Source organism: Athene noctua, chromosome 20 (genome assembly GCF_965140245.1).
Source record: "Athene noctua chromosome 20, bAthNoc1.hap1.1, whole genome shotgun sequence".
Classification (NCBI taxonomy): Eukaryota; Metazoa; Chordata; class Aves; order Strigiformes; family Strigidae; genus Athene; species Athene noctua.
Genome location: NC_134056.1, coordinates 13169926 through 13416891, shown reverse-complemented (window position 1 = coordinate 13416891; position 246966 = coordinate 13169926). Strand labels below are relative to the sequence as shown.

The following is a 246966-nucleotide window of genomic DNA, read 5'->3' as shown; positions in this document are numbered from 1 at the left end:
CTATGCAAAGATTCTTTTTGTGCAACAGGAAGGGGGAGATGTGGGGCTGGACTTGAAAGAATCAGACAGGACGGCGCGCACTGCTTCACTGTTGTTATTAGAAGGGGATGTACTGGAACTTGCAGGCCATAAACCTTGGGAAGCCTGATAAGGGGAATAAAGAATTGCTGATGTGGGGGAGACTTATTGCCCCCGTGAGTCATGCGGTGCAGGAGAGAAAGAAGACTTAAAGTCTCTGCAAAACAACTTAGTCGTAAACAGTCCAGTTGTTAGAGTTTAATTAGCTATCAATCAATGAGCTCTGTTAAAGAATGTTGAAGTATAGCAGCCAATCAATGTAAAACACGCATCTTCTGATTTCTTCTAATTTTCCATATAAATTAGTGTTTTCTGTAATAAACTCTCTGACTGACTCTGCTTTCATGAAGCTGTGTCCCGTCTCTCAATCGTGGCATTTTTTATTCAGTGATGATACAAACTATATGCCTCTGGACTGACTATGGCACATGAACTGCATGCAGAGAAAGAGAAGAGATTCAAGGCCCTGAAATACAGAGCTGTCTTTGTTATCATACCAGACCATTTGAAGCCTTCGTTTTTACTTTTCCAGGCACTGCAACTAGTAGGGAGTATTTATGATCTGCACAGAGTCTGACTGTTCATGGAGATTGTGGGGCAGTAGGGAAGGAGATCTGAGCCTTGGATGTGTCTGTGAAGCCTAGAAGAGAGGTGGGTGCAGACTATTTTGAAGGAAGGTATTGTGTAGGAAAGCACTCTACATAGAGGTATCGGTGTGAGGAAGACTAAGAAAGAAGATTAATCGTAGCTCAAGGGAAGTCCATGTGTGTGAATGACTGTTGCTATTGGGTAAGAAAATAAGAGTTTAGAAGACTGGGGACTAGAGAAATGTAGTAGAGGTTGTACTTGGAAGAAAAGATGGGTAAGATGACATGCTGGAGAGAAGAAGAGAATCTGGAACTTTCAGACAAAATTAGACAGATGTTTTTTACACATACTACTTTGTCTTAGTTTTTAAATCCAAAATAATCTATTTATAGAGGCCTAGATATTATTTAAAACAGGAGTGGGTGCTTAGGTTTTGTGTGTCCTGGTTGGGAGGGGAAATGAGGGTGACGAGGAAGAAAACCCAGAAAGAACAGAATCTAGTCATGCTTCAGAGCAATAATAAATACTTGGTAGAGATAAAGCAACATTTATGCTGCTTTTACACTTTCATCACAGTTGATTCTTTTCATCTAGTAAAGATAATAATAAAAAAAAAAAATATTTGTGTTTGAAAGTTCCTCTTTGGTTTTCACGGAGTATTTATTTTCCATCAGTTCACTACAGTGTAACATTGATCGGTGCATGTAATACTGTTCTAGTTTCATCCCATTAGCAACGCCAACTTTATGCTGAATTCTGCAGTGGTAATCTTGTGTGAAGAGTCTTTGTACAGCAACTTGTGCTGTGGTTCAGATCCTGTTTCACATTTAGTGACAAGACAGAGTGAACAGCAGCTTTGTTCCCCTCAGGCTTTGTTCCCCCTTCCTCCCCCCAGTGCAGTGAGAATCGTAAATCTACTGTAGACCTATAAACCAGACTGTGAAAGGCAGAACATGTATCAGAACTGGTTTATTTTTCGTTCTTGTATTATATATTTGTTTTCCTGATAGCTGTCCTGGTTCAGCTAGGATAGGGTTAAGCTTCCCAACAGAGAGAGAGAGGGAAGGGATCTCCAGCCGGGTTATTCATACCATGCTGGCGTCAGGTCCAGGGGCGGAACCTTTTTCACTTTGCTCTTTGGCGGGCAAGGTGGCGGGAATCCTTTGTCCGTAAACCAGCTACCGGTATTTCTCTGTATATCTTTTATCTTGTTCACTGTTACTGCTGTTCATTGTTATTATCATTGATACCGTTGTTGTTCAGATTGTTCTATCACTCTGTTGTATTAAAGTCCTTGTTACTTTAGCCCGGGTCTGTGCCTAACTTCCAGCCCGACCGGCCGCGGGTGGGGGAGGGGCAACGGCAACGTGCTCTCAGATCCCGGCAGGAAATAAACCTGCACAATAGCCAATGTCTTTAGGAGAGCCAAATAACTAAACCCATCACATAAATAGCAAGAACAGAATTAAAACCGGCCTTCAGATAAAATAGTCTGGCATTTTTGTCCAAATGTATGATCCTACGGGTCTAATTTTGATCATGTAAATTGTTGTGTGTAGAAGTGATTTAAGTATGTGCTGAAGCCAAAGGCTCAGCATGGTTAAGATTACTGAAGGTCTGCCTAATGCTAGTACAAAACCCCCCAATTTTTTTATTTGAATCTTTAATATTTGGTTCTTTAACATCTAGTACAGGGACATTTTTCATGTGCAATAGGCACAACTCTGTGTCCATCAAATTCCGTGATACTCTGTTCACTGGCTGAATTATGTGAGCCTGGTCTGGTTAGGTGAATACTTAAGTTTGGTTTTTTTTCTCTCTCTGAAAAAAATTAACTTCTCCATACATTATTCTGAGACAAAATTGAAATCTCTAGACAGATGAATGAAGATTAATTTTTTTAAATATCTTAGTTCCTAAATACCTAGGATGTGGGACTACAAGGAAATAAAACTGGAAGTTTGAAGAATGTTTTATTCAAATGTTTTCATTTTTTAAAACAGCTGTGTAAACAATGAGACAATGTCTTCTTGGCATGAATACTTAAAAAAAATCCCATACTTTAAGGTGGATATGTCATAAAGGAGAAGTGGATGGCATCTGTGAAACTGTATTTCTTTGGATTTTTATCTTTGGAGGAAGGGAGAGCCAGAGCAGAGTTGGGAGGGCTGTCTGAGAAATGGGAAGCTTACAGATCAACCTGCCTCCCACAATTCTGAAAGAATGAGATGAGGGGTGGCAAAGACTCTCAAGATTTTAAGGGATAAATAAGATTGAATGAGGGAGACAGACAGCTTGAGGTATGAAATGAATAGATTCAATAGTCAGGGAAGTGTATACCAAAGGAGTGGAAAACAGTGACGGTGAGGGAAGGTCAGTATTGTTGTTTTAAGTGAGTGCTTATTCCAAGAGGCATGGTTGTACATGCAGAGGCAGAGTAGTTCCATCTGAATGCATTCCAGTGAATATGACAGTTATGGGGAAAGAATTTAGTCTGACCAGAAGAGGATATGACATAGCCAAACTGCTCAGTGGATTGTAAGATATTTCTTATCACTGGCTTGCAGTTTGTGTTCTTTCTTTTCTGGCATTATAAATTTTGCATTCCCTACTTCATTCGGGTTCAACTTGGAGGGTCCCATCCCAGTGTCTTTTCATCCCAATGTTTAGGCAGTTTAACAGGAATTAAGGAGAGTTGGGACCTGGTATCACACTTCCTAGGGCAGTGCCTTAACCCCTGTGTAAAGGGCCCTGTGTGAAGGTACGCAGCTTCAATTAGATGCCTTCCTGGATTTGTCTTTCTGAGTCTTTGGTGGGTAGCAGGAGCTACTGCAAAGCCCCACACTACCATGAGCTTGCCAGGTGCGGTGTGGAAAGCCAGCAGTAGGTGAAGAGAGTATAGGCATTAGGTGATGTTTCGCACTGGAAGCTGCTGGTCGGTTATGATCCCAGGAAGAAAGGCACTCAGACTCTGTAAGGTATCATTCACGGTGCTGTTTATTTGAGCTGAAGTTGTAAGAAGCATGATCTTATGTCCCTTTAGGTCCTGGGAACCCCAGGCAGTGTAGCATCAAATGCACCTCTGTAGGGAGAGGCGCTCAGAAGATCTCATGATGAAGGGGAAGAATAGGGAACCAATCAAACATGCCAAAGAAGAATGTTACCAAGACACAGACACGCTTAAGGTGGAGCCCTTTAAGGAGCATATATAAAGCAATTGCACAGCTAGTAAGTTGAACAAGTAGCAACCATCATATTGGTGTCTGTGCTTTTGTTCCCACAAAGGTTTTAACCTCCTGCAAGGGTTAGCTGTGATCTGAGAGCCGCATGTCTGTGGACTGGCAGGTACGAAAAGACAGCTAATGCCTTACCACAACAAATGGTGACCCTGACGTGAGGGCAGTGGTGATTTCGGTGTGCGGACCGGTGGCGGTCGGCGGCACACGGCAGGAGGTGACGGAGCTCCACGCAGGACGGGAGACTCCACGGCACGCCATGGAGGCCAAATCAAGGTACTTAAAACATGGGGAATGCAAAGTAAGACTTCCATGAAGTCGAGTGCTTTAAGAGCTATGCTACAAAGATTATTAAAGCTTGGCGTTTTGGCCGAGCCGATGGATTGCATGAAGTCAGAGCTCTGGCCTCTAATAAAAGCTGATTTAACAGAGCAGGCAAAATTGGGAAAACCAGAGCACTTGATGACTTGGGATAGGGCAAATGCATTGATGAAAGCCACCCAAGCCGAACAATATCCATCTAAGGATGCACATCAGGGACTGCAACGTTTCTCAGAGGAGGCTACTGAGACGGAGGAGTCCGCGGGGTCCAGCAGCGGTCAGGGCGCGCAGTATGGAGATGGCAACGGCGGCCCGGGGCCTCCCCGAGCCCCCCGCGCCACGGAGCGGCCGCCTGCGGATGAGCCCGGCATCGCGCGCTCATATGTTCTTAATGGAGTCCTCGTATTTGTAATATTTGTCACTTTATGTTGTCTCAGTAATGAGTGTCAGGAGCTCCTCTGTGTGCCCGTGTGAGTGTGTGTGTGCCAGACGCGGCCGCTGCAGCCGCGGAGTTCTCCGGCCAGGGAAGCGGCCGGCCAGGAACTGCAGGGTCCTAGTGCCCGCCCGCTGGCGCATCGGTACGGCGGTTGGTTTGGGCTCCGTGTTCTCAGTGTTACAGGTGAAATACCTCCTCTAGCAGGGGGCAGTCATTCTCTGTTGATTGTTGTCTTGAATTTAGGTGCATACTCTGCGGAGAGAGTGCACCTCTGAACCATCTGCCTGATGAAAATATTGTCAAAAGGTCATCTACCACCTGACAGGGGCTGTTTGTTTTACCAGGGGTCATAGATGCTGGCTATGAAGAGAAAAAAACAAAATTATGGTCTGTACCCCTGTGTTCAGTAACAAAAGGGTCAAAAATATTCAGCTTGTTACTTTTACTGCAGCTCCCCCTAATACTATGCCGAGAAGCCGCAATGACTCAGGATTTGGATCAGCAGGTACCCCTTAAATATTTTTGGACTCAGACAGTGACACAAGGTTAACTTCTGGTAAAATGTACTCTCACTAAAGCTAAAAAATCTGTTGAGCTGACAAGCATTTTAGATACTGGTGCAGATCTGACCATAATATCTGTGAGCAGATTGGCTGTTGGCTCCGGTAACTCAAATGCTTTTCAGGGGTTGGTGTCACGCTGTAGCAATTCAAAGCAAGGATCTCATTCATGTAAGGGGCCCAGAAAATTGGGTAGCAAATATTCATCCATTTCTATTGGAAACCCCTATTACATTTTGGGGTCATGACTGTATGGCTCAATGGGGAACTCAAATTGGATCAAATTTGTCTTAATCACCACTGTAGCACAAATCACCCTGAAACCCACCCTGACACTAACCTGGGAAACGGAATCACCTGGGTGGTGGGTCAGTAGCCCTTGCCAAGGAAAAAGTCGTGCCACCTTAATGACTTAATTCAGGGACAATTAACTTTCATATTGTACAGAAAAGTGGTAAATAGTGACTTTTACATGATGTCCGACATATTAACGATACCATGGAGGATAAAAGTACTTTACAACCATGAATGCCCTCCCCAACAATGATTATCCGAAACTGGCATCTTGTAGTAATTGATCTAAAGGATTGATTTCTTATAGCATTCCCTTGCATCCAAATGATGCACCTAAAATTACTTTTTCTATTCCCACTATTAATATTAGTAAACCTGCAAAACAATACCACTGCGTTATTTTACCATAAGACATAAAAATCCCACTAGGTCCCCCAAGCTGTTATATATCATTATATGGACGACATCCTTATAGCAGCAGAAACACAGGAGATCATGGAAAAGGCTCTTGCTTTAACCAAACACTCACTATCTCAAATGGTGTTGCAAATAGCACTTGAAAAGGTACAGATATCATCACCAGGCAGTACCTGGGCTGAAGAATCTGTGAACAGACTATTGTCCTGCAACAACTTAAAACTGCTATTAAAAGATTTACAGAAACTGTTAGGAACCATAAATTGGATACAGCCGTTGTGGGCCTAACTGATGATGATCTGCATAGCTTGTTTGATATTTTATGAAAAGATCCTTCACTGACATCACCCAGAGTACTTACAGAGAAAGTGAAACAAGATCTTCACCGCATAGCTAACCCCATCGCAAACAGACAAGCATCGCAAGTATACTGCATTCCCCCACGGGACAAGCCATCGTAGAAAGAGCACGCCAAACCTTGAAAGCGCTTTTGCAAAAACAAAAAGGGGGAGAAGTCTTGGCTTCAGGTCAACCATATGCTCTGCTGTTTCAGTGAGATGAAAAACACATGCATTTTTTCCACCAGAATGCCAGGGCAATACAAAAACAATTTTCTCTATCCACTTGCCCTGAATACCAGACAGACTCCATCTCTTCAACAGGGAAGTGGTGTCGGCCCCTGGGGACTCACCTCCTCAGAATTACAGCAATCTGTTGTCACTCACTTAGCTGCATTTCAAATGTTAAAATATGTACATGTGTCTATAAATACCTTTTCGGGAGCACTGTTTGCATACTACCATACAGTGGGGCATTCCCCACTCACCGGCCCATCAGGCCATTGTGGACCATACATCGATTAAGCTAAAGCATCTATTACAACAACAACAACAGCAACAACAAAGGGGCAAGATGCAAGATATCAATCTACACCTCACAAAAGGCTAAATAAGGCATTATATGTCATGAAATTTTAAACATTCCCCTGCGTTACAGGTGTCACCAATATTGTGTCATTCCTCATCACAGATACCAGATCAACAAGAAGTCCAGAGCAAGGCTCAAGTGTTAACAAAAACCTAGAAAGGGGTAACTGGGAAGGACCATTTCCTTTAATAACCTGGGGAAGAGGTTATGCTTGTGTCTCCACAGGTCTCAGTCTCCAGTGGTCACCGGCAAGGTGTGTGCAACCACACGTGAGGGTGAGAGGCAGCCAGCACTCAGGATCCAGCTGTGGGTGCTGTGGGTGCCCCTGTGCTGACAGTTTGCGATCTCTTCGACTGATAATTTCAGAAGAATGTCTGGGTAATGTTTGCTACTGCAGCAGGACAAACTACACTACAGTCGCCAATTCTTTTAAGAGAAAATGTTAACATTAATGGCAACTCCTTAATGAGATATATAGGCTTACTAGTCACTAGTGAAAGATGTAGTTTAGATGGAATGTAGTTATTAATAAGGATGAACTGCTATAAGAATGCATGTATTCAACTTTCTTTGCTTAGGAATATTAAGACTTAAGAGCTTAAGTGTTTAATCTTATTTAGAAACTCCCTTGGTTTTCCCCCTGGAGTACTGGCCAGGCTCTGGGTGGAACCCAACAGGAGGATGAAATCAGATGTTTCCACTCAAAGAAAAGTGCCAGTTATTTTGGCCTGTTGATTTAGAGGCTGGACCTGCTTGCAGCAATGTTGGATGCCTCTACCTACGGATGGACGCATCGCGTAGGATTTCCGGATTGTGAGGAAGGGCACTCTGAATTCTCGCTGCATCCAGGGTTCCCTAGCAATTGTGCATCTGAATGTTAGTACTTCTATTAATTAAATATGCTATTCCGTACTTTCCTTACTGTTTATTTTGTAGTATTTAGTCATATCCTTTATTTATAGGTAGTGAAATTAGCCTACTCTTTTTAATTAGTAATTGTAACTGCTGTATTGTTTTAGCCTTTCGTTGAACTATTCTAAGTATGCTGTGTTTTGAAGTTTATCTAACCCTTAATTGATAACAGCTCCCAAACAAGTCTTGCAGGTGCAACTGCAAAACAGAGAAAGGGGAGATCTGGGAGGCATCGGCCTTACACAGCCTCTGACAAACAGCTAAGCTTTGATGAAGAACAGGCCTCGTAAGATAGATAAGAAACTGCTGAGTTGTGCCAAGGTGGCAGGGAAAAATCAGTCAAGACAGCAGACATTTTGCCTGGGCTTAGCAACTGCTGCTCACCCATCCCAGACCTGTTTGGTTGGAGTTAGAGCTGAGAGGCTCTCTTCCCCAGCAGCTGGGAACAGCATGTTAGATTAGGCCTGGGGATGTATATAGGCTAGGATGGCAAAACATGACTCCTTCAGCAGTACCAGTAAATGACACTTGGTTTTGTAGTGATGCTTACACGATGGGTTTACATCTCGAAGAAGAAAGAATATTTAATAATGATTCAGCTAAAAGGTTACCAATTACTAGATGGTTAAAGGATATGATTTTATATTGAGTAACAGTTTTGATTGTCATTGTAATCTTTTCACGATATTAAGCTGTGTGTGGAAGTGTTTTATGAAAATGATGGACTGAACAATAAAAGGGGTCTAGATTGCTCAAAAACAAAAAGAGGGACTCGTGGACTGGTTAAAAAACAACAGACATATTATGAGCGATCCAGACCGAATGGCCTCACTGTAATGACAGGCTGTAGCTATTGTGAAGAACACCTGCAAAGCCAAGGGGCTGACAAACAGTGTGCGTAGAAAAAGGTAAGAAAGCTGTACTGTTGAAAGCAAGATGTTTGCCCAGCAGGAGAACAGCGCATGGACACCACGCCGGGACCAATCATAGAGGGCAAAAGGGCAAGCAATAGTGGAACATGCGCATTGCACCCTAAAAGCAAAACTACAACAGCTTGGGCAGGGGGAAGGTCATAAGGGGACAATACCCACAGACCGACAGCAGACTCTTTTGTCCCGCGCCCTGTATGCTTTAAATCATTTTGTTAGAGGGGACGAGTCCGCACCTCCCCTGTAGAAACACATTATGCCAACCCAGGCGACAAAAAACTATCCTTTGTTTCAGGTCAAGGAACCGGGAGCGATAGCGGCAATCAGGCTTGTCACTGCGAGTGTTTGGGTGTGGGTACACAGCAGTGGAAAAGGATGGTTTAATTAAATGGATACCTGCATGATGTATAAAACCTGAAATAACCATTTCTTCTTAAAAGTTTTTGCAGATATTTCTGTGGCCTTTGGCTACTTGGATCTTTCGCTAGACGAACCATCTTGCCCAGACCCAACGTATGGGCAAGCACTACAGAGAAGCATGCAGCAGCGGTGGTGAATACAGGAAAAGAACGAAGAGAAAGCAAAGGAAAAAGGGAACGGATATAAAAAACCTACATATGAAGAAATAGAACAACAAGCACTTCAATTATGACAAATATAGCTATATAGCATGGGGACGGGGAAGAGTAGGGAGAGGCACTCGGAAGACCTCACGATGTCTGGGAAGAATAGGGAACCAATCAAACATGCCAAAGAAGAATGTTACCAAAACACAGCCATGCCTAAGGTGGATCCCTTTAAGGAGCATATATAAGGCAATTGCACAGCTAGTAAGCTGAACAAGTAGCAACCATCATATTGGTGTCTGTGCTTTTGTTCCCGCTAAAGTTTTAACCTCCTGCAAGGGTTAGCTGTGATCTGAGAGCCACATTTCTGTGGATTGGCAGGTAGAAAAAGACAGCTAATGCCTTACCACAACACTCCTCCAACCCATGTACAGTGTGCTGGGCAGACACCATCTGTAGAAGAGATTCTCCCTTTTGGTCATTCAAGCTATTAAAGGATTTTCTAGGAAAACAAGGAAACAGCTCTTTATCGTTTCTACAGTCAAAAAGGAACAATGTTCTCAGAAGACCTTGCTGCACTTCCAGGTAAACGGAAGGTCTTGCAAGTGGCGTAGTTGGTGGTGTGGAGGTGGAGCTGCCTACACGCTCCTCTCTTACAGCCCGTTGGTTGCTTTTGCCCTGTGGCCAAAGGAGTTGTGCAGCACAACCCAGGTCTGAAGGCCATGCTGGGCTTCCAGCACAGCCCCAGCCTGGGCCTGTGCAGGTGAACTGTTGTGTGGATCATGAACTAACTCCACAGGGTGCCATGGTCTGCAGTCAGGATCCATACAGATGTAAAACTCAAATGAAGCACAGTAAATGAGATGGCTTTTAACTACTACTCAACTCAATGAAAATTAGTGTTTCGTTTTCAAAGTAATTTTACATAATCCGTATCTACATCACGACAGCATTATGCTAGATATGAATGACTTAAAAATAAAGTAGGTATTAAAATATTAATTATTCCCAGCTCCTGGAAGCTGAAAGCTTATTAATGTAACACAAACTGATTGCATACACACCTTACCAATATGATTTTAGCAAATACCAAACAGTGAGGGAATTTAACAGCTAGTATATAGTTCTGGGTTCATTCTGTAAACATTTTCTCTTTTCTTCCAAGTTTAATATGCTTAGGGCCAGGTTTTCCTTGCTTACTTCAAATTGATAACACAGCAGTAGAAAATAAATAATTAGTTCCAGCAGGCAATCTCTGTCACTTCGATGTTTAGGATTTATATATCACGTGTAATTGTGGCCAATGTGATCCAGTGAATATACTATGAGATCTGGTACTGGAAGATCTAGACTGTTGGGATTCTAGAGGACTTTCTGCGAGAATGGACATGTGAGCAATCCTGCGTGAGAACAGGACTGATAAGAGCCTCAGCTGAGCAAGAATGCGATAAGGACGTAACCCTGAATGAGGGGGGAGAAACTCGACGAGACAACCCCCGGAAGGGGTTGGGACGGAAGAGGAAGTTCCACAGGGCAGGAAGCCTGGCAAGGCTGATGTGGCACCTTTTATCCAATCATAAGAAGGTTTAAAGCGCGGGCTAAGTTAACTGTCCAGTCTTGAGGACTTGTACTGCATGTTACTCACGTGTGCGGGAGAACATTATAAAAGGGCTTTCTTAGTTGTAATAAACGGGCATTGCTTGATCCCATTGGTCGTGTGTGTGCTCAGCTCTCCCGCAAGTGGTGCCCAATGTGGGGTACGAACCCACGACCCTGGGGTTAAGAGTTGCGTGCTCTACCAACTGAGCTAGCCGGGCATTTCAAATGCAGAAATCTTACTCCAGCAGCTTGTAGACAAGCTTGAAAAATTGACTGTAACACAGGAAGAGAAGATGGGCCACAAATCATATACCCTTTCATTGGGTGCACAACAGCAACCATCTGCTCCTGACCCCCCCTTTGAGTATTCAGTTCCAGTACCTGCTACCAATCCGTTCCTGTCATTGTCACAGGCAGTGGCTGTGCCTTCACCATCTCACCCTGCAACTTCACACCTTTTCTCCTCACAGATGTGGAGTGCCTCTGTGGCCGCACACCGATGGAAGGGGGTTATCAGAGTTGCTATTATGGAAGGGTCTTTTATTCCTGAAAGTGTACAAGCATTTCCTGTTTCTATTAACAGTGCTTCTGGTACTAATGAGTGGGATCCTTTAGATTGGAAATTGCTTGAAAAGGCTAGAGCTTTAGTAATGCAAAATGGCCTTCACCATCAATTAACAAAGCAAATAATTTTTTTTTTTTCATCAGCACTGTTAATTCCAAAAGATATTGATCAAAAAGCAGCAGTTGTATTAACTCCATCTCAAAAGATGCTGTTTGACAGTGCATGGCTTAAACTGGCTAATAATGAGCAAGTTTGGCCGTGACCACAAGGCGATCCACTTCATCTCATTCAGACACAAATGTTGTTAGGTACAGGACCCTTTGCAGCAGTAGATGTGCAAGTAAATCTTTCTGATGCAGTTTACAACTATCACAGTCACTAGCTTCTCAAGCCCTGCTGTCTGTACCTGATATAGAAGGGAAAAAGCAAGATAAATTTGTAACAGTAAAACAAGGTCTTAATGAGCCTTTTTCCAAATTTGTAGACCGCCTTTATGACTCCCTGAAACAGCAACCTGATTTGACTGTAGAAATGAAAGAGAACATGTTTGAAATAATGGCCTTTGAGAATGCCAACCCAACTACCAAGCGACGGTTAGCTACCCTCCCCCAAGGAGCGCCTGTAGCCGCCATGATTGTATTAACCAACAGAGGAACACAACAGGCTAATGTTGCAGCTTATGCAGCTGCTGTGCGTGAGGTGGTTGCGCCATTTTTCCAGGTTTAAAAAGGCAAAATAAGGGGAAAGAAGTGTTATAACTGTGGCAAGGGAGGTCATCTTCAAGCACAGTGCAAAAGTCTAAAGGTTCAAAGATGGCGTAGTAATTGAACATGATTGCTCACCACACCCATGAGTGCAGAACAGGTTCGGGAAACATGAAAAACCGCACGGATCCATCTCGTGCTCAGACACAAGTAAGGGGTGTATGGCAAGCTCAAAATCAGGGACAGGAGGTGGTTTCCTGTCCACTCACACCTCCACCACAACAGGGAGTGCCAGAGTGGACGTGGAAATGGCAGTAGACGTTACCATACAAGATCAGAAGGTCCACTTATGTCCTGGTTCAACTAGGATAGGGTTAGGTTTCCCCAGCAGAGAAAGAGGGGGAAGGGATCTCCAGCCGGGTTATTCATACCATGCTGACGTCAGGTCCAGGGGCGGGAAACTTTGATTTTATTTTCTCTTTGGCTTTTTGGTGGCGGGACCCACGTGTCGGCTTTGTTCCATGACCGTTTGAGGTATTTCTCTGTATATCGTTTGTCTTGTTCACTGTTATTGCTGTTTATTGTTGTTATCATTGCCACTGTTGTTGTTCAGATTATCACACTGTTGTATTAAATTTCTTCTTGTTTTAACCCGGGTTTGTGCCTAACTTCCAGCCCGACCGGCTGTGAGTGGAGGAGGGGCAACAGCAACGTGCTCTCCGGTCCCGGCAGGGTTTAAACCATCACAGCCTTAATTGGTACACCAACGTGGGGGCTGAAATAAGAATAAAAAGGGACAGACCCTGACCAGAGTGTGATAGAGCAATCTGTTGGGTGTAATTTTTCTGTTTGTATTTGTTTGATAAGAAAATGTTTGCAATGCTGGCCCACTTGCTTGCATAGTGGGGCTGGATTACTCCTTATATCCAGTGTATGATCCCTGTGCTGGCGTTTGTTATAGGTGGAAAATGTATAAAGGGTCTCATGTTGTTATACGGGCTATTGAATGCTTATGCTGCCTTTGTATCGCTGGGGGGGGGGGGGGGGGGGGCCGGTACCTGTTTGCCGTTTGGCCTTTTGTTAGGGGTTTCACCCCCTCTATGGGTGAGCCAGGGGAAGAGGTGCTTTCGGCTTTGGGGAGTTTCAGTTATTCTTGGAGCCTGCAGGCCAGTGTGATTGTGGCACAATGCTTTCTAAATGTCTGTCTGATTTCGGTTTTGGCCATGCGGCACTTCTCTAACAATAGCAGTGCCCGGAAACCTGCCCCGAGGTCAGATAATAGTGAGTGGCAAGGGGTGTGGGAAAAGACGGGCAAAGGCCTGAGTCGGTGGGCACCTCCAATGCTTTGGAATTTCACTCCTGAACAAATGCAGAGCCCTGAGAAGCTGATGGAGTGCTTAGAAAGGGTGTGTTACCAAGCTGGCAAAACTCAGGAGGCACAAATCGCTGCAATGTGTTGGGGACTTGCCCATGCCTACTGTGTCCTCTTTAATACCACCCGCTGCCCTCAAGGGGAAGAAAAGGCCACAGAAGCTAAAACAATATCTGAACTGGGGGCACAAGCAGAGCCAGTCTCAGTTGCCTCCACCAGCACAGCGACTGAGCCAGAGAGCCAGGCAGTGCCAGTGTCAGTCGCCCCGATACAGAAAACAAAATATACCAGAAAGTCAGTTGGCAGAGTGAGGGATGAGGATGAGCCAGGCCCATCAGGGGAACAGGAGGAAGGGCCAGAGGCGATTGTCCGATCTCTATCCCCGACTGAGCTGCAAGATATGCAGAGAGATTTCGGCCGCCTGGGAGGCGAGCAGATTTGCACCTGGCTGCTCCGATGCTGGGACAATGGAGCCGGTGCTTTTGAGATGGAGGGGAGAGAGGCCAGGCACCTGGGATCTTTGGCCAAGGATGCTGGCACTGATAGGGAAATAGGGAAACAGACTCAAACCCTCAGCCTTTGGAAGCATCTCCTGCTCAGTGTAAGGGAGAGGCACCCCTACAAGGATGATATCCTATGTCAGCTAGGCAAATGGACCAGCATTGAAAAAGGCATCCAGAACCTCAGGGAGCTGGCTGTGTTTGAGATGATCTATGGTGATCTGAATAATGAACAGTCACCCATGGACCCAGATCAGGCCCCTTGCACACACCTGATGTGGCGAAAGTTCCTGAAGAGCACACCAGAAGCACACTTGAAAGCACTGGCAATAGTGTCCTGCTGTACAGACAGACTCTAACAGTGGATGGAGTGGTTGGCAAGCTCCGGCAATATGAGGGAAATCTCCCTTCATCTCAATATTCCTGGGTCTCAGCTGTGGAGGAACTGTCTCAGAGGGTCCAGAAAATGGAAGAGGACATGTCCCACGTTCCACCTGCACGGGCTGATGTCTCAGCCATTAGAAGTAAACGTTTCCCCACCCAAGAGAAAGGAAGCAGAAGGTACACACCACGAGGCACCCTGTGGTTTTTCCTCCGTGACCATGGAGAAAACATGAGGAGGTGGGATGGACAGCCCACTGCCACCCTAGCTGCACGAGTAGAGCAGCTGAAAGGGAAGACCATCACAAAAGGGGAGTCCTCCAAGAAGAGTGCAGCTCCAGTGTCCAGTCAGAAATCCCCCAGGCAGAACAGAATGGTGAACGTTATGTCTGACCCTCTTGAGGGGACCAATAAATCATTCTTGCAAGAAGTGAGTGATGCTGAGCAGGATTAGAGGGGCCCTGCCTCCAGCCAGGTGGAGGAAAGGGATAATGGGATTTACTGGACAGTGTGGATCCGATGGCCTGGCACGTCAGACCCACAAGAGTATAAGGCTTTGGTGGACACTGGCGCACAGTGCACCCTGATGCCATCGAGCTACAGTGGGATTGAATCCATCTGCATCTCCGGAGTGACAGGGGGATCCCAGCAGCTGACCCTACTGGAAGCTGAAGTGAGCCTGACTGGGAAGGACTGGCATAAGCACCCCATTGTGACTGGCCCAGATGCCCCGTGCATCCTGGGCATAGACTACCTCAGGAGAGGGTACTTCAAGGACCCAAAAGGGTACCGGTGGGCTTTTGGTGTGGCTGCCCTGGAGGAGGTTGAACAGTTGTCCACCTTACCCGGCCTCTCAGAGGATCCCTCAGTGGTGGGGCAGCTTAAGGTTGAGGAGCAGGAGTGCCGATTGCTACCAGGACGGTGCACCGGCGGCAGTACCGCACCAACCGAGATTCCCTGGTCCCCATCCATCAGCTGATCCGTCAACTAGAAAGCCAGAAGGTGATCAGCAAAACTCACTCACCCTTCAACAGCCCTATATGGCCAGTGAGAAAGCCTAATGGTGAATGGAGGCTGACTGTGGACTACCGTGGCCTGAATGAAGTTACGCCAGCAATGAGTGCTGCAGTGCCGGACATGCTCGAGCTCCAGTATGAACTGGAGTCAAAGGCAGCCAAGTGGTACGCCACGATTGACATTGCTAACGCATTCTTCTCCATTCCGATAGCACCAGAGTGCAGGCCACAGTTCGCATTCACTTGGAGAGGCCTCCAGTACACCTGGAATCGATTGCCCCAGGGGTGGAACCACAGCTCCACCATTTGCCATGGACTGGTCCATACTGCACTGGAGAAAGGTGGAGCTCCAGAACACCTGCAGTATATTGATGACATCATTATATGGGGGGACACAGCAGAGGAAGTCTTTGAGAAAGGGAAGAAGATAATTGAAATCCTCCTGAAGGCCGGCTTTGCCATTAAGCAAAAGAAAGTCAAGGGGCCTGCAAGGGAAACTCAATTCCTAGGAATAAAATGACAAGATGGGCATCACCACATCCCAATGGAGGTGATAAACAAGATAACAGCCATGGCCCCACCAACCTCTAAAAAGGAGACTCAGTCTTTCCTGGGTGCTGTGGGGTTCTGGAGGATGCACATCCCGAACTACAGCCTGATTGTGAGCCCTCTCTACCACGTAACCCGTAAGAGGAACGATTTTGAATGGGGTCCTGAGCAACAACAATCCTTTGAGCAGATTAAACGGGAGATTGCCCAAGCAGTAGCCCTCGGGCCAGTCCGGGAAGGGCAGGAGGTTAAGAACATGCTCTACACTACAGCTGGGGAGAACGGCCCTACCTGGAGCCTCTGGCAGAGAGCACCTGGGGAGACCCGAGGCCGACCTCTAGGCTTTTGGAGCCAGGGATACAAAGGCTCTGAAGCTAATTACACACCAACTGAGAAGGAGATACTGGCAGGGTACGAAGGAGTTCGGGCTGCCTCAGAAGTGGTCGGCACTGAAACACAGCTCCTCCTGGCACCCCGACTGCCGGTGCTGGGGTGGGTGTTCAAAGGAAAGGCCTCCTCCACGCATCATGCAACCGATGCCATGTGGAGTAAATGGGTTGCGTTGATAACACAATGGGCTCAAATAGGGAACCCCAGCCACCCAGGGATACTAGAGGTGATTACGAACTGGCCAGAAAGCAAAGATTCCGGGATGTCACCAGAACAGGAGGTGACACGTGCTAAGGAGGCCCCACCATATAACGAGCTGCCGGATGAGGAGAAGTGATATGCCCTGTTCACTGATGGGTCTTGTCGTATTGTGGGAAAACATCGACGATGGAAGGCTGCTGTGTGGAGTCCCACACGACCGGTCAATGCAGATGCTGAGGGACAGGGTGAATCAAGCCAGTTTGCAGAGGTCAAAGCCGTCCAGCTTGCTTTGGATATTGCTGAGCGGGAGAAGTGGCCAAGGCTCTACCTCTACACCGACTCTTGGGCAGTGGCGAATACCCTGTGGAAATGGCTGCAGCAATGGAAGCAGAACAACTGGCAACGTAAGGGTAAAGCCGTCTGGGCTGCTGAAGTATGGCAGGACATTGCAGCCTGTGTGGAAAACCTCATTGTGAAGGTGCGCCATGTGGATGCCCATGTACCCAAGTGTCAGGCCACTGATGAACATCGACACAACCAGCAGGCAGACCAAGCTGCTAAGATTTAGAGTGGCTCAGGTGGACTTGGACTGGCAGCGCAAAGGTGAACTGTTCATAGCTCAGTGGGCCCACGAGACCTCGGGCCACCAAGGTAGAGACGCAACATACCGGTGGGCTCGAGATCGAGGGGTGGACCTTACTATTGACACCATTGCAGAGATCATCCACGGATGTGAGATGTGTGCTGCAATCAGACATGCCAAGTGGGTGAAGCCCCAGCGGAATGGAGAGCGATGGCTGAAATAGAGATATGGAGAGGCCTGGCAGATCGACTACATCACACTGCCACAGACCCGCCAAAGGAAGCGCCACGTGCTCACAATGGTGGAAGTAACCACTGGATGGCTGGAAACTTACCCAGCGCCCAACGCCACGAAACACCATCCTGGGCCTTGAAACCCAAGTCCTGTGGGGACACAGCACCCCAGACAGAATTGAGTCAGACAACGGGACCCACTTCCGAAACAACCTCATGAATGCCTGGGCAGAACACGGCATCGAGTGGGTCTACCATATCCCCTACCACGCACCAGCCTCTGGGAAGATCGAGCGCTACAATGGACTGTTAAAAAACACATTGAAAGCACTGGGAGGTGGGACCTTCAAAGACTGGGACATGCATCTAGCAAAGGCCACCTGGCTAGTCAACACAAGAGGATCTGCTAGTCGAGCTGGCCCGGCTCAGTCAAAACCTCCACATGCTGTAGATGGGGATAAAGTCCCTGTGGTGCGCATGAGGAATATATTGGGAAAAATGGTCTGGTTTAGTCCTGCACCAGGCAAAGGTAAAGGCAAACCCATCCACAGGATTGCTTTTGCCCAGGGACCTGGGTGCACATGGTGGGTGATGCAGGACAATGGAGAGGCCCGATGTGTACCACAGGGGGACTTGATTCTGGGTGAGAACATGCCGTTAACTATGCTGTGCCTTTGTAAATTATTGTTTTGTTATTGTTAACTGCTAAATAGCAGCTGGACATGACGCAGATGGTATAGAATAAAGGGATGGATTATGTCCTGGTTCAACTAGGATAGGGTTAAGTTTCCCCAGCAGAGAGAGAGGGGGAAGGGATCTCCAGCCGGGTTATTCATACAATGCTGACGTCAGGTCCAGGGGCGGGAAACTTTGATTTTACTTTCTCTTTGGCTTTTTGGTGGCGGGACCCACGTGTCGGCTTTGTTCCGTGACCGTTTGAGGTATTTCTCTGTATATCGTTTGTCTTGTTCACTGTTATTGCTGTTTATTGTTGTTATCATTGCCACTGTTGTTGTTCAGATTATCACACTGTTGTATTAAATTTCTTCTTATTTTAACCCGGGTTTGTGCCTAACTTCCAGCCCGACCGGCTGTGGGTGGAGGAGGGGCAACAGCAACGTGCTCTCTGGTCCCGGCAGGGTTTAAACCACCACAACTTAGTAGATAGAAATGTGGAAGGACCGTTAGGATTTGGACTAAGTGCTTTTATAATAGGGAGATCATCGGTGACTCGCCAAGGCATTCAAGTATTGTTGGGTGTAATTGATGCGGATTATATTGGTGTTATAAAAATAATCGTTCAAACCCTAACCCCACCTGTGTTTATTCCCAAAGGCAGCAGAATTGCCAAGCTTGTGCCATTTAAAGTGTGTGTTCCAAATGTAGGGGAGGGTAATCGAGGCACTGGTGGATTTGGATCATCCGGACAACCACAAGTATATCTGTCTCTTGATGTACACCAAGGAAAACCAGAATGTGAAATCGTTATTCAATCTCCTGACAGGGATTGCAAAAAATTTAAAATGTTAGTAGATACAGGGGCTGACATTACCATTCTATCAGCCCAACAATGGCCTGCCTCATGGCCCACCACTGAGGCGGCCACAGGAGTGTTTTGCATTGGGGGATCCCAAGCTACCAGAACTAGCACAGATCCTATTGTAATTAAATTTCCTGATGGGGCTCAAGTTACCATAAAGCCTTATGTGATGCAAGTTCCTATCACATTACTTGGACAAGATGTCCTAAGCCAAGTTTGAACAACATTGGTTACACAGCCTTTTCAGTGATGGCCATTGATGAGCAGCCTATCCTCAAACTTAAATGGAAAACAGAAACACCTGTGTGGATAGATCAGTGGCCATTGAAACAAGAGAGGCTGCAAATCATCCATCAGTTAGTTGAAGAACAGTTGCAAACAGGACATATTATCCCATCACAGAGTGCTTGGAATGCTCCAATTTTTTGTTGTTCCTAAAAAGAACAACAAATGGCGATTGTTACGTGATTTGCATGAGGTCAATGCAGTAATGGAATCAATGGGATCTTTGCAGCCCGGATTACCATCTCCTTCCATGATACCAGAATCTTGGTCGGTGTTAATCATTGATGTAAAAGATTGTTTTTTCACCATTCCACTTCATGAGGATGATGGGGAAAAGTTTGCATTCTCTGTCCCATCTATAAATAAGGCTGAGACAGCAAAACGGTACCATTGTGTAGTGTTACCTCAAGGTATGAAAAATTCTCCTACTATGTGTCAGATCTTTGTTGCCTGGGCACTAGAGCCAGTCAGAAAAAGGTTTCCTCAATTGATTATTTACCACTACATGGATGATATATTAATAGCTGGGGAACATATGCAATCAGAAACTATATTGGGTCATTTGCAAAAGGAACTGTCCAATAGAGGCTTGAAAATAGCTCCCAAAAAGGTACAGTCTATCTCCCCTTGGAAGTATTTAGGGTGGACAATCACCGATGCCACTATTCATCCACAGAAATTAAAAATTAATACAGAGGTCCACACATTCAATGACGTCCAAAAACTAATTGGAGATATCCAGTGGGTTAGAAAGTGATTTGGTATTACCAATGATGATATAAAGCCACTAATGTCACTGTTGAACACTACTATTCAAGCTAATAGCAAAAGAACCCTGACACAGGAACATAAAATTGCCTTGCAAAAAATTACAGACAAAATAGAATCATGTCATGCACAATTAATACAACTGGAACTCCCAGTGCAATTGATGATTATCAATAGTGGAGGAAATAGACAATATCCATTGGCCATCATTATGCAATGGGACTCAGAACAAAAACAACCTCTACAAATTTTAGAGTGGGTTTTTACTGTGCATATGCAAGGAACTTTTTGGACTTTCAGTATGTCTCAACATCTCTGTCTCCACGATGACCACTTCCTGAGTCAGCATAAAGGAGCACATCTTGAAGGAGACACATAGTCCCCGACGAAAACCACATCCGCCCTAGACGAGAACAGCAGCAGTCTCAGCAGTCACCCATCGAGCTGCGCCTACGCGTGAGCCGGGTGGAGGGGAAACCACGGCGAGACAGATCGGCCCCTCGCCAGCACGACCACCATGGACACCCGGGCATGCGCGCATGGAGGGCCACGGGGTGGCACCTACAACAACGAGCCCCGTGGAAATGGGCAGACAAACCGTGGGGACGGGGACTATAAAAAAGACAGACAGCGTAGTCCTTTGAAGAGGGGAACCAACTCGGAGCCAGGAACGTGGAGCATCATCGGACCGACAGAACATCGCCGGATCCCTGGTCGTGGTGGTGGTAATTAGTTGCGCCTCTACCGTGTTCTTGCTTAGGGATTCCGACCTTTTCCTTTCTTTTCCTCTCTGTCCTATCGCTCTTATTAGTTGTTATGGAAAATAAAGTTCATAAGGTTATGCAGCATCTGACCTCGTTTGTGTCTTAATCTCACTCTCGGGATTGTTTAAGAACCCTCCCCCGATACTAGATCGGGACATTTTTTAAATTGGCGTCACGGACAGGATCCTTTGAGACAAGAGTGCTGTGTTACCTTGTTGTCTTGGATGCAAACCTCTCAGGGTGAAAAAGTTCTCTGTGTTTTATATTAAGTTGTGATCTCCTGAGAGCGAACAGGGAGAGCATGGACAGTGATGTTGCATTTGTGTTTGGGTTAAGTTGTGATCTCTTGAGAGTGAACGGGTTAAAGTTATTTATCAAGTTGTGGCCCTCTCAGGACGAAAATCCCTTTGCATTGCTTTTGTGTGAGATTCACATTTGGTCTCCTGGGAGAGAATAGGGGAAATGTGACATTAAGGTTTGACCCTCTCAGGACGATGTCCCCTTTGTATCAGGAAAAGGGAAAAGGAATGGGCTGGGATGATGTGCCCTCAGAGGCTGAAGGAATAGATATATGATCTTTTGGAGGCCCACAGATCCCGTCCCTCAATTCAGGGGCGAGACTGGGCGAAAAACCACTGGTTCCAACCACAGAGTGTAGTGGATCGGATAAGGGTATTGCAGAAGGAAGCTAAGGTTAGAAAGGCGAAAGGAAAAGCTATAATTTGTGCAGTGTTAGGAGCAAGTCTGGCAGCTGCGGTGGAAGAGAGAAAGAAGTCTAGTCAATGTTGCTGTAATAGACTCGCTGCAGACAGTCATACAGACCCTGCAGAACCAATTGAGAGATACTAAAGAGTTGTTAGAGGAGGAAAGGGATCAAAATAGAATATTGAAAGACGAATTGAGAGAATACATTTTGGCAGAGACAGATACCCATGCCAAGGCAGAAGTGAAACTTCTGGAGAAAGGGATACGTCAAATCTATCCCCAAGGAGATTTGCAGAAGGCAAAAGAAACTTTAGAAAGTCACCCCCACATGTATCCACTGGTTAAAACAGAGTATCTATATGAGGACGATAGTGATAACCGTCCTCAGGTTATCATCAAAGAAGTCCCATTTACATCAGTTGAATTGGCAAAACTGAAAAAAGATTTTTCAAGGACTGCAAAAGAATCAGAGACAGAGTACATGTGGAGAGTGTCTCTGTCAGGGGGGGATGGAATTTTATTGTCTGAGAAAGAAGCAGAAGGATATTGGGGTCCGGGTATGTTTCTAACCACTGGCGACTGCCGAGCCCCATGGTCTTTGACTCAGAGAGTTGCATACTGGGCCAGAGGGCTGAACCCCTTGGAGAGGGGAGATCCCCTTGCCATAACAGGTACAGTGGATCAATTAGTGGAAAGTGTACAGAAGGCAGCCTGTCTGCAGATGATGTATGATTGGGAGCTCAAGCCCAACCAAGGCTCCCCGATGATGATGCCTGTGGACCCAGAGAGGATGACTCCTCTGATATGAGGACTCCCTGACTCCCTGAAACCCATTGCTATTCAATTGCAAGGGAAGATTCAAAACACTCCTAATGGAGAAAGAATAACGGCCGCTCTGGAGGGGATAGTGACTCCTGACCATCAACGGCCAGAAAAGAAAATATGGACATGGGGAGATGTAGCCCAGGAATTGATTAATTTTGGAAGAAAATATGGTCCTGTTGGTGGACCGTCCCAAAGAACTGAAACAAGGGTTGTGTGGGCTGCAGAGCAAATTAGTGGGCGACAATCATCAATGAGGAAGGGACAAGGCTTCGGATCACCCCGATTTCAGAATCCTGGGAGAGAGAGGTCCCTAACTCGATTGGGATTGTGGCAATTAGGGCTTCAGAAAGGCATTCTTTGGAAATTGATGGATGGACTCATGACTCAAAAATTAGAGCAACTTGTGGAGAAATGGCCTGAGCAAAAGGTCACTTCCAAACAAACCCCTAGTGCTCCACCCTTAATAGACCTCGGGGAGGAGCCGACTGGAGAAAAGAAGGTGACGGGAAACTAGACCCTCCGCTCCCCAAAGGTGAGGGGGGATGCGGAGGATGGATGTTTGTAAGACAACTCACCTGCAACACAGAAGGAGACTTACTGATTACTGCTGCTGTAGGACCAAAGAAAAGACTGGTAACATTTTTAATTGATACTGGGGCACAAATTACCGCACTAACGCAGACTGAAGCGGAACGATGTGGAATCGCAATTCCATCCAAAAATTTAATTGTCCTAAATGCCCTGGGAAAAACACAGTCAGTATCTATGACTTCAGTAAAATTATGGTTACCAGGAGAGAAAACCCAGTCAACACTATGGTAGCCATAGGATCTTTCCAAACAAATCTCTTAGGTATAGATGTTTTGAAGGGCAGACAATGGAGGAACACTCAGGGGAACTCGTGGTCCTTTGGTGTCTCCCAGATCAGGCAATTGACCAAAAAATCAGACACAGAGGTGCGTTTATTGCGAGCAGCACCTGCCCTGCCTCCCTCTAAAGTCAAAGCAGTTTTGTCAGGAACTCCACCCCCTGACGGAGTAGCCCAGAGAGCCTCCGTGCGAAAATGGTATGCACAAATAGAATATTACTGTGAAATCTTTTCTGTAACTGAAGGAGCCACAAAAGTGTTAAATATACAGGACGAGGTAGACCCGAGTAGGGAAACACCAGAGCTTTTGCCTGTAATACAAGTAGCTCCTCTGTTTTCTGAATAATTGCAAAATGTCTGGTTTACTGATGCCTCATCAAAGCAAGAGGGAAAAATTTGGAAATACCGAGCTGTGGCACTTCGGATAGACACCAAGGAACAGATCATTACCGAAGGAGAAGGTAGTGCACAAGTAGGAGAATTAGTTGCTGTGTGGAGTGTTTTCCAACATGAGGCTCAGTCTGCTTCTTCTGTCTATATCTATACTGACTCTTATGCTGTGTTTAAAGGTTGCACTGAATGGCTTCCATTCTGGGAACAAAATGGATGGGAGGTCAACAGAATACCCGTATGGCAAAAGGAAAAACGGCAGGAAATCCTTACTATTGCCAGACAAGGGAAATTTGCAGTAGCTTGGGTGGCATCTCATCAGCAAGATAATATCCCGGGAGCTCGGCTAGCTCCCCTACAAAGCACTCAGATAGCAGAAAATTGGGAACGCCTGTTAGAATGGTGTGGTGGTGCAATTCCTACCCCTCCCTGCCGTCCTTGTTGGGCTGCTTGGTGCCAGGTGTGATTCCATCCACATTCCCCCGAGCCATACACCAATCTGTGGAGATAAGGACTGATAACCTTGAGGAGCCTGGCTCCTGCCCCCCTCTGATTGCTCGGAAAAGGTTATAATGGCCCATCATCTCCTGATGGCCTGACACACCTGTGCCTGGGATGTGATCAGATGGAACAATAACAGGGTTGCATATTATTCAAATTCTTGTGCAACTGCCGGAAGGCACCAGATAGCATTTGACAAAAGTCAATCATCTTGGACCCTATAAACTGCAACCACCAGAGAGGCCCTTTGAGCTCTCCTGGATCGCAGCGGCCTGTGACCAGCATCTCCCCTGAGCTGGGACGCCTCTCAGGTATCGTCTGCTCCAGACGGAAGGCCAGGGCGAAGTCCCCCCGCTCGAGTCTCAATTATTGCCCGTTGAGGAATGCCAAGGCACTGGGAGTATTTGCTCTAAACTCGAGAGGGAAATTTTCTTTGAGCTCGCTTCTATTTCACCTGTTTATTGGGGGGTGTGCGTGTGTGTGGGTACGTACCCTTACCCTTGTTCCTGTGTGCTTGTCCCTTTTGTGTTCATTTTACCGAATCCAAACCCCTTTGTTTCTGTATGTATATGTCTGGTTTGTGTATGCGCATGTACATATGTGTATAAATTAAGGTACCGTTAAGTAAGTTAGAGTGAATCTTGTCATCTTAGAACCTGAATAAGTCGCTTTTCTTTCTGAGTTATTTTGTATTGACAAATAGTTGTTAGTTATTAATAAATCTAAATTATTTTTTCTAAATCATTACCGTGTCAATACTTTCATCCGCGACAAATGGCTACATGTAAAAAGGAAACATTCAGGAATTAAAGACTTGTCTTGTGAGGCACAAGCCCGAGGGTGGCCAGTTACCAGGGAAGAGTGTAAAACTTGTGTATCTTCTTGTGAACAATGCTGCGTCCGTCTGGATAGACATCCACTGGGGAGTGACCCCCTGCACTTAATAGAGGGAAAAGGCCTATGGGAGGCCTGGCAGATCGATTACATCGGTCCCTTTAGAAAGTCACAAGGCAAATACTATATACTGGTAGGCGTAGAGATAGTGTCTGGGCTAGTGCAAGCTAAAGCATGTTCTAAAGCAACAGGAGAAAACACAGTAAAAGCTCTGAAAGAATGGTTTGGAATCTTCCCCAAACCACAGTCGATCCAATCAGATAATGGCTCACATTTCACAGCCAAAGTGGTCCAAGAGTGGGCAGCTCAGGAAGGAATTTCGTGGGTGTTTCATACTCCGTATTACCCACAAGCGAATGGAATTATGGAAAGAACAAATGGTCTACTAAAACGCTTCCTCAAACCGCATAAGCCAGGATGGGCTGAGCGGGTGTGGGATCCAGTGACCAGCGTCAACAGTCTCTGGGGAATGAATGAATGCCCAAAGATCACAGCATTCTGTCCTAAACCTCCAGCAATCATGCCAGCCCCACACGGTCCCGACCATGCCAGCAATCCATCTCATTTCCCAGGACAACCTGTCTTGGTTGAACTCCCCACAGTGGGCAAAGTGCCACTGGTGTTGGACACACCTCTTAATAAATACACCTGGAAAGCAAAAGATGCCTGTGGGAAAACTCACAAGATTCACACTAGATGGATTGTTCCTTCTTTCTAACCCGAGAAGCGGATTTGTTCTTTTGTTTCACTTTCAGGAGGAAGCAAGCGACACAGACGCACCCACAGAAGAAGTGAAGCAGATGCAGATTTTAGTGTAATTTTGTTAGGATGTATATGCTGTTTTTTATTATAGTATTCTGTGCATTTACCTATGGGAGTGAAGGGAAACCAATTCCCCCATCTCCCCTCAACCCATATGACCCCTTTGAGGACAATGAGTTTGTTTTGTTAGCAAAAACTGTAAGCCAAACCTTTAATCTAAGTCACTGCTGGGTTTGTGGAGGACCTCTAGGATTGTCAAGCTGGCCGTAGGTCTCCACACCCCTTACTCCAGCACAAATTATAAGTAACTATAGTGAAACTAGTAACACCACCTGGGATGACAGTGGAACATGGCCAATTCAATTTCCTAGTATGGGTAAATTTCGTTTAAATCGCACCCAGAAGGGAAGGGTCAACGTGGGAGAAAGTAAGTATCAATGGACACTCACACATAAATTGGTGAACAAAAATAGAGGTGTTTATATATGGATGTGGCTTAATGAAAATGGGCGTAACAAAGGATTTCAGGGGTTTTGGTCAAACAAAAATGAAACTGCATATGCTAAATTACAGAAAGATTATTTTTATCATCAAGCTTGTGAGTGGAAAAATGACACTGGTGCCTGGTATTGTACTGCTTGAACAAATGGTTACCTTAATGAGTTCTTTAGCCCCTTAGGGGACAAAAACACAACTTACTTTCAAATTCCAAAAACTGCAGCTGGACCATTTGCAAACGGTGCTAAAGCCCAAAAAGGCCATTATTGGATTTGTGGACATACTGCCTACAAACAACTACTAGCAAACTGGTCAGGGATTTGTTCTATAGGGATTATTCGCCCTCTGTTTTTCCTTCTTCCAGAGGCGGATGGTCCTCAGTTGGGAATAAGACTACATGACAAATTAGGGGACAAAGGGATTGTCCGCAGCAAGCGATCTGTTGAGTTCAAAATTGGTGGAACTCAAAAGTGGGGAGAAAATGAGTGGCCTCCCAAGAGAATAATTAAGCATTATGGGCCTGCAACCTGGAATCCCAATGAACCAATATCAGGGGCAAGAGAACCGATTTATAACTTGAATCGCATAATTCGACTACAAGCAGTTTTAGAAATTATTATCAATAAAACTGCTAATGCTATAGACATTTTAACCCAACAATCTCAACAGATGAGCACTACAATCCTTCAACATCGCATGGTTTTGGACTATCTACTAGCAGAAGAGGGAGGGGTATGTGGAAAACTAAATGTTTCTAATTGTTGTTTGGAAATAGATGATGTAGGTGAAGTAGTCCTTCAACTAACTACAGACATTAGGAAACTGGCCCATGTCCCTGTTCAAACATGGAATGGCTGGAATGGTGATTTATGGTCTTGGTTACCCGGAGCACCATGGGTAAAACAGCTTTTATTTTATCTGTTATGTGCATTTGCTGCCTTGATGGTTTTGCCCTGTATCATCCCTTGCTTTGTTCAGTTAATCCAACATGTTGTATCCAACATGCAATTTACATCCACAGCCTCACCTGATGGTGTAAAACAGATTCGTGCTGTTCGTCAATCAAAGTCTACCGCTGTATCAATCATTTAAACCTTATATATATCTACACATGTATCCTTGTTTATATTTAGGATAGGTGCTTTGAGGCCTAAATAACACATGCACTTCGGGATGGGGGGGGTGGAAATCCGTTTTCTTGCTGCGTAGACGGACCCCCAACTCAGGCAAACTAGACCACCATTTTGCAGCTCTGCAATTTTTTGCAATCTGTCACAACCATGGATGTGGATTGCATTTCTGCGTTAGCTTTAATCCTTGTTTTATCGGCTATTGCCTTGTTTGTTATTGTAATGTTTCTTTTTTGCCATTGTGAATGTCGAACTACCTTCGTCTTCCTCTGCCGCTTCACCTGAGCAACAACCGCTCCATTCCTCTGCTGATTCCCCTGCGTCTCCTCCTCAATCATTGTCTTCTCCTGCCGTTGTTCCTGAACCCCAACCATCATGTTCTTCTGCCGCTTTACCCGAATCTCAACTGCCCTCGTGTTCTTCTGATGATTTTCCTGAATCTTGAGTTTAGTTTGTAAGATGTCTTTGTTTTATAAAGTTAATTAGTTTTAATATTGTTAGAAATAATAGTATTATTTATTTGTTTTGAATTAAATTTAAAATAGCATTTTCCAGGCTCGAATGACGCATGTGCTTTGGGATAAGGAAAGCCCTTTTTTCCCTCTGTGCATGCTGATCCCGATCCCAGCAGACGGGAGCAGCAGACCACATGCACTTGCAGGGCCCTGACCATTTTGTGGTATTTTTTGCTTGTGATGGATTGTGTTTTAGCATTACTTTTAATTCATGATGCCCTGTCTGTCCTGTTGGCTATTATCTTGCTTATTATTGTCATACTTCTGTTTTGTCCCTGTAAGTGCTTTCCATGGAGACTGTCGCTGCGTCCCTCTGCAGATTCAGAGCCTTAAAATTAGTTTATAAGATGTTCTAGTTTTATAAGGTTAATTAGTTTAAATATATCTGTTAAAATTGTTAGATAAAAATGTTTAAATATTGTTAAAAATATATGTTTGCTAGATAAAAATGTTTATGGTTGTTAAAAATAGTGTTAAAAGATGTTTATCTATTGTTGTTAAGAATAGTGTTTAAAAAAATGTTTATCAAAAAGAAAAAAAATCATTTGTTGTTGTATTGTGCACTTTTCTAGCCTTTCTCTCTCCTCTTTCTGTACTGTTATCTTTCACACCACCATGAAAACAGCCATGTGGAGCCACGGGGTGGTGTAAGGAACTTTTTGGACTTTCAGTATGTCTCAACATCTCTGTCTCCACGACGACCACTTCCTGACTCAGCATAAAGGAGCACATCTTGAAGGAGACACATAGTCCCTGACGAAAACCACATCCGCCCTAGACGAGAACAGCAGCAGTCTCAGCAGTCACCCATCGAGCTGCGCCTACGCGTGAGCCGGGTGGAGGGGAAACCACGGCGAGACAGATCGGCCCCTCGCCAGCACGACCACCATGGACACCCGGGCATGCGCGCACGGAGGGCCACGGGGTGGCACCTACAACAACGAGCCCCGTGGAAATGGGCAGACAAACCGTGGGGACGGGGACTATAAAAAAGACAGACAGCGTAGTCCTTTGAAGAGGGGAACCAACTCGGAGCCAGGAACGTGGAGCATCATCGGACCGACAGAACATCGCCGGATCCCTGGTCGTGGTGGTGGTAATTAGTTGCGCTTCTACCGTGTTCTTGCTTAGGGATTCCGACCTTTTCCTTTCTTTTCCTCTCTGTCCTATCGCTCTTATTAGTTGTTATGGAAAATAAAGTTTATAAGGTTATGAAGCATCTGACCTCGTTTGTGTCTTAATCTCGCTCTCGGGATTTTTTAAGAACCCTCCCCGATATCAGATTGGGACAGCATATGCCTAAGAAAACCATAACTACAAGAGCAGAATTACAATTAATCATGAAAGGCAGACATCAAATTATTGAAATCACAGGTACTGATCCTCAAACTATTATTGTTCCATTAATACAGGATTATCTAGACTGGTTGCTCAGACATTCTGAGGCATTACAAATTGCTCTTGAAGATTATACTGGTCAGCTGTCTAATGTTTACCCAGCACGTCAATTACTACCATTGTTAATGAACCAAGTAATCAAAAATTTTCCAGTGCAATCAGAAGTGCCAGTTCAAGGGTTAACAGTTTTTACAGATACAGGGAAAAAATCAAAGCAAGCTGCGTGCACCTGGTTAGAAGGAAATGAATGGAAATATCACCTCATTCAAGGCCAAAGAGAAGATTCCTTACAGACCTTAAAACTCCAAGCAGTTTTGTGGTCATTTCTGTCCTGGCCACATCTGGGATTAAACGTAGTGTCTGATTCACTCTATGTAGTAGGAGTAGTAAAAAGGATTGAGCGGGGACAAATAAAAGAAGTTAAAAATGAACGCTTAGGAAAACTCTTGCAAAAATTAGTTCATACTCTGGATCAGAGAGGTGCTGTCCACTTTATTACTCACATCAGAAGTCATCAATCCAAGGAGGGATTAGGATATGGAAATGAATTAGCTGATCAATTAGTTGCTCCAGCTTGGTCTGGACCTTTTCCAAATTTGTTTGCGCAAGCTAGAGAATCTCACAATTTTTTGCATCAGTCAGCAAAAATGTTGCATAAGCAATTTAAAATTCCTTTGGCAGATGCAAAGGGCATTGTTGCCTCTTGCCCGTCCTGTCAAAAAATAGGGTTTGGCCTGGGAATAGGAGTCAACCCACGGGGCCTATCTCCTCTACAATTATGGCAAATGGATGTTACTCACATAGCAGAATTTGGTAGGCAACAATATGTATATGTTGTTATTGACACCTTCTCCATGGCCATCTGAGCTACAGCCCAAACTGGAGAGACAGCTAAACATGCTGAAAAACATTTATATAGTTCTTTTGCAGTACTTGGGGTGCCAAAAAAGATCAAAACAGACAATGGTCCAGCATATATTTCTGGGCGCTTCCAATGTTTCTGTATCTTGTGGGGAATCGAACACTCTACAGGAATTCCACACTCTCCCACTGGACAAGCAATCATTGAACAAGCTCATCAAACTCTGAAGCAAATGCTTCAAAAACAAAAAGAGGGAACCACGGGTATGATGCCAGCTGAATGATTAGGCAAGGTTTTATATGTTTTGAATTTCTTGAGGCTTACAGGAGAACGTCAAGAACCACCAATGATGATTCACAGTTTAGCAATAAAAGGTGATGCTGAGCAATCTATGGGTATAGAGCAACCGTTAGTTATGTTCAAAAATTTAAATACGGGACAATGGGAAGGGCCTGTTAAAGTGCAATTAACCGTCAGAGATTATATGTATTTGCTTACAGATCATGGCTTGCAGTGGGTTCCATCTCGCTGGGTGCAGCCCTGGAGAGAAGGTCAAGCTCGCAATCCTAAGCCTTGTGATGGTTCTGACAGTGCTTAATGCTCATCCAGTGGGAGTAGTTTCTCCTCGACCAAATATATGGGTAACGATAGCTAAGGAGACGGGCCAAGAATCCTTTTGCCTTTCGATGGCTACTCCTTCAAACCCATTCCAAACATGTCTATTAGGAATTCCATATTTTAACCCACAAGAGTTTATTGGGCTGGTGTCAAACGATAGTTGGGCTAAGATGACCTGTCGCAGTAGAGACGGTCAAGCGACAATCAATAATCAAGTCAGAGGCAAAAGAAGCACTTTATTGTTCTCTACATACTTTAAATATCTTTTACAGCTACCGCAAGCTCTAACACAATTGGCTAAACCCATAGCAACAGTACATGATTGGATAGCTTGCTTAAAGTTTTACTTCTGAACATAATTCACATAGTTTCTTGTCTGTGGTCAGCAGTTTCATATCTCTTGCAGCAAATGTTCCCTGTCCTAGCTTACTCAGTTCTTTGTTCTTGTGTGGTATGCCTTCCTGCACATAGGCCTCTCTGAGGGTATGGGACAATCTGGCCAAGGTTGAACTCCATCTGTTCTGTCAGGCGTTCAGCAGACCCCCTGCCTACCCCAACAATTCCCCCTTTTTGTGTTTGTGCTACAAATATTTGCATAAGCAGCCTTCTGCAGGGCCCTTTGCAGGAGACTGGTGAGACACGGCAACATTAAAAGCACAGTTATTATGATCAGGAGAACTACCCCTACAGTTTTGACTAGTGATATCAACCATCCAGACAGCCCCCAACCTTTAAAAATCCTTGTGAGCCAATCTAAGCCATCATCTTCTGTTAAACGCTTAACACCATCTTTAAACTGTTGTATGCTCTTATGGATCCATTCAGAATGATCTGCAGTTGCAGTGGAACCCTAGTTGCAGCGAGGATTTAGAGTATCTTTCCTTATAAGTTTGAAAGCCTACGTGATGCATCCATCTGTAGGTGAGGCATCCAACATCGCTGCAAGCAGGTCCAGCCTCTAAATCAACAGGCCAAAATAACTGGCAATTTTCTTTGCGCAGAAACATCTGATTTCATCCTCCTGTTGGGTTCCACCCAGAGCCTGGCCAGTACTCCAGGGGGAAAACAAAAAGAGTTTCTAATAAGGTTAAACACTTGAGTTCTTAATTCTTTATATTGCTAAACAAAGAAAGTTGAAAACACACATTCTTACAGCATTTCAACCCTATTAATAACTACCATTAAGGCGCTGCAATTACTGCTAGCATTTTCTCTTAAAAGAGTTGGCAACCATAGTGTGATTAAGAACAGAGATAGTCTGTTTTGTCATATTGCAGTAGCAAGCGTTACCCATACGTTCTGTTTAAATGATCAGTTAAAAAGACCGCAAACTGTTGGCACAGGGGCATCCACAGCACCCACAGCTGGATCCTGAGTGTCCAACAAAAGCTGCCTCTTATGCCTCAGGTGTGGTCACACACACCTTGCCGGTAACCATCGGGGGCCGTGACCTGTGGAAACACAAACAACCTCTTCCCCAGGTTAATAACTCACGTGGTCCACTCCACTGGCCAGTAACTAAATCTTTGTACTTTCACGCCCTTTTGCAAATTCTGTTTTGAAAAAAGAGAAGAAAAGTGTTGAATAAGAGGTGGCAAAGAAGAATTATCCCCATAATGGGAGAGTTAAGAATATAAACTGCTCTGTCTAAACATGCCTGAGGTGGTTCCCCAACCATTCCCCCTTTTTGTTTTTGAAGCTGCTTCTTCAGCGTGCCGTGTGCATGCTCGACAATTGCTTGTCCTGTCAGGGAATGGGGAATCCCTGTAACATGAGTAACACTTCATAAATTAAAAAATGTTTGAACTTTCTGTGAAACATATGTTGGACCATTATCTGTTTTAATTTGGTGTGGCACCCCAAGCAAAGAAAAAGCTTTCTATAAATGTCGGATTACATCCTTGCTTGTTTCTCCATTATGTGCTGTTGCTACCAAAGCATGCACATACGTATCAACAGAAACATGAACACATTTTTGTCAGCCAAATTCGGTTATATGAGTAACATCAGTTTGCCAAATCTGTAAAGCTTGCATACCTCTGGGATTAGTACTAAAATATACTGGTGTGAGTTCCTTGATAATTAGGGCAAGCAGCTACAATAGAGTAAGCTTCAGTATGGAACAAGCTAAACTGGTGTTGTAAAGCTCAAAAACTGTGATGAAAAAATTGATGTGATAATACAGCTTGTTGCTTCATGTTAGGAACAGTACTCGATGATAAAAACATCCATTCTAAAATGCATAGGGGGTCACTCCACTCAGGATTCCACTGCACCAAAGCACCAAATGGCAACAGTTTTGTCAATTAGTACAAAGAATTGTACCAAGAGACAGAGCTAGTCAAGAAACAAACTTCTTGTGTATGGATTGCTCCTCAATATGAATTGCACTTAATGCTTCCTTATTTAATGTTCTGGGTTCTGTTGGATCATTGGAATTCCTTAACAATTCCAGCAATGGTTGCAGCTGCAAATGGGTCAGTCCGAGGTAAGGTCTGATCCAATTCAAAGATTCCACTAATTTCTGTACATCATTGAGTGTTTTAACCTCGACAGAGAACTCTGCACTGCGCAGCTGCAGCTCGGCTGTGCCTCACACATGCAAAACAATCACACAACCACACGAAGAGGCCTCTTACACTTGTTACTTACACAACATAAAATGACAAATACTACAAACAGTGAAACACCATTAAGAATATATAAAGCTATTGCTTGTTGATTATGTGGTGCTGACAGACAAGGGACGGTGCATGACAGTGTCACACTTGCTGTAAAAACCTGCTGCTTTCGGTGTTCGGGGGGGGGGGGGGTGGGGGGGGTGGGGGGGGGTGGGCGCGGGCCGAGAGTGCGGTGCCAGAGGCCGCAGGCGGCCTCCCCATGGCGGGGGAGCTCGGGGACGCCCCGGGGCCGCCGCCGCAGACTCCGCGCTTGCAGGTGGGGGGCGCGAATGCTGAGTACAGCCATGAGCGATCGCTTCCAGTATCCTTGTTGTAAATGAGTTTTTAAGTCCATCCTCATTAATGCTTTTCTGTAGTTCTTTAATAACAGGAAAATGCAGTCCTTATCAGCAGGTAGTGGACGTGTGGAAGGGGCTGGCGGCTTTTCTGGAGGTGTTTCAGCTACAACTGTAGGATCCGTCCGAGAATCAGACCCACTAGGTGACGTGGCATCTGCTGCAGCTGACGCAGCAGTCCCATCACTTTTTAACTCTTTCAGGGGTTGATGTACCAGTTGCCATGCAGTTGAAGATGACACAGCGATGGTGTTCTTCCTTACCGCCACCTCGAATAAGGCAATCCCTGCCTCTTTCCATGTTTCGAGATCAAAAGCAGACCGTGCATCAGCAGGGACCCCATTCCTTTTGCACCAGATAAGCAAAGTGCGCAGGGCTTTTTCCTCATCATGGTGGAACAGAGGTCTTCACGATAGGAGGAAGAGGGGGAACTGCCTGAGGGGCTTTTTGCTCATTCAGTCTTTGTGGAGGAAACAACACATCTTGTGCTTCCTTATCAGAGTCCTCATACAATCCCCTCACCCTCAACCACGGTCTACATTTAGGACTGGCTCCCCCCGCTCCTTTTGGTGTGGGTTTATCAGAGAGGTGCAAAGTTTGCATAATGGCACTTAATTCTCCTTCTTCATCACTCTCATTATCACTCTCACTCTCCTGCTCTGCATTGCCCTCCTCAGTCAGTTCTTCCCCCTCCTTGGGGGGTGCCAAAGGGGTCACCCGTTCTACTGCTTCACCCCCTGATGCCATATGCCAATCACCACCCTGTAAATCATTTGGAGGAGGAGGAGGAGGAGCCTGAGAGTGAGATCAGGGCAGCAATCTTATTTTTCCCATAAAGGGTTTTCTTCTTGCAACAGCCAACATTCTAGTGTTAGCACCACTTATTCCTTCCCCGTTGTCTTTTACATTTGCTATTTCTATTGTCTTTTCTTTTTTCTCACACTCCGCCTTCCATCCTTTTAGAGTCTCACTTAACGGTTGCCAAGTAGTAACCAATTCTGCTCCTTCTTTTGAACCCTTAGAAATTGCAACCCATAGTTTATGTCCTAATTCTTGCCACACAGTCACACTGAATGCAGTGGCTGCCATAGCTTCAAATACTTGCATCTTACTCCATAATAATATCTTTTTCAGGCTTTGTTCTGTGGTTTTAACCCCTTTTCTTTTTAGAAGGGCTTTCGAGGCAGACAAAATTGTTTCCTTCTCTTTAGTTAGTTGCTGCCCCATATTATGTCTTAAGAAGTTTTTCCCGGTGGCTCACCTTGTATCCAGGTGTCAAAATGTCAGGTCTGGACCAGGCAGAATCCCCCCTGCTCTCAGCTTCACTGGTCTCCGTCTCCGCTGCACCTTGCCCTGCAGCTCACATAAAATCCCCTATGTTACACTTGTATCATGTCAGGGTCACCAATTGTCGCGGTAGAGATGGTCAAGCAACAATCAATAATCAAGTCAGAGGCAAAAGAAGCACTTTATTGTTCGCTACATACTTTATGTATCTTTTACAGCTCTAACACAACTGGCTAAACCCATAGCAACGGTACATGATTGGATAGCTTGCTTCAAATTTTACTTCTGAACATAATTCACATAGTTTCTTGTCTGTGGTCAGCAGTTTCATATCTCTTGCAGCAAATGTTCCCTGTCCTAGCTTACTCAGTTCTTTGTTCTTGCATGGTATGCCTTCCTGCACATAGGCCTCTCTGAGGGTATGGGACAATCTGGCCAAGGTCGAACTCCATCTGTTCTGTCAGGCGTTCAGCAGACCCGCTGCCTACCCTGACAATGACCTTTTCACAGTTCAGTGCCACTGCCCAAGCTACTCGTCCTGGCATCACCACCACAGCCTTTTGGCAAGGTCAGCTCATTATGAGTCTTAACAAAACCATGATTGAACCACAAGAGTTAGATCTGTTAGGTTCTATGCCACCCAGCTTTGGTGCTGTAGTGTTTAAAGGGAGTGGGAAAATAGCTGCCTCTTTAGTTAATTCTAATGTACCCCTGACTGTCAGCCAAACAGTGTCACCAAGAAACCCTTCATATACTGGGAACCAACCTGGCGATTACTGTCCCCCAAACTGTCGGTATTCCAATGTTTGGGGCAATAATACAGTGGGATTATGTTTACCTGACCACACCTTCTTGATCTGTGGGGACAGAGCGTGGCCTGGAATTCCTTCCAAACCAATAGGGAGTCCATGTTATTTGGGAAAGTTAACTATGTTTAAGCCAACCATGATTGATCTTTTTAACAGAACGTTGTTTAATTATACAAAACGCCATTGGTCCAAACGACAAGTGTTCCAGCTAGGACCTAGATGTAATGATCGAGTGCAATTTTGGAATAACCCTACAAACATTATTGTTTCCCTAGTGTCTCCAGTTGGGACCAAAAAGGCATTACAACTCGTCACTTGTTTTGCATGTTGGACTGCTAAACAAATGAACTTGACATCAAAAGTAATACGTGATTTGGCTATGGATGTCTAGAGTCTTAGACACGCTGTACTTCAAGATAGGGCTGCCATTGATTTTCTGCTTTTAGCACGAGGGCATGGGTGTGAAGAGTTTGAAGGAATGTGCTGTATGAATTTATCTGACCATTCAGTATCTATCTATAAGAATCTGAGAAAACTGAAAGATAACATGAAGAAGTTAACTGTTGTAACATCACCCTTATCAGAATGGTTTGCTTCATTGGGAATCACAGGATGGTTGAAGGAGTTGTTACAAGGGGGAATTGTTGTAATTCTTGTAGTTATCATGCTTGCTGTTATTTTGCCATGCTTAGTTTCCTGTGTTAGACATTCAGTACAAAAGGGCCTGCAAGAAATCTGGATTGCTCAAAAACAAAAAGAGGGTTACGTTGGGATTCTAGAGGGCTTTCTGCGAGAGAATGGCCATGTGAGCAATCCTGTATGAGAACAAGACTGACAAGAGCCTCAGCCGAGCAAGAATGCGATAAGGATGTGACCCTGAATGAGGGCGGAGAAACTCGACGAGACAAACAACCCCCGGAAGGGGTTGGGACGGAAGAGGAAGTTCCACAGGGCAGGAAGCCTGGCAAGGCTGATGTGGCACTTTTTATCCAATCATAAGAAGGTTTAAAGCGCGGGCTAAGTTAACTGTCCAATCTTGAGGACTTGTACTGCATGTTACTCACGTGTGCGGGAGAACATTATAAAAGGGCTTTCTTAGTTGTAATAAACAGGCATTGCTTGATCCCATTGGTCGTGTGTGTGCTCAGCTCTCCCGCAATCTTATGCTTAAGTAACAGCTATTAAGACTACAGATCACTTTATTGGCTCAACTCTTTTCAGCCTTCAGTAGTGATTCATCCATTTCTCTAACCCACTTCCTTCCGGTCAAGCATTCATGCTGGATGATATACCACAGTTCATTCAAACCCTGCAAGATGGATTTACTCTCAATCTCACTGAAAAGTAAATGTCAACCAAAAAAAAGTTAGAAGCAGGAAAAAAAAAAAAAAAAAAAAGGCATTTATATCTTAAAACCACACCAAGTCATAAGAAGCGATGTTGTGCAGACCAGGTACAAATAGCTGGAGACAATGGCATGAACTGCCTTACTTTAATCGAGAAACCTTCCAGAGCAGTGTCCAACTCAATCTCTTTAAACAGAAGTTCAGTTTTTCCATCAGAATCCATCATTTTTTCCGAAGTGTCCAGGCTCCAAAACAAAGGGTTCCATCTCCTGAAAAGGTAAGGAAGTCCGCCTGAGCTTTGGAGTATCAGGCCCTGACCTCAGTATAGTACTCTAAACTATCTGAAGCGCAACATCCAGCCCTACCCTGGCAATGTAGGCAAGCTCATGACACAGTGAGGTCAGGGCTTCATCATGATGGCCTCGCCGCCGTTCTGACAGGCATTCCAAGATATTGCTCTTCCTTTCCTCAGGAGCTGCCAAGAAAGAAAAGAGGATGATGTAGTGGGGGACTGTTGCGGCAGAATACTTGGTGCAGGCACAATGAATCACTAAACCCACACTCTGACCTCTGTAGTTTGTGCAGCTATTACAGCGTGACAGCTTTCCACAAGAAGGGAAATCTATGCAAATGCAGGTTAAAAACAGCAAGCACATCTGAAAATTTTTGATTTGATTTGATTAATCTGTGATTTTCAGAAGGATAGAAGCATGGAAGCTAGGAACTAAGTTCAGGTACGATGCAAAATACTGCAGGTTCCAAGAAGGAGATCTGCTTACATCATAACTGGAGTGTACCATCTAAACATGTGACTGATGGACAGTTTCACAGCCATTTTTCCTATGAGTAGATTCTTCATCTTCAAAATTACCTACAAGTCATCAAAAATGTGTCAGGTCATTTCTGAGCTTGATTTCATACCTTGTCCAGCTAAAACCATTATAAGTATGGTGGGTCCTAAGAAGGAAATTAAAATATCTGACATGAAGTGAAATAAATTGTACCAATAAAATCTGGTATGCCTCTGACTTCTTCAGCTGCAGTTACACCTGCACTTTTGCAAGCCATTTGAAATGTGGTAGTTTCTCTGAAACAGAAGAAGAATAAAGCTATGATTTGTACTAAATACATAGGAGAAGGGACTTGCAGTGAGGATAATATTGAATTTAATTGGCAAAATGTAACATTTAAGTGAACTCAAGCATCATTCTCACTTCAAGGCATAGGATTCAAAGAATCACTGTTGCTTCTTCTGAGACAAATTGAACTGAATAATTCTCTAGCCTTGGTTGATCACAACCTCCAATCTGCTATGATGACATAAAAGCAATAAATTCTTTTTTATATACTGCAAAGGCATACATACTATCTCTAAAAGGTACAAAAATCCATGAACTGTTAAGTAAGAACTAGCAAGAAATATGGAAATAGCCTTTATCTGCCCACTGCTCTTCCCCTCAGCTAGGGCACTCTGTTTCTCCTTGACGGAAGTGAGAACAAGGGTGTCATTATTCAGCAGAACGGTTAGTTGCTCATCACATAATCATTGCTGCATCATCATGTAGACCATTAACAGTCTAAACTACAGTTCAAAACTTTCTATCAGCTGGGGAAGGCAGCTGGTCTGCCGACAACCTGATTAGAGAAGAGCTCGACCTTGACAAGCTTCTGGTGTCCCCTTGAGAAGGCGAGACAGACAGAAGAAAGAATGTTGCAAACAAGTCTGAGGAAGTAAGGGGAACACAGGTGTTAGCAACTAACCACCTATCACACTTGTGAAAAACAACTGTATAGCCAATAAGCTTTTGCCATGGTAGCATAGAGATATTGTAAAAAAGGCAGATCATAAAGGGTGGGGGGTTTTCTTCGCCTTGCACGCTAACTTAAATTAAATTGGTCTCCTTTCATGTTTTGTCTGTCTCTGCAAGGATATATCAGCCTGGGGTTATATTGAGACTGCTTTGAGCAAGAGAGACATACAATTTCTTTTTAAAAGAAAAGCCATACTATATGCATGCCATTGCAAATATCAGCCCATTAATCCACACTTAACAGGCAGCAGCTCATTATACTCAATTTACTCCTAGCAAGGAGACAGTCTACTATCGGTCGTTAGGGCTGTGACCTATTCAGGAGTGTTTAGCTCCCAGTGCCAGTCTTACAACTCCACACCTATAGTCATGACCATAAGAACTGGGTTTTGTGCTTCTGTTCACTACCTGTACAATGGTGGCTTTTCTGTGGAGTCACTGCAGGGTGTTCTTCCAACACACTTCTGCTGGTAACACACTAGTAGCCTGGCGTCAGTGGAAATTTTGGAATCCCTAACCAAAGGGAGCCTTTCACTCTTTTTGGAAAACCTAGTCTTGTTCTTTACTTGATCCAAAGAGCACACTAAGAGAACCCTCAAAGAACCACAGTCAAAATGGTTAGAAATCTTTCCAACCTAATGGACAGAGAATAGCAACAAATAATTGATAAAAACAGTGGGGAAAAGGTGGCAGAAGGGTAAAATGACGAACACTGCTTGGCACCAGCATAACAATTTTCATCCAAGGCTGTTTTAAAATGAGTAAAAAAAAAAAAAAAAAGAGCTCCTTTTCCTCAGAGGAAAACTGAAACAAACAGGACTGTGTGTCTTGCTTATGGTTACAAGGAAAGTCAAGAGCAGAGCGAGAAATGCCTGAATCTGGCTTACTATGCCTCTTATTTATCTTTTACTGCTGTGTTATAATAATTCTGCTTTCATTTAATGTATCCTCATACACAGAGAAGACACAGGAACACACATCAATGCATTAGAAAGCAGATCCTGAAGTAACACAATTTTTTTTCTACCGAAACAAAACCCAGAAAGATTGAAACTGACCTCTGGTTTGAGGTCTCCACTTTCCCAGATAGCAAACAACCGACCAATATCATTAACTCATTTAGCTTTTACCTGATGTTTTGTTGTTGTTTTTTTTTACCTCAGCCTCAGAGATCCATTTGTAGACTTCCCTGCTGGGTATCTGGCACACTGTCACCACCACTGCACGTGGCCTAGCACAGGTGACTTCGTGGCCTGTTTCTAGAAGAAATACAATTGACAAAGTAGGGTCCAAGGGGAGAGTTTAAGGTGGCCTTCCTAAGGGGGAAACTACATGCCTGCCACAGGGTCTTCACCAGTATTGCTGCAGGCAGAGCCTTCGGTGGATTTAATACTGTCTGTGGGATGATGCGCCTGCGTTTGAGGGTGCCAAAGCACAGAAGGAAGAGCCGTTCTGCTCCTGTGGTGCCCATGTCCCCTCAGGGCTCCCGCTGCCCTCAGCCATGTCCCTGCCACCACCTCAGGGCACCATGAGGACTGAAGCATCCTCCTCGTCCAGCCCCAGCACGCCCAAAGCTCGTCCAGGGCCCAGGCCCTGCGAAGCCTCGGGGTGCCCCGGCCAGGCAGGGGGGGGGTGTGTGCGTTTGGGCCTCCTCCACAGTGGCTGCGGGTCGCCCCGCTCCCCCCGTTTCCTCTGGCCACCACCCCTGTCCCCAGAGGCCCCTCTGGCCTCCAGGCCGGCCCTGCCCAGTTGGGCTCCACTCTGGAGGGCCCAAGCCCTGTTGGCCATGACTGGGTCGGACCAGACAGACCCGGGCCACTTCCCTCTGCAGCAGCCCAACGAACTTCTGCCTGCCCGGGGAGGAGGTACCCGGTTTCAGGGGAATGACGGTTTCTGGGGCACAGCAGGATGGCAGCCCCCGCACAGCAACCGCTGCAAGGAGCTGCCTTTTATTCAAAACCTGGGGGACGCTCCTGCTGCCTGCGCCTGCTTAATACTGTCCTGTTTGTACAAAGCCTTGGGGCTGAAAACACATGCTTTAAAAATTAGACATAGAGTCGCTTTTATTAAACCACCTAGTTACAAAAAGAAACGGAAGTAAACCAAACAGACCAAAATTCACATCCTCAGAAAGGAGAGGTGGGAGCAGAACGCTGGGGCAGCTGGGCTCAGCTGCAAGGCGGTGCCTGTGGCTCTGTGGTGCCGACGTCAAGCTGCTGTGACCGTGTCCCAGTTCCCCTGCAGCCCCCTTTCAGCTGGGCAGCTTGTCAGTGTAGAACAGCCACAGACGAGGCACCAGTTAAATGAGCTAAAGATTCAGTGGCGCGGGAGGGGTCAGGGGGGATGAGACGGCCAGACCCGCAGCAGAGATTTCTGGTTAAAACTGCCTTTCTACTCCCATGGCTTTTTACTAGCTTTGCATCAAACAGCAACATTTGGTGGATCTATGTTTAATCTAATTACAGGCCAAGAAAACTCAAGTCAGTGCAGCATCACTGTTACATTCAGATAAAGGAGAGAGGCGGGGGGGTAGGCAGACATTTAAAAGCCACTTTGTCAATGCGTTTTGCTAGCAACACTTGCTGAAATTATTTGGTTGTGTGGGACAGAACTGCAGGATTGGGGATTTAGCCTGCTCAGCAGCTGCTCGCAGTTTTTGCCCATCAGAGGAGAGATGTGGCCTTTCACAGCTTTCCTCTTCTCTTTCTTCTTCTGGATCTTCGAACTCATTCTCTGCCTGGACTTCACCCCTCATGCACAGAGCCTCTTGATCTCCCGGACTGATCATTTCCAGTACTCTTCCCAGCCCTTAACTGCCAGCAGCTGAGCTGTGCTTTCTTCCCTCATCTGGGAAAACTGCTGCTCAAGTTGACATTTGTATTTCTGTGTAAACAACAAAAACAATAACAAAGGACAAAATTGGCAGTGATGAAATATAATTTTACTTTGCCTAAATCCAGGTCCCGATCCACTGTGTCAGAAGATTGTGTACAGGCCACTTCTTTTCTGCCTTTGACAACAGAACTGTATGAACAATGCATTGGTCACTGCTTTCCCCCAGCGCACCCACACACATTCACCACACACCCACCCACCCCCACACACCCCCCCCCCCGGTCCCTTTAAAGACTTCTGAAACTAAATTATCAGCAATATTTACATTCTGCTAAAAATGCAAGATCTTCATCTCTCTTCCATTAGCTCCTAAGGTTGAAGAGCTGCCTCCTCCACAGAACAGAGGGCAAAGCGTGCATCTGAAACACAGAAGGCACTCTGGCTTTTGCCCGAACTCCCTAAGTCACAACTGTGAACTGAACTGTCACAAAGCTGCGAAAATGGTATTTCACCTAAACAGAAACTTGTGGACTACCATGGAAACCTCAAGGCATCTTTATTAAAATGTCCACGCTACCAAATATAAAATAATGTCTTTTTAAGGCATTATACATTCAGGAAAATATTCCTGTGGTGTGCATTTACTATACCGCACCCTGTTGACAAGCTATGGTCACTTCAAACCATACTGTAACCAGGTGCTTTGGTACCATACCTGTTACCAGTTCTGACATTACTGGACAAATCCTGATATCAGTTCTGATATTACCGGACAAAATAGACTTCTTTTCTGAAAGAAACAAATACTGATATTTCATGACCCATAAGTCACTGACCATTACTGAGTTGCTTGGGTGGAGCCTGTGTCAGCCTTGGGGACCCCATCCTAGATAGGGTCCCTCAGCCCCCAGTGCAGGGATCAAAATGGTCCCTCCCTGCAGCCCGTTCTGTGCCCTAGGAGAGGAGCTAGAAGGAACATCATTTTCTCATGGGACCTAAAGGCAGCAGAGATGGACATTGCTGCTTGCCTTCCTGTGGAGTTCTCTCTAGGAAGCCAAATGGCTTCTCCATACAGGCTCACCTGGAAGCTGAAGTCCAGCTTCATAAAGATGGTCCAGACGTGGAAAGGCCCTGGCCTCAAATAGTCCAGCTCCTCTGACTGTGGAGATTGGTACTTAATCCATAACATGACAGTATGCACACAGCATCCTAAGTGAAGTGCAGCCACTGCTCTCCACATCTTTATGGGTTCCCTTCTCTGGACAGATGCCTGTGGAGCCTCCTCTCTTGTCTCCACGCCTCATTGCAGCCACCTGTAGCCAGCCTTCTTTCCCCATGACTTGGGGAGCTAAACAAAGAACTGAAGGTGCCTCAAACTACCACCATGGGGTATTATGGAACACAAACACCTTACAAACAAAGGGAGGTTACATCAGTAGGTACATTAATGATTTACAGTCACCTACAAATTCTCTGAAAGATGATAGAGTTTCACTGGCATCCATGCTAGAAAGAGACAAATAAAAGATTTCTGCTCTTTTCATTCATAACAATCCACCCAAGATTCTTGGAGCTGGACTAGTCAGTCAGCGCAACCGTGCAGATTCATGTCACCAAGCTAGTTAATCAGTTTCTCCTTCTTTGTAAGCATCAGGTTGAACAAAGCACCTCCCTTGACTGGCTCCTCAATCTAGGAGGAATGCTAGGAAGCTGTCATGAACGTACCCCAGAAATGTCCTGGATTTGTTGTGCTCTTCTGTATTGTCTCTCTATAGGATACAAGGGTGCTTAAAGGGCCAGTGAGCACGAGACTTCTTCCAGCTGCTACTTTTTCCTGATCAAGTCTGTACAGATAGCCCCCTCACATTAGCCATGTTGGTCTGCCTGCTAGTCCTGAGCCATAAGCTCTCAACTGGTTCATCGTTCACCTCACCATGTATTCCAGCTGCTCTCACATAAAGGGCAACTCCTGCTCATCACCTTCCCAGCCTGTCCTTCCTGAAGAGTTTGTATGCATCCATTGCAGCACTTCTGTCATGTGAGCTTTCCTACCACATGTCTGTGACCTCAGTGAGATTGTTGCCATGCAAACTTCTGATTCATTCTGTTTGCTCCTCATACTGAGTGCATTAGTGTACAGGCACTTCAGAAAGGTGCAACACAGTCAAGTTGGTTTTCCAAGAAAAGATGAGAGGTTCTCCATGATGTCCTCTCAGCACTTACTGATTTGTGAGTGGGACCCATTCTGCCCCGTTCTGTTGATTTTGAGGACTCTTAACCACATGACTCTGCCCCTTTGCTTGTCAGACCAGTCCACCATTTCCTCACTTAAATGTGATTCGTCATCTCCCTTCTATCTTATTCCTAGTCTCCTCAAGTTGGCCTGCCTATTAGCAAAGATGGCTTTTTACCCCACTTTGTCAGGTGGATTCTACCCCTCCCTATCAGTCCTTGACCCCCCCAAAGTCCTGTGGTTTTAAATCCAAACCATTTTCAGTGACACAGTTGCACAACAAGGTGCTGAACCTCAAGAACCACCTACTCCTCCTTAAGCCTTTCCACTTAGGCAGTAGGATCAAGGAAAAAAACACCTGGGCCTCCCTGTCCACCCCCAGAACCATGTAGTCACTCTCCTGGCAGGATTGTCAGTGACCCTGTGGACTAACATCAAGGGCTAATAGTCTAAGGGCTGAACAGTTCTCAGCAGCCTCTCCCCAGGATCCCAGATCTATAAAGCTCCCATAAAGCAACAAAAATCCCTAGAGAGCAAGTCCGGTTGCCAAATGGGCCCTCTGTTCCCTACATGAGGGAATATTTGTAATGAAGTTTAATAATGGGCCATACTGGGATTTAAAATACATATATACAGTATTAGACCATTAAAACCAACACGAATTGCAAACATTTATTTAAATACATAACTTGTATATACACACACACACTGGTTTTCAATGGCATTATCATACTTGAGCTCATATGTGGTATCTTAGATGTTTGGATTTAGTTTCGCAAAACGTCAAAATAGATCCCTTCTAACCTTAGCAGGAGTGGAATACAAGGCAGAAAGTACAGTGGTATTAAAATTTGTCCACACAGTAGTAGGAGAGATTTGAAACAAGTCAGTCATTCTTCCTGTGATGCTCTCTTCCACCAATGCCAACTTTACTCTTTCTTCCAGCTCTCCTTTGATCTTTTCCTTCTCTTACATTTTCCCCTTTCTTGCCAGTGACATTCTTTTTGCATGCTGCACTGCTTGCATCCAGAGCTGCTTGACCTGTACTCTTCTCTGTGGAAAAAAAAAAAAAAAAGAAGAAAAAAACCAACCACCCATATTTCTTTGATGACCGTCAGTTTCTCTGGAACAATAAACTGGAAGCAGGTACAAGACTTGAGGAAGTTCCTATTTTGGCATTGTTTATCAAACGTGATGTTAACAGACACAACTCTCAGGTACCTGTGGCTACCTACTCACTTACCTATAAACTTCTTAGCAAACAGTGATCACATTATTAGTATGCAAATGATATTTGTTTCTTCTAGTAAACATATCTGAGAATGTATTAATCCTGCAATTAATAATTACTTCAGGTCTCGGTTAAATATTGAGAGATTTGCTGGTAAGGTACAAAATAAATGCTAATCACATCACCCTACAGTGAAAGGCACAGGAATCAGGAAATAGGACAGAGGGCATTAGAGGCTCTCAGAGCAACAGATTGAATTGCTCAAACTGGCCTGAGTTCGGGAATTGTGGGTCCTTTTAAATTACAAACAACCATTGGAGAGAAAAAAGAAAAAAGGGAACAAACAAAAATCTTTCTACCTGAAAATTACCTAGAAAAGAAGACACTACTTAAAAAGAAGTTTGTTTATTTCTGAGAAAAATTCTGTCTACAGGAAGACATTCACACTTACTCTGAATTGAATTAAATTTGGCATTTGCCATACAGGTAAAGGATTACACCACAAAGAAGCAGTAACTTATATAATTACTAGTTAACATTCTAATATTGCCCAGCTGTACCCCTAACATTACAGTTTTAAAGACAAGGTAGTAAAACTCTGTTTTCTAAATTAATGTAATTTTTTTTCATGTTTAAGTCCTTGGTATTACCCATCATTTGTTCTTGTAGTTTGATGTTCTATTCTATTCCATTAGTTAATACTTTGATTCTATTTAGAGCCCATATTGGTAAGCATGTATGCTTGATGTAACTTACCTCCAGTGGGACAGATCCAGCTATCCCCAACAGACAGGGTTTTACATGTAGCCAAATTTAAAAGCCCCATCCCAGGCAACCACCAGCACACAGATCACAGAACTTCAGTGAATACAGCAGCAGCTCTGTATCCATCCTCACATTTGACAGATTTCTCATTCAATCTATGTGAGCATAGTACCATTTTTACCATGCTAGTCTTCCACTGCTGTGTAGCATGTGGTGTGTGTAATGCAGTGTAATGCTGTTTTTATCAGCACAATTGTGGTATCAACAATTCCAGTCAGAAAACTCATTGATTTCTCTTCTAATATACAGATAGACGCAATTAAGAGGAGAGTTTGTAGAGAAAGCTCCACTCTGCCTAGCTTATTAGATCTTTTGTGGTCTTTCAGCCTGGAAAGTTGTCTGTTGATGTTCACAGTAGCTAACAGTCTTACAGAGTATTTCCTTTGCTCTGCGCTCACCTTAAAGATTCTTCTCTCTCAAAACTGGAAGTAAGGACACAGTAGTAGCTCTCAAAGCTGGTGGGTTTACAAAACCCACAGCTATTCAAGTGAATGAGTTGAACCTTTTTATTTAAATTCTTTCAGAACACACATTTTACTGGGCCATTACAAGGAAGACATACCTAGGTCAGTACACATGCACAAACCACTGTACTTTATATAGTAATGACTGTCAGACATACCCAGCAATCCCAAGCATTCCTGCCTATGCTGTTCATTCCAGGATTTGCTTCTGCAAGTCTCACTGCAAGTGAAGACTTCATGGCAACGCATACAAGGTGACAGCTGAATACCAACTGAACGTCCACACTGATAGCAGTATTTAAAGAATGGTAGTCTAGAACAGAAGTAGATGTAAAATGAAAGCACATTATTGTTTATTTAGGATTTTCCTCAAGCTGACAGCATGCTTGCAGATCACCATAAAACTAAATTAAAATGGCTATAATATAGAAATATGTTCAACAATAAAGAAACAGGAGACTCTCTAGCTTCTCACAGGAGTCAGTGTGGAATAGACTTCATACCAGCTGCAGAGCCAGTCCCCAGAAAAGCCAAGTGTCCTAGTGAGAAACATGCCCAAGCCTTTACCAAACGGATATCCACATCCTGCTATATGCTGTCACACTGCGTGCTTCAGTGTACTCATGACACTGGGTCTGGAGATGTCCATTTTCAAACTGGCAGGCAGACCTGATTACGTATGGCCAGAGATAACAAAGTCAAGATGTCAGTCTTTAAAAAACCCACACAGAACCCACTGGGATACTGCAGAAACAATCAGGGACACTCATAGGCCACGGAACCACAACAGTTATTCCAAAATTGGAGCATAAAGTGAAGAGTGCTTGGACTAAGGCTTTCAGCGGGACTGGGAAGTAGAACGTTTGATCTAAGTGCAAGCTGGGCTATGTGTTTACATCTTTTAAAACCATTTAAGAAACATTTCCCAAGAGCTACCAAGTTTCACTGAGGTTTCATCCATCTCTGCAAGTCATAGCTGAGATCTGTTTGTAAAATCTTTTTGTGCTACTTCAACCTTCTGGATTTTATTTTTATTTCACTTTACATTCTTCTGGCTATTTCTGCATCTTATGCTATTATTGATCCATCTCAGTTCAACAAAAATGCTACCTCAAAATTTCTGTCTTCAAAAGTGCCCCAGTTCCTGACACCTATGTTAGTTCCCCTTGATTCAAATACTGAGACAAAGTTCAGGAGCCTGTGAATTCCCTGCAGTCGGGAAAACTGATGACAGAATTCAGTATCCTTGAGGTAAGTATTATTTCCATTATTACTCAAACTTTTGTTAATATACAATTCCAAAAATAACATTCAAATTGCACAGGTCTTTCCTTCAATTTCTGAAGAAATGTAAGCTACAAAGTTTGTATGGGCCTATTTCTTAGCATTTGCACAGTACTCGTGTCGTAATTGGTTTAAAACACAAAGACACACTGCTTCGGACAAGATGACTGAATATATGGCAAAGTCTGAAGCTGAAAAGGAGTGATGTGATCAAAGCAGAGAAAAAAGCTAACTGCAGCTGATAAGTCTGGGTAGACTAGAGAGGAAAATTAGAAAGGAGAAAAATGGCAGGGTGACAATAATTATGGTGACAGAAAAAAACAGGGCATAGCATTTTTGATTAAGAACAGTCAATACTTGAATGCAGTAGCTCTGCCCTACCTCACTTCTTCCACACGATGGCTCCCTCCTTTCTTCTTTGAATCACGCCTATGAACGGCTGAATCCACTACATCGACAAAAGGAGGCACGGGGGAAAACAAAAATCAGTATTCTGACTTGAATTAGAACACTAGTCTCAAGATCCACCTTCGTTAAAAGTCTGCTTGGCTCTGTATACTGTATAAAATTTGAAGATACATAATAAAATGCAATTTCCATCAATAAGCTTCAGAAGCCAAGAAAAAAGGTGCCAAGTTGCTATGTCACAGCCAAGAGAAAGAAATCATACAGATAATTTACTCTTAATTCCTGCTTCTGAAAAGCCACAGAATCACAGGTTATGCTGAACTGCAAAGGTAACAATTTTATGTTCAGAGTTCACTTCCCAAGCATGATACATCTTCTGCCCCGAAGACTGGTATTCAGAGACCTAGATTCTAAGCCTGATTTCACCACACACTTGAGCACTACTGAGGATATAACTCAAATCATCTTAATTTGTATATTCATTGTTGCTACTCTAATAGCAGACGAGCACTGATACAATGGGAGTCTTAGGAAAGGACCTGAGAATAAGTTGCTATAAGGAATAAAAATAGGCTGGATGTGCACAGCCACCATTGCATGCATTCCATTCCCTGCACTAAATGCAAAACAATGTCAAGGTTCTCCTCAATCACTGCTTAACACGTGGTAACAGATCTTGTACAGGGATTTACCAGGAAGCAGCTGATAGGCACTAAACTCGTATTTAGATTTTCTCTTTCAGATTTTTTTGTTCATTCTCTTTATTGTTTGTAGAACCCCTGTATCTCCTTACCAAATATGTAGGAGCAGTTTTTATTAGGAGTTACCTTTCCAGACAGCACCACTGGAATTACAACAGTTAATTCCCCTTCACACCAGGTGATGCTACCCTTAATCTCAAACTACTCTTAGGCTTAAACTAACATTTTTTGGATCTTCTCAGCTCTTCTCGATCCCACTCCTTCTCTTTCAGGATGACACGCTCACGGAGCTTTGCTGTAATGTGTTCCAGCAGCGATCGGCGTGTTTGAAAAACTTCCTGCTCAGATGCTGACAGTACGTGGTATGGTGTGTGAGCAATTCTTCTGTCCTGCAACATACCATGAGTTAATGTATGAGAACACTAACACACAAGTGTTTCAGATTTAAAGCCAACCCATTCCAAATGCACAGCATCACCCCTGCTGGATCCTGGCTTGGAGCTCAGTCTGTGATACAAGGCACAGGACATGTCCAGGTTAGATGTTCCAGTTGTTCCAATTATCAGTCTGGTGAGTATTCAACAAGTTAACAAAACCAATTTTCAAATGTTTCTTCAGGGGGGAATTGTAGAATAGTTTGGGTTGGGAGGGACCTGGAAAGGTCATCTAGTCCAACCCTCCTGCAATGAGCAGGGACACCTTCAACTAGACCAGGTTGCTCAGAGCCCTGCCCAGTCTGACCTTGAATGTTTCCAGGGAGGGGACATCTACCACCTCTCTGGGCAACCCGTGCCAGCCTTTCACCGCCCTCATTGTAAAAAATACCTTCTTTATATCTAGTCTGAATCTACCCCCTTTTAGTTTAAAACCATCACCCCCTGTCTTATGGCAACAGGCCCTACTAAAACGTCTGTCCTCAGCTTTCCTGTAGCCCCTCTGAGTACTGGAAGGCTGCTCTAAGGTCTCCCCGGAGCTTCCTCTGTTCAGGCTGAACACCCCCAGCTCCCCCAGCCTGTCCTCACAGAGAGCTGTTCCACCCCTCTGACCATGTTTGTGGCCTCCTCTGGACCCGCTCGAGCAGGTCCTTGTCTTTCCTGTGCTGGGGGCCCCAGAGCTGGCCACAGCACTGCAGGGGGGTCTCATGAGGCAGAGGAGAGGGCAGAATCCCCTCCCTGGACCTGCTGGCCACACAGCTCTTGATGCAGCCCAGGGTACAGCTGGTTTTCTGGGCTGCGAGCACACATTGCCAGGTCATGTCCAGCTTTTCATCCACCAAGTCCTTCTCCACAGGGCTGCTCTCAATCCCTTTACTCTCAGCCTGCATTAGTACTGGGGGCTTGTTTTGCCAGTTATTAGGCCTAGCATAAAGGACACAGCCAGCATAAAGACGAACCAATAACCAAATGGTATTTGATACAAAAGGGTCAGTACATGGGTAAGCTCTGGGGGTACAAACAAGTCAGATTATACATAATTGACATCAATCCCACTGACCCCAACAACAACACTGCACGACCAACAATAGGTGGAATAAATGGTGAAATGCAGTTTCCCATAGAAGGGACAGGAGACAACCAAGTCAACAAACCAAACACATAAGACCAAGGAAGCCACATCCTGAATCTCTACACAGCCCGCGTTTAGAAAGGCCAGACCTGACTGGAGCCCAGTCCCAGGGAGGCGGGAGGTCCTTCCCCAACAGGGAACTCTGCACAGGGCATCCCCCTCACACACAGACACTGCCCCTCCTGCAAGGGGTCCCAGCTGTTATCCCCCAGTGGGACCCCTGACCTTGGGTTACTCAATGCAGACCCCTGGGGCTCCTTTACCCAACGGCTCTGTCTGCCAGGCCAGAGCACCCTGGAGGGAAGCCTAAAGGCAAACTCACCCCCCTTGGGGAAGGGCTGTGGGAATCACCCATATGTCAACCTTCATTTGGGGCTTGGGGTTGAAACCCCAGCATTTCAGGGCTGTCCTGATACTGGTGCAGGACCTTGTGCTTGGAAGCTGTCCTCATCTTGCAGACTCTCTCCCAGCACTTCTGGAAGCACCAAGAAGTTTCTTGGAAATGAAAAAAACAGCTAGAGGGCACTGCTTGTCCACTATCATGTTCCTCAGTTCCCCATACTGCTTCCCTGTAGGGAGTGCCAGCAAGGAGAGTACAGAGAAAAGTCCAGAGTAAGGCAGGAAAGTAAGTAAGGTACCTGGAGTATAGTAATCAAGTTTGACCTGTGATTACAGCTATAAACTGCTTAATTTGTTTTTCTGTTTGAGGATCAGCTGCAATTGCAAGCAAATAAATCACAACTTAATGTCTACATAGAATATTAGTGTGGGATGCAATAACCCTCATCAGCTCTAAGCAGGCTGCTCCATGAACAAGGTGCACCACTACTTCTGTTCTTTTCAGAAGAACTATTGTTTATATTCCAGAGATACACAATCTGCTTATCATGTAAGTTTTCTTGTTAATAAGGCTATATAAAAAAAAAATCTTACATTACTTCTAATTAGAACTGTCACAAAATCCCAGGCCTTTTAGAAGTTTTTCTAAACAAATATATGCAGAAAAAAAAAAAAATCAGGCAGAAATTTGTTATATTTCACAGTAAGATTCTTTTTATAAGGGATTAATAAATGATTAAAGACTACTTTAGTAAATCCATGTATTTGTTTAGTAAATACATATTTTAGTTGGTTTATATACAATACATAATATACATTATAAATATATTAATGTATGTTTTATTTAAATTTATATTGTATTTAGGAAATCCATTGTTTTAAAGGTTGATCAATAATGTCCAATCATAGCTTACAACACATCTAAAATTACCATAATATATAACCTGTAATAATTTCTCCTGATTTGACTGAAGCCTTATGGAAACACATATTAATTTTGGTTTGAATGCCTTGGTTTAAGATGAACTCTTTACAATCCGGCTATGATTGGAACCTTACTATAATATGTGACAGCAAAGATTGCCTTCACAGGCAAAACTATTAGAGGTGTTCAGACTTTAAGTGATTAATGTTTCATTTAGTGCTGAACTGAGTCTCACAACAAATGGAGGGAAAACGCAGATTTCCATGAAAGTTTCTGAAGAAGGCCCTAGAAAATTCATAAGAACACAACAGGCCATGTATTTGAATGGATGCAGATACACAGATATGGGAAGTGAAGTCATACCTGATAATATTTATAATAGGCATAGTCAACAGCTGTTCCCACAGCTTTTCTCTGTCCTTCCCTAAGAGTGACTGGTGCAAGGATATCTGCGCCACATTCAAGCAGCTTATCAACCTGAAGAAATCAAATCATTACACATACAAGCAAAAAGAAAACCTTCCCAGAAAATTGCATTCACACCACAGCTAGAGAGACAGGACTGAGCATCAGAGCTTAACCTCTATTTGTGAGACTGTCTTGTCCACCAAACCATACATTTCTTCTGCCCCTTTAGAGGTGATGATGAATTGTCAAATCCAAATGCACTGCATAAGTAAAGCCTTCTTGCAGCCAACTGCTATTTGTTTCTGGATATTTCAATATTGCAGTAACAAATGAAGCAGGGACAACTAGTGAGGGTGGGGGCAGAACAGAACCCAGCTCGGGAAATTGCTCCCAGAGCCCTCAGCTACAGCCTTCTTCACCTCCACTCTGAATGAGATCAGCCCTGTGCTCCCTGGCTTGAGGAGAAAAACTCCAGTTTTCACATTTCACAAAAATTCTGCCATTGACCTCATCACAGATGAGAAAGTGCGCTTGTCACAAGTGGTACTGACCACTTTACAATAACAACCAAACACAACGCATCTCCCTTCCCTGCTTGTGTTTATAAACATAACAGATTTGACAGGGCTGTGGCCACTACAACCATCCCATTTGACTTCAATGTAATTTTTCCTCTTCTACACAAAGAGATTATCATCCTCTTTACTCAAACATGAAAATTAATTTCCCTACAAAACCCCTGTTTCTCAGGACAGAAACAAACAGCTTTTAGAATAGACATGAATTAACTGTTCTGGAAAAAAAAAAATCAGCTTACCCATTAAACAGAAAGGGGACTCAATGCACCTGACAAAACCCACTGTTTTTCTTAAATTAAAAAAACAACAGACAGCCAGATGTTATCTCACCAAAGCAATCCTTTGTGCTGTTGTTCTCTGCTGTTCATACACTGTACTGACAGCTGCACAGAGGGCGCTTCTTACTGCTCCACTTAACGGCAGATTTGGGTCAGCCCCATGTTTGAGGAGTTCAACCACTGCCTGCAAATGTGCGTACACAAATGTGATAAATTAGTGACTGGAGAAGCCATTATTGACTGTTCTACAGCAGGAAAGTGGGAGCCTAGCCAGATCAGTCAAGACCCTAAAGCTTTACAGTATTTACCACAGCACACTTGGAGTATCTGCTAGTATTTGTCACAGTTTCAGCTGCACACAAAAATTTAGTCCATTGGACAGTAGTTTTCACTTTGTTTAGCATGAATCATAATGTCACCATGGAATACTCGACCAAACAACAGTATCAAAGACATGAGAGGGTAGCTTTAAAAATCACCTGGTCTGATTCATAAGGTGTATTTTTAAAAAAAATGTTTTACCACAAAGATAAGGATTGGTTGTTGATCAGTTACAGCCTGTTAGATCATGACTTCAACAGACATTAGCCTCTGAGAAGGTGGGAGAAGCAGTAGAAGATGCTGGATATAGGATTTTCCATATCATTCAACATCATAAAATTTAAATTTTTTTGTGTTGCAAAACCCCGCTTTTGCCCAGTAAAATACCAAAACTGTCTTTAAAATTATGAAGACAGTGTAAGGATAAAGGTTCAGGTTTGAACACTTGATACTGAATCTGTTTAATTTTGTATACAGTTGTAGGCACTTCTATTATAATCCCTTCCATAGTGCACACTCTAGCTCCATATTATACTGCATCCAGGGTTTTTTTATAATTCTTACCATCAATGGCTACACTTTTGTCTTACAGCCAGAAGCAAGTCTTTTGGTGTTTGGTTGGCTTGCTCCAGGTAGGGAGGCAGCCTGTAAGAGAACTGAATGTTCTTGTGATTCATAAAATGAACACAGTTCTCCAAATGTTAGTCCTTTCTGAGTCCCACACAAACATTTCCGGCAACCTCATACTATTGTCCTTTAGTACTCCTCTAGTTCAGGTCATGAAACATTCATAGGTTTGAAATAAAAGTAACAACATTATTATTTTCACTAGTGTAAGGAGAGGCGCTCAGAAGACCTCGCGATGTACAGGAAGAATAGGGAACCAATCAAACACGCCACAGAAGAATGTTACCAAGACACAGCCACGCTTAAGGTGGATCCCTTTAAGGAGCATATATAAAGCAATTGCACAGCTAGTAAGTTGAACAAGTAGCAACCATCATATTGGTGTCTGTGCTTTTGTTCCCACAAAGGTTTTAACCTCCTGCAAGGGTTAGCTGTGATCTGAGAGCCACATTTCTGTGGATTGGCAGGTAGGAAAAGACAGCTAATGCCTTACCACAACAAATGGTGACCCTGACGTGAGGGCAGTGGTGATTTCGGTGTGCGGACCGGTGGCGGTCGGCGGCACACGGCAGGAGGTGACGGAGCTCCACGCAGGACGGGAGACTCCACGGCACGCCATGGAGGCCAAATCAAGGTACTTAAAACATGGGGAATGCAAAGTAAGACTTCCATGAAGTCGAGCGCTTTAAGAGCTATGCTACAAAGATTATTAAAGCTTGGCGATGGATTGCATGAAGTCAGAGCTCTGGCCTCTAATAAAAGCTGATTTAACAGAGCAGGCAAAATTGGGAAAACCAGAGCACTTGATGACTTGGGATAGGGCAAATGCATTGATGAAAGCCACCCAAGCCGAACAATATCCATCTAAGGATGCACATCAGGGACTGCAACGTTTCTCAGAGGAGACTACTGAGACGGAGGAGTCCGCGGGGTCCAGCAGCGGTCGGGGCGCGCAGTATGGAGATGGCAACGGCGGCCCGGGGCCTCCCCGAGCCCCCCGCGCCGCGGAGCAGCCGCCTGCGGATGAGCCCGGCATCGCGCGCTCATGTGTTCTTAATGGAGTCCTCGTATTTGTAATATTTGTCACTTTATGTTGTCTCAGTAATGAGTGTCAGGAGCTCCTCTGTGTGCCCGTGTGAGTGTGTGTGTGTGTGCCAGACGCGGCCGCTGCAGCCGCGGAGTTCTCCGGCCAGGGAAGCGGCCGGCCAGGAACTGCAGGGTCCTAGTGCCCGCCCGCTGGCGCATCGGTGCGGCGGTTGGTTTGGGCTCCGTGTTCTCAGTGTTACAGGTGAAATACCTCCTCTAGCAGGGGGCAGTCATTCTCTGTTGATTGTTGTCTTGAATTTAGGTGCATACTCTGCGGAGAGAGTGCACCTCTGAACCATCTGCCTGATGAAAATATTGTCAAAAGGTCATCTGCAACCTTACAGGGGCTGTTTGTTTTACCAGGGGTCGTAGAAGCTGGCTATGAAGAGAAAAAATCGAAATTATGGTCTGTACCCCTGTGTTCAGTAACAAAAGGGTCAAAAATTGTTCAGCTTGTTAATTTTACTGCAGCTCCCCCTAATACTATGCCGAGAAGCCGCAATGACTCAGGATTTGGATCAGCAGGTACCCCTTAAATATTTTTGGACTCAGACAGTGACACAAGGTTAACTTCTGGTAAAATGTACTCTCACTAAAGCTAAAAAATCTGTTGAGCTGACAAGCATTTTAGATACTGGTGCAGATGTGACCATAATATCTGTGAGCAGATTGGCTGTTGGCTCCGGTAACTCAAATGCTTTTCAGGGGTTGGTGTCACGCTGTAGCAATTTAAAGCAAGGATCTCATTCATGTAAGGGGCCCAGAAAACTGAGTAGCAAATATTCACCCATTTATATTGGAAAACCCCTATTACATTTGGGGTCATGACTGTATGGCTCAATGGGGAACTCAAATTGGATCAAATTTGTCTTAATCACCACTGTAGCACAAATCACCCTGAAACCCACCCTGACACTCACCTTGTAAACCGAATCACCTGTGTGACTCGGGCAGTAGCCCTTGCCAAGAAAAAAGTCATCCCAACTTAATGATTTCATTAAGGGACAATAAGTTTCTTATTGTAAATTAAAGTGGTAAATAGTGACTTTTACATGATGTCCAACATATTAACGATACCATGGAGGATAAAAGTACTTTACAACCATGAATGCCCTCCCCAACAATGATTATCCGAAACTGGCATCTTGTAGTAATTGATCTAAAGGATTGATTTCTTTTAGCATTCCCTTGCATCCAAATGATGCACCTAAAATTACTTTTTCTATTCCCACTATTAATATTAGTAAACCTGCAAAACAATACCACTGCGTTATTTTACCATAAGACATAAAAATCCCACTAGGTCCCCCAAGCTGTTATATATCATTATATGGACGACATCCTTATAGCAGCAGAAACACAGGAGATCATGGAAAAGGCTCTTGCTTTAACCAAACACTCACTATCTCAAATGGTGTTGCAAATAGCACTTGAAAAGGTACAGATATCATCACCAGGCAGTACCTGGGCTGAAGAATCTGTGAACAGACTATTGTCCTGCAACAACTTAAAACTGCTATTAAAAGATTTACAGAAACTGTTAGGAACCATAAATTGGATACAGCCGTTGTGGGCCTAACTGATGATGATCTGCATAGCTTGTTTGATATTTTATGAAAAGATCCTTCACTGACATCACCCAGAGTACTTACAGAGAAAGCAAAACAAGATCTTCACCGCATAGCTAACGCCATCGCAAACAGACAAGCATCGCAAGTACACTGCATTCCCCCACGGGACAAGCCATCGTAGAAAGAGCACGCCAAACCTTGAAAGCGCTTTTGCAAAAACAAAAAGGGGGAGAAGTCTTGGCTTCAGGTCAACCATATGCTCTGCTGTTTCAGTGAGATGAAAAACACATGCATTTTTTCCACCAGAATGCCAGGGCAATACAAAAACAATTTTCTCTATCCACTTGCCCTGAATACCAGACAGACTCCATCTCTTCAACAGGGAAGTGGTGTCGGCCCCTGGGGACTCACCTCCTCAGAATTACAGCAATCTGTTGTCACTCACTTAGCTGCATTTCAAATGTTAAAATATGTACATGTGTCTATAAATACCTTTTCGGGAGCACTGTTTGCATCCTACCATACAGCAGGGAGTCAAGCACCTGACCTGCATTCCCCATTCACCAGCTAGTCAGGCCACTGTGAAGCATACATCTAGCAAACTAAAGTGTCTGTTACAACAACAACAACAACAACAAAGGGGCAAGATGCAAGATATCAATCTACACCTCACAAAAGGCTAAATAAGGCATTATATGTCATGAAATTTTAAACATTCCCCTGTGTTACAGGTGTCACCAATATTGTGTCATTCCTCATCACAGATACCAGATCAACAAGAAGTCCAGAGCAAGGCTCAAGTGTTAACAAAAACCTAGAAAGGGGTAACTGGGAAGGACCATTTCCTTTAATAACCTGGGGAAGAGGTTATGCTTGTGTCTCCACAGGTCTCAGTCTCCAGTGGTCACCGGCAAGGTGTGTGCAACCACACGTGAGGGTGAGAGGCAGCCAGCACTCAGGATCCAGCTGTGGGTGCTGTGGGTGCCCCTGTGCTGACAGTTTGCGATCTCTTCGACTGATCATTTAAGCAGAATGTCTGGGTAATGTTTGCTACTGCAGCAGGACAAACTACACTACAGTCGCCAATTCTTTTAAGAGAAAATGTTAACATTAATGGCAACTCCTTAATGAGATATATAGGCTTACTAGTCACTAGTGAAAGATGTAGTTTAGATGGAATGTAGTTATTAATAAGGATGAACTGCTATAAGAATGCATGTATTCAACTTTCTTTGCTTAGGAATATTAAGACTTAAGAGCTTAAGTGTTTAATCTTATTTAGAAACTCCCTTGGTTTTCCCCCTGGAGTACTGGCCAGGCTCTGGGTGGAACCCAACAGGAGGATGAAATCAGATGTTTCCACTCAAAGAAAAGTGCCAGTTATTTTGGCCTGTTGATTTAGAGGCTGGACCTGCTTGCAGCAATGTTGGATGCCTCTACCTACGGATGGACGCATCTTCCAGTTTGTGAGGAAGGGCACTCTGAATTCTCGCTGCATCCAGGGCTCCCTAGCAATTGTGCATCTGAATGTTAGTACTTCTATTAATTAAATATGCTATTCCGTACTTTCCTTACTGTTTATTTTGTAGTATTTAGTCATATCCTTTATTTATAGGTAGTGAAATTAGCCTACTCTTTTTAATTAGTAATTGTAACTGCTATATTGTTTTAGCCTTCCGTTGAACTATTCTAAGTATGCTGTGTTTTGAAGTTTATCTAACCCTTAATTGATAACAGCTCCCAAACAAGTCTTGCAGGTGCCACTGCAAAACAGAAAGGGGAGATCTGGGAGGCATCGGCCTTACACAGCCTCTGACAAACAGCTAAGCTTTGATGAAGAACAGGCCTCGTAAGATAGATAAGAAACTGCTGAGCTGTGCCAAGGTGGCAGGGAAAAATCAGTCAAGACAGCAGACATTTTGCCTGGGCTTAGCAACTGCTGCTCACCCATCCCAGACCTGTTTGGTTGGAGTTAGAGCTGAGAGGCTCTCTTCCCCAGCAGCTGGGAACAGCATGTTAGATTAGGCCTGGGGATGTATATAGGCTAGGATGGCAAAACATGACTCCTTCAGCAGTACCAGTAAATGACACTTGGTTTTGTAGTGATGCTTACACGATGGGTTTACATCTCGAAGAAGAAAGAATATTTAATAATGATTCAGCTAAAAGGTTACCAATTACTAGATGGTTAAAGGATATGATTTTATATTGAGTAACAGTTTTGATTGTCATTGTAATCTTTTCACGATATTAAGCTGTGTGTGGAAGTGTTTTATGAAAATGATGGACTGAACAATAAAAGGGGTCTAGATTGCTCAAAAACAAAAAGAGGGATTCGTGGACTGGTTAAAAAACAACAGACATATTATGAGCGATCCAGACCGAATGGCCTCACTGTAATGACAGGCTGTAGCTATTGTGAAGAACACCTGCAAAGCCAAGGGGCTGACAAACAGTGTGCGTAGAAAAAGGTAAGAAAGCTGTACTGTTGAAAGCAAGATGTTTGCCCAGCAGGAGAACAGCGCATGGACACCACGCCGGGACCAATCATAGAGGGCAAAAGGGCAAGCAATAGTGGAACATGCGCATTGCACCCTAAAAGCAAAACTACAACAGCTTGGGCAGGGGGAAGGTCATAAGGGGACAATACCCACAGACCGACAGCAGACTCTTTTGTCTCGCGCCCTGTATGCTTTAAATCATTTTGTTAGAGGGGACGAGTCCGCACCTCCCCTGTGGAAACACATTATGCCAACCCAGGCGACAAAAAACTATCCTTTGTTTCAGGTCAAGGAACCGGGAGCGATAGCGGCAATCAGGCTTGTCACTGCGAGTGTTTGGGCGTGGGTACACAGCAGTGGAAAAGGATGGTTTAATTAAATGGATACCTGCATGATGTATAAAACCTGAAATAACCATTTCTTCTTAAAAGTTTTTGCAGATATTTCTGTGGCCTTTGGCTACTTGGATCTTTCGCTAGACGAACCATCTTGCCCAGACCCAACGTATGGGCAAGCACTACAGAGAAGCATGCAGCAGCGGTGGTGAATACAGGAAAAGAACGAAGAGAAAGCAAAGGAAAAAGGGAACGGATATAAAAAACCTACATATGAAGAAATAGAACAACAAGCACTTCAATTATGACAAATATAGCTATATAGCATGGGGACGGGGAAGAGTAGGGAGAGGCACTCGGAAGACCTCACGATGTCTGGGAAGAATAGGGAACCAATCAAACATGCCAAAGAAGAATGTTACCAAAACACAGCCATGCCTAAGGTGGATCCCTTTAAGGAGCATATATAAGGCAATTGCACAGCTAGTAAGCTGAACAAGTAGCAACCATCATATTGGTGTCTGTGCTTTTGTTCCCGCTAAAGTTTTAACCTCCTGCAAGGGTTAGCTGTGATCTGAGAGCCACATTTCTGTGGATTGGCAGGTAGAAAAAGACAGCTAATGCCTTACCACAACACTCCTCCAACCCATGTACAGTGTGCTGGGCAGACACCATCTGTAGAAGAGATTCTCCCTTTTGGTCATTCAAGCTATTAAAGGATTTTCTAGGAAAACAAGGAAACAGCTCTTTATCGTTTCTACAGTCAAAAAGGAACAATGTTCTCAGAAGACCTTGCTGCACTTCCAGGTAAACGGAAGGTCTTGCAAGTGGCGTAGTTGGTGGTGTGGAGGTGGAGCTGCCTACACGCTCCTCTCTTACAGCCCGTTGGTTGCTTTTGCCCTGTGGCCAAAGGAGTTGTGCAGCACAACCCAGGTCTGAAGGCCATGCTGGGCTTCCAGCACAGCCCCAGCCTGGGCCTGTGCAGGTGAACTGTTGTGTGGATCATGAACTAACTCCACAGGGTGCCATGGTCTGCAGTCAGGATCCATACAGATGTAAAACTCAAATGAAGCACAGTAAATGAGATGGCTTTTAACTACTACTCAACTCAATGAAAATTAGTGTTTCGTTTTCAAAGTAATTTTACATAATCCGTATCTACATCACGACAGCATTATGCTAGATATGAATGACTTAAAAATAAAGTAGGTATTAAAATATTAATTATTCCCAGCTCCTGGAAGCTGAAAGCTTATTAATGTAACACAAACTGATTGCATACACACCTTACCAATATGATTTTAGCAAATACCAAACAGTGAGGGAATTTAACAGCTAGTATATAGTTCTGGGTTCATTCTGTAAACATTTTCTCTTTTCTTCCAAGTTTAATATGCTTAGGGCCAGGTTTTCCTTGCTTACTTCAAATTGATAACACAGCAGTAGAAAATAAATAATTAGTTCCAGCAGGCAATCTCTGTCACTTCGATGTTTAGGATTTATATATCACGTGTAATTGTGGCCAATGTGATCCAGTGAATATACTATGAGATCTGGTACTGGAAGATCTAGACTGTTGGGATTCTAGAGGACTTTCTGCGAGAATGGACATGTGAGCAATCCTGCGTGAGAACAGGACTGATAAGAGCCTCAGCTGAGCAAGAATGCGATAAGGACGTAACCCTGAATGAGGGGGGAGAAACTCGACGAGACAACCCCCGGAAGGGGTTGGGACGGAAGAGGAAGTTCCACAGGGCAGGAAGCCTGGCAAGGCTGATGTGGCACCTTTTATCCAATCATAAGAAGGTTTAAAGCGCGGGCTAAGTTAACTGTCCAGTCTTGAGGACTTGTACTGCATGTTACTCACGTGTGCGGGAGAACATTATAAAAGGGCTTTCTTAGTTGTAATAAACGGGCATTGCTTGATCCCATTGGTCGTGTGTGTGCTCAGCTCTCCCGCAAGTGGTGCCCAATGTGGGGTACGAACCCACGACCCTGGGGTTAAGAGTTGCGTGCTCTACCAACTGAGCTAGCCGGGCATTTCAAATGCAGAAATCTTACTCCAGCAGCTTGTAGACAAGCTTGAAAAATTGACTGTAACACAGGAAGAGAAGATGGGCCACAAATCATATACCCTTTCATTGGGTGCACAACAGCAACCATCTGCTCCTGACCCCCCCTTTGAGTATTCAGTTCCAGTACCTGCTACCAATCCGTTCCTGTCATTGTCACAGGCAGTGGCTGTGCCTTCACCATCTCACCCTGCAACTTCACACCTTTTCTCCTCACAGATGTGGAGTGCCTCTGTGGCCGCACACCGATGGAAGGGGGTTATCAGAGTTGCTATTATGGAAGGGTCTTTTATTCCTGAAAGTGTACAAGCATTTCCTGTTTCTATTAACAGTGCTTCTGGTACTAATGAGTGGGATCCTTTAGATTGGAAATTGCTTGAAAAGGCTAGAGCTTTAGTAATGCAAAATGGCCTTCACCATCAATTAACAAAGCAAATAATTTTTTTTTTTCATCAGCACTGTTAATTCCAAAAGATATTGATCAAAAAGCAGCAGTTGTATTAACTCCATCTCAAAAGATGCTGTTTGACAGTGCATGGCTTAAACTGGCTAATAATGAGCAAGTTTGGCCGTGACCACAAGGCGATCCACTTCATCTCATTCAGACACAAATGTTGTTAGGTACAGGACCCTTTGCAGCAGTAGATGTGCAAGTAAATCTTTCTGATGCAGTTTACAACTATCACAGTCACTAGCTTCTCAAGCCCTGCTGTCTGTACCTGATATAGAAGGGAAAAGGCAAGATAAATTTGTAACAGTAAAACAAGGTCTTAATGAGCCTTTTTCCAAATTTGTAGACCGCCTTTATGACTCCCTGAAACAGCAACCTGATTTGACTGTAGAAATGAAAGAGAACATGTTTGAAATAATGGCCTTTGAGAATGCCAACCCAACTACCAAGCGACGGTTAGCTACCCTCCCCCAAGGAGCGCCTGTAGCCGCCATGATTGTATTAACCAACAGAGGAACACAACAGGCTAATGTTGCAGCTTATGCAGCTGCTGTGCGTGAGGTGGTTGCGCCATTTTTCCAGGTTTAAAAAGGCAAAATAAGGGGAAAGAAGTGTTATAACTGTGGCAAGGGAGGTCATCTTCAAGCACAGTGCAAAAGTCTAAAGGTTCAAAGATGGCGTAGTAATTGAACATGATTGCTCACCACACCCATGAGTGCAGAACAGGTTCGGGAAACATGAAAAACAGCACGGATCCATCTCGTGCTCAGACACAAGTAAGGGGTGTATGGCAAGCTCAAAATCAGGGACAGGAGGTGGTTTCCTGTCCACTCACACCTCCACCACAACAGGGAGTGCCAGAGTGGACGTGGAAATGGCAGTAGACGTTACCATACAAGATCAGAAGGTCCACTTATGTCCTGGTTCAACTAGGATAGGGTTAGGTTTCCCCAGCAGAGAAAGAGGGGGAAGGGATCTCCAGCCGGGTTATTCATACCATGCTGACGTCAGGTCCAGGGGCGGGAAACTTTGATTTTATTTTCTCTTTGGCTTTTTGGTGGCGGGACCCACGTGTCGGCTTTGTTCCATGACCGTTTGAGGTATTTCTCTGTATATCGTTTGTCTTGTTCACTGTTATTGCTGTTTATTGTTGTTATCATTGCCACTGTTGTTGTTCAGATTATCACACTGTTGTATTAAATTTCTTCTTGTTTTAACCCGGGTTTGTGCCTAACTTCCAGCCCGACCGGCTGTGAGTGGAGGAGGGGCAACAGCAACGTGCTCTCCGGTCCCGGCAGGGTTTAAACCATCACAGCCTTAATTGGTACACCAACGTGGGGGCTGAAATAAGAATAAAAAGGGACAGACCCTGACCAGAGTGTGATAGAGCAATCTGTTGGGTGTAATTTTTCTGTTTGTATTTGTTTGATAAGAAAATGTTTGCAATGCTGGCCCACTTGCTTGCATAGTGGGGCTGGATTACTCCTTATATCCAGTGTATGATCCCTGTGCTGGCGTTTGTTTTAGGTGGAAAATGTATAAAGGGTCTCATGTTGTTATACGGGCTATTGAATGCTTATGCTGCCTTTGTATCGCTGGGGGGGGGGGGGGGGGGGGCCGGTACCTGTTTGCCGTTTGGCCTTTTGTTAGGGGTTTCACCCCCTCTATGGGTGAGCCAGGGGAAGAGGTGCTTTCGGCTTTGGGGAGTTTCAGTTATTCTTGGAGCCTGCAGGCCAGTGTGATTGTGGCACAATGCTTTCTAAATGTCTGTCTGATTTCGGTTTTGGCCATGCGGCACTTCTCTAACAATAGCAGTGCCCGGAAACCTGCCCCGAGGTCAGATAATAGTGAGTGGCAAGGGGTGTGGGAAAAGACGGGCAAAGGCCTGAGTCGGTGGGCACCTCCAATGCTTTGGAATTTCACTCCTGAACAAATGCAGAGCCCTGAGAAGCTGATGGAGTGCTTAGAAAGGGTGTGTTACCAAGCTGGCAAAACTCAGGAGGCACAAATCGCTGCAATGTGTTGGGGACTTGCCCATGCCTACTGTGTCCTCTTTAATACCACCCGCTGCCCTCAAGGGGAAGAAAAGGCCACAGAAGCTAAAACAATATCTGAACTGGGGGCACAAGCAGAGCCAGTCTCAGTTGCCTCCACCAGCACAGCGACTGAGCCAGAGAGCCAGGCAGTGCCAGTGTCAGTCGCCCCGATACAGAAAACAAAATATACCAGAAAGTCAGTTGGCAGAGTGAGGGATGAGGATGAGCCAGGCCCATCAGGGGAACAGGAGGAAGGGCCAGAGGCGATTGTCCGATCTCTATCCCCGACTGAGCTGCAAGATATGCAGAGAGATTTCGGCCGCCTGGGAGGCGAGCAGATTTGCACCTGGCTGCTCCGATGCTGGGACAATGGAGCCGGTGCTTTTGAGATGGAGGGGAGAGAGGCCAGGCACCTGGGATCTTTGGCCAAGGATGCTGGCACTGATAGGGAAATAGGGAAACAGACTCAAACCCTCAGCCTTTGGAAGCATCTCCTGCTCAGTGTAAGGGAGAGGCACCCCTACAAGGATGATATCCTATGTCAGCTAGGCAAATGGACCAGCATTGAAAAAGGCATCCAGAACCTCAGGGAGCTGGCTGTGTTTGAGATGATCTATGGTGATCTGAATAATGAACAGTCACCCATGGACCCAGATCAGGCCCCTTGCACACACCTGATGTGGCGAAAGTTCCTGAAGAGCACACCAGAAGCACACTTGAAAGCACTGGCAATAGTGTCCTGCTGTACAGACAGACTCTAACAGTGGATGGAGTGGTTGGCAAGCTCCGGCAATATGAGGGAAATCTCCCTTCATCTCAATATTCCTGGGTCTCAGCTGTGGAGGAACTGTCTCAGAGGGTCCAGAAAATGGAAGAGGACATGTCCCACGTTCCACCTGCACGGGCTGATGTCTCAGCCATTAGAAGTAAACGTTTCCCCACCCAAGAGAAAGGAAGCAGAAGGTACACACCACGAGGCACCCTGTGGTTTTTCCTCCGTGACCATGGAGAAAACATGAGGAGGTGGGATGGACAGCCCACTGCCACCCTAGCTGCACGAGTAGAGCAGCTGAAAGGGAAGACCATCACAAAAGGGGAGTCCTCCAAGAAGAGTGCAGCTCCAGTGTCCAGTCAGAAATCCCCCAGGCAGAACAGAATGGTGAACGTTATGTCTGACCCTCTTGAGGGGACCAATAAATCATTCTTGCAAGAAGTGAGTGATGCTGAGCAGGATTAGAGGGGCCCTGCCTCCAGCCAGGTGGAGGAAAGGGATAATGGGATTTACTGGACAGTGTGGATCCGATGGCCTGGCACGTCAGACCCACAAGAGTATAAGGCTTTGGTGGACACTGGCGCACAGTGCACCCTGATGCCATCGAGCTACAGTGGGATTGAATCCATCTGCATCTCCGGAGTGACAGGGGGATCCCAGCAGCTGACCCTACTGGAAGCTGAAGTGAGCCTGACTGGGAAGGACTGGCATAAGCACCCCATTGTGACTGGCCCAGATGCCCCGTGCATCCTGGGCATAGACTACCTCAGGAGAGGGTACTTCAAGGACCCAAAAGGGTACCGGTGGGCTTTTGGTGTGGCTGCCCTGGAGGAGGTTGAACAGTTGTCCACCTTACCCGGCCTCTCAGAGGATCCCTCAGTGGTGGGGCAGCTTAAGGTTGAGGAGCAGGAGTGCCGATTGCTACCAGGACGGTGCACCGGCGGCAGTACCGCACCAACCGAGATTCCCTGGTCCCCATCCATCAGCTGATCCGTCAACTAGAAAGCCAGAAGGTGATCAGCAAAACTCACTCACCCTTCAACAGCCCTATATGGCCAGTGAGAAAGCCTAATGGTGAATGGAGGCTGACTGTGGACTACCGTGGCCTGAATGAAGTTACGCCAGCAATGAGTGCTGCAGTGCCGGACATGCTCGAGCTCCAGTATGAACTGGAGTCAAAGGCAGCCAAGTGGTACGCCACGATTGACATTGCTAACGCATTCTTCTCCATTCCGATAGCACCAGAGTGCAGGCCACAGTTCGCATTCACTTGGAGAGGCCTCCAGTACACCTGGAATCGATTGCCCCAGGGGTGGAACCACAGCTCCACCATTTGCCATGGACTGGTCCATACTGCACTGGAGAAAGGTGGAGCTCCAGAACACCTGCAGTATATTGATGACATCATTATATGGGGGGACACAGCAGAGGAAGTCTTTGAGAAAGGGAAGAAGATAATTGAAATCCTCCTGAAGGCCGGCTTTGCCATTAAGCAAAAGAAAGTCAAGGGGCCTGCAAGGGAAACTCAATTCCTAGGAATAAAATGACAAGATGGGCATCACCACATCCCAATGGAGGTGATAAACAAGATAACAGCCATGGCCCCACCAACCTCTAAAAAGGAGACTCAGTCTTTCCTGGGTGCTGTGGGGTTCTGGAGGATGCACATCCCGAACTACAGCCTGATTGTGAGCCCTCTCTACCACGTAACCCGTAAGAGGAACGATTTTGAATGGGGTCCTGAGCAACAACAATCCTTTGAGCAGATTAAACGGGAGATTGCCCAAGCAGTAGCCCTCGGGCCAGTCCGGGAAGGGCAGGAGGTTAAGAACATGCTCTACACTACAGCTGGGGAGAACGGCCCTACCTGGAGCCTCTGGCAGAGAGCACCTGGGGAGACCCGAGGCCGACCTCTAGGCTTTTGGAGCCAGGGATACAAAGGCTCTGAAGCTAATTACACACCAACTGAGAAGGAGATACTGGCAGGGTACGAAGGAGTTCGGGCTGCCTCAGAAGTGGTCGGCACTGAAACACAGCTCCTCCTGGCACCCCGACTGCCGGTGCTGGGGTGGGTGTTCAAAGGAAAGGCCTCCTCCACGCATCATGCAACCGATGCCATGTGGAGTAAATGGGTTGCGTTGATAACACAATGGGCTCAAATAGGGAACCCCAGCCACCCAGGGATACTAGAGGTGATTACGAACTGGCCAGAAAGCAAAGATTCCGGGATGTCACCAGAACAGGAGGTGACACGTGCTAAGGAGGCCCCACCATATAACGAGCTGCCGGATGAGGAGAAGTGATATGCCCTGTTCACTGATGGGTCTTGTCGTATTGTGGGAAAACATCGACGATGGAAGGCTGCTGTGTGGAGTCCCACACGACCGGTCAATGCAGATGCTGAGGGACAGGGTGAATCAAGCCAGTTTGCAGAGGTCAAAGCCGTCCAGCTTGCTTTGGATATTGCTGAGCGGGAGAAGTGGCCAAGGCTCTACCTCTACACCGACTCTTGGGCAGTGGCGAATACCCTGTGGAAATGGCTGCAGCAATGGAAGCAGAACAACTGGCAACGTAAGGGTAAAGCCGTCTGGGCTGCTGAAGTATGGCAGGACATTGCAGCCTGTGTGGAAAACCTCATTGTGAAGGTGCGCCATGTGGATGCCCATGTACCCAAGTGTCAGGCCACTGATGAACATCGACACAACCAGCAGGCAGACCAAGCTGCTAAGATTTAGAGTGGCTCAGGTGGACTTGGACTGGCAGCGCAAAGGTGAACTGTTCATAGCTCAGTGGGCCCACGAGACCTCGGGCCACCAAGGTAGAGACGCAACATACCGGTGGGCTCGAGATCGAGGGGTGGACCTTACTATTGACACCATTGCAGAGATCATCCACGGATGTGAGATGTGTGCTGCAATCAGACATGCCAAGTGGGTGAAGCCCCAGCGGAATGGAGAGCGATGGCTGAAATAGAGATATGGAGAGGCCTGGCAGATCGACTACATCACACTGCCACAGACCCGCCAAAGGAAGCGCCACGTGCTCACAATGGTGGAAGTAACCACTGGATGGCTGGAAACTTACCCAGCGCCCAACGCCACGAAACACCATCCTGGGCCTTGAAACCCAAGTCCTGTGGGGACACAGCACCCCAGACAGAATTGAGTCAGACAACGGGACCCACTTCCGAAACAACCTCATGAATGCCTGGGCAGAACACGGCATCGAGTGGGTCTACCATATCCCCTACCACGCACCAGCCTCTGGGAAGATCGAGCGCTACAATGGACTGTTAAAAAACACATTGAAAGCACTGGGAGGTGGGACCTTCAAAGACTGGGACATGCATCTAGCAAAGGCCACCTGGCTAGTCAACACAAGAGGATCTGCTAGTCGAGCTGGCCCGGCTCAGTCAAAACCTCCACATGCTGTAGATGGGGATAAAGTCCCTGTGGTGCGCATGAGGAATATATTGGGAAAAATGGTCTGGTTTAGTCCTGCACCAGGCAAAGGTAAAGGCAAACCCATCCACAGGATTGCTTTTGCCCAGGGACCTGGGTGCACATGGTGGGTGATGCAGGACAATGGAGAGGCCCGATGTGTACCACAGGGGGACTTGATTCTGGGTGAGAACATGCCGTTAACTATGCTGTGCCTTTGTAAATTATTGTTTTGTTATTGTTAACTGCTAAATAGCAGCTGGACATGACGCAGATGGTATAGAATAAAGGGATGGATTATGTCCTGGTTCAACTAGGATAGGGTTAAGTTTCCCCAGCAGAGAGAGAGGGGGAAGGGATCTCCAGCCGGGTTATTCATACAATGCTGACGTCAGGTCCAGGGGCGGGAAACTTTGATTTTACTTTCTCTTTGGCTTTTTGGTGGCGGGACCCACGTGTCGGCTTTGTTCCGTGACCGTTTGAGGTATTTCTCTGTATATCGTTTGTCTTGTTCACTGTTATTGCTGTTTATTGTTGTTATCATTGCCACTGTTGTTGTTCAGATTATCACACTGTTGTATTAAATTTCTTCTTATTTTAACCCGGGTTTGTGCCTAACTTCCAGCCCGACCGGCTGTGGGTGGAGGAGGGGCAACAGCAACGTGCTCTCTGGTCCCGGCAGGGTTTAAACCACCACAACTTAGTAGATAGAAATGTGGAAGGACCGTTAGGATTTGGACTAAGTGCTTTTATAATAGGGAGATCATCGGTGACTCGCCAAGGCATTCAAGTATTGTTGGGTGTAATTGATGCGGATTATATTGGTGTTATAAAAATAATCGTTCAAACCCTAACCCCACCTGTGTTTATTCCCAAAGGCAGCAGAATTGCCAAGCTTGTGCCATTTAAAGTGTGTGTTCCAAATGTAGGGGAGGGTAATCGAGGCACTGGTGGATTTGGATCATCCGGACAACCACAAGTATATCTGTCTCTTGATGTACACCAAGGAAAACCAGAATGTGAAATCGTTATTCAATCTCCTGACAGGGATTGCAAAAAATTTAAAATGTTAGTAGATACAGGGGCTGACATTACCATTCTATCAGCCCAACAATGGCCTGCCTCATGGCCCACCACTGAGGCGGCCACAGGAGTGTTTTGCATTGGGGGATCCCAAGCTACCAGAACTAGCACAGATCCTATTGTAATTAAATTTCCTGATGGGGCTCAAGTTACCATAAAGCCTTATGTGATGCAAGTTCCTATCACATTACTTGGACAAGATGTCCTAAGCCAAGTTTGAACAACATTGGTTACACAGCCTTTTCAGTGATGGCCATTGATGAGCAGCCTATCCTCAAACTTAAATGGAAAACAGAAACACCTGTGTGGATAGATCAGTGGCCATTGAAACAAGAGAGGCTGCAAATCATCCATCAGTTAGTTGAAGAACAGTTGCAAACAGGACATATTATCCCATCACAGAGTGCTTGGAATGCTCCAATTTTTTGTTGTTCCTAAAAAGAACAACAAATGGCGATTGTTACGTGATTTGCATGAGGTCAATGCAGTAATGGAATCAATGGGATCTTTGCAGCCCGGATTACCATCTCCTTCCATGATACCAGAATCTTGGTCGGTGTTAATCATTGATGTAAAAGATTGTTTTTTCACCATTCCACTTCATGAGGATGATGGGGAAAAGTTTGCATTCTCTGTCCCATCTATAAATAAGGCTGAGACAGCAAAACGGTACCATTGTGTAGTGTTACCTCAAGGTATGAAAAATTCTCCTACTATGTGTCAGATCTTTGTTGCCTGGGCACTAGAGCCAGTCAGAAAAAGGTTTCCTCAATTGATTATTTACCACTACATGGATGATATATTAATAGCTGGGGAACATATGCAATCAGAAACTATATTGGGTCATTTGCAAAAGGAACTGTCCAATAGAGGCTTGAAAATAGCTCCCAAAAAGGTACAGTCTATCTCCCCTTGGAAGTATTTAGGGTGGACAATCACCGATGCCACTATTCATCCACAGAAATTAAAAATTAATACAGAGGTCCACACATTCAATGACGTCCAAAAACTAATTGGAGATATCCAGTGGGTTAGAAAGTGATTTGGTATTACCAATGATGATATAAAGCCACTAATGTCACTGTTGAACACTACTATTCAAGCTAATAGCAAAAGAACCCTGACACAGGAACATAAAATTGCCTTGCAAAAAATTACAGACAAAATAGAATCATGTCATGCACAATTAATACAACTGGAACTCCCAGTGCAATTGATGATTATCAATAGTGGAGGAAATAGACAATATCCATTGGCCATCATTATGCAATGGGACTCAGAACAAAAACAACCTCTACAAATTTTAGAGTGGGTTTTTACTGTGCATATGCAAGGAACTTTTTGGACTTTCAGTATGTCTCAACATCTCTGTCTCCACGATGACCACTTCCTGAGTCAGCATAAAGGAGCACATCTTGAAGGAGACACATAGTCCCCGACGAAAACCACATCCGCCCTAGACGAGAACAGCAGCAGTCTCAGCAGTCACCCATCGAGCTGCGCCTACGCGTGAGCCGGGTGGAGGGGAAACCACGGCGAGACAGATCGGCCCCTCGCCAGCACGACCACCATGGACACCCGGGCATGCGCGCATGGAGGGCCACGGGGTGGCACCTACAACAACGAGCCCCGTGGAAATGGGCAGACAAACCGTGGGGACGGGGACTATAAAAAAGACAGACAGCGTAGTCCTTTGAAGAGGGGAACCAACTCGGAGCCAGGAACGTGGAGCATCATCGGACCGACAGAACATCGCCGGATCCCTGGTCGTGGTGGTGGTAATTAGTTGCGCTTCTACCGTGTTCTTGCTTAGGGATTCCGACCTTTTCCTTTCTTTTCCTCTCTGTCCTATCGCTCTTATTAGTTGTTATGGAAAATAAAGTTCATAAGGTTATGCAGCATCTGACCTCGTTTGTGTCTTAATCTCACTCTCGGGATTGTTTAAGAACCCTCCCCCGATACTAGATCGGGACATTTTTTAAATTGGCGTCACGGACAGGATCCTTTGAGACAAGAGTGCTGTGTTACCTTGTTGTCTTGGATGCAAACCTCTCAGGGTGAAAAAGTTCTCTGTGTTTTATATTAAGTTGTGATCTCCTGAGAGCGAACAGGGAGAGCATGGACAGTGATGTTGCATTTGTGTTTGGGTTAAGTTGTGATCTCTTGAGAGTGAACGGGTTAAAGTTATTTATCAAGTTGTGGCCCTCTCAGGACGAAAATCCCTTTGCATTGCTTTTGTGTGAGATTCACATTTGGTCTCCTGGGAGAGAATAGGGGAAATGTGACATTAAGGTTTGACCCTCTCAGGACGATGTCCCCTTTGTATCAGGAAAAGGGAAAAGGAATGGGCTGGGATGATGTGCCCTCAGAGGCTGAAGGAATAGATATATGATCTTTTGGAGGCCCACAGATCCCGTCCCTCAATTCAGGGGCGAGACTGGGCGAAAAACCACTGGTTCCAACCACAGAGTGTAGTGGATCGGATAAGGGTATTGCAGAAGGAAGCTAAGGTTAGAAAGGCGAAAGGAAAAGCTATAATTTGTGCAGTGTTAGGAGCAAGTCTGGCAGCTGCGGTGGAAGAGAGAAAGAAGTCTAGTCAATGTTGCTGTAATAGACTCGCTGCAGACAGTCATACAGACCCTGCAGAACCAATTGAGAGATACTAAAGAGTTGTTAGAGGAGGAAAGGGATCAAAATAGAATATTGAAAGACGAATTGAGAGAATACATTTTGGCAGAGACAGATACCCATGCCAAGGCAGAAGTGAAACTTCTGGAGAAAGGGATACGTCAAATCTATCCCCAAGGAGATTTGCAGAAGGCAAAAGAAACTTTAGAAAGTCACCCCCACATGTATCCACTGGTTAAAACAGAGTATCTATATGAGGACGATAGTGATAACCGTCCTCAGGTTATCATCAAAGAAGTCCCATTTACATCAGTTGAATTGGCAAAACTGAAAAAAGATTTTTCAAGGACTGCAAAAGAATCAGAGACAGAGTACATGTGGAGAGTGTCTCTGTCAGGGGGGGATGGAATTTTATTGTCTGAGAAAGAAGCAGAAGGATATTGGGGTCCGGGTATGTTTCTAACCACTGGCGACTGCCGAGCCCCATGGTCTTTGACTCAGAGAGTTGCATACTGGGCCAGAGGGCTGAACCCCTTGGAGAGGGGAGATCCCCTTGCCATAACAGGTACAGTGGATCAATTAGTGGAAAGTGTACAGAAGGCAGCCTGTCTGCAGATGATGTATGATTGGGAGCTCAAGCCCAACCAAGGCTCCCCGATGATGATGCCTGTGGACCCAGAGAGGATGACTCCTCTGATATGAGGACTCCCTGACTCCCTGAAACCCATTGCTATTCAATTGCAAGGGAAGATTCAAAACACTCCTAATGGAGAAAGAATAACGGCCGCTCTGGAGGGGATAGTGACTCCTGACCATCAACGGCCAGAAAAGAAAATATGGACATGGGGAGATGTAGCCCAGGAATTGATTAATTTTGGAAGAAAATATGGTCCTGTTGGTGGACCGTCCCAAAGAACTGAAACAAGGGTTGTGTGGGCTGCAGAGCAAATTAGTGGGCGACAATCATCAATGAGGAAGGGACAAGGCTTCGGATCACCCCGATTTCAGAATCCTGGGAGAGAGAGGTCCCTAACTCGATTGGGATTGTGGCAATTAGGGCTTCAGAAAGGCATTCTTTGGAAATTGATGGATGGACTCATGACTCAAAAATTAGAGCAACTTGTGGAGAAATGGCCTGAGCAAAAGGTCACTTCCAAACAAACCCCTAGTGCTCCACCCTTAATAGACCTCGGGGAGGAGCCGACTGGAGAAAAGAAGGTGACGGGAAACTAGACCCTCCGCTCCCCAAAGGTGAGGGGGGATGCGGAGGATGGATGTTTGTAAGACAACTCACCTGCAACACAGAAGGAGACTTACTGATTACTGCTGCTGTAGGACCAAAGAAAAGACTGGTAACATTTTTAATTGATACTGGGGCACAAATTACCGCACTAACGCAGACTGAAGCGGAACGATGTGGAATCGCAATTCCATCCAAAAATTTAATTGTCCTAAATGCCCTGGGAAAAACACAGTCAGTATCTATGACTTCAGTAAAATTATGGTTACCAGGAGAGAAAACCCAGTCAACACTATGGTAGCCATAGGATCTTTCCAAACAAATCTCTTAGGTATAGATGTTTTGAAGGGCAGACAATGGAGGAACACTCAGGGGAACTCGTGGTCCTTTGGTGTCTCCCAGATCAGGCAATTGACCAAAAAATCAGACACAGAGGTGCGTTTATTGCGAGCAGCACCTGCCCTGCCTCCCTCTAAAGTCAAAGCAGTTTTGTCAGGAACTCCACCCCCTGACGGAGTAGCCCAGAGAGCCTCCGTGCGAAAATGGTATGCACAAATAGAATATTACTGTGAAATCTTTTCTGTAACTGAAGGAGCCACAAAAGTGTTAAATATACAGGACGAGGTAGACCCGAGTAGGGAAACACCAGAGCTTTTGCCTGTAATACAAGTAGCTCCTCTGTTTTCTGAATAATTGCAAAATGTCTGGTTTACTGATGCCTCATCAAAGCAAGAGGGAAAAATTTGGAAATACCGAGCTGTGGCACTTCGGATAGACACCAAGGAACAGATCATTACCGAAGGAGAAGGTAGTGCACAAGTAGGAGAATTAGTTGCTGTGTGGAGTGTTTTCCAACATGAGGCTCAGTCTGCTTCTTCTGTCTATATCTATACTGACTCTTATGCTGTGTTTAAAGGTTGCACTGAATGGCTTCCATTCTGGGAACAAAATGGATGGGAGGTCAACAGAATACCCGTATGGCAAAAGGAAAAACGGCAGGAAATCCTTACTATTGCCAGACAAGGGAAATTTGCAGTAGCTTGGGTGGCATCTCATCAGCAAGATAATATCCCGGGAGCTCGGCTAGCTCCCCTACAAAGCACTCAGATAGCAGAAAATTGGGAACGCCTGTTAGAATGGTGTGGTGGTGCAATTCCTACCCCTCCCTGCCGTCCTTGTTGGGCTGCTTGGTGCCAGGTGTGATTCCATCCACATTCCCCCGAGCCATACACCAATCTGTGGAGATAAGGACTGATAACCTTGAGGAGCCTGGCTCCTGCCCCCCTCTGATTGCTCGGAAAAGGTTATAATGGCCCATCATCTCCTGATGGCCTGACACACCTGTGCCTGGGATGTGATCAGATGGAACAATAACAGGGTTGCATATTATTCAAATTCTTGTGCAACTGCCGGAAGGCACCAGATAGCATTTGACAAAAGTCAATCATCTTGGACCCTATAAACTGCAACCACCAGAGAGGCCCTTTGAGCTCTCCTGGATCGCAGCGGCCTGTGACCAGCATCTCCCCTGAGCTGGGACGCCTCTCAGGTATCGTCTGCTCCAGACGGAAGGCCAGGGCGAAGTCCCCCCGCTCGAGTCTCAATTATTGCCCGTTGAGGAATGCCAAGGCACTGGGAGTATTTGCTCTAAACTCGAGAGGGAAATTTTCTTTGAGCTCGCTTCTATTTCACCTGTTTATTGGGGGGTGTGCGTGTGTGTGGGTACGTACCCTTACCCTTGTTCCTGTGTGCTTGTCCCTTTTGTGTTCATTTTACCGAATCCAAACCCCTTTGTTTCTGTATGTATATGTCTGGTTTGTGTATGCGCATGTACATATGTGTATAAATTAAGGTACCGTTAAGTAAGTTAGAGTGAATCTTGTCATCTTAGAACCTGAATAAGTCGCTTTTCTTTCTGAGTTATTTTGTATTGACAAATAGTTGTTAGTTATTAATAAATCTAAATTATTTTTTCTAAATCATTACCGTGTCAATACTTTCATCCGCGACAAATGGCTACATGTAAAAAGGAAACATTCAGGAATTAAAGACTTGTCTTGTGAGGCACAAGCCCGAGGGTGGCCAGTTACCAGGGAAGAGTGTAAAACTTGTGTATCTTCTTGTGAACAATGCTGCGTCCGTCTGGATAGACATCCACTGGGGAGTGACCCCCTGCACTTAATAGAGGGAAAAGGCCTATGGGAGGCCTGGCAGATCGATTACATCGGTCCCTTTAGAAAGTCACAAGGCAAATACTATATACTGGTAGGCGTAGAGATAGTGTCTGGGCTAGTGCAAGCTAAAGCATGTTCTAAAGCAACAGGAGAAAACACAGTAAAAGCTCTGAAAGAATGGTTTGGAATCTTCCCCAAACCACAGTCGATCCAATCAGATAATGGCTCACATTTCACAGCCAAAGTGGTCCAAGAGTGGGCAGCTCAGGAAGGAATTTCGTGGGTGTTTCATACTCCGTATTACCCACAAGCGAATGGAATTATGGAAAGAACAAATGGTCTACTAAAACGCTTCCTCAAACCGCATAAGCCAGGATGGGCTGAGCGGGTGTGGGATCCAGTGACCAGCGTCAACAGTCTCTGGGGAATGAATGAATGCCCAAAGATCACAGCATTCTGTCCTAAACCTCCAGCAATCATGCCAGCCCCACACGGTCCCGACCATGCCAGCAATCCATCTCATTTCCCAGGACAACCTGTCTTGGTTGAACTCCCCACAGTGGGCAAAGTGCCACTGGTGTTGGACACACCTCTTAATAAATACACCTGGAAAGCAAAAGATGCCTGTGGGAAAACTCACAAGATTCACACTAGATGGATTGTTCCTTCTTTCTAACCCGAGAAGCGGATTTGTTCTTTTGTTTCACTTTCAGGAGGAAGCAAGCGACACAGACGCACCCACAGAAGAAGTGAAGCAGATGCAGATTTTAGTGTAATTTTGTTAGGATGTATATGCTGTTTTTTATTATAGTATTCTGTGCATTTACCTATGGGAGTGAAGGGAAACCAATTCCCCCATCTCCCCTCAACCCATATGACCCCTTTGAGGACAATGAGTTTGTTTTGTTAGCAAAAACTGTAAGCCAAACCTTTAATCTAAGTCACTGCTGGGTTTGTGGAGGACCTCTAGGATTGTCAAGCTGGCCGTAGGTCTCCACACCCCTTACTCCAGCACAAATTATAAGTAACTATAGTGAAACTAGTAACACCACCTGGGATGACAGTGGAACATGGCCAATTCAATTTCCTAGTATGGGTAAATTTCGTTTAAATCGCACCCAGAAGGGAAGGGTCAACGTGGGAGAAAGTAAGTATCAATGGACACTCACACATAAATTGGTGAACAAAAATAGAGGTGTTTATATATGGATGTGGCTTAATGAAAATGGGCGTAACAAAGGATTTCAGGGGTTTTGGTCAAACAAAAATGAAACTGCATATGCTAAATTACAGAAAGATTATTTTTATCATCAAGCTTGTGAGTGGAAAAATGACACTGGTGCCTGGTATTGTACTGCTTGAACAAATGGTTACCTTAATGAGTTCTTTAGCCCCTTAGGGGACAAAAACACAACTTACTTTCAAATTCCAAAAACTGCAGCTGGACCATTTGCAAACGGTGCTAAAGCCCAAAAAGGCCATTATTGGATTTGTGGACATACTGCCTACAAACAACTACTAGCAAACTGGTCAGGGATTTGTTCTATAGGGATTATTCGCCCTCTGTTTTTCCTTCTTCCAGAGGCGGATGGTCCTCAGTTGGGAATAAGACTACATGACAAATTAGGGGACAAAGGGATTGTCCGCAGCAAGCGATCTGTTGAGTTCAAAATTGGTGGAACTCAAAAGTGGGGAGAAAATGAGTGGCCTCCCAAGAGAATAATTAAGCATTATGGGCCTGCAACCTGGAATCCCAATGAACCAATATCAGGGGCAAGAGAACCGATTTATAACTTGAATCGCATAATTCGACTACAAGCAGTTTTAGAAATTATTATCAATAAAACTGCTAATGCTATAGACATTTTAACCCAACAATCTCAACAGATGAGCACTACAATCCTTCAACATCGCATGGTTTTGGACTATCTACTAGCAGAAGAGGGAGGGGTATGTGGAAAACTAAATGTTTCTAATTGTTGTTTGGAAATAGATGATGTAGGTGAAGTAGTCCTTCAACTAACTACAGACATTAGGAAACTGGCCCATGTCCCTGTTCAAACATGGAATGGCTGGAATGGTGATTTATGGTCTTGGTTACCCGGAGCACCATGGGTAAAACAGCTTTTATTTTATCTGTTATGTGCATTTGCTGCCTTGATGGTTTTGCCCTGTATCATCCCTTGCTTTGTTCAGTTAATCCAACATGTTGTATCCAACATGCAATTTACATCCACAGCCTCACCTGATGGTGTAAAACAGATTCGTGCTGTTCGTCAATCAAAGTCTACCGCTGTATCAATCATTTAAACCTTATATATATCTACACATGTATCCTTGTTTATATTTAGGATAGGTGCTTTGAGGCCTAAATAACACATGCACTTCGGGATGGGGGGGGTGGAAATCCGTTTTCTTGCTGCGTAGACGGACCCCCAACTCAGGCAAACTAGACCACCATTTTGCAGCTCTGCAATTTTTTGCAATCTGTCACAACCATGGATGTGGATTGCATTTCTGCGTTAGCTTTAATCCTTGTTTTATCGGCTATTGCCTTGTTTGTTATTGTAATGTTTCTTTTTTGCCATTGTGAATGTCGAACTACCTTCGTCTTCCTCTGCCGCTTCACCTGAGCAACAACCGCTCCATTCCTCTGCTGATTCCCCTGCGTCTCCTCCTCAATCATTGTCTTCTCCTGCCGTTGTTCCTGAACCCCAACCATCATGTTCTTCTGCCGCTTTACCCGAATCTCAACTGCCCTCGTGTTCTTCTGATGATTTTCCTGAATCTTGAGTTTAGTTTGTAAGATGTCTTTGTTTTATAAAGTTAATTAGTTTTAATATTGTTAGAAATAATAGTATTATTTATTTGTTTTGAATTAAATTTAAAATAGCATTTTCCAGGCTCGAATGACGCATGTGCTTTGGGATAAGGAAAGCCCTTTTTTCCCTCTGTGCATGCTGATCCCGATCCCAGCAGACGGGAGCAGCAGACCACATGCACTTGCAGGGCCCTGACCATTTTGTGGTATTTTTTGCTTGTGATGGATTGTGTTTTAGCATTACTTTTAATTCATGATGCCCTGTCTGTCCTGTTGGCTATTATCTTGCTTATTATTGTCATACTTCTGTTTTGTCCCTGTAAGTGCTTTCCATGGAGACTGTCGCTGCGTCCCTCTGCAGATTCAGAGCCTTAAAATTAGTTTATAAGATGTTCTAGTTTTATAAGGTTAATTAGTTTAAATATATCTGTTAAAATTGTTAGATAAAAATGTTTAAATATTGTTAAAAATATATGTTTGCTAGATAAAAATGTTTATGGTTGTTAAAAATAGTGTTAAAAGATGTTTATCTATTGTTGTTAAGAATAGTGTTTAAAAAAATGTTTATCAAAAAGAAAAAAAATCATTTGTTGTTGTATTGTGCACTTTTCTAGCCTTTCTCTCTCCTCTTTCTGTACTGTTATCTTTCACACCACCATGAAAACAGCCATGTGGAGCCACGGGGTGGTGTAAGGAACTTTTTGGACTTTCAGTATGTCTCAACATCTCTGTCTCCACGACGACCACTTCCTGACTCAGCATAAAGGAGCACATCTTGAAGGAGACACATAGTCCCTGACGAAAACCACATCCGCCCTAGACGAGAACAGCAGCAGTCTCAGCAGTCACCCATCGAGCTGCGCCTACGCGTGAGCCGGGTGGAGGGGAAACCACGGCGAGACAGATCGGCCCCTCGCCAGCACGACCACCATGGACACCCGGGCATGCGCGCACGGAGGGCCACGGGGTGGCACCTACAACAACGAGCCCCGTGGAAATGGGCAGACAAACCGTGGGGACGGGGACTATAAAAAAGACAGACAGCGTAGTCCTTTGAAGAGGGGAACCAACTCGGAGCCAGGAACGTGGAGCATCATCGGACCGACAGAACATCGCCGGATCCCTGGTCGTGGTGGTGGTAATTAGTTGCGCTTCTACCGTGTTCTTGCTTAGGGATTCCGACCTTTTCCTTTCTTTTCCTCTCTGTCCTATCGCTCTTATTAGTTGTTATGGAAAATAAAGTTTATAAGGTTATGAAGCATCTGACCTCGTTTGTGTCTTAATCTCGCTCTCGGGATTTTTTAAGAACCCTCCCCGATATCAGATTGGGACAGCATATGCCTAAGAAAACCATAACTACAAGAGCAGAATTACAATTAATCATGAAAGGCAGACATCAAATTATTGAAATCACAGGTACTGATCCTCAAACTATTATTGTTCCATTAATACAGGATTATCTAGACTGGTTGCTCAGACATTCTGAGGCATTACAAATTGCTCTTGAAGATTATACTGGTCAGCTGTCTAATGTTTACCCAGCACGTCAATTACTACCATTGTTAATGAACCAAGTAATCAAAAATTTTCCAGTGCAATCAGAAGTGCCAGTTCAAGGGTTAACAGTTTTTACAGATACAGGGAAAAAATCAAAGCAAGCTGCGTGCACCTGGTTAGAAGGAAATGAATGGAAATATCACCTCATTCAAGGCCAAAGAGAAGATTCCTTACAGACCTTAAAACTCCAAGCAGTTTTGTGGTCATTTCTGTCCTGGCCACATCTGGGATTAAACGTAGTGTCTGATTCACTCTATGTAGTAGGAGTAGTAAAAAGGATTGAGCGGGGACAAATAAAAGAAGTTAAAAATGAACGCTTAGGAAAACTCTTGCAAAAATTAGTTCATACTCTGGATCAGAGAGGTGCTGTCCACTTTATTACTCACATCAGAAGTCATCAATCCAAGGAGGGATTAGGATATGGAAATGAATTAGCTGATCAATTAGTTGCTCCAGCTTGGTCTGGACCTTTTCCAAATTTGTTTGCGCAAGCTAGAGAATCTCACAATTTTTTGCATCAGTCAGCAAAAATGTTGCATAAGCAATTTAAAATTCCTTTGGCAGATGCAAAGGGCATTGTTGCCTCTTGCCCGTCCTGTCAAAAAATAGGGTTTGGCCTGGGAATAGGAGTCAACCCACGGGGCCTATCTCCTCTACAATTATGGCAAATGGATGTTACTCACATAGCAGAATTTGGTAGGCAACAATATGTATATGTTGTTATTGACACCTTCTCCATGGCCATCTGAGCTACAGCCCAAACTGGAGAGACAGCTAAACATGCTGAAAAACATTTATATAGTTCTTTTGCAGTACTTGGGGTGCCAAAAAAGATCAAAACAGACAATGGTCCAGCATATATTTCTGGGCGCTTCCAATGTTTCTGTATCTTGTGGGGAATCGAACACTCTACAGGAATTCCACACTCTCCCACTGGACAAGCAATCATTGAACAAGCTCATCAAACTCTGAAGCAAATGCTTCAAAAACAAAAAGAGGGAACCACGGGTATGATGCCAGCTGAATGATTAGGCAAGGTTTTATATGTTTTGAATTTCTTGAGGCTTACAGGAGAACGTCAAGAACCACCAATGATGATTCACAGTTTAGCAATAAAAGGTGATGCTGAGCAATCTATGGGTATAGAGCAACCGTTAGTTATGTTCAAAAATTTAAATACGGGACAATGGGAAGGGCCTGTTAAAGTGCAATTAACCGTCAGAGATTATATGTATTTGCTTACAGATCATGGCTTGCAGTGGGTTCCATCTCGCTGGGTGCAGCCCTGGAGAGAAGGTCAAGCTCGCAATCCTAAGCCTTGTGATGGTTCTGACAGTGCTTAATGCTCATCCAGTGGGAGTAGTTTCTCCTCGACCAAATATATGGGTAACGATAGCTAAGGAGACGGGCCAAGAATCCTTTTGCCTTTCGATGGCTACTCCTTCAAACCCATTCCAAACATGTCTATTAGGAATTCCATATTTTAACCCACAAGAGTTTATTGGGCTGGTGTCAAACGATAGTTGGGCTAAGATGACCTGTCGCAGTAGAGACGGTCAAGCGACAATCAATAATCAAGTCAGAGGCAAAAGAAGCACTTTATTGTTCTCTACATACTTTAAATATCTTTTACAGCTACCGCAAGCTCTAACACAATTGGCTAAACCCATAGCAACAGTACATGATTGGATAGCTTGCTTAAAGTTTTACTTCTGAACATAATTCACATAGTTTCTTGTCTGTGGTCAGCAGTTTCATATCTCTTGCAGCAAATGTTCCCTGTCCTAGCTTACTCAGTTCTTTGTTCTTGTGTGGTATGCCTTCCTGCACATAGGCCTCTCTGAGGGTATGGGACAATCTGGCCAAGGTTGAACTCCATCTGTTCTGTCAGGCGTTCAGCAGACCCCCTGCCTACCCCAACAATTCCCCCTTTTTGTGTTTGTGCTACAAATATTTGCATAAGCAGCCTTCTGCAGGGCCCTTTGCAGGAGACTGGTGAGACACGGCAACATTAAAAGCACAGTTATTATGATCAGGAGAACTACCCCTACAGTTTTGACTAGTGATATCAACCATCCAGACAGCCCCCAACCTTTAAAAATCCTTGTGAGCCAATCTAAGCCATCATCTTCTGTTAAACGCTTAACACCATCTTTAAACTGTTGTATGCTCTTATGGATCCATTCAGAATGATCTGCAGTTGCAGTGGAACCCTAGTTGCAGCGAGGATTTAGAGTATCTTTCCTTATAAGTTTGAAAGCCTACGTGATGCATCCATCTGTAGGTGAGGCATCCAACATCGCTGCAAGCAGGTCCAGCCTCTAAATCAACAGGCCAAAATAACTGGCAATTTTCTTTGCGCAGAAACATCTGATTTCATCCTCCTGTTGGGTTCCACCCAGAGCCTGGCCAGTACTCCAGGGGGAAAACAAAAAGAGTTTCTAATAAGGTTAAACACTTGAGTTCTTAATTCTTTATATTGCTAAACAAAGAAAGTTGAAAACACACATTCTTACAGCATTTCAACCCTATTAATAACTACCATTAAGGCGCTGCAATTACTGCTAGCATTTTCTCTTAAAAGAGTTGGCAACCATAGTGTGATTAAGAACAGAGATAGTCTGTTTTGTCATATTGCAGTAGCAAGCGTTACCCATACGTTCTGTTTAAATGATCAGTTAAAAAGACCGCAAACTGTTGGCACAGGGGCATCCACAGCACCCACAGCTGGATCCTGAGTGTCCAACAAAAGCTGCCTCTTATGCCTCAGGTGTGGTCACACACACCTTGCCGGTAACCATCGGGGGCCGTGACCTGTGGAAACACAAACAACCTCTTCCCCAGGTTAATAACTCACGTGGTCCACTCCACTGGCCAGTAACTAAATCTTTGTACTTTCACGCCCTTTTGCAAATTCTGTTTTGAAAAAAGAGAAGAAAAGTGTTGAATAAGAGGTGGCAAAGAAGAATTATCCCCATAATGGGAGAGTTAAGAATATAAACTGCTCTGTCTAAACATGCCTGAGGTGGTTCCCCAACCATTCCCCCTTTTTGTTTTTGAAGCTGCTTCTTCAGCGTGCCGTGTGCATGCTCGACAATTGCTTGTCCTGTCAGGGAATGGGGAATCCCTGTAACATGAGTAACACTTCATAAATTAAAAAATGTTTGAACTTTCTGTGAAACATATGTTGGACCATTATCTGTTTTAATTTGGTGTGGCACCCCAAGCAAAGAAAAAGCTTTCTATAAATGTCGGATTACATCCTTGCTTGTTTCTCCATTATGTGCTGTTGCTACCAAAGCATGCACATACGTATCAACAGAAACATGAACACATTTTTGTCAGCCAAATTCGGTTATATGAGTAACATCAGTTCGCCAAATCTGTAAAGCTTGCATACCTCTGGGATTAGTACTAAAATATACTGGTGTGAGTTCCTTGATAATTAGGGCAAGCAGCTACAATAGAGTAAGCTTCAGTATGGAACAAGCTAAACTGGTGTTGTAAAGCTCAAAAACTGTGATGAAAAAATTGATGTGATAATACAGCTTGTTGCTTCATGTTAGGAACAGTACTCGATGATAAAAACATCCATTCTAAAATGCATAGGGGGTCACTCCACTCAGGATTCCACTGCACCAAAGCACCAAATGGCAACAGTTTTGTCAATTAGTACAAAGAATTGTACCAAGAGACAGAGCTAGTCAAGAAACAAACTTCTTGTGTATGGATTGCTCCTCAATATGAATTGCACTTAATGCTTCCTTATTTAATGTTCTGGGTTCTGTTGGATCATTGGAATTCCTTAACAATTCCAGCAATGGTTGCAGCTGCAAATGGGTCAGTCCGAGGTAAGGTCTGATCCAATTCAAAGATTCCACTAATTTCTGTACATCATTGAGTGTTTTAACCTCGACAGAGAACTCTGCACTGCGCAGCTGCAGCTCGGCTGTGCCTCACACATGCAAAACAATCACACAACCACACGAAGAGGCCTCTTACACTTGTTACTTACACAACATAAAATGACAAATACTACAAACAGTGAAACACCATTAAGAATATATAAAGCTATTGCTTGTTGATTATGTGGTGCTGACAGACAAGGGACGGTGCATGACAGTGTCACACTTGCTGTAAAAACCTGCTGCTTTCGGTGTTCGGGGGGGGGGGGGGTGGGGGGGGTGGGGGGGGGTGGGCGCGGGCCGAGAGTGCGGTGCCAGAGGCCGCAGGCGGCCTCCCCATGGCGGGGGAGCTCGGGGACGCCCCGGGGCCGCCGCCGCAGACTCCGCGCTTGCAGGTGGGGGGCGCGAATGCTGAGTACAGCCATGAGCGATCGCTTCCAGTATCCTTGTTGTAAATGAGTTTTTAAGTCCATCCTCATTAATGCTTTTCTGTAGTTCTTTAATAACAGGAAAATGCAGTCCTTATCAGCAGGTAGTGGACGTGTGGAAGGGGCTGGCGGCTTTTCTGGAGGTGTTTCAGCTACAACTGTAGGATCCGTCCGAGAATCAGACCCACTAGGTGACGTGGCATCTGCTGCAGCTGACGCAGCAGTCCCATCACTTTTTAACTCTTTCAGGGGTTGATGTACCAGTTGCCATGCAGTTGAAGATGACACAGCGATGGTGTTCTTCCTTACCGCCACCTCGAATAAGGCAATCCCTGCCTCTTTCCATGTTTCGAGATCAAAAGCAGACCGTGCATCAGCAGGGACCCCATTCCTTTTGCACCAGATAAGCAAAGTGCGCAGGGCTTTTTCCTCATCATGGTGGAACAGAGGTCTTCACGATAGGAGGAAGAGGGGGAACTGCCTGAGGGGCTTTTTGCTCATTCAGTCTTTGTGGAGGAAACAACACATCTTGTGCTTCCTTATCAGAGTCCTCATACAATCCCCTCACCCTCAACCACGGTCTACATTTAGGACTGGCTCCCCCCGCTCCTTTTGGTGTGGGTTTATCAGAGAGGTGCAAAGTTTGCATAATGGCACTTAATTCTCCTTCTTCATCACTCTCATTATCACTCTCACTCTCCTGCTCTGCATTGCCCTCCTCAGTCAGTTCTTCCCCCTCCTTGGGGGGTGCCAAAGGGGTCACCCGTTCTACTGCTTCACCCCCTGATGCCATATGCCAATCACCACCCTGTAAATCATTTGGAGGAGGAGGAGGAGGAGCCTGAGAGTGAGATCAGGGCAGCAATCTTATTTTTCCCATAAAGGGTTTTCTTCTTGCAACAGCCAACATTCTAGTGTTAGCACCACTTATTCCTTCCCCGTTGTCTTTTACATTTGCTATTTCTATTGTCTTTTCTTTTTTCTCACACTCCGCCTTCCATCCTTTTAGAGTCTCACTTAACGGTTGCCAAGTAGTAACCAATTCTGCTCCTTCTTTTGAACCCTTAGAAATTGCAACCCATAGTTTATGTCCTAATTCTTGCCACACAGTCACACTGAATGCAGTGGCTGCCATAGCTTCAAATACTTGCATCTTACTCCATAATAATATCTTTTTCAGGCTTTGTTCTGTGGTTTTAACCCCTTTTCTTTTTAGAAGGGCTTTCGAGGCAGACAAAATTGTTTCCTTCTCTTTAGTTAGTTGCTGCCCCATATTATGTCTTAAGAAGTTTTTCCCGGTGGCTCACCTTGTATCCAGGTGTCAAAATGTCAGGTCTGGACCAGGCAGAATCCCCCCTGCTCTCAGCTTCACTGGTCTCCGTCTCCGCTGCACCTTGCCCTGCAGCTCACATAAAATCCCCTATGTTACACTTGTATCATGTCAGGGTCACCAATTGTCGCGGTAGAGATGGTCAAGCAACAATCAATAATCAAGTCAGAGGCAAAAGAAGCACTTTATTGTTCGCTACATACTTTATGTATCTTTTACAGCTCTAACACAACTGGCTAAACCCATAGCAACGGTACATGATTGGATAGCTTGCTTCAAATTTTACTTCTGAACATAATTCACATAGTTTCTTGTCTGTGGTCAGCAGTTTCATATCTCTTGCAGCAAATGTTCCCTGTCCTAGCTTACTCAGTTCTTTGTTCTTGCATGGTATGCCTTCCTGCACATAGGCCTCTCTGAGGGTATGGGACAATCTGGCCAAGGTCGAACTCCATCTGTTCTGTCAGGCGTTCAGCAGACCCGCTGCCTACCCTGACAATGACCTTTTCACAGTTCAGTGCCACTGCCCAAGCTACTCGTCCTGGCATCACCACCACAGCCTTTTGGCAAGGTCAGCTCATTATGAGTCTTAACAAAACCATGATTGAACCACAAGAGTTAGATCTGTTAGGTTCTATGCCACCCAGCTTTGGTGCTGTAGTGTTTAAAGGGAGTGGGAAAATAGCTGCCTCTTTAGTTAATTCTAATGTACCCCTGACTGTCAGCCAAACAGTGTCACCAAGAAACCCTTCATATACTGGGAACCAACCTGGCGATTACTGTCCCCCAAACTGTCGGTATTCCAATGTTTGGGGCAATAATACAGTGGGATTATGTTTACCTGACCACACCTTCTTGATCTGTGGGGACAGAGCGTGGCCTGGAATTCCTTCCAAACCAATAGGGAGTCCATGTTATTTGGGAAAGTTAACTATGTTTAAGCCAACCATGATTGATCTTTTTAACAGAACGTTGTTTAATTATACAAAACGCCATTGGTCCAAACGACAAGTGTTCCAGCTAGGACCTAGATGTAATGATCGAGTGCAATTTTGGAATAACCCTACAAACATTATTGTTTCCCTAGTGTCTCCAGTTGGGACCAAAAAGGCATTACAACTCGTCACTTGTTTTGCATGTTGGACTGCTAAACAAATGAACTTGACATCAAAAGTAATACGTGATTTGGCTATGGATGTCTAGAGTCTTAGACACGCTGTACTTCAAGATAGGGCTGCCATTGATTTTCTGCTTTTAGCACGAGGGCATGGGTGTGAAGAGTTTGAAGGAATGTGCTGTATGAATTTATCTGACCATTCAGTATCTATCTATAAGAATCTGAGAAAACTGAAAGATAACATGAAGAAGTTAACTGTTGTAACATCACCCTTATCAGAATGGTTTGCTTCATTGGGAATCACAGGATGGTTGAAGGAGTTGTTACAAGGGGGAATTGTTGTAATTCTTGTAGTTATCATGCTTGCTGTTATTTTGCCATGCTTAGTTTCCTGTGTTAGACATTCAGTACAAAAGGGCCTGCAAGAAATCTGGATTGCTCAAAAACAAAAAGAGGGTTACGTTGGGATTCTAGAGGGCTTTCTGCGAGAGAATGGCCATGTGAGCAATCCTGTATGAGAACAAGACTGACAAGAGCCTCAGCCGAGCAAGAATGCGATAAGGATGTGACCCTGAATGAGGGCGGAGAAACTCGACGAGACAAACAACCCCCGGAAGGGGTTGGGACGGAAAAGGAAGTTCCACAGGGCAGGAAGCCTGGCAAGGCTGATGTGGCACTTTTTATCCAATCATAAGAAGGTTTAAAGCGCGGGCTAAGTTAACTGTCCAATCTTGAGGACTTGTACTGCATGTTACTCACGTGTGCGGGAGAACATTATAAAAGGGCTTTCTTAGTTGTAATAAACAGGCATTGCTTGATCCCATTGGTCGTGTGTGTGCTCAGCTCTCCCGCAATCTTATGCTTAAGTAACAGCTATTAAGACTACAGATCACTTTATTGGCTCAACTCTTTTCAGCCTTCAGTAGTGATTCATCCATTTCTCTAACCCACTTCCTTCCGGTCAAGCATTCATGCTGGATGATATACCACAGTTCATTCAAACCCTGCAAGATGGATTTACTCTCAATCTCACTGAAAAGTAAATGTCAACCAAAAAAAAGTTAGAAGCAGGAAAAAAAAAAAAAAAAAAAAGGCATTTATATCTTAAAACCACACCAAGTCATAAGAAGCGATGTTGTGCAGACCAGGTACAAATAGCTGGAGACAATGGCATGAACTGCCTTACTTTAATCGAGAAACCTTCCAGAGCAGTGTCCAACTCAATCTCTTTAAACAGAAGTTCAGTTTTTCCATCAGAATCCATCATTTTTTCCGAAGTGTCCAGGCTCCAAAACAAAGGGTTCCATCTCCTGAAAAGGTAAGGAAGTCCGCCTGAGCTTTGGAGTATCAGGCCCTGACCTCAGTATAGTACTCTAAACTATCTGAAGCGCAACATCCAGCCCTACCCTGGCAATGTAGGCAAGCTCATGACACAGTGAGGTCAGGGCTTCATCATGATGGCCTCGCCGCCGTTCTGACAGGCATTCCAAGATATTGCTCTTCCTTTCCTCAGGAGCTGCCAAGAAAGAAAAGAGGATGATGTAGTGGGGGACTGTTGCGGCAGAATACTTGGTGCAGGCACAATGAATCACTAAACCCACACTCTGACCTCTGTAGTTTGTGCAGCTATTACAGCGTGACAGCTTTCCACAAGAAGGGAAATCTATGCAAATGCAGGTTAAAAACAGCAAGCACATCTGAAAATTTTTGATTTGATTTGATTAATCTGTGATTTTCAGAAGGATAGAAGCATGGAAGCTAGGAACTAAGTTCAGGTACGATGCAAAATACTGCAGGTTCCAAGAAGGAGATCTGCTTACATCATAACTGGAGTGTACCATCTAAACATGTGACTGATGGACAGTTTCACAGCCATTTTTCCTATGAGTAGATTCTTCATCTTCAAAATTACCTACAAGTCATCAAAAATGTGTCAGGTCATTTCTGAGCTTGATTTCATACCTTGTCCAGCTAAAACCATTATAAGTATGGTGGGTCCTAAGAAGGAAATTAAAATATCTGACATGAAGTGAAATAAATTGTACCAATAAAATCTGGTATGCCTCTGACTTCTTCAGCTGCAGTTACACCTGCACTTTTGCAAGCCATTTGAAATGTGGTAGTTTCTCTGAAACAGAAGAAGAATAAAGCTATGATTTGTACTAAATACATAGGAGAAGGGACTTGCAGTGAGGATAATATTGAATTTAATTGGCAAAATGTAACATTTAAGTGAACTCAAGCATCATTCTCACTTCAAGGCATAGGATTCAAAGAATCACTGTTGCTTCTTCTGAGACAAATTGAACTGAATAATTCTCTAGCCTTGGTTGATCACAACCTCCAATCTGCTATGATGACATAAAAGCAATAAATTCTTTTTTATATACTGCAAAGGCATACATACTATCTCTAAAAGGTACAAAAATCCATGAACTGTTAAGTAAGAACTAGCAAGAAATATGGAAATAGCCTTTATCTGCCCACTGCTCTTCCCCTCAGCTAGGGCACTCTGTTTCTCCTTGACGGAAGTGAGAACAAGGGTGTCATTATTCAGCAGAACGGTTAGTTGCTCATCACATAATCATTGCTGCATCATCATGTAGACCATTAACAGTCTAAACTACAGTTCAAAACTTTCTATCAGCTGGGGAAGGCAGCTGGTCTGCCGACAACCTGATTAGAGAAGAGCTCGACCTTGACAAGCTTCTGGTGTCCCCTTGAGAAGGCGAGACAGACAGAAGAAAGAATGTTGCAAACAAGTCTGAGGAAGTAAGGGGAACACAGGTGTTAGCAACTAACCACCTATCACACTTGTGAAAAACAACTGTATAGCCAATAAGCTTTTGCCATGGTAGCATAGAGATATTGTAAAAAAGGCAGATCATAAAGGGTGGGGGGTTTTCTTCGCCTTGCACGCTAACTTAAATTAAATTGGTCTCCTTTCATGTTTTGTCTGTCTCTGCAAGGATATATCAGCCTGGGGTTATATTGAGACTGCTTTGAGCAAGAGAGACATACAATTTCTTTTTAAAAGAAAAGCCATACTATATGCATGCCATTGCAAATATCAGCCCATTAATCCACACTTAACAGGCAGCAGCTCATTATACTCAATTTACTCCTAGCAAGGAGACAGTCTACTATCGGTCGTTAGGGCTGTGACCTATTCAGGAGTGTTTAGCTCCCAGTGCCAGTCTTACAACTCCACACCTATAGTCATGACCATAAGAACTGGGTTTTGTGCTTCTGTTCACTACCTGTACAATGGTGGCTTTTCTGTGGAGTCACTGCAGGGTGTTCTTCCAACACACTTCTGCTGGTAACACACTAGTAGCCTGGCGTCAGTGGAAATTTTGGAATCCCTAACCAAAGGGAGCCTTTCACTCTTTTTGGAAAACCTAGTCTTGTTCTTTACTTGATCCAAAGAGCACACTAAGAGAACCCTCAAAGAACCACAGTCAAAATGGTTAGAAATCTTTCCAACCTAATGGACAGAGAATAGCAACAAATAATTGATAAAAACAGTGGGGAAAAGGTGGCAGAAGGGTAAAATGACGAACACTGCTTGGCACCAGCATAACAATTTTCATCCAAGGCTGTTTTAAAATGAGTAAAAAAAAAAAAAAAAAGAGCTCCTTTTCCTCAGAGGAAAACTGAAACAAACAGGACTGTGTGTCTTGCTTATGGTTACAAGGAAAGTCAAGAGCAGAGCGAGAAATGCCTGAATCTGGCTTACTATGCCTCTTATTTATCTTTTACTGCTGTGTTATAATAATTCTGCTTTCATTTAATGTATCCTCATACACAGAGAAGACACAGGAACACACATCAATGCATTAGAAAGCAGATCCTGAAGTAACACAATTTTTTTTCTACCGAAACAAAACCCAGAAAGATTGAAACTGACCTCTGGTTTGAGGTCTCCACTTTCCCAGATAGCAAACAACCGACCAATATCATTAACTCATTTAGCTTTTACCTGATGTTTTGTTGTTGTTTTTTTTTACCTCAGCCTCAGAGATCCATTTGTAGACTTCCCTGCTGGGTATCTGGCACACTGTCACCACCACTGCACGTGGCCTAGCACAGGTGACTTCGTGGCCTGTTTCTAGAAGAAATACAATTGACAAAGTAGGGTCCAAGGGGAGAGTTTAAGGTGGCCTTCCTAAGGGGGAAACTACATGCCTGCCACAGGGTCTTCACCAGTATTGCTGCAGGCAGAGCCTTCGGTGGATTTAATACTGTCTGTGGGATGATGCGCCTGCGTTTGAGGGTGCCAAAGCACAGAAGGAAGAGCCGTTCTGCTCCTGTGGTGCCCATGTCCCCTCAGGGCTCCCGCTGCCCTCAGCCATGTCCCTGCCACCACCTCAGGGCACCATGAGGACTGAAGCATCCTCCTCGTCCAGCCCCAGCACGCCCAAAGCTCGTCCAGGGCCCAGGCCCTGCGAAGCCTCGGGGTGCCCCGGCCAGGCAGGGGGGGGGTGTGTGCGTTTGGGCCTCCTCCACAGTGGCTGCGGGTCGCCCCGCTCCCCCCGTTTCCTCTGGCCACCACCCCTGTCCCCAGAGGCCCCTCTGGCCTCCAGGCCGGCCCTGCCCAGTTGGGCTCCACTCTGGAGGGCCCAAGCCCTGTTGGCCATGACTGGGTCGGACCAGACAGACCCGGGCCACTTCCCTCTGCAGCAGCCCAACGAACTTCTGCCTGCCCGTGGAGGAGGTACCCGGTTTCAGGGGAATGACGGTTTCTGGGGCACAGCAGGATGGCAGCCCCCGCACAGCAACCGCTGCAAGGAGCTGCCTTTTATTCAAAACCTGGGGGACGCTCCTGCTGCCTGCGCCTGCTTAATACTGTCCTGTTTGTACAAAGCCTTGGGGCTGAAAACACATGCTTTAAAAATTAGACATAGAGTCGCTTTTATTAAACCACCTAGTTACAAAAAGAAACGGAAGTAAACCAAACAGACCAAAATTCACATCCTCAGAAAGGAGAGGTGGGAGCAGAACGCTGGGGCAGCTGGGCTCAGCTGCAAGGCGGTGCCTGTGGCTCTGTGGTGCCGACGTCAAGCTGCTGTGACCGTGTCCCAGTTCCCCTGCAGCCCCCTTTCAGCTGGGCAGCTTGTCAGTGTAGAACAGCCACAGACGAGGCACCAGTTAAATGAGCTAAAGATTCAGTGGCGCGGGAGGGGTCAGGGGGGATGAGACGGCCAGACCCGCAGCAGAGATTTCTGGTTAAAACTGCCTTTCTACTCCCATGGCTTTTTACTAGCTTTGCATCAAACAGCAACATTTGGTGGATCTATGTTTAATCTAATTACAGGCCAAGAAAACTCAAGTCAGTGCAGCATCACTGTTACATTCAGATAAAGGAGAGAGGCGGGGGGGTAGGCAGACATTTAAAAGCCACTTTGTCAATGCGTTTTGCTAGCAACACTTGCTGAAATTATTTGGTTGTGTGGGACAGAACTGCAGGATTGGGGATTTAGCCTGCTCAGCAGCTGCTCGCAGTTTTTGCCCATCAGAGGAGAGATGTGGCCTTTCACAGCTTTCCTCTTCTCTTTCTTCTTCTGGATCTTCGAACTCATTCTCTGCCTGGACTTCACCCCTCATGCACAGAGCCTCTTGATCTCCCGGACTGATCATTTCCAGTACTCTTCCCAGCCCTTAACTGCCAGCAGCTGAGCTGTGCTTTCTTCCCTCATCTGGGAAAACTGCTGCTCAAGTTGACATTTGTATTTCTGTGTAAACAACAAAAACAATAACAAAGGACAAAATTGGCAGTGATGAAATATAATTTTACTTTGCCTAAATCCAGGTCCCGATCCACTGTGTCAGAAGATTGTGTACAGGCCACTTCTTTTCTGCCTTTGACAACAGAACTGTATGAACAATGCATTGGTCACTGCTTTCCCCCAGCGCACCCACACACATTCACCACACACCCACCCACCCCCACACCCCCCCCCCCCCGGTCCCTTTAAAGACTTCTGAAACTAAATTATCAGCAATATTTACATTCTGCTAAAAATGCAAGATCTTCATCTCTCTTCCATTAGCTCCTAAGGTTGAAGAGCTGCCTCCTCCACAGAACAGAGGGCAAAGCGTGCATCTGAAACACAGAAGGCACTCTGGCTTTTGCCCGAACTCCCTAAGTCACAACTGTGAACTGAACTGTCACAAAGCTGCGAAAATGGTATTTCACCTAAACAGAAACTTGTGGACTACCATGGAAACCTCAAGGCATCTTTATTAAAATGTCCACGCTACCAAATATAAAATAATGTCTTTTTAAGGCATTATACATTCAGGAAAATATTCCTGTGGTGTGCATTTACTATACCGCACCCTGTTGACAAGCTATGGTCACTTCAAACCATACTGTAACCAGGTGCTTTGGTACCATACCTGTTACCAGTTCTGACATTACTGGACAAATCCTGATATCAGTTCTGATATTACCGGACAAAATAGACTTCTTTTCTGAAAGAAACAAATACTGATATTTCATGACCCATAAGTCACTGACCATTACTGAGTTGCTTGGGTGGAGCCTGTGTCAGCCTTGGGGACCCCATCCTAGATAGGGTCCCTCAGCCCCCAGTGCAGGGATCAAAATGGTCCCTCCCTGCAGCCCGTTCTGTGCCCTAGGAGAGGAGCTAGAAGGAACATCATTTTCTCATGGGACCTAAAGGCAGCAGAGATGGACATTGCTGCTTGCCTTCCTGTGGAGTTCTCTCTAGGAAGCCAAATGGCTTCTCCATACAGGCTCACCTGGAAGCTGAAGTCCAGCTTCATAAAGATGGTCCAGACGTGGAAAGGCCCTGGCCTCAAATAGTCCAGCTCCTCTGACTGTGGAGATTGGTACTTAATCCATAACATGACAGTATGCACACAGCATCCTAAGTGAAGTGCAGCCACTGCTCTCCACATCTTTATGGGTTCCCTTCTCTGGACAGATGCCTGTGGAGCCTCCTCTCTTGTCTCCACGCCTCATTGCAGCCACCTGTAGCCAGCCTTCTTTCCCCATGACTTGGGGAGCTAAACAAAGAACTGAAGGTGCCTCAAACTACCACCATGGGGTATTATGGAACACAAACACCTTACAAACAAAGGGAGGTTACATCAGTAGGTACATTAATGATTTACAGTCACCTACAAATTCTCTGAAAGATGATAGAGTTTCACTGGCATCCATGCTAGAAAGAGACAAATAAAAGATTTCTGCTCTTTTCATTCATAACAATCCACCCAAGATTCTTGGAGCTGGACTAGTCAGTCAGCGCAACCGTGCAGATTCATGTCACCAAGCTAGTTAATCAGTTTCTCCTTCTTTGTAAGCATCAGGTTGAACAAAGCACCTCCCTTGACTGGCTCCTCAATCTAGGAGGAATGCTAGGAAGCTGTCATGAACGTACCCCAGAAATGTCCTGGATTTGTTGTGCTCTTCTGTATTGTCTCTCTATAGGATACAAGGGTGCTTAAAGGGCCAGTGAGCACGAGACTTCTTCCAGCTGCTACTTTTTCCTGATCAAGTCTGTACAGATAGCCCCCTCACATTAGCCATGTTGGTCTGCCTGCTAGTCCTGAGCCATAAGCTCTCAACTGGTTCATCGTTCACCTCACCATGTATTCCAGCTGCTCTCACATAAAGGGCAACTCCTGCTCATCACCTTCCCAGCCTGTCCTTCCTGAAGAGTTTGTATGCATCCATTGCAGCACTTCTGTCATGTGAGCTTTCCTACCACATGTCTGTGACCTCAGTGAGATTGTTGCCATGCAAACTTCTGATTCATTCTGTTTGCTCCTCATACTGAGTGCATTAGTGTACAGGCACTTCAGAAAGGTGCAACACAGTCAAGTTGGTTTTCCAAGAAAAGATGAGAGGTTCTCCATGATGTCCTCTCAGCACTTACTGATTTGTGAGTGGGACCCATTCTGCCCCGTTCTGTTGATTTTGAGGACTCTTAACCACATGACTCTGCCCCTTTGCTTGTCAGACCAGTCCACCATTTCCTCACTTAAATGTGATTCGTCATCTCCCTTCTATCTTATTCCTAGTCTCCTCAAGTTGGCCTGCCTATTAGCAAAGATGGCTTTTTACCCCACTTTGTCAGGTGGATTCTACCCCTCCCTATCAGTCCTTGACCCCCCCAAAGTCCTGTGGTTTTAAATCCAAACCATTTTCAGTGACACAGTTGCACAACAAGGTGCTGAACCTCAAGAACCACCTACTCCTCCTTAAGCCTTTCCACTTAGGCAGTAGGATCAAGGAAAAAAACACCTGGGCCTCCCTGTCCACCCCCAGAACCATGTAGTCACTCTCCTGGCAGGATTGTCAGTGACCCTGTGGACTAACATCAAGGGCTAATAGTCTAAGGGCTGAACAGTTCTCAGCAGCCTCTCCCCAGGATCCCAGATCTATAAAGCTCCCATAAAGCAACAAAAATCCCTAGAGAGCAAGTCCGGTTGCCAAATGGGCCCTCTGTTCCCTACATGAGGGAATATTTGTAATGAAGTTTAATAATGGGCCATACTGGGATTTAAAATACATATATACAGTATTAGACCATTAAAACCAACACGAATTGCAAACATTTATTTAAATACATAACTTGTATATACACACACACACTGGTTTTCAATGGCATTATCATACTTGAGCTCATATGTGGTATCTTAGATGTTTGGATTTAGTTTCGCAAAACGTCAAAATAGATCCCTTCTAACCTTAGCAGGAGTGGAATACAAGGCAGAAAGTACAGTGGTATTAAAATTTGTCCACACAGTAGTAGGAGAGATTTGAAACAAGTCAGTCATTCTTCCTGTGATGCTCTCTTCCACCAATGCCAACTTTACTCTTTCTTCCAGCTCTCCTTTGATCTTTTCCTTCTCTTACATTTTCCCCTTTCTTGCCAGTGACATTCTTTTTGCATGCTGCACTGCTTGCATCCAGAGCTGCTTGACCTGTACTCTTCTCTGTGGAAAAAAAAAAAAAAAAGAAGAAAAAAACCAACCACCCATATTTCTTTGATGACCGTCAGTTTCTCTGGAACAATAAACTGGAAGCAGGTACAAGACTTGAGGAAGTTCCTATTTTGGCATTGTTTATCAAACGTGATGTTAACAGACACAACTCTCAGGTACCTGTGGCTACCTACTCACTTACCTATAAACTTCTTAGCAAACAGTGATCACATTATTAGTATGCAAATGATATTTGTTTCTTCTAGTAAACATATCTGAGAATGTATTAATCCTGCAATTAATAATTACTTCAGGTCTCGGTTAAATATTGAGAGATTTGCTGGTAAGGTACAAAATAAATGCTAATCACATCACCCTACAGTGAAAGGCACAGGAATCAGGAAATAGGACAGAGGGCATTAGAGGCTCTCAGAGCAACAGATTGAATTGCTCAAACTGGCCTGAGTTCGGGAATTGTGGGTCCTTTTAAATTACAAACAACCATTGGAGAGAAAAAAGAAAAAAGGGAACAAACAAAAATCTTTCTACCTGAAAATTACCTAGAAAAGAAGACACTACTTAAAAAGAAGTTTGTTTATTTCTGAGAAAAATTCTGTCTACAGGAAGACATTCACACTTACTCTGAATTGAATTAAATTTGGCATTTGCCATACAGGTAAAGGATTACACCACAAAGAAGCAGTAACTTATATAATTACTAGTTAACATTCTAATATTGCCCAGCTGTACCCCTAACATTACAGTTTTAAAGACAAGGTAGTAAAACTCTGTTTTCTAAATTAATGTAATTTTTTTTCATGTTTAAGTCCTTGGTATTACCCATCATTTGTTCTTGTAGTTTGATGTTCTATTCTATTCCATTAGTTAATACTTTGATTCTATTTAGAGCCCATATTGGTAAGCATGTATGCTTGATGTAACTTACCTCCAGTGGGACAGATCCAGCTATCCCCAACAGACAGGGTTTTACATGTAGCCAAATTTAAAAGCCCCATCCCAGGCAACCACCAGCACACAGATCACAGAACTTCAGTGAATACAGCAGCAGCTCTGTATCCATCCTCACATTTGACAGATTTCTCATTCAATCTATGTGAGCATAGTACCATTTTTACCATGCTAGTCTTCCACTGCTGTGTAGCATGTGGTGTGTGTAATGCAGTGTAATGCTGTTTTTATCAGCACAATTGTGGTATCAACAATTCCAGTCAGAAAACTCATTGATTTCTCTTCTAATATACAGATAGACGCAATTAAGAGGAGAGTTTGTAGAGAAAGCTCCACTCTGCCTAGCTTATTAGATCTTTTGTGGTCTTTCAGCCTGGAAAGTTGTCTGTTGATGTTCACAGTAGCTAACAGTCTTACAGAGTATTTCCTTTGCTCTGCGCTCACCTTAAAGATTCTTCTCTCTCAAAACTGGAAGTAAGGACACAGTAGTAGCTCTCAAAGCTGGTGGGTTTACAAAACCCACAGCTATTCAAGTGAATGAGTTGAACCTTTTTATTTAAATTCTTTCAGAACACACATTTTACTGGGCCATTACAAGGAAGACATACCTAGGTCAGTACACATGCACAAACCACTGTACTTTATATAGTAATGACTGTCAGACATACCCAGCAATCCCAAGCATTCCTGCCTATGCTGTTCATTCCAGGATTTGCTTCTGCAAGTCTCACTGCAAGTGAAGACTTCATGGCAACGCATACAAGGTGACAGCTGAATACCAACTGAACGTCCACACTGATAGCAGTATTTAAAGAATGGTAGTCTAGAACAGAAGTAGATGTAAAATGAAAGCACATTATTGTTTATTTAGGATTTTCCTCAAGCTGACAGCATGCTTGCAGATCACCATAAAACTAAATTAAAATGGCTATAATATAGAAATATGTTCAACAATAAAGAAACAGGAGACTCTCTAGCTTCTCACAGGAGTCAGTGTGGAATAGACTTCATACCAGCTGCAGAGCCAGTCCCCAGAAAAGCCAAGTGTCCTAGTGAGAAACATGCCCAAGCCTTTACCAAACGGATATCCACATCCTGCTATATGCTGTCACACTGCGTGCTTCAGTGTACTCATGACACTGGGTCTGGAGATGTCCATTTTCAAACTGGCAGGCAGACCTGATTACGTATGGCCAGAGATAACAAAGTCAAGATGTCAGTCTTTAAAAAACCCACACAGAACCCACTGGGATACTGCAGAAACAATCAGGGACACTCATAGGCCACGGAACCACAACAGTTATTCCAAAATTGGAGCATAAAGTGAAGAGTGCTTGGACTAAGGCTTTCAGCGGGACTGGGAAGTAGAACGTTTGATCTAAGTGCAAGCTGGGCTATGTGTTTACATCTTTTAAAACCATTTAAGAAACATTTCCCAAGAGCTACCAAGTTTCACTGAGGTTTCATCCATCTCTGCAAGTCATAGCTGAGATCTGTTTGTAAAATCTTTTTGTGCTACTTCAACCTTCTGGATTTTATTTTTATTTCACTTTACATTCTTCTGGCTATTTCTGCATCTTATGCTATTATTGATCCATCTCAGTTCAACAAAAATGCTACCTCAAAATTTCTGTCTTCAAAAGTGCCCCAGTTCCTGACACCTATGTTAGTTCCCCTTGATTCAAATACTGAGACAAAGTTCAGGAGCCTGTGAATTCCCTGCAGTCGGGAAAACTGATGACAGAATTCAGTATCCTTGAGGTAAGTATTATTTCCATTATTACTCAAACTTTTGTTAATATACAATTCCAAAAATAACATTCAAATTGCACAGGTCTTTCCTTCAATTTCTGAAGAAATGTAAGCTACAAAGTTTGTATGGGCCTATTTCTTAGCATTTGCACAGTACTCGTGTCGTAATTGGTTTAAAACACAAAGACACACTGCTTCGGACAAGATGACTGAATATATGGCAAAGTCTGAAGCTGAAAAGGAGTGATGTGATCAAAGCAGAGAAAAAAGCTAACTGCAGCTGATAAGTCTGGGTAGACTAGAGAGGAAAATTAGAAAGGAGAAAAATGGCAGGGTGACAATAATTATGGTGACAGAAAAAAACAGGGCATAGCATTTTTGATTAAGAACAGTCAATACTTGAATGCAGTAGCTCTGCCCTACCTCACTTCTTCCACACGATGGCTCCCTCCTTTCTTCTTTGAATCACGCCTATGAACGGCTGAATCCACTACATCGACAAAAGGAGGCACGGGGGAAAACAAAAATCAGTATTCTGACTTGAATTAGAACACTAGTCTCAAGATCCACCTTCGTTAAAAGTCTGCTTGGCTCTGTATACTGTATAAAATTTGAAGATACATAATAAAATGCAATTTCCATCAATAAGCTTCAGAAGCCAAGAAAAAAGGTGCCAAGTTGCTATGTCACAGCCAAGAGAAAGAAATCATACAGATAATTTACTCTTAATTCCTGCTTCTGAAAAGCCACAGAATCACAGGTTATGCTGAACTGCAAAGGTAACAATTTTATGTTCAGAGTTCACTTCCCAAGCATGATACATCTTCTGCCCCGAAGACTGGTATTCAGAGACCTAGATTCTAAGCCTGATTTCACCACACACTTGAGCACTACTGAGGATATAACTCAAATCATCTTAATTTGTATATTCATTGTTGCTACTCTAATAGCAGACGAGCACTGATACAATGGGAGTCTTAGGAAAGGACCTGAGAATAAGTTGCTATAAGGAATAAAAATAGGCTGGATGTGCACAGCCACCATTGCATGCATTCCATTCCCTGCACTAAATGCAAAACAATGTCAAGGTTCTCCTCAATCACTGCTTAACACGTGGTAACAGATCTTGTACAGGGATTTACCAGGAAGCAGCTGATAGGCACTAAACTCGTATTTAGATTTTCTCTTTCAGATTTTTTTGTTCATTCTCTTTATTGTTTGTAGAACCCCTGTATCTCCTTACCAAATATGTAGGAGCAGTTTTTATTAGGAGTTACCTTTCCAGACAGCACCACTGGAATTACAACAGTTAATTCCCCTTCACACCAGGTGATGCTACCCTTAATCTCAAACTACTCTTAGGCTTAAACTAACATTTTTTGGATCTTCTCAGCTCTTCTCGATCCCACTCCTTCTCTTTCAGGATGACACGCTCACGGAGCTTTGCTGTAATGTGTTCCAGCAGCGATCGGCGTGTTTGAAAAACTTCCTGCTCAGATGCTGACAGTACGTGGTATGGTGTGTGAGCAATTCTTCTGTCCTGCAACATACCATGAGTTAATGTATGAGAACACTAACACACAAGTGTTTCAGATTTAAAGCCAACCCATTCCAAATGCACAGCATCACCCCTGCTGGATCCTGGCTTGGAGCTCAGTCTGTGATACAAGGCACAGGACATGTCCAGGTTAGATGTTCCAGTTGTTCCAATTATCAATCTGGTGAGTATTCAACAAGTTAACAAAACCAATTTTCAAATGTTTCTTCAGGGGGGAATTGTAGAATAGTTTGGGTTGGGAGGGACCTGGAAAGGTCATCTAGTCCAACCCTCCTGCAATGAGCAGGGACACCTTCAACTAGACCAGGTTGCTCAGAGCCCTGCCCAGTCTGACCTTGAATGTTTCCAGGGAGGGGACATCTACCACCTCTCTGGGCAACCCGTGCCAGCCTTTCACCGCCCTCATTGTAAAAAATACCTTCTTTATATCTAGTCTGAATCTACCCCCTTTTAGTTTAAAACCATCACCCCCTGTCTTATGGCAACAGGCCCTACTAAAACGTCTGTCCTCAGCTTTCCTGTAGCCCCTCTGAGTACTGGAAGGCTGCTCTAAGGTCTCCCCGGAGCTTCCTCTGTTCAGGCTGAACACCCCCAGCTCCCCCAGCCTGTCCTCACAGAGAGCTGTTCCACCCCTCTGACCATGTTTGTGGCCTCCTCTGGACCCGCTCGAGCAGGTCCTTGTCTTTCCTGTGCTGGGGGCCCCAGAGCTGGCCACAGCACTGCAGGGGGGTCTCATGAGGCAGAGGAGAGGGCAGAATCCCCTCCCTGGACCTGCTGGCCACACAGCTCTTGATGCAGCCCAGGGTACAGCTGGTTTTCTGGGCTGCGAGCACACATTGCCAGGTCATGTCCAGCTTTTCATCCACCAAGTCCTTCTCCACAGGGCTGCTCTCAATCCCTTTACTCTCAGCCTGCATTAGTACTGGGGGCTTGTTTTGCCAGTTATTAGGCCTAGCATAAAGGACACAGCCAGCATAAAGACGAACCAATAACCAAATGGTATTTGATACAAAAGGGTCAGTACATGGGTAAGCTCTGGGGGTACAAACAAGTCAGATTATACATAATTGACATCAATCCCACTGACCCCAACAACAACACTGCACGACCAACAATAGGTGGAATAAATGGTGAAATGCAGTTTCCCATAGAAGGGACAGGAGACAACCAAGTCAACAAACCAAACACATAAGACCAAGGAAGCCACATCCTGAATCTCTACACAGCCCGCGTTTAGAAAGGCCAGACCTGACTGGAGCCCAGTCCCAGGGAGGCGGGAGGTCCTTCCCCAACAGGGAACTCTGCACAGGGCATCCCCCTCACACACAGACACTGCCCCTCCTGCAAGGGGTCCCAGCTGTTATCCCCCAGTGGGACCCCTGACCTTGGGTTACTCAATGCAGACCCCTGGGGCTCCTTTACCCAACGGCTCTGTCTGCCAGGCCAGAGCACCCTGGAGGGAAGCCTAAAGGCAAACTCACCCCCCTTGGGGAAGGGCTGTGGGAATCACCCATATGTCAACCTTCATTTGGGGCTTGGGGTTGAAACCCCAGCATTTCAGGGCTGTCCTGATACTGGTGCAGGACCTTGTGCTTGGAAGCTGTCCTCATCTTGCAGACTCTCTCCCAGCACTTCTGGAAGCACCAAGAAGTTTCTTGGAAATGAAAAAAACAGCTAGAGGGCACTGCTTGTCCACTATCATGTTCCTCAGTTCCCCATACTGCTTCCCTGTAGGGAGTGCCAGCAAGGAGAGTACAGAGAAAAGTCCAGAGTAAGGCAGGAAAGTAAGTAAGGTACCTGGAGTATAGTAATCAAGTTTGACCTGTGATTACAGCTATAAACTGCTTAATTTGTTTTTCTGTTTGAGGATCAGCTGCAATTGCAAGCAAATAAATCACAACTTAATGTCTACATAGAATATTAGTGTGGGATGCAATAACCCTCATCAGCTCTAAGCAGGCTGCTCCATGAACAAGGTGCACCACTACTTCTGTTCTTTTCAGAAGAACTATTGTTTATATTCCAGAGATACACAATCTGCTTATCATGTAAGTTTTCTTGTTAATAAGGCTATATAAAAAAAAAATCTTACATTACTTCTAATTAGAACTGTCACAAAATCCCAGGCCTTTTAGAAGTTTTTCTAAACAAATATATGCAGAAAAAAAAAAAAATCAGGCAGAAATTTGTTATATTTCACAGTAAGATTCTTTTTATAAGGGATTAATAAATGATTAAAGACTACTTTAGTAAATCCATGTATTTGTTTAGTAAATACATATTTTAGTTGGTTTATATACAATACATAATATACATTATAAATATATTAATGTATGTTTTATTTAAATTTATATTGTATTTAGGAAATCCATTGTTTTAAAGGTTGATCAATAATGTCCAATCATAGCTTACAACACATCTAAAATTACCATAATATATAACCTGTAATAATTTCTCCTGATTTGACTGAAGCCTTATGGAAACACATATTAATTTTGGTTTGAATGCCTTGGTTTAAGATGAACTCTTTACAATCCGGCTATGATTGGAACCTTACTATAATATGTGACAGCAAAGATTGCCTTCACAGGCAAAACTATTAGAGGTGTTCAGACTTTAAGTGATTAATGTTTCATTTAGTGCTGAACTGAGTCTCACAACAAATGGAGGGAAAACGCAGATTTCCATGAAAGTTTCTGAAGAAGGCCCTAGAAAATTCATAAGAACACAACAGGCCATGTATTTGAATGGATGCAGATACACAGATATGGGAAGTGAAGTCATACCTGATAATATTTATAATAGGCATAGTCAACAGCTGTTCCCACAGCTTTTCTCTGTCCTTCCCTAAGAGTGACTGGTGCAAGGATATCTGCGCCACATTCAAGCAGCTTATCAACCTGAAGAAATCAAATCATTACACATACAAGCAAAAAGAAAACCTTCCCAGAAAATTGCATTCACACCACAGCTAGAGAGACAGGACTGAGCATCAGAGCTTAACCTCTATTTGTGAGACTGTCTTGTCCACCAAACCATACATTTCTTCTGCCCCTTTAGAGGTGATGATGAATTGTCAAATCCAAATGCACTGCATAAGTAAAGCCTTCTTGCAGCCAACTGCTATTTGTTTCTGGATATTTCAATATTGCAGTAACAAATGAAGCAGGGACAACTAGTGAGGGTGGGGGCAGAACAGAACCCAGCTCGGGAAATTGCTCCCAGAGCCCTCAGCTACAGCCTTCTTCACCTCCACTCTGAATGAGATCAGCCCTGTGCTCCCTGGCTTGAGGAGAAAAACTCCAGTTTTCACATTTCACAAAAATTCTGCCATTGACCTCATCACAGATGAGAAAGTGCGCTTGTCACAAGTGGTACTGACCACTTTACAATAACAACCAAACACAACGCATCTCCCTTCCCTGCTTGTGTTTATAAACATAACAGATTTGACAGGGCTGTGGCCACTACAACCATCCCATTTGACTTCAATGTAATTTTTCCTCTTCTACACAAAGAGATTATCATCCTCTTTACTCAAACATGAAAATTAATTTCCCTACAAAACCCCTGTTTCTCAGGACAGAAACAAACAGCTTTTAGAATAGACATGAATTAACTGTTCTGGAAAAAAAAAAATCAGCTTACCCATTAAACAGAAAGGGGACTCAATGCACCTGACAAAACCCACTGTTTTTCTTAAATTAAAAAAACAACAGACAGCCAGATGTTATCTCACCAAAGCAATCCTTTGTGCTGTTGTTCTCTGCTGTTCATACACTGTACTGACAGCTGCACAGAGGGCGCTTCTTACTGCTCCACTTAACGGCAGATTTGGGTCAGCCCCATGTTTGAGGAGTTCAACCACTGCCTGCAAATGTGCGTACACAAATGTGATAAATTAGTGACTGGAGAAGCCATTATTGACTGTTCTACAGCAGGAAAGTGGGAGCCTAGCCAGATCAGTCAAGACCCTAAAGCTTTACAGTATTTACCACAGCACACTTGGAGTATCTGCTAGTATTTGTCACAGTTTCAGCTGCACACAAAAATTTAGTCCATTGGACAGTAGTTTTCACTTTGTTTAGCATGAATCATAATGTCACCATGGAATACTCGACCAAACAACAGTATCAAAGACATGAGAGGGTAGCTTTAAAAATCACCTGGTCTGATTCATAAGGTGTATTTTTAAAAAAAATGTTTTACCACAAAGATAAGGATTGGTTGTTGATCAGTTACAGCCTGTTAGATCATGACTTCAACAGACATTAGCCTCTGAGAAGGTGGGAGAAGCAGTAGAAGATGCTGGATATAGGATTTTCCATATCATTCAACATCATAAAATTTAAATTTTTTTGTGTTGCAAAACCCCGCTTTTGCCCAGTAAAATACCAAAACTGTCTTTAAAATTATGAAGACAGTGTAAGGATAAAGGTTCAGGTTTGAACACTTGATACTGAATCTGTTTAATTTTGTATACAGTTGTAGGCACTTCTATTATAATCCCTTCCATAGTGCACACTCTAGCTCCATATTATACTGCATCCAGGGTTTTTTTATAATTCTTACCATCAATGGCTACACTTTTGTCTTACAGCCAGAAGCAAGTCTTTTGGTGTTTGGTTGGCTTGCTCCAGGTAGGGAGGCAGCCTGTAAGAGAACTGAATGTTCTTGTGATTCATAAAATGAACACAGTTCTCCAAATGTTAGTCCTTTCTGAGTCCCACACAAACATTTCCGGCAACCTCATACTATTGTCCTTTAGTACTCCTCTAGTTCAGGTCATGAAACATTCATAGGTTTGAAATAAAAGTAACAACATTATTATTTTCACTAGTGTAAGGAGAGGCGCTCAGAAGACCTCGCGATGTACAGGAAGAATAGGGAACCAATCAAACACGCCACAGAAGAATGTTACCAAGACACAGCCACGCTTAAGGTGGATCCCTTTAAGGAGCATATATAAAGCAATTGCACAGCTAGTAAGTTGAACAAGTAGCAACCATCATATTGGTGTCTGTGCTTTTGTTCCCACAAAGGTTTTAACCTCCTGCAAGGGTTAGCTGTGATCTGAGAGCCACATTTCTGTGGATTGGCAGGTAGGAAAAGACAGCTAATGCCTTACCACAACAAATGGTGACCCTGACGTGAGGGCAGTGGTGATTTCGGTGTGCGGACCGGTGGCGGTCGGCGGCACACGGCAGGAGGTGACGGAGCTCCACGCAGGACGGGAGACTCCACGGCACGCCATGGAGGCCAAATCAAGGTACTTAAAACATGGGGAATGCAAAGTAAGACTTCCATGAAGTCGAGCGCTTTAAGAGCTATGCTACAAAGATTATTAAAGCTTGGCGATGGATTGCATGAAGTCAGAGCTCTGGCCTCTAATAAAAGCTGATTTAACAGAGCAGGCAAAATTGGGAAAACCAGAGCACTTGATGACTTGGGATAGGGCAAATGCATTGATGAAAGCCACCCAAGCCGAACAATATCCATCTAAGGATGCACATCAGGGACTGCAACGTTTCTCAGAGGAGACTACTGAGACGGAGGAGTCCGCGGGGTCCAGCAGCGGTCGGGGCGCGCAGTATGGAGATGGCAACGGCGGCCCGGGGCCTCCCCGAGCCCCCCGCGCCGCGGAGCAGCCGCCTGCGGATGAGCCCGGCATCGCGCGCTCATGTGTTCTTAATGGAGTCCTCGTATTTGTAATATTTGTCACTTTATGTTGTCTCAGTAATGAGTGTCAGGAGCTCCTCTGTGTGCCCGTGTGAGTGTGTGTGTGCCAGACGCGGCCGCTGCAGCCGCGGAGTTCTCCGGCCAGGGAAGCGGCCGGCCAGGAACTGCAGGGTCCTAGTGCCCGCCCGCTGGCGCATCGGTGCGGCGGTTGGTTTGGGCTCCGTGTTCTCAGTGTTACAGGTGAAATACCTCCTCTAGCAGGGGGCAGTCATTCTCTGTTGATTGTTGTCTTGAATTTAGGTGCATACTCTGCGGAGAGAGTGCACCTCTGAACCATCTGCCTGATGAAAATATTGTCAAAAGGTCATCTGCAACCTTACAGGGGCTGTTTGTTTTACCAGGGGTCGTAGAAGCTGGCTATGAAGAGAAAAAATCGAAATTATGGTCTGTACCCCTGTGTTCAGTAACAAAAGGGTCAAAAATTGTTCAGCTTGTTAATTTTACTGCAGCTCCCCCTAATACTATGCCGAGAAGCCGCAATGACTCAGGATTTGGATCAGCAGGTACCCCTTAAATATTTTTGGACTCAGACAGTGACACAAGGTTAACTTCTGGTAAAATGTACTCTCACTAAAGCTAAAAAATCTGTTGAGCTGACAAGCATTTTAGATACTGGTGCAGATGTGACCATAATATCTGTGAGCAGATTGGCTGTTGGCTCCGGTAACTCAAATGCTTTTCAGGGGTTGGTGTCACGCTGTAGCAATTTAAAGCAAGGATCTCATTCATGTAAGGGGCCCAGAAAACTGAGTAGCAAATATTCACCCATTTATATTGGAAAACCCCTATTACATTTGGGGTCATGACTGTATGGCTCAATGGGGAACTCAAATTGGATCAAATTTGTCTTAATCACCACTGTAGCACAAATCACCCTGAAACCCACCCTGACACTCACCTTGTAAACCGAATCACCTGTGTGACTCGGGCAGTAGCCCTTGCCAAGAAAAAAGTCATCCCAACTTAATGATTTCATTAAGGGACAATAAGTTTCTTATTGTAAATTAAAGTGGTAAATAGTGACTTTTACATGATGTCCAACATATTAACGATACCATGGAGGATAAAAGTACTTTACAACCATGAATGCCCTCCCCAACAATGATTATCCGAAACTGGCATCTTGTAGTAATTGATCTAAAGGATTGATTTCTTTTAGCATTCCCTTGCATCCAAATGATGCACCTAAAATTACTTTTTCTATTCCCACTATTAATATTAGTAAACCTGCAAAACAATACCACTGCGTTATTTTACCATAAGACATAAAAATCCCACTAGGTCCCCCAAGCTGTTATATATCATTATATGGACGACATCCTTATAGCAGCAGAAACACAGGAGATCATGGAAAAGGCTCTTGCTTTAACCAAACACTCACTATCTCAAATGGTGTTGCAAATAGCACTTGAAAAGGTACAGATATCATCACCAGGCAGTACCTGGGCTGAAGAATCTGTGAACAGACTATTGTCCTGCAACAACTTAAAACTGCTATTAAAAGATTTACAGAAACTGTTAGGAACCATAAATTGGATACAGCCGTTGTGGGCCTAACTGATGATGATCTGCATAGCTTGTTTGATATTTTATGAAAAGATCCTTCACTGACATCACCCAGAGTACTTACAGAGAAAGCAAAACAAGATCTTCACCGCATAGCTAACGCCATCGCAAACAGACAAGCATCGCAAGTACACTGCATTCCCCCACGGGACAAGCCATCGTAGAAAGAGCACGCCAAACCTTGAAAGCGCTTTTGCAAAAACAAAAAGGGGGAGAAGTCTTGGCTTCAGGTCAACCATATGCTCTGCTGTTTCAGTGAGATGAAAAACACATGCATTTTTTCCACCAGAATGCCAGGGCAATACAAAAACAATTTTCTCTATCCACTTGCCCTGAATACCAGACAGACTCCATCTCTTCAACAGGGAAGTGGTGTCGGCCCCTGGGGACTCACCTCCTCAGAATTACAGCAATCTGTTGTCACTCACTTAGCTGCATTTCAAATGTTAAAATATGTACATGTGTCTATAAATACCTTTTCGGGAGCACTGTTTGCATCCTACCATACAGCAGGGAGTCAAGCACCTGACCTGCATTCCCCATTCACCAGCTAGTCAGGCCACTGTGAAGCATACATCTAGCAAACTAAAGTGTCTGTTACAACAACAACAACAACAACAAAGGGGCAAGATGCAAGATATCAATCTACACCTCACAAAAGGCTAAATAAGGCATTATATGTCATGAAATTTTAAACATTCCCCTGTGTTACAGGTGTCACCAATATTGTGTCATTCCTCATCACAGATACCAGATCAACAAGAAGTCCAGAGCAAGGCTCAAGTGTTAACAAAAACCTAGAAAGGGGTAACTGGGAAGGACCATTTCCTTTAATAACCTGGGGAAGAGGTTATGCTTGTGTCTCCACAGGTCTCAGTCTCCAGTGGTCACCGGCAAGGTGTGTGCAACCACACGTGAGGGTGAGAGGCAGCCAGCACTCAGGATCCAGCTGTGGGTGCTGTGGGTGCCCCTGTGCTGACAGTTTGCGATCTCTTCGACTGATCATTTAAGCAGAATGTCTGGGTAATGTTTGCTACTGCAGCAGGACAAACTACACTACAGTCGCCAATTCTTTTAAGAGAAAATGTTAACATTAATGGCAACTCCTTAATGAGATATATAGGCTTACTAGTCACTAGTGAAAGATGTAGTTTAGATGGAATGTAGTTATTAATAAGGATGAACTGCTATAAGAATGCATGTATTCAACTTTCTTTGCTTAGGAATATTAAGACTTAAGAGCTTAAGTGTTTAATCTTATTTAGAAACTCCCTTGGTTTTCCCCCTGGAGTACTGGCCAGGCTCTGGGTGGAACCCAACAGGAGGATGAAATCAGATGTTTCCACTCAAAGAAAAGTGCCAGTTATTTTGGCCTGTTGATTTAGAGGCTGGACCTGCTTGCAGCAATGTTGGATGCCTCTACCTACGGATGGACGCATCTTCCAGTTTGTGAGGAAGGGCACTCTGAATTCTCGCTGCATCCAGGGCTCCCTAGCAATTGTGCATCTGAATGTTAGTACTTCTATTAATTAAATATGCTATTCCGTACTTTCCTTACTGTTTATTTTGTAGTATTTAGTCATATCCTTTATTTATAGGTAGTGAAATTAGCCTACTCTTTTTAATTAGTAATTGTAACTGCTATATTGTTTTAGCCTTCCGTTGAACTATTCTAAGTATGCTGTGTTTTGAAGTTTATCTAACCCTTAATTGATAACAGCTCCCAAACAAGTCTTGCAGGTGCCACTGCAAAACAGAAAGGGGAGATCTGGGAGGCATCGGCCTTACACAGCCTCTGACAAACAGCTAAGCTTTGATGAAGAACAGGCCTCGTAAGATAGATAAGAAACTGCTGAGCTGTGCCAAGGTGGCAGGGAAAAATCAGTCAAGACAGCAGACATTTTGCCTGGGCTTAGCAACTGCTGCCGACCCATCCCAGACCTGTTTGGTTGGAGTTAGAGCTGAGAGGCTCTCTTCCCCAGCAGCTGGGAACAGCATGTTAGATTAGGCCTGGGGATGTATATAGGCTAGGATGGCAAAACATGACTCCTTCAGCAGTACCAGTAAATGACACTTGGTTTTGTAGTGATGCTTACACGATGGGTTTACATCTCGAAGAAGAAAGAATATTTAATAATGATTCAGCTAAAAGGTTACCAATTACTAGATGGTTAAAGGATATGATTTTATATTGAGTAACAGTTTTGATTGTCATTGTAATCTTTTCACGATATTAAGCTGTGTGTGGAAGTGTTTTATGAAAATGATGGACTGAACAATAAAAGGGGTCTAGATTGCTCAAAAACAAAAAGAGGGACTCGTGGACTGGTTAAAAAACAACAGACATATTATGAGCGATCCAGACCGAATGGCCTCACTGTAATGACAGGCTGTAGCTATTGTGAAGAACACCTGCAAAGCCAAGGGGCTGACAAACAGTGTGCGTAGAAAAAGGTAAGAAAGCTGTACTGTTGAAAGCAAGATGTTTGCCCAGCAGGAGAACAGCGCATGGACACCACGCCGGGACCAATCATAGAGGGCAAAAGGGCAAGCAATAGTGGAACATGCGCATTGCACCCTAAAAGCAAAACTACAACAGCTTGGGCAGGGGGAAGGTCATAAGGGGACAATACCCACAGACCGACAGCAGACTCTTTTGTCTCGCGCCCTGTATGCTTTAAATCATTTTGTTAGAGGGGACGAGTCCGCACCTCCCCTGTGGAAACACATTATGCCAACCCAGGCGACAAAAAACTATCCTTTGTTTCAGGTCAAGGAACCGGGAGCGATAGCGGCAATCAGGCTTGTCACTGCGAGTGTTTGGGCGTGGGTACACAGCAGTGGAAAAGGATGGTTTAATTAAATGGATACCTGCATGATGTATAAAACCTGAAATAACCATTTCTTCTTAAAAGTTTTTGCAGATATTTCTGTGGCCTTTGGCTACTTGGATCTTTCGCTAGACGAACCATCTTGCCCAGACCCAACGTATGGGCAAGCACTACAGAGAAGCATGCAGCAGCGGTGGTGAATACAGGAAAAGAACGAAGAGAAAGCAAAGGAAAAAGGGAACGGATATAAAAAACCTACATATGAAGAAATAGAACAACAAGCACTTCAATTATGACAAATATAGCTATATAGCATGGGGACGGGGAAGAGTAGGGAGAGGCACTCGGAAGACCTCACGATGTCTGGGAAGAATAGGGAACCAATCAAACATGCCAAAGAAGAATGTTACCAAAACACAGCCATGCCTAAGGTGGATCCCTTTAAGGAGCATATATAAGGCAATTGCACAGCTAGTAAGCTGAACAAGTAGCAACCATCATATTGGTGTCTGTGCTTTTGTTCCCGCTAAAGTTTTAACCTCCTGCAAGGGTTAGCTGTGATCTGAGAGCCACATTTCTGTGGATTGGCAGGTAGAAAAAGACAGCTAATGCCTTACCACAACACTCCTCCAACCCATGTACAGTGTGCTGGGCAGACACCATCTGTAGAAGAGATTCTCCCTTTTGGTCATTCAAGCTATTAAAGGATTTTCTAGGAAAACAAGGAAACAGCTCTTTATCGTTTCTACAGTCAAAAAGGAACAATGTTCTCAGAAGACCTTGCTGCACTTCCAGGTAAACGGAAGGTCTTGCAAGTGGCGTAGTTGGTGGTGTGGAGGTGGAGCTGCCTACACGCTCCTCTCTTACAGCCCGTTGGTTGCTTTTGCCCTGTGGCCAAAGGAGTTGTGCAGCACAACCCAGGTCTGAAGGCCATGCTGGGCTTCCAGCACAGCCCCAGCCTGGGCCTGTGCAGGTGAACTGTTGTGTGGATCATGAACTAACTCCACAGGGTGCCATGGTCTGCAGTCAGGATCCATACAGATGTAAAACTCAAATGAAGCACAGTAAATGAGATGGCTTTTAACTACTACTCAACTCAATGAAAATTAGTGTTTCGTTTTCAAAGTAATTTTACATAATCCGTATCTACATCACGACAGCATTATGCTAGATATGAATGACTTAAAAATAAAGTAGGTATTAAAATATTAATTATTCCCAGCTCCTGGAAGCTGAAAGCTTATTAATGTAACACAAACTGATTGCATACACACCTTACCAATATGATTTTAGCAAATACCAAACAGTGAGGGAATTTAACAGCTAGTATATAGTTCTGGGTTCATTCTGTAAACATTTTCTCTTTTCTTCCAAGTTTAATATGCTTAGGGCCAGGTTTTCCTTGCTTACTTCAAATTGATAACACAGCAGTAGAAAATAAATAATTAGTTCCAGCAGGCAATCTCTGTCACTTCGATGTTTAGGATTTATATATCACGTGTAATTGTGGCCAATGTGATCCAGTGAATATACTATGAGATCTGGTACTGGAAGATCTAGACTGTTGGGATTCTAGAGGACTTTCTGCGAGAATGGACATGTGAGCAATCCTGCGTGAGAACAGGACTGATAAGAGCCTCAGCTGAGCAAGAATGCGATAAGGACGTAACCCTGAATGAGGGGGGAGAAACTCGACGAGACAACCCCCGGAAGGGGTTGGGACGGAAGAGGAAGTTCCACAGGGCAGGAAGCCTGGCAAGGCTGATGTGGCACCTTTTATCCAATCATAAGAAGGTTTAAAGCGCGGGCTAAGTTAACTGTCCAGTCTTGAGGACTTGTACTGCATGTTACTCACGTGTGCGGGAGAACATTATAAAAGGGCTTTCTTAGTTGTAATAAACGGGCATTGCTTGATCCCATTGGTCGTGTGTGTGCTCAGCTCTCCCGCAAGTGGTGCCCAATGTGGGGTACGAACCCACGACCCTGGGGTTAAGAGTTGCGTGCTCTACCAACTGAGCTAGCCGGGCATTTCAAATGCAGAAATCTTACTCCAGCAGCTTGTAGACAAGCTTGAAAAATTGACTGTAACACAGGAAGAGAAGATGGGCCACAAATCATATACCCTTTCATTGGGTGCACAACAGCAACCATCTGCTCCTGACCCCCCCTTTGAGTATTCAGTTCCAGTACCTGCTACCAATCCGTTCCTGTCATTGTCACAGGCAGTGGCTGTGCCTTCACCATCTCACCCTGCAACTTCACACCTTTTCTCCTCACAGATGTGGAGTGCCTCTGTGGCCGCACACCGATGGAAGGGGGTTATCAGAGTTGCTATTATGGAAGGGTCTTTTATTCCTGAAAGTGTACAAGCATTTCCTGTTTCTATTAACAGTGCTTCTGGTACTAATGAGTGGGATCCTTTAGATTGGAAATTGCTTGAAAAGGCTAGAGCTTTAGTAATGCAAAATGGCCTTCACCATCAATTAACAAAGCAAATAATTTTTTTTTTTCATCAGCACTGTTAATTCCAAAAGATATTGATCAAAAAGCAGCAGTTGTATTAACTCCATCTCAAAAGATGCTGTTTGACAGTGCATGGCTTAAACTGGCTAATAATGAGCAAGTTTGGCCGTGACCACAAGGCGATCCACTTCATCTCATTCAGACACAAATGTTGTTAGGTACAGGACCCTTTGCAGCAGTAGATGTGCAAGTAAATCTTTCTGATGCAGTTTACAACTATCACAGTCACTAGCTTCTCAAGCCCTGCTGTCTGTACCTGATATAGAAGGGAAAAGGCAAGATAAATTTGTAACAGTAAAACAAGGTCTTAATGAGCCTTTTTCCAAATTTGTAGACCGCCTTTATGACTCCCTGAAACAGCAACCTGATTTGACTGTAGAAATGAAAGAGAACATGTTTGAAATAATGGCCTTTGAGAATGCCAACCCAACTACCAAGCGACGGTTAGCTACCCTCCCCCAAGGAGCGCCTGTAGCCGCCATGATTGTATTAACCAACAGAGGAACACAACAGGCTAATGTTGCAGCTTATGCAGCTGCTGTGCGTGAGGTGGTTGCGCCATTTTTCCAGGTTTAAAAAGGCAAAATAAGGGGAAAGAAGTGTTATAACTGTGGCAAGGGAGGTCATCTTCAAGCACAGTGCAAAAGTCTAAAGGTTCAAAGATGGCGTAGTAATTGAACATGATTGCTCACCACACCCATGAGTGCAGAACAGGTTCGGGAAACATGAAAAACAGCACGGATCCATCTCGTGCTCAGACACAAGTAAGGGGTGTATGGCAAGCTCAAAATCAGGGACAGGAGGTGGTTTCCTGTCCACTCACACCTCCACCACAACAGGGAGTGCCAGAGTGGACGTGGAAATGGCAGTAGACGTTACCATACAAGATCAGAAGGTCCACTTATGTCCTGGTTCAACTAGGATAGGGTTAGGTTTCCCCAGCAGAGAAAGAGGGGGAAGGGATCTCCAGCCGGGTTATTCATACCATGCTGACGTCAGGTCCAGGGGCGGGAAACTTTGATTTTATTTTCTCTTTGGCTTTTTGGTGGCGGGACCCACGTGTCGGCTTTGTTCCATGACCGTTTGAGGTATTTCTCTGTATATCGTTTGTCTTGTTCACTGTTATTGCTGTTTATTGTTGTTATCATTGCCACTGTTGTTGTTCAGATTATCACACTGTTGTATTAAATTTCTTCTTGTTTTAACCCGGGTTTGTGCCTAACTTCCAGCCCGACCGGCTGTGAGTGGAGGAGGGGCAACAGCAACGTGCTCTCCGGTCCCGGCAGGGTTTAAACCATCACAGCCTTAATTGGTACACCAACGTGGGGGCTGAAATAAGAATAAAAAGGGACAGACCCTGACCAGAGTGTGATAGAGCAATCTGTTGGGTGTAATTTTTCTGTTTGTATTTGTTTGATAAGAAAATGTTTGCAATGCTGGCCCACTTGCTTGCATAGTGGGGCTGGATTACTCCTTATATCCAGTGTATGATCCCTGTGCTGGCGTTTGTTTTAGGTGGAAAATGTATAAAGGGTCTCATGTTGTTATACGGGCTATTGAATGCTTATGCTGCCTTTGTATCGCTGGGGGGGGGGGGGGGGGGGCCGGTACCTGTTTGCCGTTTGGCCTTTTGTTAGGGGTTTCACCCCCTCTATGGGTGAGCCAGGGGAAGAGGTGCTTTCGGCTTTGGGGAGTTTCAGTTATTCTTGGAGCCTGCAGGCCAGTGTGATTGTGGCACAATGCTTTCTAAATGTCTGTCTGATTTCGGTTTTGGCCATGCGGCACTTCTCTAACAATAGCAGTGCCCGGAAACCTGCCCCGAGGTCAGATAATAGTGAGTGGCAAGGGGTGTGGGAAAAGACGGGCAAAGGCCTGAGTCGGTGGGCACCTCCAATGCTTTGGAATTTCACTCCTGAACAAATGCAGAGCCCTGAGAAGCTGATGGAGTGCTTAGAAAGGGTGTGTTACCAAGCTGGCAAAACTCAGGAGGCACAAATCGCTGCAATGTGTTGGGGACTTGCCCATGCCTACTGTGTCCTCTTTAATACCACCCGCTGCCCTCAAGGGGAAGAAAAGGCCACAGAAGCTAAAACAATATCTGAACTGGGGGCACAAGCAGAGCCAGTCTCAGTTGCCTCCACCAGCACAGCGACTGAGCCAGAGAGCCAGGCAGTGCCAGTGTCAGTCGCCCCGATACAGAAAACAAAATATACCAGAAAGTCAGTTGGCAGAGTGAGGGATGAGGATGAGCCAGGCCCATCAGGGGAACAGGAGGAAGGGCCAGAGGCGATTGTCCGATCTCTATCCCCGACTGAGCTGCAAGATATGCAGAGAGATTTCGGCCGCCTGGGAGGCGAGCAGATTTGCACCTGGCTGCTCCGATGCTGGGACAATGGAGCCAGTGCTTTTGAGATGGAGGGGAGAGAGGCCAGGCACCTGGGATCTTTGGCCAAGGATGCTGGCACTGATAGGGAAATAGGGAAACAGACTCAAACCCTCAGCCTTTGGAAGCATCTCCTGCTCAGTGTAAGGGAGAGGCACCCCTACAAGGATGATCTCCTATGTCAGCTAGGCAAATGGACCAGCATTGAAAAAGGCATCCAGAACCTCAGGGAGCTGGCTGTGTTTGAGATGATCTATGGTGATCTGAATAATGAACAGTCACCCATGGACCCAGATCAGGCCCCTTGCACACACCTGATGTGGCGAAAGTTCCTGAAGAGCACACCAGAAGCACACTTGAAAGCACTGGCAATAGTGTCCTGCTGTACAGACAGACTCTAACAGTGGATGGAGTGGTTGGCAAGCTCCGGCAATATGAGGGAAATCTCCCTTCATCTCAATATTCCTGGGTCTCAGCTGTGGAGGAACTGTCTCAGAGGGTCCAGAAAATGGAAGAGGACATGTCCCACGTTCCACCTGCACGGGCTGATGTCTCAGCCATTAGAAGTAAACGTTTCCCCACCCAAGAGAAAGGAAGCAGAAGGTACACACCACGAGGCACCCTGTGGTTTTTCCTCCGTGACCATGGAGAAAACATGAGGAGGTGGGATGGACAGCCCACTGCCACCCTAGCTGCACGAGTAGAGCAGCTGAAAGGGAAGACCATCACAAAAGGGGAGTCCTCCAAGAAGAGTGCAGCTCCAGTGTCCAGTCAGAAATCCCCCAGGCAGAACAGAATGGTGAACGTTATGTCTGACCCTCTTGAGGGGACCAATAAATCATTCTTGCAAGAAGTGAGTGATGCTGAGCAGGATTAGAGGGGCCCTGCCTCCAGCCAGGTGGAGGAAAGGGATAATGGGATTTACTGGACAGTGTGGATCCGATGGCCTGGCACGTCAGAGCCACAAGAGTATAAGGCTTTGGTGGACACTGGCGCACAGTGCACCCTGATGCCATCGAGCTACAGTGGGATTGAATCCATCTGCATCTCCGGAGTGACAGGGGGATCCCAACAGGTGACCCTACTGGAAGCTGAAGTGAGCCTGACTGGGAAGGACTGGCATAAGCACCCCATTGTGACTGGCCCAGGTGCCCCGTGCATCCTGGGCATAGACTACCTCAGGAGAGGGTACTTCAAGGACCCAAAAGGGTACCGGTGGGCTTTTGGTGTGGCTGCCCTGGAGGAGGTTGAAGAGTTGTCCACCTTACCCGGCCTCTCAGAGGATCCCTCAGTGGTGGGGCAGCTTAAGGTTGAGGAGCAGGAGTGCCGATTGCTACCAGGACGGTGCACCGGCGGCAGTACCGCACCAACCGAGATTCCCTGGTCCCCATCCATCAGCTGATCCGTCAACTAGAAAGCCAGAAGGTGATCAGCAAAACTCACTCACCCTTCAACAGCCCTATATGGCCAGTGAGAAAGCCTAATGGTGAATGGAGGCTGACTGTGGACTACCGTGGCCTGAATGAAGTTACGCCAGCAATGAGTGCTGCAGTGCCGGACATGCTCGAGCTCCAGTATGAACTGGAGTCAAAGGCAGCCAAGTGGTACGCCACGATTGACATTGCTAACGCATTCTTCTCCATTCCGATAGCACCAGAGTGCAGGCCACAGTTCGCATTCACTTGGAGAGGCCTCCAGTACACCTGGAATCGATTGCCCCAGGGGTGGAACCACAGCTCCACCATTTGCCATGGACTGGTCCATACTGCACTGGAGAAAGGTGGAGCTCCAGAACACCTGCAGTATATTGATGACATCATTATATGGGGGGACACAGCAGAGGAAGTCTTTGAGAAAGGGAAGAAGATAATTGAAATCCTCCTGAAGGCCGGCTTTGCCATTAAGCAAAAGAAAGTCAAGGGGCCTGCAAGGGAAACTCAATTCCTAGGAATAAAATGACAAGATGGGCATCACCACATCCCAATGGAGGTGATAAACAAGATAACAGCCATGGCCCCACCAACCTCTAAAAAGGAGACTCAGTCTTTCCTGGGTGCTGTGGGGTTCTGGAGGATGCACATCCCGAACTACAGCCTGATTGTGAGCCCTCTCTACCACGTAACCCGTAAGAGGAACGATTTTGAATGGGGTCCTGAGCAACAACAATCCTTTGAGCAGATTAAACGGGAGATTGCCCAAGCAGTAGCCCTCGGGCCAGTCCGGGAAGGGCAGGAGGTTAAGAACATGCTCTACACTACAGCTGGGGAGAACGGCCCTACCTGGAGCCTCTGGCAGAGAGCACCTGGGGAGACCCGAGGCCGACCTCTAGGCTTTTGGAGCCAGGGATACAAAGGCTCTGAAGCTAATTACACACCAACTGAGAAGGAGATACTGGCAGGGTACGAAGGAGTTTGGGCTGCCTCAGAAGTGGTCGGCACTGAAACACAGCTCCTCCTGGCACCCCGACTGCCGGTGCTGGGGTGGGTGTTCAAAGGAAAGGCCTCCTCCACGCATCATGCAACCGATGCCATGTGGAGTAAATGGGTTGCGTTGATAACACAATGGGCTCAAATAGGGAACCCCAGCCACCCAGGGATACTAGAGGTGATTACGAACTGGCCAGAAAGCAAAGATTCCGGGATGTCACCAGAACAGGAGGTGACACGTGCTAAGGAGGCCCCACCATATAACGAGCTGCCGGATGAGGAGAAGTGATATGCCCTGTTCACTGATGGGTCTTGTCGTATTGTGGGAAAACATCGACGATGGAAGGCTGCTGTGTGGAGTCCCACACGACCGGTCAATGCAGATGCTGAGGGACAGGGTGAATCAAGCCAGTTTGCAGAGGTCAAAGCCGTCCAGCTTGCTTTGGATATTGCTGAGCGGGAGAAGTGGCCAAGGCTCTACCTCTACACCGACTCTTGGGCAGTGGCGAATACCCTGTGGAAATGGCTGCAGCAATGGAAGCAGAACAACTGGCAACGTAAGGGTAAAGCCGTCTGGGCTGCTGAAGTATGGCAGGACATTGCAGCCTGTGTGGAAAACCTCATTGTGAAGGTGCGCCATGTGGATGCCCATGTACCCAAGTGTCAGGCCACTGATGAACATCGACACAACCAGCAGGCAGACCAAGCTGCTAAGATTTAGAGTGGCTCAGGTGGACTTGGACTGGCAGCGCAAAGGTGAACTGTTCATAGCTCAGTGGGCCCACGAGACCTCGGGCCACCAAGGTAGAGACGCAACATACCGGTGGGCTCGAGATCGAGGGGTGGACCTTACTATTGACACCATTGCAGAGATCATCCACGGATGTGAGATGTGTGCTGCAATCAGACATGCCAAGTGGGTGAAGCCCCAGCGGAATGGAGAGCGATGGCTGAAATATAGATATGGAGAGGCCTGGCAGATCGACTACATCACACTGCCACAGACCCGCCAAAGGAAGCGCCACGTGCTCACAATGGTGGAAGTAACCACTGGATGGCTGGAAACTTACCCAGCGCCCAACGCCACGAAACACCATCCTGGGCCTTGAAACCCAAGTCCTGTGGGGACACAGCACCCCAGACAGAATTGAGTCAGACAACGGGACCCACTTCCGAAACAACCTCATGAATGCCTGGGCAGAACACGGCATCGAGTGGGTCTACCATATCCCCTACCACGCACCAGCCTCTGGGAAGATCGAGCGCTACAATGGACTGTTAAAAAACACATTGAAAGCACTGGGAGGTGGGACCTTCAAAGACTGGGACATGCATCTAGCAAAGGCCACCTGGCTAGTCAACACAAGAGGATCTGCCAGTCGAGCTGGCCCGGCTCAGTCAAAACCTCCACATGCTGTAGATGGGGATAAAGTCCCTGTGGTGCGCATGAGGAATATATTGGGAAAAATGGTCTGGTTTAGTCCTGCACCAGGCAAAGGTAAAGGCAAACCCATCCACAGGATTGCTTTTGCCCAGGGACCTGGGTGCACATGGTGGGTGATGCAGGACAATGGAGAGGCCCGATGTGTACCACAGGGGGACTTGATTCTGGGTGAGAACATGCCGTTAACTATGCTGTGCCTTTGTAAATTATTGTTTTGCTATTGTTAACTGCTAAATAGCAGCTGGACATGACGCAGATGGTATAGAATAAAGGGATGGATTATGTCCTGGTTCAACTAGGATAGGGTTAAGTTTCCCCAGCAGAGAGAGAGGGGGAAGGGATCTCCAGCCGGGTTATTCATACAATGCTGACGTCAGGTCCAGGGGCGGGAAACTTTGATTTTACTTTCTCTTTGGCTTTTTGGTGGCGGGACCCACGTGTCGGCTTTGTTCCGTGACCGTTTGAGGTATTTCTCTGTATATCGTTTGTCTTGTTCACTGTTATTGCTGTTTATTGTTGTTATCATTGCCACTGTTGTTGTTCAGATTATCACACTGTTGTATTAAATTTCTTCTTATTTTAACCCGGGTTTGTGCCTAACTTCCAGCCCGACCGGCTGTGGGTGGAGGAGGGGCAACAGCAACGTGCTCTCTGGTCCCGGCAGGGTTTAAACCACCACAACTTAGTAGATAGAAATGTGGAAGGACCGTTAGGATTTGGACTAAGTGCTTTTATAATAGGGAGATCATCGGTGACTCGCCAAGGCATTCAAGTATTGTTGGGTGTAATTGATGCGGATTATATTGGTGTTATAAAAATAATCGTTCAAACCCTAACCCCACCTGTGTTTATTCCCAAAGGCAGCAGAATTGCCAAGCTTGTGCCATTTAAAGTGTGTGTTCCAAATGTAGGGGAGGGTAATCGAGGCACTGGTGGATTTGGATCATCCGGACAACCACAAGTATATCTGTCTCTTGATGTACACCAAGGAAAACCAGAATGTGAAATCGTTATTCAATCTCCTGACAGGGATTGCAAAAAATTTAAAATGTTAGTAGATACAGGGGCTGACATTACCATTCTATCAGCCCAACAATGGCCTGCCTCATGGCCCACCACTGAGGCGGCCACAGGAGTGTTTTGCATTGGGGGATCCCAAGCTACCAGAACTAGCACAGATCCTATTGTAATTAAATTTCCTGATGGGGCTCAAGTTACCATAAAGCCTTATGTGATGCAAGTTCCTATCACATTACTTGGACAAGATGTCCTAAGCCAAGTTTGAACAACATTGGTTACACAGCCTTTTCAGTGATGGCCATTGATGAGCAGCCTATCCTCAAACTTAAATGGAAAACAGAAACACCTGTGTGGATAGATCAGTGGCCATTGAAACAAGAGAGGCTGCAAATCATCCATCAGTTAGTTGAAGAACAGTTGCAAACAGGACATATTATCCCATCACAGAGTGCTTGGAATGCTCCAATTTTTTGTTGTTCCTAAAAAGAACAACAAATGGCGATTGTTACGTGATTTGCATGAGGTCAATGCAGTAATGGAATCAATGGGATCTTTGCAGCCCGGATTACCATCTCCTTCCATGATACCAGAATCTTGGTCGGTGTTAATCATTGATGTAAAAGATTGTTTTTTCACCATTCCACTTCATGAGGATGATGGGGAAAAGTTTGCATTCTCTGTCCCATCTATAAATAAGGCTGAGACAGCAAAACGGTACCATTGTGTAGTGTTACCTCAAGGTATGAAAAATTCTCCTACTATGTGTCAGATCTTTGTTGCCTGGGCACTAGAGCCAGTCAGAAAAAGGTTTCCTCAATTGATTATTTACCACTACATGGATGATATATTAATAGCTGGGGAACATATGCAATCAGAAACTATATTGGGTCATTTGCAAAAGGAACTGTCCAATAGAGGCTTGAAAATAGCTCCCAAAAAGGTACAGTCTATCTCCCCTTGGAAGTATTTAGGGTGGACAATCACCGATGCCACTATTCATCCACAGAAATTAAAAATTAATACAGAGGTCCACACATTCAATGACGTCCAAAAACTAATTGGAGATATCCAGTGGGTTAGAAAGTGATTTGGTATTACCAATGATGATATAAAGCCACTAATGTCACTGTTGAACACTACTATTCAAGCTAATAGCAAAAGAACCCTGACACAGGAACATAAAATTGCCTTGCAAAAAATTACAGACAAAATAGAATCATGTCATGCACAATTAATACAACTGGAACTCCCAGTGCAATTGATGATTATCAATAGTGGAGGAAATAGACAATATCCATTGGCCATCATTATGCAATGGGACTCAGAACAAAAACAACCTCTACAAATTTTAGAGTGGGTTTTTACTGTGCATATGCAAGGAACTTTTTGGACTTTCAGTATGTCTCAACATCTCTGTCTCCACGACGACCACTTCCTGACTCAGCATAAAGGAGCACATCTTGAAGGAGACACATAGTCCCCGACGAAAACCACATCCGCCCTAGACGAGAACAGCAGCAGTCTCAGCAGTCACCCATCGAGCTGCGCCTACGCGTGAGCCGGGTGGAGGGGAAACCACGGCGAGACAGATCGGCCCCTCGCCAGCACGACCACCATGGACACCCGGGCATGCGCGCACGGAGGGCCACGGGGTGGCACCTACAACAACGAGCCCCGTGGAAATGGGCAGACAAACCGTGGGGACGGGGACTATAAAAAAGACAGACAGCGTAGTCCTTTGAAGAGGGGAACCAACTCGGAGCCAGGAACGTGGAGCATCATCGGACCGACAGAACATCGCCGGATCCCTGGTCGTGGTGGTGGTAATTAGTTGCGCCTCTACCGTGTTCTTGCTTAGGGATTCCGACCTTTTCCTTTCTTTTCCTCTCTGTCCTATCGCTCTTATTAGTTGTTATGGAAAATAAAGTTCATAAGGTTATGCAGCATCTGACCTCGTTTGTGTCTTAATCTCACTCTCGGGATTGTTTAAGAACCCTCCCCCGATACTAGATCGGGACATTTTTTAAATTGGCGTCACGGACAGGATCCTTTGAGACAAGAGTGCTGTGTTACCTTGTTGTCTTGGATGCAAACCTCTCAGGGTGAAAAAGTTCTCTGTGTTTTATATTAAGTTGTGATCTCCTGAGAGCGAACAGGGAGAGCATGGACAGTGATGTTGCATTTGTGTTTGGGTTAAGTTGTGATCTCTTGAGAGTGAACGGGTTAAAGTTATTTATCAAGTTGTGGCCCTCTCAGGACGAAAATCCCTTTGCATTGCTTTTGTGTGAGATTCACATTTGGTCTCCTGGGAGAGAATAGGGGAAATGTGACATTAAGGTTTGACCCTCTCAGGACGATGTCCCCTTTGTATCAGGAAAAGGGAAAAGGAATGGGCTGGGATGATGTGCCCTCAGAGGCTGAAGGAATAGATATATGATCTTTTGGAGGCCCACAGATCCCGTCCCTCAATTCAGGGGCGAGACTGGGCGAAAAACCACTGGTTCCAACCACAGAGTGTAGTGGATCGGATAAGGGTATTGCAGAAGGAAGCTAAGGTTAGAAAGGCGAAAGGAAAAGCTATAATTTGTGCAGTGTTAGGAGCAAGTCTGGCAGCTGCGGTGGAAGAGAGAAAGAAGTCTAGTCAATGTTGCTGTAATAGACTCGCTGCAGACAGTCATACAGACCCTGCAGAACCAATTGAGAGATACTAAAGAGTTGTTAGAGGAGGAAAGGGATCAAAATAGAATATTGAAAGACGAATTGAGAGAATACATTTTGGCAGAGACAGATACCCATGCCAAGGCAGAAGTGAAATTTCTGGAGAAAGGGATACGTCAAATCTATCCCCAAGGAGATTTGCAGAAGGCAAAAGAAACTTTAGAAAGTCACCCCCACATGTATCCACTGGTTAAAACAGAGTATCTATATGAGGACGATAGTGATAACCGTCCTCAGGTTATCATCAAAGAAGTCCCATTTACATCAATTGAATTGGCAAAACTGAAAAAAGATTTTTCAAGGACTGCAAAAGAATCAGAGACAGAGTACATGTGGAGAGTGTCTCTGTCAGGGGGGGATGGAATTTTATTGTCTGAGAAAGAAGCAGAAGGATATTGGGGTCCGGGTATGTTTCTAACCACTGGCGACTGCCGAGCCCCATGGTCTTTGACTCAGAGAGTTGCATACTGGGCCAGAGGGCTGAACCCCTTGGAGAGGGGAGATCCCCTTGCCATAACAGGTACAGTGGATCAATTAGTGGAAAGTGTACAGAAGGCAGCCTGTCTGCAGATGATGTATGATTGGGAGCTCAAGCCCAACCAAGGCTCCCCGATGATGATGCCTGTGGACCCAGAGAGGATGACTCCTCTGATATGAGGACTCCCTGACTCCCTGAAACCCATTGCTATTCAATTGCAAGGGAAGATTCAAAACACTCCTAATGGAGAAAGAATAACGGCCGCTCTGGAGGGGATAGTGACTCCTGACCATCAACGGCCAGAAAAGAAAATATGGACATGGGGAGATGTAGCCCAGGAATTGATTAATTTTGGAAGAAAATATGGTCCTGTTGGTGGACCGTCCCAAAGAACTGAAACAAGGGTTGTGTGGGCTGCAGAGCAAATTAGTGGGCGACAATCATCAATGAGGAAGGGACAAGGCTTCGGATCACCCCGATTTCAGAATCCTGGGAGAGAGAGGTCCCTAACTCGATTGGGATTGTGGCAATTAGGGCTTCAGAAAGGCATTCTTTGGAAATTGATGGATGGACTCATGACTCAAAAATTAGAGCAACTTGTGGAGAAATGGCCTGAGCAAAAGGTCACTTCCAAACAAACCCCTAGTGCTCCACCCTTAATAGACCTCGGGGAGGAGCCGACTGGAGAAAAGAAGGTGACGGGAAACTAGACCCTCCGCTCCCCAAAGGTGAGGGGGGATGCGGAGGATGGATGTTTGTAAGACAACTCACCTGCAACACAGAAGGAGACTTACTGATTACTGCTGCTGTAGGACCAAAGAAAAGACTGGTAACATTTTTAATTGATACTGGGGCACAAATTACCGCACTAACGCAGACTGAAGCGGAACGATGTGGAATCGCAATTCCATCCAAAAATTTAATTGTCCTAAATGCCCTGGGAAAAACACAGTCAGTATCTATGACTTCAGTAAAATTATGGTTACCAGGAGAGAAAACCCAGTCAACACTATGGTAGCCATAGGATCTTTCCAAACAAATCTCTTAGGTATAGATGTTTTGAAGGGCAGTCAATGGAGGAACACTCAGGGGAACTCGTGGTCCTTTGGTGTCTCCCAGATCAGGCAATTGACCAAAAAATCAGACACAGAGGTGCGTTTATTGCGAGCAGCACCTGCCCTGCCTCCCTCTAAAGTCAAAGCAGTTTTGTCAGGAACTCCACCCCCTGACGGAGTAGCCCAGAGAGCCTCCGTGCGAAAATGGTATGCACAAATAGAATATTACTGTGAAATCTTTTCTGTAACTGAAGGAGCCACAAAAGTGTTAAATATACAGGGCAAGGTAGACCCGAGTAGGGAAACACCAGAGCTTTTGCCTGTAATACAAGTAGCTCCTCTGTTTTCTGAATAATTGCAAAATGTCTGGTTTACTGATGCCTCATCAAAGCAAGAGGGAAAAATTTGGAAATACCGAGCTGTGGCACTTCGGATAGACACCAAGGAACAGATCATTACCGAAGGAGAAGGTAGTGCACAAGTAGGAGAATTAGTTGCTGTGTGGAGTGTTTTCCAACATGAGGCTCAGTCTGCTTCTTCTGTCTATATCTATACTGACTCTTATGCTGTGTTTAAAGGTTGCACTGAATGGCTTCCATTCTGGGAACAAAATGGATGGGAGGTCAACAGAATACCCGTATGGCAAAAGGAAAAACGGCAGGAAATCCTTACTATTGCCAGACAAGGGAAATTTGCAGTAGCTTGGGTGGCATCTCATCAGCAAGATAATATCCCGGGAGCTCGGCTAGCTCCCCTACAAAGCACTCAGATAGCAGAAAATTGGGAACGCCTGTTAGAATGGTGTGGTGGTGCAATTCCTACCCCTCCCTGCCGTCCTTGTTGGGCTGCTTGGTGCCAGGTGTGATTCCATCCACATTCCCCCGAGCCATACGCCAATCTGTGGAGATAAGGACTGATAACCTTGAGGAGCCTGGCTCCTGCCCCCCTCTGATTGCTCGGAAAAGGTTATAATGGCCCATCATCTCCTGATGGCCTGACACACCTGTGCCTGGGATGTGATCAGATGGAACAATAACAGGGTTGCATATTATTCAAATTCTTGTGCAACTGCCGGAAGGCACCAGATAGCATTTGACAAAAGTCAATCATCTTGGACCCTATAAACTGCGACCACCAGAGAGGCCCTTTGAGCTCTCCTGGATCGCAGCGGCCTGTGACCAGCATCTCCCCTGAGCTGGGACGCCTCTCAGGTATCGTCTGCTCCAGACGGAAGGCCAGGGCGAAGTCCCCCCGCTCGAGTCTCAATTATTGCCCGTTGAGGAATGCCAAGGCACTGGGAGTATTTGCTCTAAACTCGAGAGGGAAATTTTCTTTGAGCTCGCTTCTATTTCACCTGTTTATTGGGGGGTGTGCGTGTGTGTGGGTACGTACCCTTACCCTTGTTCCTGTGTGCTTGTCCATTTTGTGTTCATTTTACCGAATCCAAACCCCTTTGTTTCTGTATGTATATGTCTGGTTTGTGTATGCGCATGTACATATGTGTATAAATTAAGGTACCGTTAAGTAAGTTAGAGTGAATCTTGTCATCTTAGAACCTGAATAAGTCGCTTTTCTTTCTGAGTTATTTTGTATTGACAAATAGTTGTTAGTTATTAATAAATCTAAATTATTTTTTCTAAATCATTACCGTGTCAATACTTTCATCCGCGACAAATGGCTACATGTAAAAAGGAAACATTCAGGAATTAAAGACTTGTCTTGTGAGGCACAAGCCCGAGGGTGGCCAGTTACCAGGGAAGAGTGTAAAACTTGTGTATCTTCTTGTGAACAATGCTGCGTCCGTCTGGATAGACATCCACTGGGGAGTGACCCCCTGCACTTAATAGAGGGAAAAGGCCTATGGGAGGCCTGGCAGATCGATTACATCGGTCCCTTTAGAAAGTCACAAGGCAAATACTATATACTGGTAGGCGTAGAGATAGTGTCTGGGCTAGTGCAAGCTAAAGCATGTTCTAAAGCAACAGGAGAAAACACAGTAAAAGCTCTGAAAGAATGGTTTGGAATCTTCCCCAAACCACAGTCGATCCAATCAGATAATGGCTCACATTTCACAGCCAAAGTGGTCCAAGAGTGGGCAGCTCAGGAAGGAATTTCGTGGGTGTTTCATACTCCGTATTACCCACAAGCGAATGGAATTATGGAAAGAACAAATGGTCTACTAAAACGCTTCCTCAAACCGCATAAGCCAGGATGGGCTGAGCGGGTGTGGGATCCAGTGACCAGCGTCAACAGTCTCTGGGGAATGAATGAATGCCCAAAGATCACAGCATTCTGTCCTAAACCTCCAGCAATCATGCCAGCCCCACACGGTCCCGACCATGCCAGCAATCCATCTCATTTCCCAGGACAACCTGTCTTGGTTGAACTCCCCACAGTGGGCAAAGTGCCACTGGTGTTGGACACACCTCTTAATAAATACACCTGGAAAGCAAAAGATGCCTGTGGGAAAACTCACAAGATTCACACTAGATGGATTGTTCCTTCTTTCTAACCCGAGAAGCGGATTTGTTCTTTTGTTTCACTTTCAGGAGGAAGCAAGCGACACAGACGCACCCACAGAAGAAGTGAAGCAGATGCAGATTTTAGTGTAATTTTGTTAGGATGTATATGCTGTTTTTTATTATAGTATTCTGTGCATTTACCTATGGGAGTGAAGGGAAACCAATTCCCCCATCTCCCCTCAACCCATATGACCCCTTTGAGGACAATGAGTTTGTTTTGTTAGCAAAAACTGTAAGCCAAACCTTTAATCTAAGTCACTGCTGGGTTTGTGGAGGACCTCTAGGATTGTCAAGCTGGCCGTAGGTCTCCACACCCCTTACTCCAGCACAAATTATAAGTAACTATAGTGAAACTAGTAACACCACCTGGGATGACAGTGGAACATGGCCAATTCAATTTCCTAGTATGGGTAAATTTCGTTTAAATCGCACCCAGAAGGGAAGGGTCAACGTGGGAGAAAGTAAGTATCAATGGACACTCACACATAAATTGGTGAACAAAAATAGAGGTGTTTATATATGGATGTGGCTTAATGAAAATGGGCGTAACAAAGGATTTCAGGGGTTTTGGTCAAACAAAAATGAAACTGCATATGCTAAATTACAGAAAGATTATTTTTATCATCAAGCTTGTGAGTGGAAAAATGACACTGGTGCCTGGTATTGTACTGCTTGAACAAATGGTTACCTTAATGAGTTCTTTAGCCCCTTAGGGGACAAAAACACAACTTACTTTCAAATTCCAAAAACTGCAGCTGGACCATTTGCAAACGGTGCTAAAGCCCAAAAAGGCCATTATTGGATTTGTGGACATACTGCCTACAAACAACTACTAGCAAACTGGTCAGGGATTTGTTCTATAGGGATTATTCGCCCTCTGTTTTTCCTTCTTCCAGAGGCGGATGGTCCTCAGTTGGGAATAAGACTACATGACAAATTAGGGGACAAAGGGATTGTCCGCAGCAAGCGATCTGTTGAGTTCAAAATTGGTGGAACTCAAAAGTGGGGAGAAAATGAGTGGCCTCCCAAGAGAATAATTAAGCATTATGGGCCTGCAACCTGGAATCCCAATGAACCAATATCAGGGGCAAGAGAACCGATTTATAACTTGAATCGCATAATTCGACTACAAGCAGTTTTAGAAATTATTATCAATAAAACTGCTAATGCTATAGACATTTTAACCCAACAATCTCAACAGATGAGCACTACAATCCTTCAACATCGCATGGTTTTGGACTATCTACTAGCAGAAGAGGGAGGGGTATGTGGAAAACTAAATGTTTCTAATTGTTGTTTGGAAATAGATGATGTAGGTGAAGTAGTCCTTCAACTAACTACAGACATTAGGAAACTGGCCCATGTCCCTGTTCAAACATGGAATGGCTGGAATGGTGATTTATGGTCTTGGTTACCCGGAGCACCATGGGTAAAACAGCTTTTATTTTATCTGTTATGTGCATTTGCTGCCTTGATGGTTTTGCCCTGTATCATCCCTTGCTTTGTTCAGTTAATCCAACATGTTGTATCCAACATGCAATTTACATCCACAGCCTCACCTGATGGTGTAAAACAGATTCGTGCTGTTCGTCAATCAAAGTCTACCGCTGTATCAATCATTTAAACCTTATATATATCTACACATGTATCCTTGTTTATATTTAGGATAGGTGCTTTGAGGCCTAAATAACACATGCACTTCGGGATGGGGGGGGTGGAAATCCGTTTTCTTGCTGCGTAGACGGACCCCCAACTCAGGCAAACTAGACCACCATTTTGCAGCTCTGCAATTTTTTGCAATCTGTCACAACCATGGATGTGGATTGCATTTCTGCGTTAGCTTTAATCCTTGTTTTATCGGCTATTGCCTTGTTTGTTATTGTAATGTTTCTTTTTTGCCATTGTGAATGTCGAACTACCTTCGTCTTCCTCTGCCGCTTCACCTGAGCAACAACCGCTCCATTCCTCTGCTGATTCCCCTGCGTCTCCTCCTCAATCATTGTCTTCTCCTGCCGTTGTTCCTGAACCCCAACCATCATGTTCTTCTGCCGCTTTACCCGAATCTCAACTGCCCTCGTGTTCTTCTGATGATTTTCCTGAATCTTGAGTTTAGTTTGTAAGATGTCTTTGTTTTATAAAGTTAATTAGTTTTAATATTGTTAGAAATAATAGTATTATTTATTTGTTTTGAATTAAATTTAAAATAGCATTTTCCAGGCTCGAATGACGCATGTGCTTTGGGATAAGGAAAGCCCTTTTTTCCCTCTGTGCATGCTGATCCCGATCCCAGCAGACGGGAGCAGCAGACCACATGCACTTGCAGGGCCCTGACCATTTTGTGGTATTTTTTGCTTGTGATGGATTGTGTTTTAGCATTACTTTTAATTCATGATGCCCTGTCTGTCCTGTTGGCTATTATCTTGCTTATTATTGTCATACTTCTGTTTTGTCCCTGTAAGTGCTTTCCATGGAGACTGTCGCTGCGTCCCTCTGCAGATTCAGAGCCTTAAAATTAGTTTATAAGATGTTCTAGTTTTATAAGGTTAATTAGTTTAAATATATCTGTTAAAATTGTTAGATAAAAATGTTTAAATATTGTTAAAAATATATGTTTGCTAGATAAAAATGTTTATGGTTGTTAAAAATAGTGTTAAAAGATGTTTATCTATTGTTGTTAAGAATAGTGTTTAAAAAAATGTTTATCAAAAAGAAAAAAAATCATTTGTTGTTGTATTGTGCACTTTTCTAGCCTTTCTCTCTCCTCTTTCTGTACTGTTATCTTTCACACCACCATGAAAACAGCCATGTGGAGCCACGGGGTGGTGTAAGGAACTTTTTGGACTTTCAGTATGTCTCAACATCTCTGTCTCCACGACGACCACTTCCTGACTCAGCATAAAGGAGCACATCTTGAAGGAGACACATAGTCCCTGACGAAAACCACATCCGCCCTAGACGAGAACAGCAGCAGTCTCAGCAGTCACCCATCGAGCTGCGCCTACGCGTGAGCCGGGTGGAGGGGAAACCACGGCGAGACAGATCGGCCCCTCGCCAGCACGACCACCATGGACACCCGGGCATGCGCGCACGGAGGGCCACGGGGTGGCACCTACAACAACGAGCCCCGTGGAAATGGGCAGACAAACCGTGGGGACGGGGACTATAAAAAAGACAGACAGCGTAGTCCTTTGAAGAGGGGAACCAACTCGGAGCCAGGAACGTGGAGCATCATCGGACCGACAGAACATCGCCGGATCCCTGGTCGTGGTGGTGGTAATTAGTTGCGCTTCTACCGTGTTCTTGCTTAGGGATTCCGACCTTTTCCTTTCTTTTCCTCTCTGTCCTATCGCTCTTATTAGTTGTTATGGAAAATAAAGTTTATAAGGTTATGAAGCATCTGACCTCGTTTGTGTCTTAATCTCGCTCTCGGGATTTTTTAAGAACCCTCCCCGATATCAGATTGGGACAGCATATGCCTAAGAAAACCATAACTACAAGAGCAGAATTACAATTAATCATGAAAGGCAGACATCAAATTATTGAAATCACAGGTACTGATCCTCAAACTATTATTGTTCCATTAATACAGGATTATCTAGACTGGTTGCTCAGACATTCTGAGGCATTACAAATTGCTCTTGAAGATTATACTGGTCAGCTGTCTAATGTTTACCCAGCACGTCAATTACTACCATTGTTAATGAACCAAGTAATCAAAAATTTTCCAGTGCAATCAGAAGTGCCAGTTCAAGGGTTAACAGTTTTTACAGATACAGGGAAAAAATCAAAGCAAGCTGCGTGCACCTGGTTAGAAGGAAATGAATGGAAATATCACCTCATTCAAGGCCAAAGAGAAGATTCCTTACAGACCTTAAAACTCCAAGCAGTTTTGTGGTCATTTCTGTCCTGGCCACATCTGGGATTAAACGTAGTGTCTGATTCACTCTATGTAGTAGGAGTAGTAAAAAGGATTGAGCGGGGACAAATAAAAGAAGTTAAAAATGAACGCTTAGGAAAACTCTTGCAAAAATTAGTTCATACTCTGGATCAGAGAGGTGCTGTCCACTTTATTACTCACATCAGAAGTCATCAATCCAAGGAGGGATTAGGATATGGAAATGAATTAGCTGATCAATTAGTTGCTCCAGCTTGGTCTGGACCTTTTCCAAATTTGTTTGCGCAAGCTAGAGAATCTCACAATTTTTTGCATCAGTCAGCAAAAATGTTGCATAAGCAATTTAAAATTCCTTTGGCAGATGCAAAGGGCATTGTTGCCTCTTGCCCGTCCTGTCAAAAAATAGGGTTTGGCCTGGGAATAGGAGTCAACCCACGGGGCCTATCTCCTCTACAATTATGGCAAATGGATGTTACTCACATAGCAGAATTTGGTAGGCAACAATATGTATATGTTGTTATTGACACCTTCTCCATGGCCATCTGAGCTACAGCCCAAACTGGAGAGACAGCTAAACATGCTGAAAAACATTTATATAGTTCTTTTGCAGTACTTGGGGTGCCAAAAAAGATCAAAACAGACAATGGTCCAGCATATATTTCTGGGCGCTTCCAATGTTTCTGTATCTTGTGGGGAATCGAACACTCTACAGGAATTCCACACTCTCCCACTGGACAAGCAATCATTGAACAAGCTCATCAAACTCTGAAGCAAATGCTTCAAAAACAAAAAGAGGGAACCACGGGTATGATGCCAGCTGAATGATTAGGCAAGGTTTTATATGTTTTGAATTTCTTGAGGCTTACAGGAGAACGTCAAGAACCACCAATGATGATTCACAGTTTAGCAATAAAAGGTGATGCTGAGCAATCTATGGGTATAGAGCAACCGTTAGTTATGTTCAAAAATTTAAATACGGGACAATGGGAAGGGCCTGTTAAAGTGCAATTAACCGTCAGAGATTATATGTATTTGCTTACAGATCATGGCTTGCAGTGGGTTCCATCTCGCTGGGTGCAGCCCTGGAGAGAAGGTCAAGCTCGCAATCCTAAGCCTTGTGATGGTTCTGACAGTGCTTAATGCTCATCCAGTGGGAGTAGTTTCTCCTCGACCAAATATATGGGTAACGATAGCTAAGGAGACGGGCCAAGAATCCTTTTGCCTTTCGATGGCTACTCCTTCAAACCCATTCCAAACATGTCTATTAGGAATTCCATATTTTAACCCACAAGAGTTTATTGGGCTGGTGTCAAACGATAGTTGGGCTAAGATGACCTGTCGCAGTAGAGACGGTCAAGCGACAATCAATAATCAAGTCAGAGGCAAAAGAAGCACTTTATTGTTCTCTACATACTTTAAATATCTTTTACAGCTACCGCAAGCTCTAACACAATTGGCTAAACCCATAGCAACAGTACATGATTGGATAGCTTGCTTAAAGTTTTACTTCTGAACATAATTCACATAGTTTCTTGTCTGTGGTCAGCAGTTTCATATCTCTTGCAGCAAATGTTCCCTGTCCTAGCTTACTCAGTTCTTTGTTCTTGTGTGGTATGCCTTCCTGCACATAGGCCTCTCTGAGGGTATGGGACAATCTGGCCAAGGTTGAACTCCATCTGTTCTGTCAGGCGTTCAGCAGACCCCCTGCCTACCCCAACAATTCCCCCTTTTTGTGTTTGTGCTACAAATATTTGCATAAGCAGCCTTCTGCAGGGCCCTTTGCAGGAGACTGGTGAGACACGGCAACATTAAAAGCACAGTTATTATGATCAGGAGAACTACCCCTACAGTTTTGACTAGTGATATCAACCATCCAGACAGCCCCCAACCTTTAAAAATCCTTGTGAGCCAATCTAAGCCATCATCTTCTGTTAAACGCTTAACACCATCTTTAAACTGTTGTATGCTCTTATGGATCCATTCAGAATGATCTGCAGTTGCAGTGGAACCCTAGTTGCAGCGAGGATTTAGAGTATCTTTCCTTATAAGTTTGAAAGCCTACGTGATGCATCCATCTGTAGGTGAGGCATCCAACATCGCTGCAAGCAGGTCCAGCCTCTAAATCAACAGGCCAAAATAACTGGCAATTTTCTTTGCGCAGAAACATCTGATTTCATCCTCCTGTTGGGTTCCACCCAGAGCCTGGCCAGTACTCCAGGGGGAAAACAAAAAGAGTTTCTAATAAGGTTAAACACTTGAGTTCTTAATTCTTTATATTGCTAAACAAAGAAAGTTGAAAACACACATTCTTACAGCATTTCAACCCTATTAATAACTACCATTAAGGCGCTGCAATTACTGCTAGCATTTTCTCTTAAAAGAGTTGGCAACCATAGTGTGATTAAGAACAGAGATAGTCTGTTTTGTCATATTGCAGTAGCAAGCGTTACCCATACGTTCTGTTTAAATGATCAGTTAAAAAGACCGCAAACTGTTGGCACAGGGGCATCCACAGCACCCACAGCTGGATCCTGAGTGTCCAACAAAAGCTGCCTCTTATGCCTCAGGTGTGGTCACACACACCTTGCCGGTAACCATCGGGGGCCGTGACCTGTGGAAACACAAACAACCTCTTCCCCAGGTTAATAACTCACGTGGTCCACTCCACTGGCCAGTAACTAAATCTTTGTACTTTCACGCCCTTTTGCAAATTCTGTTTTGAAAAAAGAGAAGAAAAGTGTTGAATAAGAGGTGGCAAAGAAGAATTATCCCCATAATGGGAGAGTTAAGAATATAAACTGCTCTGTCTAAACATGCCTGAGGTGGTTCCCCAACCATTCCCCCTTTTTGTTTTTGAAGCTGCTTCTTCAGCGTGCCGTGTGCATGCTCGACAATTGCTTGTCCTGTCAGGGAATGGGGAATCCCTGTAACATGAGTAACACTTCATAAATTAAAAAATGTTTGAACTTTCTGTGAAACATATGTTGGACCATTATCTGTTTTAATTTGGTGTGGCACCCCAAGCAAAGAAAAAGCTTTCTATAAATGTCGGATTACATCCTTGCTTGTTTCTCCATTATGTGCTGTTGCTACCAAAGCATGCACATACGTATCAACAGAAACATGAACACATTTTTGTCAGCCAAATTCGGTTATATGAGTAACATCAGTTCGCCAAATCTGTAAAGCTTGCATACCTCTGGGATTAGTACTAAAATATACTGGTGTGAGTTCCTTGATAATTAGGGCAAGCAGCTACAATAGAGTAAGCTTCAGTATGGAACAAGCTAAACTGGTGTTGTAAAGCTCAAAAACTGTGATGAAAAAATTGATGTGATAATACAGCTTGTTGCTTCATGTTAGGAACAGTACTCGATGATAAAAACATCCATTCTAAAATGCATAGGGGGTCACTCCACTCAGGATTCCACTGCACCAAAGCACCAAATGGCAACAGTTTTGTCAATTAGTACAAAGAATTGTACCAAGAGACAGAGCTAGTCAAGAAACAAACTTCTTGTGTATGGATTGCTCCTCAATATGAATTGCACTTAATGCTTCCTTATTTAATGTTCTGGGTTCTGTTGGATCATTGGAATTCCTTAACAATTCCAGCAATGGTTGCAGCTGCAAATGGGTCAGTCCGAGGTAAGGTCTGATCCAATTCAAAGATTCCACTAATTTCTGTACATCATTGAGTGTTTTAACCTCGACAGAGAACTCTGCACTGCGCAGCTGCAGCTCGGCTGTGCCTCACACATGCAAAACAATCACACAACCACACGAAGAGGCCTCTTACACTTGTTACTTACACAACATAAAATGACAAATACTACAAACAGTGAAACACCATTAAGAATATATAAAGCTATTGCTTGTTGATTATGTGGTGCTGACAGACAAGGGACGGTGCATGACAGTGTCACACTTGCTGTAAAAACCTGCTGCTTTCGGTGTTCGGGGGGGGGGGGGGGGGGGGTGGGGTGGGGGGGGGTGGGCGCGGGCCGAGAGTGCGGTGCCAGAGGCCGCAGGCGGCCTCCCCATGGCGGGGGGGCTCGGGGACGCCCCGGGGCCGCCGCCACAGACTCCGCGCTTGCAGGTGGGGGGCGCGAATGCTGAGTACAGCCATGAGCGATCGCTTCCAGTATCCTTGTTGTAAATGAGTTTTTAAGTCCATCCTCATTAATGCTTTTCTGTAGTTCTTTAATAACAGGAAAATGCAGTCCTTATCAGCAGGTAGTGGACGTGTGGAAGGGGCTGGCGGCTTTTCTGGAGGTGTTTCAGCTACAACTGTAGGATCCGTCCGAGAATCAGACCCACTAGGTGACGTGGCATCTGCTGCAGCTGACGCAGCAGTCCCATCACTTTTTAACTCTTTCAGGGGTTGATGTACCAGTTGCCATGCAGTTGAAGATGACACAGCGATGGTGTTCTTCCTTACGGCCGCCTCGAATAAGGCAATCCCTGCCTCTTTCCATGTTTCGAGATCAAAAGCAGACCGTGCATCAGCAGGGACCCCATTCCTTTTGCACCAGATAAGCAAAGTGCGCAGGGCTTTTTCCTCATCATGGTGGAACAGAGGTCTTCACGATAGGAGGAAGAGGGGGAACTGCCTGAGGGGCTTTTTGCTCATTCAGTCTTTGTGGAGGAAACAACACATCTTGTGCTTCCTTATCAGAGTCCTCATACAATCCCCTCACCCTCAACCACGGTCTACATTTAGGACTGGCTCCCCCCGCTCCTTTTGGTGTGGGTTTATCAGAGAGGTGCAAAGTTTGCATAATGGCACTTAATTCTCCTTCTTCATCACTCTCATTATCACTCTCACTCTCCTGCTCTGCATTGCCCTCCTCAGTCAGTTCTTCCCCCTCCTTGGGGGGTGCCAAAGGGGTCACCCGTTCTACTGCTTCACCCCCTGATGCCATATGCCAATCACCACCCTGTAAATCATTTGGAGGAGGAGGAGGAGGAGCCTGAGAGTGAGATCAGGGCAGCAATCTTATTTTTCCCATAAAGGGTTTTCTTCTTGCAACAGCCAACATTCTAGTGTTAGCACCGCTTATTCCTTCCCCATTGTCTTTTACATTTGCTATTTCTATTGTCTTTTCTTTTTTCTCACACTCCGCCTTCCATCCTTTTAGAGTCTCACTTAACGGTTGCCAAGTAGTAACCAATTCTGCTCCTTCTTTTGAACCCTTAGAAATTGCAACCCATAGTTTATGTCCTAATTCTTGACACACAGTCACACTGAATGCAGTGGCTGCCGTAGCTTCAAATCCTTGCATCTTACTCCATAATAATATCTTTTTCAGGCTTTGTTCTGTGGTTTTAACCCCTTTTCTTTTTAGAAGGGCTTTCGAGGCAGACAAAATTGTTTCCTTCTCTTTAGTTAGTTGCTGCCCCATATTATGTCTTAAGAAGTTTTTCCCGGTGGCTCACCTTGTATCCAGGTGTCAAAATGTCAGGTCTGGACCAGGCAGAATCCCCCCTGCTCTCAGCTTCACTGGTCTCCGTCTCCGCTGCACCTTGCCCTGCAGCTCACATAAAATCCCCTATGTTACACTTGTATCATGTCGGGGTCACCAATTGTCGCGGTAGAGATGGTCAAGCAACAATCAATAATCAAGTCAGAGGCAAAAGAAGCACTTTATTGTTCGCTACATACTTTATGTATCTTTTACAGTTCTAACACAACTGGCTAAACCCATAGCAACGGTACATGATTGGATAGCTTGCTTCAAATTTTACTTCTGAACATAATTCACATAGTTTCTTGTCTGTGGTCAGCAGTTTCATATCTCTTGCAGCAAATGTTCCCTGTCCTAGCTTACTCAGTTCTTTGTTCTTGCATGGTATGCCTTCCTGCACATAGGCCTCTCTGAGGGTATGGGACAATCTGGCCAAGGTCGAACTCCATCTGTTCTGTCAGGCGTTCAGCAGACCCGCTGCCTACCCTGACAATGACCTTTTCACAGTTCAGTGCCACTGCCCAAGCTACTCGTCCTGGCATCACCACCACAGCCTTTTGGCAAGGTCAGCTCATTATGAGTCTTAACAAAACCATGATTGAACCACAAGAGTTAGATCTGTTAGGTTCTATGCCACCCAGCTTTGGTGCTGTAGTGTTTAAAGGGAGTGGGAAAATAGCTGCCTCTTTAGTTAATTCTAATGTACCCCTGACTGTCAGCCAAACAGTGTCACCAAGAAACCCTTCATATACTGGGAACCAACCTGGCGATTACTGTCCCCCAAACTGTCGGTATTCCAATGTTTGGGGCAATAATACAGTGGGATTATGTTTACCTGACCACACCTTCTTGATCTGTGGGGACAGAGCGTGGCCTGGAATTCCTTCCAAACCAATAGGGAGTCCATGTTATTTGGGAAAGTTAACTATGTTTAAGCCAACCATGATTGATCTTTTTAACAGAACGTTGTTTAATTATACAAAACGCCATTGGTCCAAACGACAAGTGTTCCAGCTAGGACCTAGATGTAATGATCGAGTGCAATTTTGGAATAACCCTACAAACATTATTGTTTCCCTAGTGTCTCCAGTTGGGACCAAAAAGGCATTACAACTCGTCACTTGTTTTGCATGTTGGACTGCTAAACAAATGAACTTGACATCAAAAGTAATACGTGATTTGGCTATGGATGTCTAGAGTCTTAGACACGCTGTACTTCAAGATAGGGCTGCCATTGATTTTCTGCTTTTAGCACGAGGGCATGGGTGTGAAGAGTTTGAAGGAATGTGCTGTATGAATTTATCTGACCATTCAGTATCTATCTATAAGAATCTGAGAAAACTGAAAGATAACATGAAGAAGTTAACTGTTGTAACATCACCCTTATCAGAATGGTTTGCTTCATTGGGAATCACAGGATGGTTGAAGGAGTTGTTACAAGGGGGAATTGTTGTAATTCTTGTAGTTATCATGCTTGCTGTTATTTTGCCATGCTTAGTTTCCTGTGTTAGACATTCAGTACAAAAGGGCCTGCAAGAAATCTGGATTGCTCAAAAACAAAAAGAGGGTTACGTTGGGATTCTAGAGGGCTTTCTGCGAGAGAATGGCCATGTGAGCAATCCTGTATGAGAACAAGACTGACAAGAGCCTCAGCCGAGCAAGAATGCGATAAGGATGTGACCCTGAATGAGGGCGGAGAAACTCGACGAGACAAACAACCCCCGGAAGGGGTTGGGACGGAAAAGGAAGTTCCACAGGGCAGGAAGCCTGGCAAGGCTGATGTGGCACTTTTTATCCAATCATAAGAAGGTTTAAAGCGCGGGCTAAGTTAACTGTCCAATCTTGAGGACTTGTACTGCATGTTACTCACGTGTGCGGGAGAACATTATAAAAGGGCTTTCTTAGTTGTAATAAACAGGCATTGCTTGATCCCATTGGTCGTGTGTGTGCTCAGCTCTCCCGCAATCTTATGCTTAAGTAACAGCTATTAAGACTACAGATCACTTTATTGGCTCAACTCTTTTCAGCCTTCAGTAGTGATTCATCCATTTCTCTAACCCACTTCCTTCCGGTCAAGCATTCATGCTGGATGATATACCACAGTTCATTCAAACCCTGCAAGATGGATTTACTCTCAATCTCACTGAAAAGTAAATGTCAACCAAAAAAAAGTTAGAAGCAGAAAAAAAAAAAAAAAAAAAAGGCATTTATATCTTAAAACCACACCAAGTCATAAGAAGCGATGTTGTGTAGACCAGGTACAAATAACTGGAGACAATGGCATGAACTGCCTTACTTTAATCGAGAAACCTTCCAGAGCAGTGTCCAACTCAATCTCTTTAAACAGAAGTTCAGTTTTTCCATCAGAATCCATCATTTTTTCCGAAGTGTCCAGGCTCCAAAACAAAGGGTTCCATCTCCTGAAAAGGTAAGGAAGTCCGCCTGAGCTTTGGAGTATCAGGCCCTGACCTCAGTATAGTACTCTAAACTATCTGAAGCGCAACATCCAGCCCTACCCTGGCAATGTAGGCAAGCTCATGACACAGTGAGGTCAGGGCTTCATCATGATGGCCTCGCCGCCGTTCTGACAGGCATTCCAAGATATTGCTCTTCCTTTCCTCAGGAGCTGCCAAGAAAGAAAAGAGGATGATGTAGTGGGGGACTGTTGCGGCAGAATACTTGGTGCAGGCACAATGAATCACTAAACCCACACTCTGACCTCTGTAGTTTGTGCAGCTATTACAGCGTGACAGCTTTCCACAAGAAGGGAAATCTATGCAAATGCAGGTTAAAAACAGCAAGCACATCTGAAAATTTTTGATTTGATTTGATTAATCTGTGATTTTCAGAAGGATAGAAGCATGGAAGCTAGGAACTAAGTTCAGGTACGATGCAAAATACTGCAGGTTCCAAGAAGGAGATCTGCTTACATCATAACTGGAGTGTACCATCTAAACATGTGACTGATGGACAGTTTCACAGCCATTTTTCCTATGAGTAGATTCTTCATCTTCAAAATTACCTACAAGTCATCAAAAATGTGTCAGGTCATTTCTGAGCTTGATTTCATACCTTGTCCAGCTAAAACCATTATAAGTATGGTGGGTCCTAAGAAGGAAATTAAAATATCTGACATGAAGTGAAATAAATTGTACCAATAAAATCTGGTATGCCTCTGACTTCTTCAGCTGCAGTTACACCTGCACTTTTGCAAGCCATTTGAAATGTGGTAGTTTCTCTGAAACAGAAGAAGAATAAAGCTATGATTTGTACTAAATACATAGGAGAAGGGACTTGCAGTGAGGATAATATTGAATTTAATTGGCAAAATGTAACATTTAAGTGAACTCAAGCATCATTCTCACTTCAAGGCATAGGATTCAAAGAATCACTGTTGCTTCTTCTGAGACAAATTGAACTGAATAATTCTCTAGCCTTGGTTGATCACAACCTCCAATCTGCTATGATGACATAAAAGCAATAAATTCTTTTTTATATACTGCAAAGGCATACATACTATCTCTAAAAGGTACAAAAATCCATGAACTGTTAAGTAAGAACTAGCAAGAAATATGGAAATAGCCTTTATCTGCCCACTGCTCTTCCCCTCAGCTAGGGCACTCTGTTTCTCCTTGACGGAAGTGAGAACAAGGGTGTCATTATTCAGCAGAACGGTTAGTTGCTCATCACATAATCATTGCTGCATCATCATGTAGACCATTAACAGTCTAAACTACAGTTCAAAACTTTCTATCAGCTGGGGAAGGCAGCTGGTCTGCCGACAACCTGATTAGAGAAGAGCTCGACCTTGACAAGCTTCTGGTGTCCCCTTGAGAAGGCGAGACAGACAGAAGAAAGAATGTTGCAAACAAGTCTGAGGAAGTAAGGGGAACACAGGTGTTAGCAACTAACCACCTATCACACTTGTGAAAAACAACTGTATAGCCAATAAGCTTTTGCCATGGTAGCATAGAGATATTGTAAAAAAGGCAGATCATAAAGGGTGGGGGGTTTTCTTCGCCTTGCACGCTAACTTAAATTAAATTGGTCTCCTTTCATGTTTTGTCTGTCTCTGCAAGGATATATCAGCCTGGGGTTATATTGAGACTGCTTTGAGCAAGAGAGACATACAATTTCTTTTTAAAAGAAAAGCCATACTATATGCATGCCATTGCAAATATCAGCCCATTAATCCACACTTAACAGGCAGCAGCTCATTATACTCAATTTACTCCTAGCAAGGAGACAGTCTACTATCGGTCGTTAGGGCTGTGACCTATTCAGGAGTGTTTAGCTCCCAGTGCCAGTCTTACAACTCCACACCTATAGTCATGACCATAAGAACTGGGTTTTGTGCTTCTGTTCACTACCTGTACAATGGTGGCTTTTCTGTGGAGTCACTGCAGGGTGTTCTTCCAACACACTTCTGCTGGTAACACACTAGTAGCCTGGCGTCAGTGGAAATTTTGGAATCCCTAACCAAAGGGAGCCTTTCACTCTTTTTGGAAAACCTAGTCTTGTTCTTTACTTGATCCAAAGAGCACACTAAGAGAACCCTCAAAGAACCACAGTCAAAATGGTTAGAAATCTTTCCAACCTAATGGACAGAGAATAGCAACAAATAATTGATAAAAACAGTGGGGAAAAGGTGGCAGAAGGGTAAAATGACGAACACTGCTTGGCACCAGCATAACAATTTTCATCCAAGGCTGTTTTAAAATGAGTAAAAAAAAAAAAAAAAGAGCTCCTTTTCCTCAGAGGAAAACTGAAACAAACAGGACTGTGTGTCTTGCTTATGGTTACAAGGAAAGTCAAGAGCAGAGCGAGAAATGCCTGAATCTGGCTTACTATGCCTCTTATTTATCTTTTACTGCTGTGTTATAATAATTCTGCTTTCATTTAATGTATCCTCATACACAGAGAAGACACAGGAACACACATCAATGCATTAGAAAGCAGATCCTGAAGTAACACAATTTTTTTTCTACCGAAACAAAACCCAGAAAGATTGAAACTGACCTCTGGTTTGAGGTCTCCACTTTCCCAGATAGCAAACAACCGACCAATATCATTAACTCATTTAGCTTTTACCTGATGTTTTGTTGTTGTTTTTTTTTACCTCAGCCTCAGAGATCCATTTGTAGACTTCCCTGCTGGGTATCTGGCACACTGTCACCACCACTGCACGTGGCCTAGCACAGGTGACTTCGTGGCCTGTTTCTAGAAGAAATACAATTGACAAAGTAGGGTCCAAGGGGAGAGTTTAAGGTGGCCTTCCTAAGGGGGAAACTACATGCCTGCCACAGGGTCTTCACCAGTATTGCTGCAGGCAGAGCCTTCGGTGGATTTAATACTGTCTGTGGGATGATGCGCCTGCGTTTGAGGGTGCCAAAGCACAGAAGGAAGAGCCGTTCTGCTCCTGTGGTGCCCATGTCCCCTCAGGGCTCCCGCTGCCCTCAGCCATGTCCCTGCCACCACCTCAGGGCACCATGAGGACTGAAGCATCCTCCTCGTCCAGCCCCAGCACGCCCAAAGCTCGTCCAGGGCCCAGGCCCTGCGAAGCCTCGGGGTGCCCCGGCCAGGCAGGGGGGGGGTGTGTGCGTTTGGGCCTCCTCCACAGTGGCTGCGGGTCGCCCCGCTCCCCCCGTTTCCTCTGGCCACCACCCCTGTCCCCAGAGGCCCCTCTGGCCTCCAGGCCGGCCCTGCCCAGTTGGGCTCCACTCTGGAGGGCCCAAGCCCTGTTGGCCATGACTGGGTCGGACCAGACAGACCCGGGCCACTTCCCTCTGCAGCAGCCCAACGAACTTCTGCCTGCCCGGGGAGGAGGTACCCGGTTTCAGGGGAATGACGGTTTCTGGGGCACAGCAGGATGGCAGCCCCCGCACAGCAACCGCTGCAAGGAGCTGCCTTTTATTCAAAACCTGGGGGACGCTCCTGCTGCCTGTGCCTGCTTAATACTGTCCTGTTTGTACAAAGCCTTGGGGCTGAAAACACATGCTTTAAAAATTAGACATAGAGTCGCTTTTATTAAACCACCTAGTTACAAAAAGAAACGGAAGTAAACCAAACAGACCAAAATTCACATCCTCAGAAAGGAGAGGTGGGAGCAGAACGCTGGGGCAGCTGGGCTCAGCTGCAAGGCGGTGCCTGTGGCTCTGTGGTGCCGACGTCAAGCTGCTGTGACCGTGTCCCAGTTCCCCTGCAGCCCCCTTTCAGCTGGGCAGCTTGTCAGTGTAGAACAGCCACAGACGAGGCACCAGTTAAATGAGCTAAAGATTCAGTGGCGCGGGAGGGGTCAGGGGGGATGAGACGGCCAGACCCGCAGCAGAGATTTCTGGTTAAAACTGCCTTTCTACTCCCATGGCTTTTTACTAGCTTTGCATCAAACAGCAACATTTGGTGGATCTATGTTTAATCTAATTACAGGCCAAGAAAACTCAAGTCAGTGCAGCATCACTGTTACATTCAGATAAAGGAGAGAGGCGGGGGGGTAGGCAGACATTTAAAAGCCACTTTGTCAATGCGTTTTGCTAGCAACACTTGCTGAAATTATTTGGTTGTGTGGGACAGAACTGCAGGATTGGGGATTTAGCCTGCTCAGCAGCTGCTCGCAGTTTTTGCCCATCAGAGGAGAGATGTGGCCTTTCACAGCTTTCCTCTTCTCTTTCTTCTTCTGGATCTTCGAACTCATTCTCTGCCTGGACTTCACCCCTCATGCACAGAGCCTCTTGATCTCCCGGACTGATCATTTCCAGTACTCTTCCCAGCCCTTAACTGCCAGCAGCTGAGCTGTGCTTTCTTCCCTCATCTGGGAAAACTGCTGCTCAAGTTGACATTTGTATTTCTGTGTAAACAACAAAAACAATAACAAAGGACAAAATTGGCAGTGATGAAATATAATTTTACTTTGCCTAAATCCAGGTCCCGATCCACTGTGTCAGAAGATTGTGTACAGGCCACTTCTTTTCTGCCTTTGACAACAGAACTGTATGAACAATGCATTGGTCACTGCTTTCCCCCAGCGCACCCACACACATTCACCACACACCCACCCACCCCCACACCCCCCCCCCCCCCGGTCCCTTTAAAGACTTCTGAAACTAAATTATCAGCAATATTTACATTCTGCTAAAAATGCAAGATCTTCATCTCTCTTCCATTAGCTCCTAAGGTTGAAGAGCTGCCTCCTCCACAGAACAGAGGGCAAAGCGTGCATCTGAAACACAGAAGGCACTCTGGCTTTTGCCCGAACTCCCTAAGTCACAACTGTGAACTGAACTGTCACAAAGCTGCGAAAATGGTATTTCACCTAAACAGAAACTTGTGGACTACCATGGAAACCTCAAGGCATCTTTATTAAAATGTCCACGCTACCAAATATAAAATAATGTCTTTTTAAGGCATTATACATTCAGGAAAATATTCCTGTGGTGTGCATTTACTATACCGCACCCTGTTGACAAGCTATGGTCACTTCAAACCATACTGTAACCAGGTGCTTTGGTACCATACCTGTTACCAGTTCTGACATTACTGGACAAATCCTGATATCAGTTCTGATATTACCGGACAAAATAGACTTCTTTTCTGAAAGAAACAAATACTGATATTTCATGACCCATAAGTCACTGACCATTACTGAGTTGCTTGGGTGGAGCCTGTGTCAGCCTTGGGGACCCCATCCTAGATAGGGTCCCTCAGCCCCCAGTGCAGGGATCAAAATGGTCCCTCCCTGCAGCCCGTTCTGTGCCCTAGGAGAGGAGCTAGAAGGAACATCATTTTCTCATGGGACCTAAAGGCAGCAGAGATGGACATTGCTGCTTGCCTTCCTGTGGAGTTCTCTCTAGGAAGCCAAATGGCTTCTCCATACAGGCTCACCTGGAAGCTGAAGTCCAGCTTCATAAAGATGGTCCAGACGTGGAAAGGCCCTGGCCTCAAATAGTCCAGCTCCTCTGACTGTGGAGATTGGTACTTAATCCATAACATGACAGTATGCACACAGCATCCTAAGTGAAGTGCAGCCACTGCTCTCCACATCTTTATGGGTTCCCTTCTCTGGACAGATGCCTGTGGAGCCTCCTCTCTTGTCTCCACGCCTCATTGCAGCCACCTGTAGCCAGCCTTCTTTCCCCATGACTTGGGGAGCTAAACAAAGAACTGAAGGTGCCTCAAACTACCACCATGGGGTATTATGGAACACAAACACCTTACAAACAAAGGGAGGTTACATCAGTAGGTACATTAATGATTTACAGTCACCTACAAATTCTCTGAAAGATGATAGAGTTTCACTGGCATCCATGCTAGAAAGAGACAAATAAAAGATTTCTGCTCTTTTCATTCATAACAATCCACCCAAGATTCTTGGAGCTGGACTAGTCAGTCAGCGCAACCGTGCAGATTCATGTCACCAAGCTAGTTAATCAGTTTCTCCTTCTTTGTAAGCATCAGGTTGAACAAAGCACCTCCCTTGACTGGCTCCTCAATCTAGGAGGAATGCTAGGAAGCTGTCATGAACGTACCCCAGAAATGTCCTGGATTTGTTGTGCTCTTCTGTATTGTCTCTCTATAGGATACAAGGGTGCTTAAAGGGCCAGTGAGCACGAGACTTCTTCCAGCTGCTACTTTTTCCTGATCAAGTCTGTACAGATAGCCCCCTCACATTAGCCATGTTGGTCTGCCTGCTAGTCCTGAGCCATAAGCTCTCAACTGGTTCATCGTTCACCTCACCATGTATTCCAGCTGCTCTCACATAAAGGGCAACTCCTGCTCATCACCTTCCCAGCCTGTCCTTCCTGAAGAGTTTGTATGCATCCATTGCAGCACTTCTGTCATGTGAGCTTTCCTACCACATGTCTGTGACCTCAGTGAGATTGTTGCCATGCAAACTTCTGATTCATTCTGTTTGCTCCTCATACTGAGTGCATTAGTGTACAGGCACTTCAGAAAGGTGCAACACAGTCAAGTTGGTTTTCCAAGAAAAGATGAGAGGTTCTCCATGATGTCCTCTCAGCACTTACTGATTTGTGAGTGGGACCCATTCTGCCCCGTTCTGTTGATTTTGAGGACTCTTAACCACATGACTCTGCCCCTTTGCTTGTCAGACCAGTCCACCATTTCCTCACTTAAATGTGATTCGTCATCTCCCTTCTATCTTATTCCTAGTCTCCTCAAGTTGGCCTGCCTATTAGCAAAGATGGCTTTTTACCCCACTTTGTCAGGTGGATTCTACCCCTCCCTATCAGTCCTTGACCCCCCCAAAGTCCTGTGGTTTTAAATCCAAACCATTTTCAGTGACACAGTTGCACAACAAGGTGCTGAACCTCAAGAACCACCTACTCCTCCTTAAGCCTTTCCACTTAGGCAGTAGGATCAAGGAAAAAAACACCTGGGCCTCCCTGTCCACCCCCAGAACCATGTAGTCACTCTCCTGGCAGGATTGTCAGTGACCCTGTGGACTAACATCAAGGGCTAATAGTCTAAGGGCTGAACAGTTCTCAGCAGCCTCTCCCCAGGATCCCAGATCTATAAAGCTCCCATAAAGCAACAAAAATCCCTAGAGAGCAAGTCCGGTTGCCAAATGGGCCCTCTGTTCCCTACATGAGGGAATATTTGTAATGAAGTTTAATAATGGGCCATACTGGGATTTAAAATACATATATACAGTATTAGACCATTAAAACCAACACGAATTGCAAACATTTATTTAAATACATAACTTGTATATACACACACACACTGGTTTTCAATGGCATTATCATACTTGAGCTCATATGTGGTATCTTAGATGTTTGGATTTAGTTTCGCAAAACGTCAAAATAGATCCCTTCTAACCTTAGCAGGAGTGGAATACAAGGCAGAAAGTACAGTGGTATTAAAATTTGTCCACACAGTAGTAGGAGAGATTTGAAACAAGTCAGTCATTCTTCCTGTGATGCTCTCTTCCACCAATGCCAACTTTACTCTTTCTTCCAGCTCTCCTTTGATCTTTTCCTTCTCTTACATTTTCCCCTTTCTTGCCAGTGACATTCTTTTTGCATGCTGCACTGCTTGCATCCAGAGCTGCTTGACCTGTACTCTTCTCTGTGGAAAAAAAAAAAAAAAAGAAGAAAAAAACCAACCACCCATATTTCTTTGATGACCGTCAGTTTCTCTGGAACAATAAACTGGAAGCAGGTACAAGACTTGAGGAAGTTCCTATTTTGGCATTGTTTATCAAACGTGATGTTAACAGACACAACTCTCAGGTACCTGTGGCTACCTACTCACTTACCTATAAACTTCTTAGAAAACAGTGATCACATTATTAGTATGCAAATGATATTTGTTTCTTCTAGTAAACATATCTGAGAATGTATTAATCCTGCAATTAATAATTACTTCAGGTCTCGGTTAAATATTGAGAGATTTGCTGGTAAGGTACAAAATAAATGCTAATCACATCACCCTACAGTGAAAGGCACAGGAATCAGGAAATAGGACAGAGGGCATCAGAGGCTCTCAGAGCAACAGATTGAATTGCTCAAACTGGCCTGAGTTCGGGAATTGTGGGTCCTTTTAAATTACAAACAACCATTGGAGAGAAAAAAGAAAAAAGGGAACAAACAAAAATCTTTCTACCTGAAAATTACCTAGAAAGGAAGACACTACTTAAAAAGAAGTTTGTTTATTTCTGAGAAAAATTCTGTCTACAGGAAGACATTCACACTTACTCTGAATTGAATTAAATTTGGCATTTGCCATACAGGTAAAGGATTACACCACAAAGAAGCAGTAACTTATATAATTACTAGTTAACATTCTAATATTGCCCAGCTGTACCCCTAACATTACAGTTTTAAAGACAAGGTAGTAAAACTCTGTTTTCTAAATTAATGTAATTTTTTTTCATGTTTAAGTCCTTGGTATTACCCATCATTTGTTCTTGTAGTTTGATGTTCTATTCTATTCCATTAGTTAATACTTTGATTCTATTTAGAGCCCATATTGGTAAGCATGTATGCTTGATGTAACTTACCTCCAGTGGGACAGATCCAGCTATCCCCAACAGACAGGGTTTTACATGTAGCCAAATTTAAAAGCCCCATCCCAGGCAACCACCAGCACACAGATCACAGAACTTCAGTGAATACAGCAGCAGCTCTGTATCCATCCTCACATTTGACAGATTTCTCATTCAATCTATGTGAGCATAGTACCATTTTTACCATGCTAGTCTTCCACTGCTGTGTAGCATGTGGTGTGTGTAATGCAGTGTAATGCTGTTTTTATCAGCACAATTGTGGTATCAACAATTCCAGTCAGAAAACTCATTGATTTCTCTTCTAATATACAGATAGACGCAATTAAGAGGAGAGTTTGTAGAGAAAGCTCCACTCTGCCTAGCTTATTAGATCTTTTGTGGTCTTTCAGCCTGGAAAGTTGTCTGTTGATGTTCACAGTAGCTAACAGTCTTACAGAGTATTTCCTTTGCTCTGCGCTCACCTTAAAGATTCTTCTCTCTCAAAACTGGAAGTAAGGACACAGTAGTAGCTCTCAAAGCTGGTGGGTTTACAAAACCCACAGCTATTCAAGTGAATGAGCTGAACCTTTTTATTTAAATTCTTTCAGAACACACATTTTACTGGGCCATTACAAGGAAGACATACCTAGGTCAGTACACATGCACAAACCACTGTACTTTATATAGTAATGACTGTCAGACATACCCAGCAATCCCAAGCATTCCTGCCTATGCTGTTCATTCCAGGATTTACTTCTGCAAGTCTCACTGCAAGTGAAGACTTCATGGCAACGCATACAAGGTGACAGCTGAATACCAACTGAACGTCCACACTGATAGCAGTATTTAAAGAATGGTAGTCTAGAACAGAAGTAGATGTAAAATGAAAGCACATTATTGTTTATTTAGGATTTTCCTCAAGCTGACAGCATGCTTGCAGATCACCATAAAACTAAATTAAAATGGCTATAATATAGAAATATGTTCAACAATAAAGAAACAGGAGACTCTCTAGCTTCTCACAGGAGTCAGTGTGGAATAGACTTCATACCAGCTGCAGAGCCAGTCCCCAGAAAAGCCAAGTGTCCTAGTGAGAAACATGCCCAAGCCTTTACCAAACGGATATCCACATCCTGCTATATGCTGTCACACTGCGTGCTTCAGTGTACTCATGACACTGGGTCTGGAGATGTCCATTTTCAAACTGGCAGGCAGACCTGATTACGTATGGCCAGAGATAACAAAGTCAAGATGTCAGTCTTTAAAAAACCCACACAGAACCCACTGGGATACTGCAGAAACAATCAGGGACACTCATAGGCCACGGAACCACAACAGTTATTCCAAAATTGGAGCATAAAGTGAAGAGTGCTTGGACTAAGGCTTTCAGCGGGACTGGGAAGTAGAACGTTTGATCTAAGTGCAAGCTGGGCTATGTGTTTACATCTTTTAAAACCATTTAAGAAACATTTCCCAAGAGCTACCAAGTTTCACTGAGGTTTCATCCATCTCTGCAAGTCATAGCTGAGATCTGTTTGTAAAATCTTTTTGTGCTACTTCAACCTTCTGGATTTTATTTTTATTTCACTTTACATTCTTCTGGCTATTTCTGCATCTTATGCTATTATTGATCCATCTCAGTTCAACAAAAATGCTACCTCAAAATTTCTGTCTTCAAAAGTGCCCCAGTTCCTGACACCTATGTTAGTTCCCCTTGATTCAAATACTGAGACAAAGTTCAGGAGCCTGTGAATTCCCTGCAGTCGGGAAAACTGATGACAGAATTCAGTATCCTTGAGGTAAGTATTATTTCCATTATTACTCAAACTTTTGTTAATATACAATTCCAAAAATAACATTCAAATTGCACAGGTCTTTCCTTCAATTTCTGAAGAAATGTAAGCTACAAAGTTTGTATGGGCCTATTTCTTAGCATTTGCACAGTACTCGTGTCGTAATTGGTTTAAAACACAAAGACACACTGCTTCGGACAAGATGACTGAATATATGGCAAAGTCTGAAGCTGAAAAGGAGTGATGTGATCAAAGCAGAGAAAAAAGCTAACTGCAGCTGATAAGTCTGGGTAGACTAGAGAGGAAAATTAGAAAGGAGAAAAATGGCAGGGTGACAATAATTATGGTGACAGAAAAAAACAGGGCATAGCATTTTTGATTAAGAACAGTCAATACTTGAATGCAGTAGCTCTGCCCTACCTCACTTCTTCCACACGATGGCTCCCTCCTTTCTTCTTTGAATCACGCCTATGAACGGCTGAATCCACTACATCGACAAAAGGAGGCACGGGGGAAAACAAAAATCAGTATTCTGACTTGAATTAGAACACTAGTCTCAAGATCCACCTTCGTTAAAAGTCTGCTTGGCTCTGTATACTGTATAAAATTTGAAGATACATAATAAAATGCAATTTCCATCAATAAGCTTCAGAAGCCAAGAAAAAAGGTGCCAAGTTGCTATGTCACAGCCAAGAGAAAGAAATCATACAGGTAATTTACTCTTAATTCCTGCTTCTGAAAAGCCACAGAATCACAGGTTATGCTGAACTGCAAAGGTAACAATTTTATGTTCAGAGTTCACTTCCCAAGCATGATACACCTTCTGCCCCGAAGACTGGTATTCAGAGACCTAGATTCTAAGCCTGATTTCACCACACACTTGAGCACTACTGAGGATATAACTCAAATCATCTTAATTTGTATATTCATTGTTGCTACTCTAATAGCAGACGAGCACTGATACAATGGGAGTCTTAGGAAAGGACCTGAGAATAAGTTGCTATAAGGAATAAAAATAGGCTGGATGTGCACAGCCACCATTGCATGCATTCCATTCCCTGCACTAAATGCAAAACAATGTCAAGGTTCTCCTCAATCACTGCTTAACACGTGGTAACAGATCTTGTACAGGGATTTACCAGGAAGCAGCTGATAGGCACTAAACTCGTATTTAGATTTTCTCTTTCAGATTTTTTTGTTCATTCTCTTTATTGTTTGTAGAACCCCTGTATCTCCTTACCAAATATGTAGGAGCAGTTTTTATTAGGAGTTACCTTTCCAGACAGCACCACTGGAATTACAACAGTTAATTCCCCTTCACACCAGGTGATGCTACCCTTAATCTCAAACTACTCTTAGGCTTAAACTAACATTTTTTGGATCTTCTCAGCTCTTCTCGATCCCACTCCTTCTCTTTCAGGATGACACGCTCACGGAGCTTTGCTGTAATGTGTTCCAGCAGCGATCGGCGTGTTTGAAAAACTTCCTGCTCAGATGCTGACAGTACGTGGTATGGTGTGTGAGCAATTCTTCTGTCCTGCAACATACCATGAGTTAATGTATGAGAACACTAACACACAAGTGTTTCAGATTTAAAGCCAACCCATTCCAAATGCACAGCATCACCCCTGCTGGATCCTGGCTTGGAGCTCAGTCTGTGATACAAGGCACAGGACATGTCCAGGTTAGATGTTCCAGTTGTTCCAATTATCAGTCTGGTGAGTATTCAACAAGTTAACAAAACCAATTTTCAAATGTTTCTTCAGGGGGGAATTGTAGAATAGTTTGGGTTGGGAGGGACCTGTAAAGGTCATCTAGTCCAACCCTCCTGCAATGAGCAGGGACACCTTCAACTAGACCAGGTTGCTCAGAGCCCTGCCCAGTCTGACCTTGAATGTTTCCAGGGAGGGGACATCTACCACCTCTCTGGGCAACCTGTGCCAGCCTTTCACCGCCCTCATTGTAAAAAATACCTTCTTTATATCTAGTCTGAATCTACCCCCTTTTAGTTTAAAACCATCACCCCCTGTCTTATGGCAACAGGCCCTACTAAAACGTCTGTCCTCAGCTTTCCTGTAGCCCCTCTGAGTACTGGAAGGCTGCTCTAAGGTCTCCCCGGAGCTTCCTCTGTTCAGGCTGAACACCCCCAGCTCCCCCAGCCTGTCCTCACAGAGAGCTGTTCCACCCCTCTGACCATGTTTGTGGCCTCCTCTGGACCCGCTCGAGCAGGTCCTTGTCTTTCCTGTGCTGGGGGCCCCAGAGCTGGCCACAGCACTGCAGGGGGGTCTCATGAGGCAGAGGAGAGGGCAGAATCCCCTCCCTGGACCTGCTGGCCACACAGCTCTTGATGCAGCCCAGGGTACAGCTGGTTTTCTGGGCTGCGAGCACACATTGCCAGGTCATGTCCAGCTTTTCATCCACCAAGTCCTTCTCCACAGGGCTGCTCTCAATCCCTTTACTCTCAGCCTGCATTAGTACTGGGGGCTTGTTTTGCCAGTTATTAGGCCTAGCATAAAGGACACAGCCAGCATAAAGATGAACCAATAACCAAATGGTATTTGATACAAAAGGGTCAGTACATGGGTAAGCTCTGGGGGTACAAACAAGTCAGATTATACATAATTGACATCAATCCCACTGACCCCAACAACAACACTGCACGACCAACAATAGGTGGAATAAATGGTGAAATGCAGTTTCCCATAGAAGGGACAGGAGACAACCAAGTCAACAAACCAAACACATAAGACCAAGGAAGCCACATCCTGAATCTCTACACAGCCCGCGTTTAGAAAGGCCAGACCTGACTGGAGCCCAGTCCCAGGGAGGCGGGAGGTCCTTCCCCAACAGGGAACTCTGCACAGGGCATCCCCCTCACACACAGACACTGCCCCTCCTGCAAGGGGTCCCGGCTGTTATCCCTCCGTGGGACCCCTGACCTTGGGTTACTCAATGCAGACCCCTGGGGCTCCTTTACCCAACGGCTCTGTCTGCCAGGCCAGAGCACCCTGGAGGGAAGCCTAAAGGCAAACTCACCCCCCTTGGGGAAGGGCTGTGGGAATCACCCATATGTCAACCTTCATTTGGGGCTTGGGGTTGAAACCCCAGCATTTCAGGGCTGTCCTGATACTGGTGCAGGACCTTGTGCTTGGAAGCTGTCCTCATCTTGCAGACTCTCTCCCAGCACTTCTGGAAGCACCAAGAAGTTTCTTGGAAATGAAAAAAACAGCTAGAGGGCACTGCTTGTCCACTATCATGTTCCTCAGTTCCCCATACTGCTTCCCTGTAGGGAGTGCCAGCAAGGAGAGTACAGAGAAAAGTCCAGAGTAAGGCAGGAAAGTAAGTAAGGTACCTGGAGTATAGTAATCAAGTTTGACCTGTGATTACAGCTATAAACTGCTTAATTTGTTTTTCTGTTTGAGGATCAGCTGCAATTGCAAGCAAATAAATCACAACTTAATGTCTACATAGAATATTAGTGTGGGATGCAATAACCCTCATCAGCTCTAAGCAGGCTGCTCCATGAACAAGGTGCACCACTACTTCTGTTCTTTTCAGAAGAACTATTGTTTATATTCCAGAGATACACAATCTGCTTATCATGTAAGTTTTCTTGTTAATAAGGCTATATAAAAAAAAAATCTTACATTACTTCTAATTAGAACTGTCACAAAATCCCAGGCCTTTTAGAAGTTTTTCTAAACAAATATATGCAGAAAAAAAAAAAAATCAGGCAGAAATTTGTTATATTTCACAGTAAGATTCTTTTTATAAGGGATTAATAAATGATTAAAGACTACTTTAGTAAATCCATGTATTTGTTTAGTAAATACATATTTTAGTTGGTTTATATACAATACATAATATACATTATAAATATATTAATGTATGTTTTATTTAAATTTATATTGTATTTAGGAAATCCATTGTTTTAAAGGTTGATCAATAATGTCCAATCATAGCTTACAACACATCTAAAATTACCATAATATATAACCTGTAATAATTTCTCCTGATTTGACTGAAGCCTTATGGAAACACATATTAATTTTGGTTTGAATGCCTTGGTTTAAGATGAACTCTTTACAATCCGGCTATGATTGGAACCTTACTATAATATGTGACAGCAAAGATTGCCTTCACAGGCAAAACTATTAGAGGTGTTCAGACTTTAAGTGATTAATGTTTCATTTAGTGCTGAACTGAGTCTCACAACAAATGGAGGGAAAACGCAGATTTCCATGAAAGTTTCTGAAGAAGGCCCTAGAAAATTCATAAGAACACAACAGGCCATGTATTTGAATGGATGCAGATACACAGATATGGGAAGTGAAGTCATACCTGATAATATTTATAATAGGCATAGTCAACAGCTGTTCCCACAGCTTTTCTCTGTCCTTCCCTAAGAGTGACTGGTGCAAGGATATCTGCGCCACATTCAAGCAGCTTATCAACCTGCAGAAATCAAATCATTACACATACAAGCAAAAAGAAAACCTTCCCAGAAAATTGCATTCACACCACAGCTAGAGAGACAGGACTGAGCATCAGAGCTTAACCTCTATTTGTGAGACTGTCTTGTCCACCAAACCATACATTTCTTCTGCCCCTTTAGAGGTGATGATGAATTGTCAAATCCAAATGCACTGCATAAGTAAAGCCTTCTTGCAGCCAACTGCTATTTGTTTCTGGATATTTCAATATTGCAGTAACAAATGAAGCAGGGACAACTAGTGAGGGTGGGGGCAGAACAGAACCCAGCTCGGGAAATTGCTCCCAGAGCCCTCAGCTACAGCCTTCTTCACCTCCACTCTGAATGAGATCAGCCCTGTGCTCCCTGGCTTGAGGAGAAAAACTCCAGTTTTCACATTTCACAAAAATTCTGCCATTGACCTCATCACAGATGAGAAAGTGCGCTTGTCACAAGTGGTACTGACCACTTTACAATAACAACCAAACACAACGCATCTCCCTTCCCTGCTTGTGTTTATAAACATAACAGATTTGACAGGGCTGTGGCCACTACAACCATCCCATTTGACTTCAATGTAATTTTTCCTCTTCTACACAAAGAGATTATCATCCTCTTTACTCAAACATGAAAATTAATTTCCCTACAAAACCCCTGTTTCTCAGGACAGAAACAAACAGCTTTTAGAATAGACATGAATTAACTGTTCTGGAAAAAAAAAAATCAGCTTACCCATTAAACAGAAAGGGGACTCAATGCACCTGACAAAACCCACTGTTTTTCTTAAATTAAAAAAACAACAGACAGCCAGATGTTATCTCACCAAAGCAATCCTTTGTGCTGTTGTTCTCTGCTGTTCATACACTGTACTGACAGCTGCACAGAGGGCGCTTCTTACTGCTCCACTTAACGGCAGATTTGGGTCAGCCCCATGTTTGAGGAGTTCAACCACTGCCTGCAAATGTGCGTACACAAATGTGATAAATTAGTGACTGGAGAAGCCATTATTGACTGTTCTACAGCAGGAAAGTGGGAGCCTAGCCAGATCAGTCAAGACCCTAAAGCTTTACAGTATTTACCACAGCACACTTGGAGTATCTGCTAGTATTTGTCACAGTTTCAGCTGCACACAAAAATTTAGTCCATTGGACAGTAGTTTTCACTTTGTTTAGCATGAATCATAATGTCACCATGGAATACTCGACCAAACAACAGTATCAAAGACATGAGAGGGTAGCTTTAAAAATCACCTGGTCTGATTCATAAGGTGTATTTTTAAAAAAAATGTTTTACCACAAAGATAAGGATTGGTTGTTGATCAGTTACAGCCTGTTAGATCATGACTTCAACAGACATTAGCCTCTGAGAAGGTGGGAGAAGCAGTAGAAGATGCTGGATATAGGATTTTCCATATCATTCAACATCATAAAATTTAAATTTTTTTGTGTTGCAAAACCCCGCTTTTGCCCAGTAAAATACCAAAACTGTCTTTAAAATTATGAAGACAGTGTAAGGATAAAGGTTCAGGTTTGAACACTTGATACTGAATCTGTTTAATTTTGTATACAGTTGTAGGCACTTCTATTATAATCCCTTCCATAGTGCACACTCTAGCTCCATATTATACTGCATCCAGGGTTTTTTTATAATTCTTACCATCAATGGCTACACTTTTGTCTTACAGCCAGAAGCAAGTCTTTTGGTGTTTGGTTGGCTTGCTCCAGGTAGGGAGGCAGCCTGTAAGAGAACTGAATGTTCTTGTGATTCATAAAATGAACACAGTTCTCCAAATGTTAGTCCTTTCTGAGTCCCACACAAACATTTCCGGCAACCTCATACTATTGTCCTTTAGTACTCCTCTAGTTCAGGTCATGAAACATTCATAGGTTTGAAATAAAAGTAACAACATTATTATTTTCACTAGTGTAAGGAGAGGCGCTCAGAAGACCTCGCGATGTACAGGAAGAATAGGGAACCAATCAAACACGCCACAGAAGAATGTTACCAAGACACAGCCACGCTTAAGGTGGATCCCTTTAAGGAGCATATATAAAGCAATTGCACAGCTAGTAAGTTGAACAAGTAGCAACCATCATATTGGTGTCTGTGCTTTTGTTCCCACAAAGGTTTTAACCTCCTGCAAGGGTTAGCTGTGATCTGAGAGCCACATTTCTGTGGATTGGCAGGTAGGAAAAGACAGCTAATGCCTTACCACAACAAATGGTGACCCTGACGTGAGGGCAGTGGTGATTTCGGTGTGCGGACCGGTGGCGGTCGGCGGCACACGGCAGGAGGTGACGGAGCTCCACGCAGGACGGGAGACTCCACGGCACGCCATGGAGGCCAAATCAAGGTACTTAAAACATGGGGAATGCAAAGTAAGACTTCCATGAAGTCGAGCGCTTTAAGAGCTATGCTACAAAGATTATTAAAGCTTGGCGATGGATTGCATGAAGTCAGAGCTCTGGCCTCTAATAAAAGCTGATTTAACAGAGCAGGCAAAATTGGGAAAACCAGAGCACTTGATGACTTGGGATAGGGCAAATGCATTGATGAAAGCCACCCAAGCCGAACAATATCCATCTAAGGATGCACATCAGGGACTGCAACGTTTCTCAGAGGAGACTACTGAGACGGAGGAGTCCGCGGGGTCCAGCAGCGGTCGGGGCGCGCAGTATGGAGATGGCAACGGCGGCCCGGGGCCTCCCCGAGCCCCCCGCGCCGCGGAGCAGCCGCCTGCGGATGAGCCCGGCATCGCGCGCTCATGTGTTCTTAATGGAGTCCTCGTATTTGTAATATTTGTCACTTTATGTTGTCTCAGTAATGAGTGTCAGGAGCTCCTCTGTGTGCCCGTGTGAGTGTGTGTGTGTGTGCCAGACGCGGCCGCTGCAGCCGCGGAGTTCTCCGGCCAGGGAAGCGGCCGGCCAGGAACTGCAGGGTCCTAGTGCCCGCCCGCTGGCGCATCGGTACGGCGGTTGGTTTGGGCTCCGTGTTCTCAGTGTTACAGGTGAAATACCTCCTCTAGCAGGGGGCAGTCATTCTCTGTTGATTGTTGTCTTGAATTTAGGTGCATACTCTGCGGAGAGAGTGCACCTCTGAACCATGTGCCTAATGAAAATATTGTCAAAAGGTCATCTGCAACCTTACAGGGGTTGTTTGTTTTACCAGGGGTCGTAGAAGCTGGCTATGAAGAGAAAAAATCAAAATTATGGTCTGTACCCCTGTGTTCAGTAACAAAAGGGTCAAAAATTGTTCAGCTTGTTAATTTTACTGCAGCTCCCCCTAATACTATGCCGAGAAGCCGCAATCAGGATTTGGATCAGCAGGTACCCCTTAAATATTTTTGGACTCAGACAGCGACACAAGGTTAACTTCTGGTAAAATGTACTCTCACTAAAGCTAAAAAATCTGTTGAGCTGACAAGCATTTTAGATACTGGTGCAGATGTGACCATAATATCTGTGAGCAGATTGGCTGTTGGCTCCGGTAACTCAAATGCTTTTCAGGGGTTGGTGTCACGCTGTAGCAATTTAAAGCAAGGATCTCATTCATGTAAGGGGCCCAGAAAACTGAGTAGCAAATATTCACCCATTTATATTGGAAAACCCCTATTACATTTGGGGTCATGACTGTATGGCTCAATGGGGAACTCAAATTGGATCAAATTTGTCTTAATCACCACTGTAGCACAAATCACCCTGAAACCCACCCTGACACTAACCTTGTAAACCGAATCACCTGTGTGACTCGGGCAGTAGCCCTTGCCAAGAAAAAAGTCATCCCAACTTAATGATTTCATTAAGGGACAATAAGTTTCTTATTGTAAATTAAAGTGGTAAATAGTGACTTTTACATGATGTCCAACATATTAACGATACCATGGAGGATAAAAGTACTTTACAACCATGAATGCCCTCCCCAACAATGATTATCCGAAACTGGCATCTTGTAGTAATTGATCTAAAGGATTGATTTCTTTTAGCATTCCCTTGCATCCAAATGATGCACCTAAAATTACTTTTTCTATTCCCACTATTAATATTAGTAAACCTGCAAAACAATACCACTGCGTTATTTTACCATAAGACATAAAAATCCCACTAGGTCCCCCAAGCTGTTATATATCATTATATGGACGACATCCTTATAGCAGCAGAAACACAGGAGATCATGGAAAAGGCTCTTGCTTTAACCAAACACTCACTATCTCAAATGGTGTTGCAAATAGCACTTGAAAAGGTACAGATATCATCACCAGGCAGTACCTGGGCTGAAGAATCTGTGAACAGACTATTGTCCTGCAACAACTTAAAACTGCTATTAAAAGATTTACAGAAACTGTTAGGAACCATAAATTGGATACAGCCGTTGTGGGCCTAACTGATGATGATCTGCATAGCTTGTTTGATATTTTATGAAAAGATCCTTCACTGACATCACCCAGAGTACTTACAGAGAAAGCAAAACAAGATCTTCACCGCATAGCTAACCCCATCGCAAACAGACAAGCATCGCAAGTACACTGCATTCCCCCACGGGACAAGCCATCGTAGAAAGAGCACGCCAAACCTTGAAAGCGCTTTTGCAAAAACAAAAAGGGGGAGAAGTCTTGGCTTCAGGTCAACCATATGCTCTGCTGTTTCAGTGGGATGAAAAACACATGCATTTTTTCCACCAGAATGCCAGGGCAATACAAAAACAATTTTCTCTATCCACTTGCCCTGAATACCAGACAGACTCCATCTCTTCAACAGGGAAGTGGTGTCGGCCCCTGGGGACTCACCTCCTCAGAATTACAGCAATCTGTTGTCACTCACTTAGCTGCATTTCAAATGTTAAAATATGTACATGTGTCTATAAATACCTTTTCGGGAGCACTGTTTGCATCCTACCATACAGCAGGGAGTCAAGCACCTGACCTGCATTCCCCATTCACCAGCTAGTCAGGCCACTGTGAAGCATACATCTAGCAAACTAAAGTGTCTGTTACAACAACAACAACAACAAAAAAGGGGCAAGATACAAGATATCAATCTACACCTCACAAAAGGTTAAATAAGGCATTATATGTCATGAAATTTTAAACATTCCCCTGTGTTACAGGTGTCACCAATATTGTGTCATTCCTCATCACAGATACCAGATCAACAAGAAGTCCAGAGCAAGGCTCAAGTGTTAACAAAAACCTAGAAAGGGGTAACTGGGAAGGACCATTTCCTTTAATAACCTGGGGAAGAGGTTATGCTTGTGTCTCCACAGGTCTCAGTCTCCAGTGGTCACCGGCAAGGTGTGTGCAACCACAGCTGAGGGTGAGAGGCAGCCAGCACTCAGGATCCAGCTGTGGGTGCTGTGGGTGCCCCTGTGCTGACAGTTTGCGATCTCTTCGACTGATCATTTAAGCAGAATGTCTGGGTAATGTTTGCTACTGCAGCAGGACAAACTACACTACAGTCGCCAATTCTTTTAAGAGAAAATGTTAACATTAATGGCAACTCCTTAATGAGATATATAGGCTTACTAGTCACTAGTGAAAGATGTAGTTTAGATGGAATGTAGTTATTAATAAGGATGAACTGCTATAAGAATGCATGTATTCAACTTTCTTTGCTTAGGAATATTAAGACTTAAGAGCTTAAGTGTTTAATCTTATTTAGAAACTCCCTTGGTTTTCCCCCTGGAGTACTGGCCAGGCTCTGGGTGGAACCCAACAGGAGGATGAAATCAGATGTTTCCACTCAAAGAAAAGTGCCAGTTATTTTGCCCTGTTGATTTAGAGGCCGGACCTGCTTGCAGCAATGTTGGATGCCTCTACCTACGGATGGACGCATCTTCCAGTTTGTGAGGAAGGGCACTCTGAATTCTCGCTGCATCCAGGGCTCCCTAGCAATTGTGCATCTGAATGTTAGTACTTCTATTAATTAAATATGCTATTCCGTACTTTCCTTACTGTTTATTTTGTAGTATTTAGTCATATCCTTTATTTATAGGTAGTGAAATTAGCCTACTCTTTTTAATTAGTAATTGTAACTGCTATATTGTTTTAGCCTTCCGTTGAACTATTCTAAGTATGCTGTGTTTTGAAGTTTATCTAACCCTTAATTGATAACAGCTCCCAAACAAGTCTTGCAGGTGCCACTGCAAAACAGAAAGGGGAGATCTGGGAGGCATCGGCCTTACACAGCCTCTGACAAACAGCTAAGCTTTGATGAAGAACAGGCCTCGTAAGATAGATAAGAAACTGCTGAGCTGTGCCAAGGTGGCAGGGAAAAATCAGTCAAGACAGCAGACATTTTGCCTGGGCTTAGCAACTGCTGCCGACCCATCCCAGACCTGTTTGGTTGGAGTTAGAGCTGAGAGGCTCTCTTCCCCAGCAGCTGGGAACAGCATGTTAGATTAGGCCTGGGGATGTATATAGGCTAGGATGGCAAAACATGACTCCTTCAGCAGTACCAGTAAATGACACTTGGTTTTGTAGCGATGCTTACACGATGGGTTTACATCTCGAAGAAGAAAGAATATTTAATAATGATTCAGCTAAAAGGTTACCAATTACTAGATGGTTAAAGGATTTGATTTTATATTGAGTAACAGTTTTGATTGTCATTGTAATCTTTTCACGATGTTAAGCTGTGTGTGGAAGTGTTTTATGAAAATGATGGACTGAACAATAAAAGGGGTCTAGATTGCTCAAAAACAAAAAGAGGGATTCGTGGACTGGTTAAAAAACAACAGACATATTATGAGCGATCCAGACCGAATGGCCTCACTGTAATGACAGGCTGTAGCTATTGTGAAGAACACCTGCAAAGCCAAGGGGCTGACAAACAGTGTGCGTAGAAAAAGGTAAGAAAGCTGTACTGTTGAAAGCAAGATGTTTGCCCAGCAGGAGAACAGCGCATGGACACCACGCCGGGACCAATCATAGAGGGCAAAAGGGCAAGCAATAGTGGAACATGCGCATTGCACCCTAAAAGCAAAACTACAACAGCTTGGGCAGGGGGAAGGTCATAAGGGGACAATACCCATAGACCGACAGCAGACTCTTTTGTTTCGCGCCCTGTATGCTTTAAATCATTTTGTTAGAGGGGATGAGTCCGCACCTCCCCTGTAGAAACACATTATGCCAACCCAGGCGACAAAAAACTATCCTTTGGTTCAGGTCAAGGAACCGGGAGCGATAGCGGCAATCAGGCTTGTCACTGCGAGTGTTTGGGCGTGGGTACACAGCAGTGGAAAAGGATGGTTTAATTAAATGGATACCTGCATGATGTATAAAACCTGAAATAACCATTTCTTCTTAAAAGTTTTTGCAGATTTTCTGTGGCCTTTGGCTACTTGGATCTTTCACTAGAAGAACCATCTTGCCCAGACCCAACATATGGGCAAGCACTACAGAGAAGCATGCAGCAGCGGTGGTGAATACAGGAAAAGAACGAAGAGAAAGCAAAGGAAAAGGGGAACGGAGTAAAAAAACCTACATATGAAGAAATAGAACAACAAGCACTTCAATTATGACAAATATAGCTATATAGCATGGGGAGGGGGAAGAGTAGGAAGAGGCACTCGGAAGACCTCACGATGTCTGGGAAGAATAGGGAACCAATCAAACATGCCAAAGAAGAATGTTACCAAAACACAGCCATGCCTAAGGTGGATCCCTTTAAGGAGCATATATAAGGCAATTGCACAGCTAGTAAGCTGAACAAGTAGCAACCATCATATTGGTGTCTGTGCTTTTGTTCCCGCGAAGGTTAACCTCCTACAAGGGTTAGCTGTGATCTGAGTGCCTTAACAGATAGAAAAAGATCTGTGGCTTAACAGATAGAAAAAGACAGCTAATGCCTTACCACAACACACTAAGAATATGTGATTGCAAGCACCACTCATTATGTCGTTTGGCTGTCATCAGAGAAGGCAGACATGAATGGAGAACTACATCCCAAAATATGAAGGAACTTAAAGATGCTCACCAAGTCATTCCCACTGGCAATTGCTAAGGAAAGTGGTGAATGGCCACTCCACAATGTGTTTGGATTTGCCTGATGCATTAAAAGGAGGTGGATAACATCCCTGGCATGCTTTGTAGGCAAGTGTGGTGGAAAAAGGTAGAGTTAGATCACAATAAAGTTAACTTTTTAATATTAAATGTAATAATAACAGTATAATTAATAAAATAAGCAGCATAAAAGACATTCAAACCTTTCACCTAAAATATGTTAATAATAAAAATATACATCTACTCCTTCATGACTGAAAGCCCCAAGCATAGTGGTGTTATACCTCTTCACAACCAGATTATCAAATCTCATTAATCCTGCCATCAGAATGAATGTATGGTTTGCTTATGAAGAAGTAGGTCTCCTCTCTCAAATACTTTTCTCCAACTGTATACATCCCAAATCTACTAGAAGAATGTTACTATAGTACAAAATCAAGTGCACAGATGTTAGTGCATGCCAAAACTAAGACTGTCTAACTTCAAATTGGCCTTGTGGATGATTAAGTTAATGGCCAATTAACCAATGGAAACTCGACTAAAGGAGCTTCTCTTGTCAAACAGAACTCCAAAGATTTAAGAAACATTTTTTCCTCGAGTGCTCATAGATTTTTAATCACTTTAACACTAACAGGTCAGTAGAAAAAGAGTTTATTCCTGGTATTCAATCAGCTACTTAGAGGAATGAAATGTCTTCACCACCAAGTTATGTCATTTGAGATTATTTTAGAACTACTCCCTGCAAGCAGAGCCTCAGATGCTATCATCTTACCTCACTGTTATCCTCTCTTTGGCATGCAATATGCAATGCCGTCCTTCCACCTTCTTCAGTGACAGGACCACTATAGGAGGAAAAGTACTCTTGTGGTGGTCCTGCTTCATTTCTCAGTTGCAGAGTGACACCACCTGTCAAGTTGGCTTCTCTGGCTTGAGTCTGAGGAATCTGAGCAAAATGATGTCCACATTTACAACACAGCTTAAAGACAAGTTAACAGAAAATAAACCTGCCTGGTCGCCTGTTGGTCTGGATCTCAATCATGGACAAGACTTGTTGTTCAGCCCCACAAAAGCAACTGCCACCCTTTTTCTACTTTCTTCTCTATATTCAGGTCTCATCTGATAGACTGCTTTCACACTGCAAACTAAGAAGTTTAATAAAACCACTGGAGAAATCCATGGAAGTCAAATTTGAGAGCTATATGTTAATAACTTTTACCGGGCCAAACAATACAGTGAAGGGAATGGAGGGAAGAAGCAAGCTTTCAGATACAAAGGGCCTGCCTTGAGTCAAGCTCATTCACATCATTCATTTATGTCTATGAATATAGGGTCACCAGATCAATATAAAAACCAGAAGTGATATCTGAGAAAGTAAATCTGTGTCTTGCCATTCTGTAACTAAGTACTGATGATAAATAGTTTTTAAGTTCTCCTGTTTAATACTTAAACACACTAAAATACAAACTGTTAAAGCCATCTATATCTTCCTGTCCTGCAGACATTCACCTTAGTCCTTGTCATGACAAGATAAATTATATCAGTCTAGTTACATAAGCCAACTTCTTTTTTAACTGATTAGGACCTGATGGCATGCTGGGGAGCCAGCCAGTATCATTGCAAGACCACTCTGGTTGCCTCTGAATGGTCATGGCGAGCAGGGGAAGTTTCTGAGGAATTTCTTTGCATTTCTGGCAAAATGGAAGGAAGAACCAGGGAACTACAAGCTAGTCAGCCTCACCTCAGCTTATGGAACTGATGGAAAAATCTTCTGAGAAGCCATCTCCAGACATACTACAGATGAGAAGATGACTGGAAGCAGTCAGCATGTATTTGCTACAGAGAAATCATTCCTGACAAACCTGATAGCCTTCTACCATAAGATGGCCAGTTTGGTGAAAGATGGGAAGGCAGTGAATGTAGTTTACCTTAACTTTAGCAAGGCTTTTAACACTGTCTCCCATAACACCCTCATAGACAAGCTGAAGAAGTATGGACTAAACAAAGGACAGTGAGGAGGATCAGGGGTTGTGACCAGCAGCACAAAGTCCAGCTGTGCTATACCGCAGGGGCAGACACTGGGGCCAATAGTATTTAATGTCTTCACTGATGACCTCAATGCTGGGACACAGAGCACTCTCAGCAAGTACACAGATGATAGAAAATGGGGAAGAGTGGTTTAATGCACCACATGGTTGTGCTGCTTTTCAGAGAGACCTGGACAGGCTGGAGAACCGGACAGAGGAATCTTATTAAATTCAACAAAAGGAAATTGTTGTATTCCCTGCACCTAGGGAGGAATAACTCCAGGCAGCAGTACATGCAGATGGAAAAAAACTTCTAGAACAGAACCTGGAGGTCTTGGTGGACAAGTTGAACATAAACCAGCAGTGTGCCCCTGCAGCAAAGAAGGTCAACAGCATTGGGTTGCATTAGGAAAAGTGTTGCCACTGGAACAGGTTGCCCAGGGAAGTTGTGAAGTCTCCACCCTTAGAGATACTCAAAATCTAACTGGCCTAGATCTTGAGCAATCTGTTATAACTGAGATCCTGCTTTCAGCAGAGGTATTGTACTACACAATCACCAGAAGTCCTTTCCAATCTTTCAACTGTTCTGTGGCTACAGCATTTTGTTACTACAACTGGAAGTAATTTCTCGGGTAACAAATGCCAGAAGAAGCACGTATTGCTGGTATAGCTCTATCAGTGGTAGCAAATTATTAACAAAAATGGCAACTCCAACTAAAAAGTGCTATACTACCAAAAAAGTCTACTGCTAGGCTGACCTTCTGCAACCTGGAAGCACAGCAAATGCTGCAGGAATCTAGCAGACAAGCCAGATTCAAGGAAAAGAGAAATAAGGAAAGAAATGAAGTATTAGGCCAACTCCATGGGGATGAAACAAGCAAGTTCCACCACAGACAAATCTGCTTCTGCATTCATATCTTCAGGCATTTGAGTAGACTACACACAAGAGACTTCTAAACTCTGCCTTATATAAGGCATGATAGCCAAATGTTATGGAGTGCCAAACCCAGATGGATGTTTACTGCAACCCAATACTATAGACCTCAAGTGGCTGCTGTTTTGTTTGTTTGTTTGTTTGTTTAAAGAAGCTTTCAGTGGAATGCAAAGATTTCACTGTGAAATCAAGGAGACAGGAATCTCAACTTCCTGCTTAGGTTCCGTGCAATCTGAATTTCAACAGTGGAAAGAAGATGAGCTCAAAAAGCAACATACCTTGTCCGGACCGTATATCTCATTTCCATCATCTGCCCTTGCATTAAGATCTGGGGCAGAATGCAGGAGATATTGTGTTATCTGGACCCCTTCCTCCCCAGGAATTGACACAGCTATGTGGAGAGGAGTTAACCCCCCTAACTGAAAACACAAACATAGCATTAAGACTCCTGTTTATCACAAGCAACACTTAAATAGTGCTAAATATTTTTCAAAGAATAATCCAAGCTCGCTCTTCCCACATGCTGTGTCTCACAAACAGCCACCATAAACCTAGAGCATAGAGTTATAGGACTGTGGAACACTAAAGGTCCCAGACACCAAACCTACTAAATATCACAACAGCTATTACCAACTTGAGGAGCAGCTTCACAAGTATTCCCCAGTCACTCACAAGCTTGGCAACCAGGAAACATGGTAAGAAAAAAAATACTTGGAGAGTAAGGAGCTTTGAGTTCTTTCTATTAAAAAAAAAGAGTATCTTTGAACAGAATAATCACTTTAAACAGCTTTCTAGCCATTCTAAAGCTGATGCTGACATGCAGGATATTTTACAGTAGGGCACCGAAGCTGCAGTACACAACTAGAATCCCACATTATGAATTATAATCCAGTCAAACCTTGGATGGAAGCCGCACATCAGTCCTGGCTCCCCTTTCTAAGAGGAGTTTCACTGCTTCTGCATCTGCAGCTTTAACAGCAAAGAACAGAAGGTGTGGTGGGACCCCTGATGCATTGGGATCTGCACCTCTACGAAGCAGCAGCTGGATTGTTTCCCATCTCTTATGTCGTCTAGAATTGACATGGAAAATATCAGAATAACATATTAGCACCTTCCAAGGAAACTCTAAAAACTGGTGGACTAAAATAACTCCCAGGTAATAGGCATGAAAACTGTCAGTTAGCAGAGGGAAGACGTGGCAGTCTTTAGGGCCACATCACAACTGCCCTACACCACCGTAGCAACAACATTATGACCTGAAGAGGGGACACCATTGCCACTGTATCTCAGCCCTCTAAACTAAAGGAGTGGAACTCAAAAACAGTCCCTGTGATTATGAAAAGCCCTTGCATGGTAACAGACAGGCAAAGCGAGGCAAGGTTCCCTGCATCTCCACCAGTCACTCATGTGCAACTTGTAAACATTTAATCTTAGACTTGTTTAATGAAAGAAACAGACTCTTTCCTCCTGCCATCGAAGACTCCTTGGAAGGTTCTTTCCTCAATCACATCTCATTCATGCAGTCCCACAAAACCAAAGGCAGTGTTTTCCTTAAACAAAAGCTGGAACACAAGCTATGCTAGACTAGGACAGCATATTCCAGGTGCCATCTGCATTTCAATGGAGGCAAACTATCCATACACATCCCCTAAAAAAATATCTGTCACCACCAAAAAAAAACAGAAAAAAGAAAAAGGGTAAAGAGTAGTTGTAAATCACCTATGAACTCCATCACAAAGTGTTCTCAGCAGACACATTTTCACACACTGTATTGTCAGCTTTACCCACAAGCCCTACATTCAATGGATCATTATATTCCAATGAACAACATGCAATACGCACAATATTTCAGACAAGAATCATGGGAGGTGGGAGGATGTGCCACAAAAGTAAAATGTAAGGGATGAAGGCCAACCAAAAACTCCCAGTTTGAGAGTATTAAGATATCGAAATGACCAACACTGCCATAAAACCCAACACAAAAATTACATCATCTTTGGTGACTGCTCTGTAAGCAATGCAGAAAGCAAAATGTGGCCCTTTCAGAGCCACAAAGGCAAAATAGTTGGACTACATTTCAGCTGACACTGCTGAACAGACATAGGCAGAAAACAACTATCAAGTTCATATGTAGTCAAGACTTCAAGAAATAAAGTGAATATATTTCCCTTCCTCATGGCTACACTACACTTCAAGTGTCCATTGCATATTTAGCAGCTTTTCACACTTTGCTAACAAGAAATCTTGTCTTGTTCAAGCATGACAACCTTTGCTTGAACTGCACTTTTCAACTGCAATCTTTGCCCACTGCTGACGTGAGTTACCTTAGAGTGTATAAACAATGAGTAGCTTCTACTGGCATGAAAACAAGATTTGGCCAGTTAAACAAAAAAATATCTTTCCCTGCAATGGATGCACAATTCTGTGAAACATGTGAAATACTGTTACCTTCTTTACACAAAAGGGTTTATGAGAGTTGGTCTCCCATTTATAGTGCATGAGACTTACTCTGAGATTATGCCTTCAGCCACACTGACTGTTTCTGAGGATTCTGATTGTTCATTCCACTTAAAGGTTTAAAAATAGAAAGAGGTTACAAAAATTAATAACTCAGAGTATTAACATAGCAGAGCAGTAACAGCACAGCACATAATGATAATGGAATTAACAACTGTTAGGGAAATAATTTAGAAGTAATTTGTAACTAAGGGTTGGGGGGGGTTTTTAATCTTAACAGAATATTTTTCTTGTTCTGTTTCCATCCTGTCTAAAACATTTTTAGAAAAGTTAAAAGTTTCTTCCAGTATACATCACCTAATTTAAAAGTAAAAAAAAAATGCTGAAATAAAACAGACAGTTACAGATTTTCAACCTGCATTAGTCTGCATGAGAATATGGAAGTAGGATTTACAAGGCTGATGTTTCCAAATCTGGATGCATATTCAACTCAGAGGAGAAATGAAAGCAATGTACACTTCTCTTGAGGAATCTCAGAGGCTGTTACAGACTCAAGCCAACAAAGGAAGATCCCCTCTTCAAAATGTGTATTGTGTGCCTGCATAGGAAGTCCAGAGCAGGTGTTTCTCTTTGTGGCGGGAGGAAGGCCAGGGATATGACTCCTCCTCTGTGAGCACTCCCCCACTGTACAATTGCTTTGTACAGTGACGAGTAAGCCTCATCCATGACACCAGCAGGACTGCACAGTACCATGAGAATCATCTACATCCTATTGTTCTATTTATGCTTTTGTACTTCCCATCAGCTGTCTCACTGCATCTTCACTGTGCTAAACACCTGGCCAGCACAGCCCCACATCTCTGCTATTGATGCAGTGCCTTATTTCAGTTGCAGAGTAAGCTTGTAACTGCACTGGAGCTTGGGCCTTTGAGTCAGGAGTTAGCAGTGAGAGCAGAGATTATTCCGCATCCCCAGACTGCAAAATGCATAAAAGTTCTGACTTTTTCCTAGGGAGTATACACAGTAAATTTAAAAAGCAAGCTTGTAGCTTGAGGCAATAATACATTATGAGCCTGTCATTTCAGATTAGAAGTAAACAAACCTTGTAACTGTTCAAGCTTCTCTCAGCAATATTACCCTTAAAGGATTCTTCAGGATAAAAGAGAATAAAGCACATGGAGAGAGCAGATAATCCTTCATCACTACACTTATTCACATCAGCTCCATGATCAAGAAGAAGATTGACAACATCAGTGTGGGAATGAACCTGTAGAGGTGAAACATCCATACTTCACATATATGCACACACCTTTAGCTTTTGACATAGAAAGAATTAACAACACAGTTTTAAAGCTCTACACTGTTTAGCTAATTCAAATTTGTATTTCACACAAAATAGGAACACAATACTGAACCATGACTTACGGGGTTCAGAACATGCAGTTTTCAGCTAATTTTTAACTCCTGGATTTCACAGGAGTTCAGGAGTTCACAGGAAGAGACTAAAAGTGACTGAGATGGCTACAGGAGAAATACAGTGTTCTAAATTATTATCTACATTTTGCTAGCTATTTACAATGAATGCCAATGAGGTAGCTGAAGAGGGCATGAATAAAAAGGCAAAGGGGGACATGACTTCACCACCCTCCTACAGAAACTGAAGTTGTTTCTAGCCACCACCACTTCAGCAGCAACAAAACAAGTCTCTCTGAATCTGATTTCAACTAGGAGGAAAAATAGGAAGGGCACAGTCACAGCCAGGAACATAGATCTAGTCCACTGCATAATCATAACCTGAAATCAAACCTGACATTTGAAATAATCTCTTATATTTACTGAAGAGCTTCTTTTAGGTTATTTATTTACCATGGGGTTTGGCATGTTACTAGTCATTACAGACACTACTCGTGCCACACCACTTTTCTGTTTTTCCTGTTTACTGAACATATCTTTCACCCCGTGTAATGAAACAAGAGAAAAATTTAATCCAGCCTACTACAGCAGGAATGTTCTCATCATGTGGTAAAGAGTCATGCTTAGAGTCTTACAGCAGCAGCAGCCAGTGCTGTGTACCCATGTTTGTCAGCTATGTCTGGATGAGCAAGCCCACTCCTCAGAATTGCAGAGACCCCACCATAGTCTCCTCTTGCTGCCTTCTGAATTAGCTGCTCTGAGGCAAGTTCTCTGGGGCCTCGAGGCCCGTAAGTACTGCGGGCTCCACTGACAATGAGGTTGACATCTGAAGTGAACTCCATTTGACAGCGCCTAGAAAAGGAGTAAGAAGTGCGGCCTATTTGTTTATGATTTAATTTCCATCACCTGCTTTAATTATGACTATCAAATATGCATATGTAGCTTGTGTTCCTATCAACACAGCAAATAATGAAATACTCTGAAGGCCTAAAGAGCATCTCCACATACAAATGCTGAGCTACATAAAAACTGACGTGCGGGTGGCAGTTCCACTAGCTGTAGACTGGCTGCAGCATGTTTTGTATAGCCTTGAAAGAGAACAAGAGCCAAGACTACCCCAATAAGGGATCACTTGCCAGATTTTCAGTGCATTCAGAAATCGGGCACTATGCTTCTCCATATTTCTGCCTCTACACAAGACACTACACTCTCAGAATAGGGAAGGTCTGAACAGGTCTCTACAGCCCTTGCCTCCTAAATTCTTTAAAAACTGGATTTCCAGAAACTCTGACATGTTAATGAGTAATAAGACAATTTTTATAGGTGTAATCAGAACAAGACCGATGTTTAACTTAAAGGAGTAAAATTTGTGAATGGAGAGATTAATATGTTGTTTGTTTCTTTTTATAAAAAAAATCCTCACTGGCAACTTGTCATTTCAAGGCCATAAAAACCAGTCTGGAGTGCAGCTTTTATCCTGCAACATAAACCTGAAAATAATGAACACCCATGATAATAACTTCTAAAAATCCATACATAAGAAACAAATCATCAACAGTTACCTGTGCTTATAAATATGCATCTGCATTCTAACTAGTAGAGGGGTTACATTTGCAACCGGCCAGTGGTCTTCCTCAGGCAGCTTTGGGGTGTTCTGAAAATACCAAGCATCACACTCTTCCAGGAAGGAGCGAGTTAAAGTAAGATGATCTGTGTTACAAGAATATGCAAAGACTCCTTCAGGGAAAATATCCTTATCATCAAAAGGGAGATGTTTATAGCTACGGAGAAAAGGGTCTTCCTCAACTGAAATATACTTCTTTTGAGAATTGTCATCAATGTATTTGTAGTGTGCTGGATAATCCAAGAGAGAAAACCAACCAGGTACTTCAGTACATAGTTTAATTAGATGATCCCTGAGCCACAAGCCAACGTCCTGACAGCCATCTGGATAACTCTCAATCCCTGGTCCAAATCGCTCATCAGATTTGTACAGCCCCTTAAGAAATGAGTAAACTCATTAGTATCAGTCACATATCAAACAAGTTGTACGATTAAAGTGCATTTTCTATTTAAACTAATCTGCCTTGTTCTGGATTTACTGGTCCACACTCTATTAACAGATCAATAATTGCTGAAGCCAATCTGAACAGCAAAGCTTTCTATTTATTCACTTTGGTCCATATAATAGCAAATACAAATGTTCAGCACAAGAACAATGAAAGGCCCTAAATTTAACTACAGTGGGATGTAACATTCAGATGAAACTTCCTGATGATTTTAGAGCCTAAGCAAGATTCTCTTTTCATTTTATTGTGACCAGTATTAGATTCATTAGCCATGCTGCTATCTTTCAGGCCAGGACAGATTTTTGGTTAGATTTTCCTACCTAATCAAAACAAACATATCTGACACACAAACACAGAATCTGGAAAAGGCAGATTATTTCTTTTCTCACAATGTTAACCAGATTTAGGATATCTTCAGCCATGCAAGCATGACAAGATGTGCCAACAGAAGAGTCTCAGTAGCAAATAAAGCACTACAGGACAGGAGTTTTAGTCTTCCTATAAAGTTATCCTAGTTTAGGCATGGTAGGTAAGGTGTGAGCAGTACCAAATTTAAGGAGATTCATGCATATCTGGATCACACATATGGTGCAAGACAGGTTCACACTAAGCTATCACAACCTCAAAACACCTATTTGGAGAAAAAAATATCAAATTCACATTGAGCTGTTTAGCTACAAAGATAAAGGAGTGGGACAAAAGTGCTACCACTGGCAAGAATAAAATTCTGAGTATGGTTATGATCTGAAGCTTCTCTGTTTTTCCCCTAGCTCTAGATTACACATCATATGCCCAAATTAAAGCTCTCTTAAACCCATAATTAGTGTCACATTCAGCAAGAACACTATGTTCTTGTTGATCACCTCCTCAGTGCAGACTGTTGTTTCTCTATATGTTTTAGATTATTTGATGAATTGCAGAGATACCTAGGGATCAGTAGGAATGGGTGGGTGGTGTTCCCCTACACTGAGAACTTTTCAGATATACCTTCTAAGAAAACAGAGGACTGCAAGCTCATAGAAAATAAGATTTCCAGCTTCTACTAGCAGCATCAGGTTGGAAAATGATGCAGAACAGACAACTATGTGGACACTTCAGGTTGCTGTCTATCTCCACAGTTTCTTAAAATGCAGTATTTTTCCTGTTTCATATTGCTGGCATCCTAACATGCCTTTTGAGAGTACTGTCTAACTAATAAGCTCTTCATCAAAGGAGAATAAATACTGAAATCTTGTATGTTAGATACTAGAATAAGCTTTCCCAGGCATCAGATTTTTAGTTCTGGACAGATGGTATCACATCACAAGGCTGGAAAGAGGATCTGAGGAATTACAGGCTTGTCAGTCTGACCTCAGTGCTGGGGTCAGTTATGGGGTGGATGATCCTGAGTGCCATCACATGGCACATACAGGACAAATCAGCCCAGTCAGCATAGGTTTATGAAAAGCCAGGTCCTGCTTGACTAACCTGATCTCCTGTGACAAGATTACTTGCTTAGTGGATGAAGGAAAGGCTGTGGATGGTGTTTACCTGGACTTCAGGTAATGTCTTTGACAACATTGCCCTCAGCATTCTGGAGAAATTGGCTGGTAATGGCTTGGATGGGTGTACTCTTGGCTGGGTAAAAAGTTAGCTGGATGGCTGAGCCCAAAGAGTGGTGGTGAATGGAGTTAAACCTAGCTGGCAGCCAGTCACAACTGGTGTTCCCCAGGGCTCAGTACTGGAGCCAGTTCAGTTCTAGATCTTAATGATCTAGATGAGGGGAACAAGTGCACCCTCAGTCAGTTTGCTGGTGACACCCAGTTGGGTGGGAGTGTTGATCTGCTTAAGGGTAGGGAGGCTCTGCAGAGAGACCTGGGCAGGCTGGAGCAATGAGCTGAGACCAACTGAGGGAGTTTCACTAAGGGCAAATGCCAAGTTCTGTACTTGGGCCACAACAACCCCCAGCAGCGCTACAGGCTTGGGGAGGAGTGACTAGAAATATTTAAAAGAGTGTAAATGTGGCACTTAGGGACATGGTTTAGTGGTGGAGTTGGTAGTGTTACGTTAACAGTTAGACCTGATGATCTTAAGGGTCTTTTCCAACCTAACATATTCTATGAGTTTTAGTATTTCCTCACGCAAAAGTTGAGTACAGCAGAAGCTATGCTGTTGAAAAGAGCACCCTAACTCACTGGAGATCAAAGCATGATGATTTTGCTCTAAAGAATCAAAACATTAAAGGGGTTTCTTCAAAAAAAACACACTCAAGTTTTCCTGTACTTATGCTGACTTTGAAAGGCAAGGAAATCACAGTATTAGCACAGCATTTTTCCAGTTACCTGAAATTTTTTGCCATCCTTCCATTCCAGGGTCCCATAGCCTTCTATATGGCCAAGATAAAAAGCACCTGTCAATTTGGAACCATCAGGCCAGTAGCAAATCCCCTTGCCATGGGGGTGGTCCACATAGAACTGTCCCACGTATCTCTGTAATCGATAAAAGAGGGCAAAACAACAAGAATGACATAACTGACAGAAGTGAAATTGCCTCCTTATGGCAACAGAGCGGGACTAATAAAGTGCAGGAAACTGGCACAGGAAGAGGGAGAATCTATTACATACTTAAGGAAGACTGGGCAGAGCCTCAACTCCCATTTTTGTCACTGTCTTCAAAACTCAGACAGGATTTTACTAATTTCTCTAGAAGCTCTTCCATCACATAGCAATCAGTACTTCACATGACTTCAGCAGATTTATCTCAGCGTTGATATCCTTGGATTCATTGCCAAATGATGCAGGCTAAACCAACACCTAGTTCAGCAGCTTTCATAAAGACCAGTATGCCAATACACATTTAGCATTCTGCATTCAATTTTAATTTGAAATCAGCAGAACCATAAAGTTCTCAATTGTCAGATGCAAGTGAAGCAACTGGATTATTAAACCTTTACACACCACTTGCTTAAAAGACTGCTACCCCAAAACTGGCATGACCCTTCAGTAGAAAGCACTGACAAAATTCTGTATCATAGGTAAACACAGTGCTGGACTGTATGAAAGTGCAGAGGCCAAGTCAAAAGGTTGTCCATAACTCCACCTCTTCAGTGAAGAAAACCTTAGCTACCAACCTACTCATCTGACTGTTCTTGACTGAAATGTTATCATCATTTATTTCAGTCACAAATACTTTAAGGTGTTCACTATTTTAAAGCAAAAGCAGACATTTGGAAGATATTTTATATAAATTAATCAAGATTTGGCAATTAAAAAAAATCCCACTTAAATAAAAACCTCTATTCCTTACTCCTTTTGGTGTATTAAAAATAATAATAAAATTTGTAACCTTGTAACAGTCCGGCTATTTTATGGCATAAAAGGAGTGACTACCCTTAGATTAAAAAAAAAAAAACAAAACCACCAGAACATTACGGTGGTAACAGCAACAGCACTCACAGCAACCACTTACTGTGAGCCTGAGGACAAAGTTGTCCAAGCAGGAGAGCAGAAGGTTCTCTGAAAACCTGGGTCCCAGTTTGCGTTTTGGTAGCGTTTGTGATACCAACCTGGGTGTGGAGTGACAGAAACCCTGGGAAGAGCAGAAAAGGCTGACCGACCTGCTGCTCTCAGACATGACAGGGACGCCAGGCCGGCGCTTGCCTTGCTCAGAAATAAGCCGAAACTAAGCAGTTTGTGGCGGCTACGGGGCGGGCCTAGGGAAACCTGCGCGCAGAGGCCCCAGCGCATCTCGCCTGTCCCGCGGCCGGAGCGGCCCCGCAGCGCAGCCCCCGGGGCAGCCGGGGACAGGCAGGGGTAGGGACCCGCCGCCGGCCTCGGAGCCCGCAGCGGCGGGAGGCGCCGCCGGGCCCGCGGGACGATCGTGCTCGGGCGGCGGAGGCGCCGCCGGCGGTGTCCGTACCTCAGCGCCCGCCGGCCCGCGGGGCGGGCCCTGCCCAGGGCCGCAGCCGCCCGCCCTCGCCGCCCCTCTGGAAACCGGCCCGGCGCGGAGCTCCATGGCAGCGCCCGGCAGCGCGCCCGGCTGCGGCCGCCGGATCCCCGGGCCCGTGTCGGCCGGCGGCGCGTTGCCCTGGATCCCCCGACGGGCCCGCCCGGAGCGGGGCAGGGTGGGGGCCCCGGGACGAGGAGCGCGACCGCCCCGCCCCGCCGCGGCCAGGGCGGCCCGGCCCCGGCACGGCCCCAGGGCCAGGACCCGGCGCCAGCGCGGCTGCGGCCGCCCGGGAGGGCCGGTGGGTCGGCCCCTGCCCGGCCCTGCCCGCCCCGCTCCTGCCAGCCCCGGCCCTGCCCCGGCCCCCGCGCCCGGCGTTCCCCGGCGCCCTGCGCCGCTCCTGGCCGCCCGCTCGGCCTTGCCTGCGCTGCACCCTGCAGTTTTTCCAACAGCCGGATGGACTCCAGGCCCCCAGGGCTGGGAATTATTTTAGCACACACCGCTGTCATGAAAACACGCAGAATGGCCTCAAATTGTGCCAGGGGAGGTTTAGACTAGATATTAGGAAGGATTTCTGTGCAGAAGGGGCTGTTGGGCGTTGGAATGGGCTGCCCAGGGCAGGGGGGGAGTCCCCGGGATCCCTGGAGGGGTTGAAGAGTCGGGCTGAGCCAGCGCTGAGGGATCTAGCAGAGTTGGGAACTGTTCATGTTGGGTTGATGGTTGGACTGGAGGATCTTCAAGGTCTTTTCCAACCGAGATGATTCTATGATTCTGTGAATCGGTATCATCCCATCACCAGGCAGCCGGCCCAGCAGCCTTCTCTAAACTGGTACTCAGCCCTGGCCCACCACTAAGTTATGGGTTGTCTTTGTAAAAAAAAAAAATGTATTTAACCAAAACCCTCAAAAGTGCCAGATTTTCCAGCATTATTACATAAGCTAACTAATCAGTTTAAGCCTCTATTTTCTATGAAAGCACAGTCAATCTGAAGTTAAGTCAATTCATGGTAAAACAAATGGAAGTTTTTCCTTAATCTCCTCTGAGCACAAAACCCATGAAAGGCGTTTAAACAAAAGTCACCTAGCTTTAAAAGCTTTAGATCTGCTTTTGTAATTACTTTTTTAAATTTTTTTATTAAAAACTTAACAGTCCTTGGTTTAATCTCCAGAATTCCACATGTCAGAATGTGAGAGATGACCTGTAGCTCCCTGAAACAAGGACTGAGAAAAACAGCTTGAGAGAAACAAGACTTGTTAAAGATAAGGCATGGGGGGAGAGCGGAGACCCTCTGAGCCAAGGAATGTCTAAAACAGTCACAAGTGATAAAACTATAGCCACGGGGTGGGCGATGTGGAGGCTGGAGCTGGGAAGGCTGCCTGGGTAGCACAGGATGCAGCTGGAGGAGGGGGCCCTGTGGATACAGGATGGTTCTGCTCTGGGGCATCTTGTAAAGTTTCAGGGGCCATTTGTCTGGTGAATGACCTTTGCCTCATTATCCACAAAATGCATATTAAAGTTGACACCACTGCATATGCTATTGAAAATTAACATGATCATGCTAGTTACATCGTCCCATGAAGCACCTTACTCCTCCCCATACATGGGATGCTGTTCTGCTGATTAAGGATACCAATTAAACTCAGACACCAGAGTGAAAAGAGCAGGCGTATTTTACTAGTGATAACAGTGTAATACAGAAAACATGCAGTAAGAAAAAGCACAATAGTGCACTTAAAGCAGCAAACAGGAGAATACAGGGTAAGGCATTAAATCATTACTACACAAGAGAGAGAATGGAGATTAAGAAAAATACATCACCACTTGCATATATTACCATCCCCCAGCCCCGCAGTGGCTGGGCAGCCCCGGTCACAGCGAGGTTTGCAGAGCCTGTCCCGGCAAGGGGGAAATCCTACGCGGTGCCTCCACCCGTAGCTGAGGCTGCCAGAGTCGCTGCAGACGGGCCCGGCCTTAGATACCAGAGATCGACAGGCCAGAACAGCTGGCACCTTTGTTTTGAGCGGAAAATTTCTGGTTTCATCCTCCTGTTGGATTCCACCCAAAGCCTGGCCAGGGCTCGGGGGGGAAACCAAGGGAGTTTCTAACAAGGTCAGATACTTGGGTTCTCAGCCTTGAACAGGCTGAACAAGGGAAGCTGCATATATTCTCTCCTCACTCCTGATTATATTGTGTCTAAGCTGCATCTTTCACTAGCGAGTTTACAGACTTTGTTAATGATTACAGACTAAGTTAGCAGCTTCGGCTTGGGGCCTGTTGTTCAGGCTTCAGTACTTCAATGCTTTAGCACTTTTTACATCAGCATAAGTCATTGTTATAACTTAGTACAATACCGACTAGCACAATGGCTTTCAGTTATAAGATATACAGGATTCATCTACAGGTCAGCTCTGGCTTGGGCCGGTTGTCCAAGCCTGAGCACTTCAGATGCCTAGATAGGCGGGTCGACCTAGGGGAGGGACCAAGGAAAGTGTGTATAAATTGAGGGGGTGCAAGGACTGAAAAGGAAGAACAAGTGAAGTGAAGAAGACAGATGCATCTTTGAACCCTCGTTGGCGGGACTGACACAGAAGCATGGACCAGTGATCTCTATTTCTACCTCTCTCTCTTATTTTCCCCATTTTCCTTACTAGGTAACACAAGGCATACTATATCGCTTGCCGTATGACTGATACTGGGTGAATGCAGCAAATACAGCACAGCACAGATGTCTAAGGAAAAGGATATATAAGTTCAAAATGCTGCTGGGAGAAAACTGTACTTCTGATTAGTTGAAGTATCACTTTGTGTTCCTTTTCTGTTCTTAATGCTCCTCAGGGCAAGCAACCAATGTTGACACTGCACCCTCTGCTTCCAGTGCTCCAGCTCTGTAAGGTCACTTTCTCTTTGCTAATCACCAGCTCTAGGTATGCATTCGTTAAAAAAACACCTTCCTCAGGAGAGAGATAATTTTTCTGTTAATATCTCCAGTCAAGAACCATTTCCTAGCTTTTCTACAAGTCAGAAGTTACGTGGGAACACAGCAAGGGTGCCAGGACCCTGCAGAGCTGCCCGGGACGAGCACAGGGAACCAGGCAGCAGCGGTTCACAGCACTGTGCCACTAAGGTGGGCAGAATTCCTCTAGTTTGACTCTCCTCAAGTTTTTGCCTAGGCCTCCTTGTATTCATGCCATTCTTGCCTGGCCAGTCTCTTTCATCTGTAAAGCTCCCTGACTCTGAAGGACCAGCTAATGCATGCAGTCTTGGGTATGTATGAAGTAAGTGGCTCTGAGTGCACAGCAAATGTGGTTTTCAGAGACTAAATCAACACCTTTGCTTATATTTCTGGCTATGGAAGAAGATCTAATGTAAAGAACCTGAGAGCAAGCACGCAGAGGAGGATTCCCCTCTTCTTACTTGCAGTGCACCAGCAGACTCCTGGAATGTGAAGTGTTTGAGATCAGTGCAGGTTTTAGGACAGGCTTGGACATCCTGTGATGCCCTAGGGGGTTCTGCAGGCCTCCTCTGCTTCCTTCTGTCTAAACAGTCAGCTTTGGTTTGCAGGGCAAAGTGGTTATCCAGGGCATACAAAAGAGGACAAATAAACTCTGCCTCTGTCACCTTCCCTGTACATCACCTGTCAGAGAGGAGAGCTGCTTGCACAAATGAGGCAGTTCCAGTGCAACAGACCCAGAGGAAGCTCTGGCAGAAATGCAGTTGGTTTTCAGCCAACTGTTTTTCAAGGGTTTTCAGCCCTTGGGAAATACAGAGGCTTTGGAGAGATGGGCAGAGGGCCTCGGAGAGGACTTTTCCCTCAGACTCACTGAACCCACTTGCCAGTCTCTTCAGAATAACTACAACTTCAAGGAAATTTCCCATTCCTCCCACTACTTTGTTAATAAAGTGGTACCTGGCTGGCAAGATCTCACACCCTTCCCTCCCAACATCATCAGTATGAAGTGTCCCACCTCCCAGTCTAGATGGCTTCTGTCTGCCATGCCATATATCATGCCCTCTCCTCCCTTTCTGCACATTTGAGCAGGCAGATGGAAGCAAAAGAAGTTTTATAGCTTCCCATTTTCCTCATCTGTCATCACCACTGGCAACTCTGAGTGTGGGGCTGTTTCTAGCAGAGAGCATTTCTCCGTGTTCCCTTCTGAAAGAGAAGGAACAAAAGCAAGATGGTGTTTGATGCAACACTTGCCGTGTTCCCCAGATTGGAGTCAGTTCATTAGTATTTGAAGAGATACTCTAAATGAAATTAAATAACCTTCCTGGCAGCCTTGGAAGAACAGATTCAATAGCAAGGTGTGATTTAAGAGCAGGTGATGACCCAGGGCTGGCAGCTGGAAAAAAAAAAAAAAAAATGAAGCATTTAAAAGCAGCTGAAGGGAATATAATTGCTTTGATAAAATTTGCAGCATGCCAGGCTGCATATTTGGGTTTGCCCAGGCTGTATATATGGGACAAGTTTGCCTAGAGAGATCCGAGGCTGCATCCTAGAAGCAGCTGATGTTAAAGCCAATTCAACAGGAAGAGCTGCACAAGTGGTGACTGATCCTCTCCATTTTAAATGGATCATATACAGAAGTCTTTTCCTTACTGGAAGTAGCTAATTATAAAAATGCACTGACTTTTACTAGCAGTGACTGAAACTATGAATGGCTTTGCAGCAAATCTGATTAATGTTTTTGTTCCTTAACCCACTCCTACCCTCCAAAGAAAAAGGTTTTAAAAAAACCCATTTGTTGATGGCTAGGAATTGCCAACTGTAATGGATTTTTTTCCTTGTTAGTTTTGAAATGACACAGGGATTTAGCAATTGATCAGAATTAACCTTGAAAATAAAAGATGTATCAGAAAGGTGAAAGCTGTTCAAGTAAGGCAGTAGGAAAAGAGGCAGGATGCAGATTAATAGAGATTTATTTCAAGTATATCCATGACAATTTTCTTTTTATTCTGACAGGCAACCTAATGTTCAGTTCTTGCCACATTGCAGTGCTCAGTTATCTACCCAGATTTTCTACATTGGCTTATTAGTGGATGCGTCTTATTGTGTAGATGACCTTCCTGACAGCCTGGGAAGTGATCTCACATGTGCTCAGAGCTCATGCTAGTGAAGGCTGCACATAAAATATTCTCATTTGCTGAAACCAAATCAAGTAACTCCAAATGAGACATTCAAAAGTAGTGAGTACTTTTGGCTGGTGTAATCTCCCTCAGCCTTAGATTGTAACACAGACTTCTGAACTTACAGAGGTCTTGTGAAGGTTAGTTATTTAATATCTCTGAAGCTCACAGACTCTGTAATCAAATCTTTCATTGAAAAGAAAGTGAAGTCAACAATGCTGTATTCAGGGAGTAATTTGCAGCAAATATGGTCTAGTACCCCACATTAAGCATAAGAGGTGAGACAAAATATTCAAGTCTGGGTGCTGTTCACTTTATGCCCTGAGAGGCACAAAAAATCAGCATGTATGCATGGAATGAAAAGTAACATATTGTATAACCACCTGAGAGACAAGGTAAGGCACTCCTGGTGTGGTTATGTGTAATATAAACTTCTGTCAGTCTCTTATATGACTCTGGTTCTAATATCTTCCTTTTTTCTTTTATCTTCACGATTTTAACTGTCCAGTCACAAAGCAAAGGCAGATAGCCTGCATACCAATATCAGTTTGGATAAATATTTTAAATGGCACTGGTAAAGTCCTAGTTCTGCAGGTACCTGTTATACCAGCAGATGATTTGTTCTTTTTTCCTTTCCCTCCAACAGCATTACCCCATGCAAAGTGAATATTATCACGTCTCTGCTGTTCAAGATCTGCTGTTTCAGTCTCTTAAAGGAAACAAAGCTAACACCACCTTGCCATTTGTGTGTCTGCTTGAACCCTTGTCAGTTTTTCCTGTTTCCCCATCCCTCAAGAATTAAAGCTGGTTTGTGAAAATAGGAGATAGACCTAGGCAACCACTGTCTGCAGGGAAACCATAAAACTGTGCCCTTATGTCTTCTGAAGGCCAGAGAGTCTTATCAGCACATGCTCTAAATAACAAATTAGTTAACCAAGAGCTCTAAGCCAAATAAATGGGAACCAGGAAAACAGGTAGAGGGCTTGAGAAGGTTGTTGTACGAACTGTAGAGGGGTTTGGGGATGAGGAGAATTAGCAACATTTCAAGGAAGATTTGGAGATAGGGAGTGCTGGTGGGAAATTGTAGGGGCTGTGACGAGAGGATTTTGGTCGTTGAGGAGAGTATTCTGAGGAGGAGTTGGAGTGATTCCAGTAAAAATTACAAGCTGCTGCTTGGAAGTTTCCATTCAGGTGCTGCAGGGAGATACTAGATGTTCTCTCCACATTACATAATACTAGGAAACCCTCCAAAGCCAAGACAAGCAAAGGTCCTAAGCAAGGAGCTTAAATCCTATAAAATAGAAGGATCCAGTATCTCAAAAGCCAGTTTTGCTCAGACAACTGCAATTAACATTTTTATTGAATACTTCATTACTGGTTTTTTGCTGAAATTGAGCTAGGATAAAGCAGATAGCTTTCCTTTGGACCCTTTAGAATACACATGGCTTGCAAGGTTAACTCTTCTAGGAGATAAGTGCTGTTTTGGTTTCAGGCCCTTTGCAATCTTTCATAAAATACTCCCACACAAAGAAGTACCTTTTTTTAATTCCTAATTTTAAAGAAGAAATCCAGGTGTTCCAAATGGAAAGCACCCATCCTCTAACTACGAAGCATCAGGGAGCTTGTTGCCCAGGCTCACAAGCTGGACTTCTGAGACTGGAGCAAATGAAAGCTAAATCTTACTGGTGCCCCCAGACTGACAAAAGATTCTTCACTGGCATTCCTCTGCTTAGCTGCAGCTCCCAGAGAGCACATATCTTCTCCAGTGAGAGGTCTTGTACCATGCTATTAAGGGATGCTGCCATACACTTACTTAGACTATTTAGAGGGATTAATTTCTCTTTTTTTAGTTTTTCTTGCTGCTGTAGACCACCTCTTCTGGTAATTTCTGAGCACTGTAGTACAACCAGAGAGCTGGAGAATGTCTGGTTAAGTTTGTGTTTCCACCACCAGTCTCCAGGGTGAGGAATTCAGCAGGGCTGTTGCTAAACAACAGCAGTTTTCATAACAAAAAGTCGAGGAAAACCAAAACCTTATTCCAAAACATCCTGCATGCAGCAAACCTTGTCCTCACTATACTTCTCTCTTTAAAATCTAGAGAGGAGATATGTCTTGCAGTTACCCTGGAAGTGAATAATTTGGGAATTTACACCAGTATAAATCAATAAAACTAATGATAGTGAGCAGTCCTAGAAATAGTTTGATTTTCTATTTCCTGGCAAGTCATTCTTGTTCCTGCAAGGGTTAGTATGCCTTTCCACAGAACAAATGAGCCATGCTGTAATATACAAAGTAGCCTTTTCTTTTCTAGAAGATGAAGGAGACATTTGAACACTATGTGACATTTTCTACACTATCATGTATTTCCTTTTGGAATAATAATAACTGAACTGTATAGAAAGCTGCAGCAGTGAGCTCAGAACATTCCTGTAGTGGATGAGGCCTGGGTGGGAAGAACAGAAGGTACTTGTAGAGGAGAGGCTAGCCCGAGCATGCATTACATTAAGGATATTATTTAAACATGTTTTTTCTTAAGAAGCTATTACTAATAAATACTCTGAGATGAGCTGAATGAAATCAAAATTGTACTGGCCACTTTCTCCATGAATATTGCAACAGACCGTACCTAATGAAGGTGACTGCAGTCCTTGCCTCTAATCCTTGGAAACAGCTAAGGGGTGTACATGGCAGCCTTCTGGGAAGCTTCAAACAGGAGCAGCTTGTTCCTGAGTGACAGCTCATGGCTGTCTACACGGGCTGGAAATCCTATGTTCAGCAGGACCTCCTCGTTAGGTTTCCATAGGAGCAAGCTTTCAGTTCAAGGCTCCCGATACTGATCTGGCTTGGCATATTGAAATCCCTTAATTTCAGAAAATGACCACTTCAGTGGGTTATTTTGACACAGCACTTTCACTGTTAGGATTGCAAGGCCCTGAAAACTCAACGACGTGACTGCCAGCTTCCAGGAAAGAAGGCATTATCTTGCTCGTCAGTAGTAAAATTTTTAATTGCATTTTCACATATGTAAAATACGTTTAAAATAATTTTTCTTTACATTTTATTTATACTGTGGTATTGTTTTGAGGACCCAGCTATGATCCCCTCCGCTTCATTTTGCTTATTTTTACCAGTTGGTTTTAAGATACCTTAGTATTACGATTTGTACATATTGAACTCTCCAGTTTAACTTCTTTATGCACAAAAAATTCTTCTTCTCAAATAAGCAGAAATTTAAGAGCAGCCAGGCAGGTACTGACAACGTGAAGCTCATGAGTAGAGCGGGACACTGGGAAAGGCATAAAAGCTGGAACAGAAATTATCATTATGCTTTTATGTAACTGCAGGTATGGTTGCTATTTCAGAGAGAGTAATTTGTTGCAGATGATTGAATGGTCTGTCTTTTCTATATCTGGCAAGAAACCAAGGTGGGTTTTTAGTTGAGAATACAGACTGTCAAAACAAGGAAGGTAGGAGATTATGTGTGTTTGCAGTTGCATGTTTGATATGCTCCCTCTGTATGGAAAAGAAATTAGAAGGTGCTCTCCTCCTTCTAGAATAAAGCCAGAAAGTGGCTCTAGAGAGCTGAAATGCAGGTTTCAGCTGGCAAAGTAGATGTCATTGTCTCTGGGCTGCTGTCTCTGCCTAAGCTAAGCCAAATAAAGTGAAGTGTGATGGCAGTGGGATAGCAAGGGATCAGGTAGGAATCATCAAACAAGTAGATTAAAAACCTGCACCCTAAACTCAAAGCAGAGGCAGTCCACTGAAGGCTTGGATGGACCCAGTTTGCAGCATACAAGGCCTTTGGCTGAGCTGGGACTATGCTGAAGTTTGAGGGAAATGCTGGTTTAGAGAAGACATGACTATGTACAGATGGCTTGCTAGTAAAATTGGGCATTAGAGCTCAGGAACCCTGTGTTTGAGAGGGAGAATCTCAGCACATGGGGACCATAGGTGAGTCTGTGGTTTTGGAGAGGTGTATGTCTTGGTTCATGGTGTGACACACTACTAGAGAGCTCATACTCACAGGACCCTTCAGACCACATATGTCATACCACAGTCCATCAGGAGGTTGCTCTTCAGATGGGTGAGTAGATTTGGAAAAAATGTGTAAACTCCCATATTTTGAAATATCTTCTCTACCTTGAAGCATCCACAGGAAAGAGCTAGCTGAATTTCAATAATCTGTTGTTTGAAACTTATGTGTTCTAAATTCCTTACAAAATGGTGATTCTGAGGGGAAAAAACCAGTTTTGGAAATAGAACATCATGTTTCCAAATCATATTTGTTCCCTAGTGGGATTTGAAGAACTTCACCAGAGCTGTTCAGCCCTGAATGCACTGCAGAGGTGACGGATTTCTCCACCTCCATGAGAAGCCCATGGTGTTCTTTGCCAGGACTGGCTTCCCCAGAGCTCTCAGACTCCCCTAGCATAATCAGATTCTCAGTGTTAAGCCACAGGTTCCACACACTGTTTGTATTCAGCATTTTGTGATCAATTTTTTACTGGGGTGTGCTGGTTTAAGCCCTGCCGGGACCGGAGACCACGTTGCCATTGTCCCTCCCCCACCCTCGGACACAAGTAGGGCACAAACCCGGGTTAAAAGAAGGAGAAATTTAATCCAACAGTGTAATAAACAATCTGAACAATAGCAATAATAACAACAATAAACAGTAATAACAGTAAATAAAACAAAAGATATACAGATAAATACTGCAGTGAACACAGCCAGCCTGTCACGCGTGCTTCCCCAGACCAAAGCCACAAAGGAAAGCTTCCTGTGCTGTTGCACCAGACCTGATGTCAGCATGGTATGAATAACCCGGCTGGAGATCCCTTCCCCCTGCTTGGGAGAAACTTAACCCTATTCTAGTTGAACCAGGACATGGGGTTACAAAAAATCTTGACTGCCATGGATAGTGCACATAGACAGGGCTCCCCAGAGCTGCAACATGAATACTTGCATGTTCCCATCCATCCTCTACATCAGCTCACCAGGGGAAACCATCAGGGAACAGTCAAGGACTGAATGGAAACCCACTTGTTGCTTAATGCAAGTTTCTTCATGTACCAGTACATTTTCTAATTATTGATGAATTCATATTTTACAGCACTGGAAAGTTATTTTGCAGCACTGAAAAGTTATTTACATCCATTATTTGCACAGAAAGTTTCCAGCAAACACTGTCGGCCATTAGTCATCAGAATACCAGGACTGGTGTCTAGATCTCAGTGCTGAGGGGGTCAGGTGGTGTTTCTGCAAGAGGGCATCACCTACAGCGGGGCAATGGCAGGAGTCTGTGTGGATCCTTTGGAGGGGTGTTCCCATCTCTAGGGAGCCAGGAAAATAATGTCTAGAACCAGAGGAAGGCTCAAGGCCTATTGCATCGAAATGTCCCTTTGTGTCTGTACCTCCAGTTTTGCCTATAGTAACGCTGCTCTTGCAGCTGGGATTGAGGGCTAGCCCTGATTACAAACCCACCAGCTGATTTCATTATTTTATGCTATTTCCAGCTGCTAGGAGAGTGTGAAGTTGTGATTCAGGGGCACTTTTATAAAAAAGCTCTTGGCAGCTCTGTAACAAAGTGCTCCAAAAAGCAACAGGAACATCAGAGTCACAGAAAGCTTTAGATTTTTTTAATCAAATCTCCCTCTGCTGTTGGCTACACACTCACCTGCTTCTCTTTTACTGTCGTGTGTGTTCATGCAGCCAGAGGGTGCACTGGCTATTCTAATTTGCTGTTGCATTTACCCACGGAGCTGACATACACTGTGAGCACAGGAGTGCTGGATCTCATGTACAGGGAGAACAGCATGATCATGTCTAAAGATGGAGAATAGGGAATGGAGTCTGACTGTTTCCTCTGACAGCACATCACTGTTAAATTGACTTGACTGTCTGAATCTGCACCTTTAGGGAAAGAAAAAAAATCTGTTCAATGCTCCTTTCACAGGACCATGCACATGGTTCGGTTCCTGGGTTTAAATGCAAATCACATTTTGGATTAACTATAGAAGCTCTTAAAACTCATGTCTGTCTAGGATGGAATCACAGACTAAAGGACAAATGGGATTAGCCAAAAAAGTGTGATCAACAAACCTCATCTTTATTGGAGAAGGAGGACATAGCTAAGGCTTCTAAGACTCCTCTCTATGTGCTCTGTGCTGGAGGAGCAAGAGAGAAGATATTTGGGATGTGGCTGGAAAGGGAGGAAGCAAAACTTGCTGGGCTTGTGTTTTTACATGACCACGGCCAACATGTATCACTTCATTACTAGCCAAGACCAGTGGAACTCCACTTGATTTTAGAAGTAGAACACACTTCCTTCCAGAATACACAATTTGCAGGCTGTGCAAGAGCTGGGGCCATTTTATGTCTCCAGAAGTAAAAACTGTAAATCTTGAGCAAAATTAGTTACTTGCTTTTCCTGAAGGATACACTGGGACCATCAGCCCTGAAGACAGTTTCAGCCTTTCATCATCCCAGTTAAATCTGCAAACACTGCAAGTGTTGGGGCAGGGGGGAGGGATGGTGGTGAGAATAAGTTAATAATTAGGATGAATGAAATCCAGGTTCAGAATCATGTATTTATTGTCTGTCAGATATAATGGCACAATATTAGTGAGAGAAGGCTATACCTTTCACTGACTAAATCTGGACTGGCTTCAGTGATTCCTGTCCTGTACTGGAGACAGGAGGATTCATTGTCAGTCAATACAAGTCCATTTTCAAATGAAGACTGAGAGCAAGAGTCTCAGTGAGTAGCAACCTACAGAAGTCCTTGGTGGTTCAGTGATTCCCCAGATTCCAGTTTAAATGGAATTTCCTTCCCTTCCCTTCCCTTCCTTTCCCCAGCCGCTTAAATCCTTGCCCAGCTAAATCCAGTAGAATCAGCAGGCTGAACCACTTCAGGCAGGATAGACTTTTCATTCAAGGACAACATTCTTTACCTCTGGTGATGTATGACCATTTCCAAGTGGGCTTCCCTATATAACATCTGGCCATAGAGGAAAATGAACACTTTTCCCTTGCTGAAATGCTCTGCAAAAGGTCCACCATGAGTTCATGGTGGCAGACTGGGACAATGGCAAATGGCTGCTCGTGTCCACTGTATCTCTGACTGCATCCAAAGGCAGAGGCCAGGGGAGTGGGCACAGCTTCCAGGAGAATTCCCCAATCCTCATCTTGGGAAAAACAGGGAGGAGGGAAACAGAGAGCAAGAGATGGGTGCTGCTTGCTTTCCAGCCCCAGATTCCCTCACCCTCTAGTACTGGCTGTCACAGAAACCTCATCCCTTCTCTCAGAACAAGCCCTCCTGCAAAGCCAGAGGGATTTCTGGGTTGGCTGATGAATGGCAGGGGCTGGAGAGGAATTAATGCTGTGAGCAGATGATAGTTGTCTGAAAGGAGAAGATCAGGAAATGAGGGTCAGAATGAATTGCAAGCTACTATATTTAGCCCTGTCTCTGGGCAGATAAGTCTTTTTTAACCTAGGATCAAGGAGAAAGGATCTAAACCCACTTATTTTCCTCTGCCTAGAAGAAGCATACCCCAGTGGAAATGCCAAAAGGGTCAGCATAACACCTCATCATGGCACAACTCTTTTTGTGGCTAGGGAATTTTAGTATAATGGTTGTGGGGTTTTTCACTGAATTATGAAATCCCAGTTACCCAGGAGCAATTCACATATTTTCATGCAGTCCATGTTTGCTTGAAATAGCTGATTTTGGCTCCCTACTGGGTGGGGTTTTGGTCCAATCCGGTCTTGAAAATCCAACTAGCAATACTGCATCTGCATTTTTACATTTTCCTATTTGACTCCATGCCTGTGCTGTGACTGAATGTGTATTCCTTCTATGGCTGAACACATTTTTAGGACATAGCAGATAACTAAATCAATACTTCCCCCATCTTCTGAGCTTTCTGTGGGAGCAGATTCTGCTGCACATAGGAATCTGATCACTTCCACACAACAGACTCTCGCATTTTCCTCCAGCCACACATGGGGTCTGCACGCTGCAATGTGAGCAACAGGCACCTGAGCTAAAAGTGGCATCTGTCTTTTGATTCTTGATAGTTGAGCAGCATCAAAATAAATTTTCAAGAGTTGTGGCTGAAATTTAAACTGCTACTTCTGCAGCTTATTCAAAGTCTCTACACAGCTTTTTTAAGGAGTTCTGAACTTCTTCCTTCCAGAAAATGAGATTTTTCTCCCCACAGATGGATCTGTCTGATCCTCTACTACCCAGAGGACAAATAACTAGTTGTAATTCTCACTGGGCATGATGGTTATTTAATTCATTTCAGTTATTTCAGAACCTGTCAAATACCATCCCTCCTCCTGTCACATGCATGGTCAGCTTCTGTTCCTGCTACTCCTACAGTCTTCAGTAATAATACTTTTTTCCAGGCTACTGATGAAACATCTTTTCCATCAAGGCTTCAATTTGTGTCAGCAATTACATAAATCTTAATTTCAACTGTCTTCTTTCCTGGAGAGGAATTTCTTCAAATGATGCCGTTTGTGGATGGAGAGAGGGCAGCCATGAGCCCTGACAGTCAAGCTACAAGGATGTGTTGAGCAGTGTCCAAACAGGTGAAGAAAAAAATTTGAACCCTTCCAGCTTTCAGACCCTCCCCTTCACTGGAGTAGCCAGCACTTCTTTATCCATGTTGTGTTTGCCTTCCCACCTTCTTCTCCCTGTCTCCTTATACCTCTGGGAGGCATTGGTTTGACATACTCCACATGTTTTGCTTCTGATGACTTCTAAAGCCATGTCTAACTCACCCCAGTGCAGTGACTCATCCTGAAATGTCTCTTCTTTGCAGCACAGAACAAGCACAGCTCCTTGGAAGAAAGCTTTGGGCAAATGAACCTTCCTGGGACTTGCTGAGCAAGATCGCAGTGCTCTGAGCCAGAAGTTATGCTGAGGGACCTCTGGGGGTTAAGGCAGTAACAGAGAAACCCCCAGGAAAGCAGGTAGGCTGAACCCACTCCCCCCATGAGGAAGCACCGGCTGTGATCACCAACCAGCACAGCTGCCCCAGTGCACACTGGCAGAGCTTTCACAAGACCCCAGGGGAGGGTGCGCACAGGGCATGGCCACACGCTGCATGCAGTGCAAGAGTGCTTCAGGCAAGGCTCAGCCTTCACCCACACCACCTCATCAAGGTCCTTACTGGCACATCTGCTGTGGCTGGAGCTTTGTGTGCAGCTCTGCCTTTGCTTGACAGCAGTGGCTGCCCGCGTGCAAAGGTGCCCACAGCTCCAAGCAGCCATCCCCAGAAGACCCTCACTGGCGAGGAGCAGCATGAGCGTCCACAGTCCTCGTCCAGGCTCCCCACTGCCACTAGCTGCACGTGGGGGTACAGCCTCACACCTGCAGCCAGTGTGGACACAGTTCCAACCTGCTCGCACACTGGTGTAGGTTTGGTGGCCACCACAACCCCCCTCAGAGACACTGTGTGCTGGGGAAGCTTGGGGCAGGGTTGCCATCTCCAAGCCCCATAAAGCCCTCTTCAACCTGTGTCCCCTTCTGGAAGACAGTGAGGAGGGGAAGCCCATGCAACCAGCTGGGAGATGCTCAGGAGAACAATTTTCCTTCTAGTTCCATGGAGTGATGTACTCCTGCCAGATTCTGGTGATTATACTTCAAATGTGAAGACTTGATGTAGCTACCCACAAGCACAGACTGAATTTTAAGGCATGGAAGGCCCCTTTGAGACCTGTTACACCATACATCAGTAAGCTATACCATCAAAAGAAACTTTCATCTGTTTATTATCAGTCATCGTCTGTATCTGCTGTAATGACAGATGAGCAAAGGCCCTTTCAACCCCTGCATTGTGATGAACACTTCTACTGAAAATTAGTTGTCAAGGGATTCCCATAGCATGAAAAAGGGCAGGTGAGTAATATGCATCTTAAACAACTGTGCTGTCACCTGTGGCACTATAAAAGCAGTCAGAGTTTGGCACAGTTGGTGGCACTGGATCTTTTGTTTTCTCACTGTGTGAAACAGTGAGAATCTCCCGTGGGCTTCCTGCCACAGCTTCAGGGCTGATAAAGCGAAACCCAGTAAAAGGAAATTATTCCCTGCCCTGATTTTGTATGGATTTTGTAAAATAGGCAAGAAAACATCGAGAGAAAATATATGCTTTAAAGATGGAAAGAAAGAGAGGACAGTCAATGTCATCTCCAGGGTCTGTAGGCACTTTCTGAAGCTGTTTTTGTTCTGCATGTGTGGTGCATGTGGGCTGGGGCTACAATAGCCTGTGTTACTGGTGTGGCAATAGCTTGGAGGTGAAGACTGGAACTTTCTTTCGCGTATGTGGGGAAGCTGTGCTGAGGGTTGCACTTTTTCCTTGCCCTTCCAGATGACATGGCTCTGTTGCCAGACAATATTAAGGTTTTTGGGTCTTTGTTTCTACAAAATGCAGTCTATTTTGATTTGACAGAGAACCAAATGAAGCCTTCATTCCCTAACCTGCCCAAGGCTGATGGTGAAATGGCTGATGGTCATGGAGCCAGCAGCAGGTCTGTGTGCTGCTTCTGCTCTCAGAATTTCCAAGCAGCCCCTTGGAAAGGACCATTCAACAGCAGTTTTGTAATCAGCTAGATAATGATAAATCCCATACTAACAACAAACAGACTCCAGTCAGGGGTTGAATAAAGCCTTTCCACACAACTTGTCACAGGGTGAGAAGTGGCGATGGGGCAGGGGGGAGTGGGAAAGCTGGGAGTTTGAAGTTTGGGGAGTGCTTTTCCACTGCTTACAAGAGGCTCAGAGATCTGAAATACAAGGCAAGGAAACAGCTGATTCTGCAGGAACTGCCATCCGCCGTGGGGAGGACTGGCCAGCAAACACCCCTTCCTCTTCTCTGCCTGGCAGCTGTGCTGCATAACGCTGATGACTCGTGTCCAAGCAAGTGAGGGGGAACCTGGTTCCCCACCAGCCCTGTGGCCTTCAGGCTGCAGAGGTGCCTCTGAAGGCTGCAGAATGTGCACTGCCTACGTGGCAAAGGCTGGGGAGTGGCCCCCAGACTCACACTGCAGCTTTACAATATGTTTTTAGATATGTGATGTCAGTGCAAAGCACGTTTCAGGGTTCTTTTGTTCTCAATAAATTGTTTCAGGGCAGTCTGCTCAGTGCCTCGATGCCTGTTGCTGGTGACAGCTCACAGTGCCATGAGCAGTGCCTGACTCCCATGTCCTGAGGGTGTCATGGTAGTGCTCTCTAAAGCAGAAGAATATCTTGACAAAGCCTTGGGTTTTTTGGGTCTTGGTTTCTGCTAAGAATGCATTTAATCCCTTTCCAAGCTCATTTTTTGCTCCTCTCACACACACTCCTTCTTCTCCTTCTTTAATTTTTCCTTTTTTTTTTTTTTTTTTATATAAATATCTTGCACTTTTTTCCATTATTTTACACATGTTTATCTTCTGGGTTAGAAACTCAGCGAGTATTGAGTATTTTTGCCATTATGTATTGCGTAAGAATTAGTCCAGGTCTGTCTTTGTGAGAAGTTTCTGCTCACTTCTTTTTCCCTCAAGAAGTCTAAGAGATGTCAGCATAAGAGGGTTTTCTACATTATTCCATAAATCAAAGGCAAGAAAGTTACAGTGAGGCTGTTTTACAGGAGCCGGATCCCTGTGCACTGGGAGGTGTGATGGTCTCCCCAGTGCTATTGCCAAACAACAAAACTGAGCAATATAACTTGAAAAATCTGTCTCCCTCAGGGAGGCAAGTGACTCCTCCACTCCCCACAGCCCTTAGGGAGACCTGGTCAATGTTTCACAGAAGCCTCCAGGTGTACATCAGCAGAATAAAACCAATTCAAACACATTTTTCCCATGAGGAGTGTTGTACAGTCTCCATCCTTGGAGCCTATCAAGACCCAAATATACAAAACTATGAGCAACCTGGTCTGAGCTCAGCATTGATCCTGTTTCGAGCAGGAGCTTGGAGCAGAGACCTCCTGAGTCCTTCCCAGCCTGAATTATCCCTGATCCTGTGGTGATGTGGAGATCAGGCTAACCAGTCTCCTCTTTCCAGTTTTTCTTAAAACTCATGGACTTACGTGTCCAATAAAGTATACTCTTTTTGGAAAGAAAACTCAACATCTGTTTAGTAATAGCTGCACAACAGAAACTATGGGCTGTTAATTTTAGTGTTTTACTGCACAGGAGAAATAAAGAGGCTACACAGGTTTTCTGGTCTCTGCTTACTTAGGTGCTTAGTATTTTTCTGACAGATGTGCCCAACCTGTTGTGTAGAAATGTGGGTGTTTCCCAAAAAATCCACCTTCTTGTCTCCATTTTTGTCATGTTCTGCATCATGTGTGGTCTTTTATATCATCCCTGTCATAAAATTTTAATTTTCTAACTAAAGGTACACAAGTCTACAAGGATCCTTCAGTTAAAAAAAAAAAACAAAAACAAAACAACAACAAACAAACAAACAAACAAACAAAAAACAACAAAAAAAACCCCGCCAAACAGAAAAGCTGCTCAGAGTTTAATTTAAATTATGAGATTTCAGGAACATGTGCTTCAGTCAGTCTCTTTAAACAGAAGTATGTGTCTCTGAATAAATTCTTGTGCACATCTCTATCTAAATAAAAATAAACAGTCTAAGACCCGTGCTCAGCCAAGATCTACCCAAGTATACAATACTTTCCTTTCCCCATATCTATACGATTTTAAAATCCCTAAACCAGTGACAACCTGGCCAGCAATTCTAAGTTCTTTTTCCAGTTCACCCATCAGTAATTAATTCTCAGCTTAATGTCTAGGAGCAAAGAGCTGCCAGGAGCTGTGAGCCAGAGGGATTGTCCTGGGTGGTTGGCACACCAGCTACCCCTGGGACTGTCACGCTGTGGCTGTGCTCTCTGAGGTGGAATATGGACGGGGCGGCTGGCTGGTATATGCCACGGGAGCAGAGGTGTGAGGCTGCCCCAGCCTCTGTGGGTGGGCAGTGTCCTGCCTCTGCACCAGCTGGCAGCAAAAAGAAATCCAAAACGTTTTGTAGGACAGTGCAGGTCGGCTTTTTGACTGCAGAAGTCTGTGGGTCTTTAAACTAGATTATTTAATATCTGAAGCATAAAACACAGAAATAAATATCACCCTCAATTTTTTTAGAATAAATTGTATGAGGGTTTTTTTGTTTCTGTTAGAGCCAAAAAAATCTCAGACTTTTATGCTTTTCTTAATGGCACTGAAATGAGTGTTAAAATTATAGAGGGAATTTCCAGGAATGTGCATACATTGCTAAATTATCGAAATAAATATTGTCCTTAATCCGAATCACCATGCAATCATTTATTATGATTGATAGCTATGACTAGCCCATAATCCAGACATGCAGGAGTATGGACTGCTGCTCTATTTAACAGCATCCCTAGCAAATGCACACAATCTTTTCCCCAAAAGTGGACTTTGTCATTCCATCTGCTGTAGCCCACACTTGAACAGCCTCATGATAAAATGACCTTTTGTGAAAATCCCCCTGTCATTATTCACCTTGCACTGAAGATGCTCTAATTGTTTTAGGCATAACTTTTCCTTCTCCTTCCCTATTAAAACCCATTTGCCTTCTGCCCTGACAGGTTTTCCAGAGAGGAGTGGATGACTTTGTGGACTTTTTCCAAGACCGGAATTCATACAAAAAAGGCTTTGGGAGCCAGCTGATGGAATTCTGACTCGGGAATGACAATAGTCACATGATGACATCAGAGAGTAAAGAAACTGCCAACGTGTTTTCCTAACACTGTTCTCACCCAGCAGCAGGAACCAAAAATCTGTCCCAATGTGATGGCTCCTCAGCAGAGCCCGTCCAGGAAGATACGGAAACAGTCACATCCCCAGCCCCCTGCCTTCAAGCAGAGCCTTTGAGGGACAAAATGGATGTGGCTGATATTTTGGCTGCCTCAATGGGGATGGAGGGCAGGAGATGGAGCTGTACACAGTTGGTGAGCTGTGAATGACCCTGACAACAGCCAGAGTGTTTTCCCTCTGTCTGTCTCATAGTAGATCCCAATCCACTGCTTTACAAGAGGCAAAATATAATGGAGGAAGGACCTAATTTCAAAAGGAACAAGATAACCATAAAGATGGAACACCAGAATAAATCATTGCAGACAAAAGAAAAAAAATATTTGACAAAATCTGTTTTTTCCAAAAGAAGTCATCAGCTTTTCCTGGAAGTCTAGAGGTAAGGCAGGAGACTCAGCTAACATCCAGGAGCACTGATTTCAGTTGTGCAATGAATATTTAATGAGCTGAGGAGTGACTGTGAGCTAAACAGAGGTTAGTAATAAAATAGAATTCCTAAAGACCACAGTAATAGAAATACAGAATAAAAAGAATCCAGCAAAGCACTGGCATAATGCATCTGTTGTGATTAGGCAATAATGAGCTTCACATCGACCTGAGAGACTTTGACAACAACCATCATTTGCCTAACACACGTCATTCAAAATTTTAGGGGAGACTGAAAATTCCAAACTGATTCTTGTGAACTGCAGCAGTGGCAGTGCAGGTAAGGAGGATCCAAGGGATAAACTGGAGTTTCCACCAAGTCTAGGATGATCTGTAGATTAAATGTTGTATTATATTGTGGCAAGACATGAAAAGCTTTTTGCACCATACAAGTGATCTTGTCTCTCCTGTAAGGGACTGTGCAGGACCTTTCATGGACTACCACTGCCAGGGATGCTCAGAGCACAGGTAACAGAGCATCCATCATATCACATATGCCCATGAAATACCACCCCAGAACATTACTGATGCTCCTGGGGTTACAAGTTCTCCTCAGACCAAGGTCACTAATCATAAAGAGTAAAAAGGCATCACATAATTTAATAATGCTCCCTGGAGGTCTGTGAAGGCAATGATCTCACTCCATCAGGTATCCAGAATTAGTTGTGCCCACTAAGCTTTCTAAATAGTAACTTTGATGCAACAACACTTTGCTCCCAGTTCGCCCAGCACTGTTTTGCTTGCCTTTATTTGTTCTAATAAATTGGAGATCTTGTTTATGACTAAATTTGGATTTGATCGTTTATCACAATAACAATGTGTACTCTAATAACTGTGCTGTAACCTACAACAGTGCTTGGTCGTCCCACTAGTGCCACAATGCCAACCTCAATGGCTTTTGCCACCATGGAGTTCATGACAGTTTTGCAGATGGCATCAGCTTGCAGACAGGCAAAGGACACAAATACTCCTGCTGGCTGTTGGAGATGAAATTCAGGCCAGTGTAGCCTGGCAGGAAGGCTCTGAGTCCTCTGTGGCTTTCAGGAAAATTTTCAGTGACACTGTCACCAAAATGGATAAAAGAACTTACCAACACCTGTGGGATGTAGATAACAGACACTCCTTTAACAGCCGGGTGTTCAGGGGAGTCATCTCACCAGCAACGCTCACCCCCGTGTAGCATGCTGATTATACTGGATACAGTCAGACGTAATAAACAAGTTCTCATACATAAACATGACAATTCCCATAACTCATTTTCATATTGCCATCTCTTTCTGGTCATGAGCACTTGAGTCCTGAAATGAGTCAGGGGCTGCTTTTGTGACCACCACAGTCCACTGACTCAAAAGCAAGACCCTCCGGCACCCTTGACTCAAAGACTTTGGCTCACATTGCAATTTTAACATGCCTCGAGGCCCTTTCACAATACAACTTCTAAAATACTTGGTCTACAGGGCAATAAATCGTCCTTACTGAGCAGTCTAGCAATGGTACCTCGTCTAGCAGCATAACTGGATGTATGGTTACTTTAAAATGAATACAATATGTCTATGACTACTTAAAAATTACACCACTATCTTTTATAAAAAACTATATTCCTGTGAAATTCCATTTAATTGATTAGTCCTAATCATTCTTTATCAAAATCACCAAAAATCAACAACTCAATAACAAATCAGTAACTATCAGTAACAACACAGCTTGTTGCCATCAGAGATGGATTTAATCTGGATTTTAGCTCCATGTGGGACAACAGTCCAACTCCAGCAGCACTCAGTCCTTGATCTCTACTCCCACTTCAGGCTAAAGGAAAAGAAAAAGTCACTTTCTACAAGATTCATTTATGCTGAAACGAGCAAAACTAAAATAAAGTAAATGTTTGATTAAAAACTTATACTCTTTTGAGCCACAAAGCCACTCAGTAGTCCTATGAAGGCCACAAAGGACATCAAATCAGAAAAAAAACCACTGGACTGTGTGGCCCGTTAGCCAAACCATTAACACAGAGTCTGCACCCTTCCTCTGCAGGCTCAGCTGAACGCTGGCACTCTAGATGATACCATTGAACCAGCCTGCAAAGGTTTACAGTAGAGAAACTACAATAGAGTGCAGCCCTGCAGGAAACTAGGGAAGTCTGTCCCTTGGTGCTGCGATTGAGACTCCTGAAAATCCAGTCTTTATTCTCCATATTAAAAAGTCCAGCATGGTTTTATGGCTTGTATTGCACAATGTCTGGAGGGAGCCAGAAAACCTGGACTGGGCTAACAGTTACACTTGGCATACAGCACTGCAGATAGCAGTGCCTGGTGTGGGAAATATTCCCTACTCTAAGTTCTGCGGCTGCTTAACTCTGCCAAGTGACTAGAGGCAAGTCAGGAGAGCATGAAAATCCCCCACTGGAGAGAAAGGAAGCAAATATTGTTATGCAGCAGTCACTAAAAAATGGGAAATTTGAGGCCTGAATGGGGATAATGGGAGAAGTATAAGCAAAACCTTCACCAAAAACCAAACAGTTCACCTCATGTGGGTATAACCTCCAGTTTTGTGACATTTGTCTGGTCCAACAACAGGCAATTTTTTTGAAAAAGAGTTCTGCTGTTTAGCTCTTGCCATCCTTGCCTGTTTGATGCACATCCCTTACCAGATGCCCTGCAGGAAGAACCTCCTTGGCATGCATGCCCTCACCAGATGCCCTTGGAGCAAGACCCTCCTTTGCCCCTCCCCTGAGCACACTCTTCATGCAACCAGTTGTGCCAGAGTGACCAGTCCCACCTATGTCTTCACTGCTCTGTACATGGGAAAATTAATATCAGGAAAGAAAAAGGGCTTGGACATTGCTTTACCCCTCTTCAGGATTCATCTGAGCAGGGAGGGTGCAGAGCAGCTTCTGCCTATCCTATGAATCACTCTGTCTTCCCTGTTCTCAGTGATGAACAGCAGCCAGTCTTTCACAAACCAAAAAAGTTGTTACCAGAGGTTATAAAATGTTAAAAATGGAATGCAGTAGGAAATATCTTGTCAAAGCAGAGGCTGATGGAGAGGCTGGCAGAAAAGAAACCACCCTTTTGGGTAGGCTGTCTCAATACATCACCATAAGGAGAGTTAAGCAAAGGGCTCCCCAGCACCAGCTCCTAGAGGAAACTAAGCAAATGCCAAACTAAATGTTCAACAAGGGCACAAAGCCAGTGTGCAATAACTGATAGAGACCTGTCCTAATTGTCTCTTGAAATTAGGAAACCACTGTGCCCCAAGATCAGTGTATGGAAATGTGAGGAATGCATCCCTAGATGCACGTTCAAAGTGGGTGCTCTGTGTTCATAAATCACTGCACTGCCTGGCTGCAGCCAACACAAGCTATGGGAAAGGTTGGCTTTGCTCTGCCTGGAAGGGACGGTCTGTGGCACCAGTCAAGACCAGTGAAACCAGCAGCCTGAGCTTCTCACATCCAGAGGCATCCGCTGAGGCTGTCTAGGAAAGCAGAGAGTGAAACCTTGTTCAGCAACACAGCATGTGATAGCCAAGGGGTGGGTGGGTGGAAATCTCCTCCCTTTGCTTCCCTACATTTCCCCTCCCTGGTGAGGACAGCTGTCTTTAGAAACTCTACCAGTTAACTGTGCCTTTTTGGAGCCGCGGGAACTCCTTGGAACTGGTTTTGGAGTGAGGACAAGGGAAATGTGCAGCAGGGCTCCTAGCACTGAGGGGCTTGCACACTCAGAGACTCCATATGTTCACAAAACCCAGAAGCAGAAAGGCAAAACCAAGGGACATCTTTGAAAAAACTGCTATCTTACCTCGGGCAAATGTCCCCACCACAGATACTAAGACTGGTTATGGGCTGAAGAAATTCTTGCTTGGAAATATAAGTGTTCATCATAAAAAAACCCTGAAAACTTTGTTATTCTCACATAGTGAACAGCTATAAATAGAACAGCGTAGAAAAGGCTAAGCCAGAAGAACATCTTTCCTTGTTGCATTGGATGATAGGCTACCCTTGCAGGTTGGCATCACTCCTTTCCCAGCAAGGCAAGTCCCCAAAGCACATGGAAGCTCCCCTCGAGCACCCACAGTGATGCCAACTCTAAAGCAAGCTCTTATTTTACATTGCTTAAAGTCAAATCTGTCAGAGTTTCTCTCTCAGCCCTCCAGTGCCACCAGTCTGCCCTTCTTGCAGTTTAGGAGTTGTGTAACAATGTCCTTAGGTTAGCACAGAGCAGAGGAATGCAATGACTGGGACTTGCTGCTCATTATTTTAGGTACTTACAGCTTTTGCAGTTTTCCCCATCCTGCAAAGCTCTAGCATCCTGGTGGCAGCAAAGCCCCAGGACCCCACCAGGAGTCACCTATAATTTTTCACTAATCAGTGCCAAATGTCTTGTTGCACACAGTTATGACACTCCCATATGAACTTTTTGAAGCCTTTCTGTCATCTGGTTGTGCCTTCTGATTTTCTAAGCTTAATTTCTTGGGGATTTGAAGACAGACCAGTGCAATTCTGGGGACTTCACTCTTGGCATTTATGTCTCTAGAGTTGAAGTGATGGGTCACAGTGTTTGGAGGTACTCCCCATTCACCCAGTGTGCTTAAAATTCTTGTTTTCTTATCCCCAAAGTGATCCTGGACTTTTGAGAGTCACAGGCCACATTTCCCAGGACTCAAGGGAGAATCTACACAGAAAAAAAGAATTGCTGATGGTGTAAATGCCCTCTGCAGTCTTCACTGGGTCCTGGGATGCAGAAAAACAATTAAGGACATACTGGCCACTGGGCCAATTTTAAAATCTACCCTTGGGGGCCTGATCTACTTTGGACTAAGATTGTTCATTAGCAGTTTCCCCCCGTTCCCACAAGTAGCTGCATCCATAAGGACACTGCTGCTCTCCTCAGATGGAGGCAGGGTGACATCTCCAGGTGTCCCCCAGGCTGGATGGAGCCCACAGCTGGCAACACCTAAGGAGATGCATCAGTCCTGGGCAGATACTTACAGCTGCTTCCTCAATGCATTCTCAGCCCCACCCAGAGCTGGCCACCCTTCGAATGGAGCAACTGGGAAAAGCTGGGCAAACCCATTCTTACTTTTTTTTTTTTTTTTTTTTTTAGGATGGTCTATTCTGGAGCCCTTGAGTTTTTTGAAGTGAATTACCAAAAGAAGCAGCAGAGGGCAGCAGCTTTGGCCTGCAGATAGTTGGAACAAGATGTTGCAGCTATTTCCAGGCACAGGCACAGGATATAGGGCACTGTGCAGGAGAAGGCTTCTCAGTGCTAGGGGCTGGCTTTTACCCATCTCCACCTGCCCCATGCAGGTGCAGCTCTGTCCCAGATGGGCAGCACAGGCTGTACAGATGAGGGAAGAGGAGTGCACATGTCCACAGTCACCCTAGTCACCCTACAGCTGCCCTGCACAGCTCTCCCTCCCTAGCAGCTCAGAGGCACCTGTCCTTTTTTTCTTTCCTTCTGAAAGGCTGAAGAAAGAAGCTGCTCTCATTTTGCCCCGAGAGTTGCACACACAGAGCTTGTCACAGATGAGAGACTTTTTCCCATGTAAAGCAAAACCTGGACTTGAATGCAGCCAGTCTGATCACAAGCCCTCTGATTTCTGTGCACTTTTTTCAGATGGGGGCAGCAAAGTAAGATGTGTATTTCCCTGGCAGTTGTCAGGAATGACAGTAATCACAACATCTACTGGATTATTATTTTATATGCATGAATATATGAATATGTATAAGAATGTGTATATGAGTGTGTGTATGTTTGAGCTATCTGGGGACACAGAATTTAAGTGACAATCAAATACTTATCTCTCCCCTGCCTTCTCCTCTTTGCTTAACATTAAAGTAGGCTGTCATATATCACTGGAATTTGGGATGTTAGAGGGACCTCATGACAGAAGCGAGTACTTGAGGGGGAGCTATGTTCTGCCCCTGACATCCTGATAGCTGCAAAAGGCTCCAAGAAATCACAGTCTCCTCTGAACTGGGATGCAACAATAAATGGAAAAATACTTGAATTCTGCCATCTGCTAAAATTCGTAAACTTTACAGGCTCTGTGTCTGAAGGTAACATGGAGGACAAACTCAATGAGACCATTTGGACCTCTAGTAATGATCTAGTAACTAGCAGAGCACAGGGCATAGCAACAGCAAAGCAAAATAGAAACCCTGCTAACTATTACAATGAACAGGGACCAAAAAAAAAAAAAGGGGGGGGGGAGGGGGGAAGAAATCAAACTTGCTCCGCCCACTTAACCTTGCCTGGGTACACAAAGTTTTAACTCTGTATCAGCCATGGAACATGTATAATCTGAAACCTCTGTTTGAAGGGTTACAAAGAGATGCTGGGCTGCCAGGCAGGCAGAAAGCATTGGAGCATGAGACGGGCTGTGCAGCCTCTTTCCGTCAGTGTCCTCAGCTGACCTTGGCCTTTCCATCTCCCAGTGCCTCGGTTTCCCCATCTACACAGTGAGCTCTGCTCTTTGTAAAGGGCCACTAGCAGGTAGGATGAGGAGGGCTGTCTGCACTTAGCTAAACCTAGTTTAGCTGGAATCAGTTTTTACTGGTTCATTTCCTCTACTGATACAATATGGGAAGGGAAAGGCATCCAAAATTTGCAGAGGACAGAGGCAAGGCAGCCTGGCTTTGTTGGGTTTGTGTGTGCCATGGTTTTTGGTGCGGAGACGGGGCTACAGGGGTGGCCCCTGTGAGAAGCTTCTCAAAGCTCCCCCAGCTCCAAGTCAGACCCAGCTCTGGCCAAGGCCGAGCCAATTAGTGATGGTGGCTGAGCCTCTGTGATAATGTATTTAAGAAGGGGAACTTGGGAGGCGGTGTGGGAGTTGTGAGGAGGAATCATGATGAGGTCGGAGGAAGAAAGCAGGAGGAGGGGGAGGAGGGGAAGGTGTGCTGGAGCAGAGACTCCCCTCAGCCCGTGGGGAGAGGGCAGGCTGTGCCGTGCAGCCCGTGGAGGACACTGGTGGGGCAGATGCCGACCTGCAGCCCGTGGAGGAGCCCACACCAGAGCTGGGGGCTGGGACTGAAGAAGACCAGGACTCTGAGGGAAGCTCGTGCTGGAGCCGTTCATCGTTGGGAAGACTATGATGCATGGGAGGGACCCATGCTGGAGCAGTTCGGGAAGAGCTGCAGCCCGTGGGAAGGGCTCATGTCAGAGAAAGTTCATGGAGGGCTGTCTGCTGTGAGAGGGACCCCACACCAGAGCAGGGGGAGAGGGCGAGGAGTCCTCCCCCTGAGTAGGAAGGAGCAGCAGAAACAACGGGGATGAACTGACCACAGCCCCCATCCCTCCCCCGCTGTGCCACTGCGGGAGAGGAGGAGCAAAGCTGAGCCCAGGAAGGAGGGAGGGATGGGGGGGAGATGTTTTTAAGGTGTGGTTGCATTTCTCACTGCCTCAGTGTCTAGCTCCGCAGTGCCATCTGTTAATCCATACAATACCCCCAAACTGCCACTCTCATTGCTTTTGCTTGCACTGTTCCTCCACTCCAGAGGGTTTTGTTTCCTCTCCAAGGCATTTCAGAGCCCTAATAATCTCCACAAAGACTGTGTTCATTTCCCCGGAGGTGAGAATAGTGGGACTGGGTGATGCTGACCAGCTCACTGATCTCCAAGGATGCCCAGGGATCCCAGGTGCCTCGGGCCCAAAAGGAGAACCAGGTCTCCCAGGAACAAATGGTGAAGCGCCAAAAGCCGGTGATGAACACTGTGATGTGAGATGGCTTTGTTGCTTTGGATGGGGGAAGAAAGCTGAGGGTGGACAGAGACTGGCCTGGCACTGGCTTCTGTGAGCAGCTGGAGAGTTGAATAGGAATGGAAAACACCCCATCTAGAGGTGTGCTTGTACACATGGAGTCACCTTTATTTCCCTGAGTCCTGACACAAGTCTGAAGTGGTCCTGGAGTGTGACGTGTCACAACTCATTTGCTTCTTCTACATTAAAAACACCAGTTTATTTTCTGAGTCTTTATTGAACAGTTAGAGGGACTCTGAGATACTCCTGCATGTCTGCTGGGGAACAGTTTGGAATTGTACTGGCATCGCGTACCCCAGGAAGCAAAGGGGGTGGGGGTGGTGGGATGCTCCTTCAGGGTTTTCATAGCCAACTCATAAAGAAGGTGAATCAGATTAGCAGAGGGAGCAGATCTACTGCAGCAAAATCCATGGACTGGCTCCAAGATGTACAAAGTTCCTGAGAATTCATACTTGAACTGCAAATCAGGACTTACACTGGCAGTACCAGTGTAGTGTAATTTCAGCTGAAAAAAGGAGTAAGATATGTTGCAAAATTGAATATAATTAACAAAACCCAACTTCCTCCTTTCTGTGAAAACCAAGGCCCAGCTGCTCAGGCTTCTGTATCATCTCCCCTCTGGTCAGTCTGCAATGTGCACATACAAGCTAAGTCTTTCCTTGCAGGAGAAATGGAGCCCAGGGACTCTCCGGGAAAACGGGACAACCTGATGCAAGAACTAACACCTAACATCGCTCTAACCCATAAATCTACCCAAGTTCAGGACATGCACAGGGAGAATGGGTCTACAGAGATGAACTGTAGCGCTGGTCAAGAAACTGCCCTGAAGTAGTGTAGGAAAAGCAGGATTTGGGGTGTGGATCTTGCATGGGGTGAGTACTAGAAACAGTGTCTTTGAGTGGGGCCACATCACAGAGGAAGATACTAGTCTTCTTCTCAAAGTTCCCCACTGACCCTTACAAGCCCCTTAAAATCAGGTTTCTCCCCGTTCCTCACTCCTACCCTAACCTGCCTCCACCACAACAAACCTGCCCAAACACCCTCCCTCTCTGAGGAGCTTTGGGGTGCGCCAGGCAGGAGGCCTGATGCAGAGACATGATGCTGAGCGCTTCCAGCAGCCTCCAGTCCCACTCCTGGCATGTAATGCCATGGTAGCCCATTTGTCCAGAAGGATGGGATCAAACCACCAGGAAACAGCTGATGAAGCACGGTGAAGCAAGGATGGAATAGGGGTTTCTTTGCAATGGGATGAGGCCCTGAAAAGAGGAAGATATCTGATGAGAAATCGTCTTTCACTCCATCCAGGCTGTACTTAAGGTTTTCAGCAGGATCTGTGTGCTGCAGACATGGGAAAAGTGTCTCTTTTAAAGAAACTAGTTCCCAGCACAAGGTGGTACCCAGGAACTCAGCACTAATGCATGGACTAGCTAGGAAAACAGCCCCTTTGCATGCTGTTATGTATATGAATATGTAACTACTTCCTGGCCAAAAGCACCTAAGACTTCAGTTGAAACCCCACCAGGAGATGGATGAACCCACTGAAAAAGCAGCTATTGGCCTGAATCTCACAAGTGCCTCACTGAAAACAGAAAGCCCCCACAAAAAGTCATTGAGCAGGAGCTATGAATCCCCCATACACTCCAGCAGACGAAAGACCCATCTGTCTCTACAAGCTAAAGCCAAAGCAGAGCTACAACCTGCCCTGGCTACACTTGGATGCCATAGGCCCATACTCCCGTGCAGAGGCTCGGGCAGATCAGAGCTGCTGTAACACCTGGGAGGCTGGGATGCCACTGAACTGGCTCCTTGCTGCCCCAGGCTCTCCTCTGTCCTTTTGTGTTTCTTGGGCATACAAAAACATTTCAATAATAAGGAACAGGCCAAGTCCAGGATCATCCCTCTGTTAGGAAGGATACCCATGCCCACAGCAGACTCAGACACCTGCACCACCAGCACCACTGTCTCAGATCATCTCCCAAGGCCTATGAAAGCCACAGATGCAGCTCTAAGCTGAGGTGTCTGATAGGGACCACTCCACTCAATCCTTTGGCATCTGTGAATCTGTCATCAGGTGTGCTTTTGGGGAAGAAAAATAAATTTATACATTAGATATGCATATATATTCAAAAGTGACATCTGTCCAACCCACAGAGGGTGATCTGAACAGTTCACTCTGTTACAGGCAGGTGTTTTTCTGTGTCACCACTCCTTTGCTGCCAATTGCCCACACACTCTCTGTGACCCCCTCTGTGTGCCTGTTCCTGACAAACTCCTCAATCATGAACTTGTCATCCCGTGCAGAGCAGCTCCCATGACCCAGACCCCCAAAAGAGTAACTGCAGATGAGAGGAGTCTGAGCTCCTTAGGCCATCTCTTAGAAGGTGCCCACCTCCCCTGTGACATATGGACTCAGAAACTGCAGCAGGGTTTGGCTTGCAGTAGGTGTGTGCCAGAGTCCTGCAGTTCAAAGCTTTGTGGAGAAATCCCCTTGCACCCCAGCCGGAGTAAACATGCCTGCCGTGTAACTCTATTTGAGTTGCAGAGTCTCTTTTCCGCGAATCACCCTGGAGACGCCCCCCAGGAGGCAATGGGCAGGTGCAAAGAGAACATCAACTGCTGACACCAGCCTCTAGAGCTAACCCAGCCTTACTTGTGCATATATATGTTTGTGTAATCCAGTGAATACGGATATCCACACTCCATAAGTTTCTGGTAAAATGTGTTGTTGGGGTGCAAGCTTTGTGGAGAAATCCCCTTGCACCCCAGCCAGAGTAAAGATACCTGCTGTATAACTCTGAGTTGTAGAGTCTGTTTCTGTGAATCATCAGGGAGACCGACACATGAGAGGCTGGAAGCATCCCTGATGGCTTGTTGACATAGAGCCATCTGAAAGCAAAAGCCAAACTAGTCCTCTCAGGTCCCACGCCCACCAGCCTCCTGGCCAGATCAAGGCTGCCTCCAGCAATTCCTTCCCCCATTGTCTGGGACATAGGAAGACCCATCAGTCCAAACCACCCTGGCATTCCTGTCAGCCTCCAAGAGATGCATAGAGGCTCTTTCCAGGGAGACACACAGCACTTTGGGCACCTGCAAATGCCCAGAGATTTCACAGCTGTAAATCTGAAAGCTGATTGACTCTGAGAAACTGGAATTCAGAAAGAAAGATCTTCTTTCTACCTATCACTGATGACTATCATGTGAGGAGTTCAGAGAATTGAGCTTCAGCACTGCTCTATGGTTTGTGTTTGGTCCTGGCACAGTGAACCCCTTCCTCTGATTTTCCAAGATGTCCCTGTGAGAGGGTTGCATCTGAAAGTAACTAATGCCATGTATAAGTCACCATAAACAAAGCTGCAGCTGGGGAAGGGAAATCACTTCACTGGGGTTTGGTCTTTCCGACTTGTGTTCTGGCTGGGTGGAAAAGACTAATCCAACACCCTTGGCATATGCTCGTGCTGCTGCTGTTACCCTGTGCCCACACAACCGAAATGAAGGGGTGACTTAAGACACCAGCTGACCCTGTGACAAACAGAGGGCACAGGGGGAACAATGGACTCAAAATACCACTCTCTCATAGGTAACACTTCTACAAATTACGTTTAACTAAAGCTTTATTATGCCAGCTGTGCTGATAGAGCATGAAGCTGTTTGTTTAGCTGTGTTTGCTCCCTGTGCTTGGGAACATCATTTGGCAGCACCACTCAGCAGACCCAGGATAACGAAACACAGTAGCCAGGGCTGATGTGGAAAAGAACTGCTAGACTTTTATTTCCAAACGGCATTTATAAAAACAGAAAAATAAGACGTAATGGAGGATGTGGAAACATGGCCCATGAAGCGCAGCACAGCCAGGTCTGTGCCACTGGCACCTGCAGAACAAGTGGCCAACAGAGGGAAGAGAAGCAGAGGAGGCAGCTCCTGGTCAGGTCCAACAAAGGAGAGCCTGCCATGCTGCCCTGACCCTCTGCCCACCATCGCAGCTGCTTCAGTTCAGAGCCAGGACTCCAAGACATGAAATTCAACCACTGACCTGGACTTCGTGTCAGCCAGGCCCCGCACTCCCAGCACAGGGGCTCGTACCTGGAGGGCATCTCAGCAGGTTTCCCATGCTCACCTCTCCCTCCACCTCTCTCCAGTGAAGAGAAACTCTTGGTGCATGCGATGTACCAGCCAAATTCCCAGACCAATTCTGTTCCCTGCAGACTCCCAGGATTGGCTTTTCTAGTCCACATGGTGCATGCCTGCAGTCTTGGTCCCACCTGTCCTTGCAGCAGGCACCAACGGTCCTTCTAGCAAGGACCCGATATCCTTTGGTCACCTGAGATCCAGCATGTGGCCTCACCATTAGAGTGGATGGAGCACATGGCAAGCCCAGAAGAAACACAGTTCTGATCCATCGCAGCTCAGACTGTGCTGGCTAACGCTATCCTCTGTGCAGAAAATACCCCTCCTTGCCCTGGATCTGTTTAATCCTTGAGCAAGCTTCTTAACCCCAAGCAGATAAATAAAACCAAAAGATCTTCCTTCCCACCACAGCAACACTGAAGCATATAGAACTCCGCATGCTGCATCCCAGCCCTATGGTTGTTGCTCTGCAGGACCAGAGTCACATGTACGGAGGCAGGATCAGGTGAGTCTGCAGTAGGGCACCCCCAGCACCGTGCCTTGCTGCTCCTGGGAAGGGGGTGGCCAGCAGGGGAGCAACCCTGCAGGGAAGCGCCCCTGGAACAAGACACCTTCACCCCATAACAGGCCCTTTGAGGGATCAGTATGTCGAGGGATCTTCCTTTAGTCTGCTCTTGTACAGGGAGGGCAAAGGAAGACTAGACTCCAGCCTGGCAGACCAGGCAGCATGGGGAAGGCTGGGGAATGCCTTTGTGAAAGCAATGCTGCTAGCCAGAGACTGAGCCGAGGAGGACAGCGATCCTTCATCCACAGTAGCCTTTGGAAAAGGCTTTGTATCCTTAATGCTTTGGGTGTTAGGACATGCTGTTGGATTCCTCATTCTCAAGCCTATTCCTCTACGGAAGAAGAGCCTGGAGAAGCCTGGGAAGCCTTGGGAGGTTGCAGTTAGCTCCTCAGGTCTATCTCCTGGTAGCCAAATATATACTTCCTGATTTTTGTCCAACACATTGCTGTGATGCTGGTGGTAGCTGGCTCTCACTGGAGACACACACATATATCAGTGCTGCTTGCACTGCTATTGCAGTCCATTTCACTCCCTTGGTTTAAAGTCCCCATACTGGTGCAAGCCAAAAAGTAGCCACTCTCCCTCCTTCAGGTCAAAAAGCTTCCCTTATTTTCAGTCTTCTGTATCTCAAGGCTTTGCTTCTCCCACACTGGCAGTATCCAGCTGGGATGAAGGTCTTTGCTGGGAATTTTACTGTTGAGCAGGAGGTTTCTTGTGCAAATAAGTCAGTATCCCACAAAAGCACAAAGCACCTCTGGAGAATAAGAAGCTGCAGGTGCCCCCTGGAGATGTAGCTGAGCTGGTGACCCTGGTGCCATTCAGTGTGTTTCATGTCAGCTCCCAATTCTTTATGATCCCTAGTGAAAATACACCATGCTTTTCCACTACATCTCTGTCTCAGCACAACACTGACACTCCCCTGTGCATGCATCACAGCACAGAGACACTGGGTTACATATGACATCAAATCTGGCTCCGAGAGCTTGAGATGAGGCCCCCAAGGTAGGTCTGCCACTATATGTGGGAGAACAGCCTTCAAGCTGTAGGTTGAGGGCCCATTGGGCTAAACACTATACAAAGACTTTCTGGAGGACAGATGAATGATCCTTGCTCCAAGAGCTTACAGTTTACAAGACCAGAGCCACAATTCCACCATTATACAGATATTACACCTATTTACACCCACAAACATGTTGGTCCCAGCAGAACATGTCTTTCAGACCAATGGCCCAGCAATCAGCTGATTTGGGGGCAGGGACTTGACTGCTCACCTTTTCTCTTAATCTGCAATGCCAGACCATTTCTAGCCATTATTCTTTCCACCTCTGGCTTGGATCTGCAGCCCCAGCACCCTCCTCTGGCCCACAGAAGAAAACATGGTATCAAAACAAAGTCCTTTCCTGGCTGCCTGACCCCGGGGGTCCATGAGGGTATCCCATATCGCCAAGGAGGTGATGGGTGCTGCGCCAGGCAGAGCAATGGGTGAGATGCTGGATGATTCTGCACCCAGCTCTCCCCCATTTTGGCCTCACAAGCTGTTGGCACTCTGCTCATCACCATGTTTGCAGCGAGATGAGAAGGGGGGAGGCAGACCCCTCCATCTTTGAGCCCCAGTCAAGGGTGGTGAGGAGAAATCCAGACTGCTGTAATGCTGGGACATGTGTCTGACACAGCTCTTCTGAGAGGAGATATTAGTTGGCTGGTTCGTATCTCGATAATGCACACCCTCCCCATCATCTCGGCTGGCACAGGCCAGCACTCTGTGTGTGGCCCTCGCTGACTCCAAAACCTTGCCAGATGCCTCCTTGCCTGGGTGTGTGCCGAACGGGATGCCAGGTGACCCCGCCAGAGACCTTACAGAGCATACCTGTCCCTGCAAGGCTGTCAGACAAGTGCTTTAAGGCTTTGAAATACAAGGTGACTCCGAGGCTCACCGAGCACCCCAAAACCCCACTCCTTCCCACCACACAGACCCCAGCCCCAGAGAGGCGATTCCCCAAAGCCGTAGGGATGAAGGAGGGGAAGGTCTGGGGGGCACAGGGAAGCCAGAGAGGAGGATTTTTCTGTCAGGGATTTGGAAAGCATCCTGAAGGGAATTCAGGTCCCTCCAGGATCATTTGCTTTTAACAAGCAAACAGACAAAGGCTGCTCAGTGTCCTAATTACATCTGTTAAAAACCTTAGCTAGGAAAAATACACTCTTGGTAAGTCCCTTCTCCCTTTTTAACCATGTTTTCCATCCAAGAAATTAGCGACTGAGACTATGATTAAATAAAGACTAGCGCATCACTTAGCTCTTCTCTTCCCTACCTTCCTTCTTCACTCCTGACCCCCCAGAGAGTTAATTTACAGTTTGGGCAATTCTCTGACAAGCCTCACAGGAGTCAGACATCTCAGCCTGAAAGATGATTGTTCCTCCTAGGCTCCAAGCTCTCTGCGACATCCTCCAACTCATCCAGGATTTCGGAGAAAGATGGCCTCTTAAATGCTTCCACCTGGAACAAGAGGGGAAAGCTGCAGAGGACACCCTGAACAAGAGGTGGCCGCTCTGCAGCAGCTTTGCTGCTTTCCCCAAGCCTGGGCAACAGCATCATTAGCCCTGGTCTGAGTCACACACTTGCCGGTGGAGCCTTCTGGCATCACCACTTGCTGACCCAGGCCCAGGATGCTGCAAAGGAGCAGCTGCAGGACAGGTCCCATGCATCGGTATAGCTCCAGCAAAGGCAGTGAGATGCTGAAAACCAGCCTGACATACCCCAGCCTGGACAGGGTGTGAGAACTGCTCATCCCAAAGCCCATCCAAATGGTGCAGGGGCAGGCATTGTGCAGGGAAAGCCTGCCTGTAGGTATCGGGGGGGGAGTTGTTTCATTCCTGAGCTTGTCTCCCTGATGCAGCTCATCCTCAGTGGGCTGTGATTCCCCATTCCTCCCAGTGCTGTCATTGTGTGCCCAAAGGGAGGGGCATGGCCCGGGGCACCCCCACCTCACACCCCCTGCATGCCAGCCTGGTGCTGCCCTTTGTGCCTGACCCCAAGGAGCCAGCCTGGGAAGCTGCACCAGAAACTCTCTAAACCTGCACATCGCACAAGGGCAGAGAACAACCCCAAGGGCCATTTCTGGCAGAAACACATTATGATACCAACTTGCATTAGGAAGCTGCCCATCAGAGATACAAGATCTGAACACACATAAATCTGAGCCAGTTGCGGACGTGAATCACTCCTCTGATTCAGGGGAAGTTATTCACACACCTGCAGGACCCATCCAAGGATTTCCATTTGCTGCCTTGAGCTCCTAGCAATTAGACGCATTATGATCACCCAGTTTCTACACTCTCTGCATAATTACTGCCTTTGTTTTTTTCTTCTTTTCAGAGACTAACTTTAATCCTTGCTTTCTCTCTGCTTTGCCTCCCAAGGTTTTGGGGAGCATGGGGAGGTCCCCCACCTTTCACTGTTACCTTTTATGCTAAAACAAGAGTGGTTAGAGGACTAGGTTCTGATGATATCTGTAACACCAGGGCTGGTAATAGCGAGGCAGTGCCCTCCAGAAAGGATCAGCGGAGTGCCTCTGTCTGCAGCCTGGCTTAAGGAGGGACTGGACATCATCACCAACCTGCTTCCCACTCTGGGCTCAACAAGTAAGGGAACAGGCAGGACATTGGGATGTTTTGGGCTGTAATACACAAACTAAACACTTCTAGGGGCAAAACTGCCTGGCAAATGAAAGCATTCTACTGGCCCAGGAAGATCTCATCACTTCACAGCTCAAGTGGCAGAGCCTTGTGTGCTAGCACTGAGAGCAGCAGGCTCAAGCTCTCCAGGGTTCACAGCAATTTTGGTCTCTGTCATACAAGTGTCACACAACTTCAATAAAACTAAAGGGGGAAAAAATAGCAAGAATCTCACCCAACAGCAACTAGCAGCAAGGTCCATCACCCGCTTGGGGCATTCGCTGATCATCCCTTGGAAGGCAGCAACATCCAAGCCATAATCCTGTGAGGAAGGGGGAAGAGTAGGTAGAAAATAATTCAGCTATAAAGTCCAGTAAAAGCTCTTCATCCTTCTCAAGGTGTTAAAGCACAAAATGCTCACGATTTAAAGCTTTTAGGGTCTCCATCACAGCTAATTTACTGATGGCTATGCAGAGGTACTGGGGCAGCATCATTAGCAGAGCTGATCACTGCAGCATCCTGCTTGCTCTGTGCTATCCCAGTGGGGCAGCAGGCATCCTCCTGGAAAAGCTCAGACTAAGGCAATGAGAGCCACAAAAGTGGAAACCAGTGGAGGAACTAGCAGCAGATGCTGAGCAGTGGCTGCTGAGGACAGAAACTGCAGATAATCTGGTCAAAGGGGTCCAGCCAGCTGTTTCCATAACTACAGCTTTGTCCTCCCAGACTTCAGAGTCTCTGATATGTAATTCTCCGCATCTTGTGAGCACAGATGGAGCATTAGTTTCTGTTCAGTGTCACAGAAACATGGAATAATCTCTGGACACTGCAGGTTCTTTGCACTGCTCCTTGGAAAGCAGCAATTTGCTGTTCTGCTGATGGATTTTTTTATCCCTGTTCAGGGTAAACTTTCCTTCCCACTTTGTGGAAGGGAAATTTTGCAAACGTTGAAACTAAAAAGGCCATGTTTTTAGGGAAGCCCACTGTTTCCACATGAACTGTGGAGAACAGAGAAGCTGAAATGGCAGAGCAAAATGAAGTATTTGGAATTAAGGCCTTTAATCAGAAGCATTTCATCTCAAATTTTTGATCTAACGGAAGTTTTGAAACTATAGATGCACTGAACTCTTGTGCACTGAGAATTCTGAGATCAGATTTTCTTGTGGAAAAGCCTCTAGAGAAACCTGAGAGTGAACACATATCCACGTGTACAGGTCTGTCTGGTTCAGAGAAAAGCCACAATCTGGTACCATGGAGAAAACACCATTAGATTTGGCTGCAGGAATCATTACCTGGGTCCTGGGAAGCACTTCAGGGTCAGCTGGGATCCTGCCCAGGATTTCACAGAGGACAATGCCAAAGGAAAACACGTCCACCTGCAGGAGGGGTGGGCGAGTGGGAGGTGGGACAGGGCATGCACAGAAGCAAAGCATGAGCAAGGGGTGTACCAACAAGGTCCTTCCATTAGTTATGCAAAAGCCCATCAAAAAAGCCCACTGGAGGTGGAGGCAGATAACCCTTAAGCTTCTTCTGGGCTTCTGAACCCACCCAGAAACACCACAGCCCCACCTGGAATCCAGCCTCATCTTTGGGAAACCTGGCCCCATGCTCCTCTTCAATGTGTCTGGTGCTTCTACCACAGCTCTGGCACCTCCCACAGATCCTGCAACAGGCTCATCAAGCATCTTCCTCAGAGGGGCTTCACTGAGTTTGCCCATGGCAGTAATTCATTTCCATAAAAGTTTAACTTAACAAGGCCACATAAGGAACTTCCAAGTTGCTAAGCAGAGCATTAATGAGCAAAGGTCCAGGTATAATCTCAGGGCAACATTTCCCGGGTAAGGAGGAAAGAGCTTTTCTGCTCTTGGGACATGCCACCAGTAAGCAGAGGAGACATCTCCCATGCTCGCTTGGGAGCTCTGAGAACGAACAAGGAGCTGGGAAGCAGTGCCATACCTTCCGGTCATAGGGCTCTCCCCGCAGCATCTCCGGAGCCATCCAGAAAGCAGAGCCCACCAGAGACAGCTTCCTCTCCACATCCTTCACAGGCAGCTCCACCACCTCCCTGGCCAGCCCGAAGTCAGTCACCAGTGCCTCGCGGCCCCGCGGTGTCACTCGAATGAGGCAGTTCTGAAAGCAGCCCGCGGGGCACGGCGTGAGACCCTCAGGGCATGGCATGAGACCCCCGGTGAGGAAGGGCCTGGGCACCTGAGCGACACCTCACTGGCCCTCAGCCCCGCCTTGCTCGGCCCTCGCCAGGGACCTGCATCCTGCACACATGGAGTGCACGGGGCAGATTAGGGATGGACCAATCACATCTGAAGCCAGGAAAGTTCCTTGAAGAAGCTGTTCAAGGAACATGATGATCCACATCCTTTTACCTGAAAGAAATCTCGAAATGTGCATGTTGACCTTATTCACCATTCAGCCGAAGGCAGGCAGGGTCACAGCCACAGGCCTTCTCACTGTCCATGGCTATATATCCCTAACACAGCTTTCTGGAAGAATTCCTATGAAATTATTTTAAGGTTTCTCAAAAACCCAGCAGTTCAGCATGTTCAGCTCCCCAGGACTTCCTCCTCTGCATGTGCTCCCAGGGAACTAGCAGAAATGACCAGGATCTTCCCCAGATGTCTCTCACTGACAACTAGATTTCAAGTGAGCATGCATACCCTTCTCTCCCATGTCTCCAGCCATCATCACTGCAGGTTTCCCTGGGTTAGGATGAACCTCTTTCAGGGCTGAACCACTGCAGTGAGACAGAAGGGGAGGCACCTCCAGCACTGAGCTCATCAGCCACCACTAAATAGAGAATTACATCTCACCTGACTTCAGAGTACACTGGCCAAGAAACCTGCGGTCAGAGTGAACCAGGCTCTTGCCTTGCCCTTACCTGGTGTTTGTGATTTCATGCTAACTGAGACGAGCAAACAGCCTGAGATTACAAAGGTGAGTTTCATTGCTGTGCTGATGTCTCTCAAGACTATAATGCTTGACAGGCTCCCCTACTGGGAACCTTCATCAATATTACAAGTTTCTCTTAAAAAGCTCAGAGTGCACCAAAAAAATGGCTTGTAAGTGATACACCACTACCTATCCAGCATCAATTGCAAGGACTTGCAGATGTCATTTCTATGAACCATGAAGCCAGCCCCTGGCATCAGCTGACACAGATACGGTTCATGCTGGTCACCAACCCCTCAGCTCACATTCCCTGTGAACGAGATCCTCACATATCATGGACACGCTGCAGATCCACCTGAGGTTTGGATAGTTTTGCCCAAGAGAGATCAACAAGGCACTGCCTCACTATGTCCCTACTGCCATACCTGTCCCCATGAGCAAACCTGAGAATGGCAAAGACCCGGTGCTGTTCCTGTCCCCATCAAGCAGCATGAGCCCATGCTGAGGAAAGCAGCCTCCCAGCCAGAGGGCAAATACACCAGGAACATGATGCACCTTTACATTACACCCAAAGCCTGTCTCCAGATGCCAGTCTTCACAACTGGCACGCTGCCAGGGTGTGAAAACCCCTGGAGGCGACAATCCTAAAACTGGTGATCTGGACTCTCTGGATCATGGAAGCACAACTTCCCTGCACTTGAGTGCGTAGACAGACATCTCTGCTGGTGCTCTGCACACAGACAGGGAGCATCTCACATGGCACTTGCTCCCAGAGCCTGTGACCAGCTCCTGTTAGCAACAGCTTCCTCCTTGCTGTGAACAGGAAAGCAAATCTCTAAATCTGGCAGAGCTTCTCCTGCAACTGTAGGCAAAGAAAACCATGTGCAATCCTGCATACGTTTCCATTTTTTTTCTTTTCTGTCAGCAGCAGCACTAGGAGCAATATATTTTTATCTCTATCTGGGTCTCCTGCTTGGCAAGCAATGAATGAAATGTAATGACGGGTTTTACCAGGAAAGCTTCCTTGTCTGCAGAGGGATTAGCATGGAGCAGAGGACCAGCATGAGGCTTAAGACTTCCCAGTTACAGCCTAGGTGGTCCCTGTGAGGTCCCCTAACACAGTCACCTTCAGGAGTCTGGGGGTGACATCCCCTTTCCAGCTGCGTACCTTGGAGTTGAGATCTCGGTGGTAGATGTTCTTGGAGTGCAGGTAAATCATTCCCCTGGTGATGTCAGAAGCTAAGTCCACTTTTTCCTTCCATGTCAAAGCAGTGTCTTTGCTGGCCAGGAGCTCCTCCAGGCAACCCCCATTCATGTACTGTGAACAGAGACAAAAAGTGAGTGGCTGTGCAGTTTGGTGCAGGCTCCCCTGGAGCCTCCCAGGTGCTGAACCCTCCCTCGCCAAGCCAGAAGCCCCTCCTTCAGGATGGAGGTTGGGAATGCCACTGCGCACAGGGGCCTGTGTGTGGTGTATGGCACTACCCCTCCTGGCACAGCAAGTCACTGCTGGTCTCTGGGCTTTGCCACACTGCAGGGACGGCTCCATAAGCCAGGCATGGTCCTCACTTATGGGCAGCAAACTAGAGGCAAAAAGCATGGCAGTGGCTGCCACTGACAGCATAGGAACAAGGTGAGACCTCCCCAGTACCAGCCCAAGCTTTTCCATTAGACCATACCACCATTCCAGTGCCTACCAGCCCAAGCTTTTCCATTAGACCATACCACCATTCCAGTGCCACCCTGGAGGTCCTGCCACTCTCCATCTGCTTTGCTTTCTACTCCTGCCCCTCCATCCCTGGCTCCTCTTCTTCCCGCCAACTGGCCCATTCTGGGGACCAAGCCAACCTGAAACACTTTTTAGATGTTCTGCTTGAATCTCATGGCCCTGCAGTGACCGTGTCCAACTCCAGCTGTGACCAGCTGTGGGGCAGAAAGTACCCTAAGCCCCTCCGAGGCAATCTAGGCCAGAGCCATTCAGAGGTGCAGGAGTCAGAGAGGCATAGATATGCATTACAGGATATCTGCCATCCTCCCTGCCAAACAACCACAGGGTCCTGGCCTGCCCACAGCACACTTACAAGCAAGAAACCTTTACCTCCAGAATGGGGTACAGCTTGTCATCCTTCACACATATCCCAAGGTACCTAAGCAGAAGAACACATTCAATTTTAAAAAAAAAAAAAGAAAATAAGCCATCAAGGTTCAGCTCCATCCCTCATTGCAGAACTGCCTTAGAGACACCAAGCCAATTCCAGCCCCTGCCACCGTCCACTGCTCTCATGTCACATGCCCACCTGACGATGTTGGGGTGGGATAGCTTCTGCAGCAGGCTGATCTCACGCACAATCACCTCTTGGTCCACGTCGTTCTTGTAGATCTTCACCACCATCACTTTACAAGCAGCAGCCTGGGTCACCTGAAGCCAAGGTTGGAGCAAGACATCTCTTAACTTCCAGAGATCTGCCAGCCCCTCTGGACAACAGCATCCCTTCCCAGCCAAAGGCCTGAATCTCACGTCCCTGCTGACCAGAGCTTTGCACAAGTGTGAGGTGCTGTCTCTTCCATATAAGCTCCACTCCAGTGGTGTCTGCCTAGGTGGCTGGGGGCAGCAAGGTCCCTCCTGTCCCAACACATCACAACACTATTTCTCTGCCAAAATTTGTGTGTTCCTCCGGCTGGAGCACTTTCTCAGCCCACACTGGGTTACTGCAGAGCTGGCCTTGCATTCAATGACCCTTCCCACCTGCAGCCTGCCCCACAGAGCCATCCCTCCCTCCTGCCTGGGTCTGATCACTGCACAGGGCTGCTGGCCACGCTCCTCATCCCCAATTCCTTCTGTACCCTGCCCACGGCCAGGCCCCTCCACCCAGGGTCGGCCAGACAGACACAACACAGCAAGCACAGAGCCAGCATATCTCCCCCACATTCCAGGACAGAGGTCCCATGTCTGCTTCCCAGCCACATGCTAACCTGAATCTCTGGTTACCACCAGATTCCTGAGGCTTCCCCCAGCCAGGGATACTGAAAGCTAAAGAACAGAAAACAAAATGCTTTTCCCTCACCTTAAAACACTGAACAGACTGAGCAGGTGTTTTTAGGAAGAAATTTTCTGTCCCCTGTGGAGGCACCAGAGCTGGGCTGTACTGAATGCAGGAGTTTCATGCAAGCTGCAGGACATGCAGGAGTCCCCTGAGAAGCCCTGACAGGACCGTCCAGGGCCCTGCACTGAAGCTCATGTTATCTGGGTTGATGATCCAAATAGCAGTTTCCAGACCACACCACAGAGCATTGTGATACTTTAACATTTCCATCTTCAATTACAGTTCCCACACAGCTACCAGAGAATCCAGCCAAGTCTTTAATTTTCTCTCATTTTGAGGTTTATGGGGTTTTGTTTACTTTAAGGGAAAAATAGCTTAGACACAGCATGAGCTCGCTTAAGAGCAGAATTCTGAGGCTCAAAGTGTCACCCGCTGCTCTCTGTGATGGTCACTTTACAGAGGTTACCAGCTCAGGTGAGGAGAACAAAGAGCTGCATGTAAGATCTAGCTGGTCACAAAACAAACTCTCTTGGGAGCAACATGAACTGCTGCTTGCCTTCTGAAGGAACACAACCTGACAGTCAGTGTTATCACTGGAATAACTCTGCCTCTCTACTCAAGCAGGTCGTAAGGAAGCAGGGCTCTGACACCCTCACCTGATGGGATGTCATAACCACAGACTGGGGGTGACTAACCAGATGTAACTGATTATTAACCGTAATTCCACAGATGTAAATATGAGATTTGCTATCAATCATCTCTGCCCGAACACTGAGTGCCCTTATGCCCAGGACAGAGTACAGGGAGCAGCTGAAATCTGGAAGATCTGAAAAACTTTCAGAAGAGCTAATACTGTTTTCAGTGAGACCTATTAGCTCTGCACAAACTCTGGTGGAGACACTGAGCTACACTGAGCTTCCAGGTGAGGCTGCACATCCCAGCTGGACACCAGCAGAGTTCACAAACACTGCCTGGGCTGGTGGGGTCAGTGAGCACTGGAGGGGTTCCTGTCCACAAGGCAATGCAAAGCCCAGCCTGCTCTGGAGAAGAAATGACTGAAAAGCAAGGGTATACCCACACCCCAAAAAAAGTAGTGGGAGAGATGGGCAAAGGTAATGGGCTCAGAAGGCCTCTTCCAAGACCACAGGCCCTAGGACTGCTCTGACCAACCCAGAGCAGCCCTTGGTCTGCTCTGAATCACACGAAGTGTCCAGCTTTGTCCTGGATCAGTGTGAGAACCAGGAAAGTGCAGAGGGGCCTCCAAGGTATTCTCATTTCACACTAACAAGTGGTAAAGAGCTGGTGTCAGCCTTGAGTGGAGAAATAAATGTGCAAATCTGGCACTGGAAAGATGCATAAAGACAGGGAGTGGGACTGTGCTTCCTAACGAGTATGAAGCTTTTTGAGGGCCAACAAAGAGGTTGCACAGTCTCCCTTTGGGCAATGCCTTAAACCAGCCTCAGAAAAAAAGAAGTCATGCTGTACTTCTCTCCTGCTTTTGAGCACCTCAGACCCTTATGTAGGAGAGATGCCAATGAAAGATGCTTTCCCCGAGAGAAACTCATACTTGAATAGCTCCTTATTGCACATCAGAAAACTAAGGCAGAGAAAGAGGGAAAGCACTTTGTGCCTAGGTCATGCAATATATAACCCACAGAGCAAAAAGCTGTGCCCAGACCTCTTGAGCCTGAGTTACCAAGCAGAACCTACTGAATTCTCCTTCCTCAGCCAACCCACATATAACAACTCCTGAGAATGAGCTTATCTGAAGGATAAAGGATGACAAATGCAACAGGCAGCTGGCACAGGCAGTGCCAGCACTTTGGGGAGTCTATGTCCTTGCTGCGGGAGCACTTTAGAAGACAGCATCTATTGGCCAAGAGCGTCAAAGGACCATCGGCAGTGATGCTTCACAGCAAGAGTGCTGCTGTTCAGGGCTATGAGGCCACAGGGAACTGGCTGACCCAAGAGGACCACGAGTCAGAGCACTCAGCTACAGTCGTGCTTGAGTCCCCAGACAAATGTCAAGTCCCCACAAAGGTCTGTCCTTGTCCCAAGTCCTCCTCCACTGTCTTCTGACTATTTGAGCCATAGCATTTCATTTAAACTTTATTTTTTTGACATTTCTTTTTCTGTTTCTACTTCAAGAAGTTATTTCATTTTCATTCAAGACCTGTGTCTCTAGCCTGCCTACTGCTGGAATTTCATTCACTGCCAGGGGAGGAGGGAAATGTCAAGTACAGAGGAAACAGCAAGTGTTACTATGAAAATCTGCTAGATAAAGGAAAGAGAACGCAATGGCAACAGCATGCTGAGTGGGTGAGGAAAGCAATTACTAGAGCGAGGCTTGTGGTGGGAAGAGGCATTTGTCACGTATTGCTCCAGTCTGCAAAGAGCTGCCATAGACCTTTGGCTGGAGATTCCCCTTGAACAGCTTTAGTGCACTGTCCCTGGACCTGAAGTTCACCCAAAGGATTTATGACAGCACCAAGCCCAGATGCAGTAGAGGAGAAGACAGAGCCTTCAGAAAGCAATGTATGTTCTTCTATCCAACTTGTGTATTTTCTGCAGTTCTATGGCCACATTCTGGCTCCTTTAGTATCAAATGGCCACATGTGCTTTCACCAGCCAGGGATCTCACCCAGAACGTATCAGAATACTCCCCTGGCAGAAGCATCTCATGCTGGCCCAGCAGAAATGTGCAGTCATGATGTTTATCAGGGGCTGGTAAAGCTAAGGAGCTGAAGGCAACAGTAGAGTCAGGCCCAATTTGTTTCCACTGGGTCTGTGTGACTTCCCAACAACCAAGATCAGTGTCAGCAACCGCATTCTGGAATCCGCTGCTGGAAGGAGAGATAAGGTTGGCAAACCTGACCACACTGCAAAGCAACGTGGCATCTGCTCTCAGAGGTGAATGCTGAGTCTCGCTTCCTAACATGAACCAACTCCTTTCACTTTGCTATTCATGGAGCAGCGATCACCAAGGGCTGCAGAGAAAGAGCTCCAAGTCCCATCCACTCCCCCCAAATAAGCAGTAGCACTCCCAGGCAGCATTGGAGGGGGAGCAAAGCTAGCAGCACCCCAGATCCTGTGCTTGCTCAGAGAGAGTTAAAGGAACTCCCACACCAGTAGAGCTTAGTGCAGGAAGTGACTCACAACAGCCCCAGTGAAAAAAGCAGTTTTACTTTGGTGACACACCATCTGCATCACGCACTGGCCTGCAGGGAGCTATGGGTCTCCTGACATGAAGGCAGCAGAGGCAGAAGTGGACGGGTCAGCAGCCTCTCCCAGTCTGACCCTGCCCCAGGTCCCCTGCTCTTCCCCAGCATCACCGTAAGGCAGGGCAGCAGCCGGAGAGAGGTGACAGAGCTGGCGTCTCCATGGGGTGTGGGTGGCAGATATTCTGGGAGACACACACAGCTTAATTTTACATTCTTTGTCTCTACATATTTTGCTACAGTTTTGACAACAAAACCTGCACAGATCATAAATATCCCCTAATCTCATCCAATACCCAGTTGAGCTCCCTGACAAGCCTGCTGTACGGCCAGGTGACAGTATCAGTGAACACTGACTGATCAAGTCTTCCCATCTCCTTTTTCACTATGGAAAGGGAGATGTGCAAAGGCCACGTGCTAGGTGTACAGAGGGAGATGTCCTTTCCTTCCTCACCCCATCCAACCTGCCAGAGTGAGCTGGGAGGGATGAAGATGAGGAAATAAGGTTGGGGACAGGTTCCTCAGGTGAGGCACCATCTATACAGCCTCAGCAGCGGCTCAGCTGCCCTCACACAGGTTGCAGGCTGCCTGCAGGACAGTTTACCTTGTAGACCTTGGAGAAGAAGCCGCTGCCTATCAGCTCGGCGTTGAAGTTTTCCCAGAACTCCAGCTTCCTGACAGCCGTGCGGAGCCTCTGCCAGCGGTCCACATGGTGGTAGGTGTGGGATGAGTCGCCATAGTACTGCCCAGGGCAGGAGGGCTCCGGGGCGATCAGCCCTGCCTCGCACATCATGGGGGCAGCAGCTAAAACACAGTGTATTTCACAATGAGCCAACAGCAGCATTTGGACATCAAACAAATACCTGCACCAGGACTAGATGAAGCCTCAGGAACAGAGAGAGAGGAGATGAGGCACTGAGATGACGCACCCTGCAGCAAACATTGCACTGGGAAGCACTCATGGGCACTGTCACCTGGATAAGTCACCTTGGGCTTAGGCTTGTTTTATGCAGGTTGGATTTGGACTTCTTTAGACTAGGACTTAAAGATGTCAGCGCTTAGGGATATGGTGTAGTCGACATACCGCTGAGGGATCCGGTGTAGTTGGGAACAGTCAGTGCTGGGTTAACAGTCAGACTGGACGATCTTCAAGGTCCTTTCCAACCTAGTTGATTCTGTGATATGTCAAAATAGCATATATTCACTTATACCTTCTAAAGGTTTATGACAGATAGGATGCATCACCTTCAACACGTGATAGTGTAGCCCAGGGGACTCAGTCTTGCTCAGCCAGCTTGGGTTAAAAGACACTGTCTAAACCGGGCTTTTAGCATAGGTCATGTGCCACATACTAATGCCACATTTGTTACCCAAGTTCTAGACAGGGCTTAGCTGCTATTGCAGACAGAGGGTCATGACTACAGTGTGCTAGCAGGAAACACTCATTTTTAAAAGGGTCCTCACTTAGAGATGCCCACAGTTTCATTATAAGCCCTAAAGAGTCACAGAACAAGGAAATGCCCCAGCAACCCTCCTCCTGTCTGTGCATCTTGAATTTGACTCCAAACCTCAAGTGCCTCTGCTAACTTGTCTTCCTTTTTCACTGCTCTAATTCTCAAAATTCCCTCTCCAGTTACCTGCCCCCATTCCTCTTTCTGCCTTTTACAGCACAAGGCTCACACTCCTCCAAAGCCATATGCCATCCTTCCCCTTCTCTTGCATCATTTGCTTCTAGTTACTTCAAAAAATGCAGGAGAGGCAAATCCAGGGTAAATGGGCTTCTGACACCCTGAGCGAGGCAAATAAAGCACCTACTTCTGGATAATTGTAAAAAACTGTTGGTATGCTACAGCACTGTCTGAGCACCTTCCACTGACAGGACGTGCTGATTCCCGGGGGCCTGGCAAGCTGCTTTGCCAGACTGTAACCAGATGAGACAACAGTCAACAAAGGGTCAACACTTCCAGCTGAAGCAAAGGTAAACTCTGCCCTCTCTTGGTTTCTGTCCTAGGTCTTGCACCGAACAAGAAGCTGTATCAGCATCCCTTGATCCCACAGATTATTGCATGGCTACTTTGCTTCTACAGGGCAAGGCAAAATCCGTACTGAGATGTGCATAAAATATTTTCACTGGCCAACTCATCCACCCACAGTTCAGCCAAGATCCAAAGAGAGAGCTGCCAAGGGGGGACAGACAGATGTGGTGGCAGGGCTAAGCAGGGCAGGAATTCACGAAGAGAGAAGGGCTGGGCCATGGGGTAGGCAGACAGACAGTACTGAGCAGGGCAGAGATTCTCAACGCAAGCAGCAGACAAGCTCCAGGCTGAGACTCAAGGAGCTGCAACACAGGGGAACATCAGCACAATCTTCTGAAAGAATCCAGACCCCAAAGTTGCTACCACAGGACAGTCCCACACAGACTGCAGGAACCCAGTCCCAGCAAAATCAACATGACAGATGGGCTCCTACCTGACTGCACAGCAAACACCTGCAGGAACAAAGCCCCAGAACTGCTCATGAACAGGGGAGCCCATGGCCACGATCAGTGAAGAGCACTCAGATCCGGCAGGGCACATGAAAGAGGTTACAGGGCCACAGCTTTATCCCTGCTCTGACCCAAGGACAGGCAACCAAGGAGCATCCCATGACAGGATGCAGCTGCAGGGACATGCCTGGAGATTTTTGCCTTGGGACAGTCACTGCTCCTGACAGCCATCACCATCTGAAACTGAACCCAGCCCAGCCTCCTCCCATCCAGTCTGCACCCAGGTGCTGCACACTGGCACAAAGGAAGAGGCTCATGCAAAAGCAGTGGACAGGACCCACATCAGTCACACTCAGTGCTGCTAAAGCCACCCCGCTCTGGCTGTGTCACTGAAGGCGTTACCTTAATCATCCAGATTCTGCAAGGCACCAGCACAAGGTGGTGGCAGGGTGCAGCAAAGGGCTTTTACTGCCCAAGGCCATGCTCAGCATGCAGGGCCACCGAGCAGGAGAGCGGACATGGGAGGTGCTGCAGCTCCAGGCCAGACAAGTGGTGCTTCACAGTCAGCAAGACACCGAGGGGGTCCTCCACATCCTGCACATCTGGCCAGGGCATAAGGGGACACCAACAGGATCTGCTGAATCGTGCTGACCCCAGGCTGCCAACGAAACACGGACAAGGAATGGCAAAGGGATGCCCTAAGCATCAAACCCGTCTTTGAAGATGAACTCTCAGGCTTTTACCCACTGCTGCCCCCAATCCTGGGAACAGGTTTGCCCTCTCCTGTTGTGTGGATGGAGACAGTTACGCAGCAAGCCCCAACATCACCCCGGAGTTCCAGTCCCTCGCTGGCAGAACTATGAGGACCTTCAACTGCTGCTCAGAGACACACTCAGCAGGCTCTGAAAGCCTCTCCCTCCACTTCAGCACTCTTTAGTAACAAAAGAAAGAGGAGCCTTTCCTCAGCAGAGCAGGAGCAGCACACCCACCCAGAGCCCCTCTTGCCTGCAGGGTGACCCGGGCACAGGCATGACAGGTCCCCTCAGGCAAGACAGGCTGCCTGGGGCTGCCCCTTCCACGGGGAATGGTTTCCTTTTCAGAGGCCTCTCTGTTGGGTACTTTTCCCATGTACAATCTCGTCCCGCCATGACCTAGTTCATCAATTGCCTCTTTGTCCAGCAAAGAAATCCCTGCAGCATCCCCAGCATGCCGGGAACGGCCACTTGCGTTATGCCACTGAGTAGGAGGTGAGTCTTTATATTCTTTTTATAATTGCAGCTGTTTGTCCCCAGATTAGTGCTGACACGTAGGCTGAGGGAGAAAATGGCCTTTCAAAATGCCAGGATTTATTGAAGGCTTCCTAGGAGCCGGGGAGGGAGGAGGAGAGGGTGGGAGAAGGACAGGGAGCAGGAGGAGCAGTCCTGGGGGGGTAGCCTGCAGCCCAGGCAGCAGGGCAGGGTCCATCCTCGCATCACCAGCAAGGGTTAGAGCACCCAAAGCAGTGCTTTTGTCTGAGCAGTCGAAGTGCTGGGACTGCTGCCCATATTCCCAGTGCTCCCAACTCGAATTCAACCCACAATGGGGAGAGCAGGCTCAGGCACAGAAGGAGGCTCATCCCCTTCAAGGCGGCCCTGCATGCAGGGAGAGGGGAGATGGAGCCACTGGCTTCCACCACCCTCTGGGGAAACAGCCCAGGTCCCCAAGCTTTCAGCTGCACCCACAGCAGCCAACACGTACCTCCCAGGTCCCCAGGGTGACAAGAAGCACCGAGGAAGCAGCTCACAGGCAGCTGGGAAATGCTTGGATGCTGTAGGCTGTCATTGAAGGGAACCCACTCCTCACCAGATAAAAACATGAAATTTGAAAAGCAGACCTGGGACACTGTCTTCCAACAGGCTTTCCTCAACTGTAGACACCAGAGAGGCACCCACACCCCATGGGGAAGGGTCTGGCTCCCCAGGAGGGCTCGCTGGGCTTCCCACACTTGCTGCCATGCCACAGGCTCAGCAAGGCTCCAGCAGCTCCCAGGGCTGGCAAAAAGGCCATAACTGCCCCTGTGCAAGCACCCTGCGAGAGCAATCGTGCAGGCAAAGGTTGGCTCTGGCCTCACCACCACGGCTGGCTTCAGCCTGGGGAAGCGCCTGGCAGGAGCAGGCAGGTATGAGGGGTTCAGCAATGCAGCACCCACGGCTCCCAAGCAAGCCACCACCCACCCAGCAGACCCACCGCCCCAGACCCGCGCACAGCCAGACACAGCCCCAGGCGTCTGTCCAGACCCAGGCTCTGCTGTGAGGATGCAAACGCTGGGCTTCAAACCCTGCTTCTAGACAGCCAATTTTCCTGAAAAAAAGGGAAGCATAGACTCGTCCTCCCCTCAGCCACCAAAGGGCAAACCTCCCTCCCCTGCCACTGGTTCCAGGCTTTTCTTCCCATCATCAGGAAAGCAGAGATCTTCTCCCCAGCCTCCTCTGCTAGTACCTGGGAGGCTGAACCAGCCCCAGGCAGTGCCCTGGACCACAAGCCCAATGCCTGATGACTGGGACCTTGCCCTGAGGAACAGCATGTAAGACCTTTTGCTTACTAACATGCCGTCCAAAAACCCCGGAGTGGGATCAGTGCAAAGTATCTTTGCCAGGACAGCAGGGTGCCAGCACTGGGTGCCAGAACTGGGGTCCAAAAACGTCGAACCCACCCTTCTGGTGGAGAAAGGGGTGTGCACTGACTGTGTATGTGTGCACATGTGCACACGCGTGCAGGATTTGGCCTGGGGAGGATCAGGTACAGAAGGATGTTTAGAAACCTGCAGGTGCTTATCAACATTTTGTAAGTGTCTAGCACTGGGGTTGCATTGCTGATAACGATCCTGATGCTTCACTAACAGCCAGTTGTTTATACCTCACCAATGAATCAGTAAATTACTTCAGTCCCCAAATGGTTTAAATCACAGGAGTTGAGTAGTTTTCTCCTGCAACGCACGCGTGGGGTGTATGGGCAATGCTCCCTCCGGCCGCCTCCATCCTGCCCTGCCCGCGCTTGGCTCAGGCAGATGCGGGAGGAGTGCTCCTCAGCTCCCAGGTGAAAATGCAAAGCAAAGCCGGATAATGACGGTGACATTAGATGAGATCATCTGTCTAAGACAGATGAACAAAACACCTCAGCAGAGTTACTCAGCATTTATCTCTGTCAACAGAAATAGACTTTCTTCCATTCTGGCTTTTTATAACAGACACCAGCAAACCTTCTTGTAGCATAAAGAAAATGTAGTAGGTCAAACAAAACCAAAATGGATTTGCTGACCATACTATGTTGCTGATCCCTAAAAATATGTCATCAGTATCTTTGAGCTTTTGACCCACAAAAAAATGGAAGAAGTATTTCCTGAATACTCCTGGCTTGGGGAGGAGGCTAAAGACAGACCACGGCTCCTGCTGCACAGTGAGAGGATGGTTTCCCACAGATAAAACAGTGACATTCACCAGCATGAGGATGTCGGGAACAGCTCTGCAGCCAGTAGCTCCCAGCATCAATGAGGACCAGATGGCTTTTCCTGGATGCCACTGTCACACAAGTTAGCAATTAGCTTTTTTTTTTTTTCCCCTCACATACATGAGAACATTTAGTCTAAGCTTGGTTGTTTCCCTCACACTAACACCCGTAAACTTGATCTCTCCAGTCAAAAAAACAATTTTCTGTTGGAAAAAAAAACAACAACAAACCTCACAACAGAATCAGGAAGGCAAATTCCTCTCCACAACAAAGCAAATTAAAGTAATTTACGCAGCAGGGAAAAAGGGATACTTGATTTCATTTGAGCACAAACACATTTTTCATAAAATGAAATCAATAAATACAGCCCAGAAAGTAAAAAACTCAGGGTAAGTTACAGGCAGGATAAATAATTTTCACTTTGCAAATTCAAGTGCTTATTATGCTGCTGTCAACCAGGACATCTGTGAGCCACAGATCTGAACAAAATCCTGCCCTCCTGGGACAGCATCATGCGCATAGGGCCAGGATCACACCCTGGATTGCAATCTCAGCTTTGATTTAGCTGCTTTGATTCCAAACCTATCCTTTGCCAGGTAAAAAAGAAACCTTAGGAAAGATCTAAAACTGGGAAATCTGCTTCCACAGAGGAAAGCCACAAGATAGTTAAAGTATCCTTTTGCTGAGGGGAAAAATGCCGAGTAATAGGGACGAGGGCATTGTAAGATCCAGTAAATGGGAACTCAGATGATCCAAGAGGACAGCAGGTTCTTGGCACAGGTAAGTATAGGTCTTTGTTTGAAGTGGCCACCCTGTGACACAAATCCCTCTTGAAATCTGAAATAGTTAAAAGACTTCATGCTGAGGGAGGACGTAAGCATTGGAAGACCTGATCAGGACACAGTCTTGATCCCACTTAATTTATAAACAACATGCATGTTATTCAGAAAGCAATCTCACTAAAAAGCATAAAGTTTCCAGGTGAAAATCTATGGCTGATGCTACCTACAAGGGGGAGACAAGCTCTTTAGATCTTCTGTCCCTAAAAATCAGTATTTCCCCAAGGCTTTCAAGGAAGAGATTAGCCATCTGTAATTTGGCTGTAACTTTAGCTTTAGCAATGAATATTTTTGAATATAAGTGGAGAGGGACTGGCTCCTCCAGCAACCAACTTGCACCTTCCCCACAAGACAAGTCGAGAGGGGAATGCAGACACAGCTGATTCCCTCCTCATCTAAGGAGCCCTGATCGCCACCTCCATTGCTCCCACACCCAGTGAACCAAGTCTCACTTGAAATGGCTTTCACAAAACTGGTAAACACTCATCAGGCCAGAATGCATAAAGACATTTAGACACACTCTGCAGGGCAGTCAGCAGAGAAGGCTTCACGTTGGCTCACCTTTCAAAATGAATGATGATTGACAAGGCACATGGATTCCTTTGAGATGGAAAGGTGCAGAAAAGAAAGAGTAGGAAAAAAAATAGTTGTAACAACTTGGCAGTCATAAGCCTAAGCCCACATATTTACTATCTATCTCTGCTCCCTTTGCTACACTCTTCACGGATTTTCTTTGATTTTCATTTTAATTCTGAAGACTCATGGTACAAGACCCTCATATGGCACTTATTTCACCAGCATATTTATAAATTTCCTTCATTCTCCCCTGATATTTAATTGATGCTATACAAATGAAAAAGCAGAGCAGGGTATGTGGGTGTTTAAAAGGAAGCTCAGCGTGTGGGAACTGTCAAGCGTTTGAGCTGCTAGAACATCTCCAGCCCACCCTCTCCATCAAGAAAAACGCATTAGGATGAGTAAAGACTCCGTGACCTTACTGCTGAAATGTTTGAGGCATCATCTAATAGCAATAACCATAATTTGCTTCTTGTTACAGCCCAGGGATGAGGGCTAGAGGCTGTAGAGGGACTGGGGAGGGAGGTGGAGACCATACTGCCAAGCAGCCCACAAAGGGCAAGGCTCTTGGAAACCCAAATGTGTTCCACAGCACGTGAAAGCCATGCCCTTTATCTTTGGGGTTTCCAACCAAAACCCCAAAGAAACAAATCTCAAAACTCAACCACTCTGTGCTGTTCCCAGAAGCTATGAAATTATTTTTATCTCAATGATTTTTCTCAGTGCAGATGGCCAGAGTCCTAAAATAGAATAAAGGCTTAGGCTGCCCGCCACGGATCACGCTGGTGGATCACCCCACAGTGAATGAACACACCCCTCTGTGTCCGTCCCTCCTCAAGTGCCAAAAGGCAGTAACAGCACTTTGCTGGTTTTGCAAGACATTCTGGTATCTCAGCATGGAAAAGCTCATATGCAACAACCAGCCCCACTCCTCGTCAGGGAGAACATGGTTTCCTCCCCCTTGGGTCCTCCCCTGCAAGCCTTGCTTAGTCTCCCAACGCATCTGCTACCTCCTGTCTATAAGAAGGCACCGGGCTGGAGATGGCCATGCACTGTGCTCGCCACAGAGGTGAAACCTGTCTGTTCAGGAAGCTGCTGGAGTCGTACATGCTCTTTGCCAGCCGTTTCTGAGCAATGCAAAGGCTACCCTGCTGAGCTTCCCACACAAGTTCTCACCACACCCGGTGAGTAGGTCTTTACTAAGCCCAGTCTATCTCTTTTCAAACCACTGGACATCATTTCACTTCTTCCAGCTCATGAAACACCCACAAAAAAACCACTGAATAGAAACAGCACCAAATTCCCTTAATTCCTTCATTTTGGGGATGATTAGAGGGCATTAACTGGGCTTTGCACTTTGGGAGCTGGGTGGGAAGAAACTTGATTTTACACACAGAAAACCATCAGCAAATGGTTCAAATTCAGAGAACTGCCCCAACACCATTTCAGAGATGACCCAGCAGACCTGAGACTCATGCTCCAGCCATATCTCCACCCCTCAGGGACAAGGGGATGAGTTGGGTGTAGAATAACTAATGGGGACCCACCTCCTGTTGACTGCTGTATCCACAGACTCCCAGTGAATCATGGAAGAAAGAGACCAATGGGTCCTTGTGGCATCCTGTCATACTGTGGTGCTGGCTGCCACTGGGGACAGGGACAGCCTGGAAGGACCACGAAACCCTGCTCTTTTGAGGCTGTTCCTAGGAAAACACTGACCACGATAAACTGAATTAAACATTTTAAGATCTTTGACTTAAAACTTAAGTAGGCAGACACCAGAGTCACCATATACAGCACAGAAAAATCCTGCAGAAGTGGCACAGCCCAGTAAAGAGCTGATTCAGAACACCTGGGCTACAGCCCCAACCAGGATCTCTGTGGCATCACCTTTCGTCCTCCTTTCTCTTCTTGACTTTTTTCAGCCTTTCAGGACAAGGACTGGCTCTTAACCCACACAGAACTTGCAAAATGGGGCAAGGGCTACCAGAGCTAGAGGCTCATGAGCAACAGCTGCCCCAGAGACAACCACTTCCCACCATTTCCCCCTCTTGTCATGATCCCAAGCACAGTGGAAGGTCTGGCCTGGGACCCTCTGAGCACAAGGACCCTGCACCTGGGCTGAAGATGAAGGCCATGGTACTGCCTCAGCAAAAGCATCCTGCCCAGCTGCCCCCCTGCCCTGTCACACAGGAGATGTGCTAGCCACTGTCACATGCCTGCTTCGATACACAGTCCCACTGCTTTAATTAGGCATCAATTCAGCTGAAAACCATTTATGCAGGGTTTATCCTCAGCCAGCTGAGTCCTCAATGTGCATCACCACCAGGACCTCCAGTGCCAGCTCACGGGTGAGGAGGCAGGTGGGGTGGACTTGCGCTTCCCTCTGCAGCCTGGACTTGAACTGGGAAGTGCTCTCATCTACAGCAAAGTACAGTAGCTGAGGACAGGCGTGTTTCCTGGCTGGCCCACACTCAGGCAGGACAGAGCAGCCTTGGACAGAGCCCCTTGGAAGCTGAGTCAGTGCAGAGCCAGCAGAGCCCAGCTGCCAGGTCTTTCCAGAGCTTCATTTCCTCCTGATCAATGCAAAAGCACCCTGAGCAGGAGTCAGGTGCTGGGGAAGGTGCAGTACAAATGGCTCTTTGCTGACATTCACCCAAAGCCATATTTGCATCAAGCTGGGGATTAAGAAGGGGGGAGCCCTGCAGGACATGTTGCTGCCCTGTTTCTACAGGAAAGCCACACTCAGCAGCATCCGGCAGCCAAGAGGGGAGGTAGACAGCCATGGACACAACACAGGGCATCTGTGTCTCCAGGGCTGGACCAGAGGCTTTTGAGCCAGCTGCAGCCAGCCAGTAAAGGAACATCTGCTGTGCCCCCTCTCTGACTCCAGACAGTCTCTTGGTCCCACATTCACTTACAAATAATCACTTGCCACCACCTCTGAGTGGTGGCATCCAGCAACACAGGATGGAAGGTGGTACATTCTCCAGACATCTCAGGGGCTTGATCAGTTGAAGGAAGAGCAAATCAACCCCTGGTTCATGAGGCATGAAAAACACTCATTCATCACCTACATGTCCCACTCACCACTCTCAGGTGAGCAGAGTTTCATTTTAAGTCCAGGGCTGTCCAAAGAGTACCACAATCACCATGGGCCCACCTCTCATGGTATGGCACCAAGCACAGGTGTGCTCAACATTTAAATGTGCTCAACATTTAAATGGAGCACAAATGGGAACCAGAATAAGCTCTTTAAACTGCTCCATTCCATTCTTTGGCACGTGCATAGACAGAGCAGAGGGTTCAGTTGAAACTAGCACTCAAGAAACAAATGCAGTCCTGAAACAGGGGACCTGAAATAAGCCATGGTCCATTAGGGATCCTGGGCATTACAGCTGCCAGGAGTCTTGAAGCTGCCAACAGAAGAGTGAGGGCTCCGTGTGTCAGGTGTCAGAGATCTGGCCATTATGGTAATTGCAGAGCGGGGAACACTGCTCTGCCCTGCAGGGCTCAGGGGATGCTCGAGGGGCTCCTGACGGTGGGAGCACAGCCATGGGCATACCTATGTCTCCAGGGCAGAGGAATCTTGCTACAGGCTGGGCTCTGACACTTGGTTGCTGGGATGGTGCCCACCCCCCCCACCCCCGACACCCAAAAGCACCTGTGCTAGCTGGGACACAGCCTGTGCCCTGCCAGTGACGAGGACACTGCAGAAGGATACCCTAGGAGGTGGGAGCAGTCTTCCTTGGGAAGTGCTGGTCTTTCTCCAGTGACTCTTAAAACCACCAGGGAGACCTGCTTGGACGAGGCAGCCCACTTCAAGAAGTAAACCTGGTGAGAGGTGACCCTGGGCCCCAAATACCCTTGACACTCCGGGCTTTAGTTTGCCCTTCTGCTGACAGCAGCTGTTTGGGCAGAGATGAACAGCAGCTGAAAGACACACGAGGTAAACAACAAGAATTAAAACAAAGCAAATCCAGTCTTTAATTTAAGAATCCCATTCTGGCAGAGGACAATCCCTCAGCTGAAGGAGCACGGGCTGTTGTTGCTGCCCACAGGCTCTGCAGATGCACCAGCCATATGCAAGAAACATCAGCATGCAGGGAAAGCCAAAGAGCAGTGGCAATGGTTTAACTCAGGCTTATTTAACCAATAAACAACCCACTGTATTCAGTCACAACAGGTATATTAAACAGCCTCGCTGTGCATCCCTCCCTCACTCCACTGTCACAGGTTCCCATCCTTGCCCTGATGCCCGTCCCCATTCAGCAACACTTGGACTCTATTCTCCAGGCTCTGGGGATATCGTATCATCCTTCTGTTAAACAGAAATCATTCACCCTATTCCCTTCCTAAAAAGATCACTTTTCCCCTCTCCAAATTTGCAGGTCACAGTTCAAGGAAAAAGATAAGCCAAAGAGCTGCTGAGAGAATGGGGAAGAGCTGCTCCCAGGCGTCAGGTCCAGGGGGGGCAGCGAGCAGCCAGCTGTGGGCACACAAGCAGGCAGAGCCCCAGCTGTCTGAATTTTAAAGCTTGCGTAATTCAGCAGCCTATTTATCTCTCCTGCTGCCAGGCAAGATGCATGTGCCTCCCTGAGGGGATGGCTCCAGTGTAACTTTAATTAACTTTTAATCCAGCACGAGAGGAAGGGCAGACCTTCCCCTGGGCTGAGGCATGCCAAAATATCCGTATTCCCCAGCCCTTTCAGCTCGGCTGCCCCCGGAGTGAAGAGGCAATCACTCAGAAGAGGGACTTAACATGCCCCAAATTGTCTTCTGAATCACAGAATCATTCAGGTTGGAAAAGCCCCTCGGGATCACTGAGTCCAACCCTCAGCCCGACTCTACAAAGTTCTCCCCTACCCCACATCCCCCCACAGCTCACCCCAACGGCCCTTAAAGACATCCAGGGATGGTGCCTCCCCCCGCTCCCTGGGCAGCCTGTTCCACTGCCTGACCAGTACAAAATTTTTTCCTAATGTCCAGTCTGAACCTCCCCTGTTGGAGCTTAATGCCATTCTGGATGTGTTTCTCTCCCTCTACCATCTACAGGAGCCTCTGGGGCACCATCCAGATAATTCGCAGCCCTTTCACTGCCAGAGCCCTTGTGGATGTGCCACTTCGGTCCAAGCCACTCCTGTGCTGGGCAGGGCAGGGCAGCAGGGACAAGGTGGTGGTGGGTCCCGAAGCAAGAGGCATCTCAGCAGCAGACCCGAATCCAGCAGAGGACAGACAGCCAGGTAAAGCTGGTGTGGGACCCTGCTGGTTCAGAGGGTCATCCCAGGAGAAATTTTATTTCCCCTTGCACATTTTACACTCTCCAGCCAAAGCAGAACTGTAGTAAATACCCAGTAGATAAAACCAAAATCCAGTTAGAGCATCTCAGACATTTTTCCCAGCAGTGGAAAATTAATCACAGCAGCCCCACCAACTCCAGCTGGCTCATCCCCAACACTACAGCTATGGTCTTCAGCAGCTAAATGATTGATTTTTCCAGGCAGCTTAAAACAAGTTAATGAAGGACAAATAATTTGGAGCAAATATTATCAGCCCTTCATAGATACAGGGCAGAAAAACCATTTTCTGCTTCTTAGCCCTCTTCCTGCAAAAAGCTAGAGCAAAATTATTTCAACAGGTTTGGCAGAGACTGTTGTGCTTTGAAGCTTTCTCAACACTGGAAAAGCACATTTTCAGACCTGCTTTCACTGCATTATGCAGCTCATGCACAGAAACAAACCACCCCCTCTCACACTATACAGAGAAAGTCAGGAGGTAACGAATCCTCTTAGATTCACCGGTATTGAAGAGGGCTCATTTCAGACAGCCCATATCTCAGTCTCTGACATCCAAATCTTCCCAGGAGCTGGTGTGACGGCCAATGCTGGCACATTGGCCAACTGCACACCTCTGCTACCCTGGCTGCACCAACCGGCACGCAAGAAAACACACTGGCTTCAAGACTCTGTGTTATAGGAAACATGACTGAAGCTCCAGGTCTCAGCTGTGGCAGAGGGTTTTGAATTGCAAACACAGATACGTTCGTTCACCTTTTTTTTTTTTTCCCTGCAACAGATTAATCCATGCTCAGAAAAAAAGCTACTTCATGAAAGAGCTGCTGATGGCAGGAGGCCAGCAAGGCAGCACCATGTGGGCACTGGGCCATCTGTACACAGTAAACTACCTGCCAGAGGCTGCATGAGGTAAGTAGGTAAGAAATAATTTAAAAGGCCATGTTTTGAGATGGAGGTAACCAGACCCATCTTGTAGCAGTCAAAATCACATGTCAAAGCATTCTTCTTTCTTTCTGCAGGGCAGGGGCTGTTTTCCTTCTTTAATCTTTTTCTTCCTACAATAATACATACTTATGCTCTCATTCAAGCTCCCACTTCATAATAAGCAGATCAGCAACTAAACAGCCATTAACCCTCTCTCCCATCAGACAGTTCCGTACTTTTCCACAGCTCACCGTTGCAGCTGACCGTTGTTTTTCCCTGCCACCTTAGCACAGCCTGGCAGTTTCTTATCTCTCTTCCAAGGCCTGTTTCTCCTCAAAGCCTTGCTCCTTCCCAGGCCTGCGCAGAGCTGACCAGCTGATGTCGATTTGCCTCTTAACATATTGAATCTCCCACAGCTGCACAGGGCTGACACTCCCACACCATCTCAGCACTGCAGGCGAGTGCTTTCTCAGAAGTTCAGCATCTCCACAACACTTTTGGATACCACATCCCTGCCCTGCACTTGTCCATCACCCAAGCCCCTGCAGCTGGGCTGTGCAGATGCAGTGGAGACAGTCCCTGCTCTGACAGCCTCCAGGATACATCCTGCAGGACACGAGTCCTTCCCAGGGGAGTGAAGGACAGTGAGAAAATCCTGCTATGTCAGCATGAGGTTTGTCTGTCTGTCTTAGGGGCAGTACCCCAAGATGAGTTTTCCTCAAGCATCCAGGACTCCTCTCTGTCCTCTCTACTCTGAGCCTTCCTCTTGCCACCAGCTGCTGTATCAAATCCACCACTAGCTTATTAAAAATCATGAGACTTGTGGAGTCAAACTTCAGCTAGTTGACAAGCTGCCCAGCTCTCCTGCATGCCTCAGAAAGTCAGGTTACCCCTGCTAGGGAAATTAATCAATCATTTACCCCCATCAAATCCATTTCTTCATGTAATGCTATACAAACAAGCAGTATCTGCATAACAACACATGTTATAAGAAGCTTCTCAAGGCAAGCAAGCTGCTTCCAAGAGCTCTGCACCCAATGTCACAGCCAGCTAATGCCAGGGACACTGAATGAAGTCTCTCTCCAGGGAACAAGGTATCACTCAGAAGCTCCCAAAGGGCCAAGGGAAGAAAAATAGATTTGCTCCCGAGATGAGCATTTTCTTATCAGTGTAGCACAGCAGACTGAGCCCCTAAGTCAATCCCAACTCCATACAGATGTTATCTCATACCAGTCCACTATTGCAAAGCAGAAAGTCTTGGCTATCCCTAACAGATGGAAAAGCTAAAACATAAGAAAAGTAAGTTAAGTGACTTGCCCAAGGCCAGTGTCAAGGTGGGATGAGATGTAAGGGGCGAGAAGGGTGCCCCTCACCTCTGGGCTCACAGACCTGCCTCTGCTCATTTGCCTTCTGGGCTTTCACTTGCAGCTCAGCACAGCAGGGATACAGTGATTTGTACTGAGTAACTCTCAATGCATGATTTTCTTCTATGAATCTGCCCAATAAAGATTTTGAAACGACATAAAATTTTAGCTCCAAAACATACTTTGGCCAGAAGTTGCACAGCTCAGTAGCATGGTCCGCTGCACAGGGAGCAAGAATCAGATGTGCTGAGCCTGAATGCCACATGCCCCAACGTGACTGCAGAGCCCTCAGCCCGGCGCTGGCAGAGCAGCAGTGCTTCGAACAGACTGCCCAGCGGGCAGGCTCATGCCCACAGTGGGTCGGCACACCACAGTTTGTTCGCTGCCCCCTTCCACACCAAGGAGGGAGGGCAGCAGTCAGCAACCCTGGCAGCAACCAAGCAGTAAGGAGTAGGAGGCTGGTGAAGACACAGTTTGTGCAGCTTACCTCTCCCAGGACATTAAGGCCCATTTCCACCCCACTGTAACTCCAGCAATAGGGAGCTGACCCACAGTACATGCACCTCATCTAATCACAGCTGTCACCGAGGGCATGGGAGGAGCACAGCACCAGACAGCCACCTGCTAAATAGCAGCAACACAACACTTCGAGTTCAGTGGCAAGAGAAGTACACCTCTAGCACGAAGCACTCACATTGAAGATCAGACGGGGCAGGAGCCAAAGCACTTGCCATCAGTGCTCAAAGTTGCCTCAGAAACTGTGGTCCAAGCCAAAACCTCATGGCCTTACTTTATGTAAAGCCAGGCTGCTGCTTTACATAACGTTTCCATTGCAAAATCTGCCCTTAGGAGAGATTATGCAAGACTTAATTTGAACAGTAGGAGACCCTGAAGTGTTTTCTTTGAAGGCCCCAAAATTTTAAACTCTGACTCCAGGAAACCAACAGGCTGCCAGTTCCCAGCACAAAAGCAGCTTCTGAGCTCACAACGCAGACAAGCAGAAGCTTCTCTATACAGCAAGAAGCAGGGCGGTGGCATAAAAATCACAACTTCTGCAGTAAGTGGCCTTCCCTACTTATGCCCCATGCTCTCCAGGTAACTCCTGTGCCACTCCTCACGTGCAGGTACGTGTGGGTGCAGTCTGAAGATACTGAACATACTCCTGAAAGCTTTGCTAACTGCTGCAGAAAGGTGTTTTGCTTAAGAGAGGACCCCCAGTTTCAAACCCTTAGCTTATACATTGCTTTGGGATCCTCTGAATCGTCACTAGAAAGCACCAAACCTGATGATCACCAGGCTAATAGTTCAAAGAGAAAATAACAACAGTATCAACAGCAAGCACCAGCAGTGGGGGCTGATGCGGGATTTACTGTGCAAGGACCTTGCCTGGTGGAGCAGAACATTGATGCTGGAAACACAGATGCAACACACCTCACACAGTGTTCCTGCCAGGTGCAAGTAGCGACACTCCTGTGAGAGCGGAGTAAGATTCAATGGGAAAAGGACAATCAAATAGGTACTGCTGGGTACTCCGAGTACTCAGCCTTACCTCCTGCCTGTGGAAGGACCGTGGGCCAGGCGAGGACACTCTGGTGAGGTCCCTGCGGGATCCTGCAGGGCTCCCAGTGCTGACAGGCCCAGCCCGTGATGAGCTGATGTCCCAGCTTTGCAGCCTGGGGCATCCTTCAGCCTCGCTGCTGGGTCCAGCTTAGCTTTATATTCTTTCTCTTCAGAGACAGGAGCACTGTCTTGCTTTTGTGATTTATAACCATCCACGTGCAGGTAGCTCCGCTGTGAACGCTTCTGCTCCAGCCAGTGTCTGTTTGGCCCCTTGCGCCATGCTGTGACAGACCTTGCATGGTAACAGCAATCCTCTGTGCTGTCCTTTTACCATTTGTTTACCCCACAGCTTTACCTACATTTTGCATGCAGCTGTTACGTAGCCTCCAATTCAGTTTTCCCTGTTGTCCGGGTGTTTTGGTTTTTTTAAAAAGAAAAGCAAGATACATTTGGGATTGAAGCTGAAGGCAGGATCTGGCAGCTTGAGCATGCTCTCTCCTGGGTACTGTTCCTGCACTGGAATTGCTGAATTTGGCAGGGAAATGGAAGAAAGAGACCCTGAAGCTGCTGGTCACAGATGTGGGAGAACGCTGCCTGAGCAGCCCTGAGCCATTCCTTGCCGCATCAGGGCCCTGCTCCTAGGGCTGCTCTGGGGCAGATTCATGTCTCCAAACCAGACACACCAAGAAAGGGCAAGGGAAGAGGGACCTTTTCTGCAGAGCAGAGACCGGGCTGAAAACACATCTCTCCTTTAGCAAAGCAACCTGAGGCAGCATGTGCACAGTACGTGCAAGAAGCATCAGAGCAGCATCAAAGTGAAATTACTTGCTTGGGCATAGGGAAGGGTGACACAGACCGATTGCCTAGGAACTCCACACCAAGCACAACTTTATCCCCCCTCCCCCCCCCTTGGGATCTACTTGTTTATTGTAGTCTTCCAAAAAGCCCAGAGCCCTTCTCCAGATTAAGACTGGAGACACTGGTCTCCATGGACCACGGAGCAGGTCCTGGGGGCAGCAGCTGAGAAACCGCCTCTGGCTCCGCTCAGGACCGCCCAGGCCAAGAGAAGCACCAAACCGCTCCGTCCCAGAGCTGCTGCCCCCCGCCACCAGCCTCAGAACCAGCTCTACCCCTCCCCTGCCCGCTCAGTCGCTCTTATCAGGAGGCTTTAGGACAAAGCGCAAAGCGGGCTCTGGGGACTAGAATCAGCTCGGTCTCCATCCCTTGGAGGGGGCAGGGCAGCCAGCAGATTTTAAGGATAAAAGAGTGTCGCCCGGAGCTCGCTCAAGTTCCATCCGAGGGGCAGGGTTTCGGTACCGGGGACAGCGGGGACCGCGGGCGGCGGCTCCGCTCCCGGAGAAAGAGAAGCGCCCCCCGCCCGGCCCGAGCGCCGACTCACCCGCTCCGGCTCGGCCCCGCCGGGCCCGGCTCTGCAGAACGCGCTGCCCTGGGCTCGGCCACCGCCGCTCCCCGGCGAGAGCCCGGCTCGGCCCCGCCCGCCCCAGCGGCGATGCACCGCCCCCTCCGAGCCCCGGCCCCCGCCAAGGCGAGGCGCCACCTCCGCGGGACACCCCCCGTCCCCCGCAGGGCTCCCCGCGGTGCCGCAGCCCCTCCCGGGACGGAGGGCCGCAGCTGCCCCCCTGCAGCACACGGCATCGCTGCGTCCAGCCCTGCACCACCTGCCCAACCCCCAGCGGCCTCCCCCCGTACCCTCCTCCGGGACAAGCATCTCCCCCACCCCACGGCGGGACCCTGCCGGCCGAGTTCGACCCCCCCGCCCTGCACCCCGGCTCCTAGATGACGGCTGAGGGCTGCTCGGAGGAAGGCCGGCCACGCCGCACGCACCGGCCCCGCGAGGCCACCGCCGGTAGACCCGGACTATTGAATGGCAACACACCCGGCACCGAGATGTCCCGATGCTTGCACAACGCCTGAGGAGCTCTCCTGATCCCAGCCTGAGGAAAGAAAGATCTTCCTGTTTCCATCTCTGACGGGGGGCCAAGTCTTCCCACCTCTCCTCCAGCTTTGCCTCCTCTCCCAGCTGCTGTCCCATCCCGTCACCCCCGGTGTAAGGTGCACACAGCACCCACCACCACACGCTCCGGCTCTCCGTGGACCCATGGGGCAGGGCGACCTCTCACCTGCGTGGTGTGATGGTGAAGTGCTCAGGCTTGGACAACCGGCCCAAGCCAGAGCTGACCTGTAGATGAATCCTGTATATCTTATAACTGAAAGCCATTGTGCTAGTCGGTATTGTACTAAGTTATAACAATGACTTATGCTGATGTAAAAAGTGCTAAAGCATTGAAGTACTGAAGCCTGAACAACAGGCCCCAAGCCGAAGCTGCTAACTTAGTCTGTAATCATTAACAAAGTCTGTAAACTCGCTAGTGAAAGATGCAGCTTAGACACAATAGAATCAGGAGTGAGGAGAGAATATATGCAGCTTCCCTTGTTCAGCCTGTTCAAGGCTGAGAACCCAGGTATCTGACCTTGTTAGAAACTCCCTTGGTTTCCCCCCCGAGCCCTGGCCAGGCTTTGGGTGGAATCCAACAGGAGGATGAAACCAGAAATTTTCCGCTCAAAACAAAGGTGCCAGCTCTTCTGGCCTGTCGATCTCTGGTATCTAAGGCCGGGCCCGTCTGCAGCGACTCTGGCAGCCTCAGCTACGGGTGGAGGCACCGCGTAGGATTTCCCCCTTGCCGGGACAGGCTCTGCAAACCTCGCTGTGACCGGGGCTGCCCAGCCACTGCGGGGCTGGGGGATGATAATATATGCAAGTGGTGATGTATTTTTCTTAATCTCCATTCTCTCTCTTGTGTAGTAATGATTTAATGCCTTACCCTGTATTCTCCTGTTTGCTGCTTTAAGTGCACTATTGTGCTTTTTCTTACTGCATGTTTTCTGTATTACACTGTTATCACTAGTAAAATACGCCTGCTCTTTTCACTCTGGTGTCTGGGTTTAATTGGTATCCTTAATCAGCAGAACAGATGGGCACCACAGCATTTCTCCATCAATACAAACACTGCTGCGTGCTCTGCAGGTCACAGCAACCCTGCTACAAGGGCACCCAGAACCCATTTAGGCTATTTGGTGAGGATAAGACAAACAAAAACCTGGGTCATGCAGGAGCAGGAGGCAGCTGGGACTTGAGGAATGCAGCTGGTAACAAGGAAGGCTGGGCAGCCAGTCTCTGTGCTGCACCAGTGACTACGGTGTGCTCCCGAGCTGGGCAGGGCTCCCAGGACAGCAATGTGTGACCGAGGCACACGCTCAGCCCTCTGTCCCCTCCACAGCACTCCTATCCCTACCAAACAGCAGGGGCCAGGGAGAGGTGGCAGACAAGAAGAGGCAGTTAGCCCCCTGCCCTCCTCTCCGGCCCTGCTGGCTCCATGGGGATGCCCCCCGCAGTCACAGCTGGAGGTACATGGAACCAGGAGCAGCGGTTATCCCAGACATCAACACAGGCTGCAGGGGAAGATGCTTGAAGCAGCCACACAGGCTCTCCTGGGTGAGGGTCCTTAAATCCCCTCTGCAGAGGGATTAGCCAGCCAGGGCAGTTTTTGTTAGAACAAAATCAGGTGGAGCAAAGAAGACTGGTTGGATACACCAGAAAACTTCTTTTTATGGTTGACACGGACCCTCTTCCCCTGAAGCACTGTAGATCCTCCCTATCAGAGCTGGCACGGGGCACTGATGTGTGGAGAGCAACATCTAGTTGTTACAGACCACAAGTTTTGACCACATCTCCCCAAGGCCCCAGACATGATGTCTTAAAGCCCCTTGTACTCCTACATGACAACTGCCAATGAGGGAAGCAACAGAAATCCCTTCTCTGGGATGTCCACGTGTTCACCACATGAAAGGTAGGTTCTTCAGATCACAACATAAGATGCAGTTTCAAAGCCACCTTCTAGTACAGAAAGACAACACTTAGACATACCTAGATGTTAAGGTTCTTAATGGCTTCTAGAATATTTACTGCCCATTGACTGCTATGTTGTAAACACAGTGGCTAAGATGCAGCTGTACAATGAGACACCATCTTGAGAAGTGGCCTTCCACTGCAGCACAGGATCTGAGAGCAGCTGGCTGGGCAGTTACTGCACTGAGACTCAGGGCAGCAGCAACCTGCAGCACTGCCCAGCCCAGCTGTACTCACAAGTACACCCGACACAAAAGTACTCTGCAACTTGGGGCTACAAACTCCTCCCTCAAATTGCTGACCATTTCAGAGCCCTTGAAGCTCCTCCAGCCTAACCATGAACCTCACCCTGACCGTTCCCAACTCCACCAGATCCCTCAGCGCTGGCTCAGCCCGACTCTTCAACCCCTCCAGGGCTGGGGACTCCCCCCCTGCCCTGGGCAGCCCATTCCAACGCCCAACAGCCCCTTCTGCACAGAAATCCTTCCTCAGAGCCAGCCTGACCCTGCCCTGGGCAGCTTGAGGCCATTCCCTCGGGGCCTGGCGCTGGTTCCTTGGCTCAAGAGACTCATCCCCCCTCTCTGCCCCCTCCTGGCAGGGAGTTGCAGAGGGCCAGGAGGTCTCCCCTCAGCCTCCTCTTCTCCAGACTGAACCCCCCCAGTTCCCCCAGCCGCTCCCCAGCAGACCTGTGCTCCAGACCCTGCCCCAGCTCCGTTGCCCTTCTCTGGCCACGCTCGAGTCATTCAATGGCCTTTTTGGGGTGAGGGGCCCAAAATTGAACACAGTAATTTCACTCACATTTTCCTTACAACCAACACCACAAATGCAGTGGGGACAAGCTGATTTGCACATGGCATCAGGCACCTGTCAGCAGACTGGCATCCCCGGGCTGTCAGTCAGGCTGTGCTCTGGTACCCACAGCTCCATGGCTCCATTTCCTTTGGGGAAACTGGGAAAGAGATTAACAGGGACTAAAATCAACTCCATTCACAGGGCAGATGTGTCAGTGATCTCAGCAAAACCAACAGGTTGGCCAGGCAAGTCCATTTGTGGGGTGAAGCTCCCGTGACCGAAAGCTCACATTAGGATGCAGATGCATCCCCATTTACCTTGGTGGTCAGTCCCGGGCACATCTCTCCACACTGCAGGGTGGTTGCTTCAGGTATAGCTGGCCCAGTTTGCTGCCCAGAGAGCTATCCTGGTTTCCCTGATCTCCCTCCTGCCTCCTCCTTCTACAATGTCCATCAAGAGCAACATATTCAGTGCTAAGGTGAGAACCCCAGCTCCGTTTTCCTGTTTCACTTCTCTCAAGACACAGACACCCCTTCACAGGCTGTGTGATGCGTCTGACCAAGCTTGTGACCAGCTAAGCTCCACAGAGCACCCTGCTACATCATCCTGCCTCACCTGTGAACACGGATCATCTTCCCTGCAACAAGCAGCAGCTGCCTGCTCCTACAGGTGGCAGGGAAGATCATCAGTGAGCTACCAAGTGATCATCAGCAGATGTCAAAGCAGAGAGGTGCTGTCCCTGTGCTCAGGCCCAGTCCAACTGAATAACATACAAGTAGCCCCATCAACACCAGCCAGGTGCCTCAGTGGCCCCAGTGTCCACATCATTAAGACAAATGAACGCCAGACAGGCAACCCACCAGGAACACTGCTTTCAAGCAGACACATTGCCAGCAACAAACTTCACAGTGTTGACAGCTGAGAAGCACCTGTATTGCTCTGCAGAAAACCACAAGAAGACACAGGTGTAAGTGACACTTATATTTCCTCTTTTAAGAATTTCCTTCTCTTGTCCAGGTGCTTTTCTCCTCTGGCAAGACCTTAAACAAAGCCATCATCTCTCCCAGCCTCCTTGGTGCCCCCAGCTCTCCCAGGCCAGCATGCCCATGGCCCCCAGTTACAGCTGGCAGGAGCAGGGGGGCTGACATGTCTGTGGCAGCACAATCAGGCAGCAACTCTGCTCTGATGGAGGGTTGCAACACTTCCCTCCACCCCTGCTTTCAATCACTTCAGGATCATCAAGGACCCTGGGAGGTTTTCAAGGATGCTCTTTTCTGTGTGCTTGCTGTTAGTGAAATAATTAAATGAAGTCAGAGAGTGTCCCTGGAGGAGCTGAGCAACCAGTCAAGCCTCTCATCTGAAGCCCAGCCCAGGACACCAAGCGGTTCTGGGCATTTCCAAGCCAACCAGCAGCCATACCGCCCCATCAGCTGCCTGTCCCAAATGATGGAGGTCTCTGCAGGTAAAAGTTGAAAGATCACTGACAGAACTACAGGTGTGACAGCCATAGCCAATTTGGTCCCAAAACATCAGCTTGAAGAGGAGCCTCTGGCAGGTGCAAAAGAGCCAAGCAGAAAAGGTCCAGCATATGGAAAATCCCTGCTGAGGAGGGATGGGGGCCCAGATGCATTTCAGTGAATGCCCTGGTCATGGGAGAGCCACTCTGCCTTTGGGTAAGGGACCCCTGGGACCCCCAGCTGGGTCTGCAGACCAGGGCAACAAAGAGGAACACAGAGAGACTTGAATTGGTCTAAGGACCTGCCTTTTTCAGACCCAAACTCACAGAAACACTGTGTTCTCAAAAGCACAGCCTGACATCACTCTGTAGGTTATTCAATGCAGTGCAAGATATTTGTTCCCTTTGCGCTCCTTGGGAGGGATCTTCTAGAAAAGACTTGTGCAATCACACTGCCTCCCCCTCTTTGTCCTGCCTTGGACAATTTTGGGGCTCACTTGTCATTTCAGCCACATTTGACAGATGGGTCAACACCTCAGAGGTGCATCGTTTTATGAAAAGAGGTGCATATGGGGAAGTGAGAGCGTTTGTCCTCCCAGTACGAGATGCTTCAGCCTTTAGCAGACATTTGAGAATCCACACCCCAGAGCAGCTGACACAAGGTCCAGCAGTGGGAGAGGCTCTGATAGGAGCTTGCACCTTCTTGACACCAAGAACAGCATAGCATCATACCCAACTGGAAGAAACCCTTGAAGAGAGACCCTTGTCAGCACAGGGACTTCTCATGTCTGCCAAAATATCTGCTGCAGCTCCTCTTGCCAACATAAGACAACGTGGGACAACCTGAAGCCTGCTGACACAAAACAGAGGACCACAGAGTTGGGTCCTGCCACAAAAGGAAAGTTTATAGCTTGAGAAATTGTGTGCACAGACCCTTCTCATACCCTAGAGGAGGAAAAATCTCGTTGATGTGTCACTCCACAGGCACCATGGCTTACTTTGGTCCTTTAAACAAGCCTGAGGTTGCTTTTGAGCCCTGTCCCACATCAATTCCTGTCCCTCCCACCAGCCTGCCACACAGCTGCGCCGGCTATGCGCACCCATTAGCAGCTGCATCCAGGACCTCATCCTCAAATATCCCTGGATTTGGAGGAGTCATTTGCCGAGTAAATGCACAGCAACGAACACCTGCCAGAAGTGCATGGGCTGCTCAGTTTAAGAAAAGATGACAGTGAAAGTGCAATTTCTGGGGGGCAGAGCCCCTCTCCTCCACTCTTGCTGACACCTTCCCCCGGGTGCAAAGCAGCCGGGTGGTCCCTCTAGTTCATGCCCACTCCTGCCTGCAGTGTGGAGCTGTGGGTCCCAGCAGCAGCCTCCCACCAAGCACCACTGGCAGATCTGGTGCACCCCAGAGCACCAATTGTGCCATCTCCCGAGACTGCGGGGTCCAGAGCCACGGCCTGGCAGCCCATGAGCTGCTGGTCCAGACAGCGAAGGTGGCAGCCTGAGCCAGCCTCGTGCCTGGTCAGCTCTGGGGCCCAGCCCCAGCTCACGCCGCTGCAGCAGCGCCGCCACGTCACTCCTCAGCTAAATGCCTCACGAAGGTCACTGTGCCACTAGACCTGACCTCCTAAAGAATCTTATCAGGAGGCTGGTGCAGTAGTACTACTTCACACCGTACATGCATGTTCTGCTTTGGCAAGCCTGCACACGGATTGATGTCAGCGCTTGGTCACCCAGCTGGTACAAACCACACGATGCCTCCTGCATCCGAGGCTCAGCACTGCACCAGGGCGCTCCCAGCTCACCACGCTCCGGGGATGTTGTTTCTTTGTACCTCCAGTGCCACCGTGCTGAGCTCTGGCTCAAAGCACCAGCCAACACAGCCCCAGGAACATCCACCCAGTACTTTACAGGGATAGGAGCAGCAAAAGGCAAGGTCAGACCTTTCCTCTCATGACCACCAGCCCAAAAAGAAGATTAGAGTAAGCACAGCCTCTGCAGGGAGGCCTTCTCCCAGCCAGACACTGCAGCCCTCCACATCACATCCTCTGTGAGCTGAGACCTGCCCCACAGCATTTTCCTGGGCTACGACACTTCTGCAGTCCAGAAGAAATCCAGCTGCCGCTCGAAGGCATGGCCGCACCTTCCCCTGCTTCCGCTGCCCCTGCACTGCACCAGCCTCTGCACTGACTGTCTTGTGAGCCAGACCTGAAGACCAACCCCCAGAAAAATTAACTCAACAGGAGGAAAGGGGAACTATTTTTCATCTGGCTCAGCTGCCTGGTCCTGCTCTTTACCCAACAGCGCAAACCCGCGCCTGGGAGGGACCCTGACAAGCACCTGATCAGGAGGGGTGCCCCATCTCCTAGCTCCGACCTGAGCATACACAAGACTGAGTGACCAGGTAAACTTGGCCTTGCTGCAATTACAGGGCCAGCTTCCCACTGCCATTGCCTTTTTTGGCCTCTGCACTACACAGGCCAACGTCCAACATTCCCCTTTTTAAATCCTTGACCACCTTCTGTATTTTTCTCCACTTGCTCCATACGCTGAAGTGTAGGGACCTCTTCCAAAATAAAGCTGCATTTTTTTGTCCTAGGGAATGCTCCCAGGCTGTTAGCTGAAAGCAAGAGAGAAGATGCACTGTCCAAATACACCATGTCCTTGCTCTCAGCTCCATGTCTCAATGCTGTTTCATGCAGTCACAGCAAGCAGCCAGAGGAGCATGGAAAACAGGAGCCAGGCAGCTCTGCCAGGAACCACAGCAGCAGGCAGAGGAGTCAGGGAGGCTGCATTTGGCCAACGCTCAGGAGTTCCGCAGGTGAACACTGACAGCGCTCAGCCTCAACTGTGGCTCATCAGGGAGTTGAGTTGCCACCCACAGAGCCAAACCACCCCGCTGCTGCCCCACAGAGCCAGGAGCTGAGCAGCAATGCAGACCTGCTGGGGATGCCTCTGAGCATGTAACAGTTATTGCTTGAGCTCAAAGGGGCTCTGGGAATTTTTATAAACCAAGATACATAGATACTACTTCCTCCAAAGAGAGAAACTTAAGTTACACAATTACTATGTGCAAGGCTGTTTAGGACTTACTATACACTTAACCCCTCTTTCTATTTTCAGTACATTTGAATGTTCCATTTCCATTCCGCAGGCTAGGACAAAAGGACCTTTACACCAGCCATTCTTTAGCTGACACAGTCAACAGAAACTGATCCACAGAAAGGCAGCACAATGCCACATGTTATTAGAGCAAGACATGCTGCTCAGTACCTGACTGATGTCTCCACTTTCACAGAACAGGAATTTAGAAACAATTAACCTGGAGCAGATGGAAGAAGGATTTACATGATTTTAAATGAATAGACAAAATACAAATGCAGGGTGGCACTGTTTGGTCCAGGGGTCACTCTAAGCAGCCCCTTCTCTTTTATTCCACCTTGGTGGGAGATTGGAAGGAGCCTGTCCAGCTGGAGCTGCCCAGCGCTGACAGTCTGAAAGTACCACGAGAGAGAGACTCCCTTTCTCAGTTTAGTATCTTTGTATCTGTTCAGTATTATTGACAGGGGAGGGACAAAACCAGACTATTTCTTTCTCTTTTCAGATCCTGTCCCATCCACCAGAAAGTATTTTCATTTCTGAAGATATTAAGAGCCTTTTTAAGGGTATTACTTTATTAGGACTGGTTTACACAAAAGGCTTTGGTGAAAAACTTTTTCCTCACCCCAGGACAAATGTCGCTGCCAATGTCACCTCATGGATTTTCCTAACCTCTTCATAAAGCTTGGCAGTGAGTAGAGATCCTTTTTTCTTTCTTCTTCCCTTAAAGCCCTGGTTTATACACCTCACAACCATTACTTGTAGCCTAACTCTGCAAAACTCTTCAAGACAGAATTTAGGTAAGCAGTAGTCTAAAAATAAGATCTTAATCCTGCTGCGTGCAGCACAGCCTTCAACCTGAGCCCACATGGGATCTGCTCCAAGGACCAGTTCCAGCCTCTCCTTTCCACTGCAAAAGCAAACCATTTCCTACTAATGTGTTTAGTTTTCTTTGTATCGGCTCATATTTTAAACTAAGACATCTGAAGATTATATAGTGGTTTATGAAGTAGAAGACCCTCCTATGTCATAGCTTTTTCCTCTCTGGGGATGTGGGAAGAAAATTGCTTGAGCCTTCCTCTTTGCAGAAATAAACCTGTTCAAGAGCATCAAGCCAGAACAGTCTTAAAAATGACAGCCCCTACAAAAGTCAGGATTTCAAAGTCTTAATTATAATGACACTTTACTGAAAGCACTACCCTGAGAAGTGCAGGAAATTAATTTTAAAATAATGTAATTGAAATATTGCTCAGAACTCCTCTAATATTTTAATTCTATTAAATTCATAAAGAAAGCATAATACTGTTTAAGTCCTAACACACTAGAAACATTTTTCAATGAAGTAACCAGTCAGGAATAAATCTTATGGAAGTTTCGGGCAAGAAGTAGGCAGGATCTCTGTACCTCCTCTGGTGGGAACCTGAATACAAAATCAGTCCTAGAGAAGCCCTGGCCAGAGGCACTCGTGAATTCTCAGTCTGGTGTTATTCTTTCATCACACAAAGACAGGCTAGATCTGACTTCCACCTGGTTTTGTTATCTTGTGACTGCCTGAACCAGACCAATCTCCCATGGTGTGGTTGCCACTGTGTGGTTGCAGATGGTAATAGTAGACATGAAAATGCTGCTTCTGCAGCTTCCCACCCATGATCACATCCTTTAAATCTTCTTCCTGTAACAGCTCCTTTGGTCTTCAGTAAGCTAAACCCGTTCCTTTATAAAATACAAACTTCTATGACATTCACAGACATCTTGTAAAATCTCTGCAACATTTTGAATAAGCTGACAGTGTACTGAACCTTTGAGGTAAAACCAGGCCTTTTTTTGCATGTTTATACAGCACTTGGCACAACAAGATCAAGCTAAATCATAGGTACTGCTGAGTTTACTTCAGCCATACTAGCAGGTTCAGCCCTGTTTGCAGTGCAACTCTCTCCATTCATCTTTCCCTTCAAGGCCACATGCCATTTGGGGTGTCTGCCGTGGCCTCCCTCTGGAACAAAAACCTAAAGAAATCACCCATTAAACCATTTCATGCCACTCCTGACTCGCTCTCAGAGCAGCCTAAGTGCCTGCTTTCCCCAGTATGCCCAACCACAGGGCCACCAGTGTATCACCACCATGGGAACACGCTCCAGTCTTGTCACACACATGCTCCTGCTGAGACTTAGGGGCATCGTCCAGCCCTCCTCTCCTCTCCTCTGCTGCTCTCTCACTCACCACTCCTCACCAGAGATATGGATCCTCACCCTGATTTCCTCCTGTGCTACATCCCCACTTCCCTCATCTCCACTGGGTACTAAGCTGAGCTGCCATGGCCCCTGTGAGCTGGCTGGGCCGGGCTTTCACTCCTCCCCTGCTCTTTCCTTCTTACACCTCACAGAGGGGACCTGAGGTACCACCACTTGTCCTTGCAAAGGGCAGCACCAATTCAACACCCAGAGAAAAAGCTATAGAGGTTTGAAGAACAGAAGCCAGCAGCAAGGCCAGGGTGGAGACACCCCATCCCCTCCCCGCAGATCTGCAGGGACAGTGTGGAGGCCTAGCGCCGGCCCTGAGCCTCGCTGCCTACCAGCCTCCTCCAGAGTCCT

At 45.7% G+C, this 246966-nt stretch overlaps 4 protein-coding genes across 6 annotated transcripts; all 4 read right to left on the bottom strand.

Annotated features, from left to right (window-relative positions):
- Window positions 1–44681: 44681 nt before the first annotated feature.
- LOC141968879 (ankyrin repeat and MYND domain-containing protein 1-like) lies at window positions 44682–93395 on the bottom strand. The gene is made up of 7 exons (XM_074924124.1): window positions 93288–93395; window positions 53077–53208; window positions 52124–52237; window positions 49154–49319; window positions 48203–48269; window positions 46696–46850; window positions 44682–45070 (listed from the first exon to the last, which is right to left on the bottom strand). The coding sequence occupies exons 1-7, from the start codon at window positions 93393–93395 to the stop codon at window positions 44904–44906; spliced, it is 909 nt and encodes a 302-aa protein (XP_074780225.1). The 3' UTR covers window positions 44682–44903.
- Window positions 93396–95103: 1708 nt separating this feature from the next.
- LOC141968878 (ankyrin repeat and MYND domain-containing protein 1-like) lies at window positions 95104–143813 on the bottom strand. The gene is made up of 7 exons (XM_074924123.1): window positions 143706–143813; window positions 103499–103630; window positions 102546–102659; window positions 99576–99741; window positions 98625–98691; window positions 97118–97272; window positions 95104–95492 (listed from the first exon to the last, which is right to left on the bottom strand). Exons 1-7 carry the CDS (start codon window positions 143811–143813, stop codon window positions 95326–95328), a joined length of 909 nt encoding a protein of 302 aa, XP_074780224.1. The 3' UTR covers window positions 95104–95325.
- Window positions 143814–145521: 1708 nt separating this feature from the next.
- LOC141968791 (ankyrin repeat and MYND domain-containing protein 1-like) lies at window positions 145522–174076 on the bottom strand. Of its 3 annotated transcripts, XM_074923910.1 has the most exons (16): window positions 173884–174076; window positions 172308–172454; window positions 169480–169916; window positions 168553–168769; window positions 167607–167771; window positions 166556–166614; window positions 164946–165117; window positions 164326–164466; window positions 161862–162032; window positions 161064–161171; window positions 153917–154048; window positions 152964–153077; window positions 149994–150159; window positions 149043–149109; window positions 147536–147690; window positions 145522–145910 (listed from the first exon to the last, which is right to left on the bottom strand). In XM_074923910.1, the coding sequence occupies exons 1-16, from the start codon at window positions 173977–173979 to the stop codon at window positions 145744–145746; spliced, it is 2514 nt and encodes an 837-aa protein (XP_074780011.1). In that variant the 5' UTR covers window positions 173980–174076; the 3' UTR covers window positions 145522–145743. The 3 variants fall into 3 exon arrangements, with proteins under 3 accessions (XP_074780011.1, XP_074780012.1, XP_074780013.1); XM_074923911.1 differs by lacking the exon at window positions 161064–161171; XM_074923912.1 differs by lacking the exons at window positions 152964–153077; window positions 153917–154048; window positions 161064–161171.
- Window positions 174077–204798: 30722 nt separating this feature from the next.
- Window positions 204799–236592, bottom strand: LOC141968844 (dual specificity testis-specific protein kinase 1-like). Its single transcript, XM_074924047.1, has 9 exons — window positions 236497–236592; window positions 219174–219373; window positions 214605–214726; window positions 214406–214454; window positions 213479–213628; window positions 211363–211536; window positions 210699–210782; window positions 209645–209731; window positions 204799–208231 (listed from the first exon to the last, which is right to left on the bottom strand). Exons 2-9 carry the CDS (start codon window positions 219360–219362, stop codon window positions 208130–208132), a joined length of 957 nt encoding a protein of 318 aa, XP_074780148.1. The 5' UTR covers window positions 219363–219373; window positions 236497–236592; the 3' UTR covers window positions 204799–208129.
- Between the last annotated feature and the right edge of the window lie 10374 nt (window positions 236593–246966).

Coding starts and splice junctions, on each gene's coding strand:
- LOC141968879 (XM_074924124.1), bottom strand. CDS start 93,395: ATGTTATGGATTAAGTACCAATCTCCACAGTCAGAGGAGCTGGACTAT. Junction 46,851..48,202: donor CATCGTGTGGAAGAAGTGAG/GTAGGGCAGAGC, acceptor CTTCTGTTCTAG/ACTACCATTCTTTAAATACT. Junction 45,071..46,695: donor GGAATGCTTGGGATTGCTGG/GTATGTCTGACA, acceptor TTTTTTCCACAG/AGAAGAGTACAGGTCAAGCA.
- LOC141968878 (XM_074924123.1), bottom strand. CDS start 143,813: ATGTTATGGATTAAGTACCAATCTCCACAGTCAGAGGAGCTGGACTAT. Junction 97,273..98,624: donor CATCGTGTGGAAGAAGTGAG/GTAGGGCAGAGC, acceptor CTTCTGTTCTAG/ACTACCATTCTTTAAATACT. Junction 95,493..97,117: donor GGAATGCTTGGGATTGCTGG/GTATGTCTGACA, acceptor TTTTTTCCACAG/AGAAGAGTACAGGTCAAGCA.
- LOC141968791 (XM_074923910.1), bottom strand. CDS start 173,979: ATGGAGCTCCGCGCCGGGCCGGTTTCCAGAGGGGCGGCGAGGGCGGGC. Junction 167,772..168,552: donor CAGCACTGGCTGCTGCTGCT/GTAAGACTCTAA, acceptor TCACCTCTACAG/GTTCATTCCCACACTGATGT. Junction 165,118..166,555: donor GCTGAAGGCATAATCTCAGA/GTAAGTCTCATG, acceptor TGTCAATTCTAG/ACGACATAAGAGATGGGAAA.
- LOC141968844 (XM_074924047.1), bottom strand. CDS start 219,362: ATGATGTGCGAGGCAGGGCTGATCGCCCCGGAGCCCTCCTGCCCTGGG. Junction 214,455..214,604: donor TCCCACCCCAACATCGTCAG/GTGGGCATGTGA, acceptor TCTTCTGCTTAG/GTACCTTGGGATATGTGTGA. Junction 211,537..213,478: donor ACCGAGATCTCAACTCCAAG/GTACGCAGCTGG, acceptor GGCTGCTTTCAG/AACTGCCTCATTCGAGTGAC.